The 288,358-nt window shown below is 39.5% G+C and overlaps 3 protein-coding genes and 1 pseudogene across 9 annotated transcripts; all 4 read left to right on the forward strand.

Annotated features, from left to right (window-relative positions):
• Positions 1-26,972: 26,972 nt before the first annotated feature.
• parp10 (poly(ADP-ribose) polymerase family member 10) lies at positions 26,973-50,806 on the forward strand. 2 transcript variants are annotated; one of them, XM_028461087.1, is made up of 11 exons: positions 26,973-27,184; positions 39,708-39,883; positions 40,089-40,331; positions 42,397-42,627; positions 42,708-43,723; positions 44,760-44,972; positions 45,869-45,983; positions 46,059-47,054; positions 48,805-48,938; positions 49,023-49,197; positions 49,274-50,806. In XM_028461087.1, the coding sequence occupies exons 2-11, from the start codon at positions 39,709-39,711 to the stop codon at positions 49,573-49,575; spliced, it is 3,600 nt and encodes a 1,199-aa protein (XP_028316888.1). In that variant the 5' UTR covers positions 26,973-27,184; position 39,708; the 3' UTR covers positions 49,576-50,806. The 2 variants fall into 2 exon arrangements, with proteins under 2 accessions (XP_028316888.1, XP_028316889.1); XM_028461088.1 differs by having other exon boundaries at positions 26,978-27,184; positions 42,708-43,087.
• Positions 50,807-56,078: 5,272 nt separating this feature from the next.
• Positions 56,079-115,978, forward strand: ngly1 (N-glycanase 1). Of its 5 annotated transcripts, none has more exons than XM_028461158.1 (13): positions 57,481-57,612; positions 68,236-68,288; positions 74,201-74,315; positions 74,407-74,634; positions 86,037-86,199; positions 86,270-86,489; positions 90,661-90,782; positions 90,893-91,038; positions 95,523-95,633; positions 95,708-95,893; positions 102,514-102,699; positions 115,265-115,442; positions 115,507-115,978. In XM_028461158.1, the coding sequence occupies exons 2-13, from the start codon at positions 68,269-68,271 to the stop codon at positions 115,680-115,682; spliced, it is 1,851 nt and encodes a 616-aa protein (XP_028316959.1). In that variant the 5' UTR covers positions 57,481-57,612; positions 68,236-68,268; the 3' UTR covers positions 115,683-115,978. The 5 variants fall into 5 exon arrangements, with proteins under 5 accessions (XP_028316962.1, XP_028316957.1, XP_028316958.1 ...); XM_028461160.1 differs by lacking the exon at positions 57,481-57,612 and adding an exon at positions 67,415-67,902; XM_028461161.1 differs by lacking the exons at positions 57,481-57,612; positions 68,236-68,288 and adding an exon at positions 56,079-56,290.
• A 2,203-nt stretch (positions 115,979-118,181) lies between these two features.
• Positions 118,182-214,380, forward strand: top2b (DNA topoisomerase II beta). Of its 2 annotated transcripts, none has more exons than XM_028461155.1 (36): positions 118,182-118,701; positions 128,307-128,468; positions 132,874-132,964; positions 135,013-135,076; positions 136,581-136,726; positions 136,800-136,897; positions 138,415-138,627; positions 141,217-141,390; positions 141,495-141,596; positions 141,735-141,872; positions 141,953-142,091; positions 145,876-146,033; positions 156,211-156,336; positions 156,441-156,551; positions 163,375-163,480; positions 163,590-163,699; positions 163,769-163,861; positions 163,944-164,058; positions 164,274-164,395; positions 165,760-165,908; positions 166,030-166,261; positions 171,190-171,324; positions 172,156-172,356; positions 173,955-174,150; positions 174,227-174,318; positions 191,947-192,102; positions 192,194-192,277; positions 193,012-193,206; positions 200,549-200,672; positions 200,741-200,899; positions 202,116-202,317; positions 205,857-205,939; positions 212,063-212,152; positions 212,252-212,383; positions 213,827-213,912; positions 213,990-214,380. In XM_028461155.1, the coding sequence occupies exons 1-36, from the start codon at positions 118,660-118,662 to the stop codon at positions 214,143-214,145; spliced, it is 4,782 nt and encodes a 1,593-aa protein (XP_028316956.1). In that variant the 5' UTR covers positions 118,182-118,659; the 3' UTR covers positions 214,146-214,380. The 2 variants fall into 2 exon arrangements, with proteins under 2 accessions (XP_028316956.1, XP_028316955.1); XM_028461154.1 differs by having other exon boundaries at positions 118,183-118,701; positions 212,249-212,383.
• LOC114472701 (uncharacterized) lies at positions 151,529-151,646 on the forward strand (annotated as a pseudogene).
• Positions 214,381-288,358: the final 73,978 nt, after the last annotated feature.

Genomic DNA, 288,358 nt, shown 5'->3' on the forward strand with positions numbered 1-288,358 from the left:
TTCGGTTTTGGTATCAGGGGTGCGGAACCGCTTCTCCAGATTGTTGATCCTCGCCTCCATATCTAACAGTACGCTACACTTTATGCAACTACCATTGTCCCTAAAGGAGGACGAGGAGTAACTAAACATCTGACACACCGGGCAGGAGAGCGGAGGGGAGGAGAGAGAAGCCATAGGTGCTAAATTTAAGCTAAGCTAAGCTAAGGACAAAAGGAAGTTTAAAGGAGATTACACTGCCTCTAAGAGGCGAGATTGCTTTTTACTTAACCTTCGTACGTTTAACTGTACGGTAAAAAAATTAAAACAAGTGTTTTCAAGGCTAAAATATCAATGACAACAAGTTTGATTAGCATTAGCAGAACACAGTAGTAGAGCGCTGCAAGCAGCGGTAGAGCGTAAACAGGAAATGATCGATACGTCACCACGTCAGCACGTCACCACGTGTTGTATAGCTCCAGTCATTCAATGATCCAAGTATGTGGCATTGAGTCGTAGGCCTTCTTGTAATCAATCCAGGCAGTGCTCAGGTTAGTATGTCGAGTTCTGCAGTCTCGAGCGACTGTTCTGTCTACCAGGAGCTGGTGTTTGGCACCTCTGGTATCTTTACCGATTCCCTTCTGAGCTGTGCTCATGTATTGATTAATGTGCCCGCTTATCTTAGCCGCTGTGGTGCCGGACATGAGCTTCCACATTGTGGAGAGGCAGGTTATTGGGCGATAGTTGGATGGGACTGTACCCTTTGAGGGATCCTTCAGGATCAGGATTGTGTGCCCATCGGTTAACCATTCAGGGTGGTTCCCATCTCTCAGCAGCTGGTTCATTTATGCTGCCAAGCGCTCATGCAGTGCCGTGAGTTTCTTAAGCCAGTAGGTGTGTATCATGTCAGGGCCTGGTGCTATCCAGTTTTTCTTTCTTGGAAGTCTGGCACTGTAATGGTAACTGGATTCTGTTCAGGGAGGTTGCTGTGGTCCTCTCTCAGAGCCACCAGCCACTGTGCATCACTCTTGTGTGCTGCCTCCTTCTCCCATATGCCTTTCCAGTACTGTTCAGTTTCCAGCCTTGGTGGGTCTGCTCTGTTATTGTTACCCTGCTACTGAGTGTACACTTTCGCTGGTTGAGTTGCGAACAGACGATTTACTCGTCTGGCTTCGTTGTCTCTCGTGTATCTCTTTAGGCGGCTGGCCAAGGCTTGGAGCCTTTGTTTGGCAGTTTCCAATGCTTCAGGTATGGGCATCTGGCTGTACCTTTTGGGTACTTGCTTTTTCATTGCACCTTTCAAGGCCTTTATATAAATACACATATATATATACATATATATATATACATATATATATATATATATATATATATATATATATATATATATATATATATATATATATATATATATATATATATATATATAGCCGGCAGCCTGGTGATTAACAGCTACACTGCCCTCTAATGGAAAGGAGTACACTCCTTACCTTGTCACACAATGAAATGAAAAATATTTTCTGAAACTGAAAAATTGGAAAATCAAGACCGAAAACCAAAATAACTTATTATGAAAATTATTCGTACCATTTACGGCTATGAATAGGTACTAACCTCACTTAAATTAAAGCATTGCAATTGCATGAATTAATATTGTTTCAAAAGAAAAATAATTAAAAAATATTGTTTAGCACAAACATTCCAACAACGCACAATATAAAATAAAATACTAAATAAAATGTTTAACTTGACACTAGTCATATGTAGATTAAATAATAATGTAAAGGCCCATAACTGACTGGGCTTCTGAAAGAGAGTCAAATTAACGGTATGTTCATCATCAAAACACAAAGTGCATTGAAGTTCGTTATCAAGAGCAGCTTTATCACAGTGAAGTCTGCTCCTGATGGTCTGTCGCTGTCAGCATACTGATCTCCTTCTTCTGCACTCCTTTCTGTCTTCAAATGGGTCAAGTAAAGATTTTTCAAACACAGATCAAGTACAGTCAAAACGAAAAGTAGAGGATTTGAATAGATCTCAGTGAAACGTGTGCTGACGGACTCAAAAGCCAAATTCATGCTTGTGACGCATAGTCATTATTCTTTGGAGGCGCGTCAGGCATCAAAGCAGAGGGCTCCATGAAGGTAGGCCTACAGCGTCAACGTGACACCGATACATAAATCACATTTGAGAATGTTGGGGGTTGGGGCTGTAGTGGGGTGTGCTCTGAAGGGATTTTTAAGATTGCAACTTGAAACTTTAGAACAACTACATTTTTTAGTATGGCCAAAAACAGTTTCAACACGCTGAGAAAACATCAGTTTGGGCCCTCTAAAGTGATTTTTAACATTGCAACTTAAAACTTTAAGAGAACAACTATTTTTTTTTTAGTATAGCCAAAAACAGCTTCAACACGCTGAGAAAACGTCAGTTGTGGCCCTCTGAAGTGATTTTTAACATTGCAACTTGAAACATGAGGCCAACAACTAAATTTTATAGTATGGCCTAAAACAGCTTCAACTCGCTGAGAAAACATCAGTTTGGGCCCTCTGAAGTGATTTTTAACATTGCAACTTGAAACTTTAAGAGAACAACTAAATTTTTTAGTATGGCCAAAAACAGCTTCAACACGCTGAGAAAACGTCAGTTTGGGCCCTCTGAAGTGATTTTTAACATTGCAACTTGAAACTTTAAGAGAACATCTAAATTTTTTAGTATGGCCAAAAACAGCTTCAACACGCTGAGAAAACGTCAGTTTGGGCCCTCTGAAGTGATTTTTAACATTGCAACTTGAAACTTTAAGACAACAACTAAATTTTATAGTATGGCCTAAAACAGCTTCAACTCGCTGAGAAAACGTCAGTTTGGGCCCTCTGAAGTGATTTTTAACATTGCAACTTGAAACTTTAAGAGAACATCTAAATTTTTTAGTATGGCCAAAAACAGCTTCAACACGCTGAGAAAACGTCAGTTTGGGCCCTCTGAAGTGATTTTTAACATTGCAACTTGAAACTTTAAGAGATCATCTAAATTTTTTAGTATGGCCTAAAACAGCTTCAACTCGCTGAGAAAACGTCAGTTTGGGCCCTCTGAAGTGATTTTTAACATTGCATCTTGAAACTTTAAGAGAACATCTAAATTTTTTAGTATGGCCAAAAACAGCTTCAACACGCTGAGAAAACGTCAGTTTGGGCCCTCTGAAGTGATTTTTAACATTGCAACTTGAAACTTTTAGAGAACATTTAAATTTTTTAGTTTGGCAAAAAACAGCTTCAACTCGCTGAGAAAACGTCAGTTTGGGCCCTCTGAAGTGATTTTTAACATTGCAACTTGAAACTTTAAGACAACAACTAAATTTTATAGTATGGCCTAAAACAGCTTCAACACGCTGAGAAAACGTCAGTTTGGGCCCTCTGAAGTGATTTTTAACATTGCAACTTGAAACTTTAAGAGAACATCTAAATTTTTTAGTATGGCCAAAAAGAGCTTCAACACGCTGAGAAAACGTCAGTTTGGGCCCTCTGAAGTGATTTTTAACATTGCAACTTGAAACTTTAAGAGAACATCTAAATTTTTTAGTATGGCCAAAAACAGCTTCAACACGCTGAGAAAACGTCAGTTTGGGCCCTCTGAAGTGATTTTTAACATTGCAACTTGAAACTTTAAGACAACAACTAAATTTTATAGTATGGCCTAAAACAGCTTCAACTCGCTGAGAAAACGTCAGTTTGGGCCCTCTGAAGTGATTTTTAACATTGCAACTTGAAACTTTAAGAGAACATCTAAATTTTTTAGTATGGCCAAAAACAGCTTCAACACGCTGAGAAAACGTCAGTTTGGGCCCTCTGAAGTGATTTTTAACATTGCAACTTGAAACTTTAAGAGAACATCTAAATTTTTTAGTATGGCCTAAAACAGCTTCAACTCGCTGAGAAAACGTCAGTTTGGGCCCTCTGAAGTGATTTTTAACATTGCAACTTGAAACTTTAAGAGAACATCTAAATTTTTTAGTATGGCCAAAAACAGCTTCAACACGCTGAGAAAACGTCAGTTTGGGCCCTCTGAAGTGATTTTTAACATTGCAACTTGAAACTTTAAGAGAACAACTAAATTTTTTAGTATGGCCTAAAACAGCTTCAACTCGCTGAGAAAACGTCAGTTTGGGCCCTCTGAAGTGATTTTTAACATTGCAACTTGAAACTTTAAGAGAACATCTAAATTTTTTAGTATGGCCAAAAACAGCTTCAACACGCTGAGAAAACGTCAGTTTGGGCCCTCTGAAGTGATTTTTAACATTGCAACTTGAAACTTTAAGAGAACATCTAAATTTTTTAGTATGGCCAAAAACAGCTTCAACACGCTGAGAAAACGTCAGTTTGGGCCCTCTGAAGTGATTTTTAACATTGCAACTTGAAACTTTAAGAGAACAACTAAATTTTTTAGTATGGCCTAAAACAGCTTCAACACGCTGAGAAAACGTCAGTTTGGGCCCTCTGAAGTGATTTTTAACATTGCAACTTGAAACTTTAAGAGAACAACTAAATTTTTTAGTATGGCCAAAACAGCTTCAACACGCTGAGAAAACGTCAGTTTGGGCCCTCTGAAGTGATTTTTAACATTGCAACTTGAAACTTTAAGAGAACAACTAAATTTTTTAGTATGGCCAAAAACAGCTTCAACACGCTGAGAAAACGTCAGTTTGGGCCCTCTGAAGTGATTTTTAACATTGCAACTTGAAACTTTAAGAGAACATCTAAATTTTTTAGTATGGCCAAAAACAGCTTCAACACGCTGAGAAAACGTCAGTTTGGGCCCTCTGAAGTGATTTTTAACATTGCAACTTGAAACTTTAAGACAACAACTAAATTTTATAGTATGGCCTAAAACAGCTTCAACTCGCTGAGAAAACGTCAGTTTGGGCCCTCTGAAGTGATTTTTAACATTGCAACTTGAAACTTTAAGAGAACATCTAAATTTTTTAGTATGGCCAAAAACAGCTTCAACACGCTGAGAAAACGTCAGTTTGGGCCCTCTGAAGTGATTTTTAACATTGCAACTTGAAACTTTAAGAGAACATCTTCAATTTTTAAGATGGCCTAAAACAGCTTTAATATGCTGAGAAAACGTCAGTTTGGGCCCTCTGAAGTGATTTTTAACATTGCAACTTGAAACTTTAAGAGAACATCTTAAATTTTTAGTATGGCCAAAAACAGCTTCAACACGCTGAGAAAACGTCAGTTTGGGCCCTCTGAAGTGATTTTTAACATTGCAACTTGAAACTTTAAGAGAACATCTAAATTTTTTAGTATGGCCTAAAAACAGCTTCAACTCGCTGAGAAAACGTCAGTTTGGGCCCTCTGAAGTGATTTTTAACATTGCAACTTGAAACTTTAAGAGAACAACTAAATTTTATAGTATGGCCTAAAACAGCTTCAACTCGCTGAGAAAACGTCAGTTTGGGCCCTCTGAAGTGATTTTTAACATTGCAACTTGAAACTTTAAGAGAACATCTAAATTTTTTAGTATGGCCAAAAACAGCTTCAACACGCTGAGAAAACGTCAGTTTGGGCCCTCTGAAGTGATTTTTAACATTGCAACTTGAAACTTTAAGAGAACAACTACATTTTTTAGTATGGCCTAAAACAGCTTCAACACGCTGAGAAAACGTCAGTTTGGGCCCTCTGAAGTGATTTTTAACATTGCAACTTGAAACTTTAAGAGAACAACTAAATTTTTTAGTATGGCCAAAAACAGCTTCAACACGCTGAGAAAACGTCAGTTTGGGCCCTCTGAAGTGATTTTTAACATTGCAACTTGAAACTTTAAGAGAACAACTAAATTTTTAGTATGGCCTAAAACAGCTTCAACACGCTGAGAAAACGTCAGTTTGGGCCCTCTGAAGTGATTTTTAACATTGCAACTTGAAACTTTAAGAGAACATCTAAATTTTTTAGTATGGCCAAAAACAGCTTCAACACGCTGAGAAAACGTCAGTTTGGGCCCTCTGAAGTGATTTTTAACATTGCAACTTGAAACTTTAAGAGAACATCTAAATTTTTTAGTATGGCCAAAAACAGCTTCAACACGCTGAGAAAACGTCAGTTTGGGCCCTCTGAAGTGATTTTTAACATTGCAACTTGAAACTTTAAGAGAACAACTAAATTTTTTAGTATGGCCTAAAACAGCTTCAACACGCTGAGAAAACGTCAGTTTGGGCCCTCTGAAGTGATTTTTAACATTGCAACTTGAAACTTTAAGAGAACAACTAAATTTTATAGTATGGCCTAAAACAGCTTCAACACGCTGAGAAAACGTCAGTTTGGGCCCTCTGAAGTGATTTTTAACATTGCAACTTGAAACTTTAAGAGAACAACTAAATTTTTTAGTATGGCCAAAAACAGCTTCAACACGCTGAGAAAACGTCAGTTTGGGCCCTCTGAAGTGATTTTTAACATTGCAACTTGAAACTTTAAGAGAACACTAAATTTTTAGTATGGCCTAAAACAGCTTCAACACGCTGAGAAAACGTCAGTTTGGGCCCTCTGAAGTGATTTTTAACATTGCAACTTGAAACTTTAAGAGAACATCTAAATTTTTTAGTATGGCCTAAAACAGCTTCAACACGCTGAGAAAACGTCAGTTTGGGCCCTCTGAAGTGATTTTTAACATTGCAACTTGAAACTTTAAGAGAACAACTAAATTTTTTAGTATGGCCAAAAACAGCTTCAACACGCTGAGAAAACGTCAGTTTGGGCCCTCTGAAGTGATTTTTAACATTGCAACTTGAAACTTTAAGAGAACATCTAAATTTTTTAGTATGGCCAAAAACAGCTTCAACACGCTGAGAAAACGTCAGTTTGGGCCCTCTGAAGTGATTTTTAACATTGCAACTTGAAACTTTAAGAGAACATCTAAATTTTTAGTATGGCCTAAAAACAGCTTCAACACGCTGAGAAAACGTCAGTTTGGGCCCTCTGAAGTGATTTTTAACATTGCAACTTGAAACTTTAAGAGAACATCTAAATTTTTTAGTATGGCCAAAAACAGCTTCAACACGCTGAGAAAACGTCAGTTTGGGCCCTCTGAAGTGATTTTTAACATTGCAACTTGAAACTTTAAGACAACAACTAAATTTTATAGTATGGCTTAAAACAGCTTCAACTCGCTGAGAAAACGTCAGTTTGGGCCCTCTGAAGTGATTTTTAACATTGCAACTTGAAACTTTAAGAGAACATCTAAATTTTTTAGTATGGCCAAAAACAGCTTCAACACGCTGAGAAAACGTCAGTTTGGGCCCTCTGAAGTGATTTTTAACATTGCAACTTGAAACTTTAAGAGAACATCTAAATTTTTTAGTATGGCCAAAAACAGCTTCAACACGCTGAGAAAACGTCAGTTTGGGCCCTCTGAAGTGATTTTTAACATTGCAACTTGAAACTTTAAGAGAACAACTAAATTTTTTAGTATGGCCAAAAACAGCTTCAACACGCTGAGAAAACGTCAGTTTGGGCCCTCTGAAGTGATTTTTAACATTGCAACTTGAAACTTTAAGAGAACAACTAAATTTTTAGTATGGCCTAAAACAGCTTCAACACGCTGAGAAAACGTCAGTTTGGGCCCTCTGAAGTGATTTTTAACATTGCAACTTGAAACTTTAAGAGAACATCTAAATTTTTTAGTATGGCCAAAAACAGCTTCAACACGCTGAGAAAACGTCAGTTTGGGCCCTCTGAAGTGATTTTTAACATTGCAACTTGAAACTTTAAGAGAACAACTAAATTTTATAGTATGGCCTAAAACAGCTTCAATACGCTGAGAAAACGTCAGTTTGGGCCCTCTGAAGTGATTTTTAACATTGCAACTTGAAACTTTAAGAGAACAACTAAATTTTTTAGTATGGCCTAAAACAGCTTCAACACGCTGAGAAAACGTCAGTTTGGGCCCTCTGAAGTGATTTTTAACATTGCAACTTGAAACTTTAAGAGAACATCTAAATTTTTTAGTATGGCCAAAAACAGCTTCAACACGCTGAGAAAACGTCAGTTTGGGCCCTCTGAAGTGATTTTTAACATTGCAACTTGAAACTTTAAGACAACAACTAAATTTTATAGTATGGCCTAAAACAGCTTCAAATCGCTGAGAAAACGTCAGTTTGGGCCCTCTGAAGTGATTTTTAACATTGCAACTTGAAACTTTAAGAGAACAACTAAATTTTTTAGTATGGCCAAAAACAGCTTCAACACGCTGAGAAAACGTCAGTTTGGGCCCTCTGAAGTGATTTTTAACATTGCAACTTGAAACTTTAAGAGAACAACTAAATTTTTTAGTATGGCCTAAAACAGCTTCAATACGCTGAGAAAACGTCAGTTTGGGCCCTCTGAAGTGATTTTTAACATTGCAACTTGAAACTTTAAGAGAACAACTAAATTTTATAGTATGGCCTAAAACAGCTTCAATACGCTGAGAAAACGTCAGTTTGGGCCCTCTGAAGTGATTTTTAACATTGCAACTTGAAACTTTAAGAGAACATCTAAATTTTTTAGTATGGCCAAAAACAGCTTCAACACGCTGAGAAAACGTCAGTTTGGGCCCTCTGAAGTGATTTTTAACATTGCAACTTGAAACTTTAAGAGAACAACTAAATTTTTTAGTATGGCCTAAAACAGCTTCAACACGCTGAGAAAACGTCAGTTTGGGCCCTCTGAAGTGATTTTTAACATTGCAACTTGAAACTTTAAGAGAACAACTAAATTTTTAGTATGGCCTAAAACAGCTTCAACACGCTGAGAAAACGTCAGTTTGGGCCCTCTGAAGTGATTTTTAACATTGCAACTTGAAACTTTAAGAGAACATCTAAATTTTTTAGTATGGCCAAAAACAGCTTCAACACGCTGAGAAAACGTCAGTTTGGGCCCTCTGAAGTGATTTTTAACATTGCAACTTGAAACTTTAAGAGAACAACTAAATTTTTTAGTATGGCCTAAAACAGCTTCAACACGCTGAGAAAACGTCAGTTTGGGCCCTCTGAAGTGATTTTTAACATTGCAACTTGAAACTTTAAGAGAACAACTAAATTTTATAGTATGGCCTAAAACAGCTTCAACACGCTGAGAAAACGTCAGTTTGGGCCCTCTGAAGTGATTTTTAACATTGCAACTTGAAACTTTAAGAGAACATCTAAATTTTTTAGTATGGCCAAAAACAGCTTCAACACGCTGAGAAAACGTCAGTTTGGGCCCTCTGAAGTGATTTTTAACATTGCAACTTGAAACTTTAAGAGAACAACTAAATTTTTAGTATGGCCAAAAACAGCTTCAACACGCTGAGAAAACGTCAGTTTGGGCCCTCTGAAGTGATTTTTAACATTGCAACTTGAAACTTTAAGAGAACAACTAAATTTTTTAGTATGGCCTAAAACAGCTTCAACACGCTGAGAAAACGTCAGTTTGGGCCCTCTGAAGTGATTTTTAACATTGCAACTTGAAACTTTAAGAGAACATCTAAATTTTTTAGTATGGCCTAAAACAGCTTCAACACGCTGAGAAAACGTCAGTTTGGGCCCTCTGAAGTGATTTTTAACATTGCAACTTGAAACTTTAAGAGAACAACTAAATTTTTTAGTATGGCCTAAAAACAGCTTCAACACGCTGAGAAAACGTCAGTTTGGGCCCTCTGAAGTGATTTTTAACATTGCAACTTGAAACTTTAAGAGAACATCTAAATTTTTTAGTATGGCCTAAAACAGCTTCAACACGCTGAGAAAACGTCAGTTTGGGCCCTCTGAAGTGATTTTTAACATTGCAACTTGAAACTTTAAGAGAACAACTAAATTTTTTAGTATGGCCTAAAAACAGCTTCAACACGCTGAGAAAACGTCAGTTTGGGCCCTCTGAAGTGATTTTTAACATTGCAACTTGAAACTTTAAGAGAACATCTAAATTTTTTAGTATGGCCAAAAACAGCTTCAACACGCTGAGAAAACGTCAGTTTGGGCCCTCTGAAGTGATTTTTAACATTGCAACTTGAAACTTTAAGACAACAACTAAATTTTATAGTATGGCTTAAAACAGCTTCAACTCGCTGAGAAAACGTCAGTTTGGGCCCTCTGAAGTGATTTTTAACATTGCAACTTGAAACTTTAAGAGAACATCTAAATTTTTAGTATGGCCAAAAACAGCTTCAACACGCTGAGAAAACGTCAGTTTGGGCCCTCTGAAGTGATTTTTAACATTGCAACTTGAAACTTTAAGAGAAACACTAAATTTTTTAGTATGGCCTAAAACAGCTTCAACACGCTGAGAAAACGTCAGTTTGGGCCCTCTGAAGTGATTTTTAACATTGCAACTTGAAACTTTAAGAGAACAACTAAATTTTTTAGTATGGCCTAAAACAGCTTCAACACGCTGAGAAAACGTCAGTTTGGGCCCTCTGAAGTGATTTTTAACATTGCAACTTGAAACTTTAAGAGAACAACTAAATTTTTAGTATGGCCTAAAAACAGCTTCAACACGCTGAGAAAACGTCAGTTTGGGCCCTCTGAAGTGATTTTTAACATTGCAACTTGAAACTTTAAGAGAACAACTAAATTTTTTAGTATGGCCTAAAAACAGCTTCAACACGCTGAGAAAACGTCAGTTTGGGCCCTCTGAAGTGATTTTTAACATTGCAACTTGAAACTTTAAGAGAACAACTAAATTTTATAGTATGGCCTAAAACAGCTTCAACACGCTGAGAAAACGTCAGTTTGGGCCCTCTGAAGTGATTTTTAACATTGCAACTTGAAACTTTAAGAGAACAACTACATTTTTTAGTATGGCCTAAAACAGCTTCAACACGCTGAGAAAACGTCAGTTTGGGCCCTCTGAAGTGATTTTTAACATTGCAACTTGAAACTTTAAGAGAACAACTAAATTTTTTAGTATGGCCAAAAACAGCTTCAACACGCTGAGAAAACGTCAGTTTGGGCCCTCTGAAGTGATTTTTAACATTGCAACTTGAAACTTTAAGAGAACAACTAAATTTTTTAGTATGGCCAAAAACAGCTTCAACACGCTGAGAAAACGTCAGTTTGGGCCCTCTGAAGTGATTTTTAACATTGCAACTTGAAACTTTAAGAGAACAACTAAATTTTTAGTATGGCCTAAAACAGCTTCAACACGCTGAGAAAACGTCAGTTTGGGCCCTCTGAAGTGATTTTTAACATTGCAACTTGAAACTTTAAGAGAACAACTAAATTTTTTAGTATGGCCAAAAACAGCTTCAACACGCTGAGAAAACGTCAGTTTGGGCCCTCTGAAGTGATTTTTAACATTGCAACTTGAAACTTTAAGAGAACACTAAATTTTTTAGTATGGCCTAAAACAGCTTCAACACGCTGAGAAAACGTCAGTTTGGGCCCTCTGAAGTGATTTTTAACATTGCAACTTGAAACTTTAAGAGAACAACTAAATTTTATAGTATGGCCTAAAACAGCTTCAACTCGCTGAGAAAACGTCAGTTTGGGCCCTCTGAAGTGATTTTTAACATTGCAACTTGAAACTTTAAGAGAACATCTAAATTTTTAGTATGGCCAAAAACAGCTTCAACACGCTGAGAAAACGTCAGTTTGGGCCCTCTGAAGTGATTTTTAACATTGCAACTTGAAACTTTAAGAGAACAACTAAATTTTTTAGTATGGCCTAAAACAGCTTCAACACGCTGAGAAAACGTCAGTTTGGGCCCTCTGAAGTGATTTTTAACATTGCAACTTGAAACTTTAAGAGAACAACTAAATTTTTAGTATGGCCTAAAACAGCTTCAACACGCTGAGAAAACGTCAGTTTGGGCCCTCTGAAGTGATTTTTAACATTGCAACTTGAAACTTTAAGAGAACAACTAAATTTTTAGTATGGCCAAAAACAGCTTCAACACGCTGAGAAAACGTCAGTTTGGGCCCTCTGAAGTGATTTTTAACATTGCAACTTGAAACTTTAAGAGAACAACTAAATTTTATAGTATGGCCTAAAACAGCTTCAACTCGCTGAGAAAACGTCAGTTTGGGCCCTCTGAAGTGATTTTTAACATTGCAACTTGAAACTTTAAGAGAACAACTAAATTTTTTAGTATGGCCAAAAACAGCTTCAACACGCTGAGAAAACGTCAGTTTGGGCCCTCTGAAGTGATTTTTAACATTGCAACTTGAAACTTTAAGAGAACAACTAAATTTTTTAGTATGGCCTAAAACAGCTTCAACACGCTGAGAAAACGTCAGTTTGGGCCCTCTGAAGTGATTTTTAACATTGCAACTTGAAACTTTAAGAGAACATCTAAATTTTTTAGTATGGCCTAAAACAGCTTCAACACGCTGAGAAAACGTCAGTTTGGGCCCTCTGAAGTGATTTTTAACATTGCAACTTGAAACTTTAAGAGAACAACTAAATTTTTTAGTATGGCCTAAAACAGCTTCAACACGCTGAGAAAACGTCAGTTTGGGCCCTCTGAAGTGATTTTTAACATTGCAACTTGAAACTTTAAGAGAACAACTAAATTTTATAGTATGGCCTAAAACAGCTTCAACTCGCTGAGAAAACGTCAGTTTGGGCCCTCTGAAGTGATTTTTAACATTGCAACTTGAAACTTTAAGAGAACAACTAAATTTTTTAGTATGGCCTAAAACAGCTTCAACACGCTGAGAAAACGTCAGTTTGGGCCCTCTGAAGTGATTTTTAACATTGCAACTTGAAACTTTAAGAGAACAACTAAATTTTTTAGTATGGCCTAAAAACAGCTTCAACACGCTGAGAAAACGTCAGTTTGGGCCCTCTGAAGTGATTTTTAACATTGCAACTTGAAACTTTAAGAGAACAACTAAATTTTATAGTATGGCCTAAAACAGCTTCAACACGCTGAGAAAACGTCAGTTTGGGCCCTCTGAAGTGATTTTTAACATTGCAACTTGAAACTTTAAGAGAACAACTAAATTTTTTAGTATGGCCTAAAACAGCTTCAACACGCTGAGAAAACGTCAGTTTGGGCCCTCTGAAGTGATTTTTAACATTGCAACTTGAAACTTTAAGAGAACAACTAAATTTTTTAGTATGGCCTAAAACAGCTTCAACACGCTGAGAAAACGTCAGTTTGGGCCCTCTGAAGTGATTTTTAACATTGCAACTTGAAACTTTAAGAGAACAACTAAATTTTATAGTATGGCTTAAAACAGCTTCAACACGCTGAGAAAACGTCAGTTTGGGCCCTCTGAAGTGATTTTTAACATTGCAACTTGAAACTTTAAGAGAACAACTAAATTTTATAGTATGGCCTAAAACAGCTTCAACACGCTGAGAAAACGTCAGTTTGGGCCCTCTGAAGTGATTTTTAACATTGCAACTTGAAACTTTAAGAGAACAACTAAATTTTTAGTATGGCCTAAAACAGCTTCAACACGCTGAGAAAACGTCAGTTTGGGCCCTCTGAAGTGATTTTTAACATTGCAACTTGAAACTTTAAGAGAACAACTAAATTTTTTAGTATGGCCTAAAAACAGCTTCAACACGCTGAGAAAACGTCAGTTTGGGCCCTCTGAAGTGATTTTTAACATTGCAACTTGAAACTTTAAGAGAACACTAAATTTTTTAGTATGGCCTAAAACAGCTTCAACACGCTGAGAAAACGTCAGTTTGGGCCCTCTGAAGTGATTTTTAACATTGCAACTTGAAACTTTAAGAGAACAACTAAATTTTTTAGTATGGCCTAAAACAGCTTCAACACGCTGAGAAAACGTCAGTTTGGGCCCTCTGAAGTGATTTTTAACATTGCAACTTGAAACTTTAAGAGAACAACTAAATTTTTTAGTATGGCCTAAAACAGCTTCAACACGCTGAGAAAACGTCAGTTTGGGCCCTCTGAAGTGATTTTTAACATTGCAACTTGAAACTTTAAGAGAACAACTAAATTTTATAGTATGGCTTAAAACAGCTTCAACTCGCTGAGAAAACGTCAGTTTGGGCCCTCTGAAGTGATTTTTAACATTGCAACTTGAAACTTTAAGAGAACATCTAAATTTTTTAGTATGGCCAAAAACAGCTTCAACACGCTGAGAAAACGTCAGTTTGGGCCCTCTGAAGTGATTTTTAACATTGCAACTTGAAACTTTAAGAGAACAACTAAATTTTATAGTATGGCCTAAAAACAGCTTCAACACGCTGAGAAAACGTCAGTTTGGGCCCTCTGAAGTGATTTTTAACATTGCAACTTGAAACTTTAAGAGAACAACTAAATTTTTTAGTATGGCCTAAAACAGCTTCAACACGCTGAGAAAACGTCAGTTTGGGCCCTCTGAAGTGATTTTTAACATTGCAACTTGAAACTTTAAGAGAACAACTAAATTTTTTAGTATGGCCTAAAACAGCTTCAACACGCTGAGAAAACGTCAGTTTGGGCCCTCTGAAGTGATTTTTAACATTGCAACTTGAAACTTTAAGAGAACAACTAAATTTTTTAGTATGGCCAAAAACAGCTTCAACACGCTGAGAAAACGTCAGTTTGGGCCCTCTGAAGTGATTTTTAACATTGCAACTTGAAACTTTAAGAGAACAACTAAATTTTTTAGTATGGCCTAAAACAGCTTCAACACGCTGAGAAAACGTCAGTTTGGGCCCTCTGAAGTGATTTTTAACATTGCAACTTGAAACTTTAAGAGAACATCTAAATTTTTTAGTATGGCCTAAAACAGCTTCAACACGCTGAGAAAACGTCAGTTTGGGCCCTCTGAAGTGATTTTTAACATTGCAACTTGAAACTTTAAGAGAACAACTAAATTTTATAGTATGGCCTAAAACAGCTTCAACTCGCTGAGAAAACGTCAGTTTGGGCCCTCTGAAGTGATTTTTAACATTGCAACTTGAAACTTTAAGAGAACAACTAAATTTTTTAGTATGGCCTAAAACAGCTTCAACACGCTGAGAAAACGTCAGTTTGGGCCCTCTGAAGTGATTTTTAACATTGCAACTTGAAACTTTAAGAGAACAACTAAATTTTTTAGTATGGCCTAAAACAGCTTCAACACGCTGAGAAAACGTCAGTTTGGGCCCTCTGAAGTGATTTTTAACATTGCAACTTGAAACTTTAAGAGAACAACTAAATTTTTTAGTATGGCCTAAAACAGCTTCAACACGCTGAGAAAACGTCAGTTTGGGCCCTCTGAAGTGATTTTTAACATTGCAACTTGAAACTTTAAGAGAACAACTAAATTTTTTAGTATGGCCTAAAACAGCTTCAACACGCTGAGAAAACGTCAGTTTGGGCCCTCTGAAGTGATTTTTAACATTGCAACTTGAAACTTTAAGAGAACAACTAAATTTTTTAGTATGGCCTAAAACAGCTTCAACACGCTGAGAAAACGTCAGTTTGGGCCCTCTGAAGTGATTTTTAACATTGCAACTTGAAACTTTAAGAGAACAACTAAATTTTTAGTATGGCCTAAAACAGCTTCAACACGCTGAGAAAACGTCAGTTTGGGCCCTCTGAAGTGATTTTTAACATTGCAAACTTGAAACTTTAAGAGAACAACTAAATTTTTAGTATGGCCTAAAAACAGCTTCACACGCTGAGAAAACGTCAGTTTGGGCCCTCTGAAGTGATTTTAACATTGCAACTTGAAACTTTAAGAGAACAACTAAATTTTTTTAGTATGGCCTAAAACAAGCTATCAAAACAGCTTCAACACGCTGAGAAAACGTCAGTTTGGGCCCTCTGAAGTGATTTTTAACATTGCAACTTGAAACTTTAAGAGAACATCTAAATTTTTTAGTATGGCCAAAAACAGCTTCAACACGCTGAGAAAACGTCAGTTTGGGCCCTCTGAAGTGATTTTTAACATTGCAACTTGAAACTTTAAGACAACAACTAAATTTTATAGTATGGCTAAAACAGCTTCAACTCGCTGAGAAAACGTCAGTTTGGGCCCTCTGAAGTGATTTTTAACATTGCAACTTGAAACTTTAAGAGAACATCTAAATTTTTTAGTATGGCCAAAAACAGCTTCAACACGCTGAGAAAACGTCAGTTTGGGCCCTCTGAAGTGATTTTTAACATTGCAACTTGAAACTTTAAGAGAACAACTAAATTTTTAGTATGGCCTAAAACAGCTTCAACACGCTGAGAAAACGTCAGTTTGGGCCCTCTGAAGTGATTTTTAACATTGCAACTTGAAACTTTAAGAGAACAACTAAATTTTTTAGTATGGCCTAAAACAGCTTCAACACGCTGAGAAAACGTCAGTTTGGGCCCTCTGAAGTGATTTTTAACATTGCAACTTGAAACTTTAAGAGAACAACTAAATTTTATAGTATGGCCTAAAACAGCTTCAACACGCTGAGAAAACGTCAGTTTGGGCCCTCTGAAGTGATTTTTAACATTGCAACTTGAAACTTTAAGAGAACAACTAAATTTTTTAGTATGGCCTAAAAACAGCTTCAACACGCTGAGAAAACGTCAGTTTGGGCCCTCTGAAGTGATTTTTAACATTGCAACTTGAAACTTTAAGAGAACAACTAAATTTTATAGTATGGCCTAAAACAGCTTCAACACGCTGAGAAAACGTCAGTTTGGGCCCTCTGAAGTGATTTTTAACATTGCAACTTGAAACTTTAAGAGAACAACTAAATTTTTTAGTATGGCCAAAAACAGCTTCAACACGCTGAGAAAACGTCAGTTTGGGCCCTCTGAAGTGATTTTTAACATTGCAACTTGAAACTTTAAGAGAACAACTAAATTTTTTAGTATGGCCTAAAAACAGCTTCAACACGCTGAGAAAACGTCAGTTTGGGCCCTCTGAAGTGATTTTTAACATTGCAACTTGAAACTTTAAGAGAACAACTAAATTTTATAGTATGGCCTAAAACAGCTTCAACACGCTGAGAAAACGTCAGTTTGGGCCCTCTGAAGTGATTTTTAACATTGCAACTTGAAACTTTAAGAGAACATCTAAATTTTTTAGTATGGCCTAAAACAGCTTCAACACGCTGAGAAAACGTCAGTTTGGGCCCTCTGAAGTGATTTTTAACATTGCAACTTGAAACTTTAAGAGAACAACTAAATTTTATAGTATGGCCTAAAACAGCTTCAACATCGCTGAGAAAACGTCAGTTTGGGCCCTCTGAAGTGATTTTTAACATTGCAACTTGAAACTTTAAGAGAACATCTAAATTTTTTAGTATGGCCTAAAAACAGCTTCAACACGCTGAGAAAACGTCAGTTTGGGCCCTCTGAAGTGATTTTTAACATTGCAACTTGAAACTTTAAGAGAACAACTAAATTTTTTAGTATGGCCAAAAACAGCTTCAACACGCTGAGAAAACGTCAGTTTGGGCCCTCTGAAGTGATTTTTAACATTGCAACTTGAAACTTTAAGAGAACAACTAAATTTTATAGTATGGCCTAAAACAGCTTCAACACGCTGAGAAAACGTCAGTTTGGGCCCTCTGAAGTGATTTTTAACATTGCAACTTGAAACTTTAAGAGAACAACTAAATTTTTTAGTATGGCCAAAAACAGCTTCAACACGCTGAGAAAACGTCAGTTTGGGCCCTCTGAAGTGATTTTTAACATTGCAACTTGAAACTTTAAGAGAACAACTAAATTTTTAGTATGGCCAAAAACAGCTTCAACACGCTGAGAAAACGTCAGTTTGGGCCCTCTGAAGTGATTTTTAACATTGCAACTTGAAACTTTAAGAGAACAACTAAATTTTATAGTATGGCCTAAAACAGCTTCAACACGCTGAGAAAACGTCAGTTTGGGCCCTCTGAAGTGATTTTTAACATTGCAACTTGAAACTTTAAGAGAACAACTAAATTTTTTAGTATGGCCTAAAACAGCTTCAACACGCTGAGAAAACGTCAGTTTGGGCCCTCTGAAGTGATTTTTAACATTGCAACTTGAAACTTTAAGAGAACAACTAAATTTTTTAGTATGGCCTAAAACAGCTTCAACACGCTGAGAAAACGTCAGTTTGGGCCCTCTGAAGTGATTTTTAACATTGCAACTTGAAACTTTAAGAGAACAACTAAATTTTATAGTATGGCCTAAAACAGCTTCAACACGCTGAGAAAACGTCAGTTTGGGCCCTCTGAAGTGATTTTTAACATTGCAACTTGAAACTTTAAGAGAACAACTAAATTTTATAGTATGGCCTAAAACAGCTTCAACACGCTGAGAAAACGTCAGTTTGGGCCCTCTGAAGTGATTTTTAACATTGCAACTTGAAACTTTAAGAGAACAACTAAATTTTTTAGTATGGCCTAAAACAGCTTCAACACGCTGAGAAAACGTCAGTTTGGGCCCTCTGAAGTGATTTTTAACATTGCAACTTGAAACTTTAAGAGAACAACTAAATTTTTAGTATGGCCTAAAACAGCTTCAACACGCTGAGAAAACGTCAGTTTGGGCCCTCTGAAGTGATTTTTAACATTGCAACTTGAAACTTTAAGAGAACAACTAAATTTTTTAGTATGGCCTAAAACAGCTTCAACACGCTGAGAAAACGTCAGTTTGGGCCCTCTGAAGTGATTTTTAACATTGCAACTTGAAACTTTAAGAGAACATCTAAATTTTTTAGTATGGCCTAAAACAGCTTCAACACGCTGAGAAAACGTCAGTTTGGGCCCTCTGAAGTGATTTTTAACATTGCAACTTGAAACTTTAAGAGAACAACTAAATTTTTTAGTATGGCCTAAAACAGCTTCAACACGCTGAGAAAACGTCAGTTTGGGCCCTCTGAAGTGATTTTTAACATTGCAACTTGAAACTTTAAGAGAACAACTAAATTTTTAGTATGGCCTAAAAACAGCTTCAACACGCTGAGAAAACGTCAGTTTGGGCCCTCTGAAGTGATTTTTAACATTGCAACTTGAAACTTTAAGAGAACAACTAAATTTTAAGTATGGCCTAAAACAGCTTCAACACGCTGAGAAAACGTCAGTTTGGGCCCTCTGAAGTGATTTTTAACATTGCAACTTGAAACTTTAAGAGAACACTAAATTTTTTAGTATGGCCTAAAACAGCTTCAACACGCTGAGAAAACGTCAGTTTGGGCCCTCTGAAGTGATTTTTAACATTGCAACTTGAAACTTTAAGAGAACAACTAAATTTTATAGTATGGCCTAAAACAGCTTCAACACGCTGAGAAAACGTCAGTTTGGGCCCTCTGAAGTGATTTTTAACATTGCAACTTGAAACTTTAAGAGAACAACTAAATTTTTTAGTATGGCCTAAAACAGCTTCAACACGCTGAGAAAACGTCAGTTTGGGCCCTCTGAAGTGATTTTTAACATTGCAACTTGAAACTTTAAGAGAACAACTAAATTTTATAGTATGGCCTAAAACAGCTTCAACACGCTGAGAAAACGTCAGTTTGGGCCCTCTGAAGTGATTTTTAACATTGCAACTTGAAACTTTAAGAGAACAACTAAATTTTTAGTATGGCCTAAAACAGCTTCAACACGCTGAGAAAACGTCAGTTTGGGCCCTCTGAAGTGATTTTTAACATTGCAACTTGAAACTTTAAGAGAACATCTAAATTTTTTAGTATGGCCAAAAACAGCTTCAACACGCTGAGAAAACGTCAGTTTGGGCCCTCTGAAGTGATTTTTAACATTGCAACTTGAAACTTTAAGAGAACAACTAAATTTTATAGTATGGCCTAAAACAGCTTCAACACGCTGAGAAAACGTCAGTTTGGGCCCTCTGAAGTGATTTTTAACATTGCAACTTGAAACTTTAAGAGAACAATTTAATTTTTTAGTATGGCCAAAAACAGCTTCAACACGCTGAGAAAACGTCAGTTTGGGCCCTCTGAAGTGATTTTTAACATTGCAACTTGAAACTTTAAGAGAACAACTAAATTTTATAGTATGGCCTAAAACAGCTTCAACACGCTGAGAAAACGTCAGTTTGGGCCCTCTGAAGTGATTTTTAACATTGCAACTTGAAACTTTAAGAGAACAACTAAATTTTTTAGTATGGCCTAAAAACAGCTTCAACACGCTGAGAAAACGTCAGTTTGGGCCCTCTGAAGTGATTTTTAACATTGCAACTTGAAACTTTAAGAGAACAACTAAATTTTTTAGTATGGCCTAAAACAGCTTCAACACGCTGAGAAAACGTCAGTTTGGGCCCTCTGAAGTGATTTTTAACATTGCAACTTGAAACTTTAAGAGAACAACTAAATTTTATAGTATGGCCTAAAACAGCTTCAACACGCTGAGAAAACGTCAGTTTGGGCCCTCTGAAGTGATTTTTAACATTGCAACTTGAAACTTTAAGAGAACAACTAAATTTTTAGTATGGCCTAAAACAGCTTCAACACGCTGAGAAAACGTCAGTTTGGGCCCTCTGAAGTGATTTTTAACATTGCAACTTGAAACTTTAAGAGAACAACTAAATTTTTTAGTATGGCCTAAAACAGCTTCAACACGCTGAGAAAACGTCAGTTTGGGCCCTCTGAAGTGATTTTTAACATTGCAACTTGAAACTTTAAGAGAACAACTAAATTTTATAGTATGGCCTAAAACAGCTTCAACACGCTGAGAAAACGTCAGTTTGGGCCCTCTGAAGTGATTTTTAACATTGCAACTTGAAACTTTAAGAGAACAACTAAATTTTTTAGTATGGCCTAAAAACAGCTTCAACACGCTGAGAAAACGTCAGTTTGGGCCCTCTGAAGTGATTTTTAACATTGCAACTTGAAACTTTAAGAGAACAACTAAATTTTTTAGTATGGCCTAAAACAGCTTCAACACGCTGAGAAAACGTCAGTTTGGGCCCTCTGAAGTGATTTTTAACATTGCAACTTGAAACTTTAAGACAACAACTAAATTTTATAGTATGGCCTAAAACAGCTTCAACTCGCTGAGAAAACGTCAGTTTGGGCCCTCTGAAGTGATTTTTAACATTGCAACTTGAAACTTTAAGAGAACAACTAAATTTTTTAGTATGGCCAAAAACAGCTTCAACACGCTGAGAAAACGTCAGTTTGGGCCCTCTGAAGTGATTTTTAACATTGCAACTTGAAACTTTAAGAGAACAACTAAATTTTTAGTATGGCCTAAAACAGCTTCAACACGCTGAGAAAACGTCAGTTTGGGCCCTCTGAAGTGATTTTTAACATTGCAACTTGAAACTTTAAGAGAACAACTAAATTTTTAGTATGGCCTAAAACAGCTTCAACACGCTGAGAAAACGTCAGTTTGGGCCCTCTGAAGTGATTTTTAACATTGCAACTTGAAACTTTAAGAGAACAACTAAATTTTATAGTATGGCCTAAAACAGCTTCAACTCGCTGAGAAAACGTCAGTTTGGGCCCTCTGAAGTGATTTTTAACATTGCAACTTGAAACTTTAAGAGAACAACTAAATTTTTAGTATGGCCAAAAACAGCTTCAACACGCTGAGAAAACGTCAGTTTGGGCCCTCTGAAGTGATTTTTAACATTGCAACTTGAAACTTTAAGAGAACAACTAAATTTTTTAGTATGGCCTAAAACAGCTTCAACACGCTGAGAAAACGTCAGTTTGGGCCCTCTGAAGTGATTTTTAACATTGCAACTTGAAACTTTAAGAGAACATCTAAATTTTTTAGTATGGCCAAAAACAGCTTCAACACGCTGAGAAAACGTCAGTTTGGGCCCTCTGAAGTGATTTTTAACATTGCAACTTGAAACTTTAAGAGAACAACTAAATTTTATAGTATGGCCTAAAACAGCTTCAACACGCTGAGAAAACGTCAGTTTGGGCCCTCTGAAGTGATTTTTAACATTGCAACTTGAAACTTTAAGAGAACAACTAAATTTTTTAGTATGGCCTAAAACAGCTTCAACACGCTGAGAAAACGTCAGTTTGGGCCCTCTGAAGTGATTTTTAACATTGCAACTTGAAACTTTAAGAGAACAACTAAATTTTATAGTATGGCCTAAAACAGCTTCAACACGCTGAGAAAACGTCAGTTTGGGCCCTCTGAAGTGATTTTTAACATTGCAACTTGAAACTTTAAGAGAACAACTAAATTTTTAGTATGGCCTAAAAACAGCTTCAACACGCTGAGAAAACGTCAGTTTGGGCCCTCTGAAGTGATTTTTAACATTGCAACTTGAAACTTTAAGAGAACAACTAAATTTTTTAGTATGGCCTAAAACAGCTTCAACACGCTGAGAAAACGTCAGTTTGGGCCCTCTGAAGTGATTTTTAACATTGCAACTTGAAACTTTAAGAGAACAACTAAATTTTATAGTATGGCCTAAAACAGCTTCAACACGCTGAGAAAACGTCAGTTTGGGCCCTCTGAAGTGATTTTTAACATTGCAACTTGAAACTTTAAGAGAACAACTAAATTTTTAGTATGGCCTAAAACAGCTTCAACACGCTGAGAAAACGTCAGTTTGGGCCCTCTGAAGTGATTTTTAACATTGCAACTTGAAACTTTAAGAGAACAACTAAATTTTATAGTATGGCCTAAAACAGCTTCAACACGCTGAGAAAACGTCAGTTTGGGCCCTCTGAAGTGATTTTTAACATTGCAACTTGAAACTTTAAGAGAACATCTAAATTTTTTAGTATGGCCTAAAACAGCTTCAACACGCTGAGAAAACGTCAGTTTGGGCCCTCTGAAGTGATTTTTAACATTGCAACTTGAAACTTTAAGAGAACAACTAAATTTTTTAGTATGGCCTAAAACAGCTTCAACACGCTGAGAAAACGTCAGTTTGGGCCCTCTGAAGTGATTTTTAACATTGCAACTTGAAACTTTAAGAGAACAACTAAATTTTATAGTATGGCCTAAAACAGCTTCAACATCGCTGAGAAAACGTCAGTTTGGGCCCTCTGAAGTGATTTTTAACATTGCAACTTGAAACTTTAAGAGAACAACTAAATTTTTTAGTATGGCCTAAAACAGCTTCAACACGCTGAGAAAACGTCAGTTTGGGCCCTCTGAAGTGATTTTTAACATTGCAACTTGAAACTTTAAGAGAACAACTAAATTTTTTAGTATGGCCTAAAACAGCTTCAACACGCTGAGAAAACGTCAGTTTGGGCCCTCTGAAGTGATTTTTAACATTGCAACTTGAAACTTTAAGAGAACAACTAAATTTTATAGTATGGCCTAAAACAGCTTCAACACGCTGAGAAAACGTCAGTTTGGGCCCTCTGAAGTGATTTTTAACATTGCAACTTGAAACTTTAAGAGAACATCTAAATTTTTTAGTATGGCCAAAAACAGCTTCAACACGCTGAGAAAACGTCAGTTTGGGCCCTCTGAAGTGATTTTTAACATTGCAACTTGAAACTTTAAGAGAACATCTAAATTTTTTAGTATGGCCAAAAACAGCTTCAACACGCTGAGAAAACGTCAGTTTGGGCCCTCTGAAGTGATTTTTAACATTGCAACTTGAAACTTTAAGAGAACAACTAAATTTTTTAGTATGGCCTAAAACAGCTTCAACACGCTGAGAAAACGTCAGTTTGGGCCCTCTGAAGTGATTTTTAACATTGCAACTTGAAACTTTAAGAGAACAACTAAATTTTATAGTATGGCCTAAAACAGCTTCAACATCGCTGAGAAAACGTCAGTTTGGGCCCTCTGAAGTGATTTTTAACATTGCAACTTGAAACTTTAAGAGAACATCTAAATTTTTTAGTATGGCCAAAAACAGCTTCAACACGCTGAGAAAACGTCAGTTTGGGCCCTCTGAAGTGATTTTTAACATTGCAACTTGAAACTTTAAGAGAACAACTAAATTTTATAGTATGGCCTAAAACAGCTTCAAATCGCTGAGAAAACGTCAGTTTGGGCCCTCTGAAGTGATTTTTAACATTGCAACTTGAAACTTTAAGAGAACATCTAAATTTTTTAGTATGGCCAAAAACAGCTTCAACACGCTGAGAAAACGTCAGTTTGGGCCCTCTGAAGTGATTTTTAACATTGCAACTTGAAACTTTAAGACAACAACTAAATTTTATAGTATGGCCTAAAACAGCTTCAACTCGCTGAGAAAACGTCAGTTTGGGCCCTCTGAAGTGATTTTTAACATTGCAACTTGAAACTTTAAGAGAACATCTAAATTTTTTAGTATGGCCAAAAACAGCTTCAACACGCTGAGAAAACGTCAGTTTGGGCCCTCTGAAGTGATTTTTAACATTGCAACTTGAAACTTTAAGAGAACATCTAAATTTTTTAGTATGGCCAAAAACAGCTTCAACACGCTGAGAAAACGTCAGTTTGGGCCCTCTGAAGTGATTTTTAACATTGCAACTTGAAACTTTAAGAGAACAACTAAATTTTATAGTATGGCCTAAAACAGCTTCAACACGCTGAGAAAACGTCAGTTTGGGCCCTCTGAAGTGATTTTTAACATTGCAACTTGAAACTTTAAGAGAACATCTAAATTTTTTAGTATGGCCAAAAACAGCTTCAACACGCTGAGAAAACGTCAGTTTGGGCCCTCTGAAGTGATTTTTAACATTGCAACTTGAAACTTTAAGAGAACAACTAAATTTTTTAGTATGGCCAAAAACAGCTTCAACACGCTGAGAAAACGTCAGTTTGGGCCCTCTGAAGTGATTTTTAACATTGCAACTTGAAACTTTAAGAGAACATCTAAATTTTATAGTATGGCCTAAAACAGCTTCAACACGCTGAGAAAACGTCAGTTTGGGCCCTCTGAAGTGATTTTTAACATTGCAACTTGAAACTTTAAGACAACAACTAAATTTTATAGTATGGCCTAAAACAGCTTCAACACGCTGAGAAAACGTCAGTTTGGGCCCTCTGAAGTGATTTTTAACATTGCAACTTGAAACTTTAAGAGAACATCTAAATTTTATAGTATGGCCTAAAACAGCTTCAACACGCTGAGAAAACGTCAGTTTGGGCCCTCTGAAGTGATTTTTAACATTGCAACTGAAACTTTAAGAGAACATCTAAATTTTTTAGTATGGCCTAAAACAGCTTCAACACGCTGAGAAAACGTCAGTTTGGGCCCTCTGAAGTGATTTTTAACATTGCAACTTGAAACTTTAAGAGAACAACTTTATTTTTTAGTATGGCATAAAACAGCTTCAACACAATGAGAAAACTTCAGTTTGTCTTTAAGTTAGACATTAACATTTTTTTTTACAACATATTTTCTGATAATTTTTCATGCTCACTCATGTGGTTCTCTGGTATTCACTAATGACTTATTAGACACATTTATTACAGACTTTACATTATTTAACACTTTATAAAGCAGTGTATATTTGTGGAGCTTGTGATTGGCTGATTTTTCATGGTGACTTACGTCATTCCTTCCTCTTTGGTAAACGTTAAAATCTCAGTTATTAATCTAACAGAACGTGGAACTGTGTTCTACACCAGTTCTTTACTCAGAACGTCTTCATTCATCATTTCTGTTCTGAGTTGTGTCCGGGTTTGTTGTCTCTGTCAACACTAATATTGCGAGAACTGTTACTCAGGCCATTTCAGGTGGCAGTTCACGCGAGGTTATTGACGGCGTTCAGTTTAGTAAGGCATCTTTTAATTATTTATACATTAAAATACGGAATATTTATGTGAAAATACTAATACAGGACGATGGCGGGAAAGAGGGGTAAAATACAGGAGTTTCCCCGTCAAAACGGGATACTTGACAGGTATGCGTATGCTGTGACATCATGTGGGAACTATATCAATCCAAGCCTGTGGTCACGTGACTGCCGGAAAGTGAAACATTCTCCAGGCATTCTCCAAGTCACATGACCTGGCCAAAGATGGTCCGTCTCGTCAAACTTACATAGTTGGTATTTCAAGAGTGAAGCCCCGCTCGGAGCATTGATACTGCCAAGCGCTGTATATTGGCCTGAGGAATCATTTAAAATAACTCATATGGGTCAACCCTTTAGGTCAAAAAGTCTGTGCCTTTAAGAAGGAAAATTAACAAATGAAAGCATTAAAAATATGGGATTTTATAATGTTTATTTTTAGTTAAAAATTATAATAATACTAACTTTTTCCAGAAAATCACAAAACGACAACAAAAACACCAAATAAGAGAAAAATATACTGAATATTAAAAAGAACAGACAACCAACAACAACATATGCAAAATGATGCCAAAAAACAACACAAGAGAGAAAAATACTTACTTTTACCAGCAATACACAAAACGACAACAAAGACATACTAAATAAAAGAAAAACACATAAGATTGCAACAAATTACACAAACTTAACAGAAAAACATACAAAATGACATAAGAAACAACCGAACGACACCAAAAATACACACAGAGATAGAATAACTTAATATACCAACCAAAACCCCCCCCAAAAAACAAAAAACCAACCAAAAAAAAAAAAACAAAAAGAAAAAAAAAAAAAAAAAAAGTGAATGTAACCATGTCGGAAATAAACTGAATAAATAAATAAAATAAATAAAAAATAAAAATAAATAATACCAACCACACACAAAAACAAAATACACAAAATGACACAAGAAACACACAAATTGAGACAGAAAACCCACAAAATGATGATAGAAATTATATTGATTAGAGCACTAACTGAAAAAACAAGGATCATTCTCCTGGTCCCACATCAGGAGGGAGATAAACCTAAATGTTTTTTTGTTTTATTTTGTTTTTTTAAACTATAGATTTAAATAAGAATATGTGGCTAAAAATGTTTCTGATTTCTTATTCTTGAACCACAGAGTGTCTGTTTTATGTCAGTTATAATCTGATAATATGTCTTACATATAATAAGATATGGGTTTTAGATTATTAATTTAAAGTTGTTCAAGACATATTATTGCATTGAATTTGCATGATCTCCGTTACTTGTCAGCGCTCGGATGTGCGTGTCCCTTTAAATATTGTCGCCGCAAGGAATTGTGGGTCAGCATTATCTTGTCTCCTTTCTTTGGTAAAGGATGCATCAGTGTTTCCTAGGCTAAAGAAGGTAAAAAAAATAAAAAAAAGCATTGAGCCTTTTTTCCTGAGCCTAAAGAGAACTCGGACGCTCTTTATCACAGCCACCACTTAAACACTTCCGGGGTTGAAGGAACAGTGGATAGGAAAGGAGATAGGAGGGACTATTCGGACACAGCCACCGCCTCTACCGTTGAGGCGTACAAGGAAGTGTTCGTAACATCGCTACCTGCTGGCTGCGACGCTTTTATCTACGTTGGGCTTTATATTTCAGGTAAGCAGACCAACATGTGTTAAGTTATACATTTCTGCATTATCCGCTAAACAAAGTGATTTCGACGAATCCCAGCCTCGGGCAATCGACGCGATTAAGCTCCGAGTTTCACTTTCTATTTAGCGGAAATGCTGCTCACTTTTTTATTTTTATTTATTTATTATATCCTTAAAGCTAACAGTAAGCAATGAGGAAAACGTTTTAACTTAATCTGCTTTTAGTTGGGTTATTTCGGTCATACTTGACCTATTTCTCTAAGAATGTAGTTTTATGGCTCCAATACTCTGGACTTAGTTTAGGCCACAAATGCCTGAAGGCTGGAAGCTTTACATGTCAAGTTACTACCGTGGCTAAGCAGTCAACCACGGAATCGTAGAGCTGCCACAGGGGAAAATATATCTTGAATCACTATATTGCATGTACAATATCGTATAACCAATATATTTGTATTGTACAAACCTGATATTGTATAAACAAAAATGATTATTTTGTACAAACAATATAGTATATTGTACAAACGTGATATAATATTGTCCAGATAGTGGGGGTAGTCGATTTAAGCGTAAGAGTATATATATATAATTTTAAATAAATCTTTATTTAAACTTTTCAATACAGATAGTAGGAACAAGAAGAGTCATTAATACAGAATTACATTCGTCAAGAGCAGAGCCAGAGGGAGTTAAAAATAAATAAATAAAAACTTCCCTAATTCAGGTTGTCAACTAATATTAGACCAATAGGTAACATGGGGTACTGGTGACCTCTCTTTAGAATAAAGAGCAAATGTTACGTCGCAAAACATATAACACCAACTGAGGTTAACTTAGGGTCTAAAGCTGGTAAACAGTCTGGTTTCCCAGTCCCTTTTAAAAGAGTTAAAATACCAGATGGGATGGCATCTTTAACAATTGAAAACTCTTTTGGGGTGATTGGAATGCCAAAAGTGTGAGGGAATTCAGAATAATTCAGCAATGTTCTATTATCATTTAGTAGTTGGGATACTGGACTTATGTTACTGTTGAACCACGTTTTATAAAATAAAGATTTTTTCTTGAACTTAATGGGTTAATTATTCCAGATTAAGCATCTATGTGAGGAGAAATTTTGTTTATATATTAACGACCATACTAAGAGGATTTGTTGGTGGAAATTAGATACATTTATGGGAATTTTTTCTATTTTATAATCACAGAAGTAGAAATTCAAGACTTCCAACCTTAGGGAAAATATTATTGCTAATAGTTTGGTATAAAATTCCATAACGATGTGGGATTTTTTAGGAAAAAAAAGTATTGTTAAGCAGGGCTCGAGACTGCGACCAAAATGGTCGCATATACGAGTATATTTTCAGTGTGCGAGTGAAAATTTTATCTGGATGCATTCGTGCGAGTGTGTATGGATGACATTATTTTGGACGGAGCAGCTGACCGCTCCGTCATATCCCTGTGTATTCTGTGGTTAACTGATGCTGAGATTTCCCTTGGCCCAGAAGGCATCATGGTTACGTGCAGCTTTATCTGCCAATGTGTGTCTTTGTTTACATGTTTTCTGAGTGTTGATTGGCTGGGAAGCCGGGGAAAGGGCGGGCGTAAGCGGGGAAAAGAGTGAATAATTCTGTATAGAATATATTGTACTGTACAGTGTATGACGGTGTAAGATGGTTCTTTGTGTGTTTGATTGTTTATTTTTGGCGTGTTACTACGACCTCATTTAAGCCAGTATAACTGTGATAATGGCCCGAGTCACGTCGTGAGTGTGTGCGTGCCCCCCCCCCCCTCTCCCCCTTGCTGCACAAGGCACCGTGCTAATAATCTACCGGTTGCTATACGTTCAATAAAATAATAATTTACGTCGGGTTTGCTTCGGCTCGGGCCTACAATTTAAGTTAATGGGTCGTGGTCGGGTCGGGCTTTATTTATTTATTCGGTCCGCGAATGGAGCCAGGCATAACGAGCCCTTCACTGAGAGTGCGCTCACATTGAGGGCAGCAGTAAAAAGGAAGAACGTGCCGAGCTCAGTGATAGAGCATACACACTCATCAGAATCAGCATAGAGGGACCAGAACTGATGGACTTTGATGTCAGGACAAATGTTCAGCTGTGGTTCTCTCAGGGAACTACCACCTGCGGCTCTGGGACCTAATGTGGCCCTTTGACTCTTGCAATGGCTCCCTATAGCTTTAAAAAAAACTATTAAAATGAGGAGTTATTTTTTTTACAGAGGCTATTAATGATTAATGACAGATAAAATCAAGATATAACAATTTGTTAACTTAAAATAAATCACGTTGTGCAATGACTTAGCACCTTCCTACTTCATCTCCTTTAACAACTTCTACCCTCAGGCCGGAGGTACAGAAGTGTGAAATGCAGGACCAGCAGACTCAAAAACTCTTTCTTCCCCTCTGCCATTAGACTCCTAAATGAGTGATCGGAGTCTAACAAACTATTCACCCCCACCCCTTCTCCACTGAACTTGCACACCACCTGCATTTGCACTTTAGATGCGCCCATGCACAGCTAACATCCTGTCTTTCTATTATGAAACAGCTTTTTGCACATACCATTGTATATATCGCCTCAACTTTCTGTACAGTTAATATATTTGTATTTTGCACATTAATTGTACAGGTGTATTGTATTTAATGTTCAGGTTTTGTTGAGTAACAGTGTTGCATGCCACTGTTAGTTATTATAGTTCTTATACCTCTTGATTTTATTCTCTTATTACGTAGGCATTCACTGGCGGTCGGCAAAGCAAGAATTTCATTGTACAGGGAAACGTGTTTCTAACTGCACATATGACAATAAACACTTTGAATTGAATCTACAGACCATCAACTTTCCCTGCACCTGTGGCTAACCTTAAGTTTTAAATCCCTGGTAAGATAACTAAAGAGTAAAGGTTACAGACCCCTGAGCAGGGGAAGAGGGTTAGGAGACCCCACTATAACAGCTGGGCCGTCTGACTTGAATTCCATGGGGTGAAGCAATGTAGATGCTAAGTTAGGTATGCTACCTTTAAGTTCATTCAAGTACAGCCTTTCTGCAAAATAAAAAAAACAGAATACATGTAACCTGTTGTTATGCTTTGCTGTTATTTTAAAAAAAAAATTGTTACATCTTCTTTTAAGTTTACATAAAATAGATTACCTGTTATTTCAACCACTGCTTGTTGCAGAAAAACTTAAATGTGTCACTAAAACCTGAAAACATTTAGCAAATATCTCAAGTCATTGTCAATCTTTACTTCATACAAAACTACGGTAAGCCAGTTAAGTCAACTATTCATCAGCATGCGTGGCTATGCTGTACCCCCCACCCCCCTTTCAAAAAAAGGGTGCGACCAAATTCTGCGCTGGTGCGATCAACTGAAAAAGTTGGTCACACCAGTGCTACCACTGGAATAGTTAGTGTAGAGCCCTGATAAGGGTTGTAAAATCAAGAAAGGTTAGACCACAGCATTCAAGTGTTCATATTAAGAGATTTTTTCACATAATGAGTCTTGTTTTTCCAGATAAATTTGCAAAGTAATTTATCAATGGAATTACAGACCTTTTTGCTGACAAACAAGGGGATAGCTGCATATGTACGGGATAAACCTTCTGCCTTTGTCAACAGGGTTTGTCTTTTCAAGGATAAATCTCTCTGCAGCCATTGATCAAGCTTTTTCTTTGTTTTATCACTAATCAAAGTAAAGTTTAGAGAGGATATTTCCTCCACATTTTTCATTATAGTAATCCCTAGATAAGGAATTTTATCTTTGATTGGTATGTTACAAACCTGGGAGGTGTCATTTTCCTTAAGGGAAAAAAGTTCACACTTACTCAGATTTAAGCAGAGTCCAGAAGATGCGGAAATTCTATTGTTTTGATAGCAGTTGGCACTTGGCTGGCATTTTAAAAAAAATAAAATAAAGTAGTATTGTCTGCTAGTTGGGTGAGGATAACTTCTCTGTCTACAATTGAAATTTCTTTTAAAGCACTATTTTTTAATATGGGTGGAGTGTACCTAAAATAAACATGTTGAGAGAGGCAGGGCAGCACTGCCAGATGCCTCTATGCCAGTGTTTCCCAACTAGGGGTACGCGTACCCCTAGGGGTAGGTGAACACATTACAGGGGGTACGTGGAAAAATGAAGAATTTATTTCCAAGATAATAAAAAATATTCTCATTTCATAAAACCGTCAATAAAATATTACGTGTGTTACGTGACTGTTTAAAGGGTACATATTATTATAAAGAAGCTCCTTTTGTAGTAAATGTCATAAACGATATATATAACACAGGCGGGTTAATTATTTTGTTTTGTGTTTATTTATTTATATTACTTATTATTTTGATTTCTTATTTTTTTCTAATTTCAACAATTATTTTTCTTTAACAACAATATAATCATAATATATTAGTATTGATAATACAATATTAATAATAAAAACATTTACTATAATATTATTTATAATATTTATCATTGCCTTGAAGGCAACATCATTTTATGTTTAATTTGAGTTAAATAAGAAGATAATGCCTGAATATGAATTGTGAAATTTATGAAGATGAAATAAATTATGTTCTACTTTTGGAGAATCAATAACACGTATGAGTGAGGGGGTACTCATGGTATGACAAAAAGGCTCAAGGGGTACACAAGATAATAAAGGTTGGGAAGCACTGCTCTATGCAGCTCAAATCTCGGCGATGTCCCATTTTTTAATCTGATAGAGCACAGGTTCCTAACCCCGGTTTGTTGGCAATTTTTTATCGGGTTGCACAGAAGGAATACATAATTTACATTATTTCCGTTGTATTTATTGTCTGAGCCTGAACAATGTTTTATCCAAGACAGCAAATTAACAAAAAAACAAGTGTCTTTGCGCAGGGTAAAAGAGCTATTCAGGTTTACAGAAGAAGAGAAAAACAAAAACAATACAAGGAGTCCTACTTGAAATATGGATTTATTACGACAGGTAGTTCCCACACACTAAGCCCGCAATGGAACCGTCTCATTGCAGAGAAACAAGCTCCCACTGATTTAGCGTTATGGTGAGTTGTATTTTTCATGCACTTTATTTGTTTTTATTGCATATCTTATGTTGAAGGCATATTTACTCTTGATGCTGCTAATAAAGTTGTGAACACAGTGGGTTTGCGTTTATTATTATATTTAGAAAATGACAGTTTTTTTTTTTTTTTTGCCACATCTCAAAGTCCGGCCCGAGAAATTATTGTTCGACATTAAACCGGTGGGGCAAAGAAGGTTGGGAAACACTGTGCTAGAGCTATTACCTTTGGAGTACAATGTTCTGACAACTTTACTGAAAAAAAAATGAAGAATCAATTATATCTAAAACAACCCGAATATTGTTTGAGATATGTCTTTTTCTCATGAACCCTGATTGGACTTCATCAATAATAGGGTCTAAAACATTTTCTAATCGTATTGCAATTATTGAGGCAAAAATTTTGTAGTCTGTTTAGTAAAGAAGTAGGTCATCAATTATCACTAAACAGTGGATCCTTTTTGAGTTTGGAGATTAACGTAATTAAGCCTTGGGTCAGTGAAGGAGGTAGAGAACTTTTTTCAACACTTTCTAAAATTACTTCAATTAGAAAGGGAGCTAAATCTTAGTTTGTCTTTACGCATTTTAAAACCATATTACCCTATTTACTAATGTCAAAATTGTGAAAAACCCTTGGTGCATGGCAATTATATACATCTGCTCACCACAATTAAAACTCTGTCTGTTGTTTATTATTGCAATTGCATAAATTAATATTAATGCTTCAAAGAATAAATAAATTAAAAATATATTAAAATAGGATGCTAAATAAAATGTTTAACCTGACCCCCACACACACATATATATATATATTAGATAATAATGTGCAGGCCTATAACTGACTGGGCTGCTGAAAGAAAGTCCAATCATTTGTCTGTCATCCAAACAACAGCTTCTCTTCCTTCATCACAGTGATGTCTGATCCTGACAGTCTGTTTCACTGTCAGCACTCTGATCTCCCTCTCCTGCACTCTTCTCTATCTCAAAACGGGTTCTCCCTATCCATTGCAGCGTGGATAATTTCTTGTGCGCGCTGCCTATTCCCACATTGAAGTGCCGTAATTCGATTCTACAGTGATGATTATCACAAGTCTTTCCTTATCTAAACACATAAGTTGAATCCTAGACTTCGAGAAATATGTCACAGTTCCAAAGAACAATTCACATCACATTCAGTCATTCACTGATTTATCATTATTTATTCAGTGATTTTTTTATTATTTAGACTGAAATAAATAACAAAATAAAACCTCCATCAGAATAAGGTAAACATGTATAAAACAACACATTTGTACATAACTTTTTGAAGTTATTCAACTGAAACCTTTAATGTTCATCAAGCTAGTGCTTGGGAGTGTTTAGGTTTTTGTATGGTAACAGGAGCTGATCACTCTGTAGTGGCTCAAACTGTGGCTTTATGTTGTACACAGTGTTAAAATAGTTGTACATCAGTCTAAACAGAAGTCTGGACAGAGGTCTGAGGTCTGTCAGTTTAATTTCACTGAGCTGCAGCAGCTAACGTGCACACCTCGGCGCACAGCTCATCAGCCCACGACGCTGCTCCACCCCTCGCAGGTAAAGCAGTGAACAGCACGTGTAAAACTATATTAAATGTGTAGGAGGATGAGTTATTAAAAATGGGTTATATAAATAAGAATATTAATTATAATTATTAATATTACTTTAAATTTTGCGGGGTCCCACTCCTTTTAACAGGAGAAATACAGTTGTGTGCGAAAGTCAGGGCACCCCTTTAAAAACAGCATATTTTATATATTTAAAAAGTTATATTCATATTTACTGTCTCTCTGGTATATGTGAAAAAAAGACAATATTGTCAGGAAACATTAATGCATAGTTACATTTTATTTTATAAATTGAACAAAATTACAAAAATGAAAAACATAATTTTGGCATGTGCAAAAGTCGGGGCACCCTGAGAGTTTCAAAGTGTCAGATTCTTTTTACAAGCTCAGACCTCTACCAGCTCATTGGTCCTGAAGCATGTGTCAACAATTGTCATTAGGGAGTGCCAGCTGGTGCCAATTTGAGGGTTTCTTAAATACGGCGACTCCACAAACCTTGTACAAACACTCAGCAACCATGGGTTCCTCTAAGAAGCTGTGTAAGACAGAAAAAATTAAAGTAATTGATGCCCACAATGTCGGGGAGGGCTACAAGAAGATAGCAAAGCGTTTTCAACTTGCAGTTTCCACAGTGCGAGGCATAATTAAGAGATGGCAGGTGAGGGGAACTGTGGAGGTCAAGAAGAGATCTGGAAGACCAAGGAAACTCTCGGAGAGAACAGCTCATAGTCTGGTCAGAAAGGTAAACCAAAACCCACATTTGACTTCAAAAGACCTCCAGGAAGATTTAGCAGACTCAGGAGTGGTGGTGCACCCTTCCACTGTGCACCGATACTTGCACAAACAAGACCTTCATGGAAGAGTCTGTAGAAAAAAACCTTATCTACGACCTCATCATAAAATACAACGTCAAAAATATGCAACAGAACATCTACAGAAGCCTGATGACTTTTGGAAACAAGTGCTGTGGACTGATGAAGTTAAAATAGAACTCTTTGGCCACAATAAGCAAAGGTATGTTTGGAGAAAAAAAGGAGCAGCACTTCATGAAAAGAACACCTTGCCAACTGTTAAATATGGGGGTGGATCCATCATGCTTTGGGGTTGTGTTGCAGCCAGTGGGACAGGAAACATTGCTCGGGTGGAGGGAAGAATGGATTCAATTAAATACCAGCAAATTCTGGAGGCAAATATCACAGCATCTGTAAAAAAGCTAAAGCTGAAAAGAGGATGGCTTCTACAACAGGATAATGATCCTAAACATACCTCCAAATCCACCATGGACTACTTCAAGAAACGCGGAGGGAGGGAGGAGGGAGGGAGGGAGGGAGGGAGGGAGGGAGGGGGAGAAGGGAGGAGAGAGGGGAGAGAGGAGAGAGGGGAGAGAGGGGGAGAGAGGGGAGAGAGGAGAGAGAGGGGGAGAGAGGGGAGAGAGAGAGAGAGAGAGAGAGAGAGAGAGAGAGAGAGAGAGAGAGAGAGAGGAGAGAGAGAGAGAGAGAGAGAGAGAGAGAGAGAGAGAGAGAGAGAGAGAGAGAGAGAGAGAGAGAGAGTTCATTTACATGAGCACATCTCCAAACTGCAGTGTGTGGTTTTTCACTGAACTGACTTAAAACACCAAACCTGCTGGAATGAGTCCAAATCTCCTGCTGCTTTGTAATAGTTAAAGTTCAATGAGAAGTCTGGATTACATCATATTAACACACACAGTGACAGGTTCAACAATAAAACCTTCCTCCTCCGGCTAAAATACACCGCCATCTTGGCCTGCCCTAAAGCAAAGTTTTAAAGCTGGCATTTTGTCTTGTGTCGGCATGTGTACTTAAAACCCAGGATAAAAGACTGCTTAGTAAAAACCTCTCCACATTTGGTAAAAACAGTTTCTAAAAACAGAAACAAGGGTAACCTAGTATTCTGTCCATTTGATTTTGTCAAATGTTGATGTTTGGCGCCAGTGAATCGATAAAGTATCGCTAGACTAAAACATTGCGATATATTGTCGTATCGAGATATTGTCACACTCCCAGTTATGGGGTTATTGCAGATTTTCCTATCATTTGGTGTGCATAAGAGATTTCAAGAATGTAGTGGTTGATTGATGGCAAAATGTCGATGTGTATAAGACTCTGACCTGCCCAGCTGGGAAGGTCCAGACAGGTCCCCAGCTGGGGAGGATCCAGTACAGAGAGTTTACCTGGGCCCTCCTCTCCTTCCTCAGCAGGTTCCACACTCTAAAAATACTTTTATAAAAAGCAGGCAGAGGAGATGTGCTCATGTTTGGTATGTTCATTAAAAACAAATTAAAATCATGACCCAGGCCTTTAAAAGCCTGCAGAATGCAGCGGGACAGGGATCTCCACAAGTGTCCTTTGGTCTCGTCAGTAATCTCTGGATAAACTGGAGGCGGAAAGCCGCACCCCTGCTGGCCAGATGGACCAGGCCTTGCCCCCCTCCACTTTAGGCAAAAAAAGACACTTTTTGGGACCCATTGTAACTTATCCCAAATAAAATCAACTAAAACTACCTGAATTTTAGACAGGAGAGAAGCTGGAGGATCGATACAGGCCAGCCGGTGCCACAGAGAAGACGAGACCAGGTTATTTGCTATCAAGGATCAGCCTCTATATGACATTTTTGGGAGTAGCGACCTCCACTTACCCCGCCGAACTTTGACCTGCTCAGAGACATTGTCCCAGTTTTTATTTGTGCTGGTTTCATCCCCCCAGGAAGACTCCGAGGTACCTGAAACCCCCTCTTTTCCACTGTAGGCCACCGGGCAGCCGAGCTGCTTCCCCAGCTCTTCTACCGCCATCAGAGCCTCGTTTTCCCTCAGTTCACTCTCGCAGATGAAAAAGACCCTAAATCCTTCACAGTGTCAGTTAAAATGTCAATATCGCTTTGTGAATTAACTAAAACAATGAGATCGTCAGCATACACAGACAGTTTAAAAGACACAGGACATTGGGGAAAACAGTCATCTGTAAGTTCAGCTCTAAGGCTGTGTAGCAGAGGCTCATTGGCTATTGAATACAACATCCCAGAGAGAGAGAGCAGCCCTGCCTTACCCCTCTCTTGATCTCAAATGGTGCGCTCAGCCTGCCGTATATTTTCAGAACACTCTCAATGTCACTATAGAGAACCCGGACCATGGCTATGAAACCTGGGCTGAACTCAAAATCAGCCAGAGTCTGCCACAGGTACTGATGTTCAACCCGGTCAAAAGCCTTTTCCTGGTCTATTGAAATCAGACCAGGAACAGGGCCCTGGTAAAATTCCAATAGGCGCTCTTTAAACAGATGTTTTTAATAAAAAAAACACGACATCAATCTCACGGTTCTTAACACAGTCACTTAAAATGTTCAAAAATGCCACCCTGTCCACCGTGTTAGTGGGTGAATTGACATTTAAAAACACAACTTTCACATTTTCAAAGACAGCTTTAACTGTCAATAAAACACACGGAATGACTTCATCAACAGTAAGAGAGAAAGGTTAAAAGTGCTGAGCAAATAAAATACCCACTCCTCCACTCAGACTGGACTTGTGGCTTAAAATCACCTCCTTTTTAAAAGCCCTCTTCCAGTCACTTTCATTGTCTGTGGTGCTGTGAGTTTCTTGAACAAACAAGACATCAGGTCTGCATGTCTCCATCAGTTTAAAAAGAGCGACTCGTTTAAAATCAGACCTGGCCTTGTTCAGGTTTAAGTTGCTGATATTAAAATCACACATGGATAAAAAAGAAACAACAGTAAGAAGAGCAGTCAGTAAAAGCAAAAAAATCTAAGAATCATCTTCATCATTGATGATCTGATTATTCACCCTAAGAACTAATTTTTTCAGTTTGTATATCTCTGCCCCTGTTAAACCCCCCCCCCTCACCGCTCTTCCTGGGGAGCGGCCTGGTTTAAGTTGCTGATATTAAAATCACACATGGATAAAAAAGAAACAACAGTAAGAAGAGCAGTCAGTAAAAGCAAAAAAATCTAAGAATCATCTTCATCATTGATGATCTGATTTTTCACCCTAAGAACTAATTTTTTCAGTTTGTATATCTCTGCCCCTGTTAAACCCCCCCCCTCACCGCTCTTCCTGGGGAGCGGCCTGGCTGACCTAACGAATAAATGCAGGTTGGGGAAGATATCCTCCTCGCTAGGCAGCCTGGCGCCTTTAGTCTGCTCCAGGAAAGTTTGTATCTGTTCTGGAGAGTAGACAGACTGAGAGTCCTCCTGAGTCAGAGGGAAATCACTCTCTGACTCTGTGGACATCTTCACACTCATTTTCTTCATTTTATTACTCTTTTATCTGATGAAAGCATTTTTATTTTCTGAGACACTTTGAGGAGATCATCATCCGACATATTCTCCTCCATCATTTCCTGATAGTCACACTGCTCATTCACATCTGCCATCATGGCTTCACTTTTTTCCTCAAAAGACACCACAGAAACCACGGGGACCGGTGCCGTGTGAGGAACCCCCTTGACAGACGGCTCCACTGGAGCAGTAAAGAAACCCGGCCTCACAGCAGCAACTGGAGTGCCCCACACGGTAACCGGGGCAGAGGCGGCATGCCTCAGGCAGATCCCCGCTCGGAGCCACCGTAGCGGCGGGCGGATCCCCGCTCGGAGCCACCGTAGCGGCGGGCGGATCCCCGCTCGGAGCCGCTGCAGCGGCGGGCGGATCCCCGCCCGGAGCCGCTGCATCAACCCGCTGCACTCCGCCTTTTTCACAACAAATGATAAAGAAACAACAAAAAAATTTGCTTCAAACCTACAAAAAGTTGAAACACAATCAGAAATGCTCTCAGCTCCTTACCCACACACCTTTTCAGAGAGAGAGAGAGAGAACCTATAAGCTATATAATTTAAGTTTGTAACTTGATTACATATTTATTTTATATGCAAAAGACACATTTTATATGGGAGATTAAAGTCGGCTCAAAGTCAGGATTGAGAAGTTAGAAAAGCCAAAAAATGTTATAGGTTATGTTATAAACATAAACTTTGAAGTTATTCTCTGGTTGCATGTAGTTTTGTGTTTTTATGTGTTATAAAAATAAATATGTCCATATTGGATCGGAATTGTTAAAATCTAAATCTTAAGAATCGTATCGGGAGCCTAAAAATCCATATTGGGACAAAACTAATTACAGGCTAATTTTTTCCTCTTATTTATGCAGACATAAATGATCACATCTTTTGGGGGGGGGGAATCTGCAGGATTGCAGTCCTCCCAGACAAGCTATGGGCATCCTGATTCCTTAAGGCTCTAACGTACTGGAGTGGACTGGAGCAGATTATCCTCACTTCTCAGAGCTTTCATACTTGAGCGCTCCACCACATAGTAGTTCCAGCTATTATTTTGTCTTCTTTTTGAACCGTAGCCTATGTTAAGTTGAGGTTTTGTTTATTCAGACTGGCAGTTGACAGTCGAAATATGTCGGGAGATAAAACATTCCTGAAAAACCTTGTCTGAAATTAATAAACGAAACCTCAAAATACCGCCACAGAGTAGTTTTCAGTACAATCTTACATTTCCCACAACCCTTGGCACCTCTCTGTAATCCTTGTACTCCTTCTTGGACGTGTTTTAAGGTGTCGGTTCTTTCGTAGCTCATCTGCCAGTCACTCCTCTTAGCTCATCTTCTTCTCTCCTGCTCTGTTTTGCCATGCGGATGAAATGCAGGTTGGCATTACACAATGCTGGTCGATGTGAAAAATACATGCAGAGCAGTGTTTTGTGACACCACGGACACGTGGTCGTGAAATCTGAGCTTTGTACTTAATTGGGCTGGAGGAGTCCTTGAGGGGTCCTCTCTGCGGATGTCCACCCAAGTATGTTTGAGCCTTTACTGTGTGCGTGTGTGTTTTTCTTTCCAGAATGGCTGCTGAAAGCCTGGAGGAGAGGATGGTGGAGGTTCTGGGACTGCCTGAGGAGTTGGATGAGGAGTTGTTGTGGCTGTTTTTTGAAAATAGGCGGCGCTCGGGTGGTGGCACACTTGAGTCTGTAAAGAAGAATGGCCACCGTGCTATACTGGTTTTCAGTGCAGCTGAAGGTAAGTTGGCTTCAGTATGCTTCAGGAATATTCTACCTGTTGATTGTGATTTTCATTTTCGAACTTGTCATATTAAATTCACCAGAATAATTACAAGACAGAGAAATCACTTAAAGTAAATATGTGATCATCTGCTGTGTTGGAATTGGTTGAATTTGCCCATAATATATTAAGTCTGCATGATATTTTTCCATCCCTTTGATAGATGCTTCCAGAGTGCTGTCCAAACAGCCTCACAATCTGTGTAATTGTGAGCTCAGAGTCAGAAAGCCAGTCACAAAGGACCAACACAGACTGCTGCTGCAAGGGGTCAGTCCCAACACCAGTATGGAGATGATCGAGCTGTACGTGGAGAACATGTTGGGCCTCAACGTACAGGAATACATTCTGAATCCCTCTCCAGATCGAGACGTCATTCTCATTCAGCTCAATCAACCACTTTCAAAAGGTCTGATATTCTGTTTCTGACAAGGAGAGTGTTGGTTTCCTTCAGTTCCCTCATTTTATGCAAATGAGTCATTGTTAGGCAATTTCACGCCCGTATTTTGACCCACACGGCGCACCTAGAGGCAGAGTTGTGTAAATTATTCAAGGTGTGGTGAGAAGGTGTGTTCTCAGAGGAGATTCTGCCCACTTCATTGGCCATGGTTCACTGAGATAAACGTACTTGAGAGGAGAGTTGGAAAGGGACTGTCAGTTTTCCATGCACAGTTGAAGCTCATTCAGCCACCTCACAAAGTTCGCATGGGTCCCGAGAAACCAGCTGTGTGGCCCGAACCAGTGTGCGACCCATGGCACCAGCTGTGCGCGTCATGCCAAAGTGTGTGTAGCCGCTGTGTGGATTGTGCGCATGAGATGAGCACAGTCGGTGATATGTCTATTCTCTGTGCGGAGTTGAGCTGTTAGGAAGGGCAGCTGTGTGTGTTCTCTGTGTGTTGCAGTGAGTACAGCATTGGGTGTCGGTGTACGTGTCTTTCTGACTTGGAGTGGCTCGGCCAAACAGGCCGAGGACTAGTACCGACTCGGGACACAGTGAGACCTGTAATGTTGACTCTCAAGCAATAATCAATCCTTCACGTTGTCTTTTCATTTACTGTTTTATCTTATTCACTTCTGCAGCCAGCCTTCACTGTGAGCTCTTACACACAACCTCCTGCAGTGGTCATGCGTAAACTTAAACCTGATATATAGTTCCGCGTCAAGTCGACACCGTAGTCGCACGTAGCTCTCTATGTAGATGTAGACTCCAACACCGTAACCTGAGGTGCGCCTACCAAGAACGTAAGGGCTGTGATTGGTCCGCTCCAAACCTCAGCCCCGGTCGTTGTTTTTACTTTTTTGCAGAGCGGCACAAGAGTTGTTTCTACAGTCGCGACAGTGCGCTCGATACACTTTTATACACTCTTATACTTTGTTTGCATGTTGCATGCATTTAAATTGAAAACTTAAGCACTCGTGTTGTTTTCATGTTTGTGTCCAACAATACATACATGGTTAGGGAGTTAAGGAATAATCCGGAAATAAATTACATTTTAAGATGCCTAAAACACATAAAACATTGTTTTATGTGACCGCAAGATAAGCAATGGCTATTTAATGCTGCTCTGTAACCACACACAGCCGCAACCCCCAAGCCGTAGGGTGGCCAGTTGCATAGCGATGTGTTCCCTCGATGCAGAAGTACAGTTGAACAACTTCTGCGTCACGTCGACTGCGTAGGTCTTGATGCAGAAGAATATACCAAGCTTTAACGTAATACTGTAAGTCATTGAATCTGTAAACATCAGAGGGAAACTACTTGAACACTACAGGCTGACACAGCCACAATCAAATATTACGCTGCGCAATATTACGAGCCCTCTGTGGTAAAACGGAGATGTTTAAAAACCTGTTTATGCAGATGAACACTAGTATTATATATGCAATCTGCACTGGACCCTGCCTGCAATCTCAATCGCTGTTTTCCATGGAGAAAAGTTCATATTCTAATCTCTGATCGTAGAGCATGGTGCGCCGTTCTGTCCTCCAACTGTGACTGTCTCTACAGCATGATTGATTTGTAGGGACAACAAGAGGAGATGATAACAAAAGTCAAATCTTTGGAACAAATGTGTTGGAAGCTTAAAGAGTGAATTAGTTATGAACAATACCTCATCATGTGAAGGTTTGCTCTTTTTTTAGATTGGCATTTATATGGAAAATTCCAGGCTTGTGACAAATGTTTGGATGGTTTTAATGCTGATTATGTGTTAACTTGGTTTTGGTGTAACAGTTAAAGAAGCAGGCTGGGGTCCCTGGTTTGAATCCAAGCTTAGCCATTATTGTGGGATGTTAAGCAAGTCCCTTAACTCTAAATGCTTGTTTTGTACTGTACATCGCTTTTGATAAAAGCATCTGCAAAATGAAATCTTGAAACTAACTTGCATGCATATCCTACCTGACATCTGAAGCTAATTTGTAAAACCTGCTAAATATCATTTTAATTTAATGTGTTTAATATTTCTGGTTCGCAGATTTTCAAACCGTGAGTACAAAGATTTCTAGGCGCACTCTTGATGGGACTCGGGTAACCCTTGAAGAGGTTGAGCACACGGATTCTGTCTTAGTGGAAAACCTGCCCCCCAGTACCTGTCCAGACTTTCTCACCTTGTACTTTGAGGGCAGTCGAGGAGGCAACCAGAGAGTAAATGAGGTCACAATGCTGTCTGAAGCTACAGCTAAGGTCTCCTTTGTAAACTTTGAATGTAAGCTTACGTATTTTCAACCTTGATTTTGCCTCTTTAAAATGCTGCGATCAACATTAAATATACATGTCTTTGTGCAGCTGTAGACTGTATCCTGGATATGTCACACAAATTGGAAGGTGTTGATCTGTTGGTGAAACCCTACTTCGGCTTTCTTCTACCGAAACAACTTCCAACATCAGAACAATGTGAAAAAGAGATCCAAGATGATACTGTGATGAATTCTGTGCATCCCAATGACTTCCAAACAGAAGTCTCTCATTCAACTGAAACCAGTTACTGTGCTCGAGATCAAAAGGCAGTGGAGGTCCTTGGTGCCTTTGAGGTTGTAGATGAGGTGACGCAAGACATTATAGAAGAAACTGTTGATACTGATGCACAACAAAGCCATAATGCTATCACCAACCCAGCAGAGCAATCTTTGGATCCCTGCTGCACTGTTCAGCAGGACCTGAAGGAAGTGAGTCTCAATATTGCTATCAAGATAAAAGATAATGGTGTGCACAGTACACAATCTGAACAAAAAACTGTCAAGCAACTTGCAAACATTCCTCCGGACTTTGTTGAAAACATGGTATCAGTCATTTTAAATGTTAAGCCAGAGATGCTTCATTTCCTAACACAAACAGATGTAAAGGAATGGTTTATAGAGAATATGGATCAAAGCTGTTCACCCACCACATACACTGTATTAGACTCTAGTCTTGTGGTGACGGCTCCATCTAAGGATGCAGCGCAGCAAGCATGTTGGTTTTTGGACTCCCAAGCATGTCACTTCAGTGTGCCTGTGGAAGCAGAGTGCCAGTACATACTGTACTGCAGTGAGTGGACTGAGTTCCTGCACACCCTCAGCTGCTGCTCTGTGACTGTCTCTGAACAAGGAGAAAATCTTCTGATCTGGACTTTGAAAGAAAAGGAGAATGAAAATCAGGCTGCAATTCAGAACTTTCTGACCATGCCCATTGAGAGGGAGATGGTTATTCCCATGGAGCCGGGCATGCTCAAGTACATCCAGACACACTGTCACCAGCTCCTAGCTGACATGGCGCAGGTGTCTATTTTTCCGCTAGAGGGTGATTACGTTCACGGGTTAAAGGTGAGCGGTTTCAGTGTCACAATATTTATACACATTTTAGTGTCATACCAGCATTGTCAACAGCAGTTTTCTAAACTATGGGAAATATTTATCTTCATTGTGTAAAAACAAAATTCGTAAATCGTGTTTATACATTATTGTTGCGCAACCTTTGGATAGGGAATTTTGATGAAAACGGGAGCCAAAGAAAGATTTGATACTTGCCAAAATAAAACATTTAAATAGTTAGTAGTAGGGAGCTATTTGTTAGCTGCTCTAGTACTGGCATAGAAAGGATAGATATATCAGAAGTTAAAAGCTGAAATAGGTAATATTGTATAGATAAAGCCCCTTATACAATTGAAATCCAATGATCAAAAACATTCAAGTGCCTCTAGAAACAACTTTGATTTTCTCAGAATCCTAATAGAATCAGAATCCAAAGGTTTTGACAAATGGCAGCATTCTGTTGTGGTCCTGTTTATATTCACACTTGTTATTTTTAATTATTAATTCAAGAATATATTGATTTGCTTCCTCTGATAACGCCTTTAAAATTTTATGTTGTACAGCCACTCTGCTCTCTCACATGGGCACAAAAACCTATTTAAATCAGCCTGTCTCCACTACTTTTGCCTGTCAACTCTACAGGCAATTGTGGTAAATCACCTGCAACAGCTGAACAAATGGCCAAGTCAACAAACTTTAATTACGTTAAAGTTTGCTGTACATAAAAAACAAAGTAGCACTTCTATGAATTCACAGAATAGCACATAGCCTGTATTTTGTGTGATATTTAACTCCATCAATACTTACTTTTTCAGCTAACAGCAGGTTTGGTAAAGGTGAGGGTGAAGGCATGCGGTCAAGCTTCTGCATTATTTTTGGGAACAATGTTGTAGTTCGATGCACGGCCACAAATCTATACATTGTGGAAGATGTACAGTAGTTTAGGGAAAATTATTGTATGCTTAACTGCATTACTTTAAAGATATTTAGTAATGTTGCATAAAACATAAGCTTTACACTGTTGCTTACTAACGACTGAATTTCACAGATCCACGGCCTCGCTGTTGCTTGTCAAACCGCAGAGGAGCTGCTGCAAGGTGTGGTTTCATCCATCTTATCCCGCACCATCACTGTAAATGCTCCTGGAGTGACTCGCTTTTTAAGAGAAAAGGAATGTGAGAGCATTCTGAAAGAGATGGAGACCAAGTTTCAAGTTTCCATCACATTGCAGCATGAACCATGGGAGCCTCTAAATAACTTGGTAACATCAGTTTACAACAAAGTTGACATTTTTTCATAAATGTCTTTATATCTAAAGCCTCAACATAAACCATTCTTCTTTAATCCTGTTACTTACTGTAGGCTAACAGGTTGTCAGTCATCTTTATTGACTGTGTAGCTCCAAGCCATGTGAAATAATTGGCACTTACATGGAACATAGTTTTGTTTAAAATGTTCAAATATGTCAATTATTTTTACGGTCAATGCGGTGGAAGGTATTATTGTTGACTGAGTTTTCACTCATGAAAGTTTTGAAATTTTTTCCAGATTGTCTGCTGCTTGCCAGAAAAATGTAGGTTGTAAATGTATATTGATGGTGTAACGGATTGTAAATCCAGTATAATCTCTTTAATACTGACTAGATTCCAGGCAATGGCGGAGAGCTGGGAATTCTTTATGAAGCACCTCAATAGGTGATATTTTGCTCTCTAGTATTGAAAGTTTCTGGTTGATCGTGTCAAGAATATCACGTATCTCAGATGAAAATGGCTTTGGGGATGGTGGGGGTGATATGTCTGAGTAAGAGAGTGGGTCTGGTATACATTTATGAATATACATTTTTACCAGTAATTTGGCTTCACCGGTAGCTAATGTGTTTTTCTTGTTCATGGTGCAGAGTCTGTGGTAATATTCATTGATATAATACTCCAGGTGGTCTGTGTTGTACTGTTTTGTAGTGCAACGACAGAAGAAGTTAAGTATGATTGAGTCAAAACTATTGCTCTTTAGACAAACGGACACCAAACCTCATGTAGCGGGCTTAAATTCTCCTTCCTGGTCCTCTTTCCTCTTCCTCCTAGTTTTGAGAGCAATATAACCCTTAAAACTATTACAAATCAACAACACTATACTAATATTTTAACGTTATCATCACAGGATTTTTTTGATATGGCTTGGAAGATGATGACTCAGGAAAACTTCCAGAAGGTGTCTTCACCGGAACATAGAAGTGCTTCTGTTCACAATGTTTCCAAAGGAGCTCCAGACAAAGGTAGCATTTTTTGCTGACTTCATTGCGTCTTCATCAGTCTGTGCAGCCTCACACTTTCTGTTTTCCATTTTGTAGGCCTGTTGGAGGAGGCAAAGAAAATTGTCCTAACTATTAATGAAAACCAAAAGAAGTGTGTGTCCTCCTCAGAGCACTCGAATGACATAGATGACCTAGACCTGTACACAGCAGATTCACCCACTGGCCCGATTGCTCAGGCAGACATTGATGTAATTGAAGATTCTCTGCTTCTTGCTAAGGATAGTTCTGCCAGTGGTTCAACATCGCTGAGAGATGGAGGCCCCAACCTTTCTTGTTACCTAGACGAAGAAGTGCAGCTTTCTCTAGCTATCCAGTACTCTTTAGATTCAAGCAACTGGTCTCAAGATGATGAAGATGAGCAGCTGCAAAAAGCCTTGGATCTGTCTAATAAGATGTCTCAATGTGACAGTGTTTCTGTGAAGAACTTCGAGGAAAACCTGCTGCAGGACAACATCAGCTCACGTTTCAACAATGCAGTTTGTGCAGCCAATGTTGTCAAGTTAGTTGTGTTCGCAGGATACAGTTCAGACCTGTCTCGGGTGGACATTGCCTTTAGGAAAAAAGTTGACCTGAGGCAAATTTCAGAGAAAATAGAACACAGGAATATTAATAAAATGAGCAAGTACCACTGGAAGTGTGTGGAGGTTCTCAAAAGGATACATGCTGTCGAGATTCAGGTTACTGGCCTTATACTGACTGTCTCTGGGTTTGCTGACTATGTTTCCGAAGCAATGCTGGATGTAAAGCGGCTGGTAGATCAAATCTCAACATCTATCCCTGACAAGGAAATTCTAAGGACAATTCAGTGGGAGCGACGAGAGTCTGCCACCTCACACATGAGTTTGTATTCAGCAGATGCCACGTTGTTTATTGAAAAGGCATGGAAAATTAAACTAGACAAGGTCAATATCCAGCTAAACAATCAGCCACATGTTATCAACTTTGAGAGGATGCAGGAAATCAATGTAGCTTCGGGGAAGACTGTGGAGATCTCTAGAAAGGAGCTGGACCAGCTCAATGAAGAAGTGCCAGGTAATTAAATTTAAATAGTGTACTGTTGGGATGCAGTTTGGTGTATAGAGGTCCACAAAACAGAAATTTGGTCAAATTCCATATTCAAAATGTATTCAAAAATAGCTTCAGATTTGCCAGTATTGCTGAAGAATAATAAAAATGTATTCATACGGTATTTGTCACAAACATAAGTCAAAAAGTCCAATAAGTAAACAAATTATAGGGTTGTACAGAAATTTAAATTCTTGGCCAAAATGGAAAACAAAAATTAGAAAATCAAGACCAAAATCTGTAAATTATTTTGCCAATTTTTAATAACATTGCATTTATGTCTATGTCTGTGCACTAACCTCATTAATATCAAGGTATTGCAGTTGCATAAATTAATATTCATGCTTCAAAGAATAATAAATTAAAAATATATATATTTATTTAACACTTACATTCGAACAATGCACGATATTTAAAACCATTTAAAAATATAAAATTAAATGTTTAACTTGACCCCACTCATGTATACATCAAATAATAATGTTCATGCCCAAAACTGACTGGGCTGCTGAAAGGGTCAACCTGTTTTTTAGGGCTGATACCAATTAATAAAGGGAACCGATAACCAATATTTTTACAACAGATGAGCATTTGCTGTTAAAATTTGAATTTTGGTTAAAACATTTACAAAGAAACACCTGGAATTAAATTGAATACAGTATATTGTTTTGTTTGTACACTGATCTATGATAACAATAAAAAAACCTTAAACTAAGAGTATAAGAGCCAAATGTGCATGTTTTGAAATAAAGAAAATTATAGGCTATCCTTCGAAAACTTTCAGCAATTGTTGGTTGCTTCTTACTAATGTTCTCTCATAAATACACTAAGTGCATTTAAAGAATAACTAAACTTTCTGCTGAATGCGATGATGTTAATAAGGCTGCATGATTATGGCCAAAATTATAATCACGATTATTTTTTGATTTTTACAAACAATATGTGAACTCCCTTCTGTATAACTCCCACATCATTCATTTATTTCACTTCTCTCTCTTCTCCAAACTGTTAACATGATCAGTGATGGCTGCACACCTGACTGCTTTGTTTCACCTGTGCATACATTGTCACGATACAACCTTACCGGTGACATGACGCTTCTGAGCGCTGACAGGTGTGAGACAGAGCACCATCAGCTGTGTTTATGTAGTGCATTAGTGCAGGTTGTGGGATCGTGTGATTATGGGTTATTTTGAATTATTACTAATTACGTTTCTGCAAGGTTTGTTTAGGATTTCCTTTGGGAAATATAGGAAGTGGGATCACATATAGGACGTGGCAGCGCAACTGTTAGTGACAGGGCAGCGAAACACTGCAGTCCTGCCTTAACCACGTCTCTTTACTCACAAAGTAAATAGTAGCAGGGGCAGAAGGAGGGTCAGTAGGAGTTATTCTGCTTATGACATAAACTGAGCCAACTCAAACTTGGTTGTCTGAACACACATTTCACAAAATGTATAATCTGATAATGAGACTAAAAAGACACACATTACTGTTCGAAAACCATTGAAAAGTAAAATAAATAAATAATAGTAAAAATAAAAAAGATTTGTCCCCACCCTTACCTGAGCTGTCACGATAAAAAGGGCCAAAATTAATTAAGAAAAAATGTTGTGCTGTAAAGGATTCATCTCAGCATTTTAGAATGATAAATATTTTTTTGTACAGTTGGACGTTCAATATGTAAAAACATAACTGAGTGAATCTTCATCCACAGAAGGAGAGTACTCCCTGCTCTCCAATTTTCCTGAAGCTATTAAATTGGACGTGGTCTCTGATGAATTTCAGAACGTGGTAAAGAATTTTTATTCAACCCTTCATGAATACAACAACAGAATCCGAATTGTACAGGTAAAACACACAAAGAGCATATTTTTTCTACCTGTTCCTCTGATGTATTCCAAGTAATGTGTATTAAGTATTTTATTTCCCCAGGTGGAAAAGCTATCCAACAGACTGCTGTACAATCAGTACAATTTAAAGAAGGCTAGTATAAAGAAGAATGCCTCTTACCCTGAGATTGAGCGAACTCTCTACCATGGAACTAGTGAGACATGTGTGAAAGAAATTTGCACACATGGATTTAACAGAAGTTTCTGTGGAAAGAATGGTAAGTTTGAATTCTGGCTTCTCCTGTGACTTTAAGTGCTGTTTTTTGCTTCTAATGGTCTGATCTCTCCACAAAGCCACTGTCTACGGTCAGGGGGTGTATTTTGCCGTCGATTCTGCTCTGTCTGTCCAGGACAAGTACTCGCCCCCCAACAACAATGGGTACAAGTTTGTCTTGGTGTCAAAGGTTTTGACTGGAGACTATACCAAAGGCTGCCATTCCATGAAGACAGCGCCACTGAAAGAGACTGGCATTATTCCTCTCAGATACGACAGCGTGACAGATGAAATCAACAAGCCAACATTGTTCGTCATCTTCAATGACACGCAGGCTTTCCCTGAGTACCTCATCACATGCCAGAGAATATTCATGAGCTAGAATATAGCAACGTTTGGAGACTTTCATTTTAGTGCAAATAGTTCTGGGGACACAATCTAGCATGTTATGAATATTGTAGCCCTCTCTTGGCAAGATGATTCAAAGTGATGAGTTGCTGCTTTGTTGGAATTTCAAATGTTAATAAGCCTTTTCTCACTCTGGAACTGCGCATGCAAGACCTGGGGAGTCATAGGTTGAGAGATATAAAAATGTAAACAAGCTTGTTTACTCTTGTGATATTTCCAACCTAACAGCATTTGTATTGTTATTCTAGGGATTGTTAGTGTTTTGTTAGTGTTCATATTATTAATATTACACATTCTGACTTGAGGTGACCAGGGTTTTCTGCTGATGTCACTTTCGGCCAATCCAAGCTCCAGCTCAGCAGCAGTATGGAAGCAAGGGCAGTCCCATCGCTTCCGCACAGGTTAACCCTGGTTGACAAAAACACCGACTGCCTGGGTCTCCAGCGGGAGTAATTTGGACTCTACCGACTTCTAGCACTTTTGTAAAATCGATGTGAGAAGCAATCCACTGTATTTTCTCTATTTACCTTTATTGTTGTTTTTTTTTTTTTTTTTTTTGAACTTTTGTAGTTGTAAAGTTTTTTTGAATTTTTGAAAAGTGCTTATAAATAAAATGTATTATTATTGATCGTAAAGCGAGATTTCCAAGTGTGAAAAGGACAGTGAGTTCTCACTTTGATTATTTTTTATTAAGCTAGTGCACAAGATGGACAGGACGACAAGTGAAACTGTACTGTTAAGCTGATTGATCACTGTTGAAAAGCCAGGAAACCCCTGATTTTTCATGTGCAGCTTTAGCATTGGCATTTCTACCTTGGAGACTGACACCACTTGTCTGGAATTTTTTTCAAAGAATCAATGCTCCAACGGGGAAAGAATGATCTAAATCTGTGTCAGACTTGCTGTTTACACCATCAGCTATGGCGAGTTTATACCTAATGCTTAAGAACTGAATCAGAGCGAGAGTAGTGAAAAGACTTTTTATCCATTATCTTTTCCCCCAAACATGTTGTTTTTGAAGTCAGAGTTTTTCTTGTTTTATGTTTTGGATCTAATTTGTTCTCCTCAGTTTACATTTAATTTGGATATGTCTAGGCTGACTGTGTGAAATTTATTATTGCTATAGCTTTAGGTAGATTTCAACTACTCTCAACTATTTAACATGCGGATAAAGGAAATGTTGCCAATAAATATCTGTAATTATGTTTTGTATTTACATTTGTTATAGCAGGGTTTTTCTAAATGTGGGATGTGCCATCTCTAGGTAAATGTAGAAGAAGATATGTGTTAAAGGAGCAGTATTATGCTATTTTTCACCCATCTCCATTTATTCTTAGAATCTTAACAACATAGTATTTATTTGAGGTTTATTTTCCCCAAACTGTTTTTATGTCCCATGAGGGCCTCAAGACACCCCTGAAGCTCGAAACAACTAACCTTCCCCAGATCTCACTTCCCCTGATGGAAGACAGCTGCATGGGTGATGCCTTGGCATCCCATGAGGACCCCAAGGGACCCCTGGAGCTTGAAACAGCTACCCTTCCCCAATTTTCAGCCCCGGTGGGAAAGCACTGGATATTGGTTGAAGACCAAGGGCACCTTGACGCCCCACAAGGACCTCAGGGAACCTCAGGATCTCACCACGGAAGTGGGAAGCCCCTCGAAAGTGGGAGGCTTCTCCCTTAACCCGAAGGTCCGGTCAGACCAAAGTGGGAGGCCTGAAGCGGAAGCTGAGGCCATGGCCAGTGTGCCCCCCAGAGAGGTAGAGCCTCTCGAAGGCAGGGGGCGTCTCCCTTAAACTCTGAGCCCTATCGGACCGAAGTGGGTGGCCTGAAGCAGAATCTGAGGCCACGGCCAGTGTGCCCCCCAGAGAGGTAGAGAGCCTCCCAAAGGTGGGGAGCTTTTCCTTTAAACTCTGGGCCCTATCGGACCAAAGTGGGAGACCCTTTGAGGTTGCAACCGGTCAAAGTTGAGCCTGGCCCGAAAACCTTGGCATTACCCAACCATGTCTGCAAGATCCAGAAGACTAGACCAGTAAAAGACTGGCAGTGAGTTGAGATCAGTCTCGATATAGCAGACGTTATAAAGGGAGCAACCCCGAAAGGGCTCAAAAAAGGGTCTGGGTGGCAGCAAGGCCCAGAGTTTTGTGGATTCCCTGAAGTTGACTGGACTGTAAAAATGACCAAGAAGTCCAACGTTCGCAGGGGTCAGAGGGAAAGCTCGAGATCCCACGGCGCGACAAAAGTGAGGGCCAGCGCACGCTGGCTGACATGGGACCCCGAAAGGAGAGACATGCTTGGGACTGACGCCAAGGGCCACCCTCGGCGCAGGCCGAGAGATGTCCGGGCTTAGGTTGGCGGGCCCTGGACGGGGTGGAGCAAGCTGGCAAGCTCTGGTTTGTCCATCCGACGGGGTTGTAGCCAAGCGGAGGGAGGTCAAGGGCTGAAGACAGTCTGGATTGCAGACCTAAATGCTCTCAAAAGACAGCTCGACTTGATCAGGTACGTGATGTGTCCAGAGGAGAAAGGGTGGTTCAAAATGTGCTGCTCGGCCATTCCTGCCCCCTCATCCCCAGGGCTCTTCGAAGGAACACCAACACGCCCACCACCGCCAGTATGGAGAGATGTTCGGAGGCTGGTTGTCCTGATTCCTGCTGAGGACCAACAAGAGGTGAGATAAGCCATCGCCAGGGCTCAACAAAGGAACATTAACATGCCCACCATCACCGTCATGGAGAGATGTTTGGAGGCTGGTGGCCCTGATTCCTGCTGAGGACCAACAGGATGTGAGATAAGCCATCGCGAGGGCTTGACAGAGGAACACCAACACGCCCACCGCCGCTGCCATAGAGAGATGTTCGGCGGCTGGTGGTCCTGATTCTTGCTGAAGGCCAACAGGAGGTGACATAAGTCCTCGCCAGGGGAAACCGTGGGGGGTGACTGAGTGATCCAAGGGCCAACCTCCACTCAGTAGGAGAAACGGTAATGGGGCCTACCTCCTTGGTTTGCGTGTTCCTGAGGTCTGCAGTGACGCAAAGAATTTCGTTGTCAACGCCTGTACAAGATGGAGTTCACACAACTCCCAGTGAGGGGGTTAAGCGACTGCTGTTTGTTGTTGTGGCCTCCCTGGATCTTTGATTGGTTGTCCAAGTGAGAGGTGTTCGGCCCCATGTCCCAGCACAGGATGAATAGGCCCAGGGAGGTAATAATTAATACTATTAATTTTTAAATCCAAGTTAAAAACGGAACCAACTGGTGTTGGTCACTATGTTCCAAACGCCAGTATAAAAGAACCACTGGAATGCTAGAGAATCTGTGTGAAACAACCCGGCTGTGATCACTGAACCACCAAAAAAGAATCGGCTCCAGACACCGGAAGGCAGTAAGAAACGGAACTGCATCTCGGCACCATGAAACGGGAGGAACTCCAAAGACTTAACTGCCCGAGTGCAGACAGGTGAAGAAAGCCGACACGGGACTCAAAAAGCCAGGGGCACATGATCCATTGGTATCGTAGAAAATTTTGTCATGGCAAATTTGCGGTTGACCTCATTTGGAGACATGATGATCTCTGGTTCAATGATGAAGTCCAGTCAAAGCATGATGATTTTATAAAAAAGGATTTATTATCATCTTGCAGCCAGGTGTGAGGTTGTCCACCCTCCACCTAGCTATAAGCCTTCCATGGGTGTGGCTTATAAACAAAGCAAAGGAAGGAACAAAAATTCCACGTTGGTGGGGTCCTCAGGGCTTCATCTAGGCTCTTGTTCTAGAGCGTTTTTTCAACAGTGTGTGTCTCGTGAAAAAGAAAATCAGCTCCTGTGATCCCACAAGGCAAAGGAACGCTTCTTTGTGCACCGCACCTGAGAAGCCAGCTTAGACAGTGTAGTTGTTGTTACGCCGCCTCACTCAGTGGCCTTGTCGGTTCTCCCTTTGTTGTTCGGTCAGCCTCCATGTCGGCAATCTGCTTGGATCCATGTCGCCCGCTCCGCGGCCTTCACTGCCATGTGGGTCGTCAGCTGAACGTGGAAAGGGCCGGTCCACCTCCGGTCGGCATTGTAGATGATCACGAAGTCATTAGGCCGACTATCGAGTAGATGATCAGTTATTGTCAGAGGAAGCGTAGTCTCCACACACCTGGCAAACTCTCTTGGGATCGGTTGGTACCTGAACAGAAGAAAAGTAAAATAAAATAAAATAAAACTAAATTAAATTAAATTAAACTAGTTTAAAGAGAAGGGGTGTTAGGGTTAGTTAACTAACTAAATGAATAGTTAGTATGGCTTTGGCACTTTGTTACAGCTTCCAGGAAGACAGAGAGAGGTCAGAGGTTGGGATCTGAGAGCTTTTTAGATCCTAAAAGGTGCTGCTGCACAACCACACAATGGTTAGGAGTGGGTTAGTGGGCTTTTAGCCATGCCAAGCTCAAAGTTATCTGTAGCCCATTCACGTGGGCTACAGATAACAGATAAACGGTGAGGCTGAAAGAAAAGCAGGAAGTATTAATTTGATTCTCCTTTCCTGGAGCCTTTCCTCAAACTGTAGTACACCTACTACTAGTGGTACGCTGATACCTGTTGAGAAGCAACAATTTGAGAACCACTGTTTACAAGGACATGCAAGTCTGATGGAGAAGGACATGCAAGTGAGACGGAAAAGTGTGGAGCGTGACTACATGTCTTCTCAAGATGAATGCATAGAATTGGGAGACATGGAGATGTGAAAAAGCCAAACAAGTTTAACCAAATTAATAAATAATGTTATTTATTTATTTATTTAAATTTTTGTTTTGTTTTTTTCTTTGCTATCTCATTTCTGAAGGAGAAATCTTATTCTATCCTTTATTTATTCTGAATATTGTTAACACCCCACACCTAATAACATCACCCAATTATTTCATAGAGCTGGATTTGTCAGTTATTTTCCCCCATAATTGTTATTTGAGACGTAATTTACTTCATTTTGAAGCTAAATTGGTGGCAAAAGTGTCTCCTATTCTGTGTCTGAACCAGAGTTAATCAAGATTATTGGCCCTTTTAAGGTTAGACAGAATTAAAGTTAAATTGAGTCGAACAATCATATTGTCTTTTGTTCTCTGCATTTATCTCATTCGTAGGAGTGATGAGCCATAGCACGGTTTGGAGAGCTTCCTAAAATGCTCAGAAGTTACTTAACTTTAAACTATCTCATTTATATTGATCAATTATTAAGAATTTCAGGAGGACCCTCTTTAAATCTCAAGCGACCCAGATTGGGCCACCAACCCTATGTTGAGAACAGTTCATTTTACTCTTAAAAATGTCTAAACCCAGTGAAAGTGTTCTGTGGCCTTGCACGCTAAGTGCTGGTGGGGAAAGAAAAGGGTTGGAGGGTTTTGAGGTAAATCATTTTCCTATGATAAAATACAAATCAAAAATCAGAGGGACGTTGGCCCTCTCCCTTCCCTTTTTTATATAAGAATACATTTGGATTCTTAAAACTATATGATAAATATCATTGGAAAATCACTTATCTGATCATTTTGGATGTCTCCGTTTTCCTCTCTATTGTGCCCGCCTGCTTTTGTGCCCTCCAGCCTCCTCAACCTCCTCCTCCTCAGCCATAAAGATCAAAGCCAGGGTCAACTGTACACTCCTTTTGGAAATTTGAAGGTTTTTCCTCCCCACTTTAAAAGGTTGGTGGGATAAAAACAGTGATGGGCAAAAAGATTGTACGGTCCTAAAGAAAACAATCAGTCAAAAAGAATTAAAAGAATCTATTACAAGCCGAGCTCATACCTTTGACTAAACAGGTACTTTAATAGCCCTTTACACATCCAGATAGTATGGGAATTTACCCATCACTAAAAGAAATGCATAAAACCAGTTAAACAAGTTTGAACGATGCAAATCCATTGGGAAATATCTACAGCATTTAGAATGTGATGGCAAAGGATTTTCCAGTGACATTATAGGCCCCTCCCACTGATCACAGAATGTTTTGTCTTCATCAGCAACCTGCTCCCATCTTATAAGGTTCACCCAACACTATTTTGAAGTCAACACAACATATCGTTTTTCTGCTAGAGCTGTACCGTCGGACGCAGTGACGTGGCGTCAAGGTAGGCAAGGTAGGCAGTGCCTAGCCAAGGGTGAATTGATATTTTCATTATTTGTTTTAATTATAATATAGATATGAATTACTTATTTTTCCATTTCCAATAGCCTACAGTACCTATAAGTTTGAAAGTGTTCGCATTTTGTGCATTTCATAGCCCAAATTACTAAACAGCGCTATTTCCTGGAACAGCTGCACAGTCTTTTTTTTTTTTCACTCCGCTGTAAGGCAGAGGGAGGCCACGCCCCCTCCCAAAGGCACGTTGCTCCTCTGCCTCAGTTCTCATTGGTATTTTTACGTGTTTGCGCATGCGCAGTCAGGTCCCTAAGATGACAACCATTTACGGCCAAAGGCAGCTCTCTACACTGCCTTTGGAAGTAACCGCTATGCTAAATGCTATACGTAAGTTCACAGTACATTAGTGAATAGATGCCACGTGACCGCTGCTGCTGCTACGTTCTCTAGCTCGTGGGCGGGATAACATTACAGGCAGGATGACAGCGCCAGATATGACAGAGAAACTTTTCTTGAGGAAAACCGACAGCTTTTAAAAGACGGCAGACCAACACATGAGCTACCAGAGCTTCAGCAAAGGTAAGGTCAGAAAATGTTTCATACTTTCTACAGTGAATGGAACAAAAGGAAGGATTGGCTTTGTGGATGCACCTCACTGAGGCTGTTCTGAGTTGTTGTTGTAACCATTTTCTCTGTGTTTCTAACACAAACAACGGATGCGCTGCCATGTCATGAGAGATCTTGTTGGGAGAGTATGGAGGCTATGTTAAATAATTGTTCATGTTTCTTTAATGGTGTTTATGATGTTGATTTTGTTAGATGGCTAAGTGCTTGTTCATGTGGATCTCGTTGGATTTTTTCTTTCTTATTATGGATTTTATATTTTGATAAGCACATTGAGATGACTTTGTTGGAAATTGCTTTATACAAATAAAATTGATTTGAATTGAATTAACACTTGCCAGCAGAAACATATGAAATTGTCATTGGTGGTCTCGATTTGCAACGTGCCTACCCAACCCTGGTGGTCACTGGTTGTACATCACTAAAAGCGGCACCCTCTGAGAACGCAAGGCATGATGGGTAATTTAGACATTGAGTCTTGTTTGTGGATGGACAGTCAACATGTGTACCAAATATGAAGCAGTCCAGGTTGAACTTTGCATTTGACAGTTATATCAAAACGCCATTAACCCAAGCTGGCCAACTTCCTGTTTGGTTTTGGGCAGGGTCATCATTTTTTGCTCATCTTGGGGTCAAGAATATACATGTCAATTTGATGCGAATCCATTGAAAAATAGCTAAGATACAGCATTTAGATCTGGGTATCATTGAATAATCTGTGAACCAAAATAAAATAACGTTTTTTCTTCCCCTCCTTTTCAAACAAAAAACAAGAAAACCGTTTCACCGTTTTAATAATAATTAAAAAAAACAAAACAAAAAAAAAACATAAAACAAACCAATATGGTCTGGGTATCATAGCTTAATACCTACCTGTTTTTTTTTTAATCCGTTTTTGGTTTTTAAATTTTTTTAACAAACTTCGTATGGTCGGTTTAAAAAATAATAATAAAATATATATATATATTTTCTTTACAGTCTATGGTCGGTTTACGTCTAAATATCACCACGTCCCAGCAGCTCTAACGTGATATTGCGAGTGAAGGAAGTGACGTAGTCTACGCGCATGTGCTGAATGGATCTGAAAGGATTAGGTACAGCTTCTTCCTTACACGGTTAGCAGTAGCTGCTACAAGTCTGTTTGACGAATGTTTTGATTACACGAGGACATTGGAAATGGCTTTGTCGCCGGCCGTCACCACGCTGTGTGAGAATACAAATGAAGCCTTCTTGGACGTCGCCAAATTATTACTTACGTACGCGGACAATATTTTAAGGTAAGTCTGTGAAGCTGTAGGTGCGACAAACATATCTGGAAATGGTGTTCTCGAGAGATGACATTTTAGCTGCGGTAGCCCTAGCTTTCGCAAATGGGTTTATTTACTTTAATCCTTGATAAATACTATTAAGACTTAGGTGGAGAAAGGAGGACGAACTCCAGATCATAATGTGAATGTTTCTGTTAAAAGTTCAGCAGTAAAGTTAACAACTGTGATTTCTGCTTGGGGAAGTTTTTATTTTGTCATGCAAAAGTCCCGCGAGTTGTTTACCTATTGAAAAAGACCGAAAGAAAACACACCCAACTTTCAATAAGCCTTTTCACACTCTGGAACTGCGCATGCAGGGATATAAACGTCAACAAGCTCGTCCACTCTGTTGTTGTTTCCAGTTTAACCGCGTTTTTTTAAAAAAATCTTATTCCAGAGATCGGTAGTGTTTTAATAGTGTTCGTATTATTAATATTAAACATATTAGGACTCGAGGAGGTGTCCAGCGTTTTCGGCCGATCCGAGCACTTTTAAAAATCGATGGAAGCAGCTCAGCCAGAGGTATTGAAGCAAGGCAGTAAACTCGCTTCCACCCTGGGCTTTTCCACCAAGAGCATGGGCTTTTCGTTCGTAGGTATAGTTGGAGCTCGAGCTAGTCCTGTTTAGCTGAAGAACCGGTTTGGTTTTCCTCCGCAGCAGCGGTAAGTTGGAGCCACGTCCTTGCGTCACCTCAATACGTCAGTACGTCACTGATTACGTAGCAGTTTACCCATGACCGCTTGTCCCATAATGAATCCCATATTTTGACTGTTGACATCGTATGAATACTATCCTATCCTATGTAAATATTCAGCTGAAACCTCCATCCGTCTTCATCGGAGTCACAGGAATCTGCGACATTTGTGAACACAGGTAATTATCAAAGACGTTTTATTGCTTAACAATGACTGTTAGTGTTAGCCATTGCTAAGCTGCTTAGCTTCAACTACACTTGCATAAGTACAGCAGATAAAGACAATAAGTTGATTTTGATTTGTTTGTTTATCATTATAGGTGCTCTTAATGCTGACTGTGCACGTCCGTGATCGCACTGCTGCGACTCAATAAGACCAGAATCAGCGCAAGTTTGTGTCAAACTAACGTGTCCTGATGTCATTCCATCCATCTATATTTGGACAGAGGACCTACTGTGTGTGTGACTGAAGGGATGCTGTATTTAAATGTTTGTGTCTTCATCATGCTGTTTAACTTGTTATTAATGATCAATGACACCTTATTTATCCACATTTGTTTTATATCTATTGCTGCTGTTTGATTTGTTTCAATATATTTTGATTTGAGGAAATCTCAATTGCAATCTATTTAAATGTCCTACTCATTAGGTGAATATTGTATGAACTTTTCAATTCTAAAAATGTATCAAAATAAAAAAAAAATACAAACCTAATAGTGTGTGCTACAGCAGGTTATGTTTCTGTCTTACAAAAAGTGGATGTAAAGAGTAATTAAATTATCTGAATAAAAAAAATACATGTGTGCTTACAAGTAGGCAACAAACAATGAACAAAGTCCTTGTAGAATACAAAATAGGTAACTTTATTTACATAAAGTAAAAATGGATATATAAACCAACTCAATATACATTAACATTGACTTAAAAAAATATTGTGGGTTTTGTATTAGAAAGAGGCAGATTCTGGCCCTATCTGCTCCAGAACAACACCAGTCCAACCAGTGCTGTGGAGTTCATCATGAGCTGGAGGTTATGGACCATGGACGTAGTCTTGGTCCTGGTCCATGAACCGTGTCCTGACTGTTCCATGGAAGAAAATCTGCATTAACATCCTCCTTTTTTCCTGCATAGAAGCATTAAAAATATTTGAATTTATTATTTATTTCAGCAGTCTCCACAATAAGAAAATACAAAAACAAACAATTGTGTAATCCTTAAGCCAAAGTGTAGGTTGAAGCAAAGCGTATACAAACCTACCCTATCACAATAAAACTAAACAAGGCTCTCTAGATAATATCACACATAATACAAATATTTAGCTTGTATTACTATTTTAACAATATATAATTTACATAAGTGTTATATACAGTTCATACATTCACAGCAAACATATATACATACGTACATACACATGAATGTATATATGACATGTTCTTGGTAAAATTGTTATTCTTCTTATATTTACTAACAATATATGATTTAAAAAGCTTTTTAAACTGGTTTATGTTTTATTTCATCACTTACGCTGTTCCATAATTTAACCCCTGGTATTGTTATATTCATCCTTTTGACTGTTGTTCTAGCATTTTTCATATTGAAATGTAGTTCTCTTAAATTATATTCCCCTTCTCTCTCTAAAAAAAAAAACCTTTTCTGCAACACTTTTGGAAGTAAACCTTTACTTGCTTTATAAATCATTTGGACAGTTTTGAGTTTGATGAGATCTGGAGTTTTAAATCTGGTGTTTTTAACAATAATCCATGTGTGTGTTCTTTGTATCCTGTGTTATCAGTCTGATGGATCTTTTTTTTTTGCATTATGAATAACGGTTAGATGTTCTTAATGTATGTATTTCTCCAAACTTCTAGATAGTAACTCAGATATGATAAAACAAGTGTATGATAAATAGTGTGCAATGCTTTTTGATTAAGAATGAGCCTTGTTTTGTCCAGGAATAGAAAATATTAGTTCTTAATAATAGTTTCATTTATTCATAAACAAATATAAATTCAAGTAAATGGTGTATAATGATATTTCAGGATGGACCAACGGATAATATTGATCATGTTGATGTTTGCATAGAATGAATGAATGAATCTAACTGAATTTGTTCTGAGATGAAGACGAGCTGAGCTACAGATGAACCTTTAAATCCAACTCTGAAATGAGCAGAAACGTTGTTACCACATAGTTCAGTAATATTATTACATGATCATTGTGTAACAATAAGATAAGTTCTGAATATAGGTCAATGATATATTACTGCTGCTTTCAGGAATATTAAAGTATTGTTATGGTTTCCTAGCTAACACGCGGCTAACTGGTTAGCCTGCACCATGTTAGACGTAACGTTCATAATATTGATAAGAGAATATTGTAGCAAGCTAATATTGGTAGTAGTTTAACAACAGGGTGAAATAAAACTTACCATTATTAACAGTTCCACAGGACAAGCTCCTCCATGGCTGTAGTTCTGTTTGGTCCGTGGGGCTCCGTCCACTTCCCCTGAACCTCTTCAGACACCCACAGTACTAGGAAACAATGTTCTACTCCTCTGACCACTGCTCTGTTTTCTTTGACTCACTTTGGACTCAATTTTAAATGTTTTTTGTCGGATTTGCGCTAACGTGACCAGCCGCTCGCCAGCTTAAAAAAATGGCTGCTTTTCATTTTTGGAGGACCGTTGATAATCCCGCCTACCACCCGCCCACGTCAGAGCTGAGCTGTAGCCCAGAAGCTATGTGGGGCCAGCCTAGCTCTGGTTTTTGGCTCCGAGAGCTGGAGCTATGTTGGTGGAAACAGAATAGCTCAGAGCCAAAACACGCGCTAGCTCCAAGTTAGCTCCAGCTCCTGCCCGGTGGAAAATTCCATAAAGGAGGGTAAACAAACTCTGAGTCTATCCATAAACTCTGGGTCAACATACCCCGCGATTGGAAACTGTGGGTATCTGATTCCATTACAGATGGTATAAAGTGAGTCAATCAACCCTGATTATTTAAACCTTGGGTTACTTACTGTAAGTGCACATACGGTGATAAAAAGCCATCATCAATGGATCACAGATTACCCGATTTTTAATGTAATGTTGTCGCCAGAGTCATCTCAACGTCCAAAAATATGTCATAAGAAAAGAATAGAGTGGGACGTGAACTCACAACACATCGGTTCCAAGAGCATTGTCTTATTTCACTAAACCACCAGAACTTCAAAAATCAGCTGATTCATAGATCAAACTGTATTACAGTATTAAACAGTCAAGCCTCAAAAGTGGATTTATTTAAATTGTCATCTCCTCCTTTACATTCTCCAACAGTTTGTATCCAGGGAACTTTACTACAGACGTCAGATGTTTTAATTCAGATCAACCTCTCACTGACTTTCACTTAATGCTCTGCCTCCACAATGTTATAAGAAAACTACTGTTTGCACAGAAAAAAACGTAAAGCAACACAACGTTAGTAATGATGTGAGCACGTCTGTGGTGTGTGATGTTACTAATGTGTTTCAGAGAAAAGTGTCAAGATTCATTAAAGTGTTCAGAAACGGTGTTCAGGTGGGAGGAGCCAGGTAGAAATCCAGGGTTTCTTCATTAAAAACTGCTGGCGACCAGGTTTATCGCGCGGGTGGCATGGGATGCTGGCGGGGGCCATTGGGGTTGGTGTCGGGATGCGCTGGGTGCTCGGCTGCTTGGGGCTTCCTCGGATGTGTGTGGGGGGCGGTGGCTGCCTCTCGGCCTGGGATCTTGGGGGCGTCTGGGGGGCTGCTCGGCCATGGAAGGGTGGCCTGGGGCTCCCTGGCCCCCACTCTTTCTGCTGGCCTGGCTGCATCTGCGGGCCTGGGGCAGTTCCTGGGTTTGCGGTAGCGGTTTTTGCACATATACTGGTCTACGATGCAAGCTATCTGGCTTGATTACACAACACAATAAGCACAATATGTTCTACAACTTCACATCTCAACTAAGTTGATCAGAACTTAATTAATAAACATGATCAGATTCAGTAAACCATTGATCCCTGAGAGGAAATCAGAGGGGTATTCCATAAAGCAGGTTATGTTCAAACTCATTAGAGTATCCCATTCCTAAACGCTAAGTATATTTTTCTTTGAGTATTAGGGATGTAACGATTCACTCAACTCCCGATACGATTCGATTCACGATACTGGGTTCACGATACGATTCTCTCACGATTTATTTTACAAAATGGGACTGAAGACAAACTTTTTTTTTTGGGAAAAAAACTAGAAAATACTGTACTATTTTCCTTTTATTTTTCATTGTCAAAAGATGATGATAAACTATTCAAAACAATAAATCTTGAATGAAATAAATAAAGGAATAATACAAATGAAAATGAAGCCTATTCATTTAAATTCTGGTTCTATAATAAACAATGCAAAACTGCATATTAGTTATTTTTCTTTTAAAAGTGCAACTGAAAATGTATTTTGTGCCTTAACAATTGGACTTAAAAAAAAAAAACTGATTGCACTGATTTACGTCATATTTGTTTGGACCAGCAGAGGGCGCTGGTAACACAGTGGTCGGTTGGCATGCAGATATCTTGCAGTGAAGAAGAGAAGCTATGCTAGCAGAAAGAGCTAATAGAAAAACGTGACTTTTACAGATATTCAAGTAATATTACAGATATTCTTTCGGTGCTTAATGGGTAAGGAATCATTTATTAACATATTTAAGAGTAGAAGGCGGCCAGAAAGAAAGTATTAGCAGACTCCGCCCGCGGCCTACACTTGTGGATAGCGCCCTCTGCTGGTTAAAAAAAGTACTGCGATTCAATTTTCAGAAAATCGATATCAACCGTGATACCTATGAATCAATTTTTAACTGCCTTACGATTAATCGTTACATCCCTACTGAGTATGTTACCATGGCATCATTGTCCGTGAACTAAACCTGCTTGCTGGCAGGTTTTATCGAAGAAACCCTGGGTTTCTTCCTGGATCCGCCCACCTAAACACTTAAATGAACCTGAACCTTGACACTTTTCTCTGAAACACTTTAGTAGCATCACACACCACAGACATGCTGACATCATTACTAATGTTGTGTTGCTTTACGTTTTTTTTTTTTTTTTCCTGTGCAAACGGTAGTTTTCTCTATAACTTTGTGGATGCAGAGCATTTAGGGAAAGTCACTGAGAGCTTGAACTGCATTAAAATCTCTACTGACGGCTGTAGTAAAGTTCCCTGAATACAAACCTGTGGATCTATAGCTCATGTACCTTTGAAGTTATGATGGCGCAGTGAATTATGACACCGCTTTTATGACATTTTTTGGATGTTGAGATGACTCTGGCGACAATATTGCATTAAAATTGCATAAATTCTGTGATTTCAAGCGGCAGTCACTGTCTTTATAGCCAGTGTAACGGGAGGACTCTCTATGCAGCCATCCTATGCACCTGCCACGTCTCCTCAGACACATTTTATTCATATTATTCACCGCTCGTCACATCACTGAAGCGATAAAGTGATGAAGGGACCAAAAAGCGCGACTAATCATGGGTGATTTAAGCCACTATAGCAGGGGTGGGTAAACTTTTTGGCTCAGGGGCCACATGGACTTTTAAAAATTGACAGAAGGGCCGGGCCAGCACCCGATACATACAGTACATACTGTACATCCTTCTTCTTCTTGTCTAAAGTTCAAATTTATAAAACTTCATAACAAATCAACCATATGCGTTACAGATTTGCAACTTTCACCCAAATTTAGCCTCAATTCTAAAGAAACATTTGTACATTTAAGGAGAGACAGGCCTGTTAGTAGAGCAGTGCTTCTCAAAGTGTGTGGTAGAGAATGGAGACATGACAGGTTGAAATTTTCAATTTCATGCCAATCTTCTTCAAAACCCTTTCTTCATCGACAATAAAGATCATTACTAGGCAAATTTAGAAGCCTAAAATGTATCAGAAATTAAAAGAGCATTCAATTAAGACGGCATTAGATATGCGACTGGGATCAAAATGTAACGTGGAACTAAAATGCAAACATAATGATTTACGTTGGCATGTGAAGTGGAGCGGGACCAGAAACAAACTTTAATTAGCTGATTTAAAACATTCATTTACTTTTTTGTTTTCTTAAGCTTTTTGGCACATATTGTAAACGAAGTGTTGTTGTTTCCTGAATATTTGGACTGCTCTTTTACATTTGTTTATTTATGCAGGTAAATAATTTCATTTAGTTTTTAAGTTTTGATTTATTTATGAAATATACTTGCATTATGAAACATGATGATACTTGTTCCCTGTTAGTTCATTTCATACTTGTACTGAATTTCTTTCTTTTTTTTTGGTTTTCTACTGTGCTTTTTACATTTGTTTTTTTTTTTTTAATTCAAATAATGAGTTTAATTTATCTTCCCTGTTGGTTCAACACATTATAACGTGTTATTTGTCAGGATTATTTGGGGGGCAATGGGCACAGGTGGGTCTTGAAAGTTCACATAACACACACACACACTATATATAAAAAATAAAAAAAAAACTCTCACCCTCCGCGGGCGGTCTCTTTTTTTCCTCCAAGCTCGGGTCCTCTACCAGAGGCCTGGGAGCTTGAGGGTTCTGCGCAGTATCTTTGCTGTTCCTAGAACTGCACTTTTCTGGACCGAGATGTCTGATGTATTTCCTGGGATCTGCTGGAGCCACTCCTCCAGTTTGGGGGTCACTGCCCCGAGTGCCCCAATGACCACGGGCACCACTGATGCTTTCACCCTCCAGGTTTTCTCCAACTCTTCTCTGAGCCCCTGGTATTTCTCTAGTTTCTCATGTTCCTGTTTCCTGATGTTGAAGTCGCTTGGTATTGCTATGTCGACCACAACGGCTTTCCTCTGCTCTTTATCCACCACCACAATGTCTGGTTGGTTCGCCATTACCATTCTGTCCGTCTGTATCTGGAAGTCCCCCAGGATCTTGGCTCGGTCATTCTCTACCACCTTTGGAGGTGTTTCCCACTTTAGCCCATACTCTGCACAGATGTTTCTGTACACTATACCAGTCACTTGGTTATGGCACTCCATGTAAGCTTTCCCTGCCAGCATCTTACACCCTGCATTTATGTGCTGGATTGTCTCATTGGCCTCTTTGCACAGTCTACACCTGGGGTCTTGTCTGGTGTGATAGATCTGGGCCTCTATTGCTCTGGTGCTCAAGGCCTGCTCCTATGCAGCCATGATGAGTGCCTCTGTGCTGTCCTTTAGTCTGGCTCTGTCTAGCCATTGGTAGGATTTCTTGATATCCGCCACTTCAGTTATGTTTCGGTGGTACATCCCGTGTAGGGGCTTGTCCTCCCATGACGGAACCTCCAGCACCTCATCTTCTGTTCCCCATTGTCTAATCAGATACCCTGCAGGAATAATAAGCATTGATGCAGATGTGTATCACTGTGTCAGTGTCGCGGTTTTGCACTTCCACCAGGTGCATTCACGCGACACCACGTAATCCCGCAATAAAATATCAACAAACAGCTTACTTTGATTATCCGTTGTGGAAGAACTGCTTGTCTGGCCAGACATCCAAATTTCCGCTTCAAACATGAGTAAGTTCTTCTACCGCTTCTTTTTCTTCTTTGTGGGTGCGTTATGGTGGCCACCAATCTAACTCTGCTTTCTTCCTCATCTTACATTTTCTGTCCATACCGAGTAGGTTACCAGGCATCACAGGACTAAGTCAAAGGAATGCAGTCATAATTATGATATTGTATTGTGTATTGTGGCTGGGAGGCTGCAAAAGGGCGGGCGTAAGCAGAGAATGGGAGAACATTTGGTTCCAACAGGTGTTGAGGAGATGAATCACTTAGGAAGACGGTTAATTTTGTGTTTTAATTATTATTGTTTTTGGCTTCGGGCCGTAGTTTGCCCACCTATGCACTATAGTCACTGAAGGTGTGTTCAGTGTGAACATTCGGGAAGTAACGATATCACGATTCATATCGATTTTCTGAAAATTGAATCGCAGTACTTTTTTTTTAAACAGCAGAGGGCGCTATATATTTATTCTTTGTCCATATGCTGAGGTGTGGGCGGAATCTGCTACTTCTTTCTTTCTGGCCGCCTTCTACTCTTAAATATGTTCATAAATGATTCCTTACCCCTTTAGCACCGAAAGAATATCTGTAATACTACGTGAATATCTGTAAAAGTCACGTTTTTCTATTAGCTCTGTCTGCTAGCATAGCATCTCTTCTTCACTGCACAGAATAGCTGCATGCCAACTGACCACTGCTGGTCAAAACAAATATCTGACGTAAATACTGTATAATAGACTGTTTTTTTTTTTTTTTTTTTTTTTTTTAAAAAGTCCAATTGTTAAGGCACAAAATACATTTTCAGTTGCACTTTTAAAAAGAAAAATAACTATTATGCAGTTTTGCATTGTTTACTATAGAACCAGAATTTAAATTAATAGGCTTCTTCTTCATTTGTATTATTCCTTTATTTATTTATATCATTCAAGATTTATTTTAGTTAAATTGTTTTGAATAGTTTATCAAGGGATTATTTTGACAATGAAAATAAAAGGAAAATAGTACAGTTTTTTCCCCCCAAAAAATAAAGTTTGTAAAATAAATCTAAAGAGAATCGTATCGTGAACCCAGTATCGTATCGGGAGTTGAGTGAATCGTTACATCCCTAGTGAACATAAATTTAGAACAGCCTCCTATTCCTCAAATGCCAGTTTATTTCACCCATCTGGGTATATTGACCCAGAGTTTATGGATAGACTCAGAGTTTGTTAACCCTCCTTTATGGAATAGCCCTCAGGTGACATTAATGCTCATACATCTTTATATGACGTATAAATAATTAAAAAGGAGCAATCAGAATAATCCATGACACTACAACTTATATCTATCTTTTATTTTTGTTTACTTTACTTTTGACATACATTTTTGTATAATTATGAGTTTTTTTATTTATTATTATTAGGGGGGCCAAGTCTGCGGGGCCAGGGAACCGCGTATGTAAGCATACGCGGTTCCTAGGACCAGCGGTGCTAGGAACCCTATTGCAATCATAAGGGTTATTATTATTATTATTATGATGTTTCCCCCGGTAAAAGTGGTACTGCAGGCTAAACTTGTGCAAGGTAGGGCGATGCCCTTTGGAGGTTGGGTCCAGACCCTCCTGGACGCAAAAACTCACATATGTCAGCAGGTGGCGCTATAACCAAGGTGTAACCCATGTTACTTGACCTACTTTTATTCTGAAAACATTCCGCCGCACTACGGGGTTGCCGCCTACAAAATGAGGTCATAGCTGTTGTAACTTCCGGGCGATCGGCTACCCGGGAGCAAGCACGCTAAACTCCTCTGGTAAACTGGCACAAAAGTACCAAAATGAAACAACGGATGGATGCTGAATAAGCAATCTTTGAGTCGGATTCAACGGTGAGTGTATCGGTCCGTTCAGTTTTTAGAGTATGATCATTGGAGGAAGAGATCGCTGATTTTCTTGTTTGTTTGTAGCAGAGGTGCTAAGCGCTATTTGGAAACCCGGTCACAATCCGGAACTCTTCACAATTCTTCTGATCGAAGTTACATCAAGGTACTTAAGCCGAAGTATAGTTTGGAATCCAGGGAGCAATTGAATGTATGATAAAATGCTGTTATGTATTCATTACACTAATTTTGCCCTGGTTGTAATCAAATTTGTATGTTTTTTAAACCAACTTTGGTTTTGAATGGGCCCAGTTGTGAAAATGAATTATATTGTACAACTTGAATTATGGATGGTGACCAATATGAACATTGCAATGTATTTATGAATCTATTTTTGTTTATTGTAAGTGCGCTTAAATTGAATTGATTGTTGAAACATGTATTTATCATGCACTAATGAATTACAAGATTCCTAATTGTTTGTCTTGACCTTCTTTAGGTCAGGTTTTTTTTGTCTATAAAAAACCCCTACATGACCCGACTCAGCAGATGGTGAGCTACCCCTTTTCAACCACGCTGTGGTAGGAATCAACCCTTTTGTTTTTTTCTGCTGGATCTTGGGACTCCTATTTTAAGAAAAAAACCCCAACGGAAACGAAATCATGAACTAAACTTTGGACTCTTATAAATTGAAGAGCCACAACTCATCACATGAACTGAGTTGTTTTGTTTTTTTTCCTTCTCTTTTGTTCTCATTGTGCAAATGTCTAATATATATATTTATTATTGAATATCTACATATATATATATTTGTGTATAACTTTAGAATTTCTAATATATACTTGTTTGCAAACACTTCTGATTTTGCCTGGTTTATTTACACACAAACTCTAGCTGAGATGAATCTTTCTGTTTGGTGATAATACTTATTGTTTAGCCTATCACAGTCAGTCCCTTAACTAGCCTAAAGCAGCATTACAAAGGTCAACGCGTTTTGGCCTATAACTCCCACACCGTATGTCGCACATTTAAAACTTCGTATCAGATTCCTTGAATAGCACTGGTTAGGCCCTGCCCATTTCCGCCTAAACTTTTGTCAGAGCAAAATCGCAAAAACTTGGAAAACCTACTTTTTCGAACTCCTCTTTGGGGTTTTGTCCAATCAGCGTGAAACTTGGCACGTAGAGTCTTCAGTTGGACTTGAACTAAAGTTATCAAAATATTTTTGTTTAGGTAAATTATGCGCAAATTATTAACGAGTAAATTTTTCTAGCTAGCTATAAAAATGCATAACTGTTGCATATATCGGTCAAAATAAATGCTAACACCAAATCTGAGATCCTTGGTTGGCATGTGACTGTAAGGGTATAAACAAAATTTGAATAATTTACGCCACTAGGGGGCGCTGCACAATGTATATCTCATAAATGGCAAAACCGATTTTTACCAAATTTGGTGGGTAGAACCTTGGGTCGCTCCTGGGGCCGTATCTCGAAGTTATTTGCGATTGGTCAAAGTGGGTGTGGCTTATTACAACATAACATAAATAAGCAAACCTTTATATCAGCTGAAGTATTATGTTAAGGGCTGTGAAATTTACAGGGTACATATATAAGAGTACACAGATCACCCATACCAAAATGTTCGCCACTAGGTGGCGCTTTAATGGGTGCAAATACATTCACAGCAAATGGCACGTTGGCCTGTGTCCTGACGCTCGCCACAAGCCGTCATCCTTTGTGAGGAACTTCCATGTGCTCCGTGAAACGTGGGTGCCGAGTTGCACAGGAAGGCTTGGCCTCCTTTCATAACTGCTTGCAGTTCTAGTTTATTTTGTTTCCTCACAGGAGTTAAAAACTAATATTTTCTTTAAGAAAAAAAAAAAAATATTTCTCAAAAAAACAGAATTTAAAAAATTAAAGTGGAAAAAACGGAATTTGGAAAAAAATAAAACGGAATTTGGAAAAAAATAAAATGGATTTTATAGCGCCCTATTCATATACCCATTTATGTTTTAATTTAGGCTTTATTATTTTATTATCGGCGCCAGCCTACCATAGCCACATCACGTAACTAGCCAATTATCATGATGACACAGGCCTATATAGACACAAAAACACATACATAAGCTTACCTTAAAGAAATTATATCCATCCAAGCTTTTGTAAGTCCTCATCTTCTCCATTGTGTGGATGCCAGGGCTGTTAATGAGCTATTCGTAAATAGCAGGCCATTGGAAATCTGACCATGTTGTCGGGTTGTTTTTCCATGCACCTTGAGGTGCTTGATATGGACACGATTCCAAACTAAACAGATGTAACTTCCCTCTATATCGGTGCTTGGCCTTTGGCTCTAATCTGCTCAAATATTCATATAACAAGGCCAGTTTAGGTCACGTGATAAATACTAGAAATTATTGGGATACATTTTTTTGTCAATATTGCCCATCCCTAATTTACATACAATAACACCAATAGAGTGACCCACATGCACAGATATATTCCACAAAATATCAGCTCATGAACTCTTTGAGTCAGCAGTTATTGTAGTATTTTTAAATGTGTCTAGTGTTGATGTATTCACATTTATTTGTTGTTTGTAAAGAACCAGTTTACACTATGTTGTGTATATATATATATATATTGCTTTTATTAATACCAGAGACAGCAGTGGATCTATTTACATAATTCACGTATCAAATATAAAGTTAATCCATGTTCTTCTGCAGAAAAATTATTGATTTAACAGAGGATGCTTGTGTTTGTTCCCTCTCTGATCTGCTCTGAGGACAGTGCACTGCGCTTTCACCTGAAGCGCAACACTTTTTTTTTTTTTGCAGCGCAGCACACACTTACACAGAGCTGTTGTTGGACATAGAATCATGGTTAGGCATTAAATAAATTATATTGATATTTAATCCTTATCACCTATTAAAGTGCATTGAATTTTATTTTATTTTTTTTACGCTATTGAAACTGATACCATTGCTGGTCGACCAATGAAAGTCTTGGTCGACCACGACGGCATCCACCAATTAGTCGACTAAACGACCAAAGTTGGCAGCCCTATATCTGTGAAAGGTTATTATATATTTTAGAAATTGATCCTTTTTTAGGTGGGTTGTTCAGTAATACGTTGTTCATAAGACAAACTTTAGGTTGTTTGGGAAAAGAGGGAAATGTTGTCTTGGGAAAATTTCATATTTGTAAGTATTTAAAAAAGTCTTTGTTATCAATATTAAATTTATGTTTTAATTGTTCAAATGTTGACAATAATTTATCAATGAAAAGGTCTATAATTGCGTGCAATTCTTTAAGGTCCCATTGTTGAAATGTTTGACCTGAAAACAGCTCATGTGCTTGATTACGAGTTATTGTTGTGAGGACTGAACATTGATTCCACTGAAAGTGTCGTCTGAACTGAGACCAGATTTTTAGTGAATGAGAGACAACAGGATTCTGACTCTTAAATTTAGAAAGATCAGAGGTAGAGTATATCAATGATCTCAATGTATTAGAGGAGAAAGCTTGATTTTATATCTGTTCCCAATCAGGTTTGAGAGATCCATTCCAAAATGACATACATCGAATATTGCAGGACCAATAATAAAGCCAGAAGTTGGGCAATCCCATTCTTCCTATGGGTTTGGGTCTTTGTGAAAAGGATTTTTAAATTCTTGGTATATTTTTATTCCAAATAAAGGATGTAATTAAAGAGTTTATTTTGGTTATAAAAAATTTCTTATTAATCAAAATTGGAACACACTGAAATAAAAATAAATATTTTGGCAGGACATTCATTTTGATGATATTATTTCAGCCAGAGAGAGAGATCGGGAGATTAAACCACTTCTCGATCTGTTGATCCGTTTGTTTGTATAGGTTCACAAAGTTTTTGCTGAAGAGGCCAGAGATTTCCGGCATGATATTTATTCCGAGATGTTTGAAACAGTCTGAAACAGTGAAGGGAAAAGGGATGAGCATGTGTACTTTAACTTTTGCTTTTGAGCTGATCGGAAACAGTATGCATTTTGACAGATTAATTTGATATCCCAATACTTGAAGCTATTTTTTAAATTTTTGCTTTAGGGACACCTCAACATTGGATTCCTTCTATAAACTACAAAAACAACACTGAGACTGGGCTTTTGATGGCAGAAGTATTATTTTGCTATCTAGGTCAGAGCTTAATGGTTTTCTTACTGTTTTTTGGCCTTTATCCAAGTCTCTCCCTTCGTCAGACTGCACACACGCAACTTCGTCCGGTACTCCTTCACACTCTCCTAGCAACCCCAGTTATAAAATATAATTGACGAATAAACTCGTCAGTGGCAGTGAATGTTTGGAGTTGAAATGATGAATAAGCTTGTCAAAGGCAATGAGTTCATTAGTTATTATAGTTAATAGTACACACGTTAATGGGTTTAGATGCGCTGATAAAAATAATAATATCCAATGTGATTATTTAAACGTCTTACCGTCTTACTCTGCTCTAGCTCCATTGGACTACAATAGAAATTATTGTGAGGCTCCATGAACGGCCATTGCTGTAAAAAAAAAAAAAAAAAAAAAAATCGAATCATTGGAGTGAACGTAGTTGTTTACTCTCTCTCTTCATGGCTACGGCTGAATAGCTATGTACAGATAGCCACTTGGTTTAAGGCAGGTCTTAACAGTATGCAGTTTGAAATAAAGGAAAACACAGTAATGCAATTATATTTGTAGGGTTTTATTCTGAACAAATCAATTAAATCAAAAGTAAATCAGAGATTTTACATTGAAGAAAATTTAAAAAGTATGTAAGTATTGATATTAGAAATGTATGAGTCCATGTATCGCATTGTGCAAAAAAGAAAGAGTGGTCAAATTAGTTAATAAATCATGGCATTTTGATACAAAGTGCATTTCTTCCCCCGCTTTGTCCTCATCATTTCAGGCAGTTCCTGTCATGCTGCAGACACAGGCTCTCTCTGGGCTCAGGACACTAGAAACCGGATATACTGTAAATATTTATTTATTGCACAATGCATGGGAAGTCCCCAACAAAAGGAATAAGGAAATAGTGAAGTAAAGAATTCAGGGCCTCTACGTGCATTTACTAGTAGGATTCATGAAACATGCAACCTAGTACAACATAGCAGACTTAACACACTGTTTTAAGGAAGTTGCCAAGCAATACAAATATTGATATGCACAAAAAAGAACAGCACTCAAAGAGCACAAACCTCCACCAAGCGCCAATTATCCTTGTTGCCAGATATTGTACGTTATCTGGATCAGTGATGTAGATCATGGTTCCATGATCATTCACTGTTTAAAGGCATGTAAAAGAAATTTACATCTCATTACCATACATTTTAGAAAATCCGGATTCAAACCAGATGAAACTCGACGTAACTGACTCAGATTTCATAAAGATTGGTCAATTACAAACCGACGTATGAATATTTGACAATGATGAGAGAGAGGGATTTTTCAATTATTTCAAACTGAGCCATAATCAGTATGTTGATGCAGATCCCCTCTAAAATTTAAAGGGATTTTTCATGGTGTACTGTTAATTTTTGGTTACATTTTTGTCCACATCTGTTCAGTACTTTTAATGTAATCCTGGTAACTAACAGACAAATGGATAAAGAAAAGCTGCTGGAAATATGACCTCCCTGCCAGAGGTAATTGGGTCATTCCATTGTAATTTCACAAATGGCCCACGCACTTCGGTCTAAAACAATTCTGAAATTTTTACAAGTTGTTCCTTAATTATTCTATTGGCACACTGTAAAAAAATGTGTTTGATTGGTCGAACACTTTTTGAGATATGGCCAATTTAGTGAGGGGTGTATGTGTTGATTATTGCTTTCCCTTATTTTTCTTGCATTTTTAGCTTCCAATATCTCAGGAACTACACCACATACAACACAAACTGAAATTTAGTATAGTAATACAGCTCCACTTAATCTCTCAGAATTCACAAAAAGATCTGCTGTACACCCTATCTAATGGATATGCCAGCCCTTCAAAGTGGAAAAAAGTTTGTTGGGGTTTGGGGCTGGAACATGTTTGGGCCTTCAGTAAACCACTTTGCATATGCCTCAGCTCCTTGTAATTTTATCAGCTTTGAGCTATGTATATAGACCGTTAACATCACTAATGATGCATTGGTTCTTGGATGACAGTCTTTTGAAATCCAAAAAAATACTTTTTTTTAACTTTTTTCATTGAATGTTTTAATTTATAGTATAAAGATTATTCTTTCTTGGGGTTTAAAACTATTTTACTTTGTAACTTCTTCCTTTGTTTTTTGTAACTTGCCTCTGTGTCTCAGTGCCTGGGATGTCCTGAAAATTTGTTGATATGACGTGGAATGACCCAATTATGATTAAATGGTTAAAAACTAGCTGTGTGTTTTATTTACAGTGAATAGTTACTGTTAAAGGCTTAAACATCCCCATTTGATAATAACAGGTACCCTAATGAGGACAAGTACAAATCCATCCGCATTGGTAACCCCACCTTCTCCACCAAGCTGCTGCCAATCAAAGGTGCTGTGGAATGCCTCTTTGAGATGGGATTTGAGGAGGTAATTAAACAAAGCTAGCAATGGCTTTTTTGGAAGCTTGTTTTGTGATGTTTTTGCACCAATTATCTGCTACGTGTTTCCCCCCTCTCAGGCTGAGACTCACTTGGTCTTTCCCAAGTCGGCGTCGGTGGAAAGGCTGAAGCTCATCAGGGAATCGATTGCAGCAGAAAGGGAGCAGAGGCTGCACGGAGGTCGTCCCTCCCACCCTGCTGTCCAGCCTGTTGTAGCCTCCTCTCCAGACTCACAGAGCGGTGCTGTCGCTTCCAGCCAGCCTTTATCCCAACCAATGCTCCCTACCAGCCAGCAGTCGTCATCACTGGTAAACATGAAGCTAGAATATACAATGTCAGGACCACAGCCTTAAAGCACTCAGTTTAGGATCTAAACCCAGCTTCTTCCATGTTTGTCTTTTAAAGGCCTCAATGCCACAGATACTGATTAGTAGTAGGGATGAAAGAATATATCCTAAATCGGCTAGAAGAGCTTTAATCTGGCCAAAAAAAGACCCTGGCCGAGCACGACAGAAAACGACCCGAACAAGGGATGTACCGATTAATCGCAAGGCAGTTAAAAATCGATTCATAGGTGTCAGGGTTGATATCGATTTTCTGAAAATTGAATCGCAGTAAATTTTTTTAAACAGCAGAGGGCTATATATTTATCCTTCTCTTGTCCAAATGCTGAGGTGGCGGGCGGAATCTACTACTTTCTTTCTGGCCGCCTTCTACTCTTAAATATGTTCATAAATGATTCCTTACCCCTTTAGCGCCGAAAGAATATCTGTAATATTACGTGAATATCTGTAAAAGTCACATTTTTCTATTAGCTCTATCTGGTAGCACATAGCATCTCTTCTTCACTGCACAGAATATCTGCATGGTAACCGACCACTGGGTTACCAGCGCCCTCTGCTGGTCCAAACAAATATCTGACGTAAATACAGGGCAATGACTTTTTTTTTTTTAAAGTCCAATTGTTAAGGCACAAAATACATTTTCACTTGCACTTTTAAAAAGAAAAAGAACTATTATGCAGTTTTGCATTGTTTATTATAGAACCGGAATTTAAATTAATAGGCTTCTTCTTCATTTGTATTATTCCTTTATTTTTTTCATTCAAGATTTATTTTTAGTTAAATTGGATTGTTTTGAATAGTTTATCAAGGGATTCTTTTGACAATGAAATGTAAAAGGAAAATAATACAGTATTTTCTAAAAAAAAAAAAATTTGTCTACAGTCCCATTTTGTAAAATAAATTGTGAGAGAATCGTATCGTGAACCCAGTATCGTGAATCGAATCGTATCGGGAGTTGAGTGAATCGTTACATCCCTATAATGTAGTAATAATTAAAAGATAAATAAATAAAAATATTCCTCTCCCTCTCTAAACTGAAAGCTGTCACTATTAGGGGTGGGACAAAGTACAAGAGAAAGCAGTTATCCACTTCTTGTAGTCATTGAGAGCTGAGACTTACTTCTGGATGAAAGAGAGAGTTTTTATTTCGGCAATTTTATTTATGCAAGTTATTTCTTGTATAGTAAGTTTTTATTTTTGTAGCATGAATAAATGTAACTTTTTGTCTTAAGTTTGCCTTTGTGTAATTACATGATTGGAATCAGTTTACAGTAGTCCCTTGCTATAATGCGGTTCACCTTTCGTGGCCTCGGTGTTTCGCAAATTTTTTTACAGTGCAATTTTGGAGGCATTTATTTTTTTTACAGCGTTTGAACGCGCATTGTGTTCTGCGTCCTGATTGGCTAATGCTGCATTCACCCATCAGCGACACATCTGCTTAAGCTAGGAGATGCGCTCATTTTTCTCCTCTCATAAACAAAAACCACCAGTGAAAAAAGCCGGTGTGATTAGTGGCTAATGCTATCCAAGCTCAGTGCTACCGAGAGAACTTTTACCTGCTAATACCACCTCCTCGCTGATTTTCCTTTACGCCAAATCGTTCCTAGTCCAGTCCCGGTTATAAAGGCCATGTCATACAGCTCCAGGTGGTCACACACAGTTTCTACTCCATGGTTGAATGGGTGAACAGACCGGTGTCCGTGTTGATGTGACGTCATCGTCAACAAAGACTCTGATTGCGTTCGGCATCAATGTCTGATCACTAGCAGTGTGATTCTGAAGTGCTGTATGTTTGAAAACAGGTTTATGTTTTAAAATCTACGAAGGTTTGAGCTTTGAGAGTGTTTAAACAAGAGAGAAATGTTAATTCCTGTCTGAGAAAAGTGTATAAAGTGTGTGGTGAGTTTTACAGCCTTAAAACATGTATAATAGTAATAAATAAAGCGGATTTCGCCTATTGCGGGTTATTTTTAGAACGCAACACCTGCGATTAACGAGGGACTACTGTGTTCAAAATTATCTTATACAAAGTGTATTGTTTTCATGCTATAATTTGCACACTATGCATTGTATCAATTTCTGAATCTAGAATTGTTGAATCGAGAATCGATTTTGAATCGAATTGTGGTCCTAGGAATCCGAATCGAATCATGAGACACCCAAAGATCCTTTGTCACTAGCATTAGATTAGTGCCGACAGCAGGAACAAACCCGGAAACAACTAAGAAAAGAGATGAATGGATGCAAGAAGACATTCCACAGTGTGGATGGGAAAATGAAAAATCTATATATTTTCTTTTGGTAGTCAGAACATCAGCAAAATTTTATCACCTGTTCCTTGTCCCATTTATCAATTTTCCTGAACGTTTCATCCAAATTCATTCATAACGTTTGAAGTTATCTTGCTAACACACTGACAGATTGACAGATAAACGGAGTGTAAAACATAACCTTACCGCTTTGTGCTGCTTTTGCGCTTTGCACTTGGCAGAGGTAATAATATTATTACACAGCTCGATTCAAACGCAGTTCCATCCTTACACAAGAATTTGCATGTTTTTCACACTTAAATGTTTCAGATCATCAAACAAATTTAAACAATAGTCACAGATAACACAAGTAAACACAGAATGCAGTTTTTAAACGAAGGGTTTTATTAATGAGGAAGAAAAAAATCCAAAGCCCCTGTGTGAAAAAGTGTTTGCCCACTAAACTTAATAACTGGTTGGGCCACCCTTAGCAGCAACTACTGCAATCAAGCGTTTGCGATAACTTGCAATGAGTGTTTTACAACGCTGTGGAAGAATACCCAACTTCATTTCAGCTTAAGATCACGAACAGATGGCCGTACATTCTCCTTCAGGATTTTTTTGGTAGACAGCATAATTCATACTTCCATTTATCACAGTGGTGTTACTTTTATGCCAGATGTAATGGACACAGACCTTCCAAAAAGTTTAACTTTTGTCTAGTCAGTCCACTGAATATTTTGCCAAATGTCTTGGGGATCATCAAGACGTTTTCTGGCAAAAATGAGACGAACCTTAATGTTCTTTTTGCTTAGCAGTGGTTTTTCGTCTTGGAACTCAGGCCATTTTTGCCCAGTCTCTTTCTTATGGTGGTGTCTTGAACACTGATCTTAACTGAGGCAAGTAATGCCTTCAGTTCTTTAGATGATGTTGTGGAGTCTTTTGTCACCTTTTGAATTAGTCTTTGCTGCGGGGGTGGGATGGCAGTCACTCCAGTATTATCTGTCATTGGCCACGGTTACATGATGTTTTTTAGTTCGGAATTATTTATTCCGAATTAAATCATTCAGAATTAAAGTGGTCTGCTTCGTCTTTTCATGGAAATGGTCATTCCTGAACAAGGTTTACATGGAAAACAGGTTTATTCAGCTTTAGATAATTCCGCTTTAGGTCTGGGGGTTGGGAAGGCTCTGATTGGGCAGGGGGAGAACATGACATATCACGTCTAAAAACACACAACAAACCTTTTATTGTCGGCTATAACATAGAACACCACACATGAGAACTGTTTGCACCTTTATTTTGATTGTTGTTCTGAAGCTGCAGCTCGACAATAACACATGGCTTCACAGAGCGGAAGGGAGATAGGAACTAATAACTGGTAAAAAGCCCAGTAAACCTCTGGAAAACAATTACCAGGAATAAATATTTGCTCCCTGGTAAATATATTAGCTCTAACAACAGGTAAAATGATAAACTTGTTGATATTACAGCCTGTGAATGCAGTACGGGAACGCATTTACTCTGCCTCTGGGACCTACTGCCAGCCGTCCGGTGAAGCCTGTTCCATTTATCGTGTTTACCAAGGTTCGTGTGTTTGTGTGAAAGTCTGCATGTTCATGCCTCCGTCTATCCATTCTTTTCATTATATCCATGTCGCCAAGCCGCCGCCATCTTGGATTATGTCGTCACCCACGCGTCATCTGCAAGCGCTGAACGACAAGAATGAACTTAAAGTGGAAATAGGCAAGTGAAGTGTTTACAAGAAAGAGGAATGATCTAATTCAGAATTAAAAACGGAATAAACCAGCCACCTAATTCAGAATTAGCATTAGGAATCATGTGTTTACAAGGTCAGCTTGATTCACTTTTATTCTGCTTTAAAGATGAATTAAAGGCTCCCATATAAACATGGCCATTATTGTGTCCTTGGGCAATACACTTCAACCATATTGCCTAGTATGAATGTAGTGTGTGATTGAGTGTTGGTGGTGGTCGAAGGGGCCACCTCGGTCAGTCTGCCCCAGGGCAACTGTGGCTACAATAGTATCTTACTACCACAAAATGTGGAGTGAAAGAATAATACCTTAATTCTGTAAAGCGCTTTGAGTTTATGATAAAGCGCTCTATAAAATCTAATGCATTATTATTATTGATGTTTTACTTCTCATAAGTTACCAATGTTACCAATGTGTTCAATCAAACTTTGGTAAACAGAGGACATGTCATCCCTAGCTGTGTTCACATGGTCATCTCATCTATCCCATGTAGTATTTTAATTTCAGTAATATCTCATTTAATAAATTGAAATGCCTATGTCTTTTAATGTCACAACAAATTAAACAACATAAAATTATTTATTTGCTTAAAATTGAACTGTTTTGGAAACAAAATTGACTGTTAACTAATATAATTGGCTCCTCTCTAAAACTCTTTCAGACATGAACAAAAATCCAATCATTTTCTTCATTTTTATCTTTATTTATTTTTCATGTCTGAAGTAAACTCTAACTATTGGTAGCTTTTCCACATTAGTTATAAGATTTATAGATTGAAGAGTAAATGCTATTTTCTTGTTCAATCTTTTTCTAAATAATTTATTAATATTTCTTATGCTGACATCATTTCTCCTAATCAAATATTTTCACATATGGCACAAAAACAAACACACACAATGGCCATCACAGGAACAATAACAGGAACAAAGACAACAACTACACAGACACCACAGTGACCAATAAACCCTGTCCTTTATTATTCATGTATTTATTTTTATTATTAGTTTAGCATCATCGGCCAGACTCTAGTGTGATTCAGTTAAAAAAAAAAAAAAAAAAAAATTTCACCTTGTCTGCACTGTCAAAGGTCAACACTACAAGAAGTGCAATCTTGTTAAGGCAGCAATGCATGTTTTGTTATTGCAATTAAATAAACTAATTTATTTTATTGCATAATTGTGACCATCACCAGCCCTCCCTAAGGAAGGGTAAGAAATACTTTATTAAAGGGGGATGTAAAAAGAGAGAGCAGTGCTACACCTAGGTGGGGGGTGGGGGGAGGTAACAGGGAGGAGAGACTCGAGGTAGGAAATGGAAAGGGTGGGGAATAGTTGATCATTTTAAAGTGGGAGTGAGTTGTGAAGTCTTCCAAGAAAGCCCCAAGGACCCAGCGCACCCCGACCCCAACCCCTAACCCAAAGGCCCCCCGCCAATATCCACCCCCAGGGCAGGGTAAGTATTCTAATAAAAAGATCATAAAATCATATAGAGCTCATAAAACACAAAGGGAAGACGTACAGGGTAACAAACAACCATGAATGAGATGAACTGTGCGTGGAACATGTAAGTGTAGGGGAACAAAGGGTGATTAATATTCCAAAATCTTAATTATTCATTTTAATATGTTCGTTGCCAGAGGTGCCATCAAGAATTGAGTTTTAAGTGTCCTAGATCACTTTATTTTAATTGTTACAGTTCCCTGTTTTGTAGTGGGTTTTTGACGTCAGAATAGAGGTTTAATAAAAGTTTAAATGTCAATAAAAACACAGCGTTTACATTATGTACCTGTTTATTTTACAGGCTTATTAACATGATAAATTAGGCAGTTTCACAATTAAGTTATTTTGACTCATTGGTATCACACAAATGTACATTTTAACACGGATGTATGGTATATACACATTCTGAGTGTTTTAGATGTTCGTGTGAATTTGGAATTTATAGGGATTTTGTAAAGCTCTGGGGAGGATGAAGAAGGAAAATGGAAAGTTAAAGTAATGAAATTTATAAAACTTTACCAAAATGAAAATTATGGACTATGAATCTAGAATTTTCAATTGAGAGAATTTAAGTTATGAACCACCTTTCTGCCAGAATTGTGTGTGCGTGCAGTTTTACCCTCCATCGAATAGGCGTGATCATGACAGCTCCTTCTGCGTAACCGGAAGTGTGTGGGGAAAAAGCTTTTCCTGCTTTTTTCCGAAGACGTTTTCCGCTCATTCACTGTACGGGCCCGCGGGATACTGTCGGCCTGGCTGGGGTTCTGGTTCTCCTACACGGCACCACTCCTGGACGTCGATGGGTAGTGTAACCGAAAAGTTCTCAAATCAATGATGCTAGAGTTCGTTAAAGGTTACTCATGGGAGGCTATAAAAATTGACCTGCTCCAAAAATGAATAACTGCTTGGTTAATTTCAAAAATGGAGATAAAACTTAGTCATTGTGGAAGTGGCTGGTAGCCACTTCCTGACTGGAGAGAAGTTCAATCAATTTCTCAAAAATTCTGCATCACTAAACTGAAAAACTTCTGTTTGAGTCAGAAGCAAAGATGAGGACTAGACAGAGGTAAGAGCAAGAGGGAGAGTATTGGAACTCAGTCTGATAAGAGGGAGCGAGGCCTTTTATAAACATGTCAGGAGGTTATCTGATTGGTTAAAACACATCTGCAGTACAGAAGTGAGTGAAACCTGATTGGTTGGCAGAAAGAAGCGGGAGGCTTAACTTTCCTGTAAAGAAGACAAGATGGTGGGGCTGTTCCACATGTGCTTTTTAAACAAAGAGTCATAAAACTAGATAGGGTGTTACCATGTTCAGGCTAAAATGGAGGATGGGTGTGTACCGATCGTATGAACCCTTCAAAGTGAAGCAAAGGTACTGAAACAGTAGAATGAGGAACGCTGAAGAGATAAAACTGTTGAAGGGTTGAAGAACTGGAACAAAAGGAAAGAGAGAAAGATGTCATCATCACAGGCCTAAAGATAATACCCAGGAGTTACGCTAGTGACGAAGAAACAAAATCGATTGAACAGGTCATTGACTACTTGGAGTCGAAGGACATTGTCCTGAACCCTGACATCAACTCCTGCCAGCTCCTGCCAAAGAGAAATGATAACAGCTGTAAAAATCACCTTCACGAATGTGAAATTTAAAGGAGAACTACTGAAGCAAGGCAAAAAACTAAAGGAAACGAAGGTTTTTATTAATGAAAACTTGACAAAACAAAACGCAAGCATTGCATGGAAGGTACGCCAAATAAAAAAAGGAGGAAAGATTCTAAAGACGTGGATGAAAAACTGCAGGATTTATATCACACCACTGGGGGAAGAGAACGGAAAACCAATATTCATCAAAACGATGGAAGACTTGGTAAAATACGTAGGATCCCCCTAAACAACATTACTGATGGTAATCACGGACATGGACCCAAATCTATATAAACACTGGAAACATAACTCAGACTGTGATTTCACTGACACTGAATTCAATGTGGAAACCAAGAGTAAAAAAGGTCTGTCATTTATTCATTTCAATTGCTAGGTGGTGGGGTGATTGAGGATTACATTACTACCTTGCTTATGAACTAAGACATAGTTATGTGTTTGTACAAGAAAGCGTTAAATATAACAGTGGAAAATACAACACTGCCAATAGAACTAACAGCAGCTGGAATAACCTTGATGTAGAGACAAAACAAGCTGCAAACTTGTGTGTCCAAAAGAGACATTCCCGAGTGGTGACGTCATGGATGAAAAGGGAAAAACCTTTCGAACAACTTAGAAAGAAAATTAACTTTTCTTGAACTGGAGGAATGCAAACAAAGTCTGGCAGGGAACAATGATAGAGAGGAGGAGGAGGATTAAAAACAATAAAACATAAAAAAAAGACAACACTGATTACAGATGAGAATAAATCCTACACAAAAAAGGACTGTTCAGAACAACCTAAGAATGTTTGACCAATCAATCAATCAATCAATCAATCAATCAATCAATCAATCAATCTTTTATTTGTATAGCGCCAAATCATAACCAATGGTTTCTCAAGACACTTTACAGTAGAGCAGTCTTAAGGACGGACTCTTCATTTTATGGATACACACATGCATATATACGTATATATACAGATACATATGTATCCCACACCCAACATGAATTCATCATGGCGACAAGGAAAACCTGTTAAGCAGCAGGAACCTTGTGTGGATCCCATTCCTATGATGAACAGCCATCCACGTTATGCTGTGTTGGGTGTGTGCAGAGGAAAGTGTGGAGACAGAGTTGTTGAGACTCTGTAACTCCACACTGAGGATCCCACGGACCTGCAAGACAAAAGCCAAGACCAGAGAGACATGTAAACCCATGTAAATTTTCAATGTACAAAACGGGACAGGACCTAGATAAGCAAACTGCTTCTCTCGTCTCCTTTTTTGGCATGTACAAAAAAAAAAAAGTGAATGTAACCATGTCGGAAATAAACTGAATAAATAAAAATAAAATAAATAAAACCCTTGAAAAATGACTTTCAATTGATTAACCATTAAATGACTGATTTGAATTATTTCTAGCTTCAAGCGTAACAAAAGATGACAAAAACACTTTGATCAATGATCCTGGAATTTGAAGTTAGAAACATTTCCCTTGAAAGATGATTACATTAGTGATTAAACATGTCAGATGGAGGCACACAATGAGTCTCTTTCCTGGAGAGAAAAATGGTTAAATTCTGGAATTAGTTTAAATCACAGTTCTGCCTTTAAAGCGTTGGATGGTGTATAGGTTTTATTTTTATTTCTTCCTTTTCAATCTTCATGTTGAAAAATATGTCTCTGGTGTAGGATGTCAGGTTACATCCCTGTTATTTCTGTGGAATGTCTGTTCTTTGGGGAGGAAGAGTGTCAGCAAAGAGTCTGCAGGAAGAAGGGCTGGGATTTGAAGAAATGTTCCTTGGTCCATTTTTCCATTGTCTGTTTTTGAGTCATAAAATTCCAAATGTGCGACAGTGTTTTTACCGCCTTTTGACCCTCGACCAGGGTTCCTACATAAGTGTGTAGCTATGGAAGAATGTATGTGAGCTATTGTAGATCAAGCTTGCTGATCAAAGTTTGTTCATTTACCTTGAAGATGATGTCCGGTAGGATTAGCAGGTGCTGTGTTGAAGAAACACAGCAGGACGCGCCACCGTTGAGTTCTGCTGCGTTTCATCTTTCAGCTGTTACGCACGTCACTAGATGCTGGATTCGTCCGAACCAAGCAAGCTGTTGTTTCCAAAAATCTGTTTCAACTAAAAATAAAATTAAATAAATGGGGTAAATAGATGGGGAAGGAAAACGCTTTGAGCATGAAACGGCCAGCGCCAAGTAAGATTGTATAGTCTATTCGAAACTTGACTGGATGCCAGTGCAGAGTAGAAAGAATGGGGGTGATGTGGGATGTTCTGGGACCACCAGTTAAAAGTCTGGCAGCAGCATTCTGTACGATCTGGAGTCTATTTAGGGTTGACTTATTAAAAGTGAAAACAGAATTACAATAGTCAATGCGAGATGATATAAATGCCTCATTGGTAAATTTTTGTAATGCAGACATAGTTGAAAAATGCTTTCTGAAGAGATTTTTGGATGATAGGTGTTCTGATAGTTGATTGAATAAAATTTTTTCATATACTTTAACTATACTATTAATAACTGAAATGGGCCTATAATTATTTAAGTTACTAGACATCATATCTTGAAATATTATCTATTAAGTATTATGAGACAGTTTGATACCAAACGTCACTAGGAAGTTAGGAAGTATTGCTTAAGAAATTGGTTGGGAGTTTTTATAAAACGTTCTTCTTTTACTTACTATATGGTTAACCATAAATACCTTAAACTAAATTTTGTGATGTTTTCTGGTGATTGAAGCACTTTTTAAATGATGAAAAATTTAAAATAGCATTCTGTTGGTATAGAATTACCTGAAAAGAGTGGCATAGGACAGACAATATTTACAATTTCAATTCCTGCTGGAACTATTCCAATAAGGTTTTCTTTTGTCACTTTTCAAACATAGCAACAGTTTCTTTGTTCTCATTTTGGAGGGAAAACGACTAGTGTTTCTTTACCCAGTCTCTTAGGGGAGGCCTGTGACGTGTCCGAGGGGACAGTTCACCACAGGTGGTCAGGGATCAATAGGTTGTGATGTTACAACATCCCAAAAGTATCCGTTTGTGAAAGGGGGAGAAGACGGGGGGTTTTCCCCCGTGTGGAGTTGTAAAAAGACTTGGATCCAAACACTTGGAACTTTTCAGTACAGTCTCATTGGCTCCGTTATTGAGTTCAAAGGAAGCATAGTGAGGTTATAAATGCTTCTCAAAGTTACTTGAACAGCATTCTGTAAACAGTTTGTGATAAATGGTTAATCCAGTTAGAAAGTGGGTCTTTAGGCTAAAGTTCAGCTTGAAGTGGTTTGGTTCCTTACAGTAAGGGATGTCCCGATACATTTTTGATATGATACCAATATTGCAGCCTTAACCGATATCAGCATGAATTATACACATACCTGTCAAGTTTTGGATTTGAAAATAAGGGATATTTTCTAGCGCCCACTAGGAGCCGTCCCACCTGCCCAACCAAGCTCCAGTATCACTTATATTTTAAGATAGGTGTTTAAGAAATCTAAAATAACCACTTGCTGTCGGCACGAATCTTGCGAGAACTGCTACTCAGGCCATTTCAGGTGGAAGTTCTCGCAAGGCTAGTGACGGCGTTCAGTTTAGTAAGGCATCTTTTAATTGATATTATTACATTAAAATATGGGATATTTACAGGATAATACTAATACGAGAAGATGGAGGGAAAGAGGGGTAAAATACTGGAGTTTCCCGGCCAATACGGGGTACTTGACAGGTATGATCATAAATACTTTTTATTTTTTCTTCTTGAATAAAAAAAAAAAAAAAATTACTTATTTTGTAGTGTGGAATGTTAGAAAAGGCATGATCAAGTGATGTTACTCAAACAGAGAACAATAGTCAGCAACAGTAGGTATGAGAAAAACTGACCCATTTGTTATTAACCAATTGGTTACATACATTTTACCTTCAACATTATATCTACAGTATTCTACAATTAAATAAAATGAAAAAAGAAAAAAAAATGGAATTGGGGAGAAGAAAAATCAGACAATCAGGAGATTTGAATCCGATATTCGTTTTCAGACTAATATCGGGCCGATATCCAATATCAGATCGGGACACACCTAGTTACAGTATCTATTATTATTAATTGTTGAGTACGTGAATCCCTTTTTATATGGGAAAATAGTCATATTTTGAATCCTTCCTTTTTTTTCTCCTCCAGGAATGCAGCACTAGTTTCTTTGTGACTCTTCAGTCAAACTTCCAACATGTGATACTTTATGAAAACACTGACCTGCAGCAGAAGGCTCGTAGCGTCATCCCTCACCAAGAGCTGACTTCTGCTGCACAGCAAAAACTACAGGAAGCTAAAGTCACTGATCCAGGTAAATAATTTAGTATGAGTGCTTTCTTGTCACTTTGAAGGTTGAGCCTGATCCAATGTTCTGTGTGTAGATTGTAAAGTTGGAATAGAGGACTTCCTGGTGTTGGAGTTGCTAAAGTGGTTCAAGCAGGACTTCTTCTCCTGGGTGAACTGTTTACCCTGTAGCCGCTGCACAGGACCCACCCAAAACACGGGTTCTCTGAGTCCCAGCACTGATGACCTCCGTTGGGGTGCTTTGAGAGTAGAAAACCACTTCTGTCAGAGCTGTCAGCTCTCCATCAGATTTCCCAGGTCACTGTGCAGTTTTTTCTTTACAGATTATTATTATTTACAAATTGTTATGTTTCTAGTCCTCATTTCTGTTTTAGCAGCAATGCTCTGTGTGAGGACTGTAGAAGCGTGCCTTCTCACTACGAGAACTTTAGCTTTGGAATTTGGTGAATATTATGTTATTGTAATTACCTGGAGATTTAGGATACATTTATCGTATCCAAACATAAATATTAGCATCTATTCAAAAATAATTTCATACAATTAAAAACTTAACATTTCAACTGATTTGTTTTTTAAGTAGAACTTGACAATTATTCAAGCATTGTAAGCCTCTTGTTTCTTAAGAATTGCAGGAAATAATGATTTTAAACATCACAAATGTGATTTTAAATCATTACCCTTTATACTGAAAATCTTGGTGGCAGAAACAGCGGCACTGTTACAATAACTGCTCTTGAAGCACAAACAGACCTGCAGCTTTTGTTCAATTATTTGATTGAGTTGTGAAATAATTGATTGTTCAATCTTGGGTACAATAGTACTCATATGCCTGAGCCCTTATTTGACAGTAACTATTATGTCATAACCCCCTAAAAACCAAACAATAAAAGTCCTGTTAAAAAAGGCTATCTGGGCCTCTTTCTACTCTCGAGTATACATGCATGGAATGTAATTGTTTAAGTTAAGATAATTGCTGAAATATATTCTCCCAACGAAATTTATATCCCTGTTAAGGGACAACATTACATTTTATAAATTCCCTTTTTATTCTCATAAATTTCCTTTAATTCCCTTGGATAGATTTCAACTTTTACCTTAATTCCTGGAATTTTGCAACCCTACCCTTTAAGGTTGAAGGGAAAAAAGGTAGCTCATGCGGCACACAAAGGGTAAAATTTTTTCCTATTTTGGCACCGCCTTCCAAATACATCTTTGAGACAGGTCAGTTTTGCCTTAGCTTCCTGTCTGTCAAACTTGTTTTGTGTGCTGGCTTTGGCGGTGTTGAAGAGAGGGAGGTCGACACACACTGATTGTAGGGCAAGAAAAGAAAGGTGGAAGAAGAAATGAGGGGAATTTTCATGAAACAAAGTGTAAGTCACCTCAGGAAAAAAGTCCCCACAATAGGCTACCGCTAATAATGCAAAACATTGTTTCCAACAGTTTTCTCTTAATGACGATTGATTTGTTACATTGTCAGGTGACAGAAAAAGCAACACATACACAGCTGTCCCCATTATCAGACAGCGTTGGAGTGGCAGGGTCACAGCAGCAGGTAAACTTGAATAAGGACATGGGGCACCCCCTATATATATATATATATATATATATATATATATATATGCTATACAAAATATTTTGCTGCATAAATTTGACTGCTTATGTACCGTAGGTAATACATTGAACAAAGTTCATGTCAGGCTGGCATCATGTGCTATTTCAATAGGACCTACTTGAGGGAGAGACAGGTGGATTTACAGGTGAGACCTCAACGTAGGCTATAACGCTGTAATGTAATTCAAATGTTTCTCTAACTTGATCTCGAATAATGTCAGTAAGCCTCGAGTTCTTTTTAAAACGATTGGTTCTGTTTTTAATCCGAGTCCGTCCACTTCATTGGAGATGACAAGTGGAACTTGTGAAAAATGCCTCTCCTTTTTTAATGAGAAGGTTGCTGCTATTAGGGCCAACATATCTCCCTTTTCAGTGTGGAGTTGTGTATCCACTCAATGCTGCGCTGTTTTTTGTCAGTTTGAGTCTGTGTCATTGTCTGTGCTCACAGGGATAGTTAAAAAACTTAAACCCTCCTCCTGTCCCACAGACCCGGTCCCTCCTCACTTTTTTAAAGAGGTTTGGGACACCATTGGCTCTTCTGTTAGGGAGATCATCAACAGCAGCTTGGCTACTGGCATAGTGCCAGCTTTTTGTAAGAAAGCTGTAGTTGAGCCTTTGATTAAAAAACCTGGCCTTGACCCTGCAAATTTGGCGAATTATCGCCCAATTTCCAAACTACCATTGGTATCGAAAATTTTAGAGAAATGCGTTTTTGCACAGTTGCAACCTTTTTTAGATGAAAATGGCACTTTAGACCCATATCAGTCAGGCTACAAAGCTTTGCACAGTACTGAATCTGCACTTTTAAAGGTTTTTAATGACCTGTTTTTAATGACTGATTCTGGAGGTTCTGCCATTTTAGTGCTTTTAGACTTGACGGCTGCTTTTGACACAGTCGACCACACAATTCTTTTAGATCGCCTAAGAGATCGCGTGGGTGTCAGGGGTACCGCGTTGGAGTGGTTTAGGTCCTACCTGTCGGAGAGGTCATTCTCCATCAGGCTGGGGGACTCCACTTCATCTTCTGCCCCACTTAACTGTGGAGTCCCCCAGGGATCTATCCTGGGTCCCATTCTTTTTGCTATATATCTCCTCCCACTTGGAGAGATTTTTAAGAAACATGGCATGTCTTACCATTTCTACGCAGATGACTGTCAAATTTACATGCCCATTGCAAAGAATGACCACAGCCCCCTGTCACCCCTGCTCCACTGTCTGGGTGACGTCAAGGCTTGGTTAGCCCAGAATTTTTTAAAACTGAATGAGGGAAAAACAGAAATAATGGCATTTGGATGTACCCTCGCAGACTTGGGATCACTCCAAAAGTATTTGCATCCCAAAGTCACCAGCCTTGGCGTCACCATAGACAGTGATTTTAAATTTGATAAACAGATCAATGGCGTTTTAAAATCGGGTTTTTATCATCTTCGTCTTTTATCCAAAGTTAAGCCTTTTTTATCATTTAATCTTTTTGAACAAGTCGTGCACGCTTTTATTTCAAGCCGTCTGGACTACTGCAACGCACTTTACTCGGGCATCAGCCAAAAGCCACTTTACCGCTTGCAGTTAGTCCAGAACGCAGCGGCACGACTTTTAACAGGGACCAAAAAGCGTGAACACATCACCCCAATCCTTGCTTCTTTGCATTGGCTCCCTGTTAAATTTAGAATTGATTTTAAAATTTTATTGTTTGTTTTTAAAGCTTGGAATGGACTGGCCCCTCAGTATATCACAGACCTCATCCAAATTTACCGACCCCCGCGCGCTTTGAGGTCTGAGGGCCAGCTCCAGCTCGTGGTTCCGAAGGCAAACCGTAAAACTAAAGGGGACAGAGCGTTTTCCGTTGTCGGCCCTAAGCTGTGGAACGCTCTTCCCCTCCACATCCGTACGGCCCCCACCGTGGAGTGTTTTAAATCTCGTCTCAAAACTCACTTTTATTCTCTGGCTTTTAGCACCGCGTAAGTTGTGTGGTCCTCTGTGTCTTTTATTTTATGTTTTTGAGTTTTATTCTTATTTATAGTTTTTAATGTGTTTTTATTTATATTTATTCTTTTAAACTGTTTTATTTTTATTGTTTTATACTCATTTAGTGGCAGAGCTCATTTGTATTGTTTTGGTTTTATTGTTGTGGTCGCATGTTCAGCACTTTGGAAACGTTTTGTTGTTTAAATGTGCTATATAAATAAAGTGGATTGGATTGGAAATGTAAATTTGTTTTTACACAAAATATTAAATTTGTAAATATTAAATTTATAAATGTGATATGTCCTGCCTGTGTAAAAGCAAGGCGGTAGATGTTGGGCTATTTGGATTGAAGGTGTTGATAACAGTGTATATTGAGATTTATGTACAAAACATAGAGAGAATGAACAACTAAGGCACTCTGGTAGATCTGTGTGTATACAGCATATATGGAGCAGGGAGAAAATGCTTCTGTAATAACAGTCTACATTCTTGTTTTGTTGTCAATGTTAATGCTATGTTTAACGCTGTGGTTTGCACTATGACTGAAGTAAAATTCAGACATCATTATTACACAGCCTCCTTGTCTATCATTACATTAGTGTCATTACACTGCTCAACAATATCTACAATTTTTCTCCCCCGGCGGCTGAACTTGGTGGGGGAGGAAGGACCCAATTAGATGCCGTCCTGTCTCGTCCTGCCTACTATCCCCCCTCACCCCCCCCAAATCATTTTTTTGAGGGGGGGGCATAAGTTGTAGTAATTAATTGTTGATACACTTTGTTACTTTAGTTCTAGCTTCATAACTTTGTCCTATTCATGTTTATAAATGAGATCATGTGATTTGTGTGAGTCTTAAAATTGTTTTTTTTGTCGTCATTTTCCCCATCAGGTACAACAATCCTGAGAAGCTTCTGCAAACCAGGAGGGGGCGCTGTGGGGAGTGGGCCAACTGTTTTACCCTGTGCTGCAGAGCTCTTGGCCTTGAGGCTCGGTACATCTGGGACAGCACAGGTAGGTATATATATATATATATGTATATGTAAATACCTAAGTGTGACATACACTGCAGTTGGAAATAAACCTGTTCTAGTGAGTAAAAGCCAGTCGTGCTGTCGTTTCAGACCATGTGTGGACGGAGATTTACTCGCCGTCTCAGCGTCGCTGGCTGCACTGTGACTCGTGTGAGAATGTGTGTGATAAGCCACTGCTGTACGAGGTTGGCTGGGGGAAGAAGCTGGCCTACGTCCTGGCTTTCTCAAAGGATCAGGTTGGACCCACGAGCACTTGAGCTTCGTTCATGATCAAGTAACTCTGTTTCTCAGCTTCTCCTACAGGGCTCGAGACTGCAACCAAATTGGTTGCACATGCAAGTATTTTTCAGTGTGTACGAGTGAAAATTCAATCCGGTCTCATCTGTGCGAGTGCGTAGGGTGACCTTATTTTGAAAATCCAAAAAGAGGAAAAGGGGAGTTTTGCGCTGAGGCATTCGGACACGTGTAGCAACAGAGTGCATGGGGGGCACTCCTAGTGGACGTAGGGGGGTGGGGTGGGGGGTTAAAGCGTGCTTAGTGGAGTGATGGAATGCATGTGGGGCGCGCTCATCAGACCTGGGACAGGGGGAGGAGAAGAATGCGCTGAGCAGAGTGATAGAGCGTATAAGTGCAGCGCTTACACGATTCCATCATATATGAGGGCCTGATACTGTGGAGGATTTAATCAGAATCAGCATCAAGGGGACATAACTGATGTACTATAATGCCAGGCCAGATGTTTATCTGTGGTTTTCCCAGGGGAAGAGGGTTAGGAGACCCCACTATAAGAACTGGCCCCTCTGAAATAATTCCATGGGGTGAAGCAATGTAGACACTAAGTTTGTTATGCTACTATTAAGTTATTTCAAGTACAGCATTTCTGAAAAATTTAAAAAAAGAACAGAATACATGTAACATGTTGTTATGCTTTGCAGTAATTTAAAACATTTTTGTTACGTCTTTTAAAATTATATTAAAGAAATGACCTGTTATTTCAGCCACTTTTTGTGTTTTTTATTTATTTATATACAGAATAAAATAACAAAACAGGCTTCCAGCCACCCATCCCACCCCAACCACTCCTCCATACAGTCATACCACAATCATATTGTGCATATTGGGTTGTGTAATCAAGCCACTCTGGTGACAAGTGTGAAGCTTAGGTATAATGGTTGTGGCTGTGGACAGAGGGAAGGAGGGAGTGGTAATACCTAAAACAGGTATTTGGGATCAACGTGTCTAAGATTAAGCCCAGTATGAGTTTTATCCCACAGCCCAAGGCATGCCAGTGCATTGTAGATCAATGTATGTGCAAAAACCGCTACTGCAAACCCAGGCGCTACCCCGGAACCGAAGATGTAGCCAGGCCAGCTGAAAAAAGCGGGGGCAAAGGTGCCCCAGGCCACCATCCCACGGCCGAGCAACTCCCCAGAATCCCCCAAGATCTCAAGCCGAGAGGCAGCCACCGCCCCCCATATACACACCAGAGAAAGCCTCAAGGAGCCAAGGACTCAGTGCACACCGCCACCGACCCCAACCCCAAGGCCCCACGCCAATATCCAACCCCCCAAGGGAAGGGCCCAGAAAGCCCCCTGCCCAAGACCCTAGCGGAGGAGCCAAGGCCCCGCCCAGCAGACGGCCAGTGCCACGCCGAATGGGCAGCCGGCGGGTGCTCACCGACAACCACATTCCCAGCTGCCTAGGGCACCAAGGAGACACTATGAGTTGCCCCGCCGGCCCCCAGGTGCACCGACTGAGCCCCCCAGATCACCCTTTATCGATGCTGCCCACATGATGAGCCTTATTTATTGCTAAAGTCAGACCGCCACACCGGCATGGCGGTCACTCTGTGTTTTCTCATGTGCGACAACTATCCACATTGATTGTGATTTATGAACAGAAAAAAGTGTGGGACGTACATGCGCAGTCGCCAGCACTTTTATAAATGAGGCCCCTGTTAGTCCCGACCAAGCCTAGCATCAACATCAGGAGATGGGTCCTGACACTGCTCCTGACAGAGGCCATAGTGGCATTGAAGGATGTGTCAATTGTAGAAGACAAATTTCCCTAACACAATAAAGTACACTTTACACTTGCGGTGTTTCATACAAAGCCCTGAGGAAGACTCCTCGAAGTCGAAAGACATTGGTGTAATAAAAAGTCTTAACTTTCAAACAGAGTGCCTCGGACCTTTTATCTTGTTTTCAACTCAATGCTATGCCCTACAAGGACCTTGAAGAGCATCTGTTCTAAAACATATTTGTGATCCGGGTGAGCACTCCCATCTTCATATTTTGTACACCTTACACCTGTGTTTTAAAACACACAGAGTACAGAATGCCAGGGAGCCTGCTTTTATCACTTGTTGTCCGTTTTGTTCTACTAAAGCCAAAGGAGGAGGACTTTAAATTCCACACATGTATTTAAGTCTGCATGTGGTGTCAGAATGTAGTCAACCACAGCCTTTCCTCTGACAGACACAGAATTAAAATTGTCATTTCCTGGGATTACCCTTTCAATCACAACTCAACTTTTGTAGTGGTGGTAGTTTGAGCTGATGATTTTCAAGATTAGGCCAATTTCCTATTAACACAAAATGGAGAGTATCTTGATACAAAATAACATGATAAAAAATAAAGCATGCGTCTCATTGACTTTTGTGATCGAGAGGCCAAAACAGAAGTTCGTGAAAAATTCTAAACATTTTTGATTTTTTTCCTCCTCATATTAAATTGTCTTCACTCTGTAGGGGGCGCTAATGTGCCAATCTTTGTATTTCCACATTGAGCTGGTTTAGGGACGAGAGTTTAACAACTGATTCACATTTGATGCATTTAAAAAAAAAAAAAAATGTGCAAATGGGAGCATTTTCAAAATGTTTTGGCCAATATGCAAGTTATCAAAAATCTAGATAACTTTTGATGTCCCACTTCTGTGGATAATCTTCAGCAATTTTGAGCCCGTCTATGAAACGCCCTTGGAGGAGTGTGTTAAAATACAAAGTTTGCCCCATATTAAATTATCTTCATTCTGTAGGGGGTGCTAACACGGCAATGTCTGTTTTTCCACATTGATCTGTTTAGGGCCAGGAGTTTAACAACTGATTCACATTTGATGCAAATCGGAGTATGTATGTGCAAATGGGAGCATTAAAATACGTGAGCGAAAATAGCAATTTTACTATTTTCAATTCAAGATTCTGGACGTCCTGTGTGTTTTTCGATGTGGTCATAATATTTTTTACTTGTCTTGTCATTGTCTACTTCTGTGTCAATTTTCATGATTCTATGATGAATTAATTTTTTTGGCAATTCCTATCTCGTGATTCATTTTGTGTGAACACCGTTTGGTGGTGCTGATGCTTCAATTTTTTTGCATTTTTAAAATTTGAAATAGCCAGAAATTAGAGTGGCGCGCAATTGAATTTTGTGATTTTTTTTTTTTGTTTATTGTTTTTTTGTGACCCTTCATAATGGTTCAGTGGGTGAAAAGTAAGTTGGTTCTAAAAAGAAAGAATATTATTCCAGCACAAAAACAATGTTTCCCCTTTTTTGTGTTTCATGAACTATACATTTTCGGAAAGCGCATGGACATGCCTATACGACATGACGAGTCCCTGGTCACTGACTGGCACTTGGCGTTCGCATAGGCTCTGCCCTTTCCCTCGTAGTGTGGCCACTATGAGAGCAAGAGGCCCTTCGTCAGCTCTTGGCGCCTGTGCCTAATGATATCCAATATGATTATAAATAAAAAATAAATAAAAATAAAAAATACTAAAAAAAAAAAAAAAAAAAGTGAATGTAACCATGTCGGAAATAAACTGAATAAATAAATAAATTATTTCAACGTCTTAATGTTCAAAAGTGCATCACAAACTGTCCGCTCTATTTTTATTGCACTGCAATAATCAACTGCTCACTTCCGGAATGATTGTGAGGCTCCATGATCCGCCATTGCTATAAAAAAAACAAACCATTGGAGTGAACGAAGTTGTCGCAACTCTCTCTATATGGCTCTGTAATTTTTTATTTTTGCCCCAATAACTTTGCCAAATTGACTTCCTAACGTCGCAAAGATTTGTGGATGTTTTTTTGGGGGCAAACACAGAGATCTGAGTCCAATGTACATACTCCAATGCCATTTTTTGGTCCCGATTGGTATTGGCCGATACTGCAGTGTTTCAAAAAAAGATATGACCTGTTTTTCTTCCAATTCTTAAAACCCGCATTCTTTTTTTGTTTTTTACATACATACAAGACAATACACAGGAACAAACAAACCTGACAGCATAGATCCAGGGAACAGTGTTTACAATTTTTTTGGGGGGGTGTGCGTGTGTGAGAAACAGGAGGGAAGGGTTGAAGAGTATTTTTATATATATATGATATCTATATATTAATAACAAAATAAGATATAAAAATAGTTATGGGAGTGATAATAATAATAAACATAAGATAAAAATATAAAACCTGCATTCTAACATGGATGTAAAAATCATTGGCTCATCATGGCTTTGTCTTTGTTTAATAAAAAAAAATTTTTACTAGAAAAAGGTTTATTTATTTTGAGTAATAATGAGGTAGGCTTAAATACTGTATTTTGGTCTTTGATAGGTTAAATATTATTCATGAATGGATAGCTACATACAAGTTTAAAATGTAACTAGTTTGATATAAATGCAATATGTGATGTTGAAGCAGTGAGTGTGTTTGTGCTCCAGGTGGTTGATGTGACATGGAGGTATTCGTGCAAACACCCAGAGGTTTTATCCAGAAGGACGAGGGTTCAGGAAGCCTGGCTGCTGCACAACATCAATGGGCTCAATGCTTTGGTGAGCGTTCCCTTTTTTAACACAGCTCACTGTAAAATACGTTCTCACTCACACGTGCACTATTTATTCTTAAGAGGCAGCAGCCCCTGAATGCAGACAGAAAGAAGGAGCTGATAGAGAGGCTGCTGGTGGAGCTGGTGGAGTTCATTTCCCCAAAGCAACCAAAAGCAGGTGAGCTCGGGGGGCGCAGCTCTGGCTCTCTGGCCTGGAGGATCGCACGTGGTGAAACCAGTGTGCCTGACGTACAAACCTCCTCACAGGTATACCCGACTAGTGCCATATATTTCACCATGTTTCTTTAGACAGTTTCATTCTCTGTAAAGAAATGTTTGTCAATTCAAGGAATACAGATTTTTGTTTATTTTGAATGTTATGGTCCGACAATTGTGAAACAAAATCTTATATTGCCAAACAAAAAAGTTAGGACACTTTGTACTTTGTTACACAAAATAATACAGAATTCACTCCCTAATTATCAAAAACGTTGGAGACCTTACATTTTGAATTTTAGTTGTTTTTTTTTAGATAAAATACATTTGAAAGACAAAAACAAGGATTCTGCAAGTCATTGAAAGCACATGCAAAAACTCCTGACAAATTTGTTCAACTAAAATCTAAATTAAAAAATAAAATAAATCCTTGTACCGGTATTTATTTAAAAGTACAACAGCGTATTAGTGCCACATAAAAGTAAAAAAGAAATCATTTCACTGCCAAACTTAAATGTGCATTGTTTGACACGGAAGTCTGTAATCCAATTTGATTGATTTTTTTTAATGTGTCTGTGTGCATTCAGGATATAAAAATAAGGGGAAAAAAAGTTGATTGCATTTTGTGATTGAAAGTTGGTATTTTTCAAAAAAAAAAATGTTTTTGAAAAAATAAAAAAAAATGTTGTGTAATTTGAAGAACAAAGTTGTAATTTTTAGTATATTAAAGTCGTAATATTTTGATAATAAAGTCATGATTTTATGAGAATAAAGCTGTATCTTAAAAAAACTAATGGTATTGAGCTCAAGATTCCCTGTTGAAGTGAACCCAACTAACACCGATAGCCCTAAAGTCGACCACTTCCAGCAGTTCCTCCTCCACTAAAGAGGCTATTTGCTCCAAATCAGTCTGGTTCTTTAGTCGGAACAAATGCAAACGTCTGCAAAGTGGCCTTAAAGTTCCTAAATTGTTAACAGTGTGGTGATGATGGGCCAAAAGGCTCAGTATTTCACTATATGTGAAAACTAAAGAGAAGTTTAATCTCACTAAATGTTCTACATTCTCCATAAGGCACGAGTGACCGCAACACAGACAAGATCCTGTTTGTATTTCAATTTTATTCTCATAAAATTTTGACTTTATTCTCAAAAAAATACAACTTTAATCTTGAAATATTATGACTTATGACTTTAATCTCATGAAATTACAACTTTATTCTCAAAATATTACAGTTTTACATTCGTAGTGCCCAGATTTTAATTTTATTTCAATGTGGCCCTAGTATGCCATCATATGAAAGCCACTGATGAGTCCAGAATAATTTTAAATATCTAAAAATCAGATGTTTTTACTTGTCAAAGGGTCCCCATGGTCATGACCTTATTGGAAAAGTTATGGAAGTTGATATACATATTTTCCAGTCTTGAAGTCATAATAATTTAATTGTTTTGGAAATATAGCCTATTTTATTTTAATGTTTGAAATCCAACATTTGCTATTACTATGATTCAAAGATTCAAAGTCTTGATTATCATGTGCACAGTAAAGAAACATGTTCCCTGCACAATGAAAGTTCTACTTTGCTCACTTCACTGGATGCCACAAAAAAACAAACAAATTTGAAACAGAGAACATAAAATAAATAAAGAGGAAAGTATAGTAATGATAATTATAATTTAACAAGTAAAGATAAATATGTACAAGGTAGAAAAGATATAAAAGTAAAATATAAAGTGTACTATGTCACGTAAAGCAAGTCCCTTAACCCGAAGACATTGTGTTGTACATCGCTTTGGATCAAAGTGTCTTCCTATTGAAATTGTAATCGTGTAAGGTTATAATTAAAAATGGTAGCACTTAGTTGTTGTTTAATGTTACATTCAATAGCTGATGCATCGTTATTTTAAAAAAATATTGAAAAATGGGTGTTAAAGCCAATTGCTCCATTGTACAATGCTATGTGATGGATAATTTGGGGCGACCGTGGATCAGGTGGTAGAGGGTCGTCTTCTGATCAAGAGGTTGGGGGTTCGATCCCAGTACCTGACTGTGTCGAAGTGTCCTTGGGCAAGACACTGAACCCTAAGTTGCTCCCAGTGGTCGACTAGCACCTTGCATGGCAGTCCTGTCCCACTGGTGTGTGAATGTGAGAGTGATTGGGTGAATGAGCTGATATGTAAAGCGCTTTGAGACTGCTTCAGTGTGGTGATAAAGCGCTATATAAAATCAAGTTCATTTACCATTCCATTTATAAGTTAGGAATACAACTGCCACATTTTTGCTAGTAATCATGGCACACTCGGAGACCTACAGTGGGGCAAAAAAGTATTTAGTCAGCCACCAATTGTGCAAGTTCTCTCCCTTAAAAAGATGAGAGAGGCCTGTAATTTTCATCATAGGTATACCTCAACTATGAGAGACAAAATGAGAAAAAAACAATCCAGAAAATCACATGGTAGGATTTTTTATGAATTTATTTGCAAATTATGGTGGAAAATAAGTATTTGGTCAATAACAAAAGTTAATCTCAATACTTTGTCATTGTCAACAAAAGGTACATTACAGAGGTCAAACATTTTCTGTAAGTCTTCACAAGGTTTTCACACATTGTTGCTGGTATTTTGGCCCATTCCTCCATGCAGATCTCCTCTAGAGCAGTGATGTTTTGGGGCTGTCGCTGGGCAACACGGACTTTCAACTCCCTCCAAAGATTTTCTATGGGGTTGAGATCTGAAGGCTGGGTAGGCCACTCTAGGACCTTGACATTCTTCTTACGAAGTCACTTTTTTTTGTGATTAAAACTTTTATTGAATTATTAGGGAGGGCGGGAGGGGGGGTACAGACAAATTCAGAAAAGTAAATACTGACAGGATTTCGTTGGCACAAAACATAAAGCAGGCAGGTAAATAATCAGATAAAGTTCAGTGATAGCCTAATCATTGTCTCTGGTTCAAGAGATGAACTTGGATGAAAAAGAGTTCCATGCTTGAACAGTCGCTGGTCAAGCCTTGTTAAGACGTGCAGTCGTATATTCGAGGTTGATAATATTGATCAGGCTTTACGAAGTCACTTTTTTGTTGCCTGGGTGGTGGTTTTGGGATCATTGTCGTGCTAAAAGACCCAGCCACGTTTCATCTTCAATGCCCTTGCTGATGGAAGGTGGTTTTCACTCAAAATTTCATGATACATGGCCCCATTCATTATTTCCTTTACACCAGTCGTCCTGGTTCCTTTGCTGAGAAACAGCCCCAAAGCATGATGTTACCACCCCCATGCTTTACAGTAGGTACGGAGTTCTTTCTCCTCCAAACACGAGTTTAGTTTTTACTAAAAAGTTCTATTTTGGTTTCATCTGACCAAATCCTCTTCTGGATCATCCAAATGCTCTCTAGCAAACTTCAAACGGGCCCGGACATGTACTGGCTTAAGCAGGAGGGACACGTCTGGCACTGCATGGTTTGAGTTCCTGGCAGCGTAGTGTGTTACTGATAGTAGTCTTTGTTACTTTGGTCCAAGCTCTCTGCAGGTCATTCACTGAATCCCCCCGTGTGGTTCTGGGATTTTTGCTCATTGTTCTTGTGATCATTTTGACCCCACGGGGTGAGATCTTGCGTGGAGCCCCAGATGGAGGGAGATTATCAGTGGTCTTGTATGTCTTTCATTTTCTAATAATTGCTCCCACAGTTGATTTATTCACACCAAGCTGCTTACCGATTGCAGATTCAGTCTTCCCAGCCTGGTGTCCTTTGACAGCTCTTTGGTGTTGGCCATAGTTGAGTTTGGAGTGTGACTGTTTGAGGTTGTGGACAGGTATCTTTTATACCGATAACGAGTTAAAACAGGTGCCATTAATACAGATAACGAGTGGAGGACAGAGGAGCCTCTTAAAGAGGAAGTTACAGGTCTGTGAGAGCCAAAAATCTTGCTTGTTTGTAGGTGACCAAATACTTATTTTACCGAGGGATTTACCAATTAATTCATTAAAAATCCTACAATGTGATTTTCTGGATTTTTTTCTTCTCATTTTGTCTCATAGTTGAGGTATACCTATGATGAAAATTACAGGCCTCTCATCTTTTTAAGTGGGAGTACTTGCACAATTGGTGGCTGACTAGATACTTTTTTGCTCCACTGTATATTAAACTAGTACACTGGAAAGGCCCGCTCAAGTCATGGAAATCTGGTAAAATATTTTGGAAAAGTTTTGTAAAATCATTGTGTAAAAAAAGTGTGGGAACCCTGTTGTCAGGTCAATGAGGCCTTAAATACATGTTCTATTTCATAATATTTTGTGAGTTGACAAATTATGGAATGCAACCTCTGTCTGCATTCCTCAGAAGCATTTATTTCAATCTGCCAATCCTGATTGGCCAGTGAAGCGCGTTCGTTCGCTAGGGGGTGACCTAACTCCTATAAAAGGAGGACACGGACAGACGCGCAACTGAAAATGTATTTTGTGCCTTAACAATTGGACTTAAAAAGGGCGCTGGTAGCCCAGTGGTCGGTTGGAAGAGATGCTATGCTAGCAGACAGAGCTAATAAAAAAATGTGACTTTTACAGATATTTTCGTAATATTACAGTTATTTTTTGGTACTAAAGGGGTAAGAAATAATTTTTGAACATGTTTAAAAGTAGAAGGCGGCTAGAAAGAAAGTATTAGCAGATTCCGCCCGCTGCCAGCACTTCTGCTGGTTAAAAAAAGTACTGCGATTCAATTTTCACAGTATCGATGTGATTCGTGATAACTATGAATCGATTTTTAACATCCCTACTGTATATTAAACTAGTACACTGGAAAGGCCCGCTCAAGTCATGGAAATTTGGTAAAATATTTTGGAAAAGTTTTGGAAAATCATTGTGTAAAAAAAGTGTGGGAACCCTGTTGTCTGGTGAATGAGGCCTTAAGTAGGGGTTCTATTTCATAATATTTTGTGAGCTATCTCATTATGGGATGCAACCTTTGTCTGTATTCCTCAGAAGCATTTATTTCAATCTGCCAATCCTGATTGGCTAGGGAAGCGCGTTCGTCCGCTAGGGGGTGACCTACCTCCTATAAAAGGAGGACACGGACAGACGCGCACCATTCAAACACCTTTTCTCCTCTCAGCTACCCTTTTTTTTTTGCCAGCTTAACTGTCCACAGCTCCGGCTGACGGCTTCTTCCAACGCTGTTGGTCCCCAGCGGCTCTTTCACTCCGGTGTTAGCCCTGCTGCACACTCCTTGCCACAAGGCCGGTGCGTTGACCTCGGCACACCTCTCTGTCGTTTTGGTCCCACTGCCCTCGGTGCCTACGGGCCTGTGCGCATGTCGATCCTCCCTCTGGGCTCTCACGAAAGTGTGTAGCCCGGCTCAAGCTCCAAATACTACGGTATCCGAGCTTCGGACGAAAGCAAAAGCTGCCGTCTCGAAAAAATCTAACACTGTCCTCGACGTCTCAGATGGTCCAGCACACGTTGGCCTGCATTCCTGCTAGGAACTGTGCTAGCTATCTTCTGGTAGCGCTGGCTAAGCCACCTACTCTCCTGACTGCATCACGCGGTGATGGAGGCTAAAGCTCCTGATGGAAACTTGGCGCAGCTCTGGCCGTCTGCTGGGCGTGGGCCTTGGCTCCTCTGCTGGGGTCTCGGGCATGGGGCTCTCTGGGGCCTCCCCTCGGGCGGTTGGTACTTGGGTGTGGGTGGGTGGTGGGGGCGGGATGCTGGCGGAGGGCCTTGGGGTTGGGGGTTGGGTCAGTGGTGGGATGCGCTGGGTGCTCGGCTGCCTGGGGCTTCCTCGGATGTGTGTGTGGGGGGCAGTGGCTGCCTCTCGGCCTGGGATCCTGGGGGTGTCTGGGAGGCTGCTCCGCCGTGGGAGGGTGGCCTGGGGCTCCCTGGCCCCCTCTTTTTTTGCTGGCCTGGCTGCATCTGCGGGCCCGGGGCAGTTCCTGGGTTTGCGGTAGCGGTTTTTGCACATATACTGGTCTACGATGCACTGGCACGCCTTGGGATGTGGGATAAAACTCATACTGGCCTTAACTTTAGACACGTTAATCCCAAATACCTGCTTTAGGTACTACCACTCACCCTGTCCCCCTGTCCACAGCCACCAACTTTATAGCTAAGCTTCACACTTGTCACTCTACTGGCTTGATTACACAACATAATAAGCACAATATGTTCTAGAACTTCACATCTCACCCTCACTGTAAAATAATCTATTCTTCCCCACCCTTTATATTTCTTACCTTGAGTCTCTCCTCCCTGCCCCCCCTCCACCTAGGTGTAACACTGCTCTCCCTTTTTATATCCTCCCTTTTATAAAAGATTTCTTACCCTTCCTTAGGGAGGGCTGGTGATGGTCACAATTAAGCAATAAAATAAAGCAATTTATTTTATAAAATAAAGCAATTTATTTTATAAAATAAAGCAATTCATTTTATTGCAATAACAAAACATGCATTGCTGTCTCATAATGATTGCACTTCTTGTAGTGTTGATCTTTGACAGCATGTCCAGACAAGGTAAAAAAATAAATGTAATAATTTCAGTAAATTTATTACAATCACAAAATGTGAATAAAATCAATGTGAATTGATTAAACTGAAACTAGACAAGTGGAATTAAAGCCACAAACATTGACCTTAATGTTACCACTCTGTTCTGTCTTTGTCTGTTTTTTTTTTCTTCCAGGCTGCAGGGTTTGTATTCACTCCCACTGAGGAGGAAAAGAGCAACAGGTTAATACACGTGCGCTATAGTGCCCCAACAGACATGTACTGTAGAGTGTCCAGCAGCTCTCAGACAATCCATGGCTGGGATCAGTGTGTGTGGAGGAAGGAGGCCATCTTCAGAAAGGAGGAGGGTGACTGGCAGATGGTACGTTCATTGTTTTTGTCCTTTTTGTCAACGTTTTCTACACAATACTCTGGAATTTATGATTTCCAAATGGTGTTAATAGGCTGCATGTTATCTGAAAGAACATTGCTCCACACTTTACCGGTGTAACCGTGTTAAACTGTGCCCATATTCACAAAGCTTCTTAGAGTCCTCTCAGAGAGCTCTTAACTTAACCTTGGGCTCCTTGGCTCCTGTTGTTGCTGCCGTGGGCCTGGCTGAACCTTCGGACCCGGGGCCTGCAGAAGTGGCTCCTGCACAAACATTGGCCATGAATGCATTGGCCTTATGCTATGGGATAAGCTCGTACTGGGCTTAACCTTTGACACTTTGATCCCAAATACCCGTTTTAGATATAATCACTCCCTCCTTCCCTCTGTTCACAGCCACCACCATTATACTGAAGCTGGGTGTTGTGTTACTCACTTCAATTTCTCCACACTTGTCACCGGACTGGCTGAACTAATTACACAACACCATAAGCACAATATGCACAACTATAACAGCACATTTCACTCTCACCTTAAAACAGTTAACTCTTCCCCACTCCTTCGATTTTCTTACCCTGACTCCCTCTTCCCCCTCACTTAGGTGTAACACTGTCTTCTCTTTTTATATTCTCCCTTTAATAAAGTGTTTCTTACCCTTCCATAGGGAGGGCTGGTGATGGTGACAATTATACAATAAAATTAATTAATTTATTTATTCAATTGCAATAACAAAGCATGCACTGCTGTCTTGAAAAGATTGCACTTGTAATGTTGATCTCCGACGGCATGTGCAGACAAAGTCAAAATCAAAGAAAAAAGTCTATAGGGCTCTAATATAAGTAAGTAAAAGTTTATTTATAAAGCACCTTTCAAGAGCAGAAATGTCACAAAGTGCTTCACAATCAGAGAAAATGAAAGAGTTAATACAGAACAGTCACAATATAGAAATGCAGACAGATTAGCTAAAGGCAAGTTTGAACAAATGTCTTCAGCTGCTTTTTTAAAAAAAAATGTTTTTAGAGGTCAGGGCTCTCCCCTCAGGGATGTGCTGGTATTTTAAGGCCTCAGCAGCTCAGTGATATCAGCTGGAGCTTGACCATGCAAGGCTCTAAACACAATAATAAGAACTTTGTACTGGATACGAAAAGTGACGGGGAGCCAGTGTAAAGATTTAAGAATAAATGTCACATGAGACCGTCTGGATGATCCAGTCAAAAGTTTGGCAGCAACATTCTGGACCACTTGTGGGCGGTTCACAGAAGTGACACTGACATGTAAGCAGTGAATTATAATAATCGAGCCTTGATGAAACAAAATCATCTCCAGCTCAGCTCTGGATACAACAGATCTGAGTTTCGCTAATCAAACTATTTACATGGTGGTCTCGATTCAGAGCCTGACCAATATGGACCCCCAGATTATGCAGGGCAGGTTTAACAGTAGAAGAAAGAAAACCAAGACATTTCTTTATCTCAGGAACAACATGCTCAGGAGCAGAGATAAGAACCTCTGTCTTATCAGTGTTCAACTGGAGAAAATTACTTGACATCAAAGCTTTTATGCATTTTACACAGTCAAGCAGAACAGACAGCTTGGGGACATTTTGTGCTTTCAAAGACATGTAAAATTTAATGTTGTCTGCATAACAGTGATAGGACACATCTTTAAATGTTTTTACAAGATGCCCCTGAGGGAGGAGATGCAATAAAAACAACAGAGGGCCCAAAACAGATCCTTGGGAACACCACAAAATAGGGTTTCTACAGATGAAGAATGTTTACCAACTGTAACTGAATATTATCTGTCTGATAATAACGGTTCGTAACGGTTCCAGAACCGTTACGATGTTTGCATTTTGATTCTTTTTTTTTGATTCCTAAATGCCCGCACTAGTTTATTTTATTTGTTTACGCTGCATTTGTATAAGATGCGTTCAGAGCGCGACTTATTTTATGTGTGTGTGTGTGTGTGTGTGTGTGTGTGTGTGTGTGTGTGTGTGTGTGTGTGTGTGTGTGTGTGTGTGTGTGTGTGTGTGTGTGTGTGTGTGTGTGTGTGTGTGTGTGTGTGTGTGTGTGTGTGTGTGTGCGCGCGCGCGTGCGGCTACGGTTTCAGTTTGGTCCGGCGGAGCGGAAGGGAGATAGGAGCGAATCACCGGTAAAAAGCCCAGTAAAACTCCGGAAAACAATCACCAGGAATAAATAGTTGCTCTCTGGTAAAGATAGTAGCTTTAACAACAGGTAAAATGATAAACTTGGTAATATTACAGCCTGTGAATGCAGTACAGGGACACATTTACTCCGTCCTAGTGCCTGCCAGTTGTTGAAGCTTGTTCCGTTTACCGAGGTCCGTGTGTGTTTAATAAATTTGTGTGTGTCCGTGTGAAAGTCTGCATGTTTATGCCTCCGTCCATCCACTCTTTTCATTATATCCATGTCTTTTCAGGCTCTTATTAAATAGTGTCGGCTGTAGTCCGGGCCACCGCCATCTCGAAAATGTTGTGCTCATCCAAGACAGATGTAAGCTGGTTAGCAACAACTTTTTCTAGGACCTTTGAAATAAAAGGCAGTTTGGATACAGGCCTGTAGTTTTCAAGGAGAGTGGGGTTATGATTTGTTTTTTTTTAAGTGGTTTAACAGCAGCATGTTTAAAAGAGCATTGGAACTAGGCCAGATATTAATGAGTTATTGATTATAGTGAGTAGATATGAGCCAGTCGAGTCTATAACTTTTTTAAGCAGAGGAACAGGAAGATGTTTTCATGCCACCTATTATTTTTTCCAGTTCATTTAAAGGGACCGTAGACAGGGCTCTACACTAACTTTTCCAGTGGTCGCAAGGGTGCGACCAACTTTTTCAGTTGGTCGCACCAGCACAGAATTTGGTCGCACCCTTCTTTTGGGAGAAGACGTAACATATATGTTTTAAATAACAGTAAAGCATAACAACAGGTGACATATGTATTTTTTAATTTTTATTATGCAGAAATGCTCTACTTGAATTGAACAGTAGCATAACAAACTTAGCATCTACATTGCTTTACCCCATGGCATTCAATTCAGAGGGGCCAGCTCTTATAGTGGGGTCTCCTAACCCTCTTCCCCTGGGAGAACAACAGCTGAACATCTGGGCTGGCATTGTAGTCCAGCAGTTCTGGCCCTTCGATGCTGATCCTGATAAGGTCCCCCACAGTTTCAATGTGAAGACTGGCGCTCATATCTGATTTAATCATATTTTGTGTTGAGGAGTTTCTCTCACAGACTGCAGCTGATATTGGGAGCACCAACATGATCTTTACTAGGTGTACGATATGCTGTAAAAAAACAAACATACTGATTAAACCAACTGTCCAAATCTACAATGAAAAGAAAATCATGTTTATATTACATTATATTACATTACATACTAAAATAAGAGAGCATTACCACATAGTCTGAGCAGTCGGGCTCCTTTGTCATCATGACTTCCCACAGTCCAAGATAGCTTTTATCTTTGAAATATGTTTTTATTGCCATTTTCATCTGTCGAAACTCCTCTTTAGCTTGCTCTTTATTGCAACCATTCATGGTATGAGATGGAATAATGACAAGGAAAGCAATGTCCTTATCAACACAATTTTAAGCATAATGTCAACAAAAATATGAAGCATGTAGCACAAAAAAACCAACATGTCCAGCACAGTGGAAAAGTGCTCTAGGAGAAACTTCACCTCTTCTTCACCATAGTCCAAGAGCTCTAATTTATCATCTGGCCAATAGTCATGGTTGAAGACATTGAAACACCTCACTGCCTTGGCTGTTGTTGGTGTATCCTTTGTTCTCTTCTATCAACATAAGACAGACAGAAAAGGTTAATAATACATAGGTCTACATGTCAGTATACTTACGTGATGATATACTGTAGGTAAAAGGCTACAACTCACCAAGTAAGTTGCAAAATCTGTTCTTCAGGTGTTTTACTGTAGACGGACAGGTCAGCTCAATGACTCTGCAGTCTGGGGGCACACTGGCTGATTGGTTGACTTTCTGCCAGCTTTACCTTTAGGAAGAGTGACTTCCTGTGAAACATACAACATTAAAACACTATTGACATTTTATGAACATTAAATTAATGTTACAATTTATATATATATATATATATATAGTTCACATTGTATGTGTACCTGAAACTTGAACACTCTTGTCCCAGTTTCTCCTCCTTTCTGTTGGCGCTGACTCTTCATGGCTGCCAGGAACTCAAACAGCTTACCATCAGGTTTGGGTCTGGCTGCCATAGTTTTTAAGGTAGCGAGGAGACTTTCGATGCCACTAACAGCCTGGGAAAGACACATAATTGGTCTCTTACTTGCATATGAAAAACATTTTTAGGGGAAGATGCAAAAAAATAGTTTACCCCCTGGTCCTCTTTTCTCTCTGTCTCCCTTACCAGGGGTAGAATGACATAATTTCTCTGGAGCAGCAGGCTGAATTAGGTGATTGAAGAGAAAAGGTCTGACAGGAAGTGGCAAAATGCCACAAATATCCCATCCTCCGAAGTGGCTTTAATCTGCAAATGTATCAATATAGTTCTAATTGTCATGTCCCATACAAAAGTCAAAAATGATAATTACATACTGTCCAACTCAAAACAGTTAGATAACACCAACCTTCTTTGCTCTGCCAGCTATGTCTGCATTGGCTGAAGCACCTGCCAGGTGGTCCATGTGCATATAAACCGCTGTAAACTGATTTTGAAGGTTGCCATCCTTCCCTGGTTTCAGTGAATGTGCTCAAACTCCTTTCACCCCACTGGGTGCATTCACAGTGATTTTAATATCAGCTCCCAAAGCTTTTAGCTCTCTCATTGATTTGGTGCTGAAGTGGTATGTTTTCCAGATGAGGTGGAGCAGGTCATATACTGTACTTGCCCAATCATGGATATGTCCCTTTGAACACTCAGCAAACCAAGCTCCAATCTTTTGAGAGAATATAAAATTATTAGGTATAATATAAGGATGCACTAATCAATTGGCCGTCCTTTTTATTCATGGATTTGGACATGAATAAAAAGCTGTCACTTTAATGTATGTGATTGTACTAAGTGAGAGAACAACTAACCTATGCCATGTTCAATCTGTCATTACACGTTGACTTTTATTATTATTATTTTTGTCGAATGTTTGACTTTTAGGAGCTTTTATCCTTTTTTTCATTTAAATATCTGCAACCACCTTTGTACATTTTTTTATTTTTGCACTACAAGGAAACTTAAAACTCAGGACATTTTATTGGTGGTTTAAGATGTTTTCTTAGTTTGTCCTGTAGTGCAAGTGTTTCTAATTTGAATTGTGTTAAACCGGTAACAAATTTGGAGTTGCCTGCAATACACGGGCCACACTTTTGACAGTAAATACACAACATAACCCCCCCCTCGTACCGCAACCACGGATACTGCTGAAGCCATTGTGGTTGAAAGCTGTATTTTTTTTTTTTCACACACGGCCCGGCCGGTGTCTCCCTGTCTCTTTCATCCAGCGCTGTCTGTCTTAGCACATATTGCTTAGCCTCCTCCTTTCTCTTCATTTCGTCTTTTGAAATAATCGGTGATGGACCGCCACATTTCTGTAGGAGGATGAGTTATTATTAATGGGTTATATAACTAAGAATATTAATTATGATCATTAATATTACTTCAAATTTGCGGGGTGCCACTCCTTTTAACAGGAGAAATATGTCTAAGTTTTTAGACTAAACTCAAAAATGTGAAACCAGGGAAAAGTGAATTCTACCAGCAACATCTACACCATCATCACAGCTTTAATGAATCAGAGGAATCAAAGATTATGTTTAACCTTTTATTCAAAAGTCAACAATTAACACAGTCAAAATATCAATTGAAATGGGATAATTAAATCATGATAAAATGCATTTCTAGGCTAATAAAAGTGAGGATTATATGTAATAAAGTGAAATCACTAATCTAGGAGGATGCTAGTCTACTAAATATTGAATAAAAATGCAGGATACATATTCGAATAATAAGATCATAAAATCAAAGAATAAAATAAAAACAAAGAGGGAAGACAGACGGGGAGACGGACAAACATATGTGGTGGATTGTGAGTGGAGTGTAAGTATGAGGATGTGTTGAATGAGGTTGTATTGTAGTTTAAGTGAGTCAGTTCTGCTGGTCCATTGTTCACTGGTCCATACCTTGAGATGCAGTCTGGTTAGACCTGGAGACGTTCTGGGTTTGCAGGAACAACGTCTGTGTAGCAGGATAGCTGCGCTGGCGTGCCGCCGTTGGGTTCTGTTTCGTTAAACAGCAGTGATTCTGTTGGCCGATCCACAACCCCTTTTGGGATGATCGCAGCCGGTTTCAGACTAAGAGGGACCACGGTTTGGTCCACGATTCAGATGTTGGAAGGTCGGCTTTCAGGCACGCTCCTTTGCGTCTTAGGCTTTCACTGCGAGCAAGGTTCTTAAAAAGTCTAACTGATGCAACTACAAATAAAAGAAAAATGAAATGAAAGACTGGAAACATGAAGGAACACGTGTGAGCATGAACGCCCGCGTCCAAAACCGAAGTTTCTGGTCGTGCGTCTTTTTTTAAAGGGGATTTGAAGACGCCTTTTGGAGGAGGCTTCTTGGTTGATCATTCTGTGATCATGTCGGTGATTGGTCACTGCTTCTGCTTTCAGCTTGTGGGTGTGTCTCAAGTGTGTGTGTGTGAATGGGGTGACAGACAACAAAGGGATGATTCTAAACATAAAAGAATGCCTAATAATTAATTCCACATATTTCAAAACATCTTTTCAACATCATATCTTGAAATATCATCTATAATGAAAGAGTTTGATACCAAACATGACTAGAAAATATCCTATGAACACTTTACGAACCGGTTAATGAGTTTTACTTGTAATTACTCATAAACATAAATGTCAAAAATCATGTTATGCCTCCTCTTAACTATATGGTTGCAGTAAATACCTCAAACTAACTTTTGTGATGTTTTCTGGTATTTTTAAGCACTTTTAAATGATAAACACTTTAAAATAGCATTCTGTTGTTATTGAATTACATGAAACGAGTGTGATTGAACAGACAATATTTGCAATTTCAATTTCTGTAGAAATCATTCCAAAAATGTTTTCATTTGTAATTTTTCAGTCAAGCACATGTCCTTTGTTCTCATTTGAGCGGGAGAACTGGGGTCATTCCATCGTCCTGTGTAACCATTGGTATGGGTTCGAGAGGTGGCAGCATCTGCAGGGGGTCGGAGCCCAGAGTTTGAAAACTTAGCATGTAAACATTGGCTGGCTGCTTCCTTTTGATCGTAATGTAGCAGAGAGATGATAACAGGAGACAAACTGTTCTGGGATTCTTCTGTCCTTTTGTTTGGCAGGAAGGGGAGAAGGCCCCCGTGGGGCACGTTTGCATTTCACAGTAGGCACCAGACTCCCCGACTTCACTGACTGGTGAAGCCAAATGTTCTAAGTCCAGATCAACTTGGGGGTTTAGTTCCTTACATTTCCGTCTTTGGGCAGGTGTGGAATTGTGTATGCGCTGCGCATGTATGCTCTCTCACTTCGCTCGACGCAAAAAGAGAGAGCGCTCGCCTCCCGCCCTCTCCTCTCCTCATTTTTTCAGGACTCGCACGGATGCGACCAGATAAAATTTTCACTCGCACACACCATTTTGGTCGCAGTCTCGAGCCCTGGTAGAAAAGTTCTCCAAAATACGTGGCCAAGAAGGACAAAATTAAGGAATAATATTATCACTTATTTTCCTAATAAAAAAATGGAAGGAAAGAAATCATTGCACTCATTAACAGAGGAAATTGGGACAGAAGGTGCAGGAGGAGACACAATATTGCTTATTGTGTCAAATAAGACTTTCGGATTGCAACGACTGAGATTAGATTTACAAAATATGTTGCTCTGGCATCCTTGACCATATTATTAAAATTTGTTAGGAGCGCCTTTAAATAATTATAAAAGACCTTTAAGTGGGTGGATTTCCACCATCGCTTCATTTTACGACAGGTACGTTTTAAAGAACAAATACTGTCATTCATATATGAACAAGAAGATTTAAAAGGAAAGAAATTAGCTATTTGGGCCAGGTGGGCGGTAAATCAAAAAGACATAAAAAGGGTTTAACAACCAACTTTGATAGTTTGTAGTTCAAAGGAAGAAAAGGACCCATTGCTCACCAGCCGACATGAAAAGCACCTCGGTGAGCCACCAAAATGTTTATTTTAATTTTATTTAGCCCGGACAGCACCCAGAAGCCAAACCAATTCAGCTTCACCATGTTTCCTCTGGAAGTGTGAGCTACACACAATATATTGATGAAGTTATTCTCAGTCTGCTCGCTAAGTTACATCTGTTTGTATATTAATTACTAATTTTGGATGATAAATACCCCTGCGTTAAGAAATGTTAAATGCTAGATAAATCGTTTTATTTGTACAAATTTACGAGTCTTACGATTTATCATGTGCAAGTCCCATATAAAAAACCAGGAAAATCGCTCACGCTATTTTACAGTGGGGCAAAAAAGTATTTAGTCAGCCACCAATTGTGCAAGTTCTCCCACTTAAAATGATGACAGAGGTCTGTAATTTTCATCATAGGTACACTTCAACTGTGAGAGACAGAATGTGAAAAAAAATCCAGGAATTCACATTGTAGGAATTTTAAAGAATTTATTTGTAAATTATGGTGGAAAATAAGTATTTGGTCACTTCAAACAAGAAAGATCTCTGGCTCTCACAGACCTGTAACTTCTTCTTTAAGAAGCTCTTCTGTCCTCCACTCGTTACCTGTATTAATGGCACCTGTTTGAACTGGTTATCTGTATAAAAGACACCTGTCCACAACCTCAAACAGTCAGACTCCAAACTCCACTATGGCCAAGACCAAAGAGCTGTCGAAGGACACCAGGAAAAGAATTGTAGACCTGCACCAGACTGGGAAGAGTGAATCTACAATAGGCAAGCAGCTTGGTGTGAAAAAATCAACTGTGGGAGCAATTATCAGAAAATGGAAGACATACAAGACCACTGATAATCTCCCTCGATCTGGGGCTCCACGCAAGATCTCATCCCGTGGGGTCAAAATGATCATGAGAACGGTGAGCAAAAATCCCAGAACCACACGGGGGGACCTGGTGAATGACCTGCAGAGAGCTGGGACCAAAGTAACAAAGGTTACCATCAGTAACACACTACGCCGACAGGGAATCAAATCCTGCAGTGCCAGACGTGTCCAGGCCCGTCTGAAGTTTGCCAGAGAGCACATGGATGATACAGCAGAGGATTGGGAGAATGTCATGTCGTCAGATGAAACCAAAATAGAACTTTTTGGTATAAACTCAACTCATCGTGTTTGGAGGAAGAAGAATACTGAGTTGCATCCCAAGAACACCATACCTACTGTGAAGCATGGGGGTTGAAACATCATGCTTTGGGGCTGTTTTTCTGCTAAGGGGACAGGACGACTGATCCGTGTTAAGGAAAGAATGAATTGGGCCATGTATCGTGAGATTTTGAGCCAAAACCTCCTTCCATCAGTGAGAGCTTTGAAGATGAAACGTGGCTGGGTCTTCCAGCATGACAATGATCCCAAACACACCGCCCGGGCAACGAAGGAGTGGCTCCGTAAGAAGCATTTGAAAGTCCTGGAGTGGCCTAGCCAGTCTCCAGACCTCAACCCCATAGAAAATCTGTGGAGGGAGTTGAAAGTCCGTGTTGCTCGGCGACAGCCCCAAAACATCACTGCTCTCGAGAAGATCTGCATGGAGGAATGGGCCAAAATACCAGCTACTGTGTGTGCAAACCTGGTTAAGGCCTATAGTAATCGCTTGACCTCTGTTATTGCCAACAAAGGTTATATTACAAAGTATTGAGTTGAATTTTTGTGATTGACCAAATACTTATTTTCCACCATAATTTACAAATAAATTCTTTAAAAATCCTACAATGTGAATTCCTGGATTTTTTTTTACATTCTATCTCTCACAGTTGAAGTGTACCTATGATGAAAATTACAGACCTCTGTCATCATTTTAAGTGGGAGAACTTGCACAATTGGTGGCTGACTAAATACTTTTTTGCCCCACTGTACTTGGCACCTGCACATATACACCTTTATAACACTACAGAGTACTCACCTTTTTGTACATCCAACCATCAAACACATACTCATTTAGCAGTAATTGACTACATGAATGCATACTTCCGACGGGCACTAATGCTGAATGCACACAGAGCCACTAAGTTGCGACAACAGAAGAGTTCCCGGAAGTTTCAAATAGTTCCCGGAAGTTGTTGGCGGTTGTTGATATCACTGGACTCTGAGGCTGATGGAGATGCTTCCTAGGGGGACGGACAGACGTAGTGGAGATAGTTCATGGTAAGAGTGGACGAAGTGGTGTATCAGTCTGGTTCCAGTAAAAATTGACCATAAATAGCTGTAAATGGACTAATATGTAGACGTGGGGCAGTGAGGAGGTGACTTCATGTATTAAAGGAAACTTAACAGTTGAAACACGGACATTTCCCTGCAACCAAACTCAGTACCGCTGTCCGCCTACCTGCCCTTTCTGATTGGCTGAGTTGTCTGAAGGGCACCCTCATCAGCCAATAGAGTCCGGCCCTTTTTAGGGTGCGGCATTTGTGTGGATTTTTGTTATTTCTCTCTGAAGAAATGTGAAACGCTAACTAAATAGTTTTATTTATACAAATATATGTGTCTTATCAGATTCTACCTAAAGGCTGCTGCAGTTTCTGAACTGAGTTATAAAACTTGAGAGCCCTATACTACTCTTACTACTACTACTATTATAATGTACAGGGAAAGATTATAACCGCTGATATTTTTGCCACGTGTTTATAACCTAATGCGCACCTTACATAAATAAGGAAAAGCAAAACAAAAGCATGTGGGAAAGCGTGTGAGGCTGTTACAAGCGCGCTCCATTGGCGCCACAGGCAGAATATAAGAAGAATCTGCTGAGGGGCACCTTTGGTGTAAAACCCACCTGTTTTCTGTCTCTCTTTTCTATGGTAGTATGTTGGATGTACATGACATGTTTGTGTGTAATTAATTTTCCCACTGAGTTTTTTTTAGTTTTTCCTTGCCAAAGGAGGGTCTAGGGACAGGGGATACTCCAAGACATTTATTATCCATTTGCTTAAGTCCAGCAAACATTGGTGCAAACTTTAATTACCAATTTATCATGCACATATCCCATAGAATTAAACCAGAGAAATCGCACATGCTATTTTATTTTGCATCCGCAAATAAGAACCCTTTAACACTACAATGTACAGAGCATGTACACCTCATTTTGTGTATTTGTGTCCCAGTTTGTGCGATTTTGTATTTTTGTCATTTTGTTTACTTTTTTGTATTTTTGTCATTTTGTTTACTTTTTTGTATTTTTCTGTAAATTTGTATGTTTTTTTGAGTCATTTTGTGTATTTTTGTTGATGGTATGTATATTTTTCAGTTATTTACAGTATGTGTATTGCTGTTCCTTTGTGTATTTTTGTTGTCCTTTTATTTATTTTTTAGTGCTGTCAGATGATTAAAATTTTCAATTGTAATTAATTGCATGATTTTACAAAGTTAATTGTGATCAACCACCTTTTCTTGATGGCTGAAACTCTGTTGTGTGTTGTGACAAAATGAATTAGGCCAAGTCATTTCATTTGTAACTAATATGTACAGTGCAGGGAACATGTTTAAAAGGTAGAAGTCTCTGCTCCATCAAATGTCTCTTCCATCTGTATGCTGCCTATAGTTTAATTTCAATCAGTGACTCAGCAGTGAAAAGTTCACTTCCAACGCTAATGAGGACTCAGATGAATATTTGAGGCTAAATAAATAAAATAACCTCTCGTGACCCACAGACGCCTTTAAAAAAAATTATGAAATAAAATTAATTGCTATTAACACAATTTAAAAAATGTTATCTGCATTAATAAGATATTGTGTTAATGTAATAAAAACATGTTAACTTTGACAGCTGTAGTGTTTTTGTGGATTTTTTCGAGCCATTTTTTGTATTTTTGTTGTTTGGCAAATTTTTCTCCCCTTTTGTATGTTTTTTGAGTCATTTATTTAAAATGTTTTTGTTGTTAATTTTTGGAGTCATTTTTGTGATTTTTTTTCAAAATGTTTTATTTATTTTGTTCTTTTGTGTATTTTTCTGTAAATTTGTATTTTTTGGAGCCCTTTTCTGTATTTCTGCTGTTTTGCACATGTTTCTCCCATTTTGTGTGTTTTTGGAGTCATTTTTGTTGATGTTCAGTAGTGATGTTGTGTAGATTTGGATTTGTCCTTTTGTGTAATTAGTTTGTGTACATTTTCATTTTGTGTATTTTTCAGTAAATTTGTATGTTTTTCAGAGTCACTTTGTGTTCTTTTTCTACTGTTTTGTGTATTTTTTCTTAACTTTGTGTGTTTTCGGTGGTTATTTTGTATGTTTACGTGGAAGGCCTGACTTTGAAAGTACTTTAAAAATAAATTTAATTTGAATTCTTTCTTTTTTCCTATTTGATTCATTTAAGGTTTATATTGCAAGAACCGAGGGTTCTTCACTGGGCAGGATCAGCTGGAAGTTTGACTTTTCTCACAAAGGAATGACAATACAATCTGTCTCTCTGATGGCTAGTAGCCAGACCTTTAACTCCGGGAACATCTGCTGGTATCTCCAGGCAGGCCCCATCACTACTCAGTTCTCTGCTGGTGAGTAACTTCATTTTTGTGTGATCAAAACCATCTTTGAGCTGCCTCTTCTTTGACACTTCAGATGGAAAGATGCAGTCTTTTCCAAACCTGTGTGGTGCTTCAGAGCTTATTGTAAGTGCAGAACTGAGTGGGGGAGAAGGAGACACTTCATGGCAACACTCGCAACTCTTCAGACAGAGTTTGAAGGAGACCGAGGAGCCATCGTTTGAAGTCATCATCCACCTACAAGAAGCATAGCTGTTTTTAATAACATGAACGATGTGGGGCTTGTACTATGGAGCTACAGCTCAGTGCAATATTCCAACATGTGTATTATACACATTTATTGATCATAATTAACCAAATAACAGATGGAAGAGTATGAACATGTTTTCCGAATCATTATTGACATAGGATTATGATCACCCAACCAATATGAAGCTCTAACCCAGTGTTTTTCGACCTTGGGCTTGGTCGCCTGGAATTTAAATGGGGTTGCCTGAAATGTCTTGTAATTGGTTATCAAAAATTACAGATTAAACTTTTTTTTTTAATTATTTGTATCATTAAATACTTTTTTTTAAAGTTAAAACAACACAATATTAAACAACTATATTCTATACTTTCACTTTCTCAAATATAAATGTTGTTCAAAATAAATGCAGTATAAAAAATATGAGGTGGCACAATTTGTTACTAATCCTTGCTACTCTGTATTTGTTTTTTTGTTTTTACTCTATTTGTACCGCTGTAACAAATTCTAATAGTTTTTCAATTAACTAACCAAATAAATTCATTAATTTGTGCATTTGCCCAGCACTTCCCACAAAATCATGATTGGATTGAGCTGTCAAAGTCAACCTTTTAAATTGGTTATTTTCTTGCTAAAACCACTCCTGAACCACCTTTGCTTTGTGGCATTCTCAGCCAAAAAGGTTCAGAAAGGTGTAATCTGAAACAAAACTTAACGTATTTACATCTTAATTTTATCCCAGTTGTTCAAAGTTGGCTGGGATCGGTCTAATCCAGATCCAAACATTTTAAGATTACAAAATCTGGATAAAACGTTCTCTCAATTAGACAGCATATCATACTGAAGGTTACTAGGTGTGTGTAAAAATAGTGTGTGGTATATAGACAGGTAAATATTTGAAGAAACAAAAAGAAAAGGAAACAGAAATACCTTTAATAATGTATTTTGACCAGCCAGACCTTATTTGTCCCATTGATACAAAGAAAGGAAAAAAGCAAATATACGGTCTAGGGATCAAACCCACCATGGGCCACCTTTCTTATCCGTCTTTATGGGATGTCTAGAATACGTCGTTTTCAGACATCCAGACGACGTCCGAAAAAGACGTTGTGAAAACTTGCACTCTGCACCCGCCAAAGACATCTTCTTAACTTCAGGCCGTCACGTCATTTCAACGTTGTTTTAACGACGGTCTGCTCAGTGGGGTCTAGTGTGAACTAGTTTATAAACTTAACTGTTAGCTTTGAAAATCAGCTGAAAAGTATCAAAAAAATTAATGTATATATATACTGCATGATAAATGTAATTTATTTGAGCAGTTAGTTTAATTTAAATTACATTTTGTTCCTGAAATCCAACACACTGCTGGGATCAGAATAATCCAGATTTGTTAGTTATCCAAATTCTCCTAAAAAGTTTTGAACAACACAAACTGAGGGTTTAATCTGGATTAAAACCAAATTGGATTACATAATTTAATTTGATTTAAAAATCCCAGTTCCAATGTTTGAACCAATCTATTAGCCAAAATCAGATCAGATTACCTTTTGAACACCTGGCCCCTTCTTCTGAATCATTCCATCAGTCAGTGCTTTAGCATCAGAATACATTTTTTTTTTTTTTTTAAATGTACCCTCATGTTCTCATTAATTCTCCGAAAGAGATTTACTCACAAACAAACAGTGAAGGTTGATATTACTGCTCCGAAGTGTGATGTCCCCAACACATTGTTAATTGTGGACTTGGTTTGTCTATGTCCATAAATGTTTGATTTGTCCACTATTTATTTACATTCAACACATTGACTTTCTGCCTGTGATGGTGTAGGATGTACTGTTTTAACATAAAGTTGTTGGTCTAATATCTGCCTCCAATGTGGATTTCTATTTTGTATTTGTTTAATGCTCAGGTTTAAAAAAAAAAAAAAAAAAAAAATCTCTGCATACTGTTTTTGGTTTTAATTCAGTAGGGTTTTTTTTTTTCGGTAGTTGGAAACTAAATGAATATCTCTGAATGTAATATAAAAACTATAAAATGTCAGGAAACATTATCTTTTTTCTTTTCTTTTTTGGTTTTATTGTTTTGTTCGATTGTAACTTAAAAAACACACAAAATATATATTGAAAAAAACATCCTAAGGTTATATTAAACCACTGAAAAATAGAAAAAGCCGTTGCAGTTATCTTGCTGTTAGCATTTTTATTTGTTTTAACAGTATTTAAGTGCAGGTGCATTTAATTCCGAAAACAAAACCTCTTTGCCCATTTATCATTAACTGTATGTGAGAGTATTATTATTGCAGGGTTTAATTATATACAATACATTATTTAAGTAAGGAGTTCTTTTTTTCTTGTTCACTGCAACTTTACAGGCTGACTGGCCGCTGTAGTTTGATTTATGCTGCCATCTCGCGTGGACAGGGAGTACTGCGTCACTATCAGCTTTGTTTAGCAATTGGTCGAAACGCCGGCATTTTTGAAAAGCCGCCGTCTGATTGGTGGCCTTCCGTGAAAGACGATTCGCCGTCTGTGTTGCAGATGGCGGAGCCGGACAGCGGTCGCTGCTGTTAGCTTGTATTCCTTTTTATTTGCAAATGGTTATTAGTTAATTCCATTAACTGTAGAGCTTTTTACTTCACTTCTACTTTTATATTTATTTATCTGTGCGCTAATTTATCACCTTGTTTGTTGCTTGTGTTTTGTATAGTGTTTGTTTAGCAGTGAGTAGCCAGGTTAGCATCTTTGTTGGAAGTTTGGGCCTGTTGTGCTGTGCCGACGCTGGTCGATTTTAACAATAGCTCATATACTCCCACCGCTGCGTTTAATTCTGTCTTCAAAACAAAAGGAAGAACATGAGAGGCAAAGTGGTCCGGCTAGCTTTCAGAACCTGAAACGTGTGTTACGTTGGTGGAATTATAGTTTTACTACAACCTTGGATATTTTACAAGCCGCATCGAAAATTTATTAAGGATTACAAAGAACGATGTCTAACGGCGCCGGGGAAAGCGGAGGGCTGGCTTGGCTGGTAAGTTAATGTAATATATATGTTTACAAGTGAAACCTGTATGCTATATTTGTGTGGGTTTTTAAAGTTGTTTTATTGTTAAGATTTGTGAAGTAGCTGTAACCCCCCAACGTGTGTTGTGATGCTGCTGCTCACGAACATTCTATTTATTGGATTAGAATAGACTTTTGTCATGTATATATTTTCATTTTAACATATTTAACACGGCAAACTCCACCTTTAAAAATACATATACGAAAAAATAAATAAACATTTTAGGGTATTTCCTGGGTTAGGGTTAGGGCTAAAATAAAAGGGTTAGCGTGGTAGATAAAAATTAATAAAGCAAAAATAAAACTGACGGAGCTTTAAGTCACGTGGTGCTCCTATCACGTCACCTAAACGGGGCAATGAGGGGCGCTCCGTTTGAATAGACGAAAGGCTACGACCTTTTTAATGTTAGTTAATATTTAACTTTCATTTGTTAATGAATTGATATAATTTAAGCATTGCCAAATACGGCAATTATATAATTTATAAATCGGGTTTGTCAGGGCTGGGCGATAGGGACCAAAACTTAAATCTCCATATTTTTCCTTATTTCCATATTTGCTTTGATATGCGATACAAGCCTTGATATTTTTAGCTTGACAAAGTCTGACTAGAAAGACAATTCTGGGTTAAATTTGCTGATGCAAAATGCCACAGTCACATTTATTAACAAATAGCTGCCCAATACTTTTGGCTTTTTCTCCTTTAAGGGACAGAACGTGTGAGTGAGTTTTGTAGAATGGCTTGTTTAGGCGAAGGTCTGGGTTAGGACACACTCAGAAATTTATCTAACTGTGCTTTTCATTCTTTTCTGAGAAGTAGTGGAAGCAGAGACTCCGAGAACAAGTATTTTGATACAAAATAATAAGCTATTAAAACAAAAATATATATATATATATCTCGTTATAGACTATATTGTAATTTTTGCCAAAAAATAAATCTCAATATACCTTAAATCTCGATATACTGCCCAGGCCTAGTTATTCTTAATAATCAATAGGGATGCAAGATTCACTCAACTCCCCATTCGATTCAAGATACTAGGTTCACGATACGATTCTCTCACATTTTATTTTACAAAATGGGACTGTAGACAAATGATGATTGAAAAATATTCCATTATTTTTTTGGGGAAAATACTGTACTGTTTTCCTTTTATTTTTCATTGTCAAAAGAATCCCTTGATAAACTACTCAAAACAATGCAATTTAACTAAAAAATCTTGAATGAAATAAATAAAGAAATAATACAAATGAAGAAGAAGCCTATTCCTTTAAATTCTGGTTCTATAGTAAACAATGCAAAACTGCATAATAGTTTTTTTCTTTTTAAAAGTGCAACTTAAAATGTATTTTGTGCCTTAACAATTGAAAAAAAACCAGTCTGCGGTGCATTTACGTCAGATAATTGTTTGAACCAGCAGAGTACGCTGGTAACCCAGTGGTCGGTTGGTATGCAGATATTCTGGCAGTGAAGAAGAGATGCTATGCGCTAGCAGACAGAGCTAATAGAAAAATGTGACTTTTACAGATATTCACATAATATTACAGATATTCTTTCAGTGCTAAAGGAGTAAGGAATCATTTATGAACATGTTTCAGAGTAGAAGGCGGCCAGAAAGAAAGTCGTAGCAGATTCCGCCCGCCGCCTCAGCATTTGGACAAGAGAAGGATAAATATATAGCGCCCTCTGCTGTTTAAAAAGTACTGCGATTACATTTTCAGAGAATCGATATTAACCTATGAATCAATTATTAACTGCCTTACGAATAAGCGTTACATCCCTAATAATCAATAAATAGGGTTATTTATAAAAAATTTAAATTGATTATTTAAAGCTGCAATATGTAGAATCGTGAGGAGCTTCACACTCCCCAGGACTCGAGACTGTAACTAAATTGGTCTCAAATGGGACTTTTTTCAGTGAGTGCGAGTTAAAATTTCATGTGATTGCATCTGTGCGAGTGCTAGGGTGACCTTACTTTTAAAATCCAAAAGGAGGAAACTTCCTCGTCCTCTGAGTCTTCCTATTATGAATCAGGGTCCGACATTGACACTACACATGCTGCCATGTCCCCATATACAGAGCTGCTGCGTCACCAACACTGGGCAGAGACATGGTCCATCCTGCGTTCACGGACACTGGGGACAGGCGTCCGGGCACGCGGAGCAACAGAGTGCATGGGGGGCGCGACGAGCGAATGTGGCGCAGAGGGGGCAGGGTAGAGCACGTTGAGCTCACCGAGCATTGTGACAGAGCGCATGTGGGGCGCCGAGCTGTGTCCAGCGGAGAGCGTACACGTGCAGCGCTTACACGATTCCACATCAGAGAGGAAGACCTCATCAGAATCAGCACCAAGGGTCCAGAACTGATAGACTATGATGCCAGGCCAGATGTTCAGCTGTGATTCTCCCAGGCCGGAGAAGAGGGATAAGAGACCCCACTATAAGAGCTGAACCCTCTGAATTGAATTCAAGTACAACATTTATGCAAAATACAAACAGAATAAATGTAACCTGTTGTTATGCAGGGCTCTACACTAACTTTTCTAGTGGTAGCACAGAATTTGGCCGCACCCTTTTTTTGATGAATAGTTGACTTAACTGGTGTACCTTAGTTTTGTATGCAGTAAAGATTGACAATGACTTGAGATATTTGCAAAATGTTTTCAGGTTTTAGTGACAATATTGTTATTTTGCAACAAGCAGCGGCTGAAATAACAGGTATTTTATTTTATATAATTTTAAAAGAAGACATATTTTTTTTATTTTTTTTTGAATAACAGCAGAGCATAACAACAGGTTACATGTATTATGTTTTTTTTTTTTTTTTTTTTTGTTTTTTTGCAGAAAGGCTGTACTTGAATGAACTTAACAGTAGCATAACCAACTTAGGATCTGCATTGTTTCACTTTATGGATTTCAAGTTAGAGGGTCCAGCTCTTATGGTGGGGTCTCCTAACCCTCTTCCCCTGGTCAGGGGTCTGCAACCTTTACTCCACAAAGAGCCATTTTGCCTCATCTCACCTGGATTAAAGTCCTCCTGGAGCCAAAAAAATATCTTCTCAATGCAGACAATACAGTGTATTAAATTATATACAGTTAAAATTATGTTGAAAAATGTTTAATTTAAATTTATTTATATTGATCATGTAAATGGAAACTTAAAAACAGTTTAAAATAAAATAAATTGACACCAATAAATAAAACAGTATCTTGCATCTTCAAATGCCTATGCATTTCAGTTTACATGAATTCGATGTAGAGTTATTAGCTCAACACACACAAAGGTGCATATTCACAAGATTTATATAATTTAACCCTAAAAGGCCATTTCCCAAGGGCTTAAAACATCAATTCCATACACAAAATGAAACAGGAATACTACAGAAATTGCTTTTTCCATTAACAGAATGTATTATTAGGATTTGAAGGCCAGAAGGACCTTATCGTAATTGCTTTTATTATTAATATTTTTATTATATTATTATACCATCATGCATTTGCTTGCAAATTTGACCCCCTGAGCACTTTTATAGCTAGCTAATGCCAGGTTATTGCTAACCCACTGATAATGCTAGGTTAACTAGACTAATGCTCCAGTAGGTTATTGCTACATTAATGTTATTGCAAGGTAAAAATGGACTTGATTTTATATAGCGCTTTATCACCACACTGAAGCAGTCTCAAAGCGCTTTACATAGCAGCTCATTCACCCAATCACTCTCACATTCACACACCAGTGGGACAGGACTGCCATGCAAGGCGCTAGTCGACCACTGGGAGCAACTTAGGGTTCAGTGTCTTGCCCAAGGACACTTCGACACATAGTCAGGTACTGGGATCGAACCCCCAACCTCTCGATCAGAAGACGACCCACTACCACCTGAGCCACGGTCGCCCTAGGTTAACTAGGCTAATGCTAGGTTATTGCTACGTTAATGTTATTGCTAGGTTAATGCTAATGCTAGGTTAATGCTAATGCTACATTAATGCTAATTAAAGTTCTGGTATTACTTTGATGACATTAAAGCTATCATCCCAGAGCCACAACCTGCCAATTCGTCACTTCTGTGTGTTGCCTGAGATCTGGGCAAAGTACACAAAAAAGCATATGTAAAACAGTTGAATTAGAAGTTGTAATAGAATGTAACAGGAAGTAAAGAAATTTGTTTTTAGTTAGTAATATGTTGTTGAGAATCTTTAGGTACAATGGACAGTCACTTAGAAAAATTTATTTTTCGCATATGTTCTAATTAGGGATGTAACGATTAATCTTAAGGCAGTTAAAAATCGATTCATGGGTATCACGGTTGACATCGTTACTTTGAAAATTGAATCGCAGTACTTTTTTAATATATATTTATCCCTTCTCTTGTCCGGCAGTGTACGCGGCGGGCAGAATCTGCTACTACTTTCTTTCTGGCCGACTTCTACTCTTAAACATATTCATAAATGCTTCCTTACCCCTTTAGCACTGAAAGAATATCTGTAATATTACCTGAATATCTGTAAAAGTCTCGTTTTTCTATTAGCTCTGTCTGCTAGCATAGCATCTCTTCTTCACGGCAAGAATTTCTGCATGCCAACCGACCACTGGGTTACCAGCGCCCTCTGCTGGTCCAAACAAACTTCTAACGTAAATCAGTTCAATGACTGTATTTTTTTTTCTTCTGTTTTTTTTAAGTCCAATTGTTAAGGCGCAAATACATTTTCAGTTGCACTTTTAAAAAGAAAAAGAACTATTATTCAGTTTTGCATTGTTTACTATAGAACCAGAATTTAAATTAATAGGCTTCTTCTTCATTTATATTGTTCCTTTATTTCATTCAATATTTATTTTTAGTTAAATTGCATTGTTTTGAATAGTTTATGAAGGGATTCTTTTGATAATGAAAAATAAAAGGAAAATGCTGTACTATTTTCCTGTTTTTTTTTTCCCTCCAAAAATAAAAGAATATTTTTCCGTCTTTTGTGTACAGTCCCATTTTGTAAAATAAATCGTGAGAGAATCGTATCGTGAACCCAGTGTCGTGCATCGAATCGTATCAGGAATTGAGTAAATCGTTACATCCCTAGTTCTAATGCTGTATTTTTGTGAGTCTAATGTATTTTGTCCATGTATGTCATGTAATTGATTATACCTTTATCCAATCTGTTCAACTATAAAATATTTTTGACCATACATCAGTCTTAGTATTTACCATATATAGTATATTTATTTATCATCACCAAAATTTTGAACCTCATTACCGAAACCCATGTATCATTACCGCAACAGGTGTTGATTTAATGTCAATTTAATGAATAGAAATCTAGTAGGCGCTTTAAAATGTGTGTGCATAATATATACTTTATGCCTTTCAGGTTTGTCAAATCATTTTGAAAATATCTATAGGTTTCATTGAAAAAACAAAATCACAAAGTGTTAATTTAAATATATATGTCATGTCAGAGTTTCAAGTAACTGTGCAGGACTGTCAGAAATCAAACTTTAAAAATTTGAAAATGTATTCTTTTTTCCAAATATCTTGACGTTTTGAGACCATTGCGGTAATGAGATTGTTTTGGACTTCTTTTGGATAACGTGTTCTAAAAGGTGCTAAATTGTCACTTAAGACCTTGTTAATAATGCCTAAAAAAGAAATGTGTTTATTCTTGTCTTTTTAAAATTTCATGTTGTACCTCAATGAAATGAAAATTTCATGAGAATCACCCAACAACAGGTTACATGTATTCTGTTTTTTTTTATTTTGCAGAAATGTTGTAATTGAATTAAGTTAACATTAGCATAATCAACTTAGCATCTGCATTGCTTCACCCCATGGAATTAATTCAGAGGGTCTCCTAACCCTCTTCCCCTGGTCAGGGGTCTGCAACCTTTACTCTCAAAGGAACTATTAAACCTCATCTCACCTGGATTAAAGTCCTCCCGGAGCCGAAAAAATACCTTCCCAATGAAGACAATACAGTGTATTAAATTCTATAAAAATATATAGAATAATGTTTTATTTTATTTATATTGATCATGTAAATGGAAACTTAAAAACAGTTTAAAATGAAATAAAATAAATTGACATCAAGAAATAAAACAGTATCTTGCAGCTTCAAATTCTTATGCATCTCAGTTGAGAACACAATGTTATATAAAGAAGATTTTTTTTAAGTAATGTATTTGAAACGCTACAAAAAGTAACTTTAATTTGATAACACATGATCATGTGATCAACACATGCTAATTGCTAATTTCTTGCCACACAAAGCATGCATATTTAACTGGCACATTGGCGGTTAAATGAATCTGTTCCCACACAATTAAAATCTCTATTTTCTTGAAAAATAGTGTTTTTGTTGGTTTAATTATCTTACCATGGATTTAAAACTCAAGGTTAGCCACAGGTGCAAGGATGTATTGCAGGAGGTGAAGAAGGAAGGTGGCTGAGTCATTGTACAACATGATTTATTTTAGGTTAACAAATTGTTATATTTTGATTTTATTTGTCATTAATCATTAATGGCTCCCATAGCTTTTATTTAAAGCTATGGGAGCCATTGCAAAAGAGTCAAAACGGCCACATTTTCACTCCCACACACATTTTGTTCGCAGTCTCGAGCCCTGCCAACTTGACCGCAGCAGTGAAAGTGATTTTAACCCCAACACATCGAAAAAGCTATATCGTGAAGTACTTTGTATTTTGGTCGGTAAAAGGTAAATTTGTGGAGCCGCAAGATTAAGTAGTATGCAAGCTATGTAAGATGCAGTTAGCATACCATTCAACCTCTAGCAACATGAGGTTACATCTCGAAAATGTGCATCCAAAGGAGCTTGGCATTATGTGTGGTACTACATCTAAACAGCCATGTCTTGACACATATTTTGCACTGTCCGCCACAAGCGCATTGTCTGCAACATTACAAGAGGCTATCACGCGGAAATTAACATCGTTCATTTGTAAGGATATGAGACCGATCAGTGTCGTGGATGGGGCAGGCTTTGGGGAGTTTTGTCAAGAAATGGAGCCGAGCATAACAGCACCCCAGACCAGATAAAGGAATCAATAAAAGACAAACAGGTGGCTCTTACCACAGACGGGGGGGGGACATCCAAGCACTGCAGAGAATGTAGGCGAATGCATTCAAGAGATCTTGGATGTTTTTGGCATAGAAGGGGCATCTGTAATTTCCATCACAAAGGACAATGCCACTAATTACATCAATGCAGTGGAGAGACATATTCAAACAGTGAATATACCATGTGTTGCACACACAACTTGGCTGTGCATAAAGGGCCCAAGGTCAGAGCCATTGAAATCCCTGTTAGTAGGCTGAAAGTGGCGGCCTCATATTTCAACAAATCTTCCTCCGACAGCTACATCCTCCAGCAAAAAGTACAACTTTTGAGATTAAAAAATGAGAAGCTGATTAATGATTGTCCGACGCATTGGAACAGCACTTATGAAATGATCTGCCGTGCATCGGAGCAGCAAGCAGCGGTGTTTGCTGTCATCTTTGAGAAAAAACTGTCAAGAATGGAGCTGACCACAAGCGAATGGACCCTAATGGAAAAGGTAAGCATCGTGTATGAAATGTACAGCTTGACAAATGCAAAACTGTCCTAATATATATTTTTAAATAGGTAGAATGATGGCCCTAATTTACTTTGTGTGAATGTTAATAAGCTAAGGACAAATACAAACCTGTCCTATAATATCAACGCATTATATTTACTTATTTGCAGGTGCAAGAGGCCCTTAAACCCCTTTTTTTTTTTTTTTTTTTTTTTTTTTTTTTTTTTTTTTTTTTAAAGGATTTTTTTGGCTCTAGTGGCCTTTATATGACAGTTGCTTGACAGGAAAGGGGGTCAGAGAGAGCAGGGAATGACACGCAGGAAAGGGTCACAGGCCGGGAATCGAACCTGGACCCGCTGCAGGTGAGGAACTATAGCCTCTGTACATGGGGCGGGCGCTCTACCCACTGAGCTAAACACCGCCCCGCCCTTAAACCCTTTAAAGTGGCAACAGAAGCACTTTCAACTGACAGATATCCAAAAGCGTTTGGCTGTGCTGCCTTTAATATATGTTCTGCTCACACAACTGAAAAAGCGAATGCCAGACGGACCAGAACTACCGGCATTGTCAGAGATGAAGACAAAGATCGCCACAGATCTCGAGAAGCGTTATTGTGAGGAAAAGGGCGCATTTATGCTGCTTGACAAAGCAAGTTACCTGGATCCACACTTTCATCGCCTTGTTCATTTGAAAGAGGAGCAGAGACAGTAGGTGCAGGTGGCTATTCTGGAGGAGATGAAACAAGTTAATGTGGCAGAAGGCATAGGCAGTGAGGCTGCTAGCGAACAACCCCGTGATCAGCAACCTCAACTTTGCTGAGAAAGCTGTGTTATCTGCTATGGGGTGTCTCTTCGGAGACACGTATTGCACGAACAGCCCAGACCAGGAGGACATCAGCCTGCTGCTTCAAAAAGAGATGTTGATGTATGAACAAGAGTCTCCAATTCCTGTGCAACAAAAAGACAATAGAATAATTTGCAGTCAGTTTCATTTTCTTTTTTTGGTTTTAATAGCACTTTGTTTTTTATGAACCTCAGTTATTTGTTGTCACATTTTATTTCACGTTAAACAGAAACATTACTAAAGTGTAGGCTACTGTACTTGAGTGAATAGATGTTCATTAATAAAGTGGGGTCTGATACAGCATTTTCATGCACTGCAGGCTTCCACTGGTTTATTTCCAGTTTCATGTCAAGGAAAAGTTCCATGTTTATTGCAGCTCGCTCGGAGCTTTTGGTTCTATACTGTAAAAATGTTTCAATCACTGACTGAAGCCTGCTATATTTGGTTATGCGCAGAGAGCGTGAGGGTGTAGGCAAGAATACGTTCAAGGTTGTCAAATGTTCTAACTTGAATAAAAATGAGTAGTTAATGTCTCTTTGTATTAATTTGTCCTGTTATTGACCTAATGCACGTCATTGACAACATGCGCCAATAGATTTATAATTTTCTGTCAATTAAAAAAAGTTTGAAGTTTGAATATATGTCTGTTTTTTTTTAGAGGGAATATTCAAATGTCATTTTAGAGCATTTTTTATTATGTTGGTAAAAACCCCAGCCAGTTGGACTGCACGTTCCTTGAGAACCCACCCGGTCACTCCATCTGGTCCAGCTGCCTTCCTAGGGTTCACTGCCCCATATACGTCCCTCACCTCATACTCCTGCACGGTGAGGTTGTAGCTGCTGCAGTTTGCTGTTTGTGGTGTTACTGCTCTGGATGCCTACCTTGCACTTTCAAGATTCAGTATGGTCTCTACAATTTGGATACGGTTGTATTTTTTTAAAATCAAATTTTAACTTTTTTTTTTGTTTGATATATTCAAGATATACCATGAATATGTAATTTCAAATTAAGTGCTGGGATTAAAATGCAGTTGACTCGGTGTCTGCTACAGATTCTAAAGATTCCCTGTCAAAAATTACTGCATAGCACAAAGGACATTTTCTTAAATTTGATCAAATAAATTTGACTGTGAATCCACTAACTACTAAAAATGCTGGCAAACAGGAAGGTGCAAATGGACGCGGTGATGCTGGAAAGATGGAGGTGTCCAAGAAGGACAAGGCAGGCAAGATGTCCGTGGAGCGAGTTTACCAGAAGAAGACCCAGCTAGAACACATCCTTCTCCGCCCTGACACCTACATTGGATCTGTTGAGCCCCTGACCCAGGTGAGTTGGGAATGTGAAGTTTTTGATAGTCAAAAGGTGGTAAACTATTCTTCCAGACAAGGACCAAGGCTCAGAGATGCTTTAAATTATTCTTAAGATAACAGAGTATGAAAATGAGTGGGTGTAAGTCAGGGTTGGGATCAATTATCATTGTAATTGCGTAGTTGATAGATAATTACAATTATGGCAGAATTATAATTATAACTGTAATAATTTGTTGCTGTTGTATTTGTAATTGAGTTCAGATAAATGAATTTGCATTTGTATTTTGCTTGGGAATACTGGGGAACTATGTTACTGTTCTTTGGCTTACACATACGTAGTTAACAATTATGTTTCATATCAAGTTTTCCCACTACCTGTCAGTGAATTTTACACCCATACAGGTGGCAACGGTTAGTAGGTTAGAGTTAGGATATAATAGAATTGTATTTAAATAGGGGTGATACAGTTTTACAGAGTAACAATACTGTGAATGTAACTGATGTTTATAGCTATTGCTAAATTCGAACTCTTGTCCCTAGTTGGGTTTCTACATAAGATTATAATCAATGCACCAAAATGTAAATGTAAAGATGGTAAAATGACACCATACACACACGCACATGCAATCACAACATGCCTGGAAATTTACCACTTTTCAAATCTACTTTGTGCTTATGAAACCAGTACAGTGCCCATTGGAAGTATGTATTCATTAGGGGTGTTGAAAAAAAATCAATTTGGCAATATATCGCAATATTACGTCGCACTATTCTCGGATCGATTCTAAATGCATTCACATCGATTTTTTGCACTGAAGGAAACATTGTAACTGCACAAAGAAGGCACTGGAGCCTGGGCATGTTGACCAGCTTGTGTTTTTTCAATAAAATGTAAAAGAAAGTACTAACTTTCTGCATTTATTTGTTCTAGGCATATACCTTAGTTAGGTTGCACTAAAGTCATGTTGCACTATAGTCAAAGATGGTTTAAAATAAGGATGCACCGAATTTTCGGCCACAAAATATATTTGGCTGATTATTGCAAAAAAAAGCAACATTCGGCCTTCGGTTTTGTGAGTTAAAATGAAATCAATCAAACAACGTGCAGTGATTTTGAGTCGGAAAAGTGTGTGTGCATTGCTGCAGGAGCACATCAGCAGTAGCAACAGCTCCTCCTTTTCACACGCAAACACAGCAAGACACTCTCCTTCCCGCTCTCCGTCATCCGTCACTGTAAACCGTCCAATTCCACAACCGAGTCCGTTGTAGCGCTGTGAGCCATGAATCCGTAAACATCCCCATCGTTTCCTCCTTACACTACACCGAGTCCGTTGTAGCGCTGTGAGCCATGAATCCGTAAACATCCCCATTGTTTCCTCCTTACACTACACCGAGTCTCACTGCATAACCTGGTGTAGCATTAGCTCGCATTCTAGGAGGCGTGTTAGGTGACGTCACCTACCAACTGGGCAAAATCCTACTGTCCCGTTTGAAGCTGACTTTGTTTTTACAAAATGTGGAATAACAAGGGAGGGAGGAAACATAACTTTTTCAACTCTGGCCCTCTGAATGAGACTAGAGGGATGTATATCACTGTAAAACCATTATAAAGTGATTTTTTTTTCATCATACCTCATTGTTTTATTTGAAAGGCTAATATAAATGAAAAACTTTGTTGTGCTTTTTATGAAAAGCAAAGGCTACTGGAATATTTAAAAAATTATCGTGTCGTATAGGGATCGACCGAAACTGTTTTTTTCCATCCGCCTTAGCCGATGACCAACATGGACTGCCGATTTTCTTGAGCCGATAGTTGGAGCCGATACTACTTTTGCTCACTAAATTTACATCTTAAAAATTACACAATGATGATAACAAATGGTACGAGTCGCACTATTGCGCACAGTAACAGAAATACACTCTATGATCAGATCAAACTTTTGAGTCTTTACCCCACATAGGGGAGATTTAGGAAAAGAAAAATGTAAAAAAAAAAAATCACCAAATAACTTAAAAACTATAAAATGTCACTTGTGATATTGAATGTGTAGCTGAGTTTAGGCTTATACTCCGTTTAGGAACTGCAGGTTATAGTGTTGGTAACAGAGATGCTCTGATTTTTTTCCCATCAGCCTGTTGCTCTTTTTTTCATATATCTGGTCGACCTCGCTGATTACCCTCTCACTGGGAACAGAGGACACTTTCTCAAAGTTTTAAAAGCTCTCCTTCAGTCAGCTCAGTGCTCTCGTGTATTGCCGTGATGTGTGTCGGTCCCAGTGAGTGAGACGCAGAGAGGGAGGGAGAAACACACACACACACGTCCAAACCTCCAACCAGGTCGCTAAATACAACTGTGACACTGACAACACCACGGAACAACGTCAGTATTACTTAATCCTATGACCGGTGTTCGACAGCTACCGTATGAATACATATAGCCACAATGATGAGCAGTTTTATAGCCGACGCATTGGGCATTTCAGTTTACCATTTGGATCCATAAACTTGCTGAGTGTATAGTTTCAAGCAAAACACATGTAGAGCATGCATTTGGCAATCATGTTTCCACTTTTAAACTGTATGGAAACACGATTTCAGCTAAGTTAAACAGTTAAAAGAATGCTTTTAAAGTTAAAATGTATTGTTGTGTTGAAGAGCTTCCTAGTGGGGGAGTTGCACTGCATGGCAGCCTCTCCAGCAGCAGCAGCAGCCTGTGGAGGGCTCTCTGTATATAATGGGATTGGCCAAAGTAGCAGCCCGCATCGGCCGATCACTAGTATCGTATCGTGACCTATGTATCGGGATACGAATCGTATCGCCAGATGCCAGGCAATACACACCCTTAGTATTCATATAGTGGGAGCTTAGGTAGAGTTGTCAATTATGGTCAAATGAGTGTGTTTGAAGGTTGGATGTCCAAAAAGGTATACATACTCTATAGTGTTATAAAGGGGTATATTTGCGGGTGTAAAGTAAGTAAGTATGGCGTGTGCGATTTCCCTGGTTTAAATATAAGGGACATGCGCATGATACATTGATAAATAAAGTTTGTACCAATGTGGCAGTTTTGGTAGAATCTGATAAAAGACATAAATTCGTACAAATAAAAGCATTTATTTAGCATTTAACTGCTGTTTATTGTAGGTGCTGTTAAAATGTTTCCTCTTTGTGGTTGTGGTACCGTGTAGAAAAAACAGGCTGGTGTCACGGTCTGAGTTTACCTCGTACTGACATCGATTATGAGCGTGCGCACTACTGGAAAATGAATTTTTGCTAGTTCCGCTGTGCGTTTTGCTACTTCCGTCATGCTGAAATTGAATATAATATAATTTATTTTCCAAAAAAACATGATTATAATATACATTGCAATAAATTACAGTTAACCTAATGTAACTTAATAATAAGCTGTTGTATTCATATAAATCTGGTTATGACAAATCTGTTTTTTTTTTTATTTTATTTTTTTATTGATGGTCGACTGATGTGATGTTTTAAGCATTTTTTAAAATCAGTATAGCAATCTGCGTGTGTGAGAATGGGGGGTAAATTGATTCTAAATTAATGCGCACCAGTCCATCACATGTGTACCTGCCTGCCTAACTTTCACCTAATTTAAGTAGTTAGGTGTAGTGGCAGGTGTCGCGTGACTGAAGCTTTAGCGATCAGGTGCCCTTCACTATCGATCACTGTCTTTGTGACATGTAAGTACTTTGAAAAAATTGTTAGGCGCTTACGCATGCAGGCGTGTACACGCGTGCACGTCTGTAAGTGTGTGTGAGTGTTGGGTGTTGTATCCTGTCCAATCACAGCACGTTTTTGAACCTGAAAACGTTATATTGATTAAAGTTCTAGGAGTCATTAGTAGTGGATTTATTGTCAAACTGAACAGAGTTTATATTTGCACCATCATTGGTTAACATTTTGAGTTATACCTAATACAAAGCTGATATTATAAACATGTTTGGTAAAATAGCCTAGCTGCTTGCTTACTTAATTTTTATAAAAAGCATGATTTTTAAAAATCAATTTAGGCATTTTTTGGATCGATACAATAATCGCGCGGTGAAATATCGGCAAATCGACTTTTTCACCCTTAGTAGAAATCACGAATCACGATAAGAATTACACCTCTATGCATCCATCTTCGGGACTCCACATCCCACAATGCAATGCACAAAACTTATCCAACTGTGTCAATATGAGTGTTTACAGTGGAGATCAAAACAAACTTTCAACCTTTTTTCTCGTAAGTGATCTTTGATTTATTGTTCTATGAGGCCTACACTGTCTTTATTTGATTAAAAAAAAAAAGGCTTGAATGTTCAGCACATGTTCAAACAAGAGTAGTCTTTGAATTGAACACAATTCGAGGGAATTGTCCCACAAGAATATCGTTGAATATATAGCTGCTTCTTTTCCAGCAAATGTGGGTGTTTGACGAGGAAGTCGGGATGAACCAGAGAGAAATCACCTACGTTCCAGGACTTTACAAAATCTTTGATGAGATTCTTGGTGAGTGAGTCTTACTCTACATAATGCATCAGCTTCATTTTCCAGCTAAGACGTTCACGCCATAACAGATTGTTAGGAAATCTTCATCACTGTTCACAGGACTCATCGTCTGCCATTTGCACCACATAAGATGTAGATATTATGTCCTTGTCCCACTGATTTCAGACGTGTTGTCTTGCATTCAGAGGCGCAAAGGGATTTATTTGCTCCTCTTTCTGTCAGCATTCGTGCATCAGTATTTATGGTGAAAGGGATTGTGTGCTGATGAGCTGTGCCCTTTTTATGTGGCGAATAATTTTTGGTGCATCACTACTTTGTGTTTTTAAATACATCTGAGCACTAAAGCGTCTTCTAAGCAGAGCTTGACACGCAGGGAAAACTATAAAAAGTACTGTAATGGCGCTTTTGTCGTTGGCTTACACGTGCTGTGTAGAGTGGATGCTATTGTAACAAAAATATATAAAAATGAAATACCAAAGGCTTCGATGGCCAGTCCATTTATTGTAGACTACCAGATGAGGTGACCAAAAACCCAAGATGATGATATTGCAGGGTATGAAAAATAGTAGAACTCCACACGATGGTACGTTCCGCACTGTAAAATACGTTTGTTCTCCAGCGCCACACCTGACGCTCATTATGGCTTCCATTTATACTAATTTAGGTCAGAGCCACACCTCTAGCGCCCTCTGCTGCAAAAAGGCTCCACCAGTACACAGTGTGATTTATGTTTTTGCGTCACGTTGGCGCGTAGCCCTGTCGACACGGACCTCTACACCGTGACGCTTGTGCGCATCAACTGCATGAACGCCACTGTACTTGGTCCGTGTTATAAAGATCATTACTTGGATGGATTAAAGCAATTTGCACAAGTAATGATGCAATCCACAATTCAGAGACCATGTAGAGACCCACACAGTGTTTATCACAGATTTCATTGTAATAAAGCAGAGAAGCTACTCTTCATCAACAACTTCAATGTACTTTGTGTTTTCATTTGATAACATATTTAGGCTCTGCACTTAACACCTCAGTCAGTTATAGGCGAATACTTTATTATTGAATGTATGAGTTATTGTATTATTGTATTCATTTTATTTTATATTGTGCATAGTTAGAATGTCAGTGTTAAATAAATTTAATAGATTTTAAATTGGTTTAGTATTTTAATCAATGTTAATTTATACAGTTATAATGCTTTAATAGTGAGGTTAGTGCACATTCATATAGGCATAAATCTAATTAAACTAATAATTTGCATAAGTTATCTTGGTGTTTTGGTTTTCGGCCTTGGTTTTTTTTGTCATTTTTAATTTTGGCCAAGAATTTTAATTTTCGTGCATCCCTAGCACAAATTGCTGGAAGATAAATTAAGGATGTCCTGATCTGATGCATCTAAAATCTCTGATGTAAGCACTTCAGTATAAATGGTCCGTTCCACACTCTGCTCAAGCCTCTTCTATACACAATGTTTTTTGTTGGATTTATTGAGGTTGTTTTTCAGGATCTTCTAATTTTTTTTATTTATTTATTTAATTCAAGTGTAGAATAATCTTCTGTTTAAAGTTGAAATGTCTGTAATTCATTGGTTGATTATAAATAGGTCAGTTTTCCTTACTCCTACTGTTGCTGACGATTGTTCTGTTTGAATAAAATCACTTGGTCAAGTTTTTTCTAACATTCCACACTACAAAATAACTCATAAAAGTATGTTTAATTCATGCTGATATCATATTTCTCTGATATTGGTTTTGTACTGGAAGTGAAAAAGTTGTATCGGGACACTTCTAATGCAGCACATGAATGGGTGCAAAATATCAGTTATCTTTGACACCTCCACTTTTTCATGCATACACAACAGTTGCAACATTGTTCCACCCTATTGTTTGTCCCTCAGCAGTGATTCTCAATCAGTTTCTGTTGTGTTCACCTTTGAAGAAGGAATTTCTTGCTAAATCATTATTTGTTGAACAAAAAAATTCTTTTTGCTTTCAGCTGTGGTGCACGTCCTATGTCTGACTTCACATTGTGATGAATCTCTTTGACAGTTAATGCTGCAGACAACAAACAAAGGGACAAGAACATGACAGCCATAAAGATCACGATCGACCCGTGAGTATTCTATCTTTCCTAAAGTGTGACCGTAACCTGTTCAGCCTTAGACTCTTTTTGTTTCTGCTGTGGCATAAAGCAGTGTGTGGAGGTTTGACACTCATAGAGCGAGACGACACAGCAGAATAATGAGCTGGTGTTTAATATGCAGTTCACCTCCATCCTGTGGATGCTGAAACATCGCCATGTCCTTCAGCCAAGCTGCTGCTGCCTCTCTAATGTCGCTCACAGTATAAATGATGCCATTCGTCCTGCGGCACTCCAGCTCCTGCTGCTTTTACGCACACACACACACACACACACACACAAGCCACAAGGCTCTTTCAGTCTGTGTGTGGTGAGGCTTTCTAAAGACTCCGGTGTGTCTCCTCTAAGCCCTAAATGACACCTCATCAAATAGCTTGGTTAGAGACACAATGCAATCCTTAAAGAGTTCCTTTATCTTCTATTGTGTTCAGTAAACAGCAGCCTCGTTATGTTACTGAGATCACATGACGGAGAAACATTAATCATAAAATATTAAATTATTTGCATGTTAGTAGATTTTCTATTGTCTCTGTAAGTAGAATACTTAAAATAAATTGCAGTCATATAATTTTGAAATGTATTTTAGAAGTTAAAAAAAATCATTAATATAAATAGATTGTGAATATTATTGGTAATGCATTATGTTTTAAACTTTGCACTATTAGTCTAACAATTATTGTGGCTGAGATTGTAAAACAACTTCACCAGCTGGTGACAGCAGCAGCTTTAGCCCAATCATGTGATAGCATTTTATTGTAATACAGAATTTACGTGTGTATATATCTTCTTTTTTATGTTGTTTATTTATCTGCTGCTGCTGAAACACTGCAAATTGCCCCTTTGTGGGACTAATAAAGGTTATCTGATCTTATTTTAGGGGGCACTTCTCCAGTCAAAGGAGCCTAGCGCTGAACGCTTATAGCCAAAATGATAATCACGATTATTTGGATCAATATTGTAATCACGATTATTAATCACTGTTATTCATCATGATAGGAAAAATATCAGTATTTTATTCAACCATTTTTAACAAACAATATGTGAACAGTTTAGAGTGCAAAAGAACAGCTTTAAACAAGAATAATAATCAATACTATAAAATGTTAAATGTACTATGGGCTAACTATATAAATACATTGTTACAGACTCAGTTCAACTCCTTCAAAACAATTTGTGTAAAAAGAAAAGTTAAGAACATTAGGCTTAAACTTACAGGTTTTAAGCAAGAAACACTTAATCACGATTAAAATTTGATTTGTTTTAATTACGAATAAAATTTAATTTTAGTCACGATTCAAATTTGATTAATTTTAATCACATTAAAATTTGATACATTTTAATCTTGATTAAAATTTGATTAAATGCGCAGCCTTAATTGTAATACAGAAGATTTGCAGGCACTACTCAGTCAAAGGTAGATGAACTTTCCTTCTAAACTCACCTGTTTACCTCTGACGTTTCCTCTGACCTTTAACAGTGACTCTAACACCATCTCTATCTGGAACAATGGGAAAGGAATACCTGTGGTGGAGCACAAGGACGAGAAGATGTACGTTCCAGCTCTCATCTTTGGCCACCTGCTCACCTCCAGCAACTACGACGATGAGCAGAAGAAAGTCACAGGTGAGAGGTCTCCTGAGCTCATGCTGTGCAGTCACTGCTGTCAGTGTGGTTAACTTTCACTTTTGTGTTTCAGGTGGAAGAAACGGGTACGGGGCCAAGCTCTGCAACATCTTCAGCACCAAGTTCACAGTGGAGACTGCATGCAAGGAGTACAGACACAGCTTTAAACAGGTGAGTCCACACAGACAGCAGCATACCTGATATACAAAATAATATGTGAGCAGGATTAGTGTAGTCCTGTTCAAGGAGCTGTTGGTACTCGTACTGACCATATTTTGTTTATTTGGATTCCCTGAATACCATTTGCCTATACTAGCCTTAAAAGTCACTTTCTGAGCAACTATACACATACAGGCTGATTTGGGGCCTAGTCATGAGTGGGCGTGTCTATAGACTGGACACTGACTTCCTCCTCCCCGCACGGTGACGTAGGGCCAGAGGACGACCTGCCCTCCTCCCACCCACTACGTAGCCGAGCTCATGCTGCTTTATAAACACGAGACAGAGCGTGGGGGTGGGACGTTTGCCGGTACATACATAGACTGTAGAAAATACATACATAGCACTGTGTGCGAACCATCTGTGCTCTGTTGTGGTCAAATAAAGTTCCTGTAAGAACCAACAAAGACAAACATGAGTTGTGAAATTTGTGTGAACCTGGCTTAGCCTTTTCGGAGGGCTGAAACCAAAGATCCAAACACCAACAATAAACAGCACTAACCATAATAACACACACACACACACGCACACACACACACACACACACACACACACACACACACACACAATAATCACCCCTGCACTAAGAAATGTTAAATGCTAAATAAATACTTTTATTTGTACGAATTTATGTCTTATCAGATTCTACCCAAACTGCCACATTGGTACAAACTTTATTGTTATTGTTGTTTATTGTGCGCATGTCCCATAGAATTAAACCAGGGAAATAGTATACGCTATTTTACTTTGCACCCGCAAATGTACCCCTTTATAACACTATAGACTATTTACACTTTTTTTGTACATCTAACCTTCAAACACACACTCATTTGGCCATAATTGACAACTCTGTTTAAGCTCCCAAATGAATACATACTTCCAACGTGCACTGTACTAGTATTTAAAATTAGAGTTGAACATTATCGTAATTTGTGTTTTACTAACATAGTATCATGGAGATTTGACACTATTTAGCATGTTTAGTGCAATTTTGGGAAGTTTAATGGCCAGGAAAGCCATCTCAAAAAGGAAATACGATGAAACATAATGGAAAAGTGTAAAATAATGCACAAGTTGATTTGACTGATTGATTCCTGCAGTGTCTATTCAAAGCCAATTTTTGTTCATATGCCTGATTACTGCTGTTTTACCCGTAAAGCATCTAAATATTAAAATTTAGTAACTACTGTTTTTTTAAGCATGGTGTGACATGGCCTTTCCTCAGGTAAGGTTTTGTGTATCACTGAACCCTCTCGGGAGCACCCTTTATACATTGTTGGCACCTTGTGTGACGGCGGGGAAATGGCTGATGAAGACTAAAAAGCACCCACTACCATAGAGGTGGGCTAAGTTGAGATGGGCTGCACATTTCTGGGTGAAAGAATATGGTGTTAAATGTATTTATGGAACAAGTGATGAGCTTGGAGGAAGATCCAGGTTTAACATTTTGTGTGTTTGACAATCCTCAGACGTGGCAGAACAACATGACCAAGACTTCGGACCCCAAGATCAAGTTCTTTGACGGAGAGGACTTCACCTCTGTGACATTCCAGCCCGACCTGTCCAAGTTTAAGATGGAAAAACTGGACAAAGACATTGTAGCACTCCTCACGCGCAGAGCATATGATGTAGCAGGCTCCTGCAAGGGAGTCAAAGTGATGCTGAATGGAAAGAAAGTCCCTGTAAGTCTTTGACGTCTCATTACACATTTTATCCTTTTGCATCACTTTCAGAGTTTAACCCCTGTTTGGAACACTCAAATTCACGTCAGCATTTAGAATGCTGACCAATCTGTGTGTGTGTTTTTCTGTTGACATTTTGTGTAATTTTTTTCATTCATTTTGTGTGTTTTTGTTGTCATTTTGTTTATGGAGTCATTCAGTGTGTTTTTGAGTTTTTTTTGTTTATAATTGTTGTCCTTTTATTTTTGTTTTGTCATCGTCGTGTGTTTCTGGAGTCTTTTTGTGCGTTTTTGTTGTCGTTTTGTATATTTTTCTGCCATTTCGTGTTTTTGGAGTAATCTTTGTTGTCTTTTTGTGTTTTTCTCTGTCATTACCACCACCAAGGAGGTTATCTTTCTGCCACTATATACAGTGGATATAAAAAGTCTACACATCCCTCTTCAAATCCCAGATTTTTGTGATGTCAAAAAAATGATACCAAGATGAATAATTTCACTACTTTTTCCACTTTTAATGTGACCTATAACCTGTACAATGCAATTGAAAAACAAACTGAAACCTTTAAAGGGGAAAAATAAAAAACTTAATATAACCTGGGTGCATAAATATGCACACCCTTAAACTAATACTTTGTTGCAGCACCTTTGGCTTTTCTTACAACACTCAGCCTTTTTGGGTAAGAGTCTATCAGTGTGGCACATCTTGACGTGCCACACTGCTCCAAATCTGACAGATTGCGAGGGCATCCCCTGTGCATAGCCATTTTCAGATCACCCCACAGATGTTCAATCAGATTCAGGTCTGGGCTATGGTTGGGCCATTCCAAAACCTCAGTCTTATTCTGGTGAAGCCATTCTTTTGTTGATTTGACTGTGTGCTTAGAGTCATTGTTGTGTTGAAAGTGAAAGTTCCTCTTCATCTTCAGCTTTCTTACAAAAGCCCGAAGGTTTTGTGCCAACACTGCCTGGTATTTTGAACTGTTCAGCTGGAACCCCAGTTCCAGCTGAAGAAAAACAGCCCCAAAGCATGATGCTGCAATCACCATGCTTCACTGTAGGTATGGTGTTCTTTTGGTGATGAGCAGTATTTTTTTGCGCCAAATGTACCTTTTGGAATTATGGCCAAAATTTCAACCTTCGTTTTATGGAACCATAACACATTTTTCCAAATGTGTTTGGGAGACTTCAAATGTGTTTTTGCAAAAGTAAGCCGGGCTTGGATGTTTTTCTTAGTAAGATAAGGCTTCCGTCTTGCCACCCTACTCCATAGCCCAGACATATGAAGAGGATGGGAGATTGTTGTCACATGTACTACACAGCCAGTACTTTCCAGAAATTCCTGCAGCTCCTTCAATGTTGCTGTAGGCCTCTTGGAAACCTCCCTGAAAAGTTTTCTTCTCGTCTTGTCATTTATTTTGGACGGATGTCCTGTTCTTGGTAAAGTCACTGTTGTGCCATATTTTCTCCACTTGATGATGACTGTCTTCACTGTGTTCCATGTTATATTTATTTCCTTGGAAATTCTTTTGTACTCACCTGACTGATATTTTTGAACAATGAGATCCCTCTAATGCTTTGGAAGGTCTCTGAGGACCATGGCTTGTGCTGGAAGACGTGGCTACAAAAATGTCAGGAAAAGCTACTAGAACAGCTGAACTTTATTTGGAGTTAATCAGAGACACTTTAAATGGTGACAGGTGTGTGCTGACTTTCATTTAACATGAGTTTGAATGTAATTGGTTAAATCTGAACACAGCCCCGTCCCAAGTCATAAGAGGGTGTGCACACTTTTGTAACCTCATTCTCTCAGTTTTTTATTTTTACTTCACCTCCCTGAAAGGTTTCAGTTTGTTTTTCAATTGCATTGTACAAGTTATAGGTCATTAAAGGTGGAAAAAGTGGTGATATCATTCATCTTGGTGGAATTTTTTTACATCACAAAAACCTGGCATTTGAACAGGGGTGTGTAGACTTTTTATATCCACTGTATCTGTTTGTTTTGTTTTCTTTGTGAACAAAATAAAACAAAAACTCAGTGACACATTTTGATGACATTTTCAGGAAATATTTTAATAAGATAAGGGATGATCCAAATTAATATCCCCAATTTGGAACAGTTTTAAAAATAATTTTATCAAAAACAATTTAAAAGTCATTTTGTGCATTTCTGGAGTTATATTAGACACTTTTGTTGTCGTTTTGGGTTTTTGAGTTATTTTACTGCTTGTTTAATACATTATTTTCCCACACAGTCAGATTTTGCTATGTTGCACCACAAATCCACACACTCAGATTTCCGTACACAAAGTCAGACCTGACGTGAGATCTGATCGTAGCGTACACTCGCGTCAGAATTGATAAATACTGATGCTTGCGTGAATTTGGTCAAACGCACATTGTACGCTCAGATCTGAACGTATGAACAGTTGATAAATGAGGGCCACAATGTGCAACAATTTTCTTTTAAGTGTATGAAATATTATTATTATTATTATTATTATTGACAGCCTGGCTTTCCTATAAAGTGCAGACTGTAATATTTGGTTGAGTCATTTAGACAATGCTATGTGTGTTCTTTCTGTCTCTGAAGGTTACCGGCTTCCGCAGCTATGTGGATTTGTATGTGAAGGATAAGCTGGATGAGACGGGCGTCGCCCTGAAGGTGGTGAATGAGATGGTGAACGATCGGTGGGAGGTGTGCCTCACTTTGAGCGAGAAGGGTTTCCAGCAAATCAGCTTTGTCAACAGCATCGCAACAACCAAGGTATCAGGAGGGCGAAGCCGGAAGTCAACGAGCAGCAGAGTTTGTATCTTAGTGTGTGTGTTTGTGCGCTCCTGCATGTGTGTGTGTGTGTGTGTGTGTGACAGGGAGGCAGACACATCGACTACGTGGTGGACCAGATTGTGGCCAAACTCATCGAAGTGGTGAAGAAGAAGAACAAAGCAGGCGTGTCTGTCAAACCTTTTCAGGTGACTTTATGGCAACATGATGATGCAACTCCAGCAAGATTATTTTTTAATGAATTGTTGAGGTTTCATTTGTTCAGACAACTGATCTTACAAAGTTGCATTGGAAACCAGCTGAGATATCCCTGTTTTTTGCTTTAGGTCAAAAACCACATCTGGGTTTTTGTCAATGCATTGATCGAGAATCCCAGCTTTGACTCCCAGACCAAGGAGAACATGACACTCCAGACCAAGAACTTTGGGTCCAGATGCCCTCTTTCAGAGAAGTTCATCAGGGCTGTAAGGCATCTCAGATCTTGCTTCAGGCGTTTTCTCATTAATCACTCCCATCAGTAAAGAACGTGTCCTCTTACTTGCAGGCGACAAACTGTGGGATCGTCGAGAGCATTTTGAACTGGGTCAAGTTCAAAGCTCAGACGCAGCTGAACAAGAAATGTTCCTCAGTGAAGTACAGCAAGATCAAAGGCATCCCCAAGCTGGACGACGCCAACGATGCTGGTGTGTGTGCATGTGTGCAGTAGAGCTACAAGGCTTCCTGTGTTTGTGTGCTAAAGTATTGGATATTGATGATATCAACCATAGTTCAGCTCTCCAAATACTTACATTTGGTTTATTGGTGCATTTAAATAGTGCTATAAAAAGTGTCACAAGTACTACTAGGACACTGAAAAATGTTGACGGGTATTCCGTGGTGTAGGGGTCCCTGGAGAAGGGGGTACACTCTCAAATTCTACCACTTTGTTTATAAACAATCTTAAAAAAATACCCTGTTTCTAAAACGGGCTGTTTGTTGCGATTGTGTTTTTTAAACAAAGTGGCAAAAGTTGAGTAGCCAATGTGCACATTGGTTATGTTTACATGAGAGCTGTAATTCCCCTTTAATTCAGAATGAAAATTAAATCATCTTTAAAAAGATTAAAAATGACCTTGTAAACTCCTAATTCAGAGTGAAAATGGCCATTCTGAATTAAACTTCAATCTGAATTAGGTGGCTGGTTTATACTGATTTTAATTCTGAATTGAATAATTCCTCAATCTTGTAAACATTCATTTCACTTTTAATTAATTACGGTCATTTTGTAGTGATGGTGCGCTGTGACGACATAATCCAGGATGGCCGCCCGAAGAAATCTTTGGCATTGTACTCGAACCAAGACTATTTATTTAATGATAGTATTAGAAGACATTGTTGTTTTGAAAATAGTGGATGGACAGAAGCATAAACATGCGGACATTCACACGGACTTATCACACACGGAATATCAGCAAACAAAACCGGCGTGGGTCGTCCGAAAGTTGTCCTTCTGTTCAAAATCTTGTAGATGGAGGTAGAGCAGCTGTTGCACTAACCACTGGCTTTGATTGGCCAAAGTACATCTTCTATCGTCCTTCACCTTCTCAGCTGAGCAAACTGAGACAGTATGTTATTGTCTAGCTGTTGCTTCAAAACTACAATCAAAATCAAAGTGAAAGTAGTTCGTATTATGTAGTCTTCTTTGTTGTAGCCGAAAAGAAAAGGTTTGTTTTTGTTTTTGTTTTGTTTTTTTAGTCCAATCAGAAGCCTTCCCAACCCCCAGACCTAAAGCAGAATTGAAAAAAAATAAATGTTTCTATGTAAACCTCAATTTGGATTTACTATTTTAATGTAAACACAAAGCACAACTCTCATTCTGAATAATTTATTCAAATTTTTAAAAAAAATCATACAATCATGGCCATTGTCAAATAGTTTCAGCTGCTTTATCTCAGGGAGGAACGATTATGGAATTACTAAACCAATACTAGCCCATTGACCAGTAACAGGCAATCATGCATTTTGATTCAACTATTTGATAATATTCTCTCACCTGGTAAGACCCACAATATTTTTCGGTCTACTTTTTCAGAAGTTACCCAAACTAGCAATGTACCTAAACTGACCTATTTTTTTGTTTCTCTATAATTATTATTATACATTATATTACGTATTTTTTTCTTTATTGGGTTTTACTTGTATTTTTAACATCAGAGTGCCACAATAATACATGTATAATAGCCTACTAAAGATGGAGTTGATGGACTGCCCGCGTGTGTCTGCAGGTTGTTTGTGGAGCTTGTGTGATATGAAACATTCAGATCGGGGTGGGTAAACTTTATGACCAGGGCCACAATAGGTTCTCAAATTTGACAGTGGGGCTAGGCCAAAAGCAGATGGAAGGAGCATTTACATTAACTTATATTTTTGAAAACTTATATATGAATAACTTAATATTTTTATATTAAACTCCATAACATAACATCTAAACTTGAGATGCTTCAGTCTGTCCTCTTTGCTGAAACTTTCCATGGCATTAAAATGTGTCCAAACACTAATTTTCCTCACCTTTACAGCATGTGTAGCACCAAATTTCTCACTCAGTCTTTGGTTCTCTGCCCACCATGCTGTGCCCCTAGTCTTCACTACATTAATCAATCAGGAACCGCTTAGATGAGAAATTAAAATGAATTGGTTCCTAGCTCTCATTGTTCACTTTAAAGAGCTATTAACTTAGCGACAGACACTTCCACTGATGACAGATAAGTGGAAAATAAGACTACACCTCTGCTAGTACTACTAGTTAGCTTTACATGCTAATAAGATGGAAGCGAAAAGCAAATTCAGGCTTCCCATTGGCTTTTGAAAATATTCCAACCAATCAGGGAGCTGGATTTGGTAAAACCCCTCCTACTTCCTGTGCATTTGGTCTTTTAGTGAATCGGTTTGCTATACTAATAGACTATAAACAGTCTGCTAGTACTACTAGTAAGAATTTTTACTTGTAGCACCGGTGAACAAAAATTTAGTTTTACTAGTAAATGTTTTTGGCACATTCGTGCACAAGTACCGGTAGATCTTACGAGTAGTAACACAAAATTGTCTACTAGTAGATAGTTTTGTGTTGCTAGAAGTACTAGTAAAGTTTTAAATTTTTTCTATATATTTTTAGTCTATTGTCTTTTGAGTTTTTGTGTTTTGGAGTCATTTGTTGCATATTTTTGTTGTCCTTTACTCTCATTTCTGTTAAGTTTTAGTTTTTTTTTAGTGTAACCCTCAGTTTAAGTATAAGTTACACAAATACCAGTAGTCTGAGTTTTTAGCTGAGTGTGGTGAATTAGCTCATTCTCTGTTTACTTACAGTATATATAAACCAGGCACCAGACAGAATAATATTTCAAAACACAAACTTTATTTTCCCTCTGGAGGTAACTTAAAGTAACCTTTTTGCAAAGCAGCAATGTAATTCAGCTTTCCCAAAATGTTAAACTAGTCAACAAAATAACAATACCTCAATCCCCACCAAGCGGTGGGATATTAAGTTTTTTTTCATATACTAGTTGTTGGGGCCCATACGGTGATTACTCACGGACACCACACGGTCCGAGGTGGGTTTCGCTGCTGAGGTCGGTCGGCATCCTGCTGCCACAGCAGTGTGCCGGATCAGCGGCGTGTGTCCTGGTGTTGGCATAGGGTTGGCCTGCAACCACGTCAGAAGGTGACCAGGTAAACTGCGGCGTGCGTACAGCCACGGATCAGCGCCGATTAGACGACCTGCGGTGTGCGTTTTGACACGGATCAACAGGTGCGCTTTGCCACGTCAGCAGGTGATCGGCGTCGTTACTATTTGTGTCCTGCCACGGCTCAGCAGGTGCTTTCTGCTATGTCACCACTTAAGTCCTCCACAGGTGCGCTTTTTTTCATCTCATAACCTGCTGCCTTTTAATACCTCCCCCGGCTCCTCCTACATCAGACACAGAGCCCCATGCGTTCTCTCATTGCGTGGCATTAACACCACAAACAAAGTGTAATGCATCACCATAGCACTACACTAGTTTTTAGTACTTTCCATATATATCTTATGCATAACTAATTGTGTGTATGTATTGACTATTTAAGCTCCAGGTTAGCTCCCTTTGTGACCTTTAATCACCACTTCAGTAATTCAGGATGGAGGCCGCAGCACACACAGATTTGTGCTCAGAAATAACATTCATGTGCAAGTTGCAACCCATGAACATTTCCCTGTGTCAGTGGGGAAATGCTCAAATATAGATATTATAGAAATGGATATTTCTGCAACGATCGTTGCTGAATTTTAATGACAGCGTTATATTTGTGTCCAAACAAAAGCTCCATTCATATGCTCACAAAGGCTTTTTTGTTTCATCAACAGGATCATTCACAATGTAAATGTGTTGGTGTGGAGTGAAATCTACCCTGTGCATTTCCCTCCCTCTGATATTCCTTTCCATATCTGTCTCTCAGGTGGCAAACACTCCTCAGAATGCACTCTCATCCTCACTGAGGGAGACTCAGCCAAGTCTCTAGCCGTGTCTGGGCTTGGAGTCCTGGGACGGGATCGTTACGGAGTCTTCCCTCTGAGAGGCAAAATCCTCAATGTGCGCGAGGCAACACACAAACAGGTGGGAGGCCTGAAATTGCACACATTTCTATGGTGAACATACAGAATTTCAGAGAAGCTTTTAGAAGACGACAACATGACAAACCTCACTCAAAAAGTAACTTTTGTGACTTTGTGGTTTATAAATGATCTTACCATGGTGAGGGAGTTTACAGGCACTGACGATCGAGCTATGGCTGTGGAAGCATTAATATACAATGCCGTGAATGAGTATTTTCCGCTTTCCTGATTCCTGATTATTTTTGCATATTTATCACACTTAAATGTTTCGGATCATCAAACCAATTTTATTATCTCACTAAGACAACCCAAATCAATATATTATGCATTTTCTAAATAATATTTTTTTTAATTTAAAAATCCAAAATTATTAATAATACTAATGCATTGGATTTTATATATCGCTTTTCATAGACACTCAAAGTGCTTTACATTGATGTGGATTATTATTTCACTCTACACACAGTGGTGGTAAGCTACTATTGTGGCCACAGCTGCCCTTGAGCAGACTGACAGAAGCAAGGCTGCCATAGTGCGGCACTCACTTACACACCACATTCATACTATGAAATGTGGTTATAGTGCCTTGCCTAAGGACACAACAGTGACTTGGACGACCCACTTGACCACTGAGCCATGGGCGTATGTTTTTTTTTTGTTAATCTCCAATAGTTCTTGGAACCCCAACAGCATAGTATTTCAGGTTTGTTTTCCTAAACCCGCCTGTTTTCCGAAGTTTTAGCCCTCTGAAAAGACACTTTCATGACCGTTCCTAAAAAAAAGGCCATTTTTGGACCTTCACGCATTTGCATGAGTATGCGTGTCTGTAGACGCTGACTCTCATTGACCGTGGATACCCTTGGTAGAGGGAAATACCGACTTTTTGGGGCCTCCAGCGGGTGCTGATACCTTGTTTGGCCCGATCGAGCATTTTGGATTTTGCAAAATCGATGGGAGAGACTTCCAGCCCCGCCAGCCATCACTCTACCCATTTCGCTTGGTACATGACCAGCAATGATAAAATCCAGCCCCTGGGTACTGAGAGGCTCTGCTGAGGGTAGTAAGAATTAAGGATGCAACGATCGATTGGCCGGCCGAGCGATCAGTGCTGATTTTCCCTTATTTTGCGAGATCGGCAGATCCTTGCATATGAAACTGATCTTTTCAGCCAATCTTTTCTATCTCCGCAAAGGTGTTAGTCATTCATAAAGGCAGCCACTGTCCTCTTCTGCTGTGAGATGACTGACAGGCAGGCCCCGCCCACCAGGTCACGTGTCCATGTGCGTGCATGTGCATGCCTCTGCTACACAGGATAACAACAACAGTCACTCGGAGCATGGTTAGCTTAGCATGTCTACAGTTCAGCAGTATTACACAAAAAAAGAGAGCAAAGCATTGCAATTTGCAATTTCTGCAATGCGGAAATAAGTCCTGGTGGAGCTGCAAACAAAACGCTACCTCATTTAAGAAACCACCAGTATGCAGCATTTGAAGCTAGCAATCAAGCTAAAGCTAGCGGAGCAAAGTGCAAGTGGTCCGCTGAGAGCGGTTATTTGTGAAAAGAGCAAAGCTACTACGAGGAAAATTATGGAGTTCACGGCTTGTGATATAAAGAAAAAGATGCCACTAATGAACAAGTGACTGTAATCTACCTATAAAAGCAAGGGAGGTCTGTGTGTGTGTGTGTGGAGCAAATATCTCCCCGACGCGGTGCGAGTTCGACCTGAAACTCGGTCAACGGGTTCCAAATACCCAGAGTGTGTGTATCTGTTTTTTTGGAGTAATTTGGTCATTTCAAAATGTTTATTTTAATTTTATTTCACTTCTGGACGGCTCTGAAATGAAACCTATTCAACTTTTGACCTCAGGGTACCATCTATATCTATTTCATAGCACAGCTCACTTTCGGTGCGTGCATGAGCTCCCGTGGACTTCTCTTTTCTATTTTGAGGAAAAATACTTTTTTACTGTTCTTTATTTGGTGATGACATTTCGAAACATTTATTTTCATGTTAGTTGGACCGTACGCTATTTAGACCGGACAGACCTCACCCGGAAGTTATTGACGGCAATGGCTGCTGTGTTGAAAGCTGCACATTTCTCAGCAGCGCGTGTGTGAGAGAACCAACGGAGGAGATTTGTGTCCAAGGTAGAGAGTCTCTCACACACACACACACACCGATCAGGCGCTCTTCGTCATCGATCACTGTCTACGTGTCTACGTGTGTACCACCATTTAGTCCGGTTACAGTCTGTGTCACGACACCCGTTCATTGGGTGGTAGTGACTGTAGTGTTGAGTCAGATCAGTAAACGGTGCTACATAGTGAAGCCGGCCTGATGATTACTGCAGCTTCACTCACGACACACCTGCCACTACACCTAACTACTGAAAATAGATGAGTTTAGTGAAAGTTAGGCAGGCACACACACACTAAACGACAACAAAAAAATATGAAAATGACTCGAAATACACAAAATGAAATATTTATACAAAAATTACACAAAACACAACACAGAAAAATACACCAAACGACAACAAAAACATGAAAATGACTCAAAACACACTAAACTAAATACTTATAATCCCACATGAATGCATACTTCCGACGGGCACTGTACATTACAGAAAAAAACACCAAACAAAAAAATATATAAAAACACATTTATCATGCGCATGTCTCAGAATTAAACCAGGGAAATTGCACACGCTATTTTACTTTGCACCTGCAAATATACCCCTTTATAATGCTACAGAGTATGTTGTTGTTGTTATTATGCTCATTATTAACAACTCTTCTTAAGCTACCACTATATACAGTAAATACATCCTTCCGACGGGCACTGTACTCGACTTCAAAAAAACATACATTTACAGAAAAATACAACAAAAATATGAAAATGGCTCAAAATACACAAAACTAAATATATATACAAAAAAAACACAAAATTACTCCTGAATCACAATGCAATAGCAACAAAAACAATAATTATATAAAAATACACATGACTCCAAAAAAACATACATTACAAAAAAATGTAAATAAAAACCAGCAAACATTTATGCACAAAAAAATATAAAAGTCATGAAGTCATGCACATGTCCCATAGAATTAAACCAGGAAAATTGCACCCACATTTTGCACCCGCCAATATACTCCTTATGCTCCCACATGAATACATACTTCCGACGGGCACTGTACTAGTAAGACTAAAAACATCTAACCTGTGCCATGTTCAATCTGTCATTACCTGTTGACTTATGAAAATGTTACACATGATGCACTTTAATATTTCTGTAGAATGTTTGACTTTTAGGAGCTTTTATATTGTATGCTGTTACAAGTTATTTTTAGATTTATATTTTTACATTTTAGAATCCACAAAGCTGATGTGTTTGGACATTTTTTATTTTTTATTTTCCACTACAAGGAAACTTAAAACTCAGGACACTTTATTGGTGGTTTAAGAAGTTTTTTTAGGTTGTCCTGTAGATTAATGTTTTATCATCTACCCCAAACCCTGTGATTTTCTTTATTTGTATAACCAGAACACTGCTATGCACACTGCTCCAAACAGGTCTGCAGTGTAACCTGTTTTTTTTAAAGTGTGAAAAATTAAAGACTAAAGGAAGTTGTTTAATTTAGTATTTTGAACACCAATATTCTAAACTTTTAATTTATATTTGAGATAACGACCTCATGTGCAGTTAAAACAACACATTTGTAATGGTATTAAATACAATTTATTTATTTTTTAAACTTGTGAGAACAAGTAAATGGTAACTAACTGTAATTCAAGTACAAATATTAAAAAACAAGTGGTATGTTTGTCAAACTATCAAATTACTTTAAAAAGAAAAAACTTTTGCTTCAAGTTTTTACATTCTTAAAAAAAAAAAAAAAAAAAAAAAAAAAATTACATTTATCTATCAAAGTGCCTCGTATGTTTTATGAAAATGAAGTGCAATCAACTTCCAATAATAATAATAATAATAATAATAATAAAGATTGAATTTAAGTAGCGCTTTTTTCAAGGAGACTCAAAGCGCTTCAATAAAATCATTATTCATTCATACCAATCATACCGGTGGTGGTAAGCTACATTGTAGCCACAGCTGCCCTGGGACATACTGACAGAAGTGAGGCTGCCATTCTGCACCTACGGCCCTTCTGACCACGACCAAAATTCATGCACAATTCATACTTATTCCTACGAGGGAATGTGGGTACAGTGCCTTGCCCAAGGACACAATGACAATGACATGGATAGAGTGGGATTTGAATTCCCAATCCTGCGGTTATTGGACGAGCATTGGTAGCAGTAGCTCAGTCCATAGAGACATGGATTGGAAACCGGAGGGTGGCCGGTTCAAGTCTTAATGCGGACCAAAAATACGGAAGTTGTTCTGGTAGCTGGAGAGGTGCCAGGGCACTTCTCGAGCACTGTTGAGGTGCCCGAGAGCAAGACACCAAACCCCAACACTGCTCTGGCGCACTCCCTTCATTGTAAAAGCAGCCCCACTCTGACATCTCTCCATTAATGCATGTCCTGTTTGTGCATGTGTGTGATTCGGGCCTATGTGTGTGAGAAGCATGTCCCTAAAATTAACAGAGTGCAATGTAATTTCCCTTTAGGGATTAATAAAGTAATTTAAAAAAAATGTCTAAAACTGAGAATTTTATGACTGAAGCTGCGGGCTCATCCATCATAGACACTGCATGCACTTGCATCGTGTGTGGAGAAAAGTGGCTTGAAAGCTATTTTGATGATCTCTGTGAAAAGCAGGTAAATAAGCAGAGGAGTACAGAAAGGTCCATCTGCAGGCTGTTTTGTTTTGGAGAGGGGAAATGTGATATATTCAACCAGAAAAGTGCATTTACTTGCTAAATAGGATGGACAAAATGAGACAAACATTGAGACAGAAGTTGTCATAAGTTGATATTCCACTCCTGCTGTGTAAAATATCATTAAAAAGGGCAGGAACTACACTGAACAAAAATATAAATGCAACAGTTTTGTTTTTGCTCCCATTTTTCATGAGATTAACTCAAATATCTAAAACATTTTCTATACACACAAGACATATTTCTCACAAACATTGTTCACAAATCTGTCTAAATCTATGTTAGTGAGCACTTCTCCTTTGAAGAGATAATCCATCTCACCTCACAGGTGTGGCATATCAAGATGCTGATGAGACAGCATGATTATTGCACAAGTGTGCCTTAGGTTGGCCACAATTAAAGGCCGCTCTAAAAATTTCAGTTTAATCACACAGCACAATGCCACAGATGTCGCAAGTTCTGTGGAAGGGTGCAATTGGCATGCTGACTGCAGGAATGTGCACCAGAGCTGTTGCCCATGAATTGAATGTTCATTTGTCTACCATAAGCTGTCTCCAAAGGCATTTCAGAGAATTTGGCAGTACATCCAACCGGCCTTACAACCGCAGACCACGTGTAACCACACCAGCCCAGAATCTCCACATCCAACATTTTGTGGCCATACCAGCCTGTCATTGCCCGATCCCGTTAGATCTCGGAAGCTAAGCAGGTCTGGGCCTGGTTAGTAGTTGGATGGGAGACCACTGAGAATTCCAGGTGCCACAGTGGGGTGGCAGTCACCCAGTGGTATCTGTCATTGTGCCCTTGGGCAAGGCACTTCACCTACATTGCCTAGTATGAATGTAGTGTGTGAGTGAGTGTTGGTGGTGGTCGGAGGGGCCGATGGTGCACTATGGCAGCCTCGCTTCCGTTAGTCTGCCCCAGGGCAGCTGTGGCTACAATAGTAGTTTACCACCACTAAGTGTGGAGTGAAAGAATAATGCCTTAATTCTGTAAAGCGACTTTGAGTGTCTATGATAAAGCGCTATATAAAACTGATGCATTATTATTATTATTATTATTTTCACCTCCATGATCGTCTGAGACCAGCCACCTGGACAGCTGCTGCAACTGTTGGTTTGCATAGTCAAGGAATTTCTGCACAAACTGTCAGAAACTGTCTCAGGGAAACTCATCTGCATGCTCGTCATCTTCATCAAGGTCTAGACCTGACTGCAGAAAACAAATAAATCTTCTGTAATTGTCAACTCTTTCATCCACACATGCATGTGTTCATGGTCCCCCAAAAAAGCTCTTCAGTGACAACGGTGGAGAATTCAATAATGAAGAGTTCAGGGACACGGCAGAAAACTTCAATGTCGAGATCAGGACAACAGCAGGATACAATCCTTGGAGCAACAGGCTGTTGGAACGACAAAATCAGATACTGACAAACATCGTCCAGAAAATGAAACTGGAAAAAAGTTGTGACTGGTGCACTGCCCTGGACTGGGCTTTAATGGCTAAGAACTTTATGCACAGTGTTCGTGGTTATAGCCCTCATCAACTGGTGTTTGGTCAAAATCCTAACCTTCCTTCTGTACTGGTGGATGAACTGCCTGCACTGGAGGGCACTACAGTGAGTACAAGGGTAGGAGAACACATATCAGCTTTGCATGCCTCGAGGAAGGCTTTCACTGAAGTTGAATGTTCAGAGAGGATAGGAAGGGCATTACGAAAACAGCACAGATACACAGATGAAAAATATGAGACAGGAGAAAAGGTTTACTTTAAACAAGGAGATGGTGCCAGGACCAGTAGTGGTGATTGGTCTGGATCAGAATCAGAATCAACTTTACTGACCAAGTAATGTATGTTATACACACGAGGAATTTGACTTGGTGAACTGTGCTCTCTCTAATAGTGTAAACATTAAATAATAACAATCAACTAAAAAAAAAATAATAAAAAATATAAACATAACTATAAACAGCAGTTAGACTAATATGTGCAAAACTAAATAAAATAACAATAACAAGATTATAATAATAATAAAATATAATAATAAGGTAATAGTGCAGTAGTGCATTGATGAGTAGTGCAGGTGAACATTTAAATTAAATAATATGTACATGAACATTGTCAGTGACAGATTGATCCAGGGTTGTTATGTTTAGTTCCATGGCTATTTCACAGAAAGAGGTCTGACACTCTTTGACTGGTTAGTGTTGATCAGAGTGACAGCCTGGGGGAAGAAACTGTTTTTATTGCGCATTGTTTTGGTGTACAGTGATCTGTAGCATCTGCCGGAGGGGAGGCGTTTAAACAGATTGTGTGCAGGGTGTGAGTGGTCTGCAATGATGCTACCTGCCCGTTTCCTGACCCTGGACAGGTATAAGTCTTGGATGGAGGGCAGATCGACGCCAATGATCTTTTCTGCATTCCTGATTATCCTTTGTAGTCTGTTTGTCTAGTTTGGTTGCAGATCCAAACCAGACTGTGATGGAGGTGCACAGAACAGACTGAATGATGGAGGTGTAGAACATGATCAGCAGCTCCTGGGGCAGGTTGAACTTCCTCAGCTGACGCAGAAAGTACATCCTCTGCTGTGCTTTTTTTTGGTTGTGTCTATGTGGGAGGTCCACTTCAGGTCCTGTGAGATTGTGGATCCCAGGAACATGAAAGAGTCCACGGAAGCCACTTTGCTATTCAGAATGGTAAGGGGGGGAGTAGGGGGGATTTCTCCTGAAGTCCACCGTCATCTCCACAGTCTTGAGCGGGTTCAGTTCCAGATGGTTCTGACTACCAGAGAGCCAGCTGTTCCACCTCCCGTCTGAAGGCAGACTCGTCCCCATTCCGGATGAGACCGATGACAGTGGTGTCGTCTGCAAACTTCAGCAGTTTCACAGAGGGCTCCCCTGAGGTGCAGTCATTGGTGTAGAGGGAGAATAGAAGTGGGGAGAGAACACACCCCTGGGGGCGCCAGTGCTGAGTGACCGGGTGCTGGATGTGATGCTTTCCAGCCTTACTTGCTGCTTTGTTTTAGCTTCTCAGTGTAGCACCTCTTGGCTACTCTGATCTGGATATGGATATGGAGCTGTTGTGTTTGTAAGACATGGAGGTCCTCTTTTTAGTTAAAGGTACAGTCTGCAACTCTTATAAAAGTGACTTTTTGTCAGGGCAAGAGAGCAGCGGGGATGGAGTGGGAGAGAGGAATCTGAAAGTTGCGGACGGCATCTTTAACCCCTCAAGGGACTTAACAAGGTACATACACAGATTCAGGACAGGCACACTACACAAGATGATGTTCACACAAACAGTTGTGACACGGATACTCTACACAGAGCATCATGTAACTCAGATAATGAACAAAACACAGGCAGTGACCACAAACAGGACAGTGACGGAGAGGGAAACACGAGTGAAGGTGTAACTCAAACTGATGGAACTCAAATGGGTCACAATGTCTGTGATATTCCTGTCCCTGCTGCTAATGTGAAGCAAAAATAGGACAGATTGTTACTTTTATGAAAAGAGATGAAAGTTTACCATGTAAAACTAAAGTACTCAGTAGAGCAGGTAAAGCCACGGGAGGCTATAAAAACTGGGATAATGTGCAGCATCTTGACCCTGATGGCAGTACTGGAATAAAAGAGGCAGTTGACATGTCATGTGTACTAAATTTTAACAGTGAATCGGCTGTCAGGGAGGCTGATGTACTTAAAACCAAAGACTTTGATGCAGCCAAACAAGCAGAGATGGAAAGCTGGCAAAATAATAATGTTTTTGAAGAGCCTGAAAATACAGGCCAAAAATGTATCTCCACTAGGTGGGTCTGTAGTCTCAAAGAAACTTACAATGGTTTTGAACCCAAACCCAGACTTGTAGCCAGGGGGTTTGAAGAACTTAATCTAAAAGATCTACAAAAGGATTCACCAACATGTGCTTCTTTGAATCTCGAAGGCTTAGGCTTAGTGTAATTTGTCAAAATCACTGGAATGTCCATTCTATGGACATCGAGTCTGCCTTTTTGCAGGGTATGGACTTGTTGAGGGATGTTTATGTCCGTCCTCCACCAGAAGCTGGATGTAAAAGGGTTCTTTGGAAACTAAAGAAATGTGTTAATGGCCTTGCTGATGCATATCTGTATCGGTACAACCCAGCAGTATTTTATTGGCTGGATGATCAAAGCACAGTGACAGGTGCACTTGCATGTCATGTAGATGATTTTCTTTGGGTAGACGCACCAAACTTTTCAGAAAATGTGATTCCACAACTGAAGTCTGCTTCCAAGTGGGATGTGAGGAAGATGACAATTTCTGTTATTTAGGAATGGATATTGAAACTGCTAATGACTCTGTACAGTTGTGTCAGTACAGCTACATTGAAAGTCTGCACCACATTCACTTGCAGCCAGCCCGTGCTCTACAAAGGGATGCTCCTCTTGATGAAACAGAAAAAGAACAACTCGGATCAAAAATAGGACTGAGTTGCAAAACTGACTAGACCTGATGTAATGTTTGAATCTTGTTGTCTGGCATCTAGTCTGAAGAATGCTACTGTGCAATGAATTAATGATGCCAATGAGCTTGTCTGTAAACTTAAAGCTAAAAAAGTGACTGAAATTTTGACATTTGGGAAAATATGATGCTTTAAACCTGACTGTTTTCAGTGATGCTTCATTTGAAAATCTTCCTGATGGAGGTATGTAAGGGGGCATGTTGATCACCCTCATGGTAAAAAGAGGAAAATTTTCTCCTCTTTGCTGGCAATCCAAGAGAATTAGACGAGTGGTACGAAGCCCTCTTGCTGGAGAGACTCTTGCCATGTCGGATGGAATAGACAATGCTGTGTTTTGTTTTTCCCCCGCTCTTCTCTCAATTTTATTATATATGTTTTATATATGTATGTTTGTACTGTATGTTTATATATGTGTACATAAATATTAATATATTGTTCCTTTTCTCCACATATTTGTCTATTATTAATTATTAATTATTATTGTCTCTTCCCCTCGCCCTCTAATGTCACTATACCATTATTATTATTATTATTATTATTATATCACACATGCACACACTCACAATTACTGTATTATAATGTATAAGATTTGTAAATACTGTATATGGTCTATGGCATTTTTTCTGTAATTGTCTCGTTGTGTGGTATGTGCCAAAAAAAATGTATGATATATAAAAAAAAACATGCCAATAACATGCATCACTAATATAAACTTCGTTAAAAAAAAAGTCTTATTGGCTTGATTTTTCCCCTTGTGTGAAAAGATGGGTGTCACAACAAATGAGTGTTTATCGTTTTTGATTTGTTTTGTTGGTTTTTTTTTTGTTCACAGATTATGGAAAATGCAGAGATCAACAATATCATCAAAATTGTTGGGCTCCAGTACAAAAAGAGCTACGATGACTCGGAGTCCCTGAGGAGTCTGCGCTATGGAAAGATCATGATCATGACTGATCAGGTTTGCTGCTGCAGCGTTCTTACCGCTCCCTCCCTCCCTCACACCTGAAATGGGATTTAGTCGTTCAGAGTGCAGCCGTAACTTTTTTCCTTATTTTGTTGTAGGATCAAGATGGCTCCCACATTAAAGGCCTGCTCATCAACTTCTTCCACCACAACTGGCCCTCCCTCCTCAAACACACATTCCTGGAGGAGTTTATCACACCAATCGTCAAAGTAAGATGGACATGCATGTAAAATGCCTAACAATGTAGATACAACTATTAACTCCAACACCAGTAAATAAAATAAAAAATAAGATCGAACTAGTAGATTTTTTGTTATTTCATTATAAGTTATTGAGTAAAATTTTGTTGGATGTTGGATGCCCACACCAGCTCGGTCGTAACATTGGCGACATTCACCTGCATCAAAATGCTTGGCATGTTGTAGAGCTACAATACTTCCTCAAGGTCCTCGAATTCCTGGATTATTAAAAAAAAAATAAAAAATTGAAATTGATGTTTTTCTTCTTCGAAAGCTTTGTTTATTTAAGAAAAAATTTGAATTAACATTTCTTTTTTTTTTTTTAATTCTTTTTATTAAAGATTTTGAACATTTTAACTGAACAACAAACAAGCAATATTATTATTAATAATAATAATAAAATAAATAAATAATTTTAAATATATATATATATATATATAAATTAAAAAAAAAACAAACAAAAAAAAAGGGGGGGGACAGGCCATTCAATCATTCGCGATCACACATTTGTGTGAACCTTTCATAGTACCCCAGAAATGGAACCCATGTCAAATGAAAATCATCCACCTTCACTTATAATTCAAATTTGATTTTTTGCAATTGAACGTGCTTCATAACATCATGTAACAAATTGTTATAGGTTGGAGGGCTTTTTTTTTCAATTTAGTAATATCAGTCTTCTTGATAACACTGAAATAAATTTGAATTGTTTTCTGCTTGTTAATAAGATTAACAGTTACTGGGGGTACTCCAAAAAGTGCGAACACAGGGTCAGGCTGTAACTGTATTCCACAAATATCAGACATTAATTCAAAAAATTTAGTCCAGTACGCTGTTATGTTTGGACAGTTCCAAAAAGTGTGAGCTAGTGAAGCCTGTTCTTGGCCGCACAGATCACAAGCCGTGTTCACCGAATGGAACATTTTGGAAAGCCGTACTTTGGAGAGGTGTAGCCTGTGCAGAACTTTGAATTGGAGCAGTCCATGACGAGCACAGACTGAAGATGAGTGGACGTTTTCTTGAGCATTAGTCCACTGAGATACAGTAATATTTATTCCAATGTCCTGTTGCCAAGCTTCTTTTCGGTGATCGAGTGAAGGCATGTATTCCATATCTGACAGTTCGTTACATATTTTAGTAATGGACCCTTTTTTCAACGGATCTTTTAAAATTATAGTATTCATGTCTGAGCTGGGGGGCTGAGTAGGAAAAGACGGAAATACTGATCTGACAAAACTGCGGATTTGTAAATATTTTAAAAAATCTGCATTAGCAATTTGGTATTTCTGACACAGCTGATCAAAATATGCAAACACATTTTCGAAAAACAAATCCTGTATCGATTGTATTCCTTTGACTTTCCATTGAGAAAAAGCAGCTTCACGAAGTGCTGGATTGAACTCATGATTAAGTATAATCGGGGTGAGTACTGAAATATCTTGCCATTTAAAATGTTTTCTAATTTGATACCAAGTTTTCATAGTACGAGACACTACAAGATTTTTGATTTTAAGAGTTGTAGTTCTTAAGGAAGAGTAAATCAATGCTTGTAACGAGGTAGTATGACAACTCTGACTCTCCATCTCAACCCAGTCAGCCCCCCTTGCGTTACACCAGAAGGACAGAGATCGAATATTACACGACCAGTTGTAGAATCTGAAGCGAGGCAATCTCATTCCACCAAGTTCCCTTGGTCTTTGTAAAAAATCTTTAACTCACTCAGTGCTCCCGACGAGATATCTCGTCATTTCAAATCCAAACGCTCAGCACCATTGACGAGAAACTCGTCATTTGCGTTTTTTCACGGGGATTACTAGAAAACACCCTGGCGGAGGTCCCTCATCAATATCTAAGCTGTGGGATGTTGTAGTGACCAACTCTGCCCTGACGATGGCAGTGGTGCACCTTTAGATGAGAGATTAGCCACTGATGCTACCATTAGCTGGGGAGGAGAAACAGGAACGAGTGAGATTATGGCACTATGAAGTGATATTGTGACGTATCCAGCAGCTCACAGCTCCACATACTAACACAGAACATGTGTGGACCTGAGTAGATTATTGATGATTTTGTGATCGTGAGATAAAACCATCAACTAACCGGGCTAAACGGGTCATTGCTGCATGTCGGGAGGAAGAGGAAGTTACGTCTGTGTGCAGACTGACGGGAGGGAAAGTTGGAGGAATGCCAAAATACAGTAAGAAATCCATTCAACTCTGACATAGACAGCAAAATAATAATAATTTTGCCATCAAAAGCCCGGTCTCAGTTTTTTTTTCTTTTATGTTTTATATAAGGAAACAATGTTCAGATGTTAGAGTAGTCACTAAAGTAAAAAAGTCACTGACAGGGTTTTTTTTTACAAAAAGGCTTTTTTCTCAGTTTTTTGCTCTGAAACTGAAGATCTGTGTAAAACTTGCTCTATTCAGTGGCTGATTACAAAAGAACGGAACAAGCCAGAAACAAATGTTTTTTTTTTTCTCATGACAGTAGAGGCTTCAATCTTTCAGAATCTGGTGTCAGATTTCTTTAAAATCAGTCAAAATGCTTAAAAACGGCTGGCACTGAGGGGGGTAGAAAATTTGAAAATGGCTGGCACTGAATGAGTTAATCCTTGGAGTCATTTTGTTCCAGATGAATTGGGAAATTAAACTGTCCAGTTTTGTAAAAAAAAAAAGGCTTTGGTACTAAAAATTGGTATACATTGAAATAAAAATAAGAATTTTGGTAGAATATCCATTCTTACTATGTTAATTCTACCCGCCAGAGAAACTGGAAGGTTATTCCAATTGTCCAAATTCTGTTTTGTTTGTTCATACATTGTCGAGAAATTTTGTTTAAAAGGCCAGAAAATTCTTAAAATGAGCTGATATTGTAAATGGATAGGATCTAAGTATGGTATTAGATTGCTGGCCTGAGCGGCTAATCAGAAAGAGAACACTTTTAGAGAAGTTAGTTCTATATTCTGATATAAGTCCAAAATCTTTTAAAATGGACATAACTGGGAGAGATTCTTTAGCCTTTGACACGTACAACAATAGATCGTCAGCGTATAATGAAACCTTATGTTCTGTTGTTCCCCTAAATATGTTAGTGTATCCTTTAATAGTTCTTAATGTAATGGCCAATGGCTCGATTGCTAAGGCAAATAACAAAGGTGATAACGGACAGCCCTGTCTAGTTGAGCGCCCTAGAGGGAAGTAAGACGAGTTCAAACCATTAGTTTGAACAGACGCCTGTGGTCGGTCATATAATGATTTAATTAAAGATACAAAACTGCGACCAAATCCAAACCTTGACAGGGTCGAGAAGAGATAATCCCACTCAACCCTGTCGAAGGCCTTCTCCGCGTCCAGGGAGAGCAACAACTCCTGATTTTGTTTATCTGATTCTGAGTATAAATAATATTCATTAGGGTTCTTACATTAAAAAACAATTGTCTGTCCTTTACAAACCCCGTCTGATCTGGAGATATTTAACATTTCTAATTAATTAATGAATCTATATGTTGGCACCGAATGCACAATTGGTTTTGGCGACAAAAATGCATTTTCTTTTTCTCCTATGCATAATGCGTATGTAATAAAAAGATAAATGTATTTTTTTCTTAAAAAGGAAAGAATTTGGTTGGTATTAAACAATGAATTTTATTTTCTGTTTTAAAAATTGCATTTTTGGGCCGGCTGGCGGCGGGGGTCGCCTCCTGGGCTGCTGGGGGATGTGGCTGGTGCCTGGTTCCGCTTGTGCTCCGTACGGCCGGCATGGTTCGGGGGGTTGCCGCGGGGTGTCTTCGGTTGTGCTGCTCGGCGCGTCCCTGGGGCCCGCAGTGCCGCATGCCCGTCTGCGCCATCTACCCTCTTCGGTGGCCCGCCACGCGGATGGACCGGGCTCCTACCAGACAGGCCTCCTACATGGGCATTTCACATCACTCACTCCCAGCTGGTTTGGCTGGTTGCTGCGGGATCTCTCCGGGCGGTGCCGGCCTGGTGGGGCGTGGGGGTGCCCCTTCCCTACGGGTGGGGCTTGGTGCTTATCTCGTCTCCTGGTTGCCGTGGTGACGCGCCTTGCGGCGTGTGGGTCTGGGGTGGCCTGCCGCGCTGGTGTAGGGGGTTCGCGCGCTGGGGGGTTGGGGCGGGGCTCTTTGCTGGGGGCTCTAGCTGTTCCGGTGGTTAAGGTCGGTATCGGCCTCTTGGGCTTTCTAGGGCTCATCGCGCGGGCGGCATCAAGGAAAGACTATCTGGCGCGCTCTGGGGTGCCTGGTCGGTGTGCCTGGGGGCCGGCGGGGCAACTTGCAACATCCCCTTGGTGCCGTCGGCGACTATGGGCGTGATCGCTGTCCCTGGGGGCGCTGCTCTTGGTGCTGCTTCCGTTCCGGGTCCTTCTGGCCTGGGGTCTGGTCCCTGCTGGCACTGGGCCCGTCGGCGGGTGCCCGCTGGCTGCCTGTTCGGCGCGGCTCTGGCTGTCTGCTGGGCGTGTGCCTTGGCTCCGCTGCTGAGGTATCGGGCGGGGGGCTCTCTGGGCCCTCCCCTCGGGGGTTGGGTGCTTGAGTGTGGGTGGGTGGGATGTTGGGGTTGGGGTCGGTGGCGGGATGCACTGGGTGCTCAGCTGCTTGGGGCTTCCTCGGATGTGTTCCTCGGGATCTTGGGGGCGTCTGGGGAGTTGCTCGGTCGTGGGGGGGTGGCCTGGGGCTCCCTGGCCCCCACTCTTTCTGCTGGCCTGGCTGCATCTGCGGGCCCGGGGCAGTTCCTGGGTTTGCGGTAGCGGTTTTTTGCACATATACTGGTATACGATGCACTGGCACGCCTTGGGATGTGGGATAAAACTCATACTGGGCTTAATTTTAGACACTTTAATCCCAAATACCTGCTTTAGATACTACCACTCACTCATTCCCCCTGTCCACAGCCACCACCATTATAGTTAAGCTTCGCACTTGTCACTATACTGGCTTGATTACACAACATAATAAGCACATTATATTCTACAACTTCACATCTCACCCTCACTGGAAAACAATCTATTCTTCCCCACCTTTTCTATTTCCTACCTTGAGTTTCTCCTCCCTGCTCCCTTTCCCCTCCCCCTCCCTCTCCACTTAGGTGTAACACTGCTCTCCCTTTTTATATCCTCCCTATAATAAAAGATTTCTTACCCATCCTTAGGGAGGGCTGGTGATGGTCACAATTAAGCAATAAAATAAATCAATTTATTTTATTGCAATAACAAAACATGCATTGCTGTCTCATAATGATTGCACTTCTTGTAGTGTTGACCTTTGCCAGCATGTGCAGACAAGAGAAAAAAAAATTGCATTTTAATTTTGGTTGCAAAGAGGCACAATATTTCCAGTAAATTTACACGGGAGTTAAAGTTCAGGAATTTCTGGAATATTTGAAAATGTATGCTTTTCATTAGAATTAATTTTAGAAAATAACCAGAAATTGGATGTGATTGTAAATAACTGTATCATATCCAAACATAAGTATTAAAATCCAGTTGCAAAATCCCGGGTATTTTCAAATTTGGAAACTTTCCATGGAAAATAATGGGGAATTTACAAAACTAAAGTTTGGCCCTTATCAGGGATGTTAAATACAATTGAGAAAATGTATATCGGTATCAGTTATTTACAACTACTTAAAATTTTGTGTTCATTCCAATAAATAATGTACATGAGAAGGAGACCTGGGCGATTGATCGATTTTTTATTTATTTTTTTAAATTTTTTGTAGATTAATTCAATTTTTTTGTTGCGGACGATTTAAAAAATACTTGTTTCTCTCAAATGCACGCACAGCAACAGCACGGCTACCGTGAGAAAGGGAATAGTATCGTCAGTTGTATGGAATTGGCTTGGGTTTATAGCGACAGACGTGCAACAAGTTAGTGTAAGATTTGTTTAAAGGTCGTTGCAACATTGGTATTGTTTTTTTCTGCAGCGACAGACATATGGTCCAGTCGAACCAGGGAGGAGTTGTTACTTGAAAGTTCTAAATATCAAACACAGACCTCATATTCTGCATATCATGACACATTTCATTATTTTATGTTTTTGTTATGTTAAGTATTGAGAGAATTCTTTGTTAATGTGTTTAAAAGAAGGCTAAATTGTTAACTAGCTCCACCATTTTCAAACTACAATATATTTATTGTCTTTTTAACAAAACATTCATTCCAGGAGGTAAATGGGATTAATTTAGTTACATTTGATAAAATTGCTCATCCCTAATCAGAAGTTGATATTGTTGATTACTCCCAAAAATGCTAAGCTTTGATTCCCATGAGCATTTACCAAAAATGTTCTGTAAAAAAAGTTCAAAGTGTCAATATTGGCTTAAAAGTGGCAGAAATAGTAGGAACAATTAGTTTAAATTGGCAGGAAATGGGCATGACAAATGGTGAATGTGGTTAAATTGGCAAAAATAACCATGAAATATTGTGAAAAGTTTTTAGCTGCCGAAAATGTCTTGAAAGTGGAAAAATGGGCAGAAAAGGCATTGAAATTTGATGGAGAAGTGACAGAAATTGGAGTAATGTAGCAAAAATGCATTAAAAGGAGCAAAAATATGGCAAGAAAAAGTGATGAAGATAGGTTAAAATATAGCAAGTTTAGTGTAGTTGCAGAATAAGGTTATAAATAAGCAAATATGGGCATAAATTGTTCAAAAAATATTCTAAGTTTCTTGCAGGCATCTGGCGAGCCCCTCCCAGTGTCTCACTCCCCTAAGGTTGAGAACCCTGGTCTAGTCAATCAAACTTACAAATCCCACTGAATTTGGTTCTCTGTGTTTAGGCAACCAAGAACAAGCAGGAAATGGCATTTTACAGCATTCCAGAGTTTGATGAGTGGAAGAAGCAAACCGAGAACTATAAAACCTGGCATATAAAGTACTACAAAGGTTTGATGCTACACCAGTTTTTTTTTTAAATACAAATGGAAAAGAAATGCATTTAAATTGATGTTAGTCTTGCATTGTTTGCTTTATATGTATCCAACATGTGTTCTAGGTTTGGGTACGAGTACGAGCAAAGAAGCAAAGGAATACTTTGTAGATATGGAGCGGCACCGCATCACGTTCAGATACACAGGAGCAGAGGACGATGCTGCCATCACTTTGGTTAGTTTAATTAACCGTCATCAGCAAACACTAGTGTTAATAGTTAATGCCATTATTGTTCTTTCCCAGGCTTTCAGTAAAAAGAAGACGGACGACAGGAAGGAGTGGCTGACCAACTTCATGGAGGACAGACGTCAGAGAAGGATGCACGGCTTGCCGGAGGTTGGTGACGACATGTCCTGATTTCTGGAGCAATTCATATTCCTGTCAGCTATGGGTTGACCATGACTTGTTTGTTCTTCAGCAATACCTTTATGGAACTCACACCAGGCACCTTTCTTACAACGACTTCATCAACAAAGAGCTGATTCTCTTCTCCAACTCTGACAATGAGAGATCCATCCCATCGCTGGTCGACGGTTGGTTCTCTTTACTTTTTTACTTTTAATTTTACTCTTCAGAGTTCAAGCAGCTGCCAGCTACCCATACATACAGAAATGTTTTAATTTGTTTTAAATGTTTACTGGACTTAATGTGGCAGCAAATATTACATCTTTCAATGGTCTAGAAAGCTGATCTTTTATTCTGTTACTTTTTATTTGCTTCTTCGAAATAAGATGTTTTTTAATTGCAGGCTTGAAGCCAGGACAAAGGAAAGTATTGTTCACCTGCATGAAGAGGAACGACAAGAGGGAGGTGAAAGTGGCACAGCTGGCCGGATCAGTGGCAGAAATGTCCGCCTACCATCATGGAGAGGTACTGACCGTGCAGTGCATCAGTGTGGAAGCTTTAAAACGTGTTCTCAAATGGTATTAATTAAAAATGAAATTCTGGAGAAATTATTTCTAAATATTAAAAGACCAGGCATAAGCAACCCATATTTGAATTTGTTTGACACGCCAAAGGAAATGCTTAAAATGACTCCAAACACACAAAATGACAGAAAAATATACAAAAATGACTCCAAAAATAAACAAAACAACAAATATACACAAATGGACAACACAATTCAAATAAAAACTTGCAAAAGGACAACAAAAATACCGAAAGGACGGCAGAAAAAGACACAATGGGGATGCACTACGAAGCTGGATTTCCTCATCACGCTAACTTCCAGGATTTATTTGGTGTGTGCTGTACTACGACGCTGGCTAACTTCTTACCGGGCTAAATCACCGTGGTAACCTAGGATGAAAACCTAACCTGGTCGCGACCAGGATAAGATCTGTGTGAGGACAAAACTCCCGCCTCCTGACCAATCAGTTATCTTGAAAAATGACCTGCCCATTGTTAGAAGATCTTGGTTGGTGTAGATCTTACAGCTGCGTTTAAGAAAGAAAGAATATTAATGGATCAATGCAATCCTTTCTTTTACCGATGACATCCTTTAGGAAAGATATAGATTTACATCTGATGGACTGATCTACAGTCAGTTTATAGTGAAATTGATCAGAGCGCTGTCCGTTTATCATCCAATGGATTCATATTTTACAATCTCACGCTTTTTTATGCATGTCAGCAGCTTCCTGCCTTCATTCCTTTCTTCCGGCTTTCTCTGCAGCAACAGTGTTGTTTTTGGTCCGAATTATGGATTTGAGTTCTGCATATAAGAAGTTCCTCAATTGTGACATAAGTTGCTCTACACAGTTTGTTCATGTTTATGATTGGTCTGACGCTGCAATCTCCACCCCTGACACAGGAGTGTGCACATAGGCAGCCTGAAATCACCTCGCTTAAGTGAATGTGTTTATCCTGCTTCGTAGGACAGGGGGTCTCTGGAGGAGAATGTTTGTTTAGGTGAAACTAACACTCCTGTTAATGTTCAGATTGGTAATTATTCGAAATGCTGACAAGAATGTTGATATGACCCTCAAATAACATATAATCACATTTTTGTGGCACCTCTGAGTGAACAGTTGCCCATCTCTGCAACAGATAAACTAAGTGATGCTGAAAAACAGCATTTATGGCCCTGCTTTGTCTTGTTAAGAAGGTTTACCGTTCAGAATTATGCTAAATCACTACCTAGGTTGTGCATATCTGTGGGAGAAAAATATTTACCGTTTCTGCCTTCATTTGTGCATGACTGGAACTTCATCTACCTTCTTGTGCCCTGGCAGCAAGCTCTCATGATGACCATCGTGAACTTGGCACAAAACTTTGTGGGCAGTAACAACTTGAACATCCTGCAGCCTTTGGGTCAGTTTGGTACTCGCATCAACGGAGGCAAAGATGCTGCCAGTCCTCGTTACATCTTCACTATGCTCAGGTGAAACTTCTCATGCCTTGTCATGTCACCATTCATGTTGTCTAACAAATGCATGGCTCCCTTGAGTTATTGACAAATGGTTAAGAAAAGGTTTATAAAAAATATTTTAATGTCACCACAGTCCCCTGGCCAAACTGCTGTTCCCTGTTGTGGATTCCAACCTCCTCAAGTTCCTGTTTGACGACAACCAGAAGGTTGAGCCTGAGTGGTACATTCCCATTATCCCCATGGTTTTAGTGAACGGCGCTGAGGGCATCGGCACAGGCTGGGCGTGTAAGATCCCCAACTACGATGTTCGAGAGATCGTCAACAACCTCATCAGACTGCTCAACCACCAGGAACCCCTTCCCATGGTAAACAGGCTGCAACCTCACAAACCACAAATAATGGTGGTGGTCTGTTAGACCAATTGATTTAGACATGACTCACTCATACAATTCTTCCAAGCGACTCTCTCAGTAATTATTATCGAACACCTGGAATATATCCACCAAATTTTCCATCATTAATATGAACCATAGTTAAGCTTTCCTAGTGTACTCATGCACAAGTAAACCAAAAGTGTTACTAGTAGTAGTAGTGAAGAAAAAAGTGTCACTACCATTACTATAGGACTAAAAACCGACTTCTAGTTCAGTACCGTATTTTACGGGCTATTGAACGCACCGCTTTATTGGCCACATTTCAATAATTCAGCAGTTTTCCACATAAAGGCCACACCATCACATAGGCTGCACTCTATTAGCTGATGAGGGTGTCCTTCACACGACTTCATCAATCATAACGAGCAGGTAGGCGGGCTGCTGTGCTCCAATTAATGGATATTTCTGTTTATTTCTGTGTATTCTGATGAGTTTCCATCTCCACATAAACTTACCTCCTCACTGCTCCACATCGGCATATCAGTTCATTTATAGCTTTTTATGGTTGGTTGTTACTGGATCAAGACTGATAACCCTCTCCCTCCGTCAGTTCTTACCGTGCACTATAGGCCTCAGAAGCGATCTTCTCAAGTTCGGACTCTGAGTCAGAATCAGGACACGATAGCTTCTGTACAAACCCAACATGGTTATTTGGCAACTTTATGCTGTTCATTGTTTTCCTTTTATTACGAACTTACTGATTTTTACTGTATCCGGAGTGTTGCAGCACTCTTTCTATCTGTGTGTATGTGTCAGGTAAGTAAGCTGTCAGTCTCAGTCTGCCGCTGCTGTTGCTCCTGAACAAATTTAACATGGTGATTTCACTATTTTATGCCATTCATTATTTTCTACTATTAAAAACTGACTGATATATCTTACATTTTACTTATATTTTAAACCTTATTATACATTTTTATGCTCTTTCCACTGTAAATGCATACAAGCCAGCACTGCTCCCCGTTCCAGAAACTTTCATTTATTATCGGTATTTTCTTTTTATGTCAGCGAACATCGTATTTTAGGCATAGAAAATAAAAACAAATATTCAACAGATGTATGACTTGTGCTGTCACTCCCACGCAATTTACCACCACTTGGACACCGTCATGCATACGGAGCGCGACACATCTGTCCTTTTTTTAAAGCTGTGAGTGCATCACTTTCCCCACATTATTCCAAGCTTTTGAACGTTCAGGTTACTGGGATGTTCAGTGGTTGTTACAGTTTATTCATTCCACTGTTGGGGTGACTGTCAGTAATATTCTACCTCTTGACACCAGCTTTCACTGGACACTAAGTGTCACGCTTTAGTGAATCTGCCCTTAAGTGTACTGGCAGTATTAGACTACAGTGCATACAGAAAGTATTCACAGCACTTCGCTTTTCCCACATTTCATCATGTTACAGCCTTATTCCAAAAGGAATTCAATTCAATTTTTTCCTCAAAATTCTACACACAATACCCCATAATGACAACATGAAAAACATTTTTTTTTAAATGTTTGCAAATTTATTAGAAATAAAGAATGAAAATATAACATGTATGTAAGTATTCACAGCCTTTGCTCAGTACTTTGTTGTGGCACCTTTGGCAGCAATTACGGCCTCAAGTGTTTTGGAATATGAAGTCACAAGGTTGGATGGGGAGCGTCGGTGCACAGCCATTTTCAGATCCCTGCAGAGATGTTCAATGGGATTCAAGTCTAGGCTCTGGCTGGGCCACTCTAGGACATTCACAGAGTTGTCCTGAATTTACTCCTTCGATATCTTGGCTGTGTGTTTAGAGTCGTTGTCCTGTTGAAAGATAAACCGTCAAAGAAGCCTGGGAGAATGAACTAGGAGTGGTCTTTGACCAATGCTGGTGGGACTCTGCATTGAAACTTATTCATAAGACAACTATCTGTGCTCGTTTGACACTGATCCAGTTTAAGGTTTTGTCCGGGTGTCATTACTCAAAAGCAAGGCTTGCTCGAATTTTTCCAACTACCATAGACATTTGTGATAGGTGTGGTGGATCGCCCTGTGATCTTGTTCATATGTTTTTCTCCTGTCCAACTTTAAATACATTTTGGCAAATCTATTTTAATACCATGTCTAAAGTGCTTTCAAAAAACGTTGATGTTTCTTCTCATGTGGCTATTTTCAGTATTCCCGATAATTACTCCAACTATTCAGCTCTTCACCTGCAGATTTTAGCATTCACATCTCTTATTGCCACACGGCATCTCCTCATACATTGGAAGTCAACAAGTTCCCTATCCAGCCCTCAATGGATAAATGAGGTCATGTCTATTCTGAAAGTTGAAAAGATTAGATATTCCAAGAAAGGTATGACTGACAAATTCTTTCAAAAGTGGCAAGTATTTCTTAACTTTTTTGAGGAAGCGTAACACCCTCCCCCCCCTTCTTTCTTTTGTTTTTTTTTTAATGTTTAAAAGAAAAAGAAAAACGAAATGAAACAGTGTGCTTACTTTCACTTGTATTGTACAATTGAGATGCAATGTTCCTGTGCACATTAATAAAAACATTAAACAAAAGAAAAGAAAGATAAACGTCGTCCCATTCTGAGGTCAAGAGCGTTCTGGACCAGGTTTTCTTCCAGGATGTTTCTATACAATACTGCATTCATTTTTCCCTCAATCTTGACTAGTCTACCGGTCTATCTGCTGAAAAACATCCCCACAGCATGATGCTGCCACCACCATGCTTCACTGTAGGGATGGTATTGGCCAGGTGGTGAGCGGTGCCTGGTGTCCTCCAAACATAACGCTTGGCATTCACGCCAAAGACTTCAATCTTTGTCTCATCAGACCAGAGAATTTTGTTTCTCATGGTCTGAGAGTCTTTCAGGTGCCTTTTGGCAAACTCCAGGTTGACTGCCATGTGCCTTTTACTAGGGAGTGGCTTTGGTCTGGCCACTCTACCATACAGGCCTGATTGGTGGAGTGCTGCAGTGATGGTCGTCCTGCTGGAAGGTTCTCCTCTCTCCACTGGAGCTCCTTCAGAGTGACCATCTGGTTGTTAGTCACCTCCCTCACTAAAGACCTTCTTCCCCGATCACTCAGTTTAGAGGGACGGCCAGCTCTAGGAAGAGTCCCGGTGGTTCCAAACTTCTTCCATTTACGGAAGATGGAGGCCACTGTGCTCATTGGAACCTTTAAAGCTGCAGACATTTTTCTGTACCCTTCCCCAGACCTGTGCCTTGAGACAATCCTGTCTCGGAGGTCTACAGACAATTCCTCCGACTTCATGCTTGTTTTGTGGTCTGACATACACTGTTAACTGTGGGACCTTATATAGACAGGTGTGTGCCTTTCCAAATCATGTCCAATCAACTGAATTTACCACAGGTAGACTCCAATTAGGCTGTAGAAACATCTCAAGGACAATCAGTGGAAACAGAATGCACCTCAGCTCAATTTTGAGCATGATCTCAAAGGCTGTGAATACTTATGTACAAGTGATTTCTTCGTTTTTTATTTCTAATAAATCTCAAACGTTTTTAGGTTGTCATTATGGGGTATTATGTGTAGAATTTTGAGGAAAAAAGTTAATTTAATCCCTTTTGGAATAAGGCTGTAACATGATGAAATGTGGGAAAAGCGAAGCGCTGTGAATACTTTCCGTATGCACTGTAAATAAAAGATTTCTTTTACTTCGGTTGGGGTTCAAATTCTGCTGTATTCAATTTTGTTATGTCCTTGGGCATGGCACGTCATCTACATTGCCTTGTATGAATGGGTATGAATTGGGCATGAATGGTGGTGGTCAGCGGGGCCATAGGTGTGAAATGGCAGCCATGCTTCTGTCAGTATGCCCCAGGGCAGCTGTGGCTACAATTAGCTTACCACCACCGCTATGACTGATGTGACTGGTGTGAATGACATTATTCATTCACACCAGTCACATCAGTCATAGCATAGGTTTCTGTAATGGGCTTTGAGTCTCTTCAAAAAAAAGCACGAAATAAATCCAAGCCTTTATTATTATTATTATTGCAAATGAAGCAGGATCAATGGTTAGCCTGAATTTGTTTTCCCTCTCCTCTTATTACCATGTAAGGCTAACTAGTAGTACAAGTGACACTTTTTGCTTTAATAGTAATACTAGTGACATGTTTTGCTTCACCAGTAAACCAAAATTGAGTACATGTACTCCAACTTTCGGTACTAGTAGAGTTTAACTATGGTTAAAATCATTGATATCAAATTTATGCTCAAGCGACTTTCCATACATCACCATCCACGCTGCATTTCTGTCGAGGCCGTTTTTTCCACTCTTGCTTTCACACAATATAAACACTAAGCTTAACGTAAATGCACACCATTATTACTGCAAAAGACTCAAATTACAGCAAAATACACAAAAGGACAGCAAAAATAGAAAAACTTACCATGATACACATAAATAACAGAAGGTATAAAAACAACTAAAGTTTCACAAAAATAACTAAAAACAAACAAAATGATAACAGAAATACATAAAATGACTCATAACACACAGAGAAACAGCAAACATGCATAAAATGAATCAAAAAACACACACAATGAAATTAAAAAACATACAAAATAACAGAAAAAACAAATCGTCTCTCAAATCACGTAAAACAACTACAAAACACAAAGATCATTTGTTCTTTCCTATTTTAATACTCAAATTGCTCATTATTCTAAATACAGACATGAATATAATAATTGATAACACACACATTTTTGTGGCCCTCACTGTGATAAGGTGTGCCCATCTTTGCAGTAGGACATCTGTTTACCTACTTACAGCCCTGATGCATTTGACTCTCAGTCCTTATGCTAACCAGGTTACAAATAAATTATCTGTGTTGTATTCTGTCCCATCTCTAGCTTCCTAAATACAAAAACTTCAAAGGGGTGATTCATGAGGTGGGTCAGAACCAGTACCTGGTCAGTGGAGAGATATCAGTCATTGACAAGAACACCATTGAGATCACAGAGCTTCCTATTCGCACATGGACACAGGTGAGTTCACTGGGTTTACTATGAATCAATGAATGTATACAGTACAAAGAGTTCAAGTGTATCCCACAGCAGCTGAAGTTAGTGCAGATATGTGGACGACCTACAGACAATAAATATGTTAGACAAAGTGCATTACTCATATAATTGATTAGATTATAATAGATTTATTTTGTTCCTGTGTTGAATAGTACCTCACCTTTTAGTAACAGTATTATTTTTTAAATAAATAAGCACTTTTTTCTCTTTTTTCAAATGCAATATTTACATTTTTGCTTGGCATTGATTCATTACAAGAGCATGTGCACAAATTCCCTGTAAATAAGGTTGCAAAAGGGTGAACATTTTTCTTTTAATATTCCCAAACTTTTTAAGCTTAAATTCCCACAGAAATTCAAAGATATTAACATTTTATATGAATTATTTATTGGAATTAACCAAAAATGTTGAGTATTTTTTAAATAACTGTTGATAATATTTTATATGATGCTAAAATATAACATATGACAAAACAATTCCCATGGAAAGTTTCCAACTTTGAAAATTCCTAGAATTCCTCAACCCCTATCGAAATATTATGTTTTTTTGTTGTAATGGATGGTGATGTATATGTTTGGATATGATGCTGTTATTGAAATCCTATCTTAATTTTAAGTTCATTTTAATAAATAATTTCCATTTCTTGTTTTATAAGAAAATACAATAACACATTAGATAAATTATAAACTACTGCAGCAAAACCCCATATTTATCTGAATTTAATTGCATACCTTTTTTATTATTTACCTATTAGAATTTCTGATTTGTCTGTTTGTTGTGTCTTTGTGTTTGCAGTCTTACAAAGAGTCAGTGCTGGAGCTCATGCTGCAGGGAACAGACAAAACCCCAGCACTCATCAACGACTACAAAGAATACCACACCGACACCACGGTCAAGTTCTTAGTCCGCATGTCTGAAGAGAAACTGGCTCAGGCTGAAGCAGCAGGTCTCCACAAAGTCTTTAAGCTGCAGTCGAGCCTCACCTGCAACTCCATGGTACGTAAACATAACGTAATCAGATGGAGAGGAATTCAAAGCAGGCTCCACACATAAGAATTTTCTACATTTGGAAAGATTTTTGATCCGTTACAGACTCCACAAATGAAAATAAAAAATATCAGTCATAGAAGAGTTTTGATCAAACTGTGTGTACTTTATTTATTATAGCGGTCAGTCATGTTGGCAATACTTTGTTGGGCTGGGAAGTTCTGATTTTCCTGGAAATTAGCATTAAGTGTTTCTCACTCAGCTCACTTTTTGATGGCTACATTCCGTTCCGCGTCACAAATCACAGGGTCATGAGTCGGGAGTCGTTGGCTTTCCTCACACCCACAAGAAGTTTTGGTCGTAAATATTGAACAAGTTTAAATTAGGGCTGGGACCTTAACTTGTTAATTGCGATCGATTCATTAAATACAGAAAAATTACGCACAAAAAAAAGAACACAATCACTTTTCTTTCACTCCAAACAGCGCAAAACCTTCCTACCCACAATACTTATGCACAGTCCACAACACAAGAAACGGGAGAACCTGGGTTGAAACCGTTTCTGTGCTTCGTGGCCGTTCATTTTAGTTTAAATAATAACACCGGATGGAAAACAAAATCTCAGTTGTGTGCAAATTGTGCAAGAAAGAGTTTGCCAATCAGTAGAGCTCTTCTAGTTTCCGCTACCACCTTAATGCTAAACATGTTACGGCGAGCATGGACACTCGGACAGTGCTAGCTGCTACATGCTCCAGTGTTTTCAATCCACACTGGACAAGATGACAAGGTTCAGAGCCTAAATTAGTCCATGAGTGCCAAACAAACAAAAGTCAGTGGATAAATGATTGTAGTGGACAGTCAACCACTCTCAGTGGTAGAGGATGAAGGCGGGACTAGAAGGGCTGCTACACATAGCATTGTCTGAATCAACTTACCAACTGCTATGCAGGAAGAATATTTCAAACTAAATTCATCAGCTTCATCACTTGCTCTGTTTATTTCATACCCATTTATCCTAACCATTTTGCACAGTTCAGTTGCCACTGTTTCTTATTTTAATACACCAAAACAAATTTTTTTTTGAAAGTTTACAAAAAATCCAGAAAAGCATGAATATAGCATACTTGAATTTAAGTCTGTGCTTTGTGAACAATGCAATCATAATATTCTTTATTCACATTGCACATTATTTTAGCACTCAGTAATAACTAATAAACACTATTTTGTAGTTTAAACTTGTTTATTGTTTTTATTGATTCAGTCATTGAAATTGGGAAAAAAACATTGCTTCTCGTGTTAAATATTGTTATGCAATTAATTTAGTTTAATCAAGATTAATTAATTACGGTCTCTTTTTTTTAAATCGAGTCCTGCCACTAGTTTAAATAAGTTTAATATTAACAATTATTGCCCCAACCTGTTAATGGTATGAGACAAAAGATAATCTGGGGTTTGCCGTCCTTTGTCGGATGTAGGGGAAATCGGGACAAAAAAGCCAAATTATCTTTGTGTGTGTGTGTAACCTGCTCAAGATGAGTTAGGAGTTGTATTTGCTTCATATGAAGCACCAGGTCTGGATAGATTAAGTTTTTTTCTCTCTTCTGTAGGTGCTTTTTGACCACATGGGTTGTCTAAAGAGGTACGATTCAGTGCAAGACATCCTGCGAGAGTTCTTTGAGCTCCGCCTCCACTACTACAAACTGAGGAAGGACTGGTTAGAAGGTAGTCTGGGAGCTGAGGCTGCCAAACTGTCCAATCAGGCTCGCTTTGTCCTGGAGAAGATCGAAGGAAAAGTCTCAATTGGTATTGGAGAGAAAAAAAGTTATTTAATGTTTCAAGTTTGAACGCGAGTGCTTTAATAGCTGTGAATTACCCACAGAGAACAAATCAAAGAGGGAGCTGATTCGCATGCTGGTCCAGAAAGGCTACGAGTCGGATCCTGTGGCTGCCTGGAACAAAGCTCAGGAGAAGGTAAGCTATCCATATGTTCACACTTTGATATAAACCTAATGAAGCCACATCAGCATGCTATTTGAACTCAAGAGTCACGCCATTGAACCACAGGTAGTTTTGTTTCTATTAGATTTTCTGTTTTTTTTCGGTTTTTGGTATAAGGTTTACCCATTTCTGCTTCATGTCGGCATCACTACACTTTTCTGTTTTGTTTTCGTTTCATCATTTTTCTATGTTTAGATTACTTATCTTAAATCGGCAAACTGGTTGAGATATCTTACATTTTAAACTGTAGCTCCTTCCACGACATCACAAACACAGGTTGTTTTCTCACACAGACGTTTATTCTCCTCCTCTCCGTCTTAACACGCCGTGAAAACTAACACGTACATAAATAACAAGAGAATGAGCGCATTACACAAATCACACTACAAAATGGCGGTGCACAACTTAAACATGAAATAAATACCTCGTTGGCTGCATGTCATGAAAAGAGAAACTTAAAGATGCTCCACACAGTGTGAACTTAAAGATGATGCAGTAGTGTAAGCTTGTAGATGCTCCGTACACACAACTTGGTCCAACAGTACACGTTTCTTACACGAGGTTAAAACCCGATCAAACTTATCTGCGCTCCGTCTCCGCTCTGACTGTGCATCGGTTAATTGCGTCGTGCTGATACCTGAAGCTAAACAAAGGTTCCGCCCTAGAAATACAGGTAAATAGTCAAAACAATTAAACAACTTAAGATATAAATTTCTTTTCAATCATTAAACATTATGTAAACCATTTTACTTCACTCATAAATCATGAACTCTTTACCTTTTAATAAAATATATAAAGTATAAACATTTAGGCAGCAAACCTTTCACACAGCACTTACACTCCCACCAAATCATCACATTCCTGTAAAATCTGAATGTGGGATTTCTCAAAAGATTGGGAATCTAATGTATTTAACAGAATGTTTCATAGTGTGTGACTTAATTAGCCTCCAGTAAAGTAACTACTTTATGAATGGGCCTTTCAAGAAAAACTGACCTAGTTCGTAACTTCCCCTTATCAAATGTGTTGTCACTAATCATAAGCTTGAGCTTTCGCACCAGTCCATCTGCACTTGGGTATGCTTCAACAACTTTAGCAAGCTTCCACGCATTTCTGGGTGAGTTGTCATCTTGCAGAATAACAATGTCATTCGCCTGTGAATTTCTTGAAGGCCTTTGCCATTTTCGACGTTGTTGAAGATTCAGGAGGTATTCTCGTTTCCACCTTCGCCAAAAGTCATCAGCCAGAAATTGTACTCTTCTCCATCTTTTGCACAGATAAAGGTCCTCTTTGCAGAACTGTCCTGGTGGGGGCAAAATTATTGACGATTTCATGGTCAATATATGGTTGGGGGTGAGTGGTTCTGGACCAGTTGGATCATGTAAATGTTCAACACTTAGTGGCCTACTGTTGATTATAGCCATTGTTTCATAAAGAAACGTTCTTAAAGTTGTCGTGTCGAGTCTGCTGGCGGACTTGTCAAGCATTACAGTGAGGATGCTTCTGATCGTGCGAATTTGCCGCTCCCAAACTCCACCCATATGGCTCGCTGAGGGAACATTCATTACAAATTCACAACCAATAGCCTTCTGACGTTCCAAATCCAATCCCTTTAGGAGATCAGAGAACACTCTTCTGGCACCAACAAAATTTGTTCCCTGATCGCACCTAAGTTGACGCACAGGTCCTCTGATCGCCACGAACATCCGTAATGCATTTAGAAAAGCATCAGTTGTTAAATCATCCAGTGTTTCGATATGCACAGCTCTGGAGCATAAGCATGTAAACAACAATCCATATCTCTTTAATTCCTTTCTTCCTTCCTTTACAATAAAGGGGCCAAAGCAGTCGAGACCGCAGTAAGTAAAGGGGGGAGAAGTCTCGGTTCTTTCTTCCGGTAGATCAGCCATTTGTTGAACTTCTGTAGCTTTCCTGTATCTTCGGCATTTTGTACACTTGTATATGTGTGATGAGACCACACCTCCACAACCGATTATCCATACTCCATTTGCACGTAACTCGTTCATGGTCATGCCTCTTCCTTGGTGGAGTACACGCTCGTGATGATGTTTGACAAGTAGGGCTGAAATATGTGATTTCTTTGGTAGTATTGCGGGATGTTTCACTTCATGGTGCAAGGCTGAGTGGGAAAGGCGTCCTCCCACCCTGAGAACATTGTTGTTATCCAAGAAGGCATTCAACTGGTATAACTTGTTACGCTTGCCCAAAGTGTCTTTCTTTAGAAGCTTGATTTTTCTAATTTCATTAGAGAATGCTTCTTCTTGTACCAACTTAATGATGAAAATCTCTGCTTCTCTTCTTTCTTCAAGGCTAGTTGTGTCGTTCCTTCTTTGTTGAAGTCCACTAAATTCCTTAATGAACCTCTTGAGCCTAGCAATAGCTCTCACTGCTCGGGACCATTCAGAAAATTTAGTGAGGCGGTTCACAATTGAACTTGGTTCTTTTGTTTCAACCAGACAAACACAGGCTTTGCGAAGTTCAGGGTCGTTCATTTTTATTTCTCCCACCATCTTCTCTTCTGGAATGATTTGTTTCCAAAGGAATTCTGGTCCTCTCAACCAGTTGGACTCCTTTAGCTGCATTGCATTAAATCCTCTTGAGGCAGCGTCTGCTGGGTTGCTTTCAGAGTTAACATGCCGCCATTGTTCAGGAATTGTGCTGGACCTAATTCGCTGAATGCGGTTTGCTACGAATGTATGAAACCGCTTAGCTTCGTTATTCACATAGCCTAGAACCACCTTTGAATCAGTCCAGTAATACTCTTGCAGGTTTTCTATCTCAAGCTCTGATTTGACGACATCTCCATTGCGGACCGAAACCACAGCTGATGCTAATTCGAGTCTTGGGATAGTCATTAATCTGGTAGGGGCAACTCTTGCCTTCCCCATGACAAGTGAACAACTGATCTGTCCTGCGTTGCTTATTGCGCGAAGGTATGAACATGCACCATATCCATTGCAGCTCGCATCAGAGAAGTTGTGGAGCTCGTATTGTATGACTTCTCCAAAGTTTGATGGTAAGTGACTTCTTGGAATCTTAAACTCTGCCAAACGTGGCAAGTCTCTAAGCCATGACTCCCACTTTGGCTGAATGTGCTCGGGCAGTTCTTCATCCCAGCTTACTTTCTCTTTGCATAGCTCCTGTAGAATCTGTTTTCCGATTAGTACAAAGGGGGCCACAAACCCTAAAGGATCATAGACAGAGGCGACGGTCGAAAGAACTCCTCTTCTCGTCAGTGGCTTCTCCTTCACTGTGACTCTAAACTGGAACTCATCTGCTTCAACGCACCACTGAACTCCAAGTGCTCGCTCGATATGAAGCTCTCCTAGGGCCATGTCAAAATCCTTTGTATGTGCCCTTTCTTCAGGTGATATTACAGCAACAACATCTTTGCTATTAGATACAAACTTATGCAATCGAAGATTTCCTGTCTTGCACAAAGATACTGACTCTTTAACTAGATGTATGGCTTCAGCAGGTGATTCTACACTTATTAAGCCATCATCGACGTAGAAGCTTCTCTGGATGAACTCTATTGACTCTTTGCTGAATTTTCCACAACCTTGTGATGCCAAATACTTTAGACCAAAGTTAGAACAGCCGGGTGAGGATGCTGCTCCAAACAGGTGTACTCTCATTCTGTACACTAAGGGCTTGGAGTTCAGGTTGCCATTGTCCCACCAGAGGAAGCGTAGGTAATCTTGGTGTTCTTTCAGGACATGAAATTGATGAAACATCCGTTCGATGTCACACATAATGGCGATTGGGCCCTTCCTAAATCGACACAGCACACCAACTAATGTGTTGGTTAAGTCTGGTCCTGTCAAGAGTTGATCATTTAAAGAAGTTTCTTGGAAACGAGCTGAACAATCAAAAACCACGCGAATTTTCCCTGGTTTGTGGGGATGATATACGCCGTGGTGTGGAATATACCATGCTGGTTTGTTGTCAAGTTCAGTCTCTGGCACCTTCTCGGCATCTCCTCTGGTTATTATGTCATTCATGAAATGTACATAATCCATATAGTATTGTTCATCCCTTTTCAATCTTTTTTCCAATGAATTGAGTCTGTACACTGCACTTTGTTTATTGTCTGGGAGACAAGGCTTTTCAGTTTTGAAAGGAAGTGGGATTTCGTAATAGCCATTTTCTTTTTGGCGTATACCTTGTGTCACTTTAGATAAGAACAGGATATCTTCTTGAGAAACTGTCTTATCGTCTGTCATGTGATCGGTGAAATCAAGTTCGAGAGCTTTAATAACATCTGCAGGACTTATCTCTTTAACTTGAGTTTTACATACAAAGTGTACTGTTGCCTTTAGCTCAGCTGAAGGTTGTGCCATTGGTATTACTTGCCTAACTATGACTCGATGACTGGTTCCAATAGCATCAGCGTGGTGACCTTTTGGATTTGAACATCCGACGATGCTCCAGCCGAGATCTGTTCTTTGTGCATATGGATAATTTTCTTCACCAGCTAAGATTTCCTTTGGGAGTAGGGCTTGTTGACAGTCATAGCCAATGAGAAGTCCAACCTTGCACTCCAATGATGGTGGCATCTTATCTGCCAATTTCTCCAAATGAGGCCATTTTAGAGCAGTTTGAGATGTTGGGATGTGTGACCTGTCAGCTGGTATGAACTCTCGCGTGTAGAGTGATCGCAACAAAATTCTTTTCTTCAAGTTATATCCTCTCACTTGTAAATTTGAAAGTTTTTGACAAGGTATTATTGTCGACTTATTTGACATTGTTGACAGTCTCAAACTAACATTCTCTTTGTTTGTGTCTAAATCTTCAGCCACTTCTTCTAAGATAAAGGTTGTGTCGCTCTGCGTGTCTAAGAGAGCATAGACAAGGATTTCTTTATCTGGCTGCCGTGTAGATGAGACCCAGACAGGAACAACTGCCGATGTTTGCGTACCCACACCATCTTGTATTACTCTGTTTGTGGTTGCTGTTGCAGCTGTTTCTGTTGGATTTCTTTCTTTCTTTGAAGTTGATGATCTTGAATCTCTGAATTTCTCATCATGCAAACATGTTGGGTGTCTCTTCTGACACTTTACGCATGTGCTCTTGTTATTACACATCTTTGACACATGACCAACTTTTAAACATCCAAAGCAAAGCTTCTCTGCCTGTACAAATTTGACACGATCGTGAACTGTCATTTCACCAAACTTTCTGCACCTTTGAAGGTCATGACCCGTTCTTTTACAGAATATGCATGAAGTGATGCTGCTCTGTGTAGTATTTGTGGACAAAGTCTTTGCTTGAATGGTTTGGCTTCGTGAATGCTTCTGTTTTTCATTTTGTAAAGTCTTGAGAGCTTGAACTGAAGATATTGGATGACAAGCGAGATCTGCTTCCTTTGACAAAAAGTCAACAAACACTTTGAAAGTCGGATATTCTATGTTTGTTTGTCTAGCTTCCATCACCTTGCTGTTCCATTTCGAGACCAACCAATCTGGCAACTTCAGCAATATTCTTTGATTCTCGTTGCAGTCATTTAAAACTTCCAAAGTTTTGATGTGAGGTGTTGCTGCCTCGCAGCTTTTAAGAAAGTCTGCAAATTCTCTCAATTCGCAGCCACTTTTAGGATTTATTTTTGGCCATCCATCTAGCTTATCTCTGAAGGACTTCCCAATTATAAATGGGTCTCCAAAGCGTTTCTCCAACAACTGCCAGGCTGAATCGTATGCCACATCTGTGCCTAACAAGAAAAATCCTTCGATGGTCTTCTTCGCGGCTCCATCGACATATTTTCTGAGGTAATACAGTTTTTCTTTCTGTGGAATGGCCTTTCTGTCTATTAAGGTTTCAAAGGAGAGTTGCCAGTCTTTGAATGTCAACGGATCTCCACTGAATACAGCTGGCTCTGGTGTTGGGAGACGATTGGCAGTTATAGCTTCTGCTAGCATGCTGACAAAGTCTGAATTGTTTTGTATGGACGGTGAAGTTGGCAGGGCTTGATTTGTAGCTGTTTGACTTTGGGCGATAAATGGGGGACTCGAAGGATTAAGAGTTTGCATAGTGGAATTAGGACTTTGAAGTTGTACCAAAGGTTTGATATCTGGCATTGGGTTATCTGACCCTGAATTTTCTTCCACTTGATCATAAACTTTCACTCGAGCTCTTGCAGCGTTTAGTTTTTTAACCTCTTCTAGACGTTCAAGCTTTCTACGTTTGTCTTGTATTGCTTGTTGTCTGGTTAAGTTCTCAAATTCAAACTGTACAAGTCTTTGTTTTTCTTCAGCCTCTAGTTTTTGAATTTCAGCTGCCTCCTTATCTTGTTCTTCCAACACTGCCAAAACTTCTTGGGATGCAGCAGCTTCAGCTGCAGCCTCATTTCTTTTGATTGATTGGATGCTGGAGTGGTTTGAGCCACATTGTGAGCGATGAGATGGCGGCATGGAAAGAGAACCTGTTGAGTTTAGAATTGATCCTAGATCAGGCCATGCTTCTTCCTGTTCATCTGATGTGTGGCCTTTATCTTGGCTCCTTGCTCTTTTAACAATGAATGCTGAAAGTGACATGCACAAATCAACTCTGCGTCGCATATCTGGATCTGGAGTTTGTATTTGACGCAACTCTTCATAAATGTTCTGTACATCAGAGCAGCTATTTTCCACGTTCTCAATCAGATCCTTTAATTCATCCTCAGAGGCTTCATCTCTTAATATTTCTTTTCCTATTCTTGCATGGTACCTCCATTTCTCATAGACGATTTTGTACCGACGTTGTAGATTCTTTAGCTTTTCTTCATGGAGTTCCTTTCCCTTTTCTGTTAGGGTTCGAATCCTTTCACTTTTTCTAAGTCCTTTCACACCCTCATTTTCTTCTGACTGGGTACGTGATTTGTTAATTTTAGAGTAGGTTTCTGCGGCTGTATCTGATATTTGAGACATCTTGACTGATTGTGATGTATAACTGTAACTTAGTCCACTTATCTAAACCTCACACTAGCTTTGAAATGTTAAAAGAAAACAAATGTGAAATTACTTTACTCAATCTGATAAATTTTTTTTTTTTTTTTTATTTATTTATTTTATTTATTTATTTATTTATTTTTTTTTAATTTTATTTATTTATTTATTTATTTATTTTTTTTTTTTTTAAATTATCCTTTAAATTATAATTTATTTATTTATTTATTTCCTTCTTCTTCTTCGTATTATTTTTTATTTTACCTCTTGTTGAATAATATGATTGACCAATTAAACCTAATTCATTTCAAATACAACACTGTTACTGAATTTAAGATTATATTCTGGTTATAAATTGTACCTTTTCTTTAAATTTAATAAAAGTTTCTTTCCAACAGGACTGAGTTGTAACTTAAAACTTAAATCCACTTCAAACTTATGACAGCAATCATCAGCACATTTGCCTTCCCCAAACATGTAGCTGAACACAGAGAGCAAGATTGATAGACAGTGTCCTTAGTTGCAACCTTACAAGTTAAACCACCTTTTACACCACTTAGCTGGTAGTACTTTTTGGTCTTGGCTTGAAATTTGCACTTTAACACAGTCTTGTCACAGCTGCCTTAAGTCTCTATGTCGGCCAATGACGTGGGCTTATCTGATATGATGAGACGCTGCAGTGTCGACAGTTTCCCGCGGCGCACCGTCGTCTTTTCCACCCGCGATGAGCAGTCGAGTTTTCACTGTAGCTCCTTCCACGACATCACAAACACAGGTTGTTTTCTCACACAGACGTTTATTCTCCTCCTCTCCGTCTTAACACGCCGTGAAAACTAACACGTACATAAATAACAAGAGAATGAGCGCATTACACAAATCACACTACAAAATGGCGGTGCACAACTTAAACATGAAATAAATACCTCGTTGGCTGCATGTCATGAAAAGAGAAACTTAAAGATGCTCCACACAGTGTGAACTTAAAGATGATGCAGTAGTGTAAGCTTGTAGATGCTCCGTACACACAACTTGGTCCAACAGTACACGTTTCTTACACGAGGTTAAAACCCGATCAAACTTATCTGCGCTCCGTCTCCGCTCTGACTGTGCATCGGTTAATTGCGTCGTGCTGATACCTGAAGCTAAACAAAGGTTCCGCCCTAGAAATACAGGTAAATAGTCAAAACAATTAAACAACTTAAGATATAAATTTCTTTTCAATCATTAAACATTATGTAAACCATTTTACTTCACTCATAAATCATGAACTCTTTACCTTTTAATAAAATATATAAAGTATAAACATTTAGGCAGCAAACCTTTCACACAGCACTTACATAAACCTTATTGTACTTTTTATTCGCTCTTTCCACAATAAATGCATATGAGCCAGCACCGCTCCCTGCTCCACAAACTTAAATTTATTACCGGTATTTGATTTGTATTTAAACAATCTTATTTTATACATAGATATATGAATACAAACAAATATTCAACAGATGTATGATTTCTACTGTCACGCGCTGTCACGCAATTTCCCCCCACGATCAGAAGGCGTCCTGCACGCAGACCACGAGTCATCCTCCCTGTTATTAAAGTTGTGAGAGCTTTCCCTTTCCCCACATTATCCGAAGCTTGTTTCTGAATGTTCAGTTCACTGTAATGTTCAGTGGCTGTTACAGTTCATTCATTCTGCTGTAGGGGTGACTGTCAGTGATATTCTGCCTCCTGACACCCACTTTCACTGGACACGTGTGCGACTGACTGAAAAATTCACACATAAAGCGCACTACCACCTTTGCCGCACCCTCAACTTTGAATGAAAAGTGTTCTATACGCCAGAAAATACGCTAGTTTTGTTAAAAAAAAATAATCTTGACAATTTATATAAGAGAATAAGAATGTGACTAATCTGTTTGTTTTTTTTTACTAAAATATGTCTATGTATTTGAATTGAAAGGAGGTAAGTGGATCATTATGTCCCAATCTTTGATTTGAGTTTAGGTTGTTTTTTTAAAATCAGGAATCGAATCGTTGGTTGAGTTGTTTCGTTACACCCCCTATTGTACTGCCTATTAAACTTCCTGAAATTGTACCAAACATGCTGAATAAGGTTAATAGTCTATTACTGTTATTAAAGAGTAACTAAACCCCAAACCCACTTTTTTCCTGCTTAATACATATCTATTTATGTATTAAGTAGTGTTGTTATATATATATCCAAGTCTAACTTTCAACATTTTGGTAAAAGTATTTTAATGTTGCGTCTTTAGTTGTAAAATCTCAGAGTTACTGGCTTCTAAGGGTTGAACGCTGGCTATTACAATTTAATTTTGCTATTGGCTGAGACGGATTATCAAGACCATTGCACGTTACGAACTGTCACTGTTGGTCCCGCCCCTCTTATAAAAGCTGGGAGGATGGAGGAGAGTTTCCTCCAATCATAGCCCTCAGTGAGCATTGATTCACAGCCCTGATGCGGAACTCCATGCTTTGTGCATGCTCTGTCCATACCTGCGGTGATTTTTTTTTTGACTCTGTGCTTCTATAAAGAGCAGATTCTGGTCTAATCAAAGGGTTCATCAAACTATGCATTTATGTACACACACATTGAGTGTGTATCCCCGTCTGTGTGCCCGAACGTGCATGTACTTCTCGCTGCTGCGTGTGTCTTTGTGTGTATGTGTGTGTGAGGCAGCGGTGTTCTGAGGCTTATGGTGGGAGTAGAGCAGGAACTGAAGGTGAGTAATATGTGTGGGGCTGTGTGCCGTGTCCTTATGCTTGTGGGCTATGTATTGTGTGTAGTAGTTGAGCAGGCAGTGGTCTGTCACTGCCAGCACTGACCGGCCTTCAAGAATAACACCCATAATCAAGGAATTTTTTAAAAAATTTTCCCACAGTAGCCGGTCAGCAGAAAGCAGGGGTTTAGTTACTCTTTAATGTCACATTTTATATACTTGATTTTAAAAAAAAATAGGACGGTACACTCAAGTCATGTGAGATTACGGTGCAAGAGCGACGTTAGCCGTGCTAGACCCTCAGCCACCCGTTTAGCAATTTTTTGCAATCATGGGAAGTCAGAGGCTCTACTTCTATTGGCTCACAATAAGAATGTGCGATGTTATTGTTGACGACATATCGTCAAAAACATTCTCACCAGTAACAATATGTCATCCCAAAATAGAAAAGATAAATTTCCAAGTAGGAAATTAGCAAGGGCCACGGGCTATTTGTCCCTCAATTTAGCCAAGAATACCCTAAAAACCTTGTTTCACAGGCCCAAGTTTTTTTGTCAACAACTTATTCTCTGGACCAGAGCACTGTTCGCGGGGGTTTGCGGCGTGTGCCGCCACCACTCCTGACCCTTACACACATATACACGCACACATTCGGCTCTGCTCGTCACAGCTGCCGTGCAGCAACACATTCTGCCCCGCTATTTGGTTAAAACTAGACCCACCCACTAAAGTGAACCAGTCGAAGTTCCTCCGTCAGATCCACCCAAGTTCCAACAAACACTTTGACAGAGATGAACCTGCAGAAACCATTATGAACTGGAAACTGGATTAAAGTAAACTAAGCTAAGCTAACCCACTGAAACATCAGACTGGGCTAAGAACTAACGCTAACCACTCCATAACAGGAAGAGCCTTAGTAAAAAGTACTTACATACTCCTGTGATTACTGTTATCAAACCACAAAGAGCCACTGATTTACTTTATGGTAAGAAATAAAACTGAGGTAACATCTCACACATTGTGTGAAATAAACATGAACATAAAAGTAACGTCACTATACATCCATCCAAACTTTTGAAAAACAATATTTTTTTAATTATATTTCTCGTGTTCACAGACAAAGCTGTGACGGGCGACCGTGGCTCGGGTGGTAGTGGGTCGTCTTCTGATCGAGAGGTTGGGGGTTCGATCCCAGTACCTGACTATGTGTCGAAGTGTCCTTGGGCAAGACACTGAACCCTAAGTTGCTCCCAGTGGTCGACTAGCGCCTTGCATGGCAGTCCTGTCCCACTGGTGTGTGAATGTGAGAGTGATTGGGTGAATGAGCTGATAGGTAAAGCGCTTTGAGACTGCTTCAGTATGGTGATAAAGCGCTATATAAAATCAAGTCCATTTACCATTTTACCATTAGACAGTAATGTAACTATTTTGATTACTGTATTACACCAGAATATCCTGTTAGTAATGCTCTCAGTAGATGAATGAATAAATCATCAAGCCTGATCTGGTTTAATTACAGGAAATCAGAGAGATATTTATTATGCATAACTTTGTTTATTTACTATCTGATGTAAAATAAACAAGATTCAGCAGCAGTGGTTTATATTAAACAGTAAAAACCATGTTTTTTTTATTTTTAGAAAATAATTTCATCATAAATGAGGAAATAAATGAATTGCATACAGTAACACTAACAGTGACCCACATGTACTAATATAATCCATCTCTTAATTCAAAAAAGCACTATATAAAATTGATGTATTATTATTATTTGGGGGCCAAGGCCGCGGGGCCAGGGAACGGTTCCTAGGACCAGCGGTAATAGGAACCCTATTGTAATCGTAAGGATTTTTATTATTATTATTATTATTATTATTATTACTAGTACAGTGCCCGTCGGACGTATGCATTCATGTGGGAGCATAAGGGGTATAATTGCGTATTTTTGTATCTTTCTGTTGTCTTTTGGCGCATTTTTTGTATAATTATAGTTTTTTGTTACCATTGCAGTGTGATTCTGGAATCTTTTTGTGTATTTTTGTATCTTTTTTAGTGTAGTTTTGTGCATTTCTGTTGTTATTTTGTGTATTTTTGTATAAATATTTTGTTTTTGTGTACTTTGAGTCATTTTCATATGTTTGTTGTTGTTTGGTGTATTTTTCTGTAATGTATATTTTTTGGAGTCATTATGTGTATTTGTGTATCTTTCTGTTGTGTTTTTGTATAATTATAGTTTTTTGTTGCCATTGTAGTGTGATTATTTTGTCATTTTGTGTATTTTTTTTGTCTAAATATTTAATTTTGTGTATTTTTATGTATTTCTGTTGTAATTGTGTGTACTTTTTGTATAAATATTGTTTAGTTTTTTGTTTTATTTTTCACATTTAGCATATTTTTATTATAAATACTGTGTGTGTGTGTGTGTGTGTGTGTGTGTGTGTGTGTGTGTGTGTGTGTGTGTGTGTGTGTGTGTGTGTGTGTGTGTGTGTGTGTGTGTGTGTGTGTGTGTGTGTGTGTGTGTGTGTGTGTGTGTGTGTGTGTGTGTGTGTACATCCATCTCCTTTGTGCACCCGCATTGTATTTTTCTGAAATGTATATTTTTTGGAGTCATGTGTATTTTTTATTCTTTCAGTTGTCTTCTTGTGCATTTTTTTGTGTTTTACTTTACTCATTTAGTATATTTTTATTATAAATAAATACTGTGTGTTTGTCCGTGAAATGTTTGAGACGCTGATAACCAAACTCCATAGACATTGTAGCACCAATCAGAAAACCAACAAAACTGCGCAAAACAGAACGTAAAACTCCAAACTACATGAGTGAGTAAGTAAATTAAAGTATTATGTACAATTCGACTGTCTTTTTAAAAAAACAAAAATCATTTTACCTTCAAACCGAGTGGTCAGAGCTTAGCTTCCATGCATGGCACCACAGAGAATCTGCAGTTTTCCAGATGGAGTATTGAACGGGTTGAGGTCAATACTGACTCTAGTGAAACGGCGCGTTATTGAGCAACAGTTATATGGTTTAAACAATGGGAAACGTGTCTGCAAAAGACTCACCAGTGGCTGACGGTTTCAAATGATCAATTCAGAGAGCTCCCGTGTTTGAGAAGCTATCGATAGCATGGCACAGGAGGAAGTGGAGGAGTGGCCGCACACGTGACTCTTGCTCTCGTGAGGAGCTGTTCAGTGAAATAAATATAAATCAGGGGTGTCGAACTCCAGTCCTCGAGGGCTGGATTCCTCAGACTTTTAGATGTGTCCCTGCTCCAACACACCTGAATCAAATGAATGGCTCATTTTCATGCTTCTGCAGAGCTTGGTCACAACACATTGGTCTCCACCAGGAGTGTTTGAGTAGGGACACATCTAAAAGTCACAGCATAACGTGGATGGCTGTTCATCATAGGAATGGGATCCAAACAAGGTTCCTGCTGCTTAACAGAGGGTTTTCCTTGCCGCCATGATGAATTCATGTTGGGTGTGGGATACATATGTATGTGTATATACGTATATATGCATATGTGTGTATCCATGAAATGAAGAGTCCGTCCTTAAGACTGCTCTACTGTAAAGTGTCTTGAGATACCATTGGTTATGATTTGGCGCTATACAAATAAAAGATTGATTGATTGATTGATTGATTGATTGAAGTCTCAGGAATCCGGCCCTCGAGGACTGGAGTTTGACACCCTTGATATAGAGGGTGCGCTAGGGCCCCCTCACACCCTGAGGTCAAAAGTTGAATAGGTTTAATTTCGGGGCCGTCCAGAAGTGAAATCAAATTAAAATAAACGTTTTGAAATGACCAAATTACTCCAAAATAACAAATACACACACTCGGGGTATTCGGAACCCGTTGACCGAGTTTCAGGTCAAATTTGCACTGCGTCGGGGAGATATTTGCTCCACACACACACATCCACACACACACACACACACACTCAGACCTCCCTTGCTTTTATAGGTAGATGTTTCCCCTGGTAAAAGTGCTGCTGCAGGCTAAACCGTGCAAGGTAGGGCGATGCCCTTTGGGGGGTGGATCCAGACCCCCCCGTGACCTTGGACGCAAAAACTCACATATGTCCGCCAGCAGATGGCGCTATAACAAAGGTCAACGCGTTTTGGCCAATAACTCCCACACCGTTTGTTGCAAATTTAAAACCTTCATATCCACAGATTCCTTGAATAGCACTGAATCACCTGGGCTAGGCCACGCCCATTTCTGCCTAAACTTCTCTTGGAGCAAAATCGCAAAAACTGGAAAACCTACTTTTTCGAATTCTTCCTTGGGGGTTTGTCTAATCAGTGTGAAACTTGGCACGTAGAGTCTTCAGTTGGACTTGATCTAAATTTGAGAAAATAATTATGTTCGGGCAAAATCTGTGCATATTATTAACGAGTAAATTTTTCTAGCTAGCTATGAAAACGCGAACTGGCGCATATCTCGGTCAAATTAAAAGCTAACAACACCAAATCTGAGATCCTTAGTTGGCATGTGACTGTGAGGGTATGCGCCAAATTTGAAAAATGTAGGCCACTAGGGGGCGCTACAAATAACGAATATTTATATCTCTTAAATGGCAAGACCAGTATTTACCAAATTTGGAGGGTATGATCTTGGGTCCCTCCTGAGGTGATATCTCAAAGGTATTTGCGATTGGTCAAAGTGGGCGTGCTTATTACATCATAACACATAAATAAACAAACATTTATTTCTGCTGAATTATGTTGAGGGTAGTGAAATTTACAGGGTAGATATAGAAGACCACATAGACCACCCATACCAAAATTTGCGGCACTAGGTGGTGCTATATTTGCAAAAACATTTTAGCCTTTAACTTTCACATTTTAATTCACATCTTCAAAAACTTCATATCCCATAGTTCCCTATATAGAGGTGCATCTTCTAACATAGGCCACGCCCACTCCCTTGGCATATTGCTTTTTGTAAGTCATTACATATCAAAAACCTACTTTTTCAAATTACTCCTTGGGGTTTTGTCTAATCGACATAAAACTTTTCACGTAGAGTCTTCAGTTGGTCCTGATCTAAAGTTGATAAAATAATTTTGTTGGCTCAAAATATGCGCGAATAACTACTGAGTAAAGTTTTCTAGCTAGCTATAAAAATGCATAACTGTTGCATATCTCTGTCAAAATAAATGCTAACAACACCAAATCTGAGATCCTTTGTTGGCATGTGACTGTAAGGGTATAAGCAACATTTTAATAATTTACGGCACTAGGGGGTGCTGCAAATATGGGAAATGTATATCTCATAAATGGTATGACTAATTTTTACCAATTTTAGTGGGTATGACCTTGGGTCGCTCCTGGGGCCGTGTCTCAAAGTTAATTGCGATTGGTCAAAGTGGGTGTGGCTTATTACAACATCACATATAAATAAACAAACCTTTTTATCAGCTGAAGTATTATGTTAAGGGCTGTGAAATTTACAGGGTACATATATAAGAGCACACAGATCACCCACACCAAAAAGTTTACCATGAGGTGGCACTATAATGGGTGCAAATGCATTTTGGCCTGTAACTTTCACATTTTAAATCACATATCCACCTGTTCACAGCAAATGGCACGTTGGCCTGTGTCCTGATGCTCGCCACGAGCCCGTCATCCTTTGTGACGTACTTCCACGGACTCCGCGAAACCTGGGGGCCGAGTCGCGCAGGAAGGCTTGGCCCCCTTTCATAACTGCTAGCAGTTCTCGTTATTAATATATTTATTATGTTTCCTTGGGTAAAAGTGGTGCTGCAGGCTAAACCGTGCAAGGTAGGGTGGTGCCCTATGGTGGTTGGGTCCAAAACCCCCAGGGGACCTTGGACGCAAAAAATCACATATATCCGCCAACAGGTGGCGCTATAACAAAGGTCAATGCGTTTTGGCCAATAACTCCCACACAGTTTGTTGCAAATTTAAAACCTTCATATCCACAGATTACTTGAATAGCACTGAATCACCTGGACTAGGCCACTCCCATTTCCGCCTAAACTTTTCTCGGAGCAAAATCGCAAAAACTGGAAAACCTACTTTTTCGAAGTCCTCCTTGGGGTTTTGTCCAATCAGCGTGAAACTTGGCGCGTACAGTCTATACAGTTATCAAAATGAGTTTGTTCGGGTAAATTATGCGCAAATTATTAACGAATAAAGTTTTCTAGCTAACAATAAAAATGCGAACTGGCGCATATCTTGGTCAAAATAAATGCTAACAACACCAAATTTGAGATCCTTAGTTGGCATGTGACTGTGAGGGTATGCGCCAAATTTGAATGACATAGGTCACTAGGGGGCGGTACAAATAACGAATATTTATATCTCTTAAATGGCACGACCAATTTTTACCAGTTTGGAGGGTATGATCTTGAGTCCTTCCTGAGGCGATATCTCAAAGTTATTTGCGATTGGTCAAAGTGGGCGTGGCTTATTACGTCATAACACATAAATAAACATTTATTTCTGCTGAATTATGTTGAGGGCAGTGAAATTTACAGACCACACAGACCACCCATACCAAAAATTGCGCCACTAGGTGGCGCTATAATTGCAAAAACATTTTGGCCTTTAACTTTCAAAATTTAATTCACATCTTTAAAAACTTCATATCCACATGTTCCCTACATAAAGTCGCATCTTCTGACATAGGCCACGCCCACTCCCACATCACATTGCTCTTTGTAAGTCACGACATATCAAAAACCTACTTTTTCAAATTCCTCTTTGGGGTTTTGTCCAATCAGCGTAAAACTTGGCAAGTAGAGTCTTCACTTGGACCTGTTCTACAGTTCAGCAAAAAATTTTGTTCGGGCAAAATATGCGCAAAATATTAACGAGTAAAGTTTTCTAGCTAGCTATTAAAAGGCAAACTGTTGCATATCTTGGTCAAAATAATTAACACCACCAATTCAGAGATCTTTGGTTACCATGAGACTGTGGGTGTATGAGCCAAATTTGAATAAATTTGGCCTCTTGGGGGCACTGCAATTATGAGAAATTTATATCTCCTAAATGGCACAACCGATTTTTACCAAATTTGGTGGGTATGACCTTGGGTCGCTCCTGGGACCGTATCTCGAAGTTAATCACAATTGGTCAACGTGGGCGTGGCTTATTACTACATAACATAAAAATAAACAAACCTATATTTCACAGAATTAATATGTTGAGGGATGTGAAATTTACAGGGTAACTATAGAAGAGCACACAGATCACCCATACCAAAAAATGGACCACGAGGTGGCACTATAATGAGTGCAAATGCATTTTGGCCTGTAAATTTCACACTTTAAATAACATCTTCCAAAACTTCATATCCACCTGTTCACAGCAAATGGCATGTTGGCCTGTGTCCTGACGCTTGCCACGAGCCCGTCATCCTTCATGACGTACTTCTACTGGCTCCGCCAAGCCTTCCCGTGCGACTCGGCCCCCTTTCATAACTGCTTGCAGTTCTAGTTATTATTATTATTATTATTATTATAAAATATTAGCCCAGGAAGAATAGCTCTGAGTCAGCAGCTATTGTAGCTTTTTTAGTGTGTCGAGTGTTGATGTATTTATATTAATTTGTGTGTCTAAGGAACCTGTGTACACTTTAAGTTGGGAATTGTTTTATTTAGTTTTTGTTTTTATTTATTGGAATTTTTATCATTACTGTGATAAATACCAGAATTTATCGGGATATTTTTTTTATTCTATATCGACCATCCCTAGCTTACAAGTTCATGACTGTTTATAATCAATGTAAACAAGTCTGTGATAGAAACACAATTTAAAATGAAGTCGTTTGGCTTGTCTTTTTGACTTATGCATGCACTGTATGTACAGCAGGGTCTTTAATCCTGCGCTGATGAAAGCATGAGACCCGTGCATGATCGGATCCTGTTTGTCTTATGGCAGGCCCAGGATGAAGAGGAGCGTGATGGAAATGACAGCGACAGCTCCGTGGACTCTGGTTCGTCTTCAGGGCCAAACTTTAACTACATACTCAGCATGCCTCTGTGGTGTCTGACCAAAGAGAAAGTGGAGGAGCTGCTCAAACAGAGGGACCAGAAGGTAGACGTCAGCATTCCTATCATGCTTGTGATGGGGAATCTAAATCTAAGTCCTATGTAAGAATGTTGACTCATGCGTAAAATGTGTGCAGAGAGCTGAATTAAATACTCTGCAGAGGAAATCCTCAGAAGATCTCTGGAGGGAGGATTTGGCCGTCTTCACTGAAGAACTGGAGGCAAGTTTGCTGTCAACAAAGCTGATCAGTCACTACTAAAGTTTGACAATTTTAAATCAGAGTGAGAAAGATCTCTTTCTAAATCATGAAGAAAGGTTTCTCACCTCCTGCATACATGATAAATGTAAAAGCTGTGAATGATTGCTGAGTGGATAACAATATGAACTAAATGTTTACTAATATAAACTTCCTTACAAGCCTGAAAATGAGTCAATGCAGTGTTTGATTAGTGTTTTATGAAATGTTTTCCAATAAAGTTTCCTCAAATAAACCACTAAACCAAACCTTCTTTGAGTAACCATGGCAACAGTTTAATAGTGGAATTAAGAATAGTAATGCAGCATTAAAATAAAATTGCAATAATTGTCTAATAATAAAGTGCTTTTGTTTTGTGTCATGTTTAAAGGAAGCTGTATTTGTTATTTATTATTTTGTATTTGGACAGAAGCTCTTAACAGATTATCACAGCCATAAAATGGCAAATTGTGATTATTGTAAATTTTTATTGTTAAACTTTAGTTTTATCAATATAGCACTGAGGTTGTTCTTGAGTGTTTATTTGTTTTGAAGGAGATTTCTCCAAAAAATGGAAATAATAATCAAACTTTGGCAGATTACTGATACATGTATGCACAGCAGGAAAAGTATATCCACATCCAATTGTATAGCCACTTGTATCAACCACGGACTGCATACCAAACAGTTCACAGAGTGTTCTCCATTTTGTGCGACAGAACGTGGAAGCCATGGAGCGAGAAGAGCTGAGTGCCGGCAAAGCAATCAAACTGGTGAAAGGCAAAGTGGGTAAACCCAAGGTGAAGAAACTGAATCTGGAGGAGACTCTGCCATCGCCATTTGGCCGCAGGGTGGAGCCTCCAACTCAGCCCATCAAGGCAGATGCAGCCAAGAAACTGAACAGAAAGAAGAAGGTAATATCTAGATAAATGAAGAAGTTTAAAGCTGCTCGGGGCCATAATATTCTTATCACATGAAAGCATAGCGCAGGCCTCATCAGTCATTTAATATATCTATAATGGAAGAAAGGTCTGTGTGCATGTGTGTGTGGAGCAAAAATCTCCCCGATGCGGTGCATGTTCGACCTGAAACTTTGTCACCGGCTTCCAAATACCCCGAGTTTGTGCATCTGTTATTTTGGAGTAATTGTATCTAAACGTTAATTTTAAGGTTACGGCCCTCACATTAATGAACGCGGTATTGAGCGCGCCGCTTCCGGGTTCATGACTTCACTGTGTCGCAGTGTGTTTGGGTTCAGAAAAAAAAAAAAGTAAATATTAAAAATGTTTTTGTACTGATAAAAGTTATTTAAGTTAATATTTCATGGTTATTTAAAATTTTCCCCGTGATCCCAAACTTCCTTTAAGTCGCGGGTCACCGAGTCCACTTCCTCTGTTGAAATCGTCAGCCACTGGTGAGTCTTTTACCAACAAGTTTCCCATTGTTTAAACCATATAACTGTCCGTGTAATTGCTCACTAACGCGCTGTTTCACTATAGTCGGTGATGCGACTTAATCCTGAGTCGCTGGAATCATGAGTCACGTCGCTTGAAGGGGTTTTGCTTGACGTCATGCCCTTTTCATTGATTTAGAATGTAATCTATTTGTTGGTAGGGGTTGAATAGACTAGTCGATTAGTCGAATTTAGTGTTGTCTCGCGACTCTGTCCACATGACGTCGACTAGTCACAGTAACTCACTTTTGCCCAAGATGGCGGCACAACACAGCAAACGAGGGTCCGAGTACCCCTGCTGGCAAGGCAGCACAACATCCAGGGTTTCTCGCTCCTTCCTGGTTTGCGATCATACTGCAGCTGGTAGGCAGATACTACGGCTAATATACTGTACATGCTAACGTTAGTTGTAGTGGTAACGTGTGTTTATTAAGCAGATCTGGAAAACAGCAGTGCAGAACGGAGGCTCCGTTAGCGGGGGAAGACCGCTGTTGTGCCAAAATCTGTGACCCAAAAAAATCTGTGACTGAAGGTGGCGACAGTTTCAACCCCTGCGGCTACTCGGCGGACATTTTGTCCCCCTTAAACACATTTGAAATTCTTCTCCAGTCTGCATTTACTTCACTTGTTTAAGGCGGAGTAAATTGCTCCTTAATAGCTACAAAGAGGTTTAGCACTCTTCTTCTCTACTGCCGAGAAGCCGCGGTAGTCACAGATTTTTTTGGGTCACAGACTTTGGCACAACACCGCCAGCCCCTGGGACACAGGAAATGATATAGAAGCTAAGTAAACCTGGCAACACTGCTGCTTTACCTACCATGAGTCTATGGTAACTGTTAATAGTGATGAAGCATTTCAAAAGACACATGACACACACCAAAAAATTCCAGCTGCAGGGAAAGAGGAAGTCCTTCCATCCTTCCAGGGCTCTATTTATAGTGGAGTCGATGATTGGCTAACCAAAGGAAGAAGGAAAAGCACTGGTTGTTCACTACAGATGCTCCACCATGTGGAGCAGAGGAGAAATTAGGTTTTGCGGCTTTAACAGCCGCCTCCGGATTTGTGCAGCAAATACGTTATCTAGTTTTTTCTTCAGTCATTTCAGGCAGCCGGATTAATCTGGACACAGGGCATACTGTATGTATTCTCAACCTTGAATGATTACTTAAGCACTGCAAACTTTTCCATCTTTTCCAGAGTAAGTTTCAGTTATCATTCCGATAAGCCGTGATGCGTGAGGAAACTGGGTATCAACCAACTTCCCAACCTGACCTGAATCCATGTTCTCCTTGTCAGTATCCCATTTTTGCCTTAACTGAAGTTTTGGAAGGTTGTATTGAATAAAGGCTGACCAGAATTATCAGCCATGATTTGACTGAGACACCATCTTCTTTTGCCAAGGATTTACATGTGCAAGTTCTACCACTTAAAAAGATGAGAGAGGCCTGTAATTTTCATCATAGGTATACCTCAACTATGAGAGATAAGATTAAAAAAAAAATCCAGAAAAATCACATTTTAGGATTTTGAATGGAGTTATTTGCAAATTATGGTGGAAAATATTTGGTCAATAACAAAAGTTCATCTCAATACTTTGTAATGTACCCTTTGTTCGCAATAACAGAGGTCAAACACTTTCTGTAAGTCTTCACAAGGTTTTCACACACTGTTGCTGGTATTTTAGCTCATTCCTCCATACCGATCTCCTCTAGAGCAGTGGGGATGAGATCTGGAGACTGGCTAGGCCACTCAAGGACCTTGAAATGCTTCTTACGAAGCCACTCCTTTGTTGTCCGGGTGGTGTATTTGGGATCATTGTTGTGTAGAAAGACCCAGCCACATTCCATCAGCCCTTGCTGATGGAAGGAGGTTTTCACTCAAAATCTCATGATACATGGCCTTATTCATTCTTTCCTTTACACGGATCAGTCATACTGGTCCTTTTGCAGAGAAACAGCCCCAAACCCTGATGTTACCACCCCCATGCTTTACAATGGGTGTGGTATTCTTTCTCCGCCAAACACGACGGACATGTACTGGCTTAAGCAGGGGGACACGTCTGGCACTGCAGGATTTGAGTCCCTGGCGGCGTAGTGTTACTGATGGTAGCCTTTGTTACTTTGGTTTGCCTCTAGCTTCATAGTGTAATGAAACTGATGGAGGTGGACAGATGTACCTGCACGAGCTGGAGCCAGGCATATAGTATCTACATATAATGGACCATTTCATACATTTCAGTGCCGTAAATATTTTGAAAACAATAATTTTCTGTAATTGTCAACTATTTTATCCACACATGGATAAGTGTTCATGGTCCCCCCTAAAAGCTCTTCAGTGACAACGGTGGAGAATTCAATAATGAAGAGTTCAGGGACATGGCAGAAAACTTCAATGTCGAGATCAGGACAACAGCAGGATACAGTCCTTGGAGCAACAGGCTCTTGAAATGACAAAATCAGATACTGACAAACATCATCCAGAAAGTGAAATGGGAAAAAAGTTGTGACTGATGCACTGCCCTGGACTGAGCTTTAATGGCTAAGAACTATATGCACAGTTTTCATGGTTATAGCCCACCACAACTGGTGTTTGGTCAAAATCCTAACCTTCCTTCTGTACTGGTGGATGAGCTGCTTGCACTGGAGGGCACTACAGTGAGTACAAGGGTAGGAGAACACATATCAGCTTTGCATGCCTGGAGGAAGGCTTTCACTGAAGTTGAATGTTCAGAGAGGATAGGAAGGGCATTGTGAAAACAGCACAGATAAACAGATGAAAAATATGAGACAGGAGAAAAGGTTTACTTTAAACAAGGAGATGGTGCCAGGAGCAGGATTGGTCAAGATAGAGCTGTTGTGCTTGTAAGACCTGGAGGTACTCTTTAGTTAACCACTTGAGACTTAACAAGGTGCATACACAGATTCAGGACAGGCACACTTCACAAGATGATGTTCACTCAAATAGCTGATAGTGACACGGATACTCGACACAGAGCATCATGTAGCTCAGATAATGAACAAAACACAGGCAGTGACCACAAACAGGACAGTGACGGAGAGGGAAACACGAGTGAAGGTGTAACTCAAACTGATGGAACTCACAGTGTCTGTGATAATCCTGTCTCTGCTGCTAATGTGAAGCTAAAAACAGGACAGAGATGAAAGTGTACCATGTAAAGAGTAAGTACTCAGTATAGCAAGTAAAGTCACAGGAGGCTATACAAACTCCCTGGTATAATGTGCAGCATCTTGACCCTGATGGCAGTACTGGACTAAAAGAGGCAGTTGACATGTCATGTGTACAAAATATGAAATTGAATCAGCTGTCAGGAAAGCTGATGTACTCATAACCAAAGACATATCATTTGATGCTACTAAACAGGCATGAATAAAAAACTGGAAAAATAATAATAAGAGACATTTGGAGACATGATTTGTGCTCTGGTTGATGGTGAAGTCCAGTCAAAGCATGCTGAATTTTTTAAAAAAAAAAGGATTTATTGAAAACTAAATGAAAGAGCACAAAAAAGGTCTTTCATCCTGTAGGAAGGGAAGGCAGCCAGCAACTAACTGAAAAGTTCCACAGCTTAAACTTTATACAGATGAGGAAAAGGAGGGGGTCAGATGCCCCACAGTGGAGACGTTGGAGCAATGATATCTGTCTTCATAGTGTGTGTGTGTGTGTGTGTGTGTGTGTGTGTGTGTGTGTGTGTGTGTGTGTGTGTGTGTGTGTGTGTGTGTGTGTGTGTGTGTGTGTGTGTGTGTGTGTGTGTGTGTGTGTGTGTGTGTGTGTGTGTGTGTGTGTGTGTTAAAAACTAACATTTTCTTTAAAAAATGATAAATATTTCTAAAAAAAAAAAAACCTAATTTAAAAAAATAAAGTGGAAAAATAAAACAGATTTTATAGGGCCCTAAGTCAAAGATACAAACTTCTTTGTAGTAAGCAGTGATGTTGCTTGGTACGATACATTGTGAACATCAACTTATGTTTAAAATCACAGTAACTAGCAAAAGAAACCTAGCCATCAGTGGACCCCTTTACGCATTAAATCAGCGCAGACATGATCGCCTTAAGTACATGCTAGTTTAGCCGCTACAACAATAATCAGCCAGTTAATTAGCTGCTTATAATACACCACAAACATATCTACATCATTTTATTTTTCTCAACAGACTTTGCACTGTCAGTTAAGTTACATTTTTGTGCTATAAGTTTCATAGTGATTGACTCAGTTCATTTGATTTAGTTGATGTTCAGACAAGAAGATTTTGGTGACAATTTATTTTTTGACTCTTTCATGGTGATGAGAATGTTTTGTTTGTGTTAAAATCAGCACCTTTATTGATAATTTGTTTTTGTACAACAGACACCATTTTGTTTTCATTTGAATTGTATTTGTTTAATTTTAGATACATTTTGAACAGACATGAATATATCTGCTAATTATAGCCATAACAGAGTTTAACACTAAAATTTAAGAAATCGAAGAATATAAGAAATACATTTTTTTATTGGGGACCCATTGAATTTCCCAGAGACCCACTCAAATCACCACCTGTGGGTCCAGGGGACTCACTACATTGAAAACCTATCAACATCACTGCTCTTTGCTGGTAATCCAAGAAAATTAGACGAGTGGTACGAAGCACTCTTGCCATGTCGGATGTAATAGACAATGCTGTTTCTCGCAACCCTCTACTCTGAGCTCACAACTGGCATTGCTGGTCTAAATGCTCCAGCGTTGGTTTGTGTGACTGATGATCATTCCCTCTACAATGCTCTTTGATCAACGAAACATGTCACAGAGAAATGGCTTTGATTAGATATAAGTGGTGTCAAAGAATTCATTCACAACAAAAGAAATCCAGAAAGCGCATTGGTCAGTGACAAAAGCTCAACGCGCTGACTGTCTTACAAAAAAGGGAGCATCACCTTTGGTGCTTTTGAAAGTATTGAGGGCAATGGGGTCGTACTGAAGTGTTACCCTCTTAATAATAATAATAAAAAAAGGAGAGGGAGACAGGGTGGAAAGGTGGATTATTAATATCAGTTTTATTTTATTGTCTCTGTTGTTAAAAAAATAGTTTTTTTGTGATTTTTAAAAAAAAAAATATTTAAATCAAAAGATAGGTAGATTATTAACATGTTGTTCCCCTGCTGCACCATTAACAGTTTCTGTACATACTGGGTTCACGCATGCGCAGTGTTTTGTATGTGTTGTGTTTTTGGAGGGAACTTGGTTTACTATTGTTCCTCAGTGCCTTTCTGAATATAAGGTCTGTAAAGAGAATAAATGTTGTTTATCCACTTTCAGTTCATCATCCACATCCCACAATGTGGAAAACTTTTTCAGAAATGTCAATACGAGTGTTTACAGTGGCGATAAAAAAAAAAAAAAAAAAAACTTTGAGCAGAAATTTCACCTTTTAACTTCTTTTTTTGAGCAATTGCTCATCAATTTTTTGATCTGTGACGCTTACACAATGGCCCTCATTTATCAACCTTACATGAAAACAGTGCAGATTTGGACTTACGACAGGACTCTATGAAACATTCATATCTGACACATCCCAGCGTATAAATTATTTGATGTTGATAAATTCAATCATCATTAACATGTTATGCCCCTAAATCTTCCTGCCCACTAAGGTCAAAGAAACACTGGCAAGAAATGAAAGGAAATACTTGCATCTGAGGTGGAGAAAAACATAAATTTGCATTTTGACTTTGTGAAAACTGGACTTATAGTTTTGCAGCATTCCTGTGTTTGCTGCACATTTAACCGAGTCGGCCATCTTATAAAGGAGCTCATACGTGACGTCCGCCCCCCCGTGCGCGCTGCATACAACTTCACAGCAGAGAACCTGGAGAGACACATGGAAATATGACATTTATCTCAGCATTATTAGCACGCTTTAGGCAATAAATAACACATTAAAGTAACTTTTCAAAATTTTAAGATTTTGATGTTTGTTTTTAAAGCTCTTAATGGTTTAGCCCCCACAGTACCTGACGGAACTTCTCAATGTTCATGTGCCTGCTAGGACTTTAAGATCCTCTGGACATATGGTGACAGAGAATTTGTGGCGGCTGCACCTGCAATCGAGGCTTTTAAATCGGCTTTAAAAACACACCTCTTTTACCTGGCTTTTAAATGGACATGGCAAATCTTAATTTGTTTTAATCCATTGTAAAGGTTGAGTTAAGTTAATAATTCTTCATATTGTTGATGAAGTTTAAGGTATACTTTACATTTTAAAAGCATGAATGATACACAGCAGCGTTCCCCCTGTCCAATACAGAGCAGAAGCAGTGCTCCACTCGTGTTTTTGTGCACTGTTGAACCACACGCTCCTGCTCGGACGGTTGCAGAGTTTACCAGTGGGGTTATCCAGTATTTCGTGGAATGAGAATCAAAAAAGTGTTATCAGTAATATTGTGGGCTTTTTTGGAAATTTACAATATTTAGTTTATTTTGATCTGTTCTGAATGTGTGTCTGATCATGCTTAAATAACAGGGGTTAGTTTAATTATTATTTTCAGTCTCAGTCAGATTTTGCTGTGCTGAACCACAAATGCACGCACTCAGATTATTTAAGAGGTCAGACCTAACGTGAGATCTGATTGTTGCGTAGTCATTATCTGATAAAAAAAATCTCTTCTCCAGCAGCTTTAATGTTCATTTTCACATTTAAAGCAAATAACCAGGAAGTGTTTTTTTTATTTTTTATTTATTTTTTTTTTTAAGTGTAAGCAAGCAATTGAATGTATGTTTGAGGGCAGTTCTTTTCTGTTGTTGTCAGGGTGACTTGGACCCAGCAGTGAAAACAGAATTTGATGATGATGGAGGAGGCGAGGGAGCGACGGGTGAAAACTCAGTAGCCAAACCTAAAACGCCACGTGTCAAGAAGGAGAAGAAGGAACCTGGTTAGTATCTCTCATAATATGCTTCGTCCTCTAGCTGCATGTCACTGATCAATGTTTACGTGTCACAGGCACTCTGAGGGTGAGGAAACCACCTGCTCCCAAAGGCTCTACAGCCAAGAAGGTGAAGAAGAGGAATCCCTGGTCAGAGGAGGACTCCAAGTCAGACAGTGACGTGGAGAACAGTGAACTCATCATTCCCAGAGAAACCAAGTCCCAGAGGGCTTCAGGTAGGAGGACTCACTGTGTGCATTTCAGCTCAGGACCATAACCATGAAATATGACTGCAGCTGTAGGGCCTCCAATTTTCCATACAAAAAAAAATAAAATTCACTTTTTGAAACGTCCAATATCTAAATATTATTGGACAATATCTAGGGTTTCCTATTATCCGTTAGTCACACTACTAATGCTCAGCCACCCTTTTAATGGAAAAATACCACAGAAATGGTTCTAAAATATTATTTGTGAAAACTGAAATATCTGCCAATGAAATCTTGCACGGTTGTGTGGTAAAATGATCACCAGTTAAACGAATACACCAACAGCTAAACCTGTCTCTGTACCAGAGCATTTTCACATTGGAATTAAATCATTATAACTTTAGATTAAGCTCTGCATTCATTTTCAGTCTCAGAATAACATGATCACTAGTCCAACTGTAAAGCTAGTTATCACGTATTTATCGGCTATTTGTACTGAAAAACATGTGATTGATTGACTATAAAGTTTGACAAATATGTCTAATTCCGCCCATAATTCTGTTCAAAATCTCTTGCTACTCTAGTGATTGTGTTATTCTGTGATTGAAAGAAAATGCAGAGCTTCATCTGAAATGTGTTTTTAATGTGTTGATCTAAAAAGGCTCTGGTACAATGACAGGTTTATCTGATGATGTATTAGCTGAACTGGTGATTAGTTTACCTGGTGACACATCACAGTTGAAGCACCATCAATCACACGGCTGCGCAGAATTTAATTTAAATAACGTGATGGTGATTCACTGGTTGGTGGTAATTAAAGGTTTCAAAATTCACATTTTGGCACCGTATCGTACATTTCCATGGGAGTTGACCCAATAAACAGTGGCTGATTTCAGAGTAGCGATCCAACCTTTGTAAGTCATCTAAAGCGCATGTAAAATTCATAACAGTAGTTGACTTTATTAACCTTATTTACCACGTTTGATACATTTCAGGAAGTTTAAAAGCCAATAAGGTCATTTAAACAGGAAATGGGTTAACCCTGAAACCCTGAAAAGGAATTTAAATCAAATTACAAGGATTTATTTACTGATCAATTTTTAACTTTTCGAAAAAATGTCAAAGAGTAATAAAGAACAGATTCCCAACAAAAGGTTTGCTTGTCTACTGTTCACTGTCTTCTATAGACTCCCTGATGTTGGTCCAAGGTGTGAAAACCGGTTTCTCCTGTTCTGTCTTTCAGCGTCCAAGCCAAAATACACATTTGACTTCTCAGAGGAAGAGGAGGGAGATGAAGAGAACGGGGATGATGACGCAGCCTCCTCTCCAGTGAGGCCGTTTAAGGACGACTTGATTTTCTCCAACACCAAGAGCCACTTCAGTGATGACTATGACGATGAAGAGGACAACCAACGCTCGTACTCTGCACCGAAGCCGAAAACCACGTAAGACTCGATCAGCTCAATGTGAGGGATACTTGTGTAGAGACTGTAGACCACATTATCAACACCCATGTCAGGATTTAGAAGACTTAACAATCAGAGAGTTGGCACAGGAAACATAAAAGGGTTTGTGTTTGTTTCTTTTATCTGGTTTGAAGTCATTTTTGTGTTTATTTCTGGCAGTGTTGGGTGAATTTTTTGTTGTCATTTAGTGCTTATACTATGACGTAGTATTTTCCTGTTATTGTGCTAACTTTCGGATGTAATCAGTGTATGCTGTCCTACAAAACTGGATGACTTCTTGCAGAGCTAAATCACCATGGTAACTTGTCTGAACAACAAACCTGGTTGTGACCAGGTTATGAAGTGGATACGAGCTGAGCGAATATTAAAGCTCCGCCTCCTGACCAATCATTTCTCGTAGAAAACGACCGGCCCAAGAAAAGGTTGATCATTGTGTAAACACATAGCTGGATCTGACGTGATGCTGACAGGAGAGATTGATCTGACACTGCAATGGCCACTCCTGTCACAAGAGTGCACATGTAGCCAGGCTGAAATCACCTCTCATAACTTAGCGATTTGTTATTGCTCTTTGTAGTCCAGCTTCAAGTTTGGGGGCATGCTCCCGCAGCAACCGGCAGTGAGAGTTTGGCCTCCGTGTTTCAAGTTTATGGACTTTTTTTAAATCTTCTACATGGTTTTGTCCCTCGTTAGTGTTCATTATGGCCTAAGTACTTACCTGCTGCTGACTGAGATGGATCTCTTTTATCTGACCCTGCTGTGGCTTTTTTTCTATCTTGCACTGGCGAGTGATGTCAGCCAGGCTGTCAACCCAGCAGGAACATGGTATACGTGTACTACTGAACTGTAAGAGTTTATCTCGTGTGACACACGTCACATCACAGCTGCCTAAGTTCATCCTGAAGGATTTTAATCGTGGTTCTCATGGTATCACAAACAACCAAACGAGGAAGAAGAGGAAGCGGGAGAAGAGGCGGTGTCAAGCTGTGCCTAAGAAAGCAGCAGCTCACCAGGATCCCTCTGCCCTCAGTAATTTTGGGAAATGCTCAGTTCCTGAGGAATAAAAAAGACGAACTTCCGGGGAATGTCCACTTTCAGAAACACTTCATGAACAGCTGCATTATGGCCTTCACAGAGACGTGACTCACGGAGTTGGACCAGGACTTAGACCTGCTCATTGATGGCTTTGGGGCTCCTTTTTGTCTCGATCGCCAGGCTGACGTCACAGGGAAGACCCAAGGAGGCGGGGTCTGTCTCTATGTCAACAAGCGTTACTGCAGCTCTGTGACTGTCTGAGAACAGATCTGCATTTACACGCCATATGTTGAACTTCTATCCACCGTTCATATCCACCCGAAGGCAAGCGCTGCTTCTGCTTCGAGCGTCATTTCGTAGACTGCAGTCTATTTCACCTGATGCTTCATAATTGGTGATTTTAACCATGTTTCTCTTAAAAAGTCCTTAATAAACTTTTAGCAATATGCTCCTGTCCAACCAAGCGGGATGAAGCTTTTGATCTTTGTTATGGGTCAGTTAAAGACTCTTTTAAATCCCTCCCTCTCCCCCTTTGGGCTCTGCGGATCGTAACCGTGTGCACCTTCTGGTATCTACAAGACTGAGTTAAAAAGGGAAAAAGTACAGACCAAGGAGGTGAAAGTGTGGTCAGATTAATCTGTGTTCTATTTCATCCCTGCTGACCGCCAGAGGCGGTGCTTTAAGCACTGAATATTCCCCTTTGCGCATGTGCAGTGCAAGTATGAATCACTCCAGGGCACTTTCCTTTTTCTCTTCTCGTGCGCAGTTTGCTGGAAGATTGTGCATACAGCTGCCATCGCTAGTAGCTCGGTGACCGTGGTATGTCGGAGCAGCGTGCATTCGCCCTCCAGGAGCTGCGACGGTCAGTGTTTGGATAGCGTTAGCTTCACCCATTAGCAACCTCTGTTGGCACAGGCCGCGTTAGCGCCGCCTCCCGCCAGCATATGGTTTGTGTTTGGTCCCGACAACACACGCTGACAAGGTAAGTAGCCTCCAGCCTCGACCTCAGAGGGTTTGAACAAATTTATGAAGGACATACCTTTCCACATGCTAACCACAGCAAATGTCCTCGGAACAGTGGCTCATGGGGACTGGTTCACATTGATAGACCTCAAGGATGCGTACTTTCACGTCCCAATTGCTCAGCAACACAGGCAGTTTCTGCGCTTCGCATACTGCGGCCGCCACTGGCAGGTCAGGGTGCTGTCCTTCGGCCTCTCTCTCTTCCCAAGTTATGTGTCTGCAGCCCTAGCACCTCTACAGTCTCAGGGCTTAAAGGTTCTCCCATACCTGGACGACTGGCTGGACTGTGCTCCAGCCCACTCGCCATGCTCTCTCTCTCTCTAACCGCGGACTTCATGCTGCAGACAACATTGCATTGGCACTTTTAGTCCATGTCGGTTCTGGTCCGTGGCAAATAATAAAACTCTGGCACTTTTAGTCCATCTCGGTTCTAATCCGTCTCGGTCTGCGCGTGCACGGGGCTACTCCAGTTTTTCAGTGATTGGCTCTATGCGTGCATGTGACTGTAATGGCTCGGGCAAACAACAGTTTTTGTAAAATTATTCATTAACCGTGCCAATGCAGTCCAAGGAAATCTGAAGTTGCACACCTTTGAACCAAGCTGCAGCCATGTTGCAAATATCAGCTCTGTCTGTCCCTGAACAACAGATATTTGAGACACACACACATATTCCTTGCTTTAGTAGGTAGATGCTGTAATGATTTTGTGATTGATCAGATGGCCCTCTTTCCTTTAGTCCTGGTAGCGGTCAACTTGTGAGTATAATGTCGTGTTGTGGATTGTCTGGTTTTGTCAGTGCTTTGTGGTCTATTGTTTTAATGTCAATATAGATGCCATCCTCTCTTTTTCACTGTAAAACAAATCTACCTACATGTACTAATAAAGTCACCTGAAACTGAAGCCCGTTAACGGAGATATATCCAGGCACTTATCTAGCTTTGTAGTACAGGCCCTTAATGTTTTTCTGTTGTTGTTTGATGTCATTTTATGTATTTTTTGTGTATTTTTGGAATTATTTGTTGTTTTATGTATTTTTGGTCATAATGTGTATTTTTTTTCATCTGTGTGTTTTGGGTTTTTTTGTGTGCTTTGGTTAACATTTTGTTAGTTTTGTGTTTTTGTCTTTTTTTGTATTTCTGTAAACTTATGTGTTGTTGTTGTTTGTGTGTTTATGTTGTTATTTTCTGTATTTTCCTGTCGTTTTGTGTACTTTTAGAGTTACATTGTGTATTATCATGTGTGTAATTATTCTTTCCAATGTCTTTAATTGCAATATCTGGGGGATTTGTTTTGGGGGTGCACAAAATTAGACTGAGAGCATGTGGCCTCCGTGGAACCAGTTGCTCATGTGTGCTGTTGTGTGTAACTGCTTGTGTTGAGTGTGTTGTACAGTCACTTCTGTTGTCCCTGTCATCTTCTAAAAGCAAAGATAAATGCTGACATTTGTCTTTCTTTAAAGGTCTGAACCAGTAGCTACAAAGAAAGACACAATCAGCATCTTCTCAACCAAGTCAGCCTTCTCAGACAAGAGCAACGACAGTGGTGAGAGTTTACTGTGTGCGTGTGTGCGCGCAACCTCCCTCACATGACCTCTAACCTTTTACACAAAAACCAACATGCAACCATATCAAAACTTACCCAAACTAACAAGGTTTTTTTATTTTTATATATTTATGTTTTATTTAAAACCTGGTCCAAAGATGACACAGAAATGCCTCACACCCATGTTTTGTGACAATCGCACATTTGCACACTATTTTTGAATCTATAGATAGTGTGACAAAAGAACAAATGTGTCCAATTCCTCCCATAATCCTGTTAAAAATTTGTACTGTACACTACAAACTCAATGAGTATATACTGTCTACAATATAATATAAGTATGATTAGGATGGTGACCGTTCCCACTGAAGTATACTTCCAAGTTTTCCATGATGCATTTGGAACCTACGATGACAAAAACCTGAAGCACACTGAGGCTAAATATCTCTGTTGATTCTCCACCTTTAAAAGTTCTGAAAGCATTTTATGTGAGAAAGTCATTATCAACATGTGCTCATTTGATCCATAAAACTCACCTATCCACATTTCATTCTGACATTTAGGGGATTTTTTTTGCTCTGCCATTGTGCTCTTGCCAAAACTTCCGGTTAACTTAAAAACAAGAGTCTTATTTACAAAAGTAATTAAAAAAAAACTAATGGAAGACAAGAAGAGATGCTTTTGTTTTGAAAAGGGGATGTATGGCTTTTAGCTTGAAGCCGGTCCCAGGATGAATTTGCGTTCCGCTCACAATGCATCATGGGACGGTTGAGTACGAGTAGTGTGCCCACCATACACCATACTTAAATGTCCCCATATAGTATACAATACATCCGGGTATTTCTCACGGACTCAATTTTTTCACACTATCTAATGTGAACGCACTACATACTAATTTTTGTTGTCAGACTTGGTATGAGTAGTACCTTAGTATGACATTTAAACAACACAGCCTCGGTGTTAAGGTTCGAGTAGTGACCATGTTATCCTGTGACTGAAAATTCAGAAAACTTTATTTGTCCCCGAGTGGCAATTAAGTTTCAGTTACGTCCCGATCAAGATACATGAAAGAGAAGAACATATCACATGGGGGACAGGTACGGGAGTACTGGAGAGCCGCCACAAGAGCAGCGCTCCATTTTATAGATTAGAAATACGAAACAATTGGTAAGAAGAAGAGGTAAAAAAGGCAAAAACCAAACTGGGCCCTTGTAGAGAGGGGTGGTGGGGGTGAATGAGAATAGAGGTGTTTTAAGATGGGCTAGCCAAAATCATGACTGCCAGCCCTACTGTTCCTGATCAATTTGATCAGTGATCATATAATGTGGCCATTTCCTGTGAAACAAACTATCCACTCTTCTTAAAGTTCCACGGTGGAATCCATCTGAGAGTTCTGAGAGAGTTTGAAGGGTTTGACTCCTTTCATCGATGACCGTGGCTTCCAATAGTGCTGCCATTGTAATCCAACTTTGCGATAAATTCTCCTTCATCCTTCTCCTCTGAGTGCAAGGAGGAAATGCAGAGCTTCGTCTGAATTATGCTTTCATTGTGGAAAACACGAGGGTGATTCGTCAGTTGGCGGTAATTATTTTCATTTTTATTTATTTTTTATTTTATTTTTTTTAACTTGTCTGCACATGCTGTCAAAGGTCAACACTACAAGAAGTGCAATCTTTTTTAGACAGCAATGCATTTTATTTAAAAAAATTTTGTTATTGCATTTTATTTAAAAAAAATTTGTTATTGCAATAAAATAATGCAAATAAATTGCATTATTTTATTGCCTAATTGTGACCATCACCAGCCCTCCCTAAGGAAGGGTAAGAAACACTTTATTAAAGTGAGAATATAAAAAAAGAGGGCAGTGTTACACCTAGGTGAGGGGGTGCGGGGGAGGTGGAGGGGAAAGAGAGCAGGGAGGAGCGATTCAAGGAAGAGAAATGAAAGGGTGGGGAAGAGTGGATTACTGTAAAGTGAGATGTGAAGTTGTAGGCGTGAGGCTTAACTATAATGGTGGTGGCTGTGGGCAGAGGGAAGGAGTGAGTGGTAGTACCTGAAACAGGTATTTGGGATCAACGTGTCTAAAGTTAAGCCCACTACAAGTTTTATCCCACAGTCCAAGGCATGCTTGTGCATCGTAGACAGATGTATGTGCAAGATACTGGCACTGTAAACCCAAGCGCTGCCCCGGACTCGAGGACACAGCCAGAATAGCAGAAAGAGCGGGGGCCAGCGAGCCCAGGCAACCCCCCCGGCCGAGCAGCCCCCCAGACGCCCCCAAGACACCAAGCTGAGAGGCAGCCAGCGCTCCCCACATACACACCCGAGAAAGCACATAGAAGCTGAGGAGCCAGCGCACTCCGCCCCCAACCCCCAACCCCAAGGCCCCCCACCGACATCCACCCCACCACCCAATCCCCCGAGGGGAGGGCCCAGAGAGCTCCCCGCCCGAGATCCCAGCAGAGGGGCCAAGGCCCACGCCCAGCAGACGGCCAGAGCCGCGACGAACGGGCAGTCGGCGGGCAACCGTCAGTGGGCCCAGAGCCAGCAGGGACCGGACCCCAGGCTAGAAGGACCCGGAATAGAAGCAGCACCGGGAGCAGCACGCCCGAGGACAACGGCCACACCCCCGGCCACCCTGGGCAATGAGGGTACGCTGCACCGCCAGCCCTCAGGCGCACCGACCCAGCCCCCCAGAGTGCCCCAGGTAACCCTTTTTTGACACCGCCAGCGCGATGCGCCTCAGTTATTGCTAAAGTCCCCCCGCCGCCCCACCCACCCCCAGGGGACCAGCCAGACCGCCACACCGGCATGTGACGCGCGCAAACCAGAAGCCCGCGCCCGCATCAGGGCCAGCACAGGCCCGCAGGGCACCACGATACAACGCCCTCTACAGGGAGGCGGCCCCGGCCCCCCCAACAAGAGAGGACGCCATCAGCAGCCCAAGTAGGGCCATCCCGCCACCCACCAACCGACAAGCGGGCGAACCTAAGCACCCCCAGCCAGGTCCCGCCAGCCCACACCAAGTGCCACCAGCAGAGCCCCCCTCCCCACAGAGGCCACCCCTGGCCACACACGTGCCGACACGAGTCACCCCCCCGACGCCAGCACAGCCCGGAGGACGGCGGGCCCCAGGCCAGTTGGCGTTAATTAAATGTTTCACAAATAATTTTTTGGGTTAATATCACACATTTCAATGGGAATTACCTTATTAAATGGGTGGCTGAGGGTTAGGAGTGTGGCTAACAAACATGATAAGGTCTTGTAGTGTAATCTTGTGTAACACTCCCATTTCTTTAAGTAGTCTTAAGAATATAAAATGTCAGTGTAATAATAGTAGTTGACTATTAACCCTATTTGGCATGTTTGGTAAGGTTTCGATTAGTTTAATAACAAGTAAAGTCATCCAAACAAGGAAAGACAATGCAATGGAAAGTGACAGTGAAATGGGTAAGCCATGAAATGGAATTGGGAACTGGCTGGAGATGTGCACAGAATGGCAGTGCTGAGAATTTGAGGATTTTAGTTTCATCACAACAATCACTTTTATTTTAATGTATCCCTAATACGCTGTTGTAGATGTTAAAGTAGAATAAAGTCGCACTTTTATGAGAATAAAGTCATAATTTTATTAGATTAATGTTGTAATATTTTGAGAGAAAAGTCAAGTCAGCTTCACCATCGATGCCAGGGTAATGCACTAACTGAAATGTTTATCTTTCATAAACAGTGAAATTTTCCAGTTTTCATAAAACAAGTGAATTCTGCTTGTTACGCAGCACAGATATGTGTCCATGTTTACAGAGAAGTTGATAATACTAGCACTGAAAGTATTTTCTGCATTCATTTTGTTTTTAATGATTAAAAGTTAATTTGCACAAACATCAACAATGTTTTGGTGAAGCAATAGTTTGTATCAGTCTTCCCTTAAAAACTTAAACATAACACAAGGACATTGGACTTGTTGTGGTTAGTGTGTGTTAAGAAGAGCCACTGAAGTAACAGGTTATGTATCACAGGCCTTTATAACCGCTGTGATATCAGATAGAGGGTTGATCTCAGTTCTGGTGCTCTTAGATCTCAGTGCAGCCTTCGATACAGTGGATCATCATCTACTGCTGCAGAGACTGGAAAGCATTGTTGGGATTAAAGAAACAGCGCTGGGTTTGTTTAAATCTTACCTATCAGACAGAACCCACTTTGTTCATGTTAATAATCTCTCCTCAGCGCATGCCAGAGTTAAGTTTTGGGACCAATACTTTTTCCATTATATATGCTTCCTCTAGGTAACATTATGGGAGAACATAATATAAATTTCCATTGCTATGCCGATGATACACAGCTTTATCTCTCAATGAAATCAGATGAAACTCATCAGTTATTAAAACTCCAAGCTTGTCTTAAAGACATCACATCCTGGATGAGCCGTAACTTTCTCCTTCTTAGTCAGGATAAAACCGAAGTGATTTTATTTGGTCCAAAACACCTCAGAGAGAAATTATCAGAGCAAATAGTGTCTGTGGATGGCATTACTCTGTCACCCAGCACCACAGTAAAAAAAACTTAGGCGTTATCTTTGATACTGAATTATTTTGTAACTCTCATATTAAACAAATCACAAGGACAGCCTTCTTCCACCTCCGTAATATCTCTAAAATCAGAAATATCTTGGCCCAGAGATATGCTGAAAAACTAATCCATGCATTTGTTACATCTAGATTAGATTATTGTAACTCCCTACTTTCAGGATGTCCTAATAACTCACTTAAAAGTTCCCACTTAATTCAGAATGCTGCAGCTAGAATACTAACAGGAGAGAGCATATTTCTCCAGTGTTGGCTTCCCCTCATTGGCTTCCTTTAAAATCTATAATCGAGTTTAAAATCCTCCTGTTAGCATACAAAGCTCTACATGATCAAGCGCACTAACAGGTCTTAAAGACCTGTTAGTGCCCTATCGTCCGGGCAGATCACTCCGCTCTCAGTCTGCTGGTCTCCTGGAAGTTCCTAAAATATCTAGAAGTAGAACAGGGGGCAGAACATTCAGCTACCAAGCGCCTCGCCTTTGGAACCAGCTCCCAGTTTTAGTACGGGGGACTGCTACTCTCTCCACCTTTAAAATTAAACTCAAAACCTACTTATTTGCTAAAGTGTATACCGTATAATAGCGTTAACCTATCCACTAGGGGAAAAGCCCTAAACCTAAAAATAGGAAGATTATATAGTAGAACACCAACATAATATTCAAACACGATCCACCATCTACACATAGCTCTAATGGGCTGCAATGGGTTGATGTCCAATCTGACACAGTTGTGCCGGGTTGTAGCCAACACCCCACTTCTGAACCTCATTGTATACCCATCACACTGCTTACACACCATTTACACTGATGTCCACTCCATACTCATTCTCATTCCACTCACACATAGTTTAGCACCAGGTGTTTCCATGCAGGCAGACCTGATAATACTGTATCATGTTTTGCTGCAGTCTGTGCTTTCTCCTCGCCCCTCTCTCGCTTCCCCCCCCCCCCGACTTCTGTACTTCATTGCATAACCCATCATACTGCTCACACTGCTTCAAACCATGTCCACTCCACATATATATATATATACTGTATATATATTTATATGGGGTTTTCCTGCAGTTTGTGCCTTCTCCTCGCCCTCTGCTCTCTTTTCTGTTTCAGGTGTCTTGATGCTGGAGCCGACGGTTCCTGATCAATGGTTCGCGGCTCAACTAGTCTGGAACACTTGGATGGACTATCCTTCTATCTTTTTCTGTTTTCCCCTCTGTTCACTAACCCCAACCAGTCAAAGCGGATGGCTGCCACCTCTGAACCTGGTTCCTCTGGAGATTTCTTCCCATAAAGAGGGAGTTTTTTCTTCCCTCTTTCGCTAAATGCTTGTTCATGTGGATCTTGTTGGATTCTTTCTTTTTTACTATGGACTTTATATTTTGTTCAGCACTTTGAGATGACTTTCTTGTATTTTGCACTATATAAATAAAGTTGAATTAAATTAAATAAACATCAACCGAGGAGTGACAAAAGAGATTAACTGTAGGTCCAGTGGATTGTGCTCCTGAATGCTGACCTCTTTTTTTGCTCCTTTGTCAACAGACGGCTCCAATTCTGACAATGACAACGGCCCCATGTTCTCCTCGTACTCCAGCAGCTCTGCTTTTGAAAAAGCCTCAACAGCAAAGAAAGGTAATGGAGCTATATGACCAGCAGAGGGAGCTGAAACATTAACTAATAGTGACGGTGTGAGGATTTGGTTTGATCCACTGTGCTTGTGATGTGCAGCAGCGAAGAAGCCATCTGAGCCCAAACCTAAGAAAGCATCAGCACCAAAAGCTAAAAAACCAGACAAATCCATCTGGGACTCAGACTCTGACGACGAGCTCAAGAAAGCAGCAGCGGCGACAACAGCTCTCAAAGGTGCAGCAAACATATACAGTCTTTAGGAAAAATGACACGGGGACGTTGTAGTGTGTCACAATTCATTTTAGCTATGATTCGCTGGTGCCAATTCAATCCAAAACCATTGACTTTTTAGCCAACATATTAATTCAACCAGTGTGACCAAAATAAATACCAGAATACTGGATATTTCAGGTGAGCTTTCATAGATTCCTGATGTTTTGTTTAAGGGAATCGTTTATAAATTAATTATGGACATAAGCAAACAAGTAAACAGCTTTAAATGTCAAATATATTCACATTTTATTTGAATCAAATCTAACCAACACTTCAGTTTACAGGATGTTAATTTTTCTGCTCTACTTTTCAATAATTAATACGTTTTCAATAAAATTACACATTCGTTTTAACGGACTCTTCTGTTAGTTTTTTTATACATAAAATAATACATTATTGATATAAAAAATTAAGTACAACCATCATGTTAAATGAGCAGTGGTTAAACTTGATGGTTATTATGAGGCCACTGCACAGCTCATGCTAATGAGCTAAAGCTACATGTGCTGCTGCTGCTGCAGTGAACACGGCTACAAGGGCCTGGTGGTCGCTGGTGGACACAGTATTCAACTCCTTTAAAATGTCTCTGTGTTAAAGACAGTGTTTAGAAACACTTGTGGACACCAAAAGTCCATCCATTTATCCTTTGCCGGCTTCTTCATTTGTTTTGTTGTCTGCTGGCACGTGATGTGTGACTTCACATACAATCTTTAAGATGAGCTTTTAAAACACATCCATAAAGAATCCTCTGTGCTTAAATCCAATGAGTTATTTCTTTGTATCGATACAATCGATTGATTACCTTTAGATGGCTTGTGTCATCAGGAAGGCCAACTTGCCAAGCACAGATTAGATCATTGGAATATAAATTGATTCATCCATGTAACGCAGGCGTGTCAAATTCCTTTTAGTTCAGGGACCAAATACGGCGCAATTTGATCTCAAGTGTGCCACAGATTTGAATGCTGGAAAACGAGTAATTTCAACATTATTGTTCCCTAGTCTGCACTTCTACATATATATATAAAATACAAAATAAGTAAGAAATTGACCCTATCCATGCAATAAGTGATAGATAATTAAGGGAAATATTATGTCATAATTTGAGGAAATTTAAGGATTTTGTAAGAATTTTTAGTTTTTTCAACTGTTCAACATCATAAATGACTGCAATCATGCTAATATTGCATGATTGCAGTCATGCACCAGTAAAATTCTGAGCCCCTGCAAATAATGAGTTTCATTCACACAAGGATTCTTGTTTTCTCTGTCAATTTAATTTTTTACTGCGGGTTGAATTAGACGCTCCAAAGGGCCGGATTTAGCCCCCAGGCCATGAGTTTGACACATGTGATCTAATGAATGAATCATTACACCCTGAATTAACGTGTGTTGTTGTTGTAGGAAAAGGCCGGGGGAGGAAGAGGAAGGGCTCAGGATCTGAGGACGAGTACAGCCCGATGAAGAAAGCTCCTAAACCTGTGGTCAGGGTCAGTATCTCTGTGTGGGATTAAAGCATTAATTATACCTTAAGTTCTCTCTGTTCACGTCTGTTCTTCACTGACAGAAGCCACAGAAAGCTCCATCAGATGTTGATGATGAAGATGATGACATCAGCAGTCGCGGCACCATGTCCCGTGACCGAGCGGGCCGTTCCAAGAAGGAGGTGAAGTACTTCAACGAATCAGATGCGGAGGAGGAGGACGATGACATGTTCGACTGAAGGAAGCCGTCCACAGACTTTTGTACATTTCCTCTTCCATTTGGTTCCCATTAATAGTGACGTTGGATGATTTCTAATGTGTAGATGTTTTACACTTTTTATTATAACATATGCAGCTTTGTTTTTTTATTCCCATTGAGATGTTGTGTTTGTCTGAAACAGCTTTTAGAGATTTAGAATGCTATCTGTTAAAATTCTCTAACTTTTTCAAGTTGGAAGTAAACAATGAAATCTTCGTCAGTGACTCTGATTGTGTGTGTGTGTGACTGTGTTTAAATTCATTGTGCTGTGTCGGAGAGGAGGAAGTGTGTCTTTGTCACACAATGCGCACAAAGTACTTCATCCAAGCTTTCTGTACAATACACAAAATGACAAAAGCAACAACACAGAATTGATCCTAAACAGTGTTTATATTTATTTTTAATCAATTTACAATGTGGTTTTAGTCAAAATGTATTCATTAGGACTATTTCCGTCAAAGACTAGTTTTAGTCAACTAAATTATGTTCGGAATTCAAATCTTTCAAAATATAGATAAAAGTTTGCATTGTTTTTTAAAAGATTCCGTTAGCATTGACCAACCTGATATGGGATGATATTAATCTTTAACACACACAGATTCTTGTTTTTGTTAGTCGACAAAAATATCAAATAAACAAAATCAACACAAAATGACAAAATACTGTAATGAACTCTGTTGGGGGAGATTCCCTGCATTCTGATTCCTGGGGGTGGAGATCCCATGAACAGCTGAGCTGATTGGGATTGCCCTCACCTGTGTGAAGAGTGGACTCTGTTAAAAAGGGACGCTGAAGCACACCAAAGGAAGCCGGATGAGCGACTGTAAAGTGGCAGTGAAGCCTGAGGCGGAGGCTCCAACAAGCTTCGCTGACGAGCGTGGCTGAAGGCTGCGGTCCTCCTCGTGCTGATGCTGTTCGCAACTTTCAGTGTTGCTGACAGTGAAGACAGCTAGGTGGGGGGGGGGTTAAACTCTGCCTCTGCAGACTCTATGACCTCGGACCCCATGGGGGGTCTTATCGACAGCAGACAAGATAAGTTTTATCCATTTAAACAATTCCATTACATCTTGATTCACTGTTTTGCTTCTATTTTAAATCAACTGATGCCTAATTCACTAAGTCAAACCTCCGCCAGGGTCATCTCAAAGTAAAAGTGGTCCTCTGGTGCCCTCTAGTGTGCGGTGGGTTTGACCCTGGTTGGAGTGGTCCTGAAGGGTGTGCATGTGTTTCTGGTTTTAGTGTGCTGTGAAGTGGTGCTGTGCTTGTTTGCAGTGGATTTTATTTCTGTATTTCTGGCCTCTGGCACTGGACCAGACCGGGTTAAAAAAGGTGGTGGCAGCAAATTCAACAAAACCCTATGCTACTGCAGCCTGACTACTCATGCTAGCACATTTACTTACAATACATCAAACAACAGAAATGTAATAAAGGAAAAAGAAAAACCTGTTTCTCCAGTAATAATTACCAGACTGGTCATTATTTTAAATGTGGCCCTTGGATCATACACACATTTTGCGGCCCTCGCTGTGATAGAAGTTTCCCACTTCTATTCTAGAGCAAGCAATATTCAGGGTTCTCACCAGGAACACTTTGCTTCATAGCATGGCGGTGTAGCGAGCGCACGCTGCCGGCGTGGAAAATTTTGAAATGTACTCATCTTTGAGGTTTTATTTATTTTTGTACTTTGTTACTGCCTTACTTTTATGGGTGCGCCATCTAAGGGACCTAACTATTTGATTCAGGGTGCTACGTATCGATTAATCAACGATTTTTACGATAACGATTATCACAATTTTTTTTATCTTTTCTTCTTTTCCTCACTTTGTGGTTATTTCATACTTTTAAACAAGGTATACTGTATGTGTAACACTAATATATTTATTTTTATCAAGTCACCAAAACCAACAGTAATCATATTACAAACGAAAGCCTCTAAGCAAATTTTCAACTGGATTCACTAGCATTTTCTCACAATTACATAAAACACACAATACATACAGTACTGTACAGGGTTATGGTAATAAATGTTTTATAAAAAAATCTAATTGGAAGCTGACCCAATCAGGTATTAAGCCGCCGGCCAGGTCGAGTAGAGACGTCACTAGTGGCCTTGTAATAACAACAAACTGAGGAAGAAGCTGAACACAGCTTTGTCAAATGAATTTTGTGCCTTAGTTGCACATAGAGTGGCTATGATAACCAACGTGAATCAAAGTCCTCGCACGGCTGAGAGACAGCAGTGTGAAGGTAACTATTTTCTATGCCGTATATGGTTCATTTTCATTTTCCATTCTTTATTGCATTTGTTGTTAGTAAGTTCCTGTCAACAATACCCTTTTTTTTCAATAGATTTCAATTGGCTTCATGCAAATAAAAGGTGGAAACTTAAAAACTGTAAAACAGCCGTTACTCTGAAACTTTACATGGAGGCAGTAGTGAAGGCGTACCACTGAAGATTTTCTTAACATCTGAGTTCTCCTAAAATGAAGACTTTCTCATGTCATGTCTGATTATGTGTTTCACAGCTGACAGTTTTAGCTCAGACTCTTCTGATTCTGAGGTGATCATCACAAGCAGAAGCCTTAAAGACTTTACCATGGCTGATACAGTGGCAAGTGTAACATATATATCTGCTTGCATGACCTTACTGCTGAACAGAGCGGTTATGGCCTTTAAAATCTTAAGCTGAGATGTTCATAAGAGAGAAACTGACCTCGCTTTAGTGAGTCTTGTCCATCTCTCCTGGAGTACAACTGTGTCAGGTTTTTTTCTTTATATTTCCAGGTATTTACCCCTAACTTGAACAGTACCACTGATAATGGAGTCTTCACATACTGATTTAAAAGTTCCAGTAATTTAGCTTCTTAATGTTTGCTGGTTCTATTTCATAATATTTAATGAGATGTCTCACTATGGGATACACACTCCCTGTAGCCCTCAGATGCACTTTTCTCAATCCGCCAAGCCCTGATTGGCTGGAAAGAACTTTCCATCTGCCGGGGACACTCTATGCCACCCTCTATAAGAGAGAGGGAGGATGTACAGTTCCTCATTCAAACACCTCTTTTCTCTCTCTCATGCACGTCTCGCGTTCTTATCAGCTAAACTGTCTACAGGTGGATTCCTTCTGGTTTTCCAGTTGCCGGGCGCTGGTAAGTATAAAACTCATTGCGTGGACCACAACAGGTCGCGAAGCAACCAGCAGACCAGAAGCTTACCTTGCTGTGCTCGGTAAGTGCCCACCGTCATAATGGGGGCCTCTAGGTCTCATTATGAGTACGCTTCTCACCTCCGAGGACACGCAGTTTTCCCAGAGCTGATGCTGGAAGTAGCACCTCCACCCTCGACTGTGAGGTATGGAGAGCCTCAGACTGCTCAGAATGCCGACGGTGGAACCGCTGATTGCAGCTCACCTGTTGCCTCGCCAGCCTGTTCTGTCTCCCCGGAGACCCATGCTACCGGCCGGGAAGGGCCAACTTCAGTCAGACCTATCGGATAGGGCAACTGCTGCAACAGCACGCTCAGTGAGAGCTCTAAATGTCCTCTCCCTCCTCACGGCTTACCAAGCTGAACTGCATGAGGGTTTTGCTCAGTCTCAGGACCCAGCGACAGTGGAGAAAATTTCATCTGTAGCAGGTGTGTGTCTTTGCACCCAGCGCCACTCAGTGTGGGCCTTGAGTAACGTGATGAGCGCGTTGGCTCAACCTCACTAGGTTTTCTGATGCAGAAAAGAGCCACATCCTATATTAGGCCCATCGCTGGCTTTTGTGCAGCAATGCTGCAGAGACGGAAAGAAGGATGATGAAGCTCTCGGTCTGTCAAAACTGCTCCAGGTATTTTCTGGTCCTTAAATGAGGAGGGGGCCGGCATTCGCCCCATCCTGGATCTATGGGTTTTAAACAGATTTACGCATACCTCCCTTTTACGCCTGGTGCATCAGGGGGATTGGTTCACGTCTGTCGACCTGAAGGATGCTTTTTTCCACTTTCTGATATATCCTCACAGGAAGTACCTGAGTTTTGCTTTTCTGGGGATATGTTATAAATACCGTGTGCTCTCCTTCAGCCTCTCACTGAGCCCGAGGCTGTTTGTGTGTTGCACGGAGGCTGCAATACCCTTGCTGAGGAGGCCGGGTATCCGCTTGGCCACCTATTTGGGTGATTGGCTGCTTTTAGCACTATCTGAGATCCCTGCGCTGCTGGTGGGCCTCAGATTTCCTAATGCGCAGTGTCTCCATGGGGACTGTTACGTCCAGGAAGGTGAACTCCACGGATGCCAGCCTGACTGGCTGGGGTGGGGTATTTGAGGGCAGGTCGGTGAGATGCTGCTGGGAAGCACATACGGTCACATAAATTATTTGGAGTTGTCTGCGGCGTTCCTCTTGCTGATCTGTCTCTCAGGGGACTTCATGTCCTGGTGAGGACTGATAGTACCACGATGGTGGTGTATATCATCCACCATGGTGGTTTACGTTCCCGGGGTCCTGAACGTAGGTGCTGTCTAGGGGCGCGCCGGTGTACGGGGAATGGAGGTTACACCCACTGGTGGTACAACAGTTGTGGGCCAGCTATGGATTTCACTTTGAAAGTGTATTTGACGGCGTTCGCAGCCTGTCATGTGGGTTTTGGGGATGAAACGGTGAGCACACGGGCTCGCCACCCCACCCCATGGCCAGACTGCTGGTTACTCATGGAACCGGGGTTATAAAAGGAATATTTTTCAGTCATTTATGTAGTCCTATTTTGTAAAATAAATCATGAGAGAATCGTATGGTGAATCGAATCGTATTGGAAGTTAAGTGAATCGTTACGTCCCTACTCGATAAGCATGTCTGCACCACGGGAGCTGCCATATCTCATAGTGAGACATCTCACAAAATATTATGAAATAGAACTTTAGGTTATGTATATAACCCCGGTTCTATGAGTGAGATGTCTCACCAGACAACCCTCCTTGCTCGAACGAGTGAGAAGAGGTGCTTATTTTGAATGAGGAACTGTACATCTGCCCTCCCTCTTATAGAGGGTGGAAGTGACCCCGGCGGATGGAAAGTTCTTTCCAGCCAATCAGTTCTTGGCGGATTGAGAAAAGTGCTTCTGAGAGCTACGGGGAGTGTGTATCCCATAGTGAGACAACTCACTCATATTACTCATAGAACCGGGGTTATATACATAACCTAAAGTTAAGTAAAAGCACAGTGTAGAAATTAATGTGATAACTGAGATAATTCATCTTTTTGTTTGTGTTGCTCCTCTGGGGTTCAGAGGGCACGTGTGTGTATTTAGTACTCATGCGTTCAGCTGCATTTACTTCACAAGCGAGGATTATTCTTCCTCTAACATATTTTCACAATCAACAACAGCAGTAATCCAGATACCTATTCTAAATGGCCTTAAAGAGTCCCAAAGTCCATGTGGTCACTAGTCACACATTAAAATTACACAATTACAGTTTCTCAAAAATGACAAAAATACAATACAAAATGTACATTGTTTGTAACCCAATGTATTTTAATATATTTATACGTTTTACCCTTTTTACTTATTTTCACTATGAAATGAATCACTATCTCTATATGTATATCTTTTCAACTTTTAAAGATATTTATCTTTTTAACAATAACTATGAAATATGCTTTTAATCAAATCACTAAGTTTAATATATAATTCACTAAACACGTGCACAGCAGTAGCCCTATACCTCACAATAGCTGCTCTGTATCTAATACAGTTGTACAGTAGCATTACTCGTATTTGGTAATAAACCTAAAATATGCACCTTTGGTAACAAATAAAACTCAGTAAATGTCCTATTGTATGAAAAACATTTCATAGATGTCCTTAAATTTGATACTCGAGTGGTTCTTTGAACCAAAAACTGGTGTGGATTATCCTTTTCAATCAATCAATCAATCTTTTATTTGTATAGCGCCAAATCATAACCAATGGTATCTCAAGACACTTTACAGTAGAGCAGTCTTAAGGACGGACTCTTCATTTTATGGATACACACATGCATATATACGTATATACACATACATATGTATCCCACACCCAACATGAATTCATCATGGCGGCCAGGAAAACCTTCTGTTAATCAGCAGGAACCTTGTGTGGATCCCATTCCTATGATGAACAGCCATCCACGTTATGCTGTGTTGGGTGTGTGCAGAGGAAAGGGTGGAGACAGAGTTGTTGAGACTCTGTAACTCCACACTAAGGATCCCACGGACCTGCAAGACAAAAGCCAGAAGGAGTACAGGAGCAAACACACAAGGGAAGAAGCAGACATAGTGGGAGTGTTAGAGAGAGGAATGGGACCCTCTCCGGTCCCTCTCCAACCTAAATGACCTCTCTCTTAACGCCCTCTCCAACCTCTCTCCAACCGAGCATGCCAGACCCCCCCCCCCGGCAGTCTATGCCTATTGCATCTTAACTATGAGCTATGAGCTGGTTCCTAACTAAAAGCTTTACCAAAGAGGAATGTTTTGAGCCTAACCTTAAAGGTAGAGAGGGTGTCTGCCCCCCGAACCGTGGTTGGTAGATGGTTCCAGAGAAGTGGCGCCTGATAACTGAAAGCTCTTCCTCCTATACTACTTTTAGAGACAAATGGAACAACGAGTAGTCCAGCATTTTGAGAGCGTAGTGTTCTGGGGGGATTGTATGGCACTACAAGCTCCTTGAGATAGACTGTGCCTGTCCATTTAGGGCTTTATAAGTGAGAAGAAGAATCTTGAATTCTATTCTATATTTTATGGGAAGCCAATGCAGAGAGGCTAATACAGGAGTAATGTGATCTCTTCTCCTAGTTTTAGTCAGTACACGTGCTTCAGCATTTTGAACCAGCTGAAGTGTCTTAAGCGACTTGCTCGGGCAGCCTGCTAAAAGAGAATTACAATAATCCAGTCGAGAGGTAACAAAAGCATGGACTAGCTTTTCGGCGTCGCCCTGAGACAGGATAGATCTGATTTTAGCAATGTTATGGAGATGAAAGAAGGCAGTTCTTGAAGTTTGTTTTATGTGAGAGTTGAAGGATAAATCCTGATCAAATAGAACCCCAAGGTTTCTAACAGTTGTGCTTCATGCCAGAGTAATGCCATCTAGGGCAGTTAGGCTAGCATAGGTTTCTCTAAGGTGTCGTGGGCCCAGTGGATCGACCTCAGTCTTGTCTGAGTTAAGAAGAAGAAAATTTTGGTCCATCCAGGCCCTAATGTCTTTTAGACAGGCCTCAAGTTTAGATAGCTGATTTGTCTCACCTGGCTTCATTGATACATACAGTTGGGTATCATCAGCATAGCAGTGAAAGTTAACAGAGTATTTTCTCATAACATTACCAAGGGGGATCATATAGATACAGAAGAGGATTGGACCTAGCACAGAGCCCTGAGGAACCCCGTAGCTTACTTTAGTGTACACAGAAGACCTATTATTCACGTGTACAAACTGGTACCTATCAGATAGGTAGGACTTAAACCAGTTTAGGGCAGTCCCTGTGATTCCAAGTAATTCCTCTAATCTCTCTAGTAGAATATAGTGATCTATAGTGTCAAAAGCTGCACTAAGATCTAATAAAACCAGCACTGAGAGTCGTCCTTCATCTGAAGCCCAGAGTAGATCATTAGTTACTTTAACTAAAGCAGTCTCTGAGCTGTGTTGAGCTCTAAAACCTGACTGGAAGTCCTCGAACAGGTTGTTGTTTTGAAGGAAGTCACAGAGCTGAGCCGCCACAACTTTCTCAAGAATCTTTGAAATAAAAGGAAGATTAGATATAGGCCTGTAGTTTGCTAAAGTGCTGGAGTCAAGAGTAGGTTTTTTGAGAAGGGGTTTGATTACAGCTACTTTAAAGGACTGTGGCACGTAGCCTATTGATAGGGATATATTTATTGTCTCCAACAAAGATGGGCAGACTAGGGGAATAACTTCTTTAAACAGCTTAGTTGGGATCGGATCTGAAAGGCAGGCCGATGGTTTGGAGGATGAAATAATAGAGTTAAGTTCCTGAAGTCCTATATGTGTGAAACAGTTTAGGTTAGGCCTATTTACATTTAATGGTACAGCAGGCCCAGGTGAAGGCAGGGAGTGGCTAATTTTATCTCTAATCTTATGAATTTTATCATTAAAAAATGTCAAAGTCCTCACAGCTGAGGGCTAGAGGAATCATGGGCTCAATAGAGCTCTGACTTTGTGTTAGCCTGGCTACAGTGCTGAAAAGGTACCTCGGATTATTTTTATTTTCTTCAATTAGTGAGGAGTAGTATGTAGATTGAGTATGTCGTAAGGCTGTCATGTATTTACTATGGCTTTCTTGCCAGAGTATTCGTGACTCCTCTGTTTTATTGGAGCGCCACATTCTCTCTAATTTACGGGTTGTTTGTTTGAGTGTGTGAGTTTCAGAGCTAAACCACGGAGCTTTCCTCTGACGTTTAGTAGTTTTTTCCCTCAATGGGGCAATTGAGTCCAAGGTGGATTTTAGTAGACTAGCAGAGCTATCGACAAGCAGATCCAGTTGAGAGGGGTTATAATTAATATCATAGTTATTTATTGGATGGTGCACTGAGTTTAAGGCAGCAGGAATGGCCTCTTTAAATTTAGCCACAGCACTGTTGGACAGATTTCTACTCGTAACTATTTTATTGCACAGTGCAAGATCCTCTAGGATAATGTTAAAAGATATTAAAAAGTGATCTGATAGCAGAGGATTTTCAGGGTAGACTTTTAGTTCATTAATATCAAGGCCATATGTTGGAACAAGATCAAGAGTATGATTTAAAAGATGAGTAGCTGCATTAATAGTTTGAAAAAAAGCCAACTGAGTCTATTAGGGACATAAAGGCTGAGCTCAGGCTATCACTATCTTTGTCCACATGGATATTAAATTCTCCTACTATCAGTATTTTATCAGAACTGAGGACTAAGTTTGATATAAACTCAGAGAATTCTGATAGAAATTCAGAATAAGGGCCTGGAGGACGGTAAATTATCGCAAATAAGACTGGCTGGCAGGTTTTTGATTCGGTATGAGATAAATTTAGAACCAGGGTTTCAAAGGAAGTGTAGTTGGCCTTTGGTTTAGGATAGAATAGGAGAGAGGAATGATAAATAGCTGCTACACCACCTCCACGGCCTATGTCTCGTGGCATATGAGTATTTAAATGACTGGGAGGAGTGGCTTCATTTAAACTAACATATTCATCTTGATACAGCCATGTTTCAGTTAAACAGAATAAATAATAAAGTTATTTTCTGAGATAAGGTCATTTACTAGTAGAGATTTGGATCTCAGTGATCTAATATTTAATAGAGCACATCTAATGGTTTTATGTGTGTTTCTAGATTTGAGATTTTAATTTTTTTCAGATTTTTATAATTGATAGCTCTTTAAGTTGATTTTATGTTAAAATCATTGTGAAATTTGGGTCGGGGACAGACACCGTCTCCATAAAATAATATTCATCACCATCACAACAGTTGTCATGGCGATGAACACAGCTATCATAATAGCAATGGGAGGGAAATTGTCCTAAGGCAAGCGCAGAGGGGCGTGGAGGACTCCGCCTCTGTAACATGGTCTCATTCATGAGATGTCATAACAGTGACTGTGCCATGTTTTCTGATAGTAGAGATGCTCCCTCCAAAGTAGGTGGATTCCATCTCTTCCTATCAGGTTCGGTTTTCCCCAGAAGGATCTCCAATTATCAATGAAGCCCACCTCGTTTTCTGGACACCACCTCGATAGCCAGCGGTTAAATGATGACATGCGGCTATACATGTCATCACTGGTCAGATTTGGTAAGGGACCAGAGAAAATTACGGAGTCCGACATTGTTTTAGCATAAGCACAAACTGATTCAATGTTCACTTTGGTTGCTTCCGACTGACTACGTCGGGAGTCATTAGTGCCGACATGGAGGACTATCCTATCAAACTTACGGTTACTCTTTGCCAACAACTTTAGATTTGATTCTATGTCGCCCGCTCTGGCCCCTGGGATGCACCTCACGATGCCCGCTGACTTTGCTAGCTTCACGTTTCTCACTATGGAGTCGCCAATTATCAGAGTTTGTTCCCCGGTGAGTGTGTTGTCCTCACGGAGGGGGGAGAACCTGTTTGAGACGTGAACATGGTGGTGTACCGAGCGGCTTTTTGACCTTCGACTATGCTTACCACGGACAGTAACCCAATCATTGCTGGCCGGGGGGGGAGGCTAAGCTAGAGCTAGCACGGTCCGCACCGGCTAGGTCCTGCTTGCTAGCTTCGGTTTTGATATCAGGGGTGCGGAACCGCTTCTCCAGATTGTTGATCCTCGCCTCCATATCTAACAGTACGTTACACTTTATGCAACTACCATTGTCCCTAAAGGAGGACGAGGAGTAACTAAACATCTGACACACCGGGCAGGAGAGCGGAGGGGAGGAGAGAGAAGCCATAGGTGCTAAATTTAAGCTAAGCTAAGGACAAAAGGAAGTTTAAAGGAGATTACACTGCCTATAAGAGGCGAGATTGCTTTTTACCTAACCTTCATACGTTTAACTGTACGGTAAAAAATTAAAAGTGTTTTCAAGGCTAAAATATCAATGACAACAAGTTTGATTAGAGTTAGCAGAACACAGTAGTAGAGCGCTGCAAGCAGCGGTAGAGCGTAAACAGGAAATGATCGATACGTCACCACGTCAGCACGTCCTTTTCCACATTGGAATTTCCCTTACACCTGACCATTAGCTTACCAAGTTAGCTTAAAACATGATCACAACTTACTCAAAAACCTTGCACAAACTTCGTTTCTTTTTGACTCACACTTGACAATATTATCTTAAACACCATAGAACTCAGATAATATCCAAACCATTCGTGAAATTTTAGTGTTTACTAACCTGTGATAAAGAATAGAGACAGCACACGCATTCAGCTGCATTTACTTCACACATGAGGATTGTTCTTCCTCTGTGGTGCCTTAGCTACTCTTTATCAGTGCGCTACATTCGTCATCTACTGGACAGCGTAGGGATTACACTTAACTCAAAAGAGATTGCATAAGAACCAAATGAGTTATTACATGAAAATAAAGTAGTTAAATAAGAAAATAAAAATTGTCGGGATGTCTGTTTTTACTTAACATATGCTTACTATTTCCATGCCTCTACACTCTCCCCTACTTAAAATAAATGTCTCCCGACATTTCACGCTTAGGGTGACTTAGTTAAGAAGAGTGTACCAGTTATAAGCATAAGGTAGAGGCTGGATGTAGTACGGATATGGCATAAAGTTCTGAACTGTTGGCACCTGAGTTGGGAGCAAAAGAGGTCTTATGTCCGCAGTCCATGGCTGGGATGATGGTTGTCCAAGAGCATCATAAATGAGTCTCTTCGCAGGTTGTACTCTCCTCTGTGACCTTCTCGGTTCCCTATTATTTCCATCCATTTGTTTGTTGTCTGTATACAGGAATGTTGTATAGGTTGTAACGATAAGTGTACTGTTCCTCGTCCTCTGAGCTATCACTGTCTCTTTTGTCATCGTCCGACTTTGTTTCAGTTCTTTTGTCTCTTTTCTGTTTCAACTTTTTGCTTACAGGCAGTTCTTCCAAAGGCAAATCATTTACTGGCAGTAACAGATTTTTGTGTAACACTCGTATGACTTTACTGCCTCTTTCTGCTTGTACTTTAAAGACTGGTCGATCGCCTACTCCCTCGACTACACAATGTACTTCTGATTCCCAGTACGCACGCAATTTACCCGGACCTCCTCTTTCACAGAGGTTCCTAACCAGAACTCCTTTGATGCGTTTGTCGTACTGCTTTTTGCCTTTGCCTGAAGATTTTTGACTGTTCTCTGCAGCAATTTTGTAAGCTACGCGCATCCTATCAGCCCACTTTTTAGCATAGGTCTGATAGCTGTGTTTCTCTATCTCATTTGTTTGATTGAAAAGTAGGTCTACTGGCAATCGAGGTGCTCTGCCATACAAGAGAAAAAATGGCGAGTATCCTGTTGACTCGTGCCTTATGCAATTGTAGGCATGGACGATTTGCGAAAAATGCTCTTTCCATTCACTTTTTTTCTCCTTCTGTAGGGTCCGAAGCATTTGGAGTAGCGTATGATTCAGGCGCTTCACAGGGTTGCAGTGTGGATGATATGGCGTAGTTTGTGAGTGAGCAATTCCTGACAGTTGTTGTAATCTTTGGAAAAGACTGTTCTCAAACTCATGTCCCTGATCGTGATGTAACTTTTCTGGATACCCGAAACGTGGTATAAAGTCTTGGAATATCTTTTCAGCGGCTGTTTTGCCTGACTTATTCCTTGTAGGGTACGCCTGCGCGAAGTGAGTAAAATGGTCTTCAAGTACTAAAATGTACTCGTACCCTCCTTTACTTGGTTCAAGATGTAAGTAATCAATAGAGACTAACTCGAAAAGAACACTAGTTGTGATAGATCCCAAAGAGCTCTTTGCGGCACATTTGGACGTTTTTGTTGGATGCACCGACATTTCTTTGTGACATAATCTTCTATGTCTTGTTGCATATACGGCCAATAAAAATGTTCACGGGCCAGATGAATCACTTTATCACAACCGACATGACCCATATCGTTGTGTAAGCTCTTTAACACCATAGATTTTAATTGTTCGGGGAGGACAAGTTGTTTGTTATGCTCAGTTTTTCTGTACAAGAGTCCATTGTTAACTTCAAACTTGTTCCACTCATACAGTAGTCTCCTTGTTGGTTCACTCATTGTCCGTTTGTCTTTAGGTGTCCATCTTTTGAGTTTGAGTGAGATCACCTCTTTGACTCATCTTCCTGTTAAGCAGTTTGAATGTCTTTGTGTGTCGTGCTCAAAACACTTTCTGTTGGCTGACTTTCACTGGAACTCAGTTGTAGCTCCGCTATCCAGGGTACATCGTTGTTTTGGACTGCCTTACTACCGTGCCACACTGCGAACACTACTTTCGGTAAAACTGTTTCTGTGTACTCGCCCATTAGCTGTTGGAGATTTAAGGGGTATCTGGACAACATGTCTGCATCCGCGTTCCTTTTCCCCGGCCTATACTTGATGTCAAAATGGAAGTCTGCAAAACTCCCCAACCCACCTATGACCTACTGCATTTAACCTGGCTGAACTGAGGACATAGGTTAAGGGATTATTATCTGTATAGACGGTACAGGTTGGCACAAAATACAGATAAGTCTCTGAATTCATCGCAGATGGCCCATTTGAGTGCTAAAAACTCAAGTTTACCGGAATGTAAGAGATAATTTTTCTTAGCAGGTGTGAGAGTCCGAGAGCCATAGCCAATCACTTTGAGTTTGTTGTCTTGTTTCTGATATGAAACAGCTCCCAAGCCTTGGTTGGACGCATCTGTATGCAATACAAATGGAAGATCAAAGTTGGGATAGGCTAGAATGGGTGGATTGGTCAGAATGTCCACAAACTTTGACACAACTTCTTGATGTTCACTTGTCCGTGTTATTGGTGTGCGTGAAAGAAGTTGGTTTTTGTCTCCTTTCTTTGTGTATCCTTTACCCCTTTTTGGTGCTGGTTTGTTTTCGCTGTCAATCGAGCTTTGGAGAAGTTCAAACAAAGGCCTCGCCAGTCGTGAGAAGTCTTGGATGAATTATCAGTAATAACTGAGAAAACCAAGCAATGTTGTAAGCTCTCTGACTGTGCAGGGTTTCTTCTCTTTTAGAGCGATCACAGCATCCAAATCTTATGGGTCAATCTGAACCCCTTCGCCTGACATTAGCCTACCAAGGTAACGTATTTGCTTTTTAAACAGTTCACACTTGGCTGGATGAAGTTTTATACCATGCTGTCACATTTTACAGAAGACTTGATGTAGATGGTCTACGTGCTCATCAAAGGTTTTAGAGTTGCAAAGTACATCGTCTAAGTAACTCATCTCTGACCCCTTCTAACACTCCCTCCATGCACCTTTGGAATGCGGCCAGTGCGTTTGTTAAACCGAATGGGACCCGCACCCACCCGTACAAACCCCAGGGTGTGCAAAAAGCAGTTAAGTGCCTTGACTCCTTACTAACAAAACCCTGATGATATGCACTGCCCTGGTCCAATATGGAGAACCAGGTATTTCCTCCGAGACTGTCCAAGAGATCTTGTATCCGTGGCAACAGATGTCTGTCGGGTATTGTCTTTCGGTTGAGCTCGCGAAAATCAACACATATGCGCAGAGTGTTGTCCTTTTTACGCACACACACCACCGGTGACGAATGAGCTGACAGATTTTCGGATCCAATCCCTGTTTAAAAGGTTTTGAACATACTCCTTTACCTCGTACGGGGAATGGAGTTGTAACTCTTTCACATGGATGTGTTGTCAATGGTGTTGATCTTCAGCTGTAGTCCAGGAATACATCCAGTATCCCCTTCCTCCCGAGCAAAAACATCTGACTATTCATAGAGCATTTGGCGAACAACTTCCTAATCACTTTCTGAGAGATGGTCTAAATTGACATCTGGGTGCCATGTGAAGAAGCAGTGCTTAAAGTCTCTTTTTTTCTCACTTTGACTGACACTTGAGCTGTACAACAGAATGACTGGTTGGTTGACTTGACATTTGCAGGACAAATGTTTACAGGTTTGTACTCGGACACCTCTTCAATGAATCCTAACACAGTCTTTGAATGTAGAAAAATGTCATGTTTGGATGAGTTTTGGATTGGGATTTTAACAGTCTTTGTAGCACCAGGGGGTACATCAACAAGAGCTGGAAAACACTCCAATCCATTGGGTAACTTACTTTTCACAGAAGGTTCGAAGAACATTTCACCTCCACCAAGAAATGATCTGATGTGACACTTTACCATACAGATTTGATTACTGCTAACAGTGAGTCCTTTTTTCCCAACTTTTACGACTGGACTTTCTGGTTCGTTTTCAGTTGACTTGATGTGAACAGCAGAAATAAGTGACTCAACATTGCATTTCTGGACTTTAAGAGTCTCTGACAACAAGTCCACTAGGCTGATGTTGTCACTTTTGTCCTGTTTCCCATTATAATTTCTAGAATGACATTAAAGCCCAGCAATGGAGTGGTTACACTTTTGTTGGCTGACAAGCATTGGAACGTACAAGGATACAGAGCCATGCTGTGAACTTGCGATCTCGAGTAGAACTTCAATCCACCCTTCAAAAGGAACATCTGTCCTATTTGCTTCAGTGACTTTAAGCTGATGATCAGAAAGCAAACTCTCGAATGGCTGTATTTTCACATTTGGTAAAGCTGTTTGTACCCATGACTTTTCAATAATGCTAACTTGTGCCCCACTGTCCAATAACATCTGTCGGTTTTCACAATTTAGCAGACAACTTATCATACACCTATGCCTATTTTTGTTTGTTGCAATGTGTGTTTTCTGGAATTTAGGAGTAGATGCTTGCTCAGGTTTCAGTCTCTCAGTGTTGCAGATGGTCCAGTCACTGGTGGTCCCTCCCCAGCGACCTCTTGGAGTTTCCCAACACACTGTTTTCTGGAGGCAGCCGATAGCTCTGTGCCTCTCTTTTCCACATTTAAAACAATGATTGCAATGTTCATCCTCTTGAGCAATACACTTTCCTTTGATCTCAAATTTTGGAGCTGGCTGTTTTGAGGCAGATACCGTGGGACGAGTATTTTCAGATACTGCATTGACCATTGGAGTTACGGCTTTTTCTAAACTTCTAGTTAGAGAGGACACCTGCGCAGTCAACTCTTGTATAGCAGCACGATTAGCTTGGACTTCAGTTTGCATTTTTACAGAACTTTTGTCGTTTTCTACCTGAGCTGCATTTGCATTAGCAGTTTTTGACTTTTGATTTTGTCCCAATCTACTCTGTCTCTCTGCATCTTCACTTACAACTTTTGTTATGAGCTCCAAAATAGTCATCTGTGACACTTGGGTCTGAGAAGTGAGGTTTAAGGTCTTGTCTCACATATAAGCATTTATCATTCATACCCTGATACAGTGAAGGAAGGAACACACCCTGTACCAACTAGTTGTCATAACAAAACCCACTGCTGTTTTTAGATGCAATCAGCACACACTGTTTTAGACCAATAAGTCTATACATACAATGCTGTGGTGTTTCTTTCTCATTTTGCTTGGCATTGCTTAGTTCATAATATATTCAGTACTGCTTTTCTCACATAGGTGTGCCTTTAAGAAACGTTTTAACTGAGCTACGGTAAGGGTATCTTTGGTGACAAGCATGTCTTTAAAAGTACCAGGCTTGATTATCTTTAACACCATTCTAATAATCTCAGTCTCGGTGAACCCTTCAGAAAGACCTTCATCAATCTGTTTACCCAACACATTGTAACTCAAATCAGAATCAAAATCAGAGATTTGACCACCATGAATCTTATACTCTCTGTGAGGTAACAGTGACTTTAGTTCAGACAGCCTGACCAAACCTGTAACCGGATCAGCAACTACTGAAGGATGACGACTTCACTGTTGTGACCGTGAGTGCAGCACTGGTCGCAGGCACTACAGTAACCTCTTCCAGGTCGGGCAAACCCCCAGCGTCTTCTCCCTCAACTGACGTGGGCAACTGTAGTTCTCCGATGAGGTCGCGGAAAGTAAGCTATCCCCTGGTCCTTGAGGGTCTTCATTTGTGGACTTCTCAGAAAGTCAACGATGAAGTCGAAGAGTTCCACTTCACACACGTGAATTGTTCTTCCTCTGTGGTGCCTCAGCTACTCTCTATCAGTGCGCTACATGTGTCATCTACTGGACGGCGAAGGGATTACACTTAACTCAAAAGAGATTGCATAAGAACCAAATTAATTTTTACATGAAAATAAAGTAGTTAAATAAGAAAATAAAGATTGTAGGGGTGTCTATTTTTACTTAACATATGCTTACTATTTCCAGGCCTCTACATTTGCATTAGAATTGCTTTGCTTGTCTTTTAAAATATGATGGCTGAAACATACCTTTTACTATTGTAAGCATTGATCTGTCTAATCCCTATTTTGCTTTGTTTCTGATGTGAAAAATGGTCCAGGAATGCAAAGAGGTGAAAGGGAAACTACATGCTACAGGTATGTGTTTCTCTAAACATTTAAGAATTGTTATTAATTATTCATCTAAAAACAATGTAAATTTCTGTCCATTTTTTAGCATGTAGAAAGAACTGTATGCACCCATTATTGTTGATTATGAAGATGAGGACTTGGACAGTGAGGCCATAAATCAAAATATTCCCCGCAATATAGAGTACGAAATTACACTTGTGCATGTTTGTTCATACATACATGTTCAATATAACATGCAAGTAACCTGCTCATTATCTTTGTTGGCAGGGTGTATCAGCCATGTATAAAAAACATCATTGGAAATTTTGCACTTGCCATTGACAAGTAAGTTGTCAGCAGATTAAATATCTGCCACACTGACTTCTGGGCTGGAGCTATAAGAGGATTCACAAGAGGAACATTCTCAAGGACCTCTTGTCAGCTTCATCACAGGGCAGCCCAGTTTCAGCTCAACTGCAGATGGCACAAAGAGATAGGGAAAGTCCTCCGAGAGGTATGAAGGTCAACGATGCAAAGCAATGAAAATTTGTAAAAAAACAAAAAAAACAATCAGTTTTGTGAAATAAGATTTTTGGATCACCTAACATCTTCAATGTATCTTTCTGATTTTACTATTTGCAATTACTACTCTTTGGAATTGAAATACATTTTCGACATGTTTTAGATCCAGAATGCATCCTCACTGGAGATCCAGCTAGACCTGATGTCACTACACAGCATAACGTTGAAGACTGCAGGGTGCTTCAGATGGGTGAAGTTAGTGGAAGAGAAGCAGTTTGCTTCTAGGACTGGGTTTTCATATGTAAATGACCATACTGTGATCTACACAAATGCAAATCAGGACTGTCTCCAATGAAAAATGGGAGCTTAAATTCCTCTTTAAAGCAGAATAAAAGTGAATTCCTCTTTAAATTGTACTTGTAAACACTTAATTCCTAATTTCGAATTAAACTTAAATCTGAATTATTTATTTATTCCAATTAAAAATGTGACTTCCAGTCTAAATTTAGAATAATGACCAATCTGAGCATTAACACAGGAAAGAACAAGGGAGTTTTGATAGTAATTTTGTGTTTTTTTGTCATTCTGTGTGTTAGTGTTTTACTGTATTTTCCTGCAATGTAGTAACTATTTTTTTTTTTACTCTATTCTTCCGTTTTTGTGTTTTTCTGCCATTTTGTACGTTTACTTTGGAAAATTAGACCAAGGGCTGCATGTGGAAAGAACAAAGAGTTTTTATGTTAAATTTGTATGTTTTCTTTTTTTTTTTTTTGTCCTTTTGTGTAAAGTATTTTTCCTATAAAATGTATGATTTCTGGAGTTATTGTGTATTGGTGTTGTTTTTTTTTGCTGTTTTTGGGGATGTAATGTATTGTAAATTGCACAACAACTTATAAGCTTTTAGTTAGGAACCAGCTCATAGCTCATAGTTAAGATGCAATAGGCATAGATTGCCGGGGGGGTCTGGCATGCTCGGTTGGAGAGAGGTTGGAGAGGGCGTTAAGAGAGAGGTCATTTAGGTTAGAGAGGGACCGGAGAGGGTCCCATTCCTCTCTCTAACACTCCCTCTATGTCTGCTTCTTCCCTTGTGTGTTTGCTCCTGTACTCCTTCTGGCTTTTGTCTTGCAGGTCCATGGGATCCTTAGTGTGGAGTTACAGAGTCTCAACAACTCTGTCTCCACCCTCTCCTCTGCACACACCCAACACAGCATAACGTGGATGGCTGTTCATCATAGGAATGGGATCCACACAAGGTTCCTGCTGCTTAACAGAAGGTTTTCCTTGCCGCCATGATGAATTCATGTTGGGTGTGGGATACATATGTATGTGTATATACGTATATATGCATATGTGTGTATCCATAAAATGAAGAGTCTGCTCTACTGTAAATTGTCTTGAGATACCATTGGTTATGATTTGGCGCTATACAAATAAAAGATTGATTGATTGATTGATGTGACAAATTAAAAAGCTATGCACACATAGTTTAGATTAAAACATTGAGTTCATGAGTTTATTTACTTAAAAACCAGTTAAATGTTAAAAGACAGTTAAAAGTGTTAAAAGAGTGTTAAATAGACATGATTTACTTGACTTTTTATTGTTAAAATTGAGATTGAGTGACTATCTGTAATCCACTGAGTGTTCTGAGTTAGACTATCTGGGATCGATTGGTTTTGTCTCCACCCCCACACGTGCTGTTTTCCCTAGTCTTCTAATGCTGCTGATGGAGGATGCAGACCTTTTTTCAGGTATGTTTATAGTCAGAAACACAGCTTATATGTCATAAATAAGTTACTAACAAGTAAAGAATCTTATGACGTTGTAGTTTTGATATTTGAGTTCGATAAGAGTTAATTTGTGTGAACAGCAGTAAGTTAGCAGACGAGCCCGTGCCATGTGTAGCGTGTTCTGTTTCATATGAGCAAAGATGTTTAAAATATGTTTTACTGTTTTATGTAGTTTGATTTATGCACTTTGATTAGCTCAATACATGTTTAAGACTTACATATATGATGCTTGAAAGTAAAGAGTGAGAAAATTATTAATTGCAGTTAAATACTGTTTTTCATTGTTTGTTTAAAGGACATGTGTGTATCCTAGTGTTGTGGTAGTCAAGACCGGTCTTGGTCTCAAGACCAAATTTGAAAGGTCTTGGTCTTGTCTCGGACTCGGGCTGCCCGGACTCAGGATTTTTCGTCAAGACCATTCGAGACCAGCACTAATTCCTGCTATTTTTAAACTTTTTTATAATGTGATAACACGGAGAAGAACTGATAAAACAATCTTTAATACGTTCTTTAATCCACCCCGTATAATGACCGCAACTTCCCTTAATGTGACTGTGTGATATGTGTGACACGTGTATGTCTGGCTACATTGTCAGTTTGGACCGCGGAGCGCATGGGAGATATGAACTAATCACCGGTAAAAAATCCCAGTAAAACTCCAGAAAACAATCACCATGAATAAATATTATCTCCCTGGTAAAAACAGTAGCTCTGACAACAGGTAAAATGATAAACTGGTGATAAACTTTGTCTTTCTCCGTTTCCTGGTTACGACTTCCTGTCCTGACCTCATCTCGTCTCGTCTCCTTGTCCTGGACCAGGCTGTTGAGGCGGAAGATCCAATATGCCTCCCAAGATGGCAAAAGCTGAAAACTTGGAGGAAGAGTGCGTGTCACTCAGCCAAATGAATGAGCTGTTGCATTAGCAGAAAGACGCGTTCACGACGCTATTGCAGCTACAAAGAGACAATTTCCAAAGCTGTGTCAAAGTTTTCATGGAAAATATAAATACTAGATTGAACTCATTGACAAAGCAAATACAAGAAAAGTGAGCCTGCAGTACACACAAAAAGACGTAGATGACCTGAAAGAAAACGCTGTTAAACAAGCGGAGCGCAACAACTCAATGCAATCGGACATTTACAAAGTCTGTGACAGTTTACTGACAGATAAATTGGAGTACCTTGAAGGACAGTCCAGACGAAACAATCTCGTGTTTGACGGAATTACGGAGTCACCCAGTGAAACGTGGACCGACACGGAAGAAAAAATCAAAAAAGTTCTCATGGAGAAGCTACATCTGGAGCGGCCGGTGTAGGTGGAGAGGGCGCACCGCTCCGGCAAACCCGGAGTGGGTGAAAGACCGAGGCCAATAATGGTTAAGCTGCTGCGCCACAAGGACCGAGTCGCCATTCTCCAACGCGCAAAAGCACTAAAAAGAACGAATATCTACATCAACGAAGACTTCATAGAGGCTGTCCATAGGAAAAGGAAGGATCTGCTACCAGATATGAAAGCGTCGCGCTTGAGAGGGGACATTGCCTTTCTGCGCTACGACAAACTTGTCATTCGCCCTCGGAGCAGTTCACCGATTCACCATTAAGACAGTTGCACAATTCTGGTATGTTGAAGCACTTCATTTCAAATGGCCACTAACACATCTAGCATAGAAGTTCCGATTTAGAACACTCAATAAGGAGAACTACAGAAGCATTAGAACTGGACTTTAAATACCCACAATATGAATTACAGATCACTAAGAACGACATCGACCACGAAAACAATTTTTTTATTAGAACTGTGAATGACTCAGTATTACACTGAGGATTTCCACAACTGCAAATTCAAAAACGTTAACGCATTCTCTATTATCCACTTCAACAGTCGAAGCCTTTTTTTGCAAATTTTGATCACATTAAGACCTACTTAAAACAATTTTCAAAACCATTCAATGTAATTTTAATAACAGAAACATGGATTAATAGTGACAGAGAAAGTGAATTTTCTATTGAAGATTATGAGTTTCTAAGCATGAACAGAAGAAATAAGTATGGTGGGGGGGGTAGCCATATTCGTAGACTCAAATTATAGTTATAAAGTGATAGAAAACAAGACTATGGTAGTGGATGATATTCTTGAATGCCTTACTGTTGAAATTACAAGAGAGAAAAAGAAAAATATTATTGTAAGTTGTATTTATAGAGCTCCTGGCTCTGATATAGAGGTTTTTTCTAATTGGTTGGAGGAGCACTTTCCAAGCTCAAATCAGAAAGTCATGTTTGTGGGAGGAGATCTTAATATCGATCTGTTAAATCCAAATAGACATAAAAAGACGAATGAATTCATGAATACTTTTAGTATAGGCTTGTTTCCTCTAATAACTAAACCGAGTAGAATTACAACCCACAGTGCCACCTTAATTGATAATATTTTTTCTAATGAAATAGAAAGTAATACAGTCAGTAGACTAATGATAAATGATATCAGTGATCACCTTCCAGTTTTTGTGTTATACAAAAATAATCATCAAAGAAACGTACAAGAAAACATGTATTGGTTTAGAATGCTTAAAACAGAGAAAACTATTGATGCATTTAAAAAGGAGCTTTTAGCTCAAGACTGGAGTATTGCATACAGAGAGATTGATACTGATAAGGCATATGACGAGTTCATGCAAGTATTTCAAAAAGTATATGACAAATTGCCCAATGATGAAATGTTATAAAAACAGAAAGTGTAAAGAAAACCCATGGATGTCTAAGGGTTTGCTAAATGCATGCAAGAAAAAAAATAATCTCTACAAAAACTTTATAAATAACAGAACAAAAGAAACTGAGGATAAATATAAAAAAAATATAAAAATAAATTGACTGGTGTCATTAGAAAATGTAAACAGGATTACTATAATAAATTATTAGATAGCAATAAGAATAATATTAAAGGCTTATGGAATATTTTAAATAGTTTAATTAGAAATAAACCAAGAATGATCAAGTATCCTCTATATTTCAGAGATGAGGATAAAACTCTTAATAATATGAATGAAGTAGCCGATACATTTAATAAATTCTTTGTTGATGTTGGCCCGATCCTTGCTGCAAAAATTGCAAGCGTTGAAAAATACAGTTGTGAGTTCATAGACACAAATCCTATGTCCTTGTTCCTCAAACCTGTTGAGGAAAAGGAGATACTGGACATTGTAAGAGGGTGTAAAAATAAAACTTCGACAGATTATTATGACATGGATATGAAAACTTTAAAAACTGTTATTGACAGTATCTCTTTACCAACTACAGGCCTGTTTCCCTTTTACCGCAATTCTCCAAAATCTTAGAGAAGGTTGTTAACTCTAGACTTGACAGCTTTATCGAAAAAAAATAACTTACTCTCTGATTATCAGTTTGGTTTTAAGAATAATCACTCAACTTCACACGCGCTCTTTGATATAACTGATGAAATAACTAATGCTGTAGACAATAAGAAATATGCAATCGGGTTATTTTTTGACCTAAGTAAAGCATTTGACACAATAAATTATGACATATTAATTAAAAAGCTAGAACACTATGGGATTAGGGGGATAGCACTACAGTGGTTCACCAGTTATTTAAAAAATAGAAAACAATGTGTGAAAATAGGTGATTATCAGTCGAGTTGTCAAGAAATTGTGTGTGGTTTACCTCAAGGTTCCATTTTGTGTCCAAAATTGTTTAATATGTATATAAACGACATTTGTAAAACATCAAAAATTCTTAGATTCATTTTGTTTGCAGATGACGCAAATATTTTTGCAGCAGGAGACGATTTACAACTGTCAGATTGTTAACTTGGAACTCAAAAGTGTCAATAAGTGGTTCAAACAAAACAAACTATCTTTAAATCTGAGTAAAAGCAAAATGATGATATTCGGCAGCTGTAATTCCAATGCCCAGGCAGCAATTCAAATAGAGGGTGTTGTTATAGAGCGAGTGCATGAAATTAAATTCCTTGGCGTTATTGTAGATGATAGAATTACTTGGAAATCTCACATTAAATATATAACTACTAAAATTTCAAGAAGCATTGCAGTAATAGCAAGAGGAAAGCACATTTTAAATATCAAAGCTCTACATATCTTATACTGTTCTCTGATTTTGCCCTATTTGAATTATTGCACTGTGGTTTGGGGTAGTTCTTATAAAAGCACATTAAAACCAATAGTAATGCTGCAAAAAAGAGCTGTTCGAGTAATTCATAAAGTTGGGTTTTTGGACCACACAAACTCATTATTTTTAAGATCAAAGATCATGAAGTTTTGCGACATTGTTGAGTTCCAGACTGTACAGATGTTATACAAAGCAAGATACAAATTGTTACCAGGCCAAATACAAAGAAGGTTCCAAGAACGTACTGGTCGTTATGAATTACGTGACGAATTGAACTTCAGGATTCAGGAACATAGCTCAACTTTGAAAAGTTTTAGCCCGACAGTTAACGGGGTACAATTGTGGAATAATTTGGAGATGGAGATGAAACAATGTCCAAACATCAACCTGTTCAAATATAAATACAAACAAAAGGCTTTTGAAAAGTTCAGAGAAGAAGAAACGCATTGTCACTAGGGGGAGCAGTAGGATCAATTTGTATTCTATTAATTAAGGAGGAGTGTTGTTGCTCTTAACGGTTGTCATTCAATTGCTCAAAATAGCAAATAGAGATTTAGAGTAGGCGAGCTACAAATCTGTTGAGAGGGATCCTCTCAATGGACTCGTATACCTCGTCTTTAAATGCACCACACAGTATAGGAATATCATCAACCAAATCAGCTAGTTAGGGCAGCTGGGTGGGGGTTTGTTTGTTGATAAGGAGCTACTGCCCTCTTCATTACACCCGCTCTACACCCTGGCTTTTTAACGCACTCCACTATGCAGGGCTTACATATTACATAACTTATCGTACATTAAAAAAAAAAGAAAAGGGAAAAATTGTACACAAATCAATACCATATCAAGGATGGAAATGACAATTGGGAAGTAGCAAGATCACGGATAATGTGTATATTAATGTTCTTTTAACACATAACTAGTGACTTTCAGGAATGTTCACTATGTTTGGCATTGATTGATGACCACCTGTAAGAAATTATCGCCTTTTGTGACTTGCTTTGTAACAGACATCGTACATGAAATTAGACCGTTGTTGTAGTTGTGCTTCGCTTCTGTTCATTTCTGTTAATTATATGAACATTTCAAACAAGTGCTCTGTAAGTGTAGTCTGTGGTAAAACAGCCACTTTGATGTGTGATAGGTTCTCTTTTGCTAAAGAGGTAAAATCACAATCAAAATATGATGTGCTAAATGTATCATTGATAATGTCTATGGTTAAATCACAACTGGATATGTTGTGTGCATGCTGTGTTCCTATGTTCTTGTACTTTATTCCTTTTATTTGTTCCCTTGTACTATGTGATATGTTATTTTCATTGTAATGATTTCGGGGGTAGGCGCTTATAAGCTCTTGCTTCGGCCCATTCCTTTTGAGCAGAACTTTAACTGCTCAAATAAACAAATGAATAAATAAATACATAAATATTACAGCCTGTGAATGCAGTACAGGGGACGCACTTACTCCGCCTCTGGGTCCTAGTGCCAGCCGTCCAGTGTAGCCTGTTCATTTATCGTGTTTACTGAGGTCCGTGTGTGTGTTTAATAAGTCCGTGTGAAAGTCTACACGTTTATGCCTCTGTCCATCCACTCTTTTCATTATATCCATGTCTTTTAAGGCTTTTATTACATAGTGTCGGCTGTAGTCCGGGCGGCTGCCATCTTGGATTATGTCGTCACCAGCACGTCATCGCCGCAAGTTGCACATGTGCAGAATGACTCAAATAACTATTATCTTTTTAAAGTGGTGTTTTTTGTGGCTTTAGACTCCAATTACATGTATGTATATAATATGTTCCCCACAATATAAACAGGTTCACAATATAATTATTTTTATAGTTTCTGTTTCCACTGTATCCAGAATAACAATAATAATAATTCTCAACAAGAACTATTGATTAATTTGTCACATGACTGTTCCAGGGTTTGAGTTTGTTTTATTTAGTTTCACATCTACCTGTAGCTCTGTTTTTTAGACTGCTGACAACTAGTTTGTAGATTTATTTCAGAAAGTTTCACTTTTACAGTTACAGCTGGAAACCTTTGTTAATTGAATATCCTAGTTCTATTACAGCAACCAAATTAAACTATATCAACTAAGTCACAGGTGTCAAAGTCAAGGCACGCGGGCGAATTAATTATCTATGGCCCCCGGGATGATATTTGATTCGTATTAGAGCCGGCCCGCAGGACACAGCCGCCTGCTACTGTTTTGCACGCACCAAAACTCCATTCCCCACAATGCAACGGTAGCCCGCGAACTCACCACAGCGCCGCAAGTGGGCCTCGGCTTCATTCATTCATTCATTCATCAGCATTCAGGGCAGATGTCAACTTTCAGCAACCCCCCTCCCCAATAATGGCTAAACGGAAGGTGGACGGTGAGAACAGGGGGTTTAAAGCCAGGTGGGAGGCAGATTACATATTCACGGAGGTAAAAGGCAAACCTGTGTGTCTTCTCTGTGGAAAAAATGTGGCTGTAATGAAAGAATATAATCTAAGAAGGCACTATGAAACGTCTAAAACCACAAAGACAAAGACAAGAATATGGACACGGAACAAAGGCTACAGAAGGTGGAAGAATTAAAACGAGGTCTTAAGTCCCGGCAGGCTCTTTTCACAAAAGCTACATCACAAAGCGAGGCTGCTGTCGAGGCTAGTTTTATTGTGGCACAAGAAGTTGCTAAATCAGCCCGGCCATTTACAGAGGGAGAGTTCATAAAAAGCTGCATGCTTAAAGTTTGTGACGCGGTGTGCCCAGACAAAAGGCAGCTATTTGCAAGCGTGAGCCTGAGCAGAAACACCGTTGCCGAACGTGTAGACCAGCTTTCCACCAATCTAAAAGAACAGCTTGTGAAAAGGGAAAAGATTTCATCGCAAATTCCTTTGCGGTGGATGAGAGCACCGACATAACTGACATTGCTCAGCTGTCAATTTTCATTCGTGGTGTGGACTCCAGCCTGAGCGTAACAGAAAAGTTTTTGGCATTACGTCCTATGCATGGCACAACTACAAGACAAGCTCTGTATGAAGAGGTATCCAGATGTGTAAATGAGATGGGGCTGCCTTGGGGAAACCTTGTGGGATTGACAACAGACGGAGCACCCGCGATGTGTGGACACAGGAGTGGATTGGTGGCAAGAATACGTGAGAGGATGCGGGACGAAAACGTCACAGATGAGTTGTGTAATACACCAGGAGTCGTTATGTGGCAAAGCCTTGAAAATGGAACATGTAATGAGCATCATAACGCGTGCAGTTAACTGCATTAGAGCCAAAGGTTTAAATCACCGGCAGTTCAAGGCATTTCTGTACGAGTTAGATACAGAGTATGGTGACTTGCCCTATCACACATCTGTGCGATGGCTAAGCCAGGGAAAGGTGTTGCAAAGATGTTTCGAGCTGCATGAGCAGATCTGTTCATGGAAAGCAAAGGGAAAGACACAACAGAGCTCCGAGATGAGACATATCTGTGTGAAATGGCGTTTCTGTGCGACATCACAAGCCATCTGAATGTGTTGAACCTGCAGCTGCAGGGATGGGGGCGTGTCATCTCTGATATGTACAGTGAAGGCGTTTAAAACCAAGCTGAGTCTTTGGGAGACGCAGATGCGGAAAGAAAACTTGAGCCACTTTCCCAGCTGCCAGACCATGAAAGAGAAGCTCTCTACCGCTGTGTTCCCGAGTGCACAGTTCGCTGATAAACTCAACTTGGTTGAGGCTGCAGTCCTCAATCTCTGTCTCAATTTTCATGAAATTGAGTAAAAACAATAGAGTAAAAGAAGAATCGTTCAGAAACAACAAAGGAGAAAAAAAACGTGTGAGCACAAAAAAAATCATGGCCAATAAAAGAATAAAAAAATAAAAAATTCAGCTCCAAAAGCTGAGGCAACAGAGGGCTCTTTCTTCAACGGATGTAACCATATCTTGCATTGTGGGGCCCTCCCCTCAACGAGAAAATAAAAGGAAAGAAAAGCAAACAAAAACAAACCCATTAGTAACACTATTTTCCTCCCTTTTGTTTTTTGTTTTTTTTCATAAAGACAAAATCAGTGTAAATAAATGAGCAACATAATGAATAAAAGCAAAGATAAATGATGGGCACACATGGTCTCATGTGGCAAACAGAAGGGTTCTGTGTGAAGTTATGGTGGTCTTCTGTTTCAGCTCATAGTTATGAACGAGTGTGTGTGACTGTATGTCTGGTCTGTCTGCTTAGAGCACACCTTCTTTTAAGTGTATCTCAAAGCGTGTGAGAGAATAAATGAAAACAAAATAATCTAGCGTACAGTCAGAAAATAGAGGGGTTAGTATTGTCCTATCGAAGGAGAAGCTTGTTGGCTATTTGCTAGTTGTCCCCCCCCATGCCAAAGTTCAAGGCTAAAGTGATATAGCACAACCACCAAAGGCTGTGGTGGACTTCTTATGACTTGGTGTCCTCGTGGCTTTTGAAACAGTGTCTTTTTTGGTGAAGATGTTCCAGCAGACGTGTGATCAGTCTGCAGTTGCTGCCCATCATTCAGGCAGTAATCGTGTCGTTTAACCCGCAACTCATTGGTGGGGGAGTGTCCAACCAACTCCGACGCCCACAGGTTTTCAGTCTTTGATGATGGGGCAGGATGTGTTAATCCCAGCATTGGCATGCGGCCCATTCCATAGACGATGAAGAGTTGACTTGGGACTGAGCGAGTCATTTTGTTACAGCATTGCTTTGCTGAATGGGAGAGTTGAGTCCTTTGATAGTCGATTTCCTTCTGAAGCTTGGTCCTTTGTATGATGTTGACATTTCATTAGCATAAGGGTTGGTGGTGATTTCATTCATTAAGAGCTTTCTTTGAAGATGTCGTTTCTTCAGGGACAACCGCAAAGCCAACAGAAACTAACAATAAAATAATAAAAAATTATAATGATGATAACAGTAATATTAAAATAAAATAAAATGAAGTACTGTATTCATCTGTGTGTGTGTGTTTGAGTGTGTGTTGCTCATAATCATTTTAGAGTGGACCCCAGATATATCCAACATGAAATCAAATGAAATTTAAAATAAAAATAAAAATAGTGTCTGTGTTGTAATGGCTTAGCACTACTCTGTAGGCAGAGGGAAAGCTGAGAAACCACAACGTTGTGTCACTAACGCTGTTAGTTTTGGGAATCAAGTATGTAGTGTTTTAATCATGGGACCTTTCACTAAACTGGCCAATGAGGGGCACTACGCTCTCTCTCTCTCTCTGTGTGTGTGTGTGTGGGTCTCTCTCTCTCTCTCTGTGTGTGTGTGTGTGTGTGTGTGGGGCTCTCTCTCTCTCTCTGTGTGTGCGTGGGGCTCTCTCTCTCTCTCTGTGTGTGTGTGTGTGTGTGCCGCCCCGTGCGCGCATGTACAACACACATTCGCACGTTCAGCTGAGAAAAAAGCCAAAACGCACAGAAAACACAGCAGCCGACTCTCGTCCAAAATGAAAGCATTAAAGCCAAACAACCAAAGGGAGAAATCTGATTCCATTCACACGTTTAAACAAAATAAAAACAAAGATTAAAAAAAAGTAAAAGTCACCGAAAGCTTGCCGGTTTCATGATCTGAGTTCACATCATACCAAGATTATATATGCGTATGCATATATTATTTGTTTATTGGATTCTTCATCTGTTTGATTCCCATTATCAGTGTTTTACTCACTGTAGTCTTCACTACAGTTTAGGTTAGGGTTGGGGTTTTAATCTTTTTTTTGATATCGGTACAGAGGTGAACTCAGTACATGGTACCAGGTGTTTTGGAAACTTTGGTTGCCTGTCTATCCTATGGTCAGGACCTCACAGGCTGTCCGTGGAGGTGCCTGAACAAAACCAAAGTAAATAATGACCAGCCGTACTCGATGCCTGAACAAAAATATCCGAGCCCGAAGAAAAATATAGGGAACTTATAGTATTAAAAAGCAAAGAACTTCAACCATTTGAGGCTCTCTCATGGCAGTCCTTTCACTGCGTCAAAACACAGAACAGCTGAAGGAGGAGAGAACCTCCAGAATGATGAAAATCAATACAGTGCTCGACTGGTTGCCTTTCTATCAACACAGAGCGAATATATATATATAAATGAAAATTTATATATATATATAAAAAGGCAGCTTTACCTTAATAGTCCGACTTGGTGTTTGAGGATCAACCGATGGTTCGTGGTCCAGTCTCTGTCCAAGGGGCACACCACCGCGGGGCAGACTCGGAAGTGCCTACCTTGCCTACCCTGACGGCACATCACTGGTAGTAGTAGTAGTAGTAGTAGTTCTAGGAGGAGTGTGTTAAAATTTGAGCTGACAATTTTCAAGATTTGGCCAATTTCTTATTAACACAAAATGGAGAGTATCTTGATACAAAATAACACGATGCAAAAAGCATGCGTCTCATTGTCATTTTTGATCGAGAGGCCAAAACTGAAGTTTGTGAAAAATTGCAAACATTTTTTTATCCCATATTAAATTGTCTTCACTCTGTAGGGGGCGTTAAGGCGACAATTAATGTATTTCCACATTGAGCTTGTTTAGGGCCAAGAGTTTAACAACTGATTTACATTTGACGCAAATGTGCAAAATGGGAGCATTTGCAAAAAATTTAAATTTTCAAAAGGTTTGATGTCCCACTTCTGTAGATGATCTCCAGCGATTTTGAGCCCGTCAGTGAAACCCCAGGAGGAGTGCGTGAAAATATGTTTGCGCCATAATAAATTCTCTTCATTCTGTAGTGGGCGCTAACGCGCAGAATGAACGGGAGTTTAACAAAATGAGTCACATTTGACGCAAGTCCAACTTCGTATGTGCAAATGGGAGATTTAAAAGGCCAAGATTCCAGTTTCTGCCCTGCAAACACCATAAAAGTTATCAAAAATCCATGGCTAACTTTTGGTGTCCCACTTCTATAGATGATCTCCAGCAACTCTGAGCCATGTCGGTGAAACGTCCTAGGAAAAGTGTGCTAAAATAAGACATTTGTCTCATATTAAATTATCTTCACTCTATAGGGGGCGCTCATGAGCCAATGCCCGTTTTTCCACATTGAACTAGTTTAGGGCCGGGAGTTTAACAACTGAGTCACATTTAACGCAAATCGGAGTTCATATGTTTAATATTTTGTCATTTTTGCCCAAAATTCACGGCTCCGCCCTGCAAACACCTTGAAAGTTATCAAAAATCCATGGATTTCTTTCGGTGTCCCTTTTCTCTAGATGATCTTGAGGTGTATTTACTGCTTCACGTGTAGGAAATTAAATCATTTAAATTGAACTTTGACTGTGCTAGCCTCAGCATTCCTGGCCAAGCAAAGGAATAGTAGAATCAAAGAACAGGTTTGTTCCTGTTATCACCTCTTTGTTACATTACGATCAAAAATAAACAATTAATCAATATTTACTTGCTAAGTTTCCAAACTCTGGGCTCCGACCCCCTGCGGAGCCCAGGAGATTTAATCATCCGCACAGGTCACTCAGGATGTTGGAAGAATACCAGCTGTTTGTTTCCACCTCAAAATGAGATCATCATGTGAGGGTCTTATCACCTAAATGGACAAATGTTGCTTCCTTTCTTTGTGTCCCAGAAAAGGGTTGTTAAGTAATCATGTGACATCTGAGAACTTTGTGAAAGATATAAGCTTTGCTCTCCTGTTCTTGCTTCAGAGTAAATCTGACCCGGCTGCTCTCACAGGGTTTTTGCCTCAGCCCTGTTCTTTTGATTCTGCTTGTGTTAATAAACTTTGTGTTATTATGCAAGCCAGTTTCTACGATCCCTTTTTTCCACTCTACATCTTTTTCATCGTTCACATCTCTACCTGGGAAAACCACGACAAATTTGGCGTTGTCGGGCAGTGACTGCTACAGTTGTTCTTCCGTGCCATGGTGTCCCCGAGTTCATCCAACATCCTTGGTGAGTATGAGATGGGTGTTTGGGGTCACTGTGTTAACATGGATATTGTACAGTTTAAAAGAACTTGTGCATTGTGTGATGTTTGTAACGATGAGGAGTGGAAAGGGTTTCGCCTAAATTATGTTGTTAAATTGAGACAGACTTTGGATTATCGGTAATGACAACAATAACAAAAGAAAAAGAGAACTAAATTGCTAGGATAGTTTTGTTTGGAATGGTAGGGATGTAATGGCTATTTTATGGTTTTGGGACTTAATATCCATGCAAGAATTGGGAATAAGGGCCCATTTTTCCTACATTCTGTAAGTCTCTGTCGCAGGTTTTGTCACTTAATCATGAGATATGCTATAGGGGATTAACACTTAATTTGGTAAAGTTAAATTTTGAAATAAAGGAAATGAGAGAGAAATAAGAATAACTTGACTATGTTATGAATTCATGAGTTGAGTTGAGTTGAGTTGAAATGAGAGAGAAATGAAAATGACTTGACTATGGTATGAATTCATGAGTTGAGTTAAGATGATTATTTTTGAGTAAAGATTCAGGAATTTACTCAATATGGTGGAAAATGAATGAGCCACTATGGAATAAAGCGCTGTTTTAATGTTTTGTGTGTCAATAGGAATTAACGAATACATCTGCTGGTCAATTGTATTTGTTTTGTTCTGTTTTCTGTTTGTGTGTAAATTAAATGTTCATTTGTATGTCATGTTTGTAAATGTAAGTTGTGTTTTGAATTGTATATGATTTAATGCAAAAGAGGGTAATTGGATATAAGCCCTAATGTTACATGAGATAGATGTGGTTAAGGATTAAGAAATATGAGCCCTATAAATTATGGGGACTTTTGTTAGACTTTGGTGCTTTTCGAGATCGATTATTATCTAGAATATATTTTCAATATAATGTTAAACATATCTTAATTATATAAAAAAAATAATAATAATAATGATTTAGCTCTGTTTAAGGTTGGTTTTGATGTCGACCTTGTTTGGGGCCGCTTGCCCTATGTTGATCTGCAGTCCGCTGTGGCTGCCCTTGTGTTCCTCCTGCACGCTGCAGGGGGGTGTGTATGTGTGTGCGAATGTGTGTGCGTGTGTCTTCGCTCCCTGTCATGCGTTGAATGAATGGTAGTGAAATAGCTGTTATAACTGATTTTAATATAATTTGTGACTTATTGGTGAAGTTACTATTCAGTGTTTGACAGAGCTGTGTGTTTGTGTCTGGATTCTGACTGTTGCCACGATTGACGCTCTGGTTTAAAGTTCTTAATAAATAAATAGCGTTGTGCTGCATGCTGACGTCTGGGTTTTAATTTAGATTTTACACTTCTAGCAGTGTCTGAGACATGAGGCCGGCATCAGCCGCCGTTGCATGCATTCTTTACTTCAGTGTAGCTGTTGGGGTTACAGCGTTACGTTACTGGATTGATTTATTATAATGGATTAAATTAAATACAACATCAGCATTAATTTGGTAGTGATAAAATATGTTCCAGACAAAGGCCTGATTTAAAAATGACAATGATAATGATAATGTTTGATGCTGCTTTTGATTATTAAATAGCAATCTGGTTGGATTAACGTGTGGTTTTTCTCAATTATGTGATCGATTATTTGCTTTGCCGTTTGATGGCATTGTTTGCTAGATTATGTTATTTTTCAGCGGTGTTTTATGTGTTTATGGATCCGTTTTATCCGTTGTCATTTCCTTATTCCACTGACGTGTATTTACGGTTTCAGACTTGTTCACGGCGTTCCGCTGCAGCGTCCGGTGTGAACCGTCTCGGATCGATCGCGTCTTTCTTTTTGTGCGTTTGTTGTGATTCTGTGATTTGTGCCTCTGTTTGTCATGTGTGTTTTATGTATAAGCTGTTTAGGTTTATTTGGTTCCGCTGTGAAGGTTGCGGGTGTTGTGAATGAAGTGGTAAACTGTGTATTTGATGTTAGGAACTTTGTGTGGCTCGTATTTTTCGGCGAACAAGACATCTTGGTTAAGTGTTTGAATGTGACCATTAGAATATTTGTTAACGTAAGATAATTGTGAACATGCCATGTTGTTTTATTTTTGTTTTAACTGTCTCGTATTTCGTGTCAGCTAGCTGTGTGTCACTATGCCTGGATATGAACGGCCTGGGACGCCGGGTTCGTGAGTTTTGGTTATTGGGACTTTGTTATTCGTGTTCTGACGTGGATGTTTACAGTAAATTTGTTTTTTTGTTGAGCTGGCATGGTTAGTGTTGTAATTTCGTTGTAAGTTCACTCCGGTATAATGTGAATGTGTTGTGTCGATTTGTTTCCCCATTGTTTTTGGCGTCTGTTTGAGTTCCCGTGATGTTAACTCTTCGTCGTTAACGTTGCTACTGGACGTTTGTTTGTTTTGAGAGGCGGAGCTACAGGTTACGTCATGGAGTGGACGGACTGTGGTCCGCCCAAAGGGGGGAGGCTGATCAGTTGTGGCGCCATCTAGCTAAAGAGATGGTGAACTGCACAAATTTTACTCTAAAGTTAAATACTGCCTCTAGCGGTACATATGGGAAACTGCATGCTTTAGTGGAAGCAATGTTGCTCTCTGCTGGTAACATGAAGTTAACACTTATATAGAAATTACTTGTTCATTTAAATACAGTTTATTCTTAATATTTATACATTATAATTAATCATAATTATAATTGTTCCATAAGCTTGAAATATGAGTAAGATTTCTAAAAAAATTTTTAAAGGTTTATTTTTTAGTTTTGGATTTACAGCTTTAAAAATGGTGATGACTTGTTATGAAACTGAATTTTTGTTTTTATTTTTTACATAAGGAATTGAGAAGAGGAGTACCTGAATCACAACTCCTAAAGCACTGAAACACACCTGGTGGTTTTGACTTTGTGGGTGACATGATACTCGAATTCCAGTCGAGAGAAACTGGTGCGTTTATTCATGAAATTATTCAAATAGAACATTTGTTTTGGTTTATTTTTTACACATTTATAGCGACACATTACCTTACACAAACAATAATAACACAATTTATTCACTTATATATGACTTTACAGTGGTATATATGATACATGAAAGGACTTGGCAGTGGACTGAATATTGAATTTGTTTACTTTATTGAGACTAATTTGATTAGTTATCTGCAAGTTAGCTAATCTGTTTAAACTATCAAGTGAATATGGTGAATAATAATTTCAGTATCTGTGCTTAACTTAACTTTGATTGGGGATATTGATATCATTCCAGTTTTGGAGATGATTTAAGGTTTGATCAATTATATCATTACTATTCGGGTGGATTTATTCTCACATCACTTTTTCTGCAGTTGGCAAAGTTCAGTGACCATAGATTTCGTATAGCACACAATTTTTCGTTCGACATTAGATTTATAGTAAAGGAAAAAATAAGAGAAGTTCTTTATAATGACGAGTCCTTACATTACACAGCCATGGTCAGTTGAGGGTACCTTTAATCCAGATGTAGTTAACACCTTACAAGTCCTAGTGTCTACTTATAGAGCAAGTCAGAGGAAAGGAAAAAAGGGAAAGAAACGAAGTGAAGAAAAAAGACAAATTGAATTAGGCATACTGCAACTCTTTGAGATCGTAGGGCAAAGTTTATCTAAACTGGCAAATGACAAAAAGATGCAAAGCACACGAGACATTGAGAAAAAGGAGAAGACCACGAGCAAGTTGACAAAGAAAACCAACATATCTTTCTCTCAGGCAACATCAGCAAAGAAGCCACCACCATATGAAAGAGAAGTACGTTTACGAATGTTGGCAAAAGCAGAAAGAAGAGGAGATCGATCAACAAAGCAATTAATGTCAGAGAAAGACGACACGAAGGACAATGAAAGTGAAAATGAAAGTGAAAAAGATGAAAGTGAAGAGGAAGTGGAAGGAGAAAATTTTCTCCAGTGGAGTTTACGCAACAAAGAGAAGAAAAAGTCTCAAAAGTCAGACACCTGGAAAGATGCACTACGTCCAAAAACAGAAAAGAAAGACAACAAAATGTGCCCAGTGATACTAATCACAAAATCTGGACAAAATCTGGAGTACAAGCCTTGGCAGAATACTGACATGTCTGACATACTCGGAAAATTACCGACGCTTCAAGATGGTGCACACCCCTGGATCTCAAAGCTGGAAGAGGTTCTGGTGGGAACACAGCCAGCGATGGGAGATATTAAGAGACTTTTGGCCAGCCTTATTGGAGTTCCAGCAATGAAAGAGATTCTGCAAACATCAGGCCTAAAGAGATATGTGGAGACGTCTGTCAATGATCAAGAACGGTTTGCTGCAAGTCGAGGACGGATGTGGAGAACCTTAAGAGGACTTTTCCCAACAAATGTGCATCCTGACAACATCTTCATTGAGCCACTTGGCCACCAAGAGAACCCGAGAGCATATGTGTCGAGAGCTCATCGAATGTGGAGAAACGTCACGGGAAATGATCCCGAATTGAACCAGATGGAGAAATCAATTTTAAGAGCCAAAATCCAGAAAGGACTACCCCTGACAGTGAGGAGCAAATTGGCTGAAGTGTTTGGTCTTGGAAGTATGACCAAAGGCGTATATACGGATCACATCGCACATCAGGTGGAAGTGTATCGGAAAAAGGAACAAGATCAAGATACTCTCCGAAAACTCACCCAAATACAGTTGATCGATGATAAGAAGAAAGAAAAGAATCAAGCAATTGTCATGCAGAGTCAGCCACAACCGACTCAAGTGCAACCACAACTACAACAACAGTTTCAGCAACAGCCACCTGAGGTTCCCATTGCCTCTTTCCAACAGCCATCGTGTGATCAACCACAAATAGGAAGAGGAAAAGGCCAAGCAAACTTTGGAAGAGGAAGAGGAGGAAACTTCCCACTGATACAAGGACCATGTCATAATTGTGGACAAATGGGCCACTTTGCTCGTAATTGCTACAGCTCCAGAGGAAGCTTCAGAGGAAACTTCAGAGGAGGATTCAGGAATAGCTTCAGAGGAGGCTACAGAGGTCAACAGCAGCAAATCAGGGGACCGGTAAACCCATGTAGGGGTCCGGTACCTGGTTTCTAAAGGTGCCAGCTGGTAGTGTCAGGGCCGAAGCAAGATCCAACAATAGAGGTGAAAATAAACAATCAACCATTGGAAGTTATGACTCATTGTGAAGCTGCTTTCACCTGTATTCGGCCGAAGGACGCTATACATCTTCCCATGTCTGGACAACTAGTAGGACAATAGGGGTATGAGGACGTGAAACAGCTGATTCCTCTCACAAAACCCAATCGAGCTTTGCTACAAAAATCAGAGACCTCTTCAGTATACTGGATTGGAGATCCAGATCCAGAACTGCTACAATCAGCTACTATGTGGGAAAAGTCCATCGTGGCAAACATGCCTAACACAAAGCTACCAGAGTATCCACATCATTGCACACTCAAATATTTCAAGAACACAGACCAAGCAAATCCAGAACAATGATTGAGTAATCAACCCAAACATGTTGAGCTGACTTCATCACCACAAGGAGCAGCTATGAAGATGAACATTAACGATTAGTAGTTTGTCTCGGTCAGATGATAACTCATTTACATAGAAACATCTCTGAAAGTTATTTAGAAGCTATTCATACAGCACTAAAACCTAGAACAGTTAGGGAAATGATGTCATTTATTGATATCACAGACTTTTAGAGCAGGAAGATATTACCTTAGAGAGATGCGCTACGGTAAATTCGGCTGAAAATTTGCCAACTCCAGAAGATGGGGAACCACATGATTGTGTGGAAAATTGCGGGTTTAAGAAAACAGATGGTTCTCAGATCCTACATCATACACAGGTATTGAAATTATTGCATGCAATGATAAAACCAAAAGAAATAGCTATAGCTAAGTGTGCAGCTCACAAACAGGACATGTTAAGAAATCAGGAAGGACTGATGGTAGTGCCTTCAGACCTACTGAACCTAATGATTCAGGAAGCCCATGGGTTAGCCCATGTGGCAAAGGGAGAAGTTAGGAGAAAGATTGCAAAAGTGTGTGGGGTTTTGGTTATAGATTATGTTGACATGATAAAACCAGTTGTGAAAAGATTTTCACAATGGTCTGAAGCATGTCCAAGCAAACGTAAAGATGCTCAGTCTGTTGCTAAGTTTTTGTGTCACGAAATTAAAGTAGATGGTGTTTACCCGATCGCATATCTTCAGACAACAGGAAAGAATTTGTGGATAAAACAGTAAGATTAATTTTATGAAAAATTAGAAATTAAACAACGTTTAGGAGCTGTCTATCACCCACAAAGCCAAGGTGTGAATAAATGAATGTTGTGCTAAAAAACTGCATTGTTGAAATCTGTTAGCACACAGGTTTTAATGGGGTTGAGGTACTTCTACTAGCATTAGTGATATGTCGTTTAAGTGGATTCCAAAGCAAAAAGGTCAATAGCAATTAGTTAGATCAATTAGACGGTAAAACAGAAAAAATGTCCACTATTCTAGCTAGGACTATAGCTAGTGGTATTATTGCATCAAATAAAGTTTATACAAATACATCAGTGATAGATCAGAATGTTTCAATAACAGTGATGACAACAGCTAATTCTATGATTTCTGATAATCATACAAGTGCAGCTGTGGAAATGAGTTCCACAACAAATAACTCAATGACAACTTTTTCAGTGCCTATAGAGCCTGAAGGTACAATAACAATACTAGACATTACATCCCAATTCATTATAGTCTATAAATACAACTCAACAGGCTATTGAACAATTGAACATTAGGTTGAATAATATTGAGGACAGTTTTAAAGAGACATTAGATGAGGAGACTGATAACGACTGCGGTGAGATAGATAGTGTGAATACATCACCAGATGAGTATTCGGACGGAGATTTGACACCAGAATAAATGTCTCAGACTTTTCGCGCCATAAGAAAGCGGGAAAAGTGGGAAATCCTGGGGTTTGATGCCTCAGTGTTGCAAATTTTAGATACATGGATAAGCAGAAATATGTGGTATTGGCAAATAACTCACTCCGTTAGAGAAAGTACTGGGATAAAGGGTCCGGTTTAGTGAAAATTCCAACTCCAAGCACGTGGAATTCAATTTACGATTAATACCTGAACCTTTGCTGGCTTATTGCCAATCACGATTGGTGACATGGCTGTGGATTCTTACAAAGCAAACACAATTCTGATAATTTGGTGGAAATAGCTGATCGCCTGTTCACATGCAAAATTTACATCACTACAGTTGTTCTTCGCCAGTGGAATGACAGTTTTTGAATATTCTTGAATATTATGAAGATATTGTAGGTTCTGGGAGCTGCTATTTTATCACTTTGTGTGATTTTCTGTTGTTGTACATTGGTACTGACCTTTCCTAAAGCTATGATACAGTTGAGGAGGTGACGGTAGTGGTTGATGAGACAGTGGAGACTTATACATTTTGATTGATTACACCATTCCCTGAACGATATTTTAACCAAGTGGTTTCTTGGTTAAAGGGGGGAATGGAAAGGAAAAATGGAATCACGTATTAATAGAGCATTAATTAGGCATTGAGTGTTAAACATTAATCAAAAAGATAGAGGAAAAAAAAATAAAAATAAAAAAAAAAAACAACAAAGAAAAATTAGAATTTAGCTATCATGTGGTGTTTAATGTTTGTGCAAGATACTGGTCAGATGTTTTTTACCTTCCAGAACAAGTGTGGGAGTGATGGGGCTAGATGATTCTACCTGACTATATGAACATGGACACCTCAAACATGGACACTCCAGTTATGGACACTGAAGGACAAAATATGGATGGCAATTCCCCCAACGAAGCCGTCATGAACTGTGATACTGAACGATAAGTTGATGCTGCCAAAGGAATATCAACAACAACAATTGTCCAATGTTTTCATATGTGTCCTACATGTTTGTGATGTTTATTGTATTGGAATATGTTTATTACAATGTATTCTACCTCATTAATGATTTTTACTTTATACTAGGTATTTTAACGAATACACATTTTAGAATTAGCTAGATAGTTTAAAGTGCTTATGTTAGGACCTCAGGTATTGTGATTTTTTCCGGTTTTTATTTGAAGGGCTAGTGGGGCTTAGGCAAGGAAAGGCTTACTGTGAGGTGCGATGGGTCGACCAGACCTCACAGTGGGCAACCTTTTGTTTGTTTCTGAGGTTCTCAATGTGTGTACTTAATGTAGATGCACGTAGACATTTAGACATTTATGTTTTCCTTTCAAGTAATAACAAATCAACTAAATTAGAGCTAAGTAAGTCTATAGACTTGGAGTTAAAGACTGATAAATATAAGATAAAATAAGGCATTAACTAAATAATACTAGTTTTCTCATTTTGATTGGTTAGAGATTTATTAAAATTGGCAGAGGATGATATTTGAAAGGATCCTTTTCACATTTGGAAATTTTACAGTATGATTAAGGCTAAACATGATGAGGGGTTGTCATAACCTTTAAGACTATTTATAACATGGTTGTTATCTTTGTTTTTTCGAGGTTGATGGACCTCGAAAAGGGGGGAATGAGGTGTATTTACTGCTTCACGTGTAGGAAATTAAATCATTTAAATTGAACTTTGACTGTGCTAGCCTCAGCATTCCTGGCCAAGCAAAGGAATAGTAGAATCAAAGAACAGGTTTGTTCCTGTTATCACCTCTTTGTTACATTACGATCAAAAATAAACAATTAATCAATGTTTACTTGCTAAGTTTCCAAACTCTGGGCTCCGACCCCCTGCGGAGCCCAGGAGATTTAATCATCCGCACAGGTCACTCAGGATGTTGGAAGAATACCAGCTGTTTGTTTCCACCTCAAAATGAGATCATCATGTGAGGGTCTTATCACCTAAATGGACAAATGTTGCTTCCTTTCTTTGTGTCCCAGAAAAGGGTTGTTAAGTAATCATGTGACATCTGAGAACTTTGTGAAAGATATAAGCTTTGCTCTCCTGTTCTTGCTTCAGAGTAAATCTGACCCGGCTGCTCTCACAGGGTTTTTGTCTCTCCCCTGTTCTTTTGATTCTGCTTGTGTTAATAAACTTTGTGTTATTATGCAAGCCAGTTTCAGCGATGATCCCTTTTTCCACACTACATCTTTTTCATCGCTCACATCTCCACCTGGGGAAACCACGACAATCTCCAGCGATTTTGAACTCCGTCAGTGAAACGTCCCAGGAAAAATGTGTTAAAATACAACATGAGCAAAAATAGCAATTTTGCCATTTTCAATTTTCAATTCAAGATTCTGGACTTCCTGTGTATTTTTTGGCATGGTCTTATTAATATTTTTTACTTGTCTTGTCATGGTCTACTTCTGTGTCAATTTTCATGATTCTACGATTAATTATTTTTTTTTGGCAATTCCAAATCTCGTAATTGCATTTTTGGCGTACTTGGAGGCACTGGCACATCAAATTTTGAAATCAGCACGCAATTGAATTTTGTTTGGATTTTTGAGACTCTACATAATAGTTCAGTGGGTGAAAAGTAGGTGAGTTGGTTCCGACACCAGGAAAGAAAGAAAGGAAGAATAATAACCCAACCCAATAACAATGTTTCCCCTTTGTTGAGTACTATGAACTATACATTTTCGGAAAGCGCAGGGGCATGCCTATGACATGACAAGGGTCCCTGGTCACTGACAGGCACGTAACGTTGGCATAGGCTCCCCCCCTTCCCTCATAGTGTGGCCACTATACAAGAGCAAGAGGCCCTTTGCCAGCTAGTGGTGCTCGGGCCTAATAATAATAATAATAATATAATAATATTAACCTTGCGGTCAGGACCCCATTTGGGGAGGGGGTCATCAGATGCCTTCAAGAAACGAGGAATATTTTTTAACAATTTGATCCCATTTTGCTTATTTTTACCCTTTTTCTGCAACTACACAAAACTTGCCATATTTTAACCTATTTTCATCACTTTATCCTGCCATATTTTTGCTCCTTTTAATGCAGTTTTGCTACGTTACTCCCATTTCTGCCAGTTCTCTGTCAAATTCAATGGCTTTTCTGCACTGAAAAAACTTTTTCACTTCTTTTTTCACCTGTCGCATTGACCCATTATTGTCACTTTTGTATGAAGATTGATATGTTGCAAAATGAGAGCGCTTGTAGAATGTGATGTGAGCTTGTGTATAAAAAATCTACCCACGTGAAAGAAATGTAATGTCACAAATGATAGGAAAGAATGTAGACTGATATTTACAAAAAATAAAATGACAGCTGCAAACCTGTAATCCAACATTTATTTGCATGTATTTTAATTACTTGCGTCAATTGTTTACAACCACAACTCTCCAGTAACAACTTCTCAAATCTGCTGCTACAGAAACACAATCTACTTTTCTCACATGAATCTGCACTGCTTGAGTTTTGAACCACATTTTGGGAGACGTCTCTTGCGAAACAGATTTGTACCTGAAGAAATCGCCCAGCTCTAATTCCTAAACTATCAAACAGCCTAAATAAAAACATAAATGTGTATATGAAGCACATGTGCTTATTTAATATACTTACAGTGTATATACAAGTCAACACGTTGCATATTTACTGTTAATTTCACATTGCTTGTCTTTAAGTTAGACATTAACATTTTATTTTCATTATATATTTTCTTTTAATTTTTCATGCTCACTCATGTGGTTCTCTGGTATTCACTAATGACTTATTAGACACATTTGTTGCAGACTTTACATTCTTTAACACTTTTTGAAAGCAGTGTATATTGGGGTGATTGTGATTGGCTGATATTTCATGCTGACTTACATTGTTCCTTCCACTGTGGTAGACGCTAAAATCTCAGTTACTAATTATACAGAACGTGTAACAGTTCTGTACCGTGTAACAGTTCTGCTGTTCCATTTCACAACGCATTTACACCAGTTCTTAGTTTTTTTCGCCTGAACGTCTTCATTCATCCATCTTTCTTCTGAGTTGTTTCCTTGTTTGTTGCCGCTGTCGGCACTAATCTCGCGAGAACTGCTACTCAGGCCATTTCAGGTGGCAGTTCTCGCGAGGCTGGAGGGTCCGGGTACCTTTGGCTGGGGGATGCCATACCACACCAGGTGTTTGTCGTTGGTGTGCCTCCTTCTCACAGTGGCAGCTGTCGGTCGGTCGCGTGCCGGTGGTAGGTGGTGGCCCTTGGGTGCGCTGTCTGGTGGAGCCTGGGCTGTCTGCAGTCCTATTGGATGGTGGCTGGTTTGTGGGCTGGGCTCGCTCTTGGGGGCTCCCGGTCCGGGGAACTCCCTGTGAGAGACTTACTCTCCACGACCCCAAAGCACACCTCAATTTTTGGTTGTATTCATGGTTATTTAATATTATTCCCATGATTCCAAACTTCCTTTAAATCTCGGGTCATGGACTTCACTTCCTCCTTCGTCTCATGACTGTGGGCGGTGGCTGTGCTGACAAAAATTCAGAGGAATGTAACGTTTTTGTGAGCGGAAGGGTCCACTACACGGCTCCACTATGATTATTGTTTCTATTTTGGTAAGTAAATATGCATGTTTATCCATGAACACTATAAACACATTTTCACCATGTAAGCAAAACAAAAGCACGTATGGCTTTTACTTTGTAGCAGAGCATCACACGCTGGAGTATAGTCAAGTCCTTTATAGCGCACTGGGAGGATCCCCGGGAAAAACCTGCAAAGTAATGGTAAATGGACTTGATTTTATATAGCGCTCTATCACCACACTGAAGCAGTCTCAAAGCGCTTTACATATCAGCGCATTCACCCATTCACTCTCGCATTCACACACCAGTGGGACAGGACTGCCATGCAAGGCGCTAGTCCGTGTTAACATGTAAATAGTTCTAATGTTGGCAGTTAAGAAAGCTAAGCTAAAGCTTATCGCATGGTGCTCGAGGTAATACACCTAGACGCTGCATCGACTGCAGCAGCAAAAGAAGGAGAGATGAATGATGTGACTACATATTAGTCTTTCTCATTATTGTTTTATTTTATAGTTACTGGTATTCTCATTGTGTTATTGCTATTACCTCATTATTTTATATTGTTTGCTTTTATTATTGTAATATAGTTACTGGATTCTCATTATAGTATTTTGTTATTGCTATTATTATTTTATAATTGTACTACTACTTTAATATTGTTATTGCTATTTTTATATTCTTAATTAATATTTTATCTTATAGTTACTGCTATCATCATATAATATTATTATTGCTATTACCTTATTTAATATTTATTATTGTATTATGTCGTGGGGTCCTCCCAAAAACACTCCAAGGAGTGGGCAAAACACAGGCGTAGTCAGAAGATTTTAGTGATGTTGAATTTATTTACAGCCGGCCTCCAAAGGTGTAGCACAGGAAAAAACAATGATGAGAAAATACTATTTACAATAGATACAATGAAACAAAAACAAACAAAAAACAAGTTGAATAGAGTCCTTCTGTGACTCATCAGATCAACTCTGTCATCACCTGGTGTTACCTGCTCTGTAACCCAGAACCAACTCTCCCCACTAGGCCATAGCAGCCTGTATTTAAAGTAAAAGCCCCTCCTACTGGGCGTCATCAATCTCATGATCTATTTTTCCCAAAGAATAGTTTCTTCTAAATAAACCATTCCACACATTTTTATCCCCATCATTAATTTATAGGTTTTTTAATTACCTATTTTAAATTCAATTAAAACCCCAAATAACACTTATTTTCCCCAGGAACAATTAATATCTAAATTACCCACATCATGTGACCATTTAGTGGTATCAATAAACTATAAAAAAGGCGGAAGTAATGTGCCCCGTTTCCTCATCCATACATGGGACGACTGCAGGTAAGAGCGCTTTGAATGTATGCATTTTAACAACTAGAGCTTCCAAGTGTGCACCCTTGGTTGCGCTATGACTGGGGAAGGAAGGAGAGGTTATGTTATTTAACTGTCTGAAACTAGAACCGCTGTCAGAAGGGAAAAGTTTGGAGGATGACGTGTCTGCTTTAGAGCCGTCTCTGTTCCGCGCTGAGGGTGTGTGTGTGTGTGTGTGCTGTTGCCCGCGGTCAGTGACGGACCTGCTCCGTCACATATTATAGTTACTATATAATGATGTTACTACTTCTACTATTAATATTATATCCCAATCTAATTGTACTACTACTTTATTATTGTTATTGCTATTCTGATATTATTATAACCATTACTATTACTACTTTCACTATTAATATCATATCTCTATCTAATTGTACTACTACTGTATTGTTGTTATTGCTATTCTTATATTATTCTTTTTTATTATTCTTTTATCTTATAGTTACTGGTATTATTCTTATTATTATTATCATTATTATTATTATTGCTATTACCTTATTTTTTTTATGTTTAATATTGTGTTTAGTATTGTATTACAGTTACTGGATTCTCTTTATTTTGGTATTGCCATTATTATTGTCATTATTGTATAATTGCACTACTACTGTATTAATGTTATTGCCATTATTATAATGACCATTATATTTTTAAACTCCTTTTAATGATTAATATTTTATAATATAGTTACTGGTATTCTCATTGTATTATTAGCATTGCTATGTTATCATCATATTTATTTTCATTGTATTATTAACATACCTTATCATTATTTAATATTTTTTATTATTGTTTTTTTATCATATTATTGTTACTAGGTTCTTATTATATTACTTTGTTATTATTATGATCATAACCATTACTATTATTATTATTATTATTATTACTATTTTCGCCTATTATTTAGTCTAGATCTTCTTCAGACAGAGGAATGTAACGTTTTTGAGAGCAGATGGGTCCACAACATGGCACCACTATGATTATTGTTTGTTCAGTGCAAAGGTGAGTCTTTCTTATATAATTCTATGTGCTAAGAAAGATGCTAGCAGCTACAATGTAAACACACACACACGGCTGGTGCGCATGAGTGCACTACACTACTGCATAAAAATACTGAACTCACACAGCCGTTTAAGAGAGTTCCGAATTTGGTGTTGCAAAATGTTTATTTTTCGTGGTACTTCTGTGTCTCTCTTAACAACCTGCGACGAATTATGTGCAAGATGCGCAAGAGAGATAACGCACAGAGGAGATGAATGGAGAGACACACACACAGTATTTATAATAAAAATATACTAAATGAGTACAATAAAACAAAAAAATAAACAATATTTATACAAAAAATACACCAAATGACTCCAGACTACAATGGCAACAAAAAACAATAATTATACAAAAAATTCACAAAAAGACAACTGAAAGATAAAAAAAATACACATAATGATGACTTCATTATATTACATTACAGAAAAATACAACAAAAATATGAAAATGGCTCAAAATACACAAAACTAAATTTTTATACGACAAATACACAAAACTAAACATTTACACAAAAAATACACAAAATGACTCCCGAATCACACTACAATGGCAAAAAATTCACAGAAACACAACAGAAAGATACAAAAATACACAAGACTCAAAAAAACATACATTACAGAAAAATACAACAAACAAAAAATATAAAAGTGAGTAAAAAAAAAACAACAAACACATTTATCATGCACATGTCCCATAGAATTAAATTTGCACCTGCAATTATGCACCTTAAAGGAGACATATCATGCTTTTAAATCCTTCCTTTTTACATATAAATCATACAGTTGTGGTCTATATGAAGCGGAACTGCAATGCTTGGGTCTGAATTCCTCATTATTATAGCTCCACAGGCCCCTTTTCTATCCCTTTTCTGACGTGCTTCTGAGAGCAACTCGTTTTGGTGCGGTCTCTTTAAATGCAAATGAGACACTTCATACCCCACCCCCTCTCCAGGTTGCAGAGGTGACACTCGGTTCAACTCCACCCTGTTCGGCCATTTTTGTAGTTTGATAGAAGAGATATGATTATGTACGGGGCAGAAACTTTTTATTCACACTTTATTTACAAAATGTCAACAACGGAAGACTTGTCCATCCAGCTTTACATGTTCGAGCCAGAGTCGGACCCGGTGGAGCGAGATGAAAATGAAGATGATGAACCTGCAGAACAACGTCTTCATATGGATGTTAACAAGTGAGCTAACACAAGCGCCGAGCTAACGCTGCTTCAGCAACCTCCGCCAGTATAAAGAAGGATTTGCCGAAAGACTTCGTCTGATTGAGGGGTCAATTCCTTCCGAACAGAGCACTTCGGTAAGCTGTAAATAACGCTAAAAAGTGTGATGATAAGATGTCCCTGTCATTGTGTTGTTAGCATTAGCAGTTGCACCGTCTTCATATGTTAGCGCTGTGTGCTCGTTTTAGATCCTTGATGATATGGCCTACATATTTAAGTCTAAAGTTTTTAAGTCTAAAGTTTTCATTAGTCATTTCATTTTTCCGTTTTTGTCTCCGAAAAGACTGTATTAAAATGCATTTTGTGACGTTAGCTTGGTGCTAGCGTCATCCTTGAAGTGCTTCGCGCACACAAAAAGACCTTACCCACAGATGTGGGTACATTTCCGTGAAAAATAAAACTCAACCAGGCACTTCGAAAAGGTTCTGATACTGGGAGACGGTGTAATAAAGCGTGTGGGTTACTACATCCAACAACCGAACATTTTGACTTATCCTCTCGTAACTTCGGCATCCTTGAGCTTGGACTACAAAATAAAAGCGAGAAATAAAAATGCCGGATTTCTCGAAGTGTTGGGCCTGGAGTCGATGTCCTAATTTGGCAGTTCCGCTGCAAATACTGTGACGTTATTGTTCAAAAAACGTAATAGAGAATCAAAAAATCGAAACAGATATATGACCAAAACAGAATATAAAGACCAGATCAACAGAGCACCTGAAGAGACTAATTTGAACTTTTTTGTACTTCTAAACACTCTAAATATACAAGAAAATGCATTTAAGGGCTAAAAAAAAGTGGATTTAGCATGATATGTCCCCTTTAAGCTCCCACATGAATGCATACTTCCGACGGGCACTGTACTAGTATTTATAAAAGACAGAAAAGTCTGTGTGCTTTTGTGTGCGCGTGTGGAGTAAATATCACCCCGACGTGGTGTGAGATCGACCCAAAGTGTTGCATCGGTTATTTTAGAGTAATTTGGTGTAACAAAATGGTCAAAACGTAAATTTTATAATTACGGCTCCCTCGGTAAGAATGCGGTATTGAGCGCACTACTTCCGGTTATTTTAAATTATTCCCGTGATTCCAAACTTCCTTTAAATCTCGGGTCACGGACTTCACTTCCTCCTTCGTCTCATGACTGTGGGCAGTGGCTGTGCTGACAAACATTCAGAGGAATGTAACGTTTTTTTGGGAGCGGATGGGTCCACAACACGGCTCCACTATGATTATTGTTTCTAAATGTACTATTTTGGTAAGTAAACATGCATGTTTATCCGTGAACACTATAAACACTCGTGTTTTCACCACAAAAGCAAAACAAAAGCATGTGAGGCTTTTACTTTGTAGCAGAGCATCACACGCTAGAGTAGTCAAGTAATTTATAGCGCACAGGGAGAATCCCCAGAAAAACCCGCAAAGTCCGTGTTAACATGCAAATAGTTCTAATGTCGGCAGTTAAGAAAGCTAAGCTAAAGCTTATCACATGGTGCTCAAGGAATACACATAGACGCTGCATTGACTGCTGCAGCCAAAGAAGGAGAGATGTATGATGTGACTCCATATTAGTCTTTCTTATTATTGTTTTATCTTATTGTTACTGGTATTCTCATTGTGTTATTACTATACCTCATTGTTGCATCAGCAGCAACAACAACAAGGGCAATGTTGCTGTTGACATTGCCCTAGTTGTTGCTGCTGACGTTATATATAGAGAACAACTGATGAGTCTTCTGATTCAACAACAAAGGCAACGTCAGCAGCAACATCAACAGTGATAACAGCAGCAACGACAAGGACAACGTCAACAGTGATAACAGCAGCAACGACAAGGACAACATCAGCAGCAACAACAACAGTTGCCGCTGTTGATGTTGCCGTGACGGTGCCCTTGTTGTTGCTGCTGCTGCTGTTGCTGTTGATGTTGCTGCTGACATTGTCCTTCTTGTTGCTGCTGATGTTGTTGACATTGATGTTGTTGCTGCTGATGCTGTAGTTAATGCTGATGTTGCTATTGGCACTAAGCTTGTTTTTGCTGTTGCCGTTGTTGCTGCTGAAGTTGCCCTTGCTGTTGTTGCTGCTGCTGACGTTGCCCTTGCTGTTGTTGCTGCTGATGTCGTTGCTGTCCTTGGTGCTAGTAAAATATAGAGAACAGCTGATGAGTCTTCTGATTCTACTGCAGGCTTGTTTCTAGGTGAGTCTCTATGATAGAATCCAACATAAACGAAAGTCATTCACATTATTAAAGGCCATCTTAGATGGCTGATATATGCATTTCAAACAATCTATGGAGAGCACAGACACAATTTGAAGTTAAATTGATACAAGCCTCAATACTCAATACTTAGACTGAAACATTAAACACATCTGAGATTAAACTTGTTCTCTGAGAGCGTGTCCGTGTCTGCACATCAGCTTAAAGTCCAGCTCATTCATGTTTTAGGGCATTGATTAATTATTATTAGTATTGATTAAGGTATCGACAATATCCAAGCAATAAGTGAGAGATATTATTCCCGGCAGGTTATTCTCTTAAGGTTTTCTTGATATTGTGACAAAATTTTAATTTAATTCTGGGAACCTTTGTGAAATTTTCTGATGAAAATTGCACAGTTTGGGAAAAACTGTGACTTATTTTAACAATTTGCAATTAAAAATGACTTCCATCAATTGATATAAGCATGAAAAGACAAGAGTTTCTTTGAAATATTTGGAGAAGCTGAGATATAATTTTCTTGGTCAGTTTTACTTTTTTCCAAGGGGACAAATTGGATGCTCTAAAGTTTAGTTTGACACATGTTTTAGACTAAGACAATAAAACACACATTTGAGATTAAACCTGTGTTCAGAGTGTGTCTGTGTCTGCACATCACTTTAGATACACATTATTCTTGTTTTATAGTAAATGGTGACTTGATTTCACATTTGTGGAAAAACTTTTTTGAAATCAAATGATCATAAAAGAAGTGATGTTTTGAGTAATGATACTTACCATTGGTATGTTAGTGATGTTTATTACACATTCCCATCAGCAGGAGGGTGGAGGCAGAGGTGGAGCGTTAGTCTGTGATTTTTTACTATTTTTCCCCTAAAAACAGACACGTGAAAATTCTAGTCAGCTGATAAAACACTTCCACAGTAATGATGTCATCACCTCTAAGGTTGATGGGTAAACATTTCTGCAGAGTAGACTTGTGTAGTTCACTTTGTTGCTCCAGCCAGGGTTCTTCAAAGCATGTATATGAGCTTCTACTTGGGCTTCTACTTGAAAGATCTGTCTTTTGTCTGCTTCCAAAAACTTCCACTGTGGATGAACAATAACAAAGTGTCTCACACACACACACACACACAAACACACCAAAGACAAAAATGTGAAGATCACAGATCATTCATTGAGGAACTAACAAACGTACGCGTTCAGAAAGAACTTTGTTGACGGCGGCACTGTTCCTAATGCCGAGCTCTTCTTGCACCGTCTTCCTCTCGCTTTTTAGGAACAGCATGAACGCGTTGGGAGGTTTCTTAACATATTTCCCCTTATCCTCCTCACGCTTTCTTTTTCTGAAGGAACAAAACGCAAACAGTGAGCAAGGCAGGGGAACAGTTGCTGAGAGTAGTAGAGAGAGAGAGCAGGGAGACGCTCTGATCTAGAGTTACTCAGAAAAAAAAACAATTAAAACAACTCAAGGACACTCACTTTGGAACTGGGATTGGTTCCAGGGCCTCTGGTGGTATGGCAGCCACTAAATCATCCAAATAATCTCTACAAAGATAAAAAACATAAACAGGCTGGATGAGAAATCATGTCACAAACATGTGGACCAACATCTGTGATGGATCAGGTGTGTTTGTTTGCTTTGCTTAACGTTCACCAAAAGAAGAAAAACATTCAGGTGGGAAGAATGGAGTGCTGTAAAACTAGAGACACAAAAACATGAATATTAGACACCAGGGTTGGGGTCAATTGCATTTTTCAATTACAATTACATCCTCAATTATAAATGTTCATTTACAACTATATTATGATTACGGTGACCCGCATTTTTTCCAGTTACAATTCAAATTAGAAATATGATTTTCCCACTGAAAGTCAATTCTGATTATGTTGTCAATTTCTAAAGTTCAAATTCAATTAGTCACAATTACTGAGCCTGAAATGAATAACGCCATAAAACGTGACCTTCCTCTTATGTTAGCTTTCTGTTAGTACCATGATAACGGGTCAGGTGACTCCCATGTCTTAAATCAGCTATAAAATACACTAAAAATTATTATCTATCATCTAATTTGTTTTTCATGTCTTGGTTACCAGTGTTGGGAACGTTACTTTAAAAAAGTAATTGGTTATAGTTACTCACTACTTGTTCAAAAAAGTAACTGTTAGTAACTAAATTACTCTATAATAAAAGTAGCTCATTACCAAGGAAACTAACTATTTGCGTTACTATTAAAAAAAAAAGTTTCTCTATGTCAAATAATTCACATTTTTTAGATGCGTGTGTCGTGAGGTGCTTCATTAAATTTGAGTTGCTTACAACGGATGTCGACAAAGTCTTCTCTCCTGGATATAATGAACACTTCACATACACGTTCTTGCCTTTGACCACAATTAATTTAAAATAGTGTTTGTATTGCCACCTTAAAAATTCATCAGACTGCTCCACGCTCGCCATCTCTATTGCTTCATCTAATCTGCTGTGTGTGTGTGTGCGTGTGTGTGTGTCGCGGGTGCTGGCACATCGCCTTAGCCAATCATAATCGCTCACCTTGTTTTTAACCCGCCTCCTCTTGCTGGCACATGTGTAAAAACACTGGCTCTGATTGGCTACCATGAAACATGACGCCAATCATAATCGCTCACCTTGTTTTTAACCCACCTTCTCACAACAGCTGAGTCAGAAGCCAGGGATGCTTTCGGATAACAGTTTATTCAATCAATGCATGTAACGTACTGCATTTAACGTTCAGTAACGATAACGGCGTTGTAACGGCGTAAAAAGCAATTAGTTAGATTACCCCATTACTGAAAAACAAACGCCATTACATAACGCCGTTATTTTAAACGCCGTTATTCCAAACACTTTTGGTTACCTTGTTAGACTTCGTAATTAACGAAAATTTTGGTGTTAATGTTCTTGGTGTGGGCGTCTAAGCCTCTTTTCTGTCAGTAAACGCCTTAATTGATTTTTGTTTCCTTTAAACATTAAAATTGTCTCAACAGTAAAAAAAAAAAAAAAAAAAATGCCATTTTTTTCCATTTTTTATGCCTTACTATATACAGCCATATCTCTGAAATGTGGGTGTTCTTCCACATTGTATTCTATTTTTTTTTTTTTTTTTATGCCTTACTGGATTTTATGATAACCTTATCTAAAAAAATTCTTAGATTTTTACATTTTTGTGCTGTGGCACTGACAGTTTTTTGAGAATTTCCATGCCAATTACTATTACAAAGTCAATTATCTGAACTCAATTACAACTTCATTATGATTACATCAGCAACAGTTTTTTTCCCAAATACATTTACAATTATAATTATTTCATAATTGTAATTAATTATCAATTATGTGATTACAGTTATATTTTACCCCAACTATGGTATCAACCATCCATCAAAACACCACTGTAGAAAAGGCTCCAAAGTTAATAATAACAAGTACAATTGTTTGTGGAGGTCTGTTTTATCTATTTTTGTGTGCAGAAGATGTTTTCACTGCTGTTAACGTGAGAGGTGGACTTACTCACGTGATCAGTACGAGACTCGGAGAATGGGTGTTACGTAGTAAGTGGTTGACAAGTTGATCAGTGGGCTCCGGCGGTAAAGTGACGAGTTAACTCGGAGTCGTGTGCGCAAATGAAAGCGTGAGTACCCACCTCTTGTATAGTTGTCATATTGTTGGTGTTTACTGGTGTTCATGTGAGTTTGGTTGGTTAATGTGAGTGAAAGCACGAGCCTGCGTGCTCGCGGTGTGCGTGGTACATTCATGGTGGCGCACCTGGCTCGGTGTGTCCGTTCTGCATGTATTATGTCTGATTAAGAGCATGTTTATTTGTACTCTTATAACATAGTGTTAGTATGGGTTATGTTTGAGCAGTAGTTCCAAGTTGTTAGTGTGAATTAATTGAGCTTAATCAGGCTGCTGGTCAGTTAAGTGAATTCAGTGACAGGATGTAATAGTATGCTGGGTATTTCACAATAAAAGCAGCCTGTGGGTTACCGCAGTTAAAGAGGTTTCAAATATGGTGAAAATGTGTGATTACGTCCCAAAACATGTGGGTGAGGGTTTAGTCCCTATAATGCTATTTAATGCTAATGCTATTTCCATTTCAGAAGGTGATGACTCATATTGCCTCATGTCTACAAAGTAGTAAATGCATAATATTTTCCCAGAACATGCACGTCAAATTTCAATTTCCACTTGATTTTGTTTTAAAAACAATACTACAAAATAAACAATTAAAACAATATTGCTATTTTGTTTCAGGAAGTGAATTTTATTTATTCTATGGAAAATTAGAGGCATATGTGTGTGTGTTGGCATGGTGAACTAGCCTTAGTGTAAACATAAACATTGGATTCTTTGTGTGTAAAAATGCTCATTCAGCGTTAAATCTGCATCAAATCCCTCTACACTCATAATGTCATTCTGTGAACTTTAAACTCTAATATTTTCTCACCATTTCTCATTTCTTTTGTTGACAGCATCACTTTGATTATCCAGAACTGACAATAGGAACTTTTTATTCCTTGACTTAAACCTCCCTCTAACAGAGGATCTTAACAGCGCCATTTGCCAGAGGAGCTTATTGATTCTTAAAGCATTTGAACCCGTCCGAGGAACACAGTGATTTTAAATTAATTTATCACGAGATCAATTCCTCTGCAAAACTGCCCGTAAAATAGACTGAGGACAGTGTGCTGTATCTAAGAAAAAAGGGCTGAGAGGACAATAATTCACTGTGATGATGATGTTCTTTCATGTGCTGCCTTATACAGTAACTATTTTAACAGGGAGACGAGCTGGGATTTATCTGCTGCAGAAGTTATTTGAAGGGCATGTTAGTGTGCTTTAAATACTGTTTTAAATTCTAATGCAAATCGTTTTCCTGTCATTTGAATAATCCTCTCCATTACCTAATGCTCCGTTATTGTCCCGCACTTTAATGTGATGCGTCACAGACCTGCTGTCGTGGCAGATGGCTCACACACAGCCGTTACACACTCACAGGGGCTGTTGAACACTTCCTCAGTGTGCAGCAAGATCTACTGTTGGTTTCCTCAACCCTGGGCACTTTACATCTCATTTACCAGGTCTTGGTGACTGCCACTAGTAGACTCACAGGAAACAAAGGTGGGATTCCTTTGAGTTTGCTCTGTTTATGATCTGAAGGCTGCTATTAATGCATCCTGGGTTTCCATTACACCTTTTTTTTTTTTACTTTGTCTGCACATGCTGTAAGAATGAGGTTCAAACCTTCCTCACGTTGCTTGCTGATGACCGCATTCAGAATGATCTGGATGGCTGTTTTCACAACGAGCGTGTCTACCAGCAGCTTTCTGTGCAAATGCGTGTCCACGGCTTGGGCCGGACCTCTGTGCAGTGCCGGTAGAAGTTAAAAGAACTCAAGAGCAACTCGCTCCATTAAAGACCACAACGGTCGGAGTGGAGCAAACCGCTAGAAGTAGAAGTGGTTTAACCAAATGGACTCTATTTATGCCCACAAACCCGCAACCAAAGGCAGGGAAGGCGGTGTGGAATCAGCTGTGGAGCTGTTGAACTCCATGCTGGACGATGGTGAGTCAAAAACGAGTTCACTCTTTTCTTTATTTGCAGGCTTTTATAAAAGCATACGCACAATATAACAAAGCCAAAACACGGCAGATGAATTTAGCGCTCTTGTTCTGTGTGCCATTGATGTAGAGTAATGTGACTTTTATTGCTCCTTTTTTATCCAGTAGTAAAAGTCTGTCTGTGTGTCCCCACTGTGGTGTGATGAATATCCAAATATCACACAAACAGAAGAAGATTTAATTTTAAAACAAAGAAATGCTGCGAATGTGGTTTTTGATTTTTCTGTATTTCTGTTTTGGTTTTAAATAAGTAAAAAAAAAACACTGTTTATTTGTTATTTTGATTAGGTTTTAAAATGAAATAAGCAAAGAACGAAGAGTACATGGATTTCTCGTAAACTATTTGGCAATTAAATGTATTCATAATTCTACATGTTTATTGTATGTAATCCAAGTCCAAAATGCATGTTTAAATAAACTCTTTTCATCTTCCAGTCAACAGAAAAAGAGGATGATGTCATTGCGGTGATGCACCAGATGCACACATCTGATGTGGAGGCTTGTGCACAGCGAGAGAGGCTCTGTGAGCAGGTGCTCTGTAATGCTGCTCTGTGCAGGGAACAAGAGGCAGCTCTGCGGAGAGAGAGGAGATGGTCACCATGGCAGACTTTAACCAGGCCTTCCTCAGGACATTAGGCCAGCTCGTGCATGTGTTTGGTCAACGTGGCCCACAACCTCCAACAACGGACTGAGCCTTGAGTCTTTTAACTGTTTTTGTAAATATCTGTAAATAGTTTGAAATAGTTAATATGTTTATATTACCTAGGATTACTGTTTGCTGTGTTTGCATGTGTATATTAAACTTTTTTCACATTTGTATATTCATAACTGTTTGCTGTGTTAAAAATCTTTCAATAAAATTTTTGGGCTTGAAAAACATTGGTATAATGTATTTTTCAAAGAGTAATCTTCAAGGACAGCTTCTTCCCCAGAGCCATAACCACACTGAACTTGTAGATGCGTTGACTGTCCCACCCTTACCACACGCAGTTTACATTTCATACTATGCAATATTTATACTTTTATATTCTGAAATAGTGGACATTTTGTTCTGTGCAATATTTACACTTTTATATTTCTGCAATAGTCTACTTCATACTTTATGAAACCATTTTTTTTTTTTTATTTCTGCTGTAGTTTAGTGCATACTGTGTAACACTTATATTTTATATTTCTGCTATAATGGTGCATATATATGCACATTAAGGTGAAGCCAAATAATCTTGTTGTACAAATGTATAATGACAAAGGCATTCTGCTCTTATTTAAAGTACTCTAGGTCAAAAATAATAATTAGTAGGAAAAGGCCGTAGTTTCAATATTTTTCTATAGAATTACATTTTTCTTTTTCTCTTAATTTTAACTCTTTTATCCTCAGCTATGGATGCAAGACAATAATAGAACAAGTCTTCTACAATAACATATCACCATTAAAGATTGGCTCGAAGAAATAACGAGACTCAATACAATATTTAACTTTTTTAGCTTTGCGCTCACCATTGCTCACGCAGTGAAGCGCCGAAGGAGAGGAAAAAGAGCCGGTGCGCTTGTGCGCCTCCGCCAGCGTGGCCGACGCACACCGTTACTGGGGATATTCCTCTCTAACGTGTGCTCACTGTGTAACAAAGTGGACGAACTCCAGCTGCTGTTGGGTAGAAACAGAGACTTCTCCTCATCTTCTGTTCTGTGCTTCACGGAAACGTGGCTGTGTGGAGCGGTACCGGACTCTGCGCTGCAGTTGGCCGGCTTCCAACTTCACAGAGCGGACCGAGACATGGAGCTCACCGGGAAGAGGAAAGGTGGAGGAATCTGCTTTTATGTGAACAGCAACTGGTGTAACGACGTGACAGTGATCCTTCAGCAATGCTCTCCTCACCTGGAATCCTTTATTATCAACAGCAAACCCTTCTATTCTCCCCGTGAGTTCGCGTCATTCATCCTGGTTGGTGTGTACATCCCACCGTCGCCGACCAGATCCTGTACGTGGAGCGGACCTACCCGGACTCTTTTATCATTGTGCTTGGTGACTTTAATAAAGCGGACCTCTCACACCAGCTCCCCAAATATAGACAATTAATTAAATGTCCGACCAGAGAGGAGAAGACACTGGATCACTGTTACACCACACTAAGCAGTGCTTATCACGCCGTTTCCCGTGCTGCACTGGGCCTATCGGACCATTTGATGGTCCACCTGATTCCTTCATACAGACAGAGGCTGAAGCTCTGTAAACCTGTGGTGAAGGAATCTAAACAGTGAAGCAGTGGAGAAACTCCAGGAGTGTTTGGACTGTACTGACTGGGATGTTTTCAGGTCTGCGAACAGTTCTCTGGATGAGTTTACAGACGCTGTGATGTCCTACATCAGCTTCTGTGAGGACAGCTGTATTCCATCAAAGACCAGGGTGAGTTATAACAATGACAAACCCTGGTTCACAGCTAAACTCAGAGGGTTGAGGGCAGACAAAGAGGTCGCTTTCAGGAGTGGAGACAGAGCCAGGTACAGAGAGTCGAAGTACACGTTTGGAAAGGAGGTGAGAAAAGCCAAACGTTTGTACTCAGAGACGCTACAACATCAGTTCTCTGCGAATGACTCGGCTTCTATCTGGAGAAGCCCAGACTACAAGCCCAGAGCCCCTGATGCTGCTAACGACCTCTGCCTGGCCAACAGTCTGAATAACTTCTATTGTAGATTTGACAGACAATGGGACAGACCTGACTCCAACCCCCCTCACACCTCTGACCAGCCTCACTCCAACACCTTCACCCCCACATCAAAGCTACAGTCTCACCACAGCTGCTTACAGAGGCTCTCTCCCCTATCTTCCCTCCTCCTCCCCCCCTCCCACAGAGACACCTTTCTCTATCAAAGAGAGAGATGTAAATAGACTTTTCAGGAGACAAAACCCCCCGTAAGGCTTGTGGACCAGACTCTGTCTCTCCTTCCACCTTAAAGCACTGTGCTGATCAGCTGTCTCCAGTGTTCACAGACATTTTTAGGAGACATGCACCGTACCAGCCTGTTTTAAGGCCTCCACCATCGTTCCTGTCCCTAAAAAGCTGAGGATCACAGGACTTAATGACTACAGACCCGTCGCTCTGACATCTGTGGTCATGAAGTCCTTTGAACGCCTCATGCTCTCCCACATCAAGGACATCACTGACCCCCACCTGGACCCCCTGCAGTTTGCCTATAGATCCAACAGGTCTGTAGACGATGCTGTAAACCTGGCTCTCCACTTCATCCTCCAGCACCTGGACTCCCCAGGCTCCTACGCCAGGATCCTGTTTGTGGACTTCAGCTCTGCTTTCAACACTATAATCCCAGCTCTCCTTCAGGACAAGCTTTCCCAGCTGAACGTGCCAGACTCCACCTGCAAGTGGATCACAGACTTCCTGTCTGACAGGAAGCAGCACGTGAAGCTGGGAAAAACCATCTCTGCTCCCCGGACCATCAGCACGGGATCTCCTCAGGGCTGTGTTCTTTCTCCTCTGCTCTTTTCCCTGTACACCAACAGCTGCACCTCCTCTCACCAGTCAGTCAAACTCCTGAAGTTTGCAGACGACACGACCATCATCGGTCTCATCTCTGATGGAGAAGAGTCTGACTACAGGTGGGAGACAGACCGGCTGGTGTCCTGGTGCAGCCAGAACAACCTGGAGCTCAACGCTTTAAAGACAGTGGAGATGATGGCAGACTTCAGGAAGAACCCAGCCCCCCTCACCCCCCTCACCCTGGGAGACTCTACAGTGAGCTCTGTGAAAAAAAAAAAAAAAAAAAAAAAAAAAAATACAGTGAGCTCTGTGGAGTACTTCTGCTTCCTGGGGACCATCATCACTCAGGACCTCAAGTGGGAGCTGAACATCAGCTCCCTCATCAAAAAAGCTCAGCAGAGGATGTACTTCCTGCGGCAGCTGAAGAAGTTCAGTCTGCCAACAAAGATGATGGTGAACTTCTACAGCTCCATCATCCAGTCCATCCTCTGCTCCTCCATCACCATCTGGTACGCTGCAGCTACGGCCAAGGACAAGGCCAGACTGCAGCGTATCATCCACTCTGCAGAGAAGGTCATCGGCTGCAATCTGCCCTCCCTCCAGGACCTGTACGCCTCCAGGATTTTGAGGCGTGCAGGAAAGATTGTGGCCGACCCCATCCTATCCCCCTCATAAACTGTTTCAATCTCTCTCTTCTGGAAGGAGGTTTCGGTCCATCAGGACCAGAACTTCCAGACGCAAAAACAGCTTCTTTCCCTCTGCCACCATCCACATGAACACACCCCAAGTCACCCACTGAATCTCCCCCACCTGATCACCACCTTCATGGTGACATTATCTGCTGCACTGTATATATATATATATTTATCCTTAATTCTCTATCTATCCTTTATTTATCCCTCATCCTTTATATTTATCATTATTATTATTATTATTGTTGCTGGGTTGTTCTTTGTTTTTTTTTTTTTTTTTTGTTTGTTTTGTGCACCAACTACCAAGACAAATTCCTTGTACTGTCCTTAAAACTGTACATGGCCATTAAAAACATTTCTGATTTCTGATTTCTTCAGCTTGACGGGATCCCTTACTTCCGGGCCCCACCACCGGGTTCGGGGATTGCCGCCGCGACAGGCACCAGAGACCCCACTGACAGAGGGATTGACAGGAGGGCTGGCCCACGTTGTCCTTTCGGGCTAAGCCCGGCCGGGCCCCATATATATATATATTAATTAATTAATTAACTCATTCAGTTTTTGAGCATTTTGACTGATTTTAAAGACCCACAGAATATTTTCTACTATGACTATCTGAAATGAAGCCTCTACTTTCATCAAAAAAACAAACATTTGTTTCTGGCTTGTTTTGTTCTTTTGTAATCAGCTGTTGAATAGAGCAAGTTTTACACAAATCTTCAGTTTCAGAGCAAAAAGCTGACAAAACAGGCTTTTTGTAAAAAAAACCCTGTCAGTGACTTTAAAGCTTTTTTTTGCTTTAGTCACAACTCTCTGAACATTGTTTCCTTATATAAAACAAAAAATACAAAAACACTGAGACGGGGCTTTTGATGGCAAAATTATTATTATTTTGCTATCAGGGATTTCTTACTGTTTTTGGCGTTCCTCCAAGTTTCTCTCTCGTCAGTCTGCACACACGCAACTTCCTCTTCCTCCCCGACATGCAGAGTGTCACTGGGTTCCCCGTTTTTTTTATTGTTTTATCTCACCATTCCCACATTGTCCATGAGTTCCACACATGCTCTGGTCGACTGTGCGCTGCTGGGAACGTCAACTCTGTACGTAGTGCCATTTTCTGTCTCATAAATGCCTTTCCTCTTCTCCCTCTGAGCTCTGCTGAGCATGGATGATCTCTCATCCAAAGGTACGCTGCTACCTCCTACATGTTACCTATTATTTTGCTATCTGGCTTACAGGCTGGGGGAATTTCAATATGAAGTAATGTAACGTTTGGCAGTTGGTTAATGGTTATTGTTGCTATGATTGTTAGGTTCTGTTTTCATCGGTGCCAGCCAGGTTTCCTCCTGACATATAGGATATTTGTATAAGTATATAGAATATATTTGTTTGTACAGTTGGTGAGTTTCCTTTAAAATGTCAAACCTCACCAGGACATATGCTTCTAGGCATACACCCTGTTTACAGATGACACAGATTGAAAAAAAACCAAAACACTGTATGTAATTCTTTGCAAGTATATTGAAAAAATAAACACAAAAAATATATACACAGACGTGCGAGTGAGTCCTTTGCTCTCCAGTACACACATTAAAGCTTCAACTCAAAAATATACGAAAAAGGTCCAGAGGAGTCAGAAGATCTCACTCTCCAATGTCCTTGCTCCACAGCGTATCTAAATAAACAGAACTGTGTTTGGCTTCATTTTTTTTTTTTCACTTTCAACATTATATATAAAAACATTAAACATAAAGTTTTTACGTACTGCAAAAGAGTCAATGACGTCCCAGACGGAATGCAGAAGTGCCGTTTTGACTGCACAAAGAGATCTAAAATAAACACACTTAATTTTATTTTAACACACTTCCATCAATGTTAAGTCATAACAGCAGAGGTAAATAATAATATATTGAATAAAGAAAACAAAAAGGAAACTGACAGACAGTCCAGTGTCTGGTCAGACCTGCACGTGCGGTGTAGGTAATGACGTCACTGACGTGTTGCAGCGCCCAGGAAGAGGTAGTGTCTGGGTCTGCGGGCTGGATTTTCAAGCTCTAAAACTATTTGCGGCAAATGATAAGCGCCATGGGTGGATGGAGTGCCGACAGTAAGGACGCGCCTGGTGAGGGCTTTGAACGATCTTGTACGGAGTTCCCACAGAAACGCTCTGCTCCGACCCAGAAACCGAAGCTGCTGCTCTCACGGCTCTCTGAGGTATGCCATTTTAACTACCGCAGGCGGGTGGCTTGCCCAGCTGCGGGACCGGAGGGAGCGAATGGGTGAAGAGAAAGAGATGGGCGTTAATATGAGGTCAGAGTGAGAGGCTGAACAGGGGAGTGAACCGGTGGTGTGGGAAAGGCGAGTGGACAAGTGACTGACCCTGCACAGGCGTTTTGCAGGTTGTCACGGTAATGTAGGCCTACTCAACCACTATTTGAAGGGCATACGACGAGCGTTGCACTCCATGAACTCGTCCACGATGCTCTGTATGTCCATTTTCTTTGCTCACTCATTCTCTGTAGACCTCATGGCAAATCCACTCAGTCTCTCCTGTCCCACTGTGCTTCTCAACTGGTTTTTAATACGTTTTAACTTGGAGAATGACCGGGACACGTAACTGACGTGCGCGCATACTCTGTGATTTACATATGAAAAATTTAAAAATGGCAATGAATGAACTGCTGTTAGGGCTCGTGAATAGCTCTAAGTATGTAGAAAGCTTGTCACCAGAGGATGCGGCCGCTTATTTAAGGAAACTCACTTTAAGTACAGGTGAACGATTGTGGGACCCATGCAGTATTCCTGAAAACAAGTGGTCATCCGATGTGCGCTCCTGGCCTGATGTTCAATAGCCAGACATTTATACATATCTGATAGAAAAACCCAGTGTCTATACAAAAGAAAACCTAAAAGAGAGGGCCGGCTCCTACCACCTATCTGGGCCCTAGCCGGGGGCGTGCCGCCCTCCCAGCCCTCAACCGTGGTCAGACCGTGGAAAACATGTGGAGTTTTATAGACTGCCAAAAGTTATAACAGATCAGGGAAGAACAATGTCTGCATTTTATAGTCAGTAGTTATACATCAGGAGAGCAGTGACATGAGACTAGCTCACCGTTGTTGCACCAGCTGTTAATGGTGTTTATGCAAACAGCGCTGGCCTCATCTCCTGTCTTCCACCTTAAGGTAGTACAGTTTGTTCTCCAGGGAGCGGACATCAGAACACAGGATGGAAGGAAGCAGCGTTCTCTGAGCTTATATTTTAGCTTGGTTGCTAGCCCCGCTCCTGCTCCCGATCACACCGCTTACGTCTCCTCCATTGGCGGACACCACTGGCACGAAGCTCCGCTGCTCCACAGGTCACTGGATGTAGCCAGCAAATCAAGGATCGAGGTCCAGAGTATTCGCATCTAACAAACTATAACTGTTTGGGCCAAGCCGAGTAGAGCCGATACCGCCAGTGAAAACACGCCATATGTGTCATAAGTCAATATCCTGTATGGGTTTCATTTTCTGAAATCAGTGACAACAAATAATGAACTTTTTCACCTGTTACCTGTATTTCTTGATTGTGTTTAGCTTGGATCAAAGGTAATTGATTAAATAACTGTTATTCATAGTGGGAGTGTCCTGCATCACACTTTATTGATCTTTCAACAATGTGCTGTTTCTTTTTCCAGTTATTTCTCAGATGTGTGCACCTGATAGCATCTGTGCATCTGATACTGCCTCAAAGACTATGTGCCTGTTTGGAAGAGTTCAAGTTTGTCAGATACACTTCTTTAAGGATCATTTTTCTAACTTAGAGATGACCTTTTCCTTCCTGGTGGGATGGATTCAGATGGAAGTTTTCTCCTACTGCAGCAGAGCTCCTGTCAGAGTTTTCTGAAACACATTTATATTCCCCTTAATGGCTGAAGGAGGTGCTGCACAGTTCTTCTAATGATGACTATAACGAGCCGAAATCCACCCAGTCTCATTTCGCTTTGCTCAGACTACCCTCCCCTTCAATCTGTTTATTTAATTTCAACTCAAGCTTTTCTGAAAGTAATTAAAGGTTTTTATGCCAGAAAACGGAATACAAACACGCTCGACACTTAGCTGTGTCTTATAGCAGTGTAATATGTTGTATGCTTGAATTGAGCATAATTAACAGCAGGTGAGCAGACTCATGGGGCTTTCTTAGTTAGTTTTGCATGCACAGAGCTGGCAGTGAAGTCACTATTTATGGATAGTCAAAATCAAATCATGACAGCTTGATCTAAATGTTTAATACAACCTTTTACCACAAAGAGACAATTACAGTTTAACTGCTCTTTCGTGAACATTACAATGATTATGGGTTCCAAGCACACTGCACATGTAAAACTTTACATAAAACAATAAAATAAAAGTGCCTTCTTTGGGAGAGCATACCGAGTTTCCAAAGACATGCTATCAAATGTTTAAAAAAATGTGTGGTGCAGTCCCCTGGCTTTGGCTTAAGGCTGTGCTTCATGTTACAGTGCCTGTTCATCTGTAGGTTCATGATCTTCTTATGAAAGGCCTCTGATTGTCAACTCAAATCAACTTTATTTATCTAGCGCAGAATACAACAAAGTCATCTCAATGCAGTTAACAATATAAAATTCTTAGTAAGAAAGAATGAACCCAACAAGAAACGCATGAACAAGCATTTAGTGACAGTGGGAAGAAAAAACTCCCTTATTTAGTTTTTATAACAGGAAGAAATCTCCGGCAGTGGCAGTCATCTGCCTCGACTGGTTGGGGTTTAGTGAACAGAAGGACGATCAGAACAGGATGGAGGGATAGACCATCAGAGTGTCCCAGACTAGTTGAGCCATGAACCATCGACCAGGAACCGCCAGCTCCAGCATCAAGAAACAGAAAAGAGAGCGGAGGGCAAAGAGAAGGCACAGACTGCAAGTAAAAAATGATACACTATGATACACTAGTGCTTAGGTTAATAATAATAAACGTCATGCGGCCATCCTCCATTCTCAAATGTTACCACAACAGACTAGGTTTCGTCTTGTACTGGGCACACGTAGTGAGGATGCTGGTCCGCTTTAATTATCTCAATTATACGGTGTACGCTTTGGTAAATAAGTAGGTTTTAATTGTAACAATGGTCTGAGATGTTGATTATATACGTGTAATGGTCTGTGATTGTGACCAAAACAATGAGACCATGTCCATTTTAAGTTATTGCTATTATACAATATACTTTTTAGTGAGTTATTAGGACATCCTGAAAGTAGGGAGTTACAATAATCCAATCTAGATGGAACAAATGCATAGATCCGTTTTTTTAACATCACTCTGAGCCAAGATATTCCTGATTTTAGAGCTATTAGAGAGGTGGAAGAAGGCTGTCCTTGGGATTTGTTTAATATGAGTTTGAATAACTGATAAGTTTTGTCTGATTTCATTGACAGATAAAGCTGTGTATTATCCGCATAGCAATGGAAATTTATATTATGTTCTCTGATAATGTTACCTAGTGGAAGCATATACAGTATAATGTAAAGAGTATTGGTCCCAAAACTGAACCTTGTGGAATGATTAACTCTGGCATGCACTGAGGAGAGATTCTTAACATTAACAAAGTGGGTTCTGTCTGATAGGTAGGATTTAAACCAACCCAGCGCTGTTTCTTTAATCCCAAAAACACTTTCCAGTCTCTGCAGCAGTAGATGATGATCCACTGTATCAAAGGCTGCACTGAGATCTAAGAGCACCAGAACTGAGACCAACCCTCTATCTGAGGCTAAGAGGAGATCATTGGTTACTTTTACTAAGGCAGTCTCTGTGCTGTGATGGGCTCTATAGCCAGACTGAACGCTCTCGTATAAATTCTTCCTATGTAGGTGATTGCATAGTTGCCCTGGAATGATTTTTTTCAAGAATTTGGGAAACAAAAGGGAGATTGGATATTGGCCTATAATTGGACAAGTCACTTGGATCAAGGGTATGTTTTCTAAAGAGTGGTTTGATAACAGCAGCTTTAAAGGCCTGTGACACATAGCCTGTTACTAAAGATGTATTAATCCATATTAGAGCTAATTTGTGGAAGAACATATTTAAATAGTGGAGTTGGGATTTGATCTAAAAGACAGGTTGTTGGTTTAGAAGCACTAACTACTGAGGTCAGTTCTGATAGACCAATTGGAGTGAAACTATGTAAATAAATGCTGCATGTTAGTGATATTTCAGGAGCTGCTTTGTGTAAGAAATCATTGGGCACTCCTGCAGGAGGAACATTAGCTTTGTTTCTAATTGTTAGAATTTTATGAGTAAAGAAGTCGTCACTGCTCAGGTTGAAAGGAATAGAGGGTTCGACGGAGCTGTGGCTTTTGGTGAGCCTGGCTACAGTGTTGAATAGAAACCAAGGATAATATTTGTTTTCCTCCGCTTTGCGGAGAAGTTTTTTATAAGCCAACAAACTTTTTCTCCAAGTAGTATGAAATATCGTCTTCTTTTTAAGCGGGGCAACAGCATCCAGGGCTGTATGCAGTGACAACATTGTACTGTTGATAAAATCATCTATTTTCTCTGTTGTAGGATGTTGATTGCTCCTCTCTGTTGATATATCATATGGATCAGAGGTAAGCAATGATGGAGCTAAATCTTTAAATCTAGCTACAGGTTTCTCAGACAGTGATCTACTATAGTGTACTCTTCTCTCAGAGTTTAAGCAGGCTGATATTCTGAATTCAAAGGATAACAGGAAGTGATCTGAAAGAATAAGATTTTGAGGATATAATGTCAGGTGATCAATATCTAAACCATATGTTAGAACAAGATCCAGGGCATGATTAAGATAGTGAGTTGGTTTGTTTACATTTTGTGTAAAGCCAATTGAATCTAATAGTGAGATAAATAATTTGTTTAGGCTGTTGTTATCATCAACATGAATGTTAAAGTCACCTACTATAAAAGCTTTATCAGTGCTCAGCACCAGATCAGTGAGAAAGTCAGAGAAACTCCGAATATGGACCAGATGGACTGTATACTATCACCAATAAAGTGGGTTTTTCTATTTTTTTTTTTGTGAAAACAAATTTCAAGAGAGAGGATTTTGAATGAATTGTGGTTATGTTTGGTTTTTGGGGTAACTAATAAGCTGGAATGAATAACTGCTGCCACTTCACCTCCCCGACCACTCTCAAGGGGAGTGAGTGGTGATTATCATAACTGGGAGGGCTGGCTTCATTGAGAGAAACAAAATCTTCATTTTTGAGCCAAGTCTCTGTGAGGCAATTGATGGTCAGTTATAAGATCACTCACTAAGAGAGATTTAGACGAAAGCAATCTGATAGTTAATAGTCCACATTTAATAGTTTTTTCATTGTTTTGTGTTCTGTTTGTAGTTTTAATTGTGATGAGATTTGTTAGGTTAACTCCTCTATTGTGGGTTTTAGTTTGTATTGCATGTTTCTCTGTACTGCTCAGCACAGTGTTTATGAGGTATAAGGGCTCTGTACTTTGAGTAAAAGGCTTTTTTTTTTTTTTCATTTCTGTTTTTTATTTTGTGAATTTCTTTAAAAAATTATGTTCACAAATAACACATAAAATACATTGCAATGCATTGTTATATATAGTTTTAAAGTCCTGTACATCTGTACATAACAGCTCTGTCATGTCACACAATTATTAAGTGTTTGTTTTAACTGCTTGTTTATTCTCAGCTAGTCATGTGCGAGTGGAATTGTGAATCACAGCTTGTAAATTTAATTTTAGCATTCGTGCTCTCTGTAATTATGGTGGACACCGTCTTTTTTGAATAGATCAGCACATTCCCAAAAAAGGTCAAAGTTGTCAATAAACGTGAAATTATGGAGTTTGCAGCAGGATTGTCAGAAGTTGTGCTGCGGTAGTAGTAAATCGTTCTATACCCCTATTTGATGTGGGAAGAGGACCAGAAATGAATACTAATTTCCCACATGCTTTGAGAACGTTAAAGAGAAGGTTAAACTCATTCATGGTCAGTATCATTTCATGTCGGATAGTATCGTTCATCCCTACATGTAACAATATTTTTTTGACAGTTGCAGCAGCGTGGGTAACATTTGATTACGTTTGTTGAAGATAGTGTGAACTGTAGCACCTGGAATACAGTGTGTGATGGCATTAAATAATCTAATATTCCTCATTATTGAATCGCCGATATTGAATGTAGTTTGAGGGAAGAAGGTGTTAGAAGTGTGTGTGTGCTTGTTATACTGACTGTGAACGTCTAGCGGGTGGATCACAGCTTGCTGTGGTAGAATTTCCGTCCTTGGAGTTGATTGGTGTTAGGGCGTCTGTGTGGAAGCATCTGGTGGTGCTCGGATCACTGAAAGCTGTGGGGAAGTCTCTGTTATCGGCTCCGGTTGCTGTTCAAGCGGTTCTGCTTCTAACAGTGCAGGGGTTGCTGATATCTGCGGGGGATCCTTCGTTATCGACTGGCATTGAAGTGGTGTAGCAGTAGGCGGATTGGCGAGGTGCTTGTTGATTTCTATGTCCACGGAGCTAGCATGCCTCTGGACTGCAGCTTTGAGGAGTTTTCGACAGGCTTTGGAGGAGGTTTTTGATCGGTGGGAATTTAATCCAAGCGGTGGTGGAGGCCTTTTCCTGGCAGTTGTTTCAGTTGGCCTAACTGGACTGAGTTTGTCTCCGTTTTCATATGAGAGGGCTTCAAAACGATTGTGGAGAGTAAGCAGAGGGGGGGGACGCCATTTTTCGTGTTATTCTGTCGTCTGAATATCTCATGTGGAACAGGACAGTCTTGAACCAGGATTCTCCCAGGGAATTGTGTTGTTGTCACATGGAGCGCTATTGGCTGTTGTACGACCGTGTCCGTATACTTGGTGAGTAATTAATTAATCTTTCTTTTTTAGCTTGTTAGAAAGGTGACGAATCTCTTCCCGTAGTTTGAAAATTCCTTTGTTGCCGTTTAGTAGCAAAATGTCTTTCTCTGACGGCAAGTGAGGAGCAGTGTCTCCACTGTCTATAGATGCGCCCATCTACTGCTAAAGCACTCATCTCCAGTGTGTGTGTGTGCTGAAGGAACAGCAATTCTCTGTGATTGCAGAAAACGGTTGGAAGAAACAGGATTTAAGTTCAGAAACAGAGGTAGCAATCGACCAATTTTTATTTATTTTTTGCTCTATTTAAGTAGGTTTTAATTGTAACAATGGCCTACCATGAGATGTTGTGGAAAAATATTATGCATTTACATTCTATTTTTCACTGAAAAATGGTGCCAATTGTGTCCATAATCCCCCCAAAAATGTGACACTTTGTGTAACTCCCAAGTACCACAGATACGCAGAGGTTCTATTTTTGCAGACAGGAGGACATTGTATAAATTCCGCAAAGATAAGATTGTGTGGGAGAGGAAATTGTGCACAAAAACTAAATAAAACATCTGGTTTATTTTTGTGAATAAAATACTTTGTGTTTAAGGCATTAATTTGCTAGGCGGGGGTACACCCTGGACAGGATGGCAGTAGATCATATTTTACATATAAATAAAACTGCAAGCAGTGAAAACGGGCCCTCTCCTTCCTACCGGCTGCGTCCAAAGTCAAACTTCATTCCGCACGGCACAAGGTCTGGTTGCGGATTGGGGCATCTGTCTCCTATGATCGTCTGTGTGGTGGAAAATTCAAAAGGAGGAAACTTCCTCATCTTGTTGAGTCTTCCTCCTGTGAATCAGGGTCCGACAAGGACACTACACGCGCTGCCATGTCCCCAAACACACAGCTGCTGCGTCACCAGCACTGGGGATAGACATGGCCCGTGCTGCATCCACAAACACTGAGACAAACACACACAGCTGCTGCGTCACCAAAAACTTTGGACAGGCTTCCGGGCACGCGAAGCGACAGAGCGCATGGGGGCGCGAAAAGCGGACGTGGGGCGGGCTGGCAGGCGATCGGGGGCGTGGTGGAGTGGGAGAGTGCGCTGAGCTCACCAGGCATAGTGACGGAGTGCATGTGGGGCGCCGATTCCACACCAAAGAGGAGAACCTTATCAGAATCAGCAAGGAGTGGCCAGAACTGTTGGATTGCGCAATACCCACGGTACCCCGCGGTGCCAACTTGTAACGGTTCCTACTATACTAGAAATTCTACACAAAAGTACTACCACGGATTACGATACTACTGGTACCAGCTTCCGCTATATAGCGGCTGCCTCTACTCTCCTCCTGGCTTCTCACTGCACAGTCTATGCTCACTGCACGCTACTTAGTTGAAAACATACCAACATGGCAATCAAACACCACAGCTGCTGAATGATTGGCTGTTTGCCTGTTATTGGTGACGTCCGGGGATATGATAGGCTGTTTCCCCATGCTGGGTCCGTTCGTCTGTTGGCTTAGTGGCTGTTCGTGTGTTTATGCTGGCAAGAACCAAGTCCATGAAGACAGCTCCTCTTCGACAGAAACTCACTTCAAAACAAACAACAAGCTAAAGTTCTGTCTCGCCTGGATGCGTGCACGGCTTACAGTCACAAACACGAGACAACACATGGCACCGGGCCCGAGCAGCGAGTCTGCCGCGGTGGCGTCGGCGTTGTCGTCATCAATGGCATCACTAATTATGCTCAAAAAACCAAACTCCAAAAGTCCCATTTGGGCTTTAAACGAGGCAGAGACAGGAAAGCAATAGGAGATCCACTGTGCAGGTGCCGCCACCATGCTATAGGAGCCAAAGGAGGGAACATTCTATTTTTGTTTTTTCCACACGGACTCAGAGCGACCTTTTTTTTAAAAATATAGATATTCACAATGTACAAACAATATTTACAAACTATATACATACAAAGGAGGGATCACATCCAATCCCATAAAACACCAGTGATGTCATCCATAAAATGCATACAAATCAGTTCCTGTTTATTGTATTTTGTCCTCTATGGTTTATTGTGTTGGAGAAGAAGCATTATTGTCAAATAGTTTTGGTTTTTTTTTGTTTGTTTTTTAAACACAATGGATTTTTTAACCTAAGTTGATTAGATAGATAGATAGATAGATAGATAGATAGATAGATAGATAGATAGATAGATACTTTATTCATCTCCAAGAGAAATTCACAGTTCCAGCAGCCTTCAGGTATGGGAACACAGGGGCATGCGGGGAAAGTACAATGTAGAAATTTAAAAATTTAAAAATTAAGAAAAAAATTTAAAACAGTGCAAAGAAAGTACTAAGGTAAAATATAATGGTATAATATCGAAATACAGTATAGTGTGTGCCAGTCCAGTTGAAGTGCAGTTGTGCAGATGACAGTGTGCAAGATACAGTAGATGTGTGTGTGTGATAAAGTGCGTGTGTGACAGAGTGTGCATGGTGTGATTAGCATTAAGTCCAGTGTTCTATGGTTGATTTTATCGCCCCCCCCCAGAGTTGTTAAAGAGCCGCATGGCGTGGGGGAGGAACGATTTCCTCAGTCTGTCAGTGGAGCAGGACAATGACAGCAGTCTGTCACTGAAGCTGCTCCTCTGCCTGGAGATGGCGCTGTGCAGTGGATGGTGTGGATTGTCTATGATGGACAGTAGCCTGTTCAGAGTCCGTTTCTCTGCCACAGATGTAAGGCTGTCCAGCTCTGTGCCAACAACAGAACTTGCCTTCCTCACCAGTTTGTCCAGGCGTCCAGCGTCCTTCTTCTTGAGGCTGCCCCCCCAACACACCACTGCATACATGAGGGCGCTCGCTACTACAGACTGGTAGAAGATCTGTAGCAGCTTCTTGCAGATGTTGAAGGACGCCAGCCTTCTGAGGAAGTACAGACGGCTCTGTCCTTTCCTGCACAGGGCCTCTGTGTTGGCAGTCCAGTCCAGTTTGTCATCCAGCTGCACTCCCAGGTATTTGTAAGTGTGAACCACCTCCACACAGTCACCTTTGATGTTGACAGGCTCAAGGTGCGGCCTGGTTCTCCTAAAGTCCACCACCATCTCCTTGGTCTTGGTGGCGTTGAGGAGCAGGTGGTTAGAGTCGCACCACGTGACGAAATCCTGGATCAGTTCCCTGTATTCCTCCTCCTGTCCACTCTTGATACAGCCAACGATGGCTGTGTCGTCCGCGAACTTCTGCACGTGGCAGAGCTCCGAGTTGTACTGGAAGTCGGACGTGTACAGGGTGAACAGGACCGGAGAGAGCACAGTTCCCTGCGGTGCTCCAGTGTTGCTGGTAACAGTGTCGGACCTGCAGTCCCCCAGTCGGACGTACTGAGGTCTGCCAGTCAGATAGTCTGTAATCCATGCCACCAGGTCTGATCCTACTCCCATCTCTGACAGTTTGTGCCTGAGGAGCAGAGACTGGATGGTGTTAAAGGCGCTGGAGAAGTCCAAAAATGTAATCCTCACAGCACCACTGCCTCTGTCCAGGTGAGAAAGAGAACGGTGAAGCAAGAAGATGATGGCATCCTCTACTCCAACCTTCTCCCTGTAAGCAAACTGCAGAGGGTCGAGAGCGTGGTGGGTCTGTGGCCTCAGGTGATGGAGCAGCAGCCGTTCCATGGTCTTCATCACGTGGGACGTCAGGGCGACCGGCCTGAAGTCGTTCGGCTCCCCAGGATGTGGTTTCTTGGGGACTGGAATGATGCAGGATGTCTTCCACAGCTGGGGCACCCTCCCCTGTCCCAGGCTCAGGTTGAAGATACGCTGCAGGGGGTGTCCCAGTTCCTGCGCACAGGTCTTCAGTAGTCTGGGGGAGACTCCATCTGGACCTGTAGCTTTGCCAGGGCGTAGCCTCCTCAGCTCTCCACATACCTGAGCTGCTGTGATGGTGGGTGATGTGAGCGGGGGGGGGGGAGGTGTCCTCTTCTGTGCTGGAGATGGCTTGTGGGGTTAGGTGGGTGGGGGTTGCTGTGCTCGTAGGTGCAGGGAGATCAAACCTATTAAAAAACTGGATTACACCACCGTTTGTTTACATACAGTGCGAGTCCTCCTCCTTTGCGCTTCCCGCAGGCTCTAGTGTCTCTGTCCGCTCTGACTGTGCTGAAGCCCGGTAGCTCCACGTTAGCATCTGGGATGCTAGCTGTTAGCCACGTTTCAGTGAGGCACAGTAAACTGCACTCCCTGTAGGTCTTGACATTCTTTGTCAGCACAGCCAGTTCGTCGATCTTATTCGGTAGTGAGTTAACGTTTCCCATGATCACCGACGGTACCGGAGGCTTGTATCTCCACTTCTTTGCTAGCCGCTTAGCTTTAAGCAAAGCGCCGGCTCTGCAGCCTCGGTACGGCTTCCTTACGTCATCAGGTAAACATGGAACCACACCGTTGCGGGACTTTGCTCTCAGAGCGTGTAGAAAGGTCCTCGAGTAAACGAGTCTCGGCGTAGAAGAATCCATATCCATAGGATAGAGTAATACCTTTCCAGAGAAACCAAGAAAGTAACAAAAATACCACAAAGTAAAAAATAGAAGGGAGAAAAAGCGCGAGAATGCACGGAGCTGCTAGAGAGGCTGCCGCTCAGGCCGGCGCCGGAAGTAGATGTGATTATTTATATTATGTAAACATAAATTAATGTGCAAAAGAAACTGAATTTTTTAATTTCAGCCATATAAATTTGAACTTCATTTATTAGTTTTTTAGTAGTTTTTTATTGCTTATATGCTTTTGTTCATGTACTTTTATCAAGCACCAAACAACACTATAAATTAAAAATAATAATAATAATGAAAAAAAGGCTTCAGTATCGCGACCTGGAACCGTGATACTTTGTCTGGTATATTATCGTGGTTACTCATTTTGGTATCGTGATAACTCTAATGCCAGGCCAGATGTTCAGCTGTGGTTCTCCCAGGGCAGGGGTCTGCAACCTGCAGCTCTGGGGCCTAATGCAATGGCTCCCTATAGCTTTAGAAAAAAAACTATTGAAATAAATAGTAATTTTTTTACAGACGCTATTAATGATTAATGACAAATAAAATCAAGATATAGAATTTGTTAACCTAAAATAAATCACATTGTACAATGACTCAGCCACCTTTCTACTTCATCACCTGCAACATCTACAGACCACTACCTTTCCTGCACCTGTGGCTAACCTTAAGTTTTAAATCCCAGGTAAGATAACTAAACCAACAAAAACACTATTCTGGAAGAAAATAGAGATTTTAATTGTGTGGGAACAGATTAATTGAATCGCCAATGTGCCAGTTAAATATCCATACTTTATGTGTGGCAAGAAATGAGCAATTGGCATGACCACATGATCATGATTTATCAAATTCAAGTTACTTTTTGTAGCCTTTCAAATAAAAAAAGAATATTCTTTATATGACATTGTGTTCATGTAAACTGAGATGAATGAGAATTTGAAGATGCAAGATACTGTTTTATTTCTAGATGTCAATTTATTTGATTTTATTATAAACTGTTTTTAAGTTGCCATTTACATGATCAATAAAAATCAAGTCAAATTAAATCCAACATTATTCTATATAATTTTAACTGTATAGAATTTAATTATCTGCATTTGAGAAGGTATTTTTTTCGGTTCCAGGAGGACTTTAGTCCAGGTGAGATGTGGCAAAATGGCTCCTTGTAGAGTAAAGGTTGCAGACCCCTGACCAGGGGAAGAGGGTTAGGTGATCCCACTATAAGAGCTGGACCCTTTGAATTGAATTCCATGGGGTGAAGCAATGCAGATGCTAAGTTGGTTATGCTACTGTTAACTTAATTCAAGACAGCCAGTTAAGTCAACTATTCATCAGCATGCATGGCTTGAAAAAAAAAGAGTGCAACCAAATTCTGTGCTGGTGCTACCAACTGAGAAAGTTTGTCGCACTAGTGCCACCACTGGAAAAGTTAGTGTAGAGCCCTGTGGAAGCAGAGGAGTGGCCTCTTACTTAGAGTTTAGATCGGGCCCAAAAAATCCAGCCCGACCCGACCCGGGCCCGCGGGCATAAAGCCCGACCATCCCCGAGCCCGACCCATTAACTTAAATTGTAGGCCCGAGCCTGAAGCAACCCCGACGTAAATTATTATTTTATTGAACGCAGCAGATTAATAGCGAGGTGCCTCGCGCAGTGAGGGGGGAGAGAGGGGGGCGTGTACACTCACCCACACTATTTATTGTGCTTATTAAAGGTTTATACTCTCTTTGAACAAAGAATTGACTTAGTGACCTTATAAGTATGAACAGTAATAATATCATGATGTTTCCCACATAATTTGGGAGTGTTTATGATAATGTTGGAATAACAGTTGTCCCTCACTATAATGCGGTTCACCTTTCACAGCCTTGGTGTTTGGCAGATTTTTTTTACTGTGCAATTTTGCATGCATTTTTTTTTACAGCGTATGAACGCGCATTGCGTTTTGCTTCCTGATTGGCAAATGCTGCGTTCACCCACCAGCCCACCAGCGACACATCCATCGGTGAGTTTCACTGCCTGCTGAAGCGAGGAGCTTTTTCTCCTCTCATAAACATAAGCCACCAGTGAAAAAAGCCAGTGTGATTTTTTGCTTTAGGGCAGTCAGCACCGCTATCCTAGCTCAGTGCCAACTTTCAAAGATAAAAACTACAGAGAGAACTTTTACCTGCTACTACCACCACCCCCTCGCTGATTCTCTTCCACGCCAAATCCTTCCTAGTCCGATCCCGGTTTTAAAGGCCGTGTCATACAACTCCAGGTGGTCACACACAGCTTCTCCTCCATTTTTGAATGGGTG

The sequence above is a fragment of the Gouania willdenowi genome, chromosome 11 (genome assembly GCF_900634775.1).
Source record: "Gouania willdenowi chromosome 11, fGouWil2.1, whole genome shotgun sequence".
Taxonomy (NCBI): domain Eukaryota; kingdom Metazoa; phylum Chordata; class Actinopteri; order Blenniiformes; family Gobiesocidae; genus Gouania; species Gouania willdenowi.

Bases quoted from the DNA above. Each gene is read 5' to 3' on its own strand.
- parp10 (XM_028461087.1), top strand. From the start codon at position 39,709: ATGGCTGCTGAAAGCCTGGAGGAGAGGATGGTGGAGGTTCTGGGACTG. The intron at 48,939-49,022 runs GTAAAACACACA...TTATTTCCCCAG, and splicing joins ACAGAATCCGAATTGTACAG to GTGGAAAAGCTATCCAACAG. The intron at 49,198-49,273 runs GTAAGTTTGAAT...CTCTCCACAAAG, and splicing joins AAGTTTCTGTGGAAAGAATG to CCACTGTCTACGGTCAGGGG.
- ngly1 (XM_028461156.1), top strand. From the start codon at position 57,512: ATGGCTTTGTCGCCGGCCGTCACCACGCTGTGTGAGAATACAAATGAA. The intron at 74,635-86,036 runs GTAAACATGAAG...TTTCTCCTCCAG, and splicing joins GCCAGCAGTCGTCATCACTG to GAATGCAGCACTAGTTTCTT. The intron at 95,894-102,513 runs GTATACCCGACT...TTTTTCTTCCAG, and splicing joins ACGTACAAACCTCCTCACAG to GCTGCAGGGTTTGTATTCAC.
- top2b (XM_028461154.1), top strand. From the start codon at position 118,660: ATGTCTAACGGCGCCGGGGAAAGCGGAGGGCTGGCTTGGCTG. The intron at 141,391-141,494 runs GTATCAGGAGGG...TGTGTGTGACAG, and splicing joins ACAGCATCGCAACAACCAAG to GGAGGCAGACACATCGACTA. The intron at 174,151-174,226 runs GTATTGGAGAGA...AATTACCCACAG, and splicing joins CGAAGGAAAAGTCTCAATTG to AGAACAAATCAAAGAGGGAG.